The sequence below is a fragment of the Poecilia mexicana genome, unplaced genomic scaffold (genome assembly GCF_051168715.1).
Source record: "Poecilia mexicana isolate PSO_F unplaced genomic scaffold, ASM5116871v1 scaffold_7, whole genome shotgun sequence".
In the NCBI taxonomy this organism is placed as follows: Eukaryota; Metazoa; Chordata; class Actinopteri; order Cyprinodontiformes; family Poeciliidae; genus Poecilia; species Poecilia mexicana.
In genome coordinates, this window is record NW_028263376.1 from 31,284,549 (window position 1) to 31,523,356 (window position 238,808).

Sequence of the window (238,808 nt, forward strand, 5' to 3'; positions counted from 1 at the left end):
CCATAAAGTTGCTGTTTGTGTTGCACCAAGTTTTTAAAGCTGTTCCTGTTTGTAGACAGATTTTAGTGAAGTGAGAGCCTGAACTCACCGTAACAAATATATTCCACCTCCAGGTACTTGTAGGTCCCATAGCAGGGATTTCCAAACACATAGTTACTGGCTCTGACTTTACACCACTGTTTCCCGTTGCATCTGTGGATTCAGATCAAAGTCAGTGATTTTCCTTTCTTTGACCTCCTCATTCATTCATTCACATCCAGTTTGATAAACCTTCAGGAAACACTGAAGCTCTGTACCTCTCACCAACTTCCTCTCTGTATGTGTAGCATTCAGTGTTCTCTAGCTGGTCGGCAGGTCTCCCAGCGCTGCACGTCTTCTTATTGGTGCGTCCGTATGAAGCACTGGTCACATAGATAGCCTGACCTCTGGCTGGAAGAAAGAAGAGGAAATGTTGTAAACCTGAATGTATTCACGGTGTAATGCTCCAGAACCGACCAGTGAAACCAGTGACCTTACCACAGTGGAGTCGAGCCACTGCTCCCTCACATGCCACGAGGGATTTTTCCTCTGGGAGGGATGCTGCATATGAGACATTCAGATCATATTAATATCAGGACACAGAAAAGTCCAGACACCAGGATCCAAAGACACATTCATGTTTAACAGTTTTAGATCCAATAAATGATGAACGTCCAACATCAGCCTTCATGCCCAGCTTGTCTTCGTACTAAAACCTGCAGCGCCACCTTGTGAACACCAGAAAGATTAAAGCACAAACCTCCTGATGAACTTTTTCCCTGTTAATCAAAAGAAACAGATATAAACAATAATTACTTACAAAAAACTGTTTTGTCTTCACAGTTTTTAGAGCTGATTGAAAATAAAGTTATCATCGTTTATCTGCTGTTCACACAGACACATTTCAGTGTTTCACTGCCTGTTTCACAAAGTACAGAGATAAAAACACTAAAAGTAGATTTTTAACAACTGATTGTCTGAACAGCAAACAGAGGAGAAGGATTTCACTCACATTTACTTTAAGGACGAATCCACAAAGGAACAAAGTAAAAAGAACAGATTTCATCTGTATGAAGACAAGAAACATTCAGTTACTCTGAGATATGACTGAAAATATTCGATGATTTTCTAGATGTTCAAAGAGCTGCTGGACCAAATGATACATTTCATCCATCAATGTGAACACGATGGAAACAAGTTTTCATGTTTCAGAGAATCAGAACCAGATTTTATCATAAAATATAGTAGAAGAACAGAATTGTAAGCAGGTTTTCCTTTTGGGTTTGTTGAGCCAATTCTTACCTTGTTGTGATGAAGAATCAAAGCAGCAGCAGAAACCAGATTGGCTGGAAGCAGTGTGCCTTCAACCAGGGGATGGAGGGTTTATATCCCTTCACTGATGATCTGACAGAGGAACAAAATGTGTTTATCCAGGCAACAATTCATCCTGTTGAGGTTTTCAGACCAGAAGTCCAGGCTGGTGATGATGAGGCAGGGATGTGTCAGGTTTTATCAGATTATGGAAATATTTCAGAGCTGTGCTTAGATGATTCAAGTAACTGTAAAAATGTGCTTTAAAATGCTATAAATTCAACAGTATGAATTTATCTTTAGTATCCATGTTTTTGATTCAGTTTCACCAGCAACACTCAGAATAAAGTGCAGCCAAACTTAGGAGCAGATTACTGGGAGTGGCCAGATGCATTCTGGGAAATGACAAGCGTAGAGCTAGTTTGCTCTCTTCACAGGTCAGAGGTCAGATATCCAGCTAGACGCTGGTTATCTATTGTGCAGCAGTGTGCAGTTGTTGTTGTCCAGTTGGTTCCATGGTTATCAGCCGTTGTGATGATGCAGAGAACTCTCTGTTTGGATCAGCTGTTCTTGAACGTCTCCTGTTTTCTCCACCAGGACAGTGCCAATGTGCAGCAGTGTACTGGGTGCAATGTACTGTTGAAATGTACATCAGTACTTTATTGACGTCCTCAGTCAGCTAAACTGTCTTGCATTACTTCCTTCAAGGATCAGGTCACTTTGGAATTTGAAGAGGTTTTAATGCAGAAAAGTTTGGAAATGAAATGAGAAAAATTCTCCAAATTCAAATCATACTATGGTCAAATATATATATGATCAGCTGTTCTTGAACGTCTCCTGTTTTCTCCACCAGGACAGTGCTGAGTGTGGCCTGGTTTGAAGAGATGATTACTCTGCAGTGCATGTTGTTTTAAGCCATTCATTCATGAAAAGCACTCTGGATATCTATCCTCCATATTGAACAGAAGCAGTCCATTGATAATTAGATTCTGAGTTTCCTGATTTTGTTCAGTTATGTTCAAAATTTCTGACTGTTTTCGTCCCCATCAGGTTGTTTGTAGCGAGTATAAATAGATCGGCTGGAAAATTAGAGGTGTAGTTTGGGCGTGGCCCAGCTCCTGAACCTAAGTTAACACATTAACTTCATTTGTCAAAGTTTTCGTCCCCATCAGAAACAAAGGCAAACTAAGCAAAATGTAAATGCAAGTCAGGTTTATTGAGGAAAATAGGAATAAAAGCAAAAGGGATGAAGATCTGAGAAGAAAAACAAATAAAATGCTAAGAAAACTGAAGACACTGAAGAGAGATGAAGCTGCACATCAGTGGATCACAACGTCTGTAGATGTTTCTGATTATGATGCATTTCATCCTCACACAGCAGATCTGATGGTGGCTTCAGTCAGCTGCAATAACAATGAAAATATTAATATCATTTCAGCAGAATGCATTTTAGGCATCAGAAAGTAAAATATCACCAGTTCCAAACCTGCAACAAGGCCTCTGGAGAGTCAAGGCTGGTTTTCTGACTTTGGTTAAAAATAAAATGCATTCTTCCTAAATAAATGCAGAAAGACCCAGGCTAGGATTCAAACCCAGGACCTTGTTGCTGCAAGGCATTAGTGCTACTGACTGTGTTACTGAGCTGGACTGGAACATTAAAGCTGATGAGGGAAAAGTTTTAACCAGACTACAGAGTTTGGACAAAACCTGCTCCACAGGATCGCCATGGCAACCAAACTCCAAGTCCTGACATCTTATTATGTGATGCTAACTTTAACAAAGAATAACTAGAGGAAGAAAAAAAACTGATAAACAAATAATAAACAAAAAATGAGTGAATACAAAACAACGGAATCTGACATAAAAAAAAACAGTAAATTACTTCAGTTAATTAATTTGCCAGTTGAACAGCTGGGTTTGTTAATCAGGTTACAAACCTGGTAAATTAAGCTGCTACTGATGATGTTTTCTTAAAATAAAGATAATGAAAATCACCTGAATAAAACAAATGTGACAATAATACTTTTCAATGTTGTTGAATTTTAGAAAGATTTTAGGGAAGTTAGACCATAAACTCACTTTTACAGACATATTTCACCTCCAGGTACTTGAAGGTCCCGACACACGGATCTCCCAACACAAAGCTACTGGCGACGAAAGGGCACTCCGATTCCCCGTCGCATCTGTGGATCAGTTCCAAGTCAGTTTCCAAGAAATAGTGATGTGGATTTATTAATTCATATCCAGTTTGAAAAGCCTTTAGGAAAGACTGAAGCTCTGTACCTCAGAAACACTAAATCTGCACTCATAGCACAATCAGTTTTCCTTGTCTGTTCTTCAGGTATCCCTTCGGAGCACGTCGTATGATCTCTGCGTCCATATGTAGCACTGATCACAGATATAGATCCAGATTCTGTTGGAAGACAGAAGGGAAAATGTTGGGAATCTGAATGCATTAATGTTCCAGAACAGCCAGTAAATCCAGTGATCTTACCACACCATATATCAGCCACTGATTCCTCACATGCCACAACGGATCTTATTATTGGGATCGGCTTTTGTTCTGTTATATGATAAATTCACATAATATTAATATTAAGACCCTATTCAATTGGCTATTCATGATATAATGCAAAATTAATATTTCATAATATTAGATTCAATAGTATTGTCTTCATGCTAAAACCTGTAACACTAACTTCTCAGATTTAGAAAATCACGTCCTGCCTGTTAAAAACAAACAAAAAACAAAATTAATCTCAAATGAAACGACAGAGGATTTTTACTTCAAGCTTCTTGGAGCTGAAAGCATCAAATTAAAATCTGGTTACCAACTGAATGACAAGGAAACTATAACTGCTCAATAAACCCAGTAAAATAATGTTTTTAACAACAGACATTCAGACCACAAAGAGAAGAGAAGGATTTCACTCACATTGGTTTCCAGGATGGATCCACAAAGGAACAAAGTAAAAAGGACGAATTTCATCTGTATGAAAATAGGAAACATTCAGTTACTGTGAGATCTGACTGAGAAAAACTCAATGATTTCCTGAAATGTTTTCAACAAGCTGCTGAACTAAATGGCACATTTTAATGAATAAATATGAACATAAAAGCTTTTAGTCAGATACTATTCCTTTTTGTGAGTTTAAATCTTACTAAATGAAAAAATGTAGCTACAGGTTGACATTTTCCAGTTTCCAGTCAAATCTCACCTTGTTGTGATGAAGAGTCAAAGCAGCAGCAGGACTCACTGGAAGCAGTGTGCCTTCAACCAGGGAATGGAGGCTTTATAAACCTTCACTGATGATCTGACAGAGGAACAAAATGTCTTTACTCCTTCAACAATTCAGCCTGAGGAGTTTTTCTGACCAGAAGTTCAGGTTGGTGATGGTGTGTCACACCTGAAGCCATTTCTCCTCATTCCTGGTGGTAAATCACTGATCATCTCTTCATAGCCCCCAGCCCAGTGTTGGAAAATTAGTTTAATCATGCTAGTTGTAATGCTAGCTTTAACTTTGGTGCATGTTGAAATATTAGACTGATCCTGATTGTTTTGAGTTCAGTTTAGGTCAGATTTAGACTTTTGGAGTAAAATGTTTCTGTATGAAATAAACACATCTATTGTTCAAAGTGCACAGGGAGGATGGCCACTGATACACACAGTGTAAGGTAATTAATTTCTTCTTTGTGGCTTTGGTTTTCTGATAACCATGTTGAGCTGTCGAAGTGATTTTATGCACTTGATAATTTGAATAAAATGCTGGATGATTGTGAAGTAGAACAGTGACTTTTGTCTTCATGGTTTCACTTTTACACTCGACATTAACGGACCTGTGGATACAAGATAACAAAGAGCAACAGGTAGAAAGTATCTCGTTTCTTAACACCAGCTAGCAGGAAACATCAGACTGAAAATGTTGGGATGGGAAATCTAGTTTTATTTATCATACCTTGATGTAAATACATTTAGGAAGAGAGAAGAAATAAATCTTTGATATTTCAGTCTGGAAATGGTCACCAGGTCGTTTCTCAGGCCGTGGGATTCTGGAAAAGCACAGAGAGAACCGTTATCTGTAAATGTGATGTTTCTGCACCAGAGTCTGTGCTGCTTTGTCTGGGACTGGAGGTTCATGTTTATGATTATTTATGTTGAATGAGGATTAAGATTTAGGCATAAATATGAGGTGTGGATGGTGTGATATCTAATCATAAGAGCTCCTTCTCAAAGATGAAATGTTTAAAGCAAACTTTAGAAAAATAAAAGCCTGACATTAACACTCTGACTTCTGGGAAACAGCAAAAGGTTAAATAAGCTCTAACAATCAGGAATGTGAAGAATATCTTCAGGATTGACCTTCTGACCCCGGCCCTTCCCCTTACTCATCCTGGTCACAAGTAAAGTGGACCTGGCCGTTCTGCTCGTTATTTTAAAGATTCCTTGGAGGTTTTCTCCAAATACTTGAGCTCCTCAGTGAAGGAAAGGATCTTGAACAATGCAAAGCCATTTACACATTCCTCCATCAACACAAGAAGCACAATCCTGAGTTATTGCCTTCAGCAAAAATAACAAGTGAGTCTTTTCTTGACTTTTCAGAAATAAGATTGAAATACCCAGATTAGTTTGTTCTCTGGAGTTTTTCTTATCTTAATCATGCAACAGCCCAGGAGCGAAATGTGGAGAGAAAGAGGCCTGGGAGTTCCTGACAGACCGGCCTGTGTGTGTGTGTGTGTGTGTGTGTGTGTGTGTGTGTGTGTGTGTGTGTGTGTGTGTGTGGGTGTGTGTGTGTGTGTGTGTGGGTGTGTGTGTGTGTGTGTGTGGGTGTGTGTGTGTGTGTGTGTGTGCGTGTGTGTGTGTGTGTGTGTGTGTGTGTGTGGGGGGTGTGTGTGTGTGTGTGTGTGTGTGTGGGGGTGTGTGTGTGTGTGTGTGTGTGTGGGGTGTGTGTGTGTGTGTGTGTGTGTGTGTGGGGGTGTGTGTGTGTGTGTGTGTGTGGGGGTGTGTGTGTGTGTGTGTGTGTGAGACCCTAACACTGTGTGTTCTGGTTAATGCTCTCAGCGTCTGTCGCTCTCTGACCGGTGTTATAGATTAACTGGTGGCTAAATTTATTTGGATATTTTCATTTGAGTTGCTCTTACACCTTTATAATATTTGTGTTAGGATTTGAGTTTTCTGTGTTTGTTGTGATCCTGTTCCCTGTGAATCTCTGTGTTGTCCTGTCTGCTCCCTACCTGTTTCCCAGGTGTGTCTAGTTCCCCTAATTACTTCCTGTGTGTTTAAGTCCATGTCATGACCGGTGTGGTTGGTGCGGTGGTGAGGAGAGACGCTGAGACCCAGGTTATGGTGATGATGAAGATTTAATGATAATAAAGCACACAAACAGTCCAAGGCAGGCAGCACGGCAGGAACAAGCACGCAGCTAAATACCGGTAGCAACTGTCAAACGGACTAGACGGAACAAACACAAACCAGGACTTAACAGTTCTACTGGCGAGTGATACAAAGCAAAGACGATGACGAACGACGAGGAACACAGACAACAGGAGGGTTTAAATACACACGGGGTAATCAGGGGAATGAGACACACCTGGGGAGCAATCAACGGGGAGGACAGGACAGACACTCACAGGAACACAGGACTGAACACAGAGAACTCAAAAATAAACATACGGAAACACGGAACATGACAGTCCACCTGTTGTCTCTGTCTCTTGTCAGATCCTTGTCATTTGTAAGTTGTCGTTGTTGCACACAGTTGTACTGAGAAGTCCTGTGCCGACTCAGCTCTCGTCTTCAGTCTTTAGTTTTCAGTTGCTACTGGTACTTAGCTGATGCTAAGTTTCCTGCTGCCGCCTGAACTGGACTGTCTGGGCTGATAATTAAATCTTCATCTGGGTTCATTCTCACCACCACAAACCACATCTTGACAATTTGATGCATGCTAACACTGTCATTTTGTATAGATCGGGTTGGAGAACTGGAGCGCTAATATCTCCCGATTGACAGATTAAATAAACAGAAACCACCTCCAGACTTGGTGTCTTGTGGTTTGTCCGATCACCACATAACACACACAATGCAGAGGTCCACCGGTCACACCAGCTCATTTACAGAAGACCTGGCTACTGCAGATCCATGTGTCATTTCTTCATTATTTTTTCTCGTAATTTAACTAACCATCTTCATTCTTTTCATCAAATGACCCTAATTCTCAACCATGAGAGACAGCGCTGAAAAAACAATTGTCTTATAAACTTTTACATCAGAAACGGGTTAAAATCTTCACTCAGACTGAGAATCTGAAAGTGTCACCAGTTAATCCATGTCTGCTTCCTAAAGAGCGAGGTGTCCATTAGACGAGAATCAGCGACAGGTAGGAACATCGGCTGTCGTCATAGTTTGGTGGTTCAAACAGCTCGAAACTCAGCGACCGCTGGTTCAGTTAGCATTATCGTCTGTTTCAGTTCTTGGACCAGTTTATATTGTCTACAAAATAATATTCACTTGCTGCCAACATTTTGGAGGTAATGTTGTTTGCCAGACAAACTTTAACTGTAAGAATATTGTCAGGTTACCAAGTTGCACAGCTTTGCTTCTGCAGCCGAGTGAAGTCTTAAAGTGCAAACGAAATAATGTGGCTTCCATTAAATGAGCAATGAATTAGTTTGCATGATATCATAACTGTTTACATTGATTGATATGTTTGCAGAGCACGACAGTCAACATAAGACTGAAAAGACGTAAAATAATCGTCGTTACTCTAACAATGCTGGGTGGTTGTACAAATCCGGACTGTTTAGTACAGCCTCCTCCTGAAGTGGGGTATATTTTAGTGATCTTTGAATATATTCTTAAATATTCCTTCATATACAAGGAATTATTGTGTTTTGAAGAGCTCTTAGAGAATGTAGAGACATTTTCATATCCATTTATTTACGTTTGTCTCATTTTGACCAGGAAACAACAAAGCCACCCAATTTTTTACAAACGTCTGGTTGAGGAACCCGTTTGGCTGTCACTCGTTAATCTTAATGCGGCTCGTTCTGTTTTTAAGTTTATTTCCCCTCGTCAACAGCCTGCAAACTGTTTCCCAGTAGAAAACACCCAGACTAATACTGTAGATACGGCTCATAATCTGTTGGTGTGTCTGACAGTAATGTAGGAACGTTTATTATTATAATTTTGGCTTGTCAGTTTGGATTTCACCAACAACATTGGCTGTTAATTTGTGTCATTTAGATGAGATTTTATTGACATTACTTGATATTCTTCTCTGTTTGGACATGTAAACACCACAGGAAACACCATCAGGTATGTGATTTAAATGTTATTAAATATGATGACACCAATCATCACTGTGATTAGTGTCGCCAAAAAAGAAGAAAGTTCAGAAACAGTGCAGTTTCATTGCAGGATCTGAGCCACAATACATGCTAGGCTACATTCGAATAGTTCACAAGGTTGATTTTTATTGTCATAGATTCTTACTTCCTGAAACTCCTAGATTTGGTAGCTTCAAACTGTGCAGTTTATATACATAACTAGAAACAAACTCTTCTCTGAAAATATTCAAACATTGTGTTCTGATAGAGAGGGAGGCTACGACTATAGAGAAAACTTCACATGTTCCAACATCGATGAAAACAATGTGCATCTCAGTCACTGGAGTGAAGATTTGGAATAAACTCACCAAACAGTTGAAGCAAAGTCCAAGCATGAAGTATTTTAAGAAAAGTCTCAAAATAGTTATTCAAATGAACAGGATGATGAGTTTGCTGGGAATTACAGCTCTGTTGATGACTTGGGCAACTGGGTGTAAGTTTATGTGTTTGTATAAATGGGTATACATTATGTACGTACATATGCACGTAGATGTTTGTGTGTGTATATGTGTATGTATCATTTTCAGCTGGTTGAGGAAATATTTTTTTCTTTTAGAAGGTGAAATGGGAATATTATTTATGTTATGAAATACTGAATGGTAAAGGGGTTTGATTATATAAGTTAAACTTCATCACACTCCTGAGACTCAGTCACCAGACACGTGGTGTATTTACATATTTGGTAGCAAGGTATTGTGTTTAGACTTAGAAATATAAAAGTCTTTGTTATTATGTTTTGCTAGTGAAATGTCTTCTATCAGGGTTAGGGTTATAATTATCATATATCAGGATTTCATATTTTGCAAATTCAGAAGGAATCGTTAGCTCCAACATGTGTCCAGAGATATTAGTAAGGTTTTAAATACTGAACTCATCCAAGAGTAAAATAACTGGGATTTCATAGAGCAGATAAAGACATTAATGGTTTATGATTCCTGTATAAACCCAGAGAGCAGATGGAGACGCTGACAGAATCACGGTCCACATCAAGACCAAGAATCTCTGTTAACAGAAAATCCCACCTGGCTGCTGCAGCCAGTATCTAAAACCCAACCGGGTTTTTCCATCCCAACATTTTCAGTCTGGTGTGACCTGCTAGCTGGGCTGGGGGCTACGAAGAGCTGATCAGTGATTTACCACCAGGAATGAGGAGAAATGGCTTCAGGTGTGACACACCATCACCAACCTGAACTTCTGGTCAGAAAAACTCCTCAGGCTGAATTGTTGAAGGAGTAAAGACATTTTGTTCCTCTGTCAGATCATCAGTGAAGGTTTATAAAGCCTCCATTCCCTGGTTGAAGGCACACTGCTTCCAGTGAGTCCTGCTGCTGCTTTGACTCTTCATCACAACAAGGTGAGATTTGACTGGAAACTGGAAAATGTCAACCTGTAGCTACATTTTTTCATTTAGTAAGATTTAAACTCACAAAAAGGAATAGTATCTGACTAAAAGCTTTTATGTTCATATTTATTCATTAAAATGTGCCATTTAGTTCAGCAGCTTGTTGAAAACATTTCAGGAAATCATTGAGTTTTTCTCAGTCAGATCTCACAGTAACTGAATGTTTCCTATTTTCATACAGATGAAATTCGTCCTTTTTACTTTGTTCCTTTGTGGATCCATCCTGGAAACCAATGTGAGTGAAATCCTTCTCTTCTCTTTGTGGTCTGAATGTCTGTTGTTAAAAACATTATTTTACTGGGTTTATTGAGCAGTTATAGTTTCCTTGTCATTCAGTTGCTAACCAGATTTTAATTTGATGCTTTCAGCTCCAAGAAGCTTGAAGTAAAAATCCTCTGTCGTTTCATTTGAGATTAATTTTGTTTTTTGTTTGTTTTTAACAGGCAGGACGTGATTTTCTAAATCTGAGAAGTTAGTGTTGCAGGTTTTAGCATGAAGACAAGATTATTGAATCTACAATAATGAAATATAAATTTTGCACTATATCATGGATAGCTGAACTTTTCAGTGTCTGACATTAATATGATCTGAATCTCATTTAACAGTGTCTAGGTCATCCCCAACAATAAGATCCATTGTGGCATGTGAGGAATCAATGGCTGGTTTAGTGTGTGGTAAAATCACTGGTTTTGTTCTGGACCGTTACACCATGAATACATTCAGTTTTCCAACATTTCTTCTTCTGTCTTCCAACAGAAAATGAGCCTATCACTGTGATCAGTGCTACATATGGACGCAGCGATCAGACGACGTGCTCCAATGGGATACCTGACGACCAGACAAAGAATACTAATTGTGCTATGAAGGCAAATTTAGTGGTTCAGAGGTACAGAGCTTCAGTTTTTCCTAAAGGCTTTTCAAACTGGACATGAATAAATAAATCTAAAAAACATCAAGACACAATTTCTAGGAAACTGACTTTGATCTGAATCCGCAGGTGTGAGGGACAATTTCTGTGCCCTGTCTTTGTCAGTAGCTCTGTGTTCGGAGATCCCTGTGTCGGGACCTACAAGTACCTGGAGGTGAAATATATTTGTGAATGTGAGTTTATGATCTAACTTTACTAAAATCTTTCTAAAATTCAAGAACATTGAAAAGCATTATTGTCACACTTGTTTCATTCAGGTGATTTTAATTTCCTTTATCTTAAAAAAACTTAATCAGTAGCATCTTAATTTACCACGTTTTTAACATGGTAAATTTTAACCATGTTTTTGGACCCATTTCTACATACAAGGGTTAAATGTGGGAATAAACTCTGACAATGTGGACGTGGAGCACTGACTGTTACCTCTGTGTGGTTTTTGTTTCCACGCATGGCATGACTGAATCCGGGAGGACAAGAGAACACAACGAGCCAGAAGTTAAATTGATTTTATTCTCTGACAGTTCTGAATCAGACTCTAATCCGTTTGTCTAGTTTCCGAGTTTTTGGGGAGGTCTGAATGCAAATTTGAATTCCAAAACGGACTCAAAAACCGAACTCTGATCTGCCTGAAAACTCGGAGCGGTTGAAGTGGACTCTAAAACGGTAGAAAATCTGTCTGAATGCAACCTGACTAGAGACCGTTCCAAAAGCAGGAAGTTAGCTACAGTGCAGGACATTCTGGTCAATATATTACTCTCTACTCTGCGGATTAACAAAGATGTTGTGTTGGTTGACATATCAGTGGCTCTGCGTGCCGACACAGAAAAGGAGGCAAAGCAGAATATAAATGTTTTAAAGTTGCTTCACCTGTTTATCTGCTTAAGTCCTCATTGCTGTGGCACTCTGCAGCTGCTGATAGAAACCAAACTGTTTATGGATTTATTTCAAAGGAGACTGCTTACAAACATCAGCAGTTTTCTCAGCTTTAATTTAAAATATATTTATCGAAATTGGGTAAGAAATAAAGGCGCTGTGATCATTTTTGTGATTCCTGCTCATACCGCATTGGAACAGCCTGGTTTAGTGACTCACCGTGTAGTAACGGCGCCTGCAGGAGCCTCACTAGCGTTAGCGGCTAACAGGCGATGTCCAAACCAGTCATGTATATCAATGAAGAAATCCTACAACCGCTAAAATCTGACACTGCTCTGTTTTTGTTTACTTTTTGTGAAGAAGAAAGTTGCACGGGTCTTCTTCAGAGGTTTTGTGTCGATTCCTTCAGTAGTTCTTGGTGCAGCGCCACCACAGGCGACGGTGGGAACATGATATAGGTGCGATATCATGTTCAACATTCATACCAATAGAGCGAATTTGCAGGCGTGAGTGCGATTTCAATATTATTATGGGGGTCAAAATGTTTCTCACTCTAACAGTTGGTGTCAGTTACACTCTGCATTTCGGTAGTTGGAAATTTCGTTCTTTTTTACGTTTTTACGTCGCCATCATAACTCCGATCCCCAATAAAAATAATAGCTCCCTTCTCGGCATCGAACCAAACCTTTTGATACCATTTTGGGGGGTGGGGAGGTTACAAGCAGCAGTACGAGCCACATTAACGGTAATGGGAGAAAAATAAATAAAGAGACATTCTGTTAGGTGTAGAACAATAGGTGCCTTCCATGCATTACATGGAGGCATTGAAATGCCTTGCTTTGCAATGCTTCTCTTATGTAATGATATGGCAGGCCCCAAATGTCAGGACTTGGAGTTTGGTTGCCATGGCGATCCTGTGGAGCAGGTTTTGTCCAAACTCTGTAGTCTGGTTAAAACTTTTCCCTCATCAGCTTTAATGTTCCAGTCCAGCTCAGTAACACAGTCAGTAGCACTAATGCCTTGCAGCAACAAGGTCCTGGGTTTGAATCCTAGCCTGGGTCTTTCTGCATTTATTTAGGAAGAATGCATTTTATTTTTAACCAAAGTCAGAAAACCAGCCTTGACTCTCCAGAGGCCTTGTTGCAGGTTTGGAACTGGTGATATTTTACTTTCTGATGCCTAAAATGCATTCTGCTGAAATGATATTAATATTTTCATGGTTTCAGTTCCAATTAAAACTGTCTGAAGCCACCATCAGATCTGCTGTGTGAGGATGAAATGCATCATAATCAGAAACATCTACAGACGTTGTGATCCACTGATGTGCAGCTTCATCTCTCTTCAGTGTCTTCAGTTTTCTTAGCATTTTTATTTGTTTTTCTTCTCAGATCTTCATCCCTTTTGCTTTTATTCCTATTTTCCTCAATAAACCTGACTTGCATTTACCTTTTGCTCAGTTTGCCTTTGTTCGCTACAAACAGCCTGAGGGGGACGAAAACTTTGACAAACTCCTTCCAAACTACGAAGGCAGTTTAATCATGCAACAGCTCAGGAGGGACCTGTGGAGAGAAAGAGGCCTGGGAGTTCCTGACAGTCCGGCATGTGTGTGTGTGTGTGTGTGTGTGTGTGTGTGTGTGTGTGTGTGCGTGTGTGTGTATGTGTGAGTTTGTTTGTAATGCCTTTTGGAGACCATTTTCCTGACATGTACTGCGTTGTGGGGACCCGCTGCTCCTTGTGGGGATCAAAGCCTGGTCCCCACAGGGGAAACGCTGTTTTTGGGTCAGGGGTCAGATTTAAGACTGAGGTGTGAATTGAGTTTTGCTTGGTTAGGGTTAGTCATGTAATGGGTAGGGTTAGGATAAGGGTTAGGCTGTAGAAATTAAAGGAAGTCAATGGAAAGTCCCCATTAAGACAGCCACGCAAACGTGCATGCGTGTGTATTTTATGTTATATAGGAATCTAAATATAAAACTACTATCAGGGTTTTGGGCCTTTTGGTGGAACTCAGTGTTTCAGCTGTTTTGCAGTTTTCTGGAAGTTTGTCCCAGATTTGTGGTGCTTAGAAGCTGAATGCTTCTCCATGTTGTTTTCTGGTTCTGGATACGGATCAGAACCAGAACCTGAGAGGTCTGACGGTTGATCCAACAGCAGCAGATGTTTGATCCGTTCAGTGATTTATAAACTACCAGCAGTAGATTGAAGTTCTGTCAGTGAAGGACTGTAGAACTAGGTGATGTAGAACTAGGTGATGTAGAACTGGGTGATGTTCTCTAGTCAGAGAGCTTCACATCTTGCAGAGATTATCATCATGGCTAAATGATTCTTGTTTAACTCGTCATACAAAGACAGTAAAGTCTGTTTTTTTTCAATAAAGAACCTTTACAGTCCTTGTATATTCAGATCAATGGGGAACAAGAATCACAAGAGATTTAGTTTGTTTAAAAGATAAACAAAACTCTGGTTATGTCAAAAACAGAGATGTACTGCAGAGAATAAATAATTTTGTGTTTTCATCTCTTTTAGCTGTTTGCATGCTCACACACACACACACACACGCACACACGCACACACGCACGCACGCACACACACACGCACACACACACGCACACAGAGTTGTGTTTTCATCACTTGTGGGGACTTCACATTGACTTCCATTAATTTCTACAGCCTAATCCTAATCCTAACCCTAACCATCACAGATCTAACTACTAGCCCAAGAACAACAATTTCACTCATGGAGACCAACAAATGTCCCCACAAGGAGCAATGGTCCTCATAACCCCACATTGTAGACCGAAATAGGTTCCCATAAGGACATAAAAACCTGGTACACACACACACACACCTACACACGCAAACGCAAACACACACACACACACGTGCAAAGCTAAGGTTAAAGGACATGACACAGTAGGGAATGCCCTATGTGATTGTGTATACAGAAACAGCATCATCTTATTATTTTAAATGATTATTATTTCACTTTCCAATAGTTTTTACATGAACTGTTCAAAAGGCCCATCTAGGAACAAGAGCTGTGAATTAGCTTGTGCTGTAAACACTGTGAAGCAAACATGGGACTGCTGCTCTGTTCTGTTTGTGTCTACATGTGTCTGTCTCTATCAAATAAACTTAAATTAAATTAAATTAAAGGTCCTGTGACCTCTAGCAGAAGGGGCGTGACTTAGAACTATTCAGAATGTCTTGGGAAAAGAGTGTCTTCAGTCAGAGGGTGCTTCAGAATCGCTGTAATACAGACTGCTACAGGAGATCATTTAATTGGAACCTGTTTTTTCATTTATGCATAAATATTTGAGGCATCTGGCTCTTGATGTAAGTGCTTGGTGGATTGAGCTGCTTTTACTCATCTGTGTTCTCTGAAAGTGGGCCGTTCACTCCTTGCTGACCTGAGCTCTGATTATCCTGAATCTGGCCTCTGGTTTGGGAACATTTGAGCCTCCAGCAGGCCAACCCAGGGGTCATCAAGGCCAGTCGAGTGACCAGTGAGTTGGTGATGATCAGCCTGGATCTGGTGAAGACCTGGCTGTCGGTGATGAGCATGGAGATTACGAAGAAATTTATCCAGTCCATCCTCACGTCTCTGATAGACTGACGCTCCGTCCAGCCAAAACAGCAATGAGTTTTTAAAGCCTCTTCAAATTGAAATCAATAGGAAAGGAGAAATCACAAGAGGTGATGAAGATGAGGAGAACCAAACAGAGGAAGAGGACAGAGTTGGCTGTAGGAGCTGCTAGTGTTTTGCTGCTGCCTATTTTAGATTCATAAATGAAGCAATGAATGACGTACCTCTGGTCGGACTGTGCAATCCAATAAGCAGTTCTGTAGCTCTGTGTCCAGTAACATCTGTTTAGGATCCGGACTTCGGTCTGGTGTCAGACAGGAGGTTCCACATTCATACCTGCGGCAGCAGCAATAGCGCTGTTATCATTTGAAAAGTGCTTCCAACGCTCCCAGCGTTTCTCGGTCTCTCGCCGGCGGCAGTGGGGTTTGGGCACTTTGTGGATAAAACTGTCAGCACAACAGTTATTTTTAGCTAGTTAAGGTAACAGTCACCTGTTGAAACCTTAGTCAGTTTTGCTCATACAAATGACTCAGAGTCTTCTGGAGAGAAATGCACAAGTAGGTCCTTCGGTTCTTTTCCACTGCGCTCTTTTTTTCATGTGGGAAGCAATCAAGACTCACCACAGCCAACAGTGACACAGTGTGGCATTACCTAAAATTACAGCAATGTTTACTCTGTAGATTCAGTACATAATGGACCATTATGCCTCATGAACCCAGCAGGTGAAAAAACCTCCATGGGTCAAAAATATAACAGAAGATGTAAATTTTTGAATCACTTAAAAAATTTGCTTAATTTTTTTAAGTATTTATGAGTTTTGGTGCATCACAAACAGCATTTCTTTTAGTTAATAGGCAGTTAACAATATATTTAGGCCAACATGTTCAGCTAGTCCTGGATTCCTTTAAGCCTGGATCCAGTGTCTGTCAGACTTGCCAAGGCAAATGAGACATAAGCAGTGGTTGATTTCACAGTAGTAAACAACGTCAGATGTCTAATTTTAGGAAGCTTATATGTTTTCAGGCTTTGTGACTCTGTAGATTTCTGTCAGTGTTGTAGCCAGAGAGGATGCATGTGTCCAAGTCAACAAAGGTGAAACAAACACTGAGTTTATGTGACGTTCATGTTGTGCTGAACAGACAACAACATAATTTTGCTTTGTTTCTGCTTTCAGCTGCAGAGAGGATTTGGCAGTGAACAACTGAATGAACACCAGTCTTCAACTGGTGACTTGGAAGACCATAATCATGTTCATGACTCTCCATTTTTTGTGGTGTAACATTGCTGTGACTCCAATAAAACTCCTAAAGGTATCGCGTCTGGTTGGCAGCCATCTTGGTCTGATGACAGCAGGCAGCGTTCTCACAGACATTCAACCTACTTCCTCCACCAGTTCCTTCCTGTTCATACTGGGAACAGTTTTTAAACTGCATGCCTTCATAGTTTGGAGAGATTTAGTGTGAACAAAACCAGAAAAAGTCAGATAGAGCAAAATGTAGATGCAAGTCAAGTTTATTAAGGAAAACCTGACATGAAAGCAACACGGATGAAGATTAAAAAAAATCTAAAAAACAAAAACTAAAAAATAACAATGGTTGAGAAAGTGAAAGAAACTGAAGAGAAATTGTATGTACATCAGTGGACCACAGCGTCTGTGGATGTTACTGGTTATGATGCATTTCATCCACAGCACAGGCGATCTGATGGTCGTTTCATTCAACTGCATAAAGAAAAGAACAATGAAAATATTAAATATATATTTCAGCAGAATAAATTGAAGACACCTTGAAGAAAAATATCACCAGTTCTAATCATGAAATAAGAATTCTGTAGGAAAGGAAACAAAGAAGTAAAAAATACAATAAAATAAAATAAATACAAATAAAAAAATGTAGCATATCTGACAGATTTCTAGATATTAAAAAAACATTTTTTTTATATTTAATTAATTTGCCAATCAGATATTCTGGGTTTAATTAAGTTAAAAAACAGAATATATAAGCTTCTCAATGCTTTTTGTTTAGATTTGTTCAGTTAAAGTAGATTAGAGAAAACATCCATAAAGTTGCTGTTTGTGTTGCACCAAGTTTTTAAAGCTGTTCCTGTTTGTAGACAGATTTTAGTGAAGTGAGAGCCTGAACTCACCGTAACAAATATATTCCACCTCCAGGTACTTGTAGGTCCCATAGCAGGGATTTCCAAACACATAGTTACTGGCTCTGACTTTACACCACTGTTTCCCGTTGCATCTGTGGATTCAGATCAAAGTCAGTGATTTTCCTTTCTTTGACCTCCTCATTCATTCATTCACATCCAGTTTGATAAACCTTCAGGAAACACTGAAGCTCTGTACCTCTCACCAACTTCCTCTCTGTATGTGTAGCATTCAGTGTTCTCTAGCTGGTCGGCAGGTCTCCCAGCGCTGCACGTCTTCTTATTGGTGCGTCCGTATGAAGCACTGGTCACATAGATAGCCTGACCTCTGGCTGGAAGAAAGAAGAGGAAATGTTGTAAACCTGAATGTATTCACGGTGTAATGCTCCAGAACCGACCAGTGAAACCAGTGACCTTACCACAGTGGAGTCGAGCCACTGCTCCCTCACATGCCACGAGGGATTTTTCCTCTGGGAGGGATGCTGCATATGAGACATTCAGATCATATTAATATCAGGACACAGAAAAGTCCAGACACCAGGATCCAAAGACACATTCATGTTTAACAGTTTTAGATCCAATAAATGATGAACGTCCAACATCAGCCTTCATGCCCAGCTTGTCTTCGTACTAAAACCTGCAGCGCCACCTTGTGAACACCAGAAAGATTAAAGCACAAACCTCCTGATGAACTTTTTCCCTGTTAATCAAAAGAAACAGATATAAACAATAATTACTTACAAAAAACTGTTTTGTCTTCACAGTTTTTAGAGCTGATTGAAAATAAAGTTATCATCGTTTATCTGCTGTTCACACAGACACATTTCAGTGTTTCACTGCCTGTTTCACAAAGTACAGAGATAAAAACACTAAAAGTAGATTTTTAACAACTGATTGTCTGAACAGCAAACAGAGGAGAAGGATTTCACTCACATTTACTTTAAGGACGAATCCACAAAGGAACAAAGTAAAAAGAACAGATTTCATCTGTATGAAGACAAGAAACATTCAGTTACTCTGAGATATGACTGAAAATATTCGATGATTTTCTAGATGTTCAAAGAGCTGCTGGACCAAATGATACATTTCATCCATCAATGTGAACACGATGGAAACAAGTTTTCATGTTTCAGAGAATCAGAACCAGATTTTATCATAAAATATAGTAGAAGAACAGAATTGTAAGCAGGTTTTCCTTTTGGGTTTGTTGAGCCAATTCTTACCTTGTTGTGATGAAGAATCAAAGCAGCAGCAGAAACCAGATTGGCTGGAAGCAGTGTGCCTTCAACCAGGGGATGGAGGGTTTATATCCCTTCACTGATGATCTGACAGAGGAACAAAATGTGTTTATCCAGGCAACAATTCATCCTGTTGAGGTTTTCAGACCAGAAGTCCAGGCTGGTGATGATGAGGCAGGGATGTGTCAGGTTTTATCAGATTATGGAAATATTTCAGAGCTGTGCTTAGATGATTCAAGTAACTGTAAAAATGTGCTTTAAAATGCTATAAATTCAACAGTATGAATTTATCTTTAGTATCCATGTTTTTGATTCAGTTTCACCAGCAACACTCAGAATAAAGTGCAGCCAAACTTAGGAGCAGATTACTGGGAGTGGCCAGATGCATTCTGGGAAATGACAAGCGTAGAGCTAGTTTGCTCTCTTCACAGGTCAGAGGTCAGATATCCAGCTAGACGCTGGTTATCTATTGTGCAGCAGTGTGCAGTTGTTGTTGTCCAGTTGGTTCCATGGTTATCAGCCGTTGTGATGATGCAGAGAACTCTCTGTTTGGATCAGCTGTTCTTGAACGTCTCCTGTTTTCTCCACCAGGACAGTGCCAATGTGCAGCAGTGTACTGGGTGCAATGTACTGTTGAAATGTACATCAGTACTTTATTGACGTCCTCAGTCAGCTAAACTGTCTTGCATTACTTCCTTCAAGGATCAGGTCACTTTGGAATTTGAAGAGGTTTTAATGCAGAAAAGTTTGGAAATGAAATGAGAAAAATTCTCCAAATTCAAATCATACTATGGTCAAATATATATTATAGTTTATGTGGTTCAGTTAAACTTGGAATTCCCCTTAGATAAAGTTAGATAAGGCTGAAATATGTTCATGTTCAGACATGTTGCTGGACAAGATAAATGTGAATTTGACTCTTGCCAAACTTTGCAGAATGACTAAGGCTGACATGTTTCACCATTGGGAGCAATTTAGTCAGGATTGTCAAAGGATTGAGAAAGATGCAGGCATTTGTGTTAAACACAAACTTGTGAAAAACCCAGAGTGAGGCAGATGAAGATATGGCCATACATGGAGTGTATGAAATGTTGAGAACAATTCAAAGAAGCATTCTAAAAATCACAGCTGATTTGAATGAGAGTGTGATGTTTTAGGAATTTGTTAAAGTTTGGAGGTCAGATGAAGCATTTTTCCATTTTTGTAAATAAGCCCCACAAACCTCAGCCAACCATGACCATATTAAATATGGAAGGTAAGACTTATGGCGTGAAAGTATATGCAAAGTTTGGCAAAAAATAAAATTGCCAGTTTTGGTGTGTAAATAATAAAACGTCCTTTAGGTGTCACTTCTGGTTGGCGGCCATCTTGGTCAGCAGGCAGCGTTCTCACAGACATTCAACCAACTTCCTCCACCAGTTCCTTCCTGTTCAGACTGGAAACAGATTTTAAACTGCCTTCATAGTTTGGAAGGAGTTTCTTTAGAAAGGACCACGCCACAACGAGATACGTTTGAAGATTTATTGATGAAGGCGTGAAGGGATGAGGGATGTAGAGATGAGGGATGAAGAGATGAAGGGATGGAGTGATGAAGGGATGAGTGATGAAGGCATGAAGGAATAAAAGGATAACGGTTGAAGGGATGAATGATCTTGATTTGGTTATCTGGGGAGAATGATGGAGGGCTTGGGAGGTGAAAACTCTGCGTGGGGTTTAGTCTTTGGGAAATGGATCATCTTATTTTCCCGAGCCCACGTGGACCCCCAAAAAAGTCTGGTTTAAATAGAACAAATAAGAGAACGAGCTTGTCATGAATCACTATTGTGGATGCGTGAAATGTACGCTGGAGATAACCAGAAACTTAAACTTGGATCATCTCAGAAATGAAGGGATGAGAGATGATCTGACTGGATGCTGAAGAGGCTGCTCCCATATGAAAGAGAACGAGTGCAATAAAGTTCGAGAGTGATGCCTGATCTTAACAGGGCTAGACTAAGATGGCTGGAGATCCATACTCAAGTGGCTGGATTCTGAGATGAGGTGTTGACCTTCGGATGGAACGCTTACTGAAATTCTGGTCAGAAAATAAAGACTGGCTCATAGGATTGAGAATGGAGTAAAGGTGGAAGAGATGAGATGGATGAGAGATAGAAACTGATCAGGTGACTTGTCTGAAGAAGATATCTGTATGTTATGACTGAATGATGATATCTGAAAAGCGTAAATGAACGAAGCATTGTGCTTAAGGAGATAGAACAACAGGGGAGTAGGTTGGATATTATTGAAAAGATGGTGGAGCTGGAGTTGGATGAGTTTCTGAATCTGAAGCCAAGAGTCAGAATTTTCAGAGAAACTCACAGAACGACAGAGATGCTCTGAGTTGCAGGATGTGAGCTGTTCGAAGCAGGAACTGATGCTAGATGGAGACCAGAGTGAGTCTGAATAAACGAAAATAACTTCTTACGCCATTCATGTCCCCAAAGTTTTGCTGCAATAATGATGGGGTAAGTTCGGAAAGTGCAAGAGAAATGACTCTTGGGCCATTTAGCTTCACTATTTACCTCTGTAATAGTTACTAAGTCTATAAAGGGAGATGCATTTGTGTAGAGCTTAAAGTGCTTGGGATGATTGCGAAAGTCATAGATGAATAAAGTGCCTTTGCAGGAATGACCGAGGATGAGTGAGCTTTGAACAGAAGGGATGCTGGCTGCGTTTTGGTGGAATATTAGAAATATATGATTTCTCTGAAGAATGATACGATTGCATAGTTCACATAGTCAAGAAATGTAAGCAACTGGTATTTGAAACATCCATCAGTGGGCAAAATTAAAAGAGCAAAATGATTTGATCTTTCGGAGCTACATGACGAATAAAAGGGATGATCTGGTTCTATTTTTGTCTTCTAAGGGATAAGGGATGAAGGGATGTAGAAATGAGGGATGAAGGGATGGAGGGACAAAGGGATGTAGAGGTGAGTTTACAAGAGGATTGATATCTGGGGTTTGGGTTGAAATGAAGGGGAGGGGCAGTGAGAGACTGCCAATCAGAGGCTGAAGAAGTGTGAGATGAGGAACGAGGATGAAGAGGGAGAGTAATTGAACAAGTAGTTGCTGGATGACATATAGCACCGCAGAGACTGCGAGAAAGACGTGCGGGCAGCAAATGCGGCAGTTATTCATGTTAAGGAAAACCCAGAATGTCCCAGGATTAAATTGTTGAAAACGGCCTGCTACCTGAGCTGGAGGTCTGGAAGGTAGTGCATATGTCTAAAGTCCCTACACTGAGTCCGTGACGCTCAGAGAATAGACTGTTAGTTCATAGTTCGGAGAAATGCTATTAGTTCATAAATCACGGAATGGCTTAGCGCCACAAAACGTAAAGATCAGCTGTAGTATCAACCTTCCTGACTTCTTGGGTCTTCTGATTGTGGACTGATCTGTGTTCACAACCAAACATGGAGAAGTGGCCTTCTGCTTCTACGTACCACAAATGTGAAACAACTTTCAGAAAACTGCAAGACTATTGAAACACTGAATTCCTTTAAATTCAGACTTAACACATGTATTTAGAGTTGCTGTTGAAACATTGCAAATTGTGTGTAATACTCACAAAAAAACAAAATGTTACTTCAATTGTTGACTGTGTTTTCTAGAACTGCATTTAAAAAAAAACGTAATGCAAGCACTCTAGAACTATCTTGTTTGCTGAAATGTGCTGGAACTTGAAATGACGGAGGAACTTCTGGAGATGATTACGCAAATGAAGATTCTTAATAAATCAAGAAAATTACGAACAACATCTTATTCATGAGACTGATTTGGGAAAGCAGAGCATCTTCGGTCAGAGGTTTCTTCTGATTCTGTGTAGAACAAATTGCTGCAGAAGATTTATTTATTTATTTATTTCCTGGCAACAGTCATCCACATCATGGCAAAATGAAGGTGAAACGGAAGAAGGATGTTATGTTGTGTAATTGCATGAAAGGGACAGAAAGGGGAGCTCTGCTTGTGTACGTTAAATAGATGTTTGAGAAGCTTGGGAGGGTAGGGTACGATGGTACAGACAAGAGCTTGAGCTCAGAGAGGATGAGGAGCAGGTATTGTAATACAACCCGGCTCCCACTAGGGGAGCTGTCGGTACGAGTGGAAGTCTGGAATCGGTGTGAGTGGGGACGAAAATGATGTCACCAGAGACACCAGATGAGGAAGCGGAGGCCCGGGATATTTGGACTTCAGCGGTGTTGCCATTGACCATTGAGTTTCTCTGGAGGAATGCTGAGATGTTGAGATGTGGACATGTCGGTGGCACTTGGCTGAGTCTCCGGAAGTCCGCAGCGATCCGGGGGGAGCCTGACACTCCGATGGAGGTCTATGAGCCGGCGTCGGGATCACGTCACCAAAGATGTTTGAGGAGGAAACAGACGTTGTTGTCTGAGAGGCTGAAAGGGATTCTTTCTCGAGTAGAGAGCCTTGAAAGGAAAGTGACGAGCCGGAACCTGAGGCCTTGATGAGTTGAGATGCCTGCGCTGGAGTGTGGATGTGTTGGTGTTGTTTGACTGAGGACCGGGAGGCGGCGGTGGCCTGAAAGAACGAGCCTGGAAGCTGACGCCTGTAAGCGGTCTACGGCCATGGGATTGGACTGTTGTTGGAGGTGGAGGATGAGCCTCGGATGGACGTTGAGATGACACCAATGAGGTGCGAGATGAAGCTCGAGTATCAAAGACGACAGAGCAGTGTTTGTGACTTGGAGCTTGACTAATTACTGGAAGGTGTTAAGAGAGGAAAAATTCTTGAACTTTAAAAACCTTTTGACTCGTTAAATCCTCTCTTATGCCCGGGTTCATAAAAATGCTGTGCGCAAAGACTGAGATCACGCAGAGATAACAGCGTCACAATAATCAGCATTTATTCAAGACAGATGCATACTATCACCAGACAAACACATCACAAAACATCAGAAACCTCAGAGCACAAACAACACATGAATTTACCTGAGAGAGAAAAGACAAAAGACGGAAACGACAAACAAAAAGCAAAGACGTCTTTGGAGAAGTTGCAAGAGCAAAATCTGATTTGTTACTCTGTGTGGAAAGTTTTATAGTAAAAGGCGTATTCTTATCTTTAATTTATTCAAATAAGGCGTATCTTTGCTCATCCAACCAGGAGCTATCTCTGACCCTCTATCTGAAGCCAGAAACCCCTGCCGTGTTTACGGCCTTTCACAGATGAGTGTGAAAAGCTAGAACTTCTCCTGATTGTTTTCCCACACAGACAAAAGGCAGTTCAAACGATCCTAGCAAACCATCTGCTGGAACTACAGGTAAAATAAAGGTCAAAAAGTCAGAATATGATTTCAAAACCACAATTAGGGCATTTGAATCAAGACATGTTAAGTTTTAAAACTAGCTTATTTTAAATGTATTTTCTCAACAAAGGGAAGAATATTTGGCAGCAGATGGAGTGTTGAAGATCATCGTATGAATCCGAAGGGTAGAGCTGAATTGGCACGTCGCATTCTGTGGCGAGTTGAATTTAAAGATTGGTAATCATAGCGAGAATCACTGGTCTGACAGTTGACAAAAACGGAACAGACTGAGATGAGTGGGTGAGCAGAGTATAAATAGATCGGCTGGAAAATTAGAGGTGTAGTTTGGGCGTGGCCCAGCTCCTGAACCCAAGTTAACACATTAACTTCATTTGTCAAAGTTTTCGTCCCCATCAGAAACAAAGGCAAACTAAGCAAAATGTAAATGCAAGTCAAGTTTATTGAGGAAAATAGAAAAAAAAGCAAAAGGGATGAAGATCTGAGAAGAAAAACAAATAAAAATGCTAAGAAAACTGAAGACACTGAAGAGAGATGAAGCTGCACATCAGTGGATCACAACGTCTGTAGATGTTTCTGATTATGATGCATTTCATCCTCACACAGCAGATCTGATGGTGGCTTCAGTCAGTTTCAAATAAAACTGAAACCATGAAAATATTAACAATATCATTTCAGCAGAATGCATTTTAGGCATCAGAAAGTAAAATATCACCAGTTCTAAACCTGCAACAAGGCCTCTGGAGAGTCAAGGCTGGTTTTCTGACTTTGGTTAAAAATAAAATGCATTCTTCCTAAATAAATGCAGAAAGACCCAGGCTAGGATTCAAACCCAGGACCTTGTTGCTGCAAGGCATTAGTGCTACTGACTGTGTTACTGAGCTGGACTGGAACATTAAAGCTGATGAGGGAAAAGTTTTAACCAGACTACAGAGTTTGGACAAAACCTGCTCCACAGGATCGCCATGGCAACCAAACTCCAAGTCCTGACATTTTATTATGTGATGCTAACTTTAACAAAGAATAACTAGAGGAAGAAAAAAACTAATAAATAAATAATAAACAAAAAATGACTGAAAGCAAAAAAAATTTAAAAAATAAATAAAAAAACGGAATCTGACATCTGAAAAAACAGTAAATTATTTCAGTTAATTAATTTGCCAGTTGAATATCATGCCAGTTAATCATGTTAAAAACATGGTAAATTAAGCTGCTACTGATTAAGTTTTCTCAAGATAAAGGAAATGAAAATCACCTGAAAACAAATGTGACAATAATACTTTTCAATGTTCTTCAATTTTAGAAAGATTTTAGGGAAGTTAGACCATAAACTCACTTTTGACAACGATAAAACACGTCCAGGTACTTGTAGCTCCCAATACAGGGATCTCCGAACACAGAGCTACTGACTAAGGTAGAGCACTCCGATTTCCCATGGCAGCTGCAGGTTTACAACAAAATCAGTTTTCTAGAAATTGTGGTATGGCATTTATTGGATTTATTAATTCATGTCCGGTTTGAAAAACATTTAGGAAAGACTGAAGCTCTGTACCTGTCATACACTGACTCTACATTCATAGCACAATCAGTATTCTTTGTCTGGTCGTCAGGTATCCCATCGGAGCACGTCGTCCGGTCACTGCGTCCATATGTAGCACTGATCATAAATATTACTCCTTTTTCTGTTGGAAGACAGAGAAGAAATGTTAGAAGTCTGAATGTATTCATGGTGTAACGGTCCAGAACCACCAGTAAAACCAGTGACCTTACCACAGTGGATGTGACTGACTGATCCCTCACATGTCACAAGGAATGAGAAACCTGGGGATGACCGAGATTCTGTTACAAGAGAGATTCAGATCATGTTAATGTCAGACACTGAAAAGTTCAGCTATCCATGATCTAAACCAAAATTAATATTTCATAATATTAGATTCAATAATCTTGTCTTCATGCTAAAACCTGCAACACTAACTTCTCAGATTTAGAAAATCACGTCCTGCCTGTTAAAAACAAACAAAAAACAAAATTAATCTCAAATGAAACGACAGAGGATTTTTACTTCAAGCTTCTTGGAGCTGAAAGCATCAAATTAAAATCTGGTTAGCAACTGAATGACAAGGAAACTATAACTGCTCAATAAACCCAGTAAAATAATGTTTTTAACAACAGACATTCAGACCACAAAGAGAAGAGAAGGATTTCACTCACATTGGTTTCCAGGATGGATCCACAAAGGAACAAAGTAAAAAGGACGAATTTCATCTGTATGAAAATAGGAAACATTCAGTTACTGTGAGATCTGACTGAGAAAAACTCAATGATTTCCTGAAATGTTTTCAACAAGCTGCTGAACTAAATGGCACATTTTAATGAATAAATATGAACATAAAAGCTTTTAGTCAGATACTATTCCTTTTTGTGAGTTTAAATCTTACTAAATGAAAAAATGTAGCTACAGGTTGACATTTTCCAGTTTCCAGTCAAATCTCACCTTGTTGTGATGAAGAGTCAAAGCAGCAGCAGGACTCACTGGAAGCAGTGTGCCTTCAACCAGGGAATGGAGGCTTTATAAACCTTCACTGATGATCTGACAGAGGAACAAAATGTCTTTACTCCTTCAACAATTCAGCCTGAGGAGTTTTTCTGACCAGAAGTTCAGGTTGGTGATGGTGTGTCACACCTGAAGCCATTTCTCCTCATTCCTGGTGGTAAATCACTGATCAGCTCTTCGTAGCCCCCAGCCCAGTGTTGGAAAATTAGTTTAATCATGCTAGTTGTAATGCTAGCTTTAACTTTGGTGCATGTTGAAATATTAGACTGATCCTGATTGTTTTGAGTTCAGTTTAGGTCAGATTTAGACTTTTGGAGTAAAATGTTTCTGTATGAAATAAACACATCTATTGTTCAAAGTGCACAGGGAGGATGGCCACTGATACACACAGTGTAAGGTAATTAATTTCTTCTTTGTGGCTTTGGTTTTCTGATAACCATGTTGAGCTGTCGAAGTGATTTTATGCACTTGATAATTTGAATAAAATGCTGGATGATTGTGAAGTAGAACAGTGACTTTTGTCTTCATGGTTTCACTTTTACACTCGACATTAACGGACCTGTGGATACAAGATAACAAAGAGCAACAGGTAGAAAGTATCTCGTTTCTTAACACCAGCTAGCAGGAAACATCAGACTGAAAATGTTGGGATGGGAAATCTAGTTTTATTTATCATACCTTGATGTAAATACATTTAGGAAGAGAGAAGAAATAAATCTTTGATATTTCAGTCTGGAAATGGTCACCAGGTCGTTTCTCAGGCCGTGGGATTCTGGAAAAGCACAGAGAGAACCGTTATCTGTAAATGTGATGTTTCTGCACCAGAGTCTGTGCTGCTTTGTCTGGGACTGGAGGTTCATGTTTATGATTATTTATGTTGAATGAGGATTAAGATTTAGGCATAAATATGAGGTGTGGATGGTGTGATATCTAATCATAAGAGCTCCTTCTCAAAGATGAAATGTTTAAAGCAAACTTTAGAAAAATAAAAGCCTGACATTAACACTCTGACTTCTGGGAAACAGCAAAAGGTTAAATAAGCTCTAATAATCAGGAATGTGAAGAATATCTTCAGGATTGACCTTCTGACCCCGACCCTTCCCCTTACTCATCCTGGTCACAAGTAAAGTGGACCTGGCCGTTCTGCTCGTTATTTTAAAGATTCCTTGGAGGTTTTCTCCAAATACTTGAGCTCCTCAGTGAAGGAAAGGATCTTGAACAATGCAAAGCCATTTACACATTCCTCCATCAACACAAGAAGCACAATCCTGAGTTATTGCCTTCAGCAAAAATAACAAGTGAGTCTTTTCTTGACTTTTCAGAAATAAGATTGAAATACCCAGATTAGTTTGTTCTCTGGAGTTTTTCTTATCTTAATCATGCAACAGCCCAGGAGCGAAATGTGGAGAGAAAGAGGCCTGGGAGTTCCTGACAGACCGGCCTGTGTGTGTGTGTGTGTGTGTGTGTGTGGGTGTGTGTGGGGGGGGGGGTGTGTGTGTGGGGGTGTGTGTGTGTGTGGGTGTGTGTGTGTGGGGGGGGGGTGTGTGTGTGGGGGTGTGTGTGTGTGTGTGGGGGTGTGTGTGTGTGTGTGTGTGTGTGTGTGTGTGTGTGTGTGTGGGTGTGTGTGTGGGGGGGGGGGTGTGTGTGTGGGGGTGTGTGTGTGTGTGTGGGGGTGTGTGTGTGTGTGTGTGTGGGGGTGTGTGTGTGTGTGTGTGTGTGAGACCCTAACACTGTGTGTTCTGGTTAATGCTCTCAGCGTCTGTTGCTCTCTGACCGGTGTTATAGATTAACTGGTGGCTAAATTTATTTGGATATTTTCATTTGAGTTGCTCTTACACCTTTATAATATTTGTGTTAGGATTTGAGTTTTCTGTGTTTGTTGTGATCCTGTTCCCTGTGAATCTCTGTGTTGTCCTGTCTGCTCCCTACCTGTTTCCCAGGTGTGTCTAGTTCCCCTAATTACTTCCTGTGTGTTTAAGTCCATGTCATGACCGGTGTGGTTGGTGCGGTGGTGAGGAGAGACGCTGAGACCCAGGTTATGGTGATGATGAAGATTTAATGATAATAAAGCACACAAACAGTCCAAGGCAGGCAGCACGGCAGGAACAAGCACGCAGCTAAATACCGGTAGCAACTGTCAAACGGACTAGACGGAACAAACACAAACCAGGACTTAACAGTTCTACTGGCGAGTGATACAAAGCAAAGACGATGACGAACGACGAGGAACACAGACAACAGGAGGGTTTAAATACACACGGGGTAATCAGGGGAATGAGACACACCTGGGGAGCAATCAACGGGGAGGACAGGACAGACACTCACAGGAACACAGGACTGAACACAGAGAACTCAAAAATAAACATACGGAAACACGGAACATGACAGTCCACCTGTTGTCTCTGTCTCTTGTCAGATCCTTGTCATTTGTAAGTTGTCGTTGTTGCACACAGTTGTACTGAGAAGTCCTGTGCCGACTCAGCTCTCGTCTTCAGTCTTTAGTTTTCAGTTGCTACTGGTACTTAGCTGATGCTAAGTTTCCTGCTGCCGCCTGAACTGGACTGTCTGGGCTGATAATTAAATCTTCATCTGGGTTCATCTGGGTTCATTCTCACCACCACAAACCACATCTTGACAATTTGATGCATGCTAACACTGTCATTTTGTATAGATCGGGTTGGAGAACTGGAGCGCTAATATCTCCCGATTGACAGATTAAATAAACAGAAACCACCTCCAGACTTGGTGTCTTGTGGTTTGTCCGATCACCACATAACACACACAATGCAGAGGTCCACCGGTCACACCAGCTCATTTACAGAAGACCTGGCTACTGCAGATCCATGTGTCATTTCTTCATTATTTTTTCTCGTAATTTAACTAACCATCTTCATTCTTTTCATCAAATGACCCTAATTCTCAACCATGAGAGACAGCGCTGAAAAAACAATTGTCTTATAAACTTTTACATCAGAAACGGGTTAAAATCTTCACTCAGACTGAGAATCTGAAAGTGTCACCAGTTAATCCATGTCTGCTTCCTAAAGAGCGAGGTGTCCATTAGACGAGAATCAGCGACAGGTAGGAACATCGGCTGTCGTCATAGTTTGGTGGTTCAAACAGCTCGAAACTCAGCGACCGCTGGTTCAGTTAGCATTATCGTCTGTTTCAGTTCTTGGACCAGCTTATATTGTCTACAAAATAATATTCACTTGCTGCCAACATTTTGGAGGTAATGTTGTTTGCCAGACAAACTTTAACTGTAAGAATATTGTCAGGTTACCAAGTTGCACAGCTTTGCTTCTGCAGCCGAGTGAAGTCTTAAAGTGCAAACGAAATAATGTGGCTTCCATTAAATGAGCAATGAATTAGTTTGCATGATATCATAATTGTTTACATTGATTGATATGTTTGCAGAGCACGACAGTCAACATAAGACTGAAAAGACGTAAAATAATCGTCGTTACTCTAACAATGCTGGGTGGTTGTACAAATCCGGACTGTTTAGTACAGCCTCCTCCTGAAGTGGGGTATATTTTAGTGATCTTTGAATATATTCTTAAATATTCCTTCATATACAAGGAATTATTGTGTTTTGAAGAGCTCTTAGAGAATGTAGAGACATTTTCATATCCATTTATTTACGTTTGTCTCATTTTGACCAGGAAACAACAAAGCCACCCAATTTTTTACAAACGTCTGGTTGAGGAACCCGTTTGGCTGTCACTCGTTAATCTTAATGCGGCTCGTTCTGTTTTTAAGTTTATTTCCCCTCGTCAACAGCCTGCAAACTGTTTCCCGGTAGAAAACACCCAGACTAATACTGTAGATACGGCTCATAATCTGTTGGTGTGTCTGACAGTAATGTAGGAACGTTTATTATTATAATTTTGGCTTGTCAGTTTGGATTTCACCAACAACAACATTGGCTGTTAATTTGTATCATTTAGATGAGATTTTATTGACATTACTTGATATTCTTCTCTGTTTGGACATGTAAACACCACAGGAAACACCATCAGGTATGTGATTTAAATGTTATTAAATATGATGACACCAATCATCACTGCGATTAGTGTCGCCAAAAAAGAAGAAAGTTCAGAAACAGTGCAGTTTCATTGCAGGATCTGAGCCACAATACATGCTAGGCTACATTCGAATAGTTCACAAGGTTGATTTTTATTGTCATAGATTCTTACTTCCTGAAACTCCTAGATTTGGTAGCTTCAAACTGTGCAGTTTATATACATAACTAGAAACAAACTCTTCTCTGAAAATATTCAAACATTGTGTTCTGATAGAGAGGGAGGCTACGACTATAGAGAAAACTTCACATGTTCCAACATCGATGAAAACAATGTGCATCTCAGTCACTGGAGTGAAGATTTGGAATAAACTCACCAAAGAGTTGAAGCAAAGTCCAAGCATGAAGTATTTTAAGAAAAGTCTCAAAATAGTTATTCAAATGAACAGGATGATGAGTTTGCTGGGAATTACAGCTCTGTTGATGACTTGGGCAACTGGGTGTAAGTTTATGTGTTTGTATAAATGGGTATACATTATGTACGTACATATGCACGTAGATGTTTGTGTGTGTATATGTGTATGTATCATTTTCAGCTGGTTGAGGAAATATTTTTTTCTTTTAGAAGGTGAAATGGGAATATTATTTATGTTATGAAATACTGAATGGTAAAGGGGTTTGATTATATAAGTTAAACTTCATCACACTCCTGAGACTCAGTCACCAGACACGTGGTGTATTTACATATTTGGTAGCAAGGTATTGTGTTTAGACTTAGAAATATAAAAGTCTTTGTTATTATGTTTTGCTAGTGAAATGTCTTCTATCAGGGTTAGGGTTATAATTATCATATATCAGGATTTCATATTTTGCAAATTCAGAAGGAATCGTTAGCTCCAACATGTGTCCAGAGATATTAGTAAGGTTTTAAATACTGAACTCATCCAAGAGTAAAATAACTGGGATTTCATAGAGCAGATAAAGACATTAATGGTTTATGATTCCTGTATAAACCCAGAGAGCAGATGGAGACGCTGACAGAATCACGGTCCACATCAAGACCAAGAATCTCTGTTAACAGAAAATCCCACCTGGCTGCTGCAGCCAGTATCTAAAACCCAACCGGGTTTTTCCATCCCAACATTTTCAGTCTGGTGTGACCTGCTAGCTGGGCTGGGGGCTATGAAGAGATGATCAGTGATTTACCACCAGGAATGAGGAGAAATGGCTTCAGGTGTGACACACCATCACCAACCTGAACTTCTGGTCAGAAAAACTCCTCAGGCTGAATTGTTGAAGGAGTAAAGACATTTTGTTCCTCTGTCAGATCATCAGTGAAGGTTTATAAAGCCTCCATTCCCTGGTTGAAGGCACACTGCTTCCAGTGAGTCCTGCTGCTGCTTTGACTCTTCATCACAACAAGGTGAGATTTGACTGGAAACTGGAAAATGTCAACCTATAGCTACATTTTTTCATTTAGTAAGATTTAAACTCACAAAAAGGAATAGTATCTGACTAAAAGCTTTTATGTTCATATTTATTCATTAAAATGTGCCATTTAGTTCAGCAGCTTGTTGAAAACATTTCAGGAAATCATTGAGTTTTTCTCAGTCAGATCTCACAGTAACTGAATGTTTCCTGTTTTCATACAGATGAAATTCGTCCTTTTTACTTTGTTCCTTTGTGGATCCATCCTGGAAACCAATGTGAGTGAAATCCTTCTCTTCTCTTTGTGGTCTGAATGTCTGTTGTTAAAAACATTATTTTACTGGGTTTATTGAGCAGTTATAGTTTCCTTGTCATTCAGTTGGTAACCAGATTTTAATTTGATGCTTTCAGCTCCAAGAAGCTTGAAGTAAAAATCCTCTGTCGTTTCATTTGAGATTAATTTTGTTTTTTGTTTGTTTTCAACAGGCAGGACGTGATTTTCTAATTCCAATAGGTAGTGTTACAGGTTTTAACATGAAGACAAGATTATTGAATCTACAATAATGAAACATACATTTTGCTTTAGATCATGGATAGCTGAACTTTTCAGTGTCTTAATATTAATATGATCTGAATCTCATTTAACAGAACCTCAGCAGTTCCCAATAAAATCTCTTCGGGTGGCATGTGAGGAATCAGTGGTTCACATAGTGTGTGGTAAGGTCACTGGTTTTACTGGTTGTTCTGGACCGTTACACCATGAATACATTCAGTTTTCCAACATTTCTTCTTCTGTTTCCAACAGAAAATGAGATGATATTTGTGATCAGTGCTACATATGGACGCACCGATCAGACGACGTGCTCCGATGGGATACCTGAAGACCAGACAACGAATTCTGCTTGTGCTACAAGGGCATATTTAGTGTTTGAGAGGTACAGAGCTTCAGTCTTTCCTAAAGGCTTTTCAAACCGGACATGAATTAATAAATCCAAGAAATGCCAAATCACAATTTCTAGAAAACTGACTTTGATCTGAATCCACAGATGCAACGGGAAATCGGAGTGCTCTGTCTTAGCCAGTAGCTCTGTGTTCGGAGATCCCTGTGTCGGGACCTACAAGTACCTGGAGGTGCTATATTTTTGCCTAAGTGAGTTTATGGTCTAACTTCACTAAAATCTTTTTAAAATCCAAAAACAACGTTGAAAAGCATTAATATCACATTTGTTTTATTCAGGTGATTTTAATTTCCTTCCTTCATCTTAAAAACACACCATCAGTAGCAGCTTTATTTGCCATGTTTTTAACCTGATTAACAAACAAACCCAGATTATCAATTGGCAAATTAATTAACTAATATATATAGCAACAAGGTCCTGGGTCTTTCTGCATTCATTTAGAAAGAATACATTTCATTTCTGCACTGAAGTCAGAAAACCAGCCTTGACTCTCCAGAGCAGGGGCGCTGCCAGGAATCTTGGGCCCCGTGACAAAAGATTAAATTGGGCCCCCCATGCGCATCTGCTGTTATTTCTTCAGTTTATTTGACCCATTAAAATTGTCACAATTTTAAAGGCTTAAAGCTGCCTTGCTTTCTTTGATGCATTATTGATACTAGTACAATATTTACTGCTCATGAATTTTACACTTAGATTACTGAAATGTCTCTCCCCACGAGCAACAATCATAGGCAATGTGCAAAATATACATGAAGCAATCCAGACTTCTCAAAAATGCTATGTAGTTGCATTTTATTCAAGCTTCAGTACATAACATTAAATAATTTCTATGAAAGAAAAAATAATTTTGTAAAGGCCCCTTGTTGGTCAGGAGCGCCCCTGCTCAGTATAGGGGCCCCTGCTCAGTATAGGGGCCCCTGCTCAGAATAGGGGCCCCTGCTCAGTATAGGGGCCCCTGCTCAGTATAGGGGCCCCTGCTCAGAATAGGGGCCCCTGCTCAGTATAGGGGCCCCTGCTCAGTATAGGGGCCCCTGCTCAGTATAGGGGCGCTGCATAGCGCCGCTATACTGTCACAACAAGGTTGCAGGTTCAGAACTGGTGATATTTTTACTTTCTGATGTCTAAAATGCATTCTGCTGAAATGATGTTAATATTTTCCAGAGTCATTATAAAATAATCGGCCCTGAAGCCACCATCAGATCTGCTGTGTGAGGATGAAATGCATCATAATCATCTACAGACGTTGTGATCCACTGATGTGCAGCTTCATCTCTCTTCAATGTCCTCAGTTTTTTTTTAGCATTTTATTTGTTTTTCTTCTCCAATCTTCATCCTTTTTGCTTTTATTTCAACTTTCCTCAATAAACCTGATTTGCATTTACCTTTTGCTCAGTTTGCCTTTGTTTGCTACAAACAGGCTGATGGGGATGAAAATTTTGACAAACTCCTTCCAAACTATGAAGGCAGTTAAAAACCGTTTCCAGTCTGAACAGGAAGGAACTGGTGGAGGATGTTGGTTGAATGTCTGTGGGAACGCTGCCTGCTGACATCTGGATCAGTTCAAGATGGCCGCCAACTAGGGTTGCCAGCCATCCCATAAAATACAGACTCGTCTCGTATTTGGTTGTTAAATGTTGCGTCCCGTATTGAACTGATACGGGACGCAATTTGTTCTGTATTTCTATAAATGTCCGATAGACACTCCTACACACACATATCAAGACTAATTGTAACAATAATGACCAAAATAAAACACAGGATATATTAAGGTCAGCTAAATTGTCTTGGTGTGAGCTAATGGACCCCCAGAACGCTACGGACTGACGCTCTTGTGGTTGCCTAGAGACGGACACTATGCAGCCGCGGTGAGCTGCTATCAACCGCGTCTTTTTCAGACATCCTCAACCCGATTCTCCACCATCATAAGAACCAAAACCTCTCGTAAAGATGTGAGAGGGAAGACTCAAATCCCAGGCTGAACATGTTAGTGAAGATGAATACAGGCAATTAAAACAAATGTGCTCGTCCCGGCGCGGTGTGCTGCATGATGCCAGACAGAATGGATCAGGAGAGGAACCAAAGACCCGGTTAGAACCTAAAGAACCAGACATCAGCATCTCTTCATCCCTCAATCAAATCCTGAGGTTGATATGATACAGAACATTTTGCTATGATTGAATAAGTTTCTTTTTGTGGTTTTGACTGTTATGGTTTGATTATTAGATAATCAATTATTTGCTTATTTAATCTATAGTTGTATCAGCCAAAATAATACAAATGGCCATTTAAAGAACAAATCACATTAAGAGATTAACAGTAAATACATAAATATTTCCTACTTTAAAAGATTTGTGGGGACTTTCTGTTTGTTTTATTAAGAAATGTTGACATATTAATTCAGTGGTCGTTTCATGTATGTCAGACACAGACCTGCAGCCCAGGGGCGGTTCTAGATGGGGGCCGCCAGGGCTACAGAAGAAATTATGCTAAATAAATGTATTTTGTTAATATTCAGAGGTGGATTTTTTTTATCCTTCACAATTTTATTTTAACAATGGATTAAAAATTATACAGATGCACTTTCAGCTGCTGTATTGAGAGAGGATCATACTTTCCATCTGCTAGATCAGGATCTGCAACCTGGATCTCTGGAGACACAAGTGGCTCTTTGGTTCACTTCTTATGTCAGATGATGAAATATCGCTCTGTTTTTTTGTTTCATTCTTTTTTAAGTGTTGCCGTGGAAAAACACTGACTGTCCTGGCCTTCGTGGTAAATTTAGTCTAGAATCAATCAATCAAATTTTATTTGTATAGCACATTTCATTAGAACCAGCCTCAAACCCAACTCCTCACTTGTGTAAATATTTTAGTAATACTCTTTACAATACCAACATTTTCACATAACTTTTATACTTTTGGAGCCCTGCCTCAGGACACATTTTGATTATTAGATTAGTTCAATCTGGAAAGACTCAGATGGACAAAAAGGGGAACAATTAAAAGATTTAATGACAGGAATGAATAACAGTTCTTTGGCGCTCAGACCCCGGCAGCTGATCTGAGCTGAGATTTGATGTGAACTCGATGAACATCCCGATAACCGATTAGGGATGCTGTCCCCCCAGGGCCAGACCCTGGTGGTGGTGGTCAGGAAAGGGAGCCATCCTGGAGAGCCGAAGGATGTTGGTGGAGCAGGGGAGGTGGTGGGTTGAACACAGCTGGGAAGCGGCTGACGGCTTCGGTGTGGATCCTTTATGCAGAGCCTGATTGCTGATTGAACGCGCCAGGTGAGGTCCAGCGCTGAGGTCGGAGATGAGCATAACGCCGATGGGCGAATGGAGGGGGCGGAGTCTGAACTTCCGCTTTAGCTCCATGTGTTTTGATCAGTTACTCAGTACTTGAGCATTTTACCAAATACATTTTACACTTGCTTAATTAAACATGTTTAAGGTGTGCTACTCTGATTGGAGTACACTTTGGGAGTGCTCTATGCATGAATGATTGCTCTCTGGGTCACATTTTTAAGGTTTTGTTGGCTATAGTTGCCTTTATTTGGAAATAGTTTGACAGGAAAGTGGGTAATGAGAGAGGGGGAAGACATGCGGCCTGTGACCACCGCCACGATGACTAAGGCCTCAATATGTGGGTTGTCCTTTGCGCCATCACAGCAGCTCCTCTGGATCACTTTTTAAAAACAAAAACACTGCCATAAATATTGTCTATTGTTGCAGCGGCCATCCCACCCCATGACCCTAGGGTGACACGCAGTGGTGGGCGGAGGTCCACCACTGCGCGCTAACTGAATATTTACCACATTTGACCTATTATTTTTTTAAACGACGGAAAAATTTAAAGCCCGTCGGTCATTTGACAGGTTATAATTAACACCCTTGACTGGTGCACATGCGCACATATTACAGACTTTACGCAGAGTTCATCGCAGAGGCAACTAAAATCAATCAATAAAAAAATCCTTTCTGCATATCATCTCATGGACACTGAACTAAATGGGTCTTTTTGACCGGGAGCTGACAGAGTGTTGAAGAGTTATGGACCGGACGCCTTGGAGAGTCTGGTTCAGAAGCGCATTACAAACCTTTGGTAGAAACGGCGCGTTAAATTTCAGTCTCCATTACATGCAGAACAGAGAAAACTAAAGAGAACTCAATGTTGTGTTAATTCATTTATAGTCTAAACAGAGGAGCCAGCAGTTTATTTTGAGAAAATAAACTGCAGACATTAATTAGACCGTAACATGCGCATCCCGCTGCACATGTTAAAAATGCTTCATCTGACCTCCAAACTTTAACAAATTCCTAAAACATCACACTCTCATTCAAATCAGCTGTGATTTTTAGAATGCTTCTTTGAATTGTTCTCAACATTTCATACACTCCATGTATGGCCATATCTTCATCTGCCTCACTCTGGGTTTTTCACAAGTTTGTACTTAACACAAATATCTGTATCTTTCTCAATCCTTTGACAATCCTGACTAAATTGCTCCCAATGGTGAAACATGTCAGCCTTAGTCATTCTGCAAAGTTTGGCAAGAGTCAAATTCACATTTATCTTGTCCAGCAACATGTCTGAACATGAACATATTTCAGCCTTATCTAACTTTATCTAAGGGGAATTCCAAGTTTAACTGAACCACATAAACTATAATATATATTTGACCATAGTATGATTTGAATTTGGAGAATTTTTCTCATTTCATTTCCAAACTTTTCTGCATTAAAACCTCTTCAAATTCAAAAGTGGCCTGATCCTTGAAGGAAGTAATGCAAGACAGTTTAGCTGACTGAGGACGTCAATAAAGTACTGATGTACATTTCAACAGTACATTGCACCCAGTACACTGCTGCACATTGGCACTGTCCTGGTGGAGAAAACAGGAGACGTTCAAGAACAGCTGATCCAAACAGAGAGTTCTCTGCATCATCACAACGGCTGATAACCATGGAACCAACTGGACAACAACAACTGCACACTGCTGCACAATAGATAACCAGCGTCTAGCTGGATATCTGACCTCTGACCTGTGAAGAGAGCAAACTAGCTCTACGCTTGTCATTTCCCAGAATGCATCTGGCCACTCCCAGTAATCTGCTCCTAAGTTTGGCTGCACTTTATTCTGAGTGTTGCTGGTGAAACTGAATCAAAAACATGGATACTAAAGATAAATTCATACTGTTGAATTTATAGCATTTTAAAGCACATTTTTACAGTTACTTGAATCATCTAAGCACAGCTCTGAAATATTTCCATAATCTGATAAAACCTGACACATCCCTGCCTCATCATCACCAGCCTGGACTTCTGGTCTGAAAACCTCAACAGGATGAATTGTTGCCTGGATAAACACATTTTGTTCCTCTGTCAGATCATCAGTGAAGGGATATAAACCCTCCATCCCCTGGTTGAAGGCACACTGCTTCCAGCCAATCTGGTTTCTGCTGCTGCTTTGATTCTTCATCACAACAAGGTAAGAATTGGCTCAACAAACCCAAAAGGAAAACCTGCTTACAATTCTGTTCTTCTACTATATTTTATGATAAAATCTGGTTCTGGTTCTCTGAAACATGAAAACTTGTTTCCATCATGTTCACATTGATGGATGAAATGTATCATTTGGTCCAGCAGCTCTTTGAACATCTAGAAAATCATCGAATATTTTCAGTCATATCTCAGAGTAACTGAATGTTTCTTGTCTTCATACAGATGAAATCTGTTCTTTTTACTTTGTTCCTTTGTGGATTCGTCCTTAAAGTAAATGTGAGTGAAATCCTTCTCCTCTGTTTGCTGTTCAGACAATCAGTTGTTAAAAATCTACTTTTAGTGTTTTTATCTCTGTACTTTGTGAAACAGGCAGTGAAACACTGAAATGTGTCTGTGTGAACAGCAGATAAACGATGATAACTTTATTTTCAATCAGCTCTAAAAACTGTGAAGACAAAACAGTTTTTTGTAAGTAATTATTGTTTATATCTGTTTCTTTTGATTAACAGGGAAAAAGTTCATCAGGAGGTTTGTGCTTTAATCTTTCTGGTGTTCACAAGGTGGCGCTGCAGGTTTTAGTACGAAGACAAGCTGGGCATGAAGGCTGATGTTGGACGTTCATCATTTATTGGATCTAAAACTGTTAAACATGAATGTGTCTTTGGATCCTGGTGTCTGGACTTTTCTGTGTCCTGATATTAATATGATCTGAATGTCTCATATGCAGCATCCCTCCCAGAGGAAAAATCCCTCGTGGCATGTGAGGGAGCAGTGGCTCGACTCCACTGTGGTAAGGTCACTGGTTTCACTGGTCGGTTCTGGAGCATTACACCGTGAATACATTCAGGTTTACAACATTTCCTCTTCTTTCTTCCAGCCAGAGGTCAGGCTATCTATGTGACCAGTGCTTCATACGGACGCACCAATAAGAAGACGTGCAGCGCTGGGAGACCTGCCGACCAGCTAGAGAACACTGAATGCTACACATACAGAGAGGAAGTTGGTGAGAGGTACAGAGCTTCAGTGTTTCCTGAAGGTTTATCAAACTGGATGTGAATGAATGAATGAGGAGGTCAAAGAAAGGAAAATCACTGACTTTGATCTGAATCCACAGATGCAACGGGAAACAGTGGTGTAAAGTCAGAGCCAGTAACTATGTGTTTGGAAATCCCTGCTATGGGACCTACAAGTACCTGGAGGTGGAATATATTTGTTACGGTGAGTTCAGGCTCTCACTTCACTAAAATCTGTCTACAAACAGGAACAGCTTTAAAAACTTGGTGCAACACAAACAGCAACTTTATGGATGTTTTCTCTAATCTACTTTAACTGAACAAATCTAAACAAAAAGCATTGAGAAGCTTATATATTCTGTTTTTTAACTTAATTAAACCCAGAATATCTGATTGGCAAATTAATTAAATATAAAAAAAATGTTTTTTTAATATCTAGAAATCTGTCAGATATGCTACATTTTTTTATTTGTATTTATTTTATTTTATTGTATTTTTTACTTCTTTGTTTCCTTTCCTACAGAATTCTTATTTCATGATTAGAATTGGTGATATTTTTCTTCAAGGTGTCTTCAATTTATTCTGCTGAAATATATATTTAATATTTTCATTGTTCTTTTCTTTATGCAGTTGAATGAAACGACCATCAGATCGCCTGTGCTGTGGATGAAATGCATCATAATCAGTAACATCCACAGACGCTGTGGTCCACTGATGTACATACAATTTCTCTTCAGTTTCTTTCACTTTCTCAACCATTGTTATTTTTTAGTTTTTGTTTTTTAGATTTTTTTTATCTTCATCCGTGTTGCTTTCATGTCAGGTTTTCCTTAATAAACTTGACTTGCATCTACATTTTGCTCTATTTGACTTTTTCTGGTTTTGTTCACACTAAATCTCTCCAAACTATGAAGGCATGCAGTTTAAAAACTGTTCCCAGTATGAACAGGAAGGAACTGGTGGAGGAAGTAGGTTGAATGTCTGTGAGAACGCTGCCTGCTGTCATCAGACCAAGATGGCTGCCAACCAGACGAGATACCTTTAGGAGTTTTATTGGAGTCACAGCAATGTTACACCACAAAAAATGGAGAGTCATGAACATGATTATGGTCTTCCAAGTCACCAGTTGAAGACTGGTGTTCATTCAGTTGTTCACTGCCAGATCCTCTCTGCAGCTGAAAGCAGAAACAAAGCAAAATTATGTTGTTGTCTGTTCAGCACAACATGAACGTCACATAAACTCAGTGTTTGTTTCACCTTTGTTGACTTGGACACATGCATCCTCTCTGGCTACAACACTGACAGAAATCTACAGAGTCACAAAGCCTGAAAACATATAAGCTTCCTAAAATTAGACATCTGACGTTGTTTACTACTGTGAAATCAACCACTGCTTATGTCTCATTTGCCTTGGCAAGTCCGACAGACACTGGATCCAGGCTTAAAGGAATCCAGGACTAGCTGAACATGTTGGCCTAAATATATTGTTAACTGCCTATTAACTAAAAGAAATGCTGTTTGTGATGCACCAAAACTCATAAATACTTAAAAAAATTAAGCAAATTTTTTAAGTGATTCAAAAATTTACATCTTCTGTTATATTTTTGACCCATGGAGGTTTTTTCACCTGCTGGGTTCATGAGGCATAATGGTCCATTATGTACTGAATCTACAGAGTAAACATTGGAAGGCTAACTTTACCTGAGTTATCATATTGTGTCTGACTGCTGTAATTTTAGGTAATGCCACACTGTGTCACTGTTGGCTGTGGTGAGTCTTGATTGCTTCCCACATGAAAAAAAGAGCGCAGTGGAAAAGAACCGAAGGACCTACTTGTGCATTTCTCTCCAGAAGACTCTGAGTCATTTGTATGAGCAAAACTGACTAAGGTTTCAACAGGTGACTGTTACCTTAACTAGCTAAAAATAACTGTTGTGCTGACAGTTTTATCCACAAAGTGCCCAAACCCCACTGCCGCCGGCGAGAGACCGAGAAACGCTGGGAGCGTTGGAAGCACTTTTCAAATGATAACAGCGCTATTGCTGCTGCCGCAGGTATGAATGTGGAACCTCCTGTCTGACACCAGACCGAAGTCCGGATCCTAAACAGATGTTACCGGACACAGAGCTACAGAACTGCTTATTGGATTGCACAGTCCGACCAGAGGTACGTCATTCATTGCTTCATTTATGAATCTAAAATAGGCAGCAGCAAAACACTAGCAGCTCCTACAGCCAACTCTGTCCTCTTCCTCTGTTTGGTTCTCCTCATCTTCATCACCTCTTGTGATTTCTGCTTTCCTATTGATTTCAATTTGAAGAGGCTTTAAAAACTCATTGCTGTTTTGGCTGGAAGGAGCGTCAGTCTATCAGAGACGTGAGGATGGACTGGATAAATTTCTTCGTAATCTCCATGCTCAACACCGACAGCCAGGTTTTCACCAGATCCAGGCTGATCATCACCAACTCACTGGTCACTCGACTGGCCTTGATGACCCCTGGGTTGGCCTGCTGGAGGCTCAAATGTTCCCAAACCAGAGGCCAGATTCAGGATAATCAGAGCTCAGGTCAGCAAGGAGTGAACGGCCCACTTTCAGAGAACACAGATGAGTAAAAGCAGCTCAATCCACCAAGCACTTACATCAAGAGCCAGATGCCTCAAATATTTATGCATAAATGAAAAACAGGTTCCAATTAAATGATCTCCTGTAGCAGTCTGTATTACAGCGATTCTGAAGCACCCTCTGACTGAAGACACTCTTTTCCCAAGACATTCTGAATAGTTCTAAGTCACGCCCCTTCTGCTAGAGGTCACAGGACCTTTAATTTAATTTAATTTAAGTTTATTTGATAGAGACAGACACATGTAGACACAAACAGAACAGAGCAGCAGTCCCATGTTTGCTTCACAGTGTTTACAGCACAAGCTAATTCACAGCTCTTGTTCCTAGATGGGCCTTTTGGACAGTTCATGTAAAAACTATTGGAAAGTGAAATAATAATCATTTAAAATAATAAGATGATGCTGTTTCTGTATACACAATCACATAGGGTGTTCCCTACTGTGTCATGTCCTTTAACCTTAGCTTTGCACGTGTGTGTGTGTGTGTTTGCGTTTGCGTGTGTAGGTGTGTGTGTGTGTGTACCAGGTTTTTATGTCCTTATGGGAACCTATTTCGGTCTACAATGTGGGGTTATGAGGACCATTGCTCCTTGTGGGGACATTTGTTGGTCTCCATGAGTGAAATTGTTGTTCTTGGGCTAGTAGTTAGATCTGTGATGGTTAGGATTAGGATTAGGCTGTAGAAATTAATGGAAGTCAATGTGAAGTCCCCACAAGTGATGAAAACACAACTCTGTGTGCGTGTGTGTGTGTGCGTGCGTGTGTGTGTGTGTGTGTGTGTGTGTGTGTGCGTGTGTGTGTGTGTTTGCGTTTGCGTGTGTAGGTGTGTGTGTGTGTGTACCAGGTTTTTATGTCCTTATGGGAACCTATTTCGGTCTACAATGTGGGGTTATGAGGACCATTGCTCCTTGTGGGGACATTTGTTGGTCTCCATGAGTGAAATTGTTGTTCTTGGGCTAGTAGTTAGATCTGTGATGGTTAGGGTTAGGATTAGGATTAGGCTGTAGAAATTAATGGAAGTCAATGTGAAGTCCCCACAAGTGATGAAAACACAACTCTGTGTGCGTGTGTGTGTGCGTGCATGTGTGTGTGCGTGCGTGTGTGCGTGTGTGTGTGTGTGTGTGAGCATGCAAACAGCTAAAAGAGATGAAAACACAGAATTATTTATTCTCTGCAGTACATCTCTGTTTTTGACATAACCAGAGTTTTGTTTATCTTTTAAACAAACTAAATCTCTTGTGATTCTTGTTCCCCATTGATCTGAATATACAAGGACTGTAAAGGTTCTTTATTGAAAAAAAACAGACTTTACTGTCTTTGTATGACGAGTTAAACAAGAATCATTTAGCCATGATGATAATCTCTGCAAGATGTGAAGCTCTCTGACTAGAGAACATCACCCAGTTCTACATCACCTAGTTCTACATCACCTAGTTCTACATCACCTAGTTCTACATCACCTAGTTCTACATCACCTAGTTCTACATCACCCAGTTCTACATCACCTAGTTCTACATCACCTAGTTCTACAGTCCTTCACTGACAGAACTTCAATCTACTGCTGGTAGTTTATAAATCACTGAACGGATCAAACATCTGCTGCTGTTGGATCAACCGTCAGACCTCTCAGGTTCTGGTTCTGATCCGTATCCAGAACCAGAAAACAACATGGAGAAGCATTCAGCTTCTAAGCACCACAAATCTGGGACAAACTTCCAGAAAACTGCAAAACAGCTGAAACACTGACTTCCACCAAAAGGCCCAAAACCCTGATAGTAGTTTTATATTTAGATTCCTATATAACATAAAATACACACGCATGCACGTTTGCGTGGCTGTCTTAATGGGGACTTTCCATTGACTTCCTTTAATTTCTACAGCCTAACCCTTATCCTAACCCTACCCATTACATGACTAACCCTAACCAAGCAAAACTCAATTCACACCTCAGTCTTAAATCTGACCCCTGACCCAAAAACAGCGTTTCCCCTGTGGGGACCAGGCTTTGATCCCCACAAGGAGCAGCGGGTCCCCACAACGCAGTACATGTCAGGAAAATGGTCTCCAAAAGGCATTACAAACAAACTCACACATACACACACACGCACACACACACACACACACACACACACACACACACACACACACACACACACACACACACACACACACATGCCGGACTGTCAGGAACTCCCAGGCCTCTTTCTCTCCACAGGTCCCTCCTGAGCTGTTGCATGATTAAACTGCCTTCGTAGTTTGGAAGGAGTTTGTCAAAGTTTTCGTCCCCATCAGGCTGTTTGTAGTGAACAAAGGCAAACTGAGCAAAAGGTAAATGCAAGTCAGGTTTATTGAGGAAAATAGGAATAAAAGCAAAAGGAATGAAGATCTGAGAAGAAAAACAAATAAAAATGCTAAGAAAACTGAAGACACTGAAGAGAGATGAAGCTGCACATCAGTGGATCACAACGTCTGTAGATGTTTCTGATTATGATGCATTTCATCCTCACACAGCAGATCTGATGGTGGCTTCAGACAGTTTTAATTGGAACTGAAACCATGAAAATATTAATATCATTTCAGCAGAATGCATTTTAGGCATCAGAAAGTAAAATATCACCAGTTCCAAACCTGCAACAAGGCCTCTGGAGAGTCAAGGCTGGTTTTCTGACTTTGGTTAAAAATAAAATGCATTCTTCCTAAATAAATGCAGAAAGACCCAGGCTAGGATTCAAACCCAGGACCTTGTTGCTGCAAGGCATTAGTGCTACTGACTGTGTTACTGAGCTGGACTGGAACATTAAAGCTGATGAGGGAAAAGTTTTAACCAGACTACAGAGTTTGGACAAAACCTGCTCCACAGGATCGCCATGGCAACCAAACTCCAAGTCCTGACATTTGGGGCCTGCCATAGCATTACATAAGAGAAGCATTGCAAAGCAAGGCATTTCAATGCCTCCACGTAATGCATGGAAGGCACCTATTGTTCTACACCTAACAGAATGTCTCTTTATTTATTTTTCTCCCATTACCGTTAATGTGGCTCGTACTGCTGCTTGTAACCTCCCCACCCCCCAAAATGGTATCAAAAGGTTTGGTTCAATGCCGAGAAGGGAGCTATTATTTTTATTGGGGATCGGAGTTATGATGGCGACGTAAAAACGTAAAAAAGAACGAAATTTCCAACTGCCGAAATGCAGAGTGTAACTGACACCAACTGTTAGAGTGAGAAACATTTTGACCCCCATAATAATATTGAAATCGCACTCACGCCTGCAAATTCGCTCTATTGGTATGAATGTTGAACATGATATCGCACCTATATCATGTTCCCACCGTCGCCTGTGGTGGCGCTGCACCAAGAACTACTGAAGGAATCGACACAAAACCTCTGAAGAAGACCCGTGCAACTTTCTTCTTCACAAAAAGTAAACAAAAACAGAGCAGTGTCAGATTTTAGCGGTTGTAGGATTTCTTCATTGATATACATGACTGGTTTGGACATCGCCTGTTAGCCGCTAACGCTAGTGAGGCTCCTGCAGGCGCCGTTACTACACGGTGAGTCACTAAACCAGGCTGTTCCAATGCGGTATGAGCAGGAATCACAAAAATGATCACAGCGCCTTTATTTCTTACCCAATTTCGATAAATATATTTTAAATTAAAGCTGAGAAAACTGCTGATGTTTGTAAGCAGTCTCCTTTGAAATAAATCCATAAACAGTTTGGTTTCTATCAGCAGCTGCAGAGTGCCACAGCAATGAGGACTTAAGCAGATAAACAGGTGAAGCAACTTTAAAACATTTATATTCTGCTTTGCCTCCTTTTCTGTGTCGGCACGCAGAGCCACTGATATGTCAACCAACACAACATCTTTGTTAATCCGCAGAGTAGAGAGTAATATATTGACCAGAATGTCCTGCACTGTAGCTAACTTCCTGCTTTTGGAACGGTCTCTAGTCAGGTTGCATTCAGACAGATTTTCTACCGTTTTAGAGTCCACTTCAACCGCTCCGAGTTTTCAGGCAGATCAGAGTTCGGTTTTTGAGTCCGCTTTGGAATTCAAATTTGCATTCAGACCTCCCCAAAAACTCAGAAACTAGACAAACGGATTAGAGTCTGATTCAGAACTGTCAGAGAATAAAATCAATTTAACTTCTGGCTCGTTGTGTTCTCTTGTCCTCCCAGATTCAGTCATGCCATGCGTGGAAACAAAAACCACACAGAGGTAACAGTCAGTGCTCCACGTCCACATTGTCAGAGTTTATTCCCACATTTAACCCTTGTATGTAGAAATGGGTCCAAAAACATGGTTAAAATTTACCATGTTAAAAACGTGGTAAATTAAGATGCTACTGATTAAGTTTTTTTAAGATAAAGGAAATTAAAATCACCTGAATGAAACAAGTGTGACAATAATGCTTTTCAATGTTCTTGAATTTTAGAAAGATTTTAGTAAAGTTAGATCATAAACTCACATTCACAAATATATTTCACCTCCAGGTACTTGTAGGTCCCGACACAGGGATCTCCAAACACAGAGCTACTGACAAAGACAGGGCACAGAAATTGTCCCTCACACCTGCGGATTCAGATCAAAGTCAGTTTCCTAGAAATTGTGTCTTGATGTTTTTTAGATTTATTTATTCATGTCCAGTTTGAAAAGCCTTTAGGAAAAACTGAAGCTCTGTACCTCTGAACCACTAAATTTGCCTTCATAGCACAATTAGTATTCTTTGTCTGGTCGTCAGGTATCCCATTGGAGCACGTCGTCTGATCGCTGCGTCCATATGTAGCACTGATCACAGTGATAGGCTCATTTTCTGTTGGAAGACAGAAGAAGAAATGTTGGAAAACTGAATGTATTCATGGTGTAACGGTCCAGAACAAAACCAGTGATTTTACCACACACTAAACCAGCCATTGATTCCTCACATGCCACAATGGATCTTATTGTTGGGGATGACCTAGACTCTGTTAAATGAGATTCAGATCATATTAATGTCAGACACTGAAAAGTTCAGCTATCCATGATCTAATGCAAAATTTATATTTCATATTAGATTCAATAATCTTGTCTTCATGCTAAAACCTGTAACACTAACTTCTCAGATTTAGAAAATCACGTCCTGCCTGTAAAAAAAAACAAGAAACAAAATTAATCTCAAATGAAACGACAGAGGATTTTTACTTCAAGCTTCTTGGAGCTGAAAGCATCAAATTAAAATCTGGTTACCAACTGAATGACAAGGAAACTATAACTGCTCAATAAACCCAGTAAAATAATGTTTTTAACAACAGACATTCAGACCACAAAGAGAAGAGAAGGATTTCACTCACATTGGTTTCCAGGATGGATCCACAAAGGAACAAAGTAAAAAGGACGAATTTCATCTGTATGAAAACAGGAAACATTCAGTTACTGTGAGATCTGACTGAGAAAAACTCAATGATTTCCTGAAATGTTTTCAACAAGCTGCTGAACTAAATGGCACATTTTAATGAATAAATATGAACATAAAAGCTTTTAGTCAGATACTATTCCTTTTTGTGAGTTTAAATCTTACTAAATGAAAAAATGTAGCTATAGGTTGACATTTTCCAGTTTCCAGTCAAATCTCACCTTGTTGTGATGAAGAGTCAAAGCAGCAGCAGGACTCACTGGAAGCAGTGTGCCTTCAACCAGGGAATGGAGGCTTTATAAACCTTCACTGATGATCTGACAGAGGAACAAAATGTCTTTACTCCTTCAACAATTCAGCCTGAGGAGTTTTTCTGACCAGAAGTTCAGGTTGGTGATGGTGTGTCACACCTGAAGCCATTTCTCCTCATTCCTGGTGGTAAATCACTGATCATCTCTTCATAGCCCCCAGCCCAGCTAGCAGGTCACACCAGACTGAAAATGTTGGGATGGAAAAACCCGGTTGGGTTTTAGATACTGGCTGCAGCAGCCAGGTGGGATTTTCTGTTAACAGAGATTCTTGGTCTTGATGTGGACCGTGATTCTGTCAGCGTCTCCATCTGCTCTCTGGGTTTATACAGGAATCATAAACCATTAATGTCTTTATCTGCTCTATGAAATCCCAGTTATTTTACTCTTGGATGAGTTCAGTATTTAAAACCTTACTAATATCTCTGGACACATGTTGGAGCTAACGATTCCTTCTGAATTTGCAAAATATGAAATCCTGATATATGATAATTATAACCCTAACCCTGATAGAAGACATTTCACTAGCAAAACATAATAACAAAGACTTTTATATTTCTAAGTCTAAACACAATACCTTGCTACCAAATATGTAAATACACCACGTGTCTGGTGACTGAGTCTCAGGAGTGTGATGAAGTTTAACTTATATAATCAAACCCCTTTACCATTCAGTATTTCATAACATAAATAATATTCCCATTTCACCTTCTAAAAGAAAAAAATATTTCCTCAACCAGCTGAAAATGATACATACACATATACACACACAAACATCTACGTGCATATGTACGTACATAATGTATACCCATTTATACAAACACATAAACTTACACCCAGTTGCCCAAGTCATCAACAGAGCTGTAATTCCCAGCAAACTCATCATCCTGTTCATTTGAATAACTATTTTGAGACTTTTCTTAAAATACTTCATGCTTGGACTTTGCTTCAACTGTTTGGTGAGTTTATTCCAAATCTTCACTCCAGTGACTGAGATGCACATTGTTTTCATCGATGTTGGAACATGTGAAGTTTTCTCTATAGTCGTAGCCTCCCTCTCTATCAGAACACAATGTTTGAATATTTTCAGAGAAGAGTTTGTTTCTAGTTATGTATATAAACTGCACAGTTTGAAGCTACCAAATCTAGGAGTTTCAGGAAGTAAGAATCTATGACAATAAAAATCAACCTTGTGAACTATTCGAATGTAGCCTAGCATGTATTGTGGCTCAGATCCTGCAATGCAACTGCACTGTTTCTGAACTTTCTTCTTTTTTGGCGACACTAATCGCAGTGATGATTGGTGTCATCATATTTAATAAAATTTAAATCACATACCTGATGGGGTTTCCTGTGGTGTTTACATGTCCAAACAGAGAAGAATATCAAGTAATGTCAATAAAATCTCATCTAAATGATACAAATTAACAGCCAATGTTGTTGTTGGTGAAATCCAAACTGACAAGCCAAAATTATAATAATAAACGTTCCTACATTACTGTCAGACACACCAACAGATTATGAGCCGTATCTACAGTATTAGTCTGGGTGTTTTCTACTGGGAAACAGTTTGCAGGCTGTTGACGAGGGGAAATAAACTTCAAAACAGAACGAGCCGCATTAAGATTAACGAGTGACAGCCAAACGGGTTCCTCAACCAGACGTTTGTAAAAAATTGGGTGGCTTTGTTGTTTCCTGGTCAAAATGAGACAAACGTAAATAAATGGATATGAAAATGTCTCTACATTCTCTAAGAGCTCTTCAAAACACAATAATTCCTTGTATATGAAGGAATATTTAAGAATATATTCAAAGATCACTAAAATATACCCCACTTCAGGAGGAGGCTGTACTAAACAGTCCGGATTTGTACAACCACCCAGCATTGTTAGAGTAACGACGATTATTTTACGTCTTTTCAGTCTTATGTTGACTGTCGTGCTCTGCAAACATATCAATCAATGTAAACAATTATGATATCATGCAAACTAATTCATTGCTCATTTAATGGAAGCCACATTATTTCGTTTGCACTTTAAGACTTCACTCGGCTGCAGAAGCAAAGCTGTGCAACTTGGTAACCTGACAATATTCTTACAGTTAAAGTTTGTCTGGCAAACAACATTACCTCCAAAATGTTGGCAGCAAGTGAATATTATTTTGTAGACAATATAAGCTGGTCCAAGAACTGAAACAGACGATAATGCTAACTGAACCAGCGGTCGCTGAGTTTCGAGCTGTTTGAACCACCAAACTATGACGACAGCCGATGTTCCTACCTGTCGCTGATTCTCGTCTAATGGACACCTCGCTCTTTAGGAAGCAGACATGGATTAACTGGTGACACTTTCAGATTCTCAGTCTGAGTGAAGATTTTAACCCGTTTCTGATGTAAAAGTTTATAAGACAATTGTTTTTTCAGCGCTGTCTCTCATGGTTGAGAATTAGGGTCATTTGATGAAAAGAATGAAGATGGTTAGTTAAATTACGAGAAAAAATAATGAAGAAATGACACTACCACATGGATCTGCAGTAGCCAGGTCTTCTGTAAATGAGCTGGTGTGACCGGTGGACCTCTGCATTGTGTGTGTTATGTGGTGATCGGACAAACCACAAGACACCAAGTCTGGAGGTGGTTTCTGTTTATTTAATCTGTCAATCGGGAGATATTAGCGCTCCAGTTCTCCAACCCGATCTATACAAAATGACAGTGTTAGCATGCATCAAATTGTCAAGATGTGGTTTGTGGTGGTGAGAATGAACCCAGATGAACCCAGATGAAGATTTAATTATCAGCCCAGACAGTCCAGTTCAGGCGGCAGCAGGAAACTTAGCATCAGCTAAGTACCAGTAGCAACTGAAAACTAAAGACTGAAGACGAGAGCTGAGTCGGCACAGGACTTCTCAGTACAACTGTGTGCAACAACGACAACTTACAAATGACAAGGATCTGACAAGAGACAGAGACAACAGGTGGACTGTCATGTTCCGTGTTTCCGTATGTTTATTTTTGAGTTCTCTGTGTTCAGTCCTGTGTTCCTGTGAGTGTCTGTCCTGTCCTCCCCGTTGATTGCTCCCCAGGTGTGTCTCATTCCCCTGATTACCCCGTGTGTATTTAAACCCTCCTGTTGTCTGTGTTCCTCGTCGTTCGTCATCGTCTTTGCTTTGTATCACTCGCCAGTAGAACTGTTAAGTCCTGGTTTGTGTTTGTTCCGTCTAGTCCGTTTGACAGTTGCTACCGGTATTTAGCTGCGTGCTTGTTCCTGCCGTGCTGCCTGCCTTGGACTGTTTGTGTGCTTTATTATCATTAAATCTTCATCATCACCATAACCTGGGTCTCAGCGTCTCTCCTCACCACCGCACCAACCACACTGGTCATGACATGGACTTAAACACACAGGAAGTAATTAGGGGAACTAGACACACCTGGGAAACAATTAGGGAGCAGACAGGACAACACAGAGATTCACAGGGAACAGGATCACAACAAACACAGAAAACTCAAATCCTAACACAAATATTATAAAGGTGTAAGAGCAACTCAAATGAAAATATCCAAATAAATTTAGCCACCAGTTAATCTATAACACCGGTCAGAGAGCGACAGACGCTGAGAGCATTAACCAGAACACACAGTGTTAGGGTCTCACACACACACACACACACACACCCCCACACACACACACACACACACACCCACACACACACACACACCCCCACACACACCCCCCCCCCCACACACACACACCCACACACACACACACACACACACACACACACACACACACCCCCACACACACACCCCCACACACACACACACATCCCCCCCCCCACACACACACACACACACACCCACACACACACACACACACACACACACACACCCACACACACACACACACACACACACACCCCCACACACACACACACACACCCCCACACACACACACACACACCCACACACACACACACACACACACCCCCCCCCCCCCCCACACACACACACACCCACACACACACACACACACACACACACACACACACACAGGCCGGTCTGTCAGGAACTCCCAGGCCTCTTTCTCTCCACATTTCGCTCCTGGGCTGTTGCATGATTAAGATAAGAAAAACTCCAGAGAACAAACTAATCTGGGTATTTCAATCTTATTTCTGAAAAGTCAAGAAAAGACTCACTTGTTATTTTTGCTGAAGGCAATAACTCAGGATTGTGCTTCTTGTGTTGATGGAGGAATGTGTAAATGGCTTTGCATTGTTCAAGATCCTTTCCTTCACTGAGGAGCTCAAGTATTTGGAGAAAACCTCCAAGGAATCTTTAAAATAACGAGCAGAACGGCCAGGTCCACTTTACTTGTGACCAGGATGAGTAAGGGGAAGGGCCGGGGTCAGAAGGTCAATCCTGAAGATATTCTTCACATTCCTGATTATTAGAGCTTATTTAACCTTTTGCTGTTTCCCAGAAGTCAGAGTGTTAATGTCAGGCTTTTATTTTTCTAAAGTTTGCTTTAAACATTTCATCTTTGAGAAGGAGCTCTTATGATTAGATATCACACCATCCACACCTCATATTTATGCCTAAATCTTAATCCTCATTCAACATAAATAATCATAAACATGAACCTCCAGTCCCAGACAAAGCAGCACAGACTCTGGTGCAGAAACATCACATTTACAGATAACGGTTCTCTCTGTGCTTTTCCAGAATCCCAAGGCCTGAGAAACGACCTGGTGACCATTTCCAGACTGAAATATCAAAGATTTATTTCTTCTCTCTTCCTAAATGTATTTACATCAAGGTATGATAAATAAAACTAGATTTCCCATCCCAACATTTTCAGTCTGATGTTTCCTGCTAGCTGGTGTTAAGAAACGAGATACTTTCTACCTGTTGCTCTTTGTTATCTTGTATCCACAGGTCCGTTAATGTCGAGTGTAAAAGTGAAACCATGAAGACAAAAGTCACTGTTCTACTTCACAATCATCCAGCATTTTATTCAAATTATCAAGTGCATAAAATCACTTCGACAGCTCAACATGGTTATCAGAAAACCAAAGCCACAAAGAAGAAATTAATTACCTTACACTGTGTGTATCAGTGGCCATCCTCCCTGTGCACTTTGAACAATAGATGTGTTTATTTCATACAGAAACATTTTACTCCAAAAGTCTAAATCTGACCTAAACTGAACTCAAAACAATCAGGATCAGTCTAATATTTCAACATGCACCAAAGTTAAAGCTAGCATTACAACTAGCATGATTAAACTAATTTTCCAACACTGGGCTGGGGGCTACGAAGAGCTGATCAGTGATTTACCACCAGGAATGAGGAGAAATGGCTTCAGGTGTGACACACCATCACCAACCTGAACTTCTGGTCAGAAAAACTCCTCAGGCTGAATTGTTGAAGGAGTAAAGACATTTTGTTCCTCTGTCAGATCATCAGTGAAGGTTTATAAAGCCTCCATTCCCTGGTTGAAGCCACACTGCTTCCAGTGAGTCCTGCTGCTGCTTTGACTCTTCATCACAACAAGGTGAGATTTGACTGGAAACTGGAAAATGTCAACCTGTAGCTACATTTTTTCATTTAGTAAGATTTAAACTCACAAAAAGGAATAGTATCTGACTAAAAGCTTTTATGTTCATATTTATTCATTAAAATGTGCCATTTAGTTCAGCAGCTTGTTGAAAACATTTCAGGAAATCATTGAGTTTTTCTCAGTCAGATCTCACAGTAACTGAATGTTTCCTATTTTCATACAGATGAAATTCGTCCTTTTTACTTTGTTCCTTTGTGGATCCATCCTGGAAACCAATGTGAGTGAAATCCTTCTCTTCTCTTTGTGGTCTGAATGTCTGTTGTTAAAAACATTATTTTACTGGGTTTATTGAGCAGTTATAGTTTCCTTGTCATTCAGTTGGTAACCAGATTTTAATTTGATGCTTTCAGCTCCAAGAAGCTTGAAGTAAAAATCCTCTGTCGTTTCATTTGAGATTAATTTTGTTTCTTGTTTTTTTTAACAGGCAGGACGTGATTTTCTAAATCTGAGAAGTTAGTGTTACAGGTTTTAGCATGAAGACAAGATTATTGAATCTAATATTATGAAATATTAATTTTGCTTTAGATCATGGATAGCTGAACTTTTCAGTGTCTGACATTAATATGATCTGAATCTCTCTTGTAACAGAACCTCGGTCATCCCCAGGTTTCTCATTCCTTGTGACATGTGAGGGATCAGTCAGTCACATCCACTGTGGTAAGGTCACTGGTTTTACTGGTGGTTCTGGACTATTACACCATGAATACATTCAGACTTCTAACATTTCTTCTCTGTCTTCCAACAGAAAAAGGAGTAATATTTATGATCAGTGCTACATATGGACGCAGTGACCGGACGACGTGCTCCGATGGGATACCTGAAGACCAGACAAAGAATACTGATTGTGCTATGAATGTAGAGTCAGTGTATGACAGGTACAGAGCTTCAGTCTTTCCTAAATGTTTTTCAAACCGGACATGAATTAATAAATCCAATAAATGCCAAACCACAATTTCTAGAAAACTGATTTTGTTGTAAACCTGCAGCTGCCATGGGAAATCGGAGTGCTCTACCTTAGTCAGTAGCTCTGTGTTCGGAGATCCCTGTATTGGGAGCTACAAGTACCTGGACGTGTTTTATCGTTGTCAAAAGTGAGTTTATGGTCTAACTTCCCTAAAATCTTTCTAAAATTCAACAACATTGAAAAGTATTATTGTCACATTTGTTTTCAGGTGATTTTCATTTCCTTTATCTTAAGAAAACTTAATCAGTAGCAGCTTAATTTACCATGTTTTTAACATGATTAACTGGCATGATATTCAACTGGCAAATTAATTAACTGAAATAATTTACTGTTTTTTCAGATGTCAGATTCCGTTTTTTTATTTATTTTTTAAATTTTTTTTGCTTTCAGTCATTTTTTGTTTATTATTTATTTATCAGTTTTTTTCTTCCTCTAGTTATTCTTTGTTAAAGTTAGCATCACATAATAAAATGTCAGGACTTGGAGTTTGGTTGCCATGGCGATCCTGTGGAGCAGGTTTTGTCCAAACTCTGTAGTCTGGTTAAAACTTTTCCCTCATCAGCTTTAATGTTCCAGTCCAGCTCAGTAACACAGTCAGTAGCACTAATGCCTTGCAGCAACAAGGTCCTGGGTTTGAATCCTAGCCTGGGTCTTTCTGCATTTATTTAGGAAGAATGCATTTTATTTTTAACCAAAGTCAGAAAACCAGCCTTGACTCTCCAGAGGCCTTGTTGCAGGTTTGGAACTGGTGATATTTTACTTTCTGATGCCTAAAATGCATTCTGCTGAAATGATATTGTTAATATTTTCATGGTTTCAGTTTTATTTGAAACTGACTGAAGCCACCATCAGATCTGCTGTGTGAGGATGAAATGCATCATAATCAGAAACATCTACAGACGTTGTGATCCACTGATGTGCAGCTTCATCTCTCTTCAGTGTCTTCAGTTTTCTTAGCATTTTATTTGTTTTTCTTCTCAGATCTTCATCCCTTTTGCTTTTATTTCAACTTTTCCTCAATAAACTTGACTTGCATTTACATTTTGCTTAGTTTGCCTTTGTTTCTGATGGGGACGAAAACTTTGACAAATGAAGTTAATGTGTTAACTTGGGTTCAGGAGCTGGGCCACGCCCAAACTACACCTCTAATTTTCCAGCCGATCTATTTATACTCTGCTCACCCACTCATCTCAGTCTGTTCCGTTTTTGTCAACTGTCAGACCAGTGATTCTCACTATGATTACCAATCTTTAAATTCAACTCGCCACAGAATGCGACATGCCAATTCAGCTCTACCCTTCGGATTCATACGATGATCTTCAACACTCCATCTGCTGCCAAATATTCTTCCCTTTGTTGAGAAAATAAATTTAAAATAAGCTAGTTTTAAAACTTAACATGTCTTGATTCAAATGCCCTAATTGTGGTTTTGAAATCATATTCTGACTTTTTGACCTTTATTTTACCTGTAGTTCCAGCAGATGGTTTGCTAGGATCGTTTGAACTGCCTTTTGTCTGTGTGGGAAAACAATCAGGAGAAGTTCTAGCTTTTCACACTCATCTGTGAAAGGCCGTAAACACGGCAGGGGTTTCTGGCTTCAGATAGAGGGTCAGAGATAGCTCCTGGTTGGATGAGCAAAGATACGCCTTATTTGAATAAATTAAAGATAAGAATACGCCTTTTACTATAAAACTTTCTACACAGAGTAACAAATCAGATTTTGCTCTTGCAACTTCTCCAAAGACGTCTTTGCTTTTTGTTTGTCGTTTCCGTCTTTTGTCTTTTCTCTCTCAGGTAAATTCATGTGTTGTTTGTGCTCTGAGGTTTCTGATGTTATGTGATGTGTTTGTCTGGTCATAGTATGCATCTGTCTTGAATAAATGCTGATTATTGTGACGCTGTTATCTCTGCGTGATCTCAGTCTTTGCGCACAGCATTTTTATGAACCCGGGCATAAGAGAGGATTTAACGAGTCAAAAGGTTTTTAAAGTTCAAGAATTTTTCCTCTCTTAACACCTTCCAGTAATTAGTCAAGCTCCAAATCACAAACACTGCTCTGTCGTCTTTGATACTCGAGCTTCATCTCGCACCTCATTGGTGTCATCTCAACGTCCATCCGAGGCTCATCCTCCACCTCCAACAACAGTCCAATCCCATGGCCGTAGACCGCTTACAGGCGTCAGCTTCCAGGCTCGTTCTTTCAGGCCACCGCCGCCTCCCGGTCCTCAGTCAAACAACACCAACACATCCACACTCCAGCGCAGGCATCTCAACTCGTCAAGGCCTCAGGTTCCGGCTCGTCACTTTCCTTTCAAGGCTCTCTACTCGAGAAAGAATCCCTTTCAGCCTCTCAGACAACAACGTCTGTTTCCTCCTCAAACATCTTTGGTGACGTGATCCCGACGCCGGCTCATAGACCTCCATCGGAGTGTCAGGCTCCCCCCGGATCGCTGCGGACTTCCGGAGACTCAGCCAAGTGCCACCGACATGTCCACATCTCAACATCTCAGCATTCCTCCAGAGAAACTCAATGGTCAATGGCAACACCGCTGAAGTCCAAATATCCCGGGCCTCCACTTCCTCATCTGGTGTCTCTGGTGACATCATTTTCGTCTCCACTCACACCGATTCCAGACTTCCACTCGTACCGACAGCTCCCCTAGTGGGAGCCGGGTTGTATTACAATACCTGCCCCTCATCCTCTCTGAGCTCAAGCTCTTGTCTGTACCATCGTACCCTACCCTCCCAAGCTTCTCAAACATCTATTTAACGTACACAAGCAGAGCTCCCCTTTCTGTCCCTTTCATGCAATTACACAACATAACATCCTTCTTCCGTTTCACCTTCATTTTGCCATGATGTGGATGACTGTTGCCAGGAAATAAATAAATAAATAAATCTTCTGCAGCAATTTGTTCTACACAGAATCAGAAGAAACCTCTGACCGAAGATGCTCTGCTTTCCCAATTCAGTCTCATGAATAAGATGTTGTTCGTAATTTTCTTGATTTATTAAGAATCTTCATTTGCGTAATCATCTCCAGAAGTTCCTCCGTCATTTCAAGTTCCAGCACATTTCAGCAAACAAGATAGTTCTAGAGTGCTTGCATTACGTTTTTTTTTTAAATGCAGTTCTAGAAAACACAGTCAACAATTGAAGTAACATTTTGTTTTTTTGTGAGTATTACACACAATTTGCAATGTTTCAACAGCAACTCTAAATACATGTGTTAAGTCTGAATTTAAAGGAATTCAGTGTTTCAATAGTCTTGCAGTTTTCTGAAAGTTGTTTCACATTTGTGGTACGTAGAAGCAGAAGGCCACTTCTCCATGTTTGGTTGTGAACACAGATCAGTCCACAATCAGAAGACCCAAGAAGTCAGGAAGGTTGATACTACAGCTGATCTTTACGTTTTTGTGGCGCTAAGCCATTCCGTGATTTATGAACTAATAGCATTTCTCCGAACTATGAACTAACAGTCTATTCTCTGAGCGTCACGGACTCAGTGTAGGGACTTTAGACATATGCACTACCTTCCAGACCTCCAGCTCAGGTAGCAGGCCGTTTTCAACAATTTAATCCTGGGACATTCTGGGTTTTCCTTAACATGAATAACTGCCGCATTTGCTGCCCGCACATCTTTCTCGCAGTCTCTGCGGTGCTATATGTCATCCAGCAACTACTTGTTCAATTACTCTCCCTCTTCATCCTCGTTCCTCATCTCACACTTCTTCAGCCTCTGATTGGCAGTCTCTCACTGCCCCTCCCCTTCATTTCAACCCAAACCCCAGATATCAATCCTCTTGTAAACTCACCTCTACATCCCTTTGTCCCTCCATCCCTTCATCCCTCATTTCTACATCCCTTCATCCCTTATCCCTTAGAAGACAAAAATAGAGCCAGATCATCCCTTTTATTCGTCATGTAGCTCCGAAAGATCAAATCATTTTGCTCTTTTAATTTTGCCCACTGATGGATGTTTCAAATACCAGTTGCTTACATTTCTTGACTATGTGAACTATGCAATCGTATCATTCTTCAGAGAAATCGTATATTTCTAATATTCCACCAAAACGCAGCCAGCATCCCTTCTGTTCAAAGCTCACTCATCCTCGGTCATTCCTGCAAAGGCACTTTATTCATCTATGACTTTCGCAATCATCCCAAGCACTTTAAGCTCTACACAAATGCATCTCCCTTTATAGACTTAGTAACTATTACAGAGGTAAATAGTGAAGCTAAATGGCCCAAGAGTCATTTCTCTTGCACTTTCCGAACTTACCCCATCATTATTGCAGCAAAACTTTGGGGACATGAATGGCGTAAGAAGTTATTTTCGTTTATTCAGACTCACTCTGGTCTCCATCTAGCATCAGTTCCTGCTTCGAACAGCTCACATCCTGCAACTCAGAGCATCTCTGTCGTTCTGTGAGTTTCTCTGAAAATTCTGACTCTTGGCTTCAGATTCAGAAACTCATCCAACTCCAGCTCCACCATCTTTTCAATAATATCCAACCTACTCCCCTGTTGTTCTATCTCCTTAAGCACAATGCTTCGTTCATTTACGCTTTTCAGATATCATCATTCAGTCATAACATACAGATATCTTCTTCAGACAAGTCACCTGATCAGTTTCTATCTCTCATCCATCTCATCTCTTCCATCTTTACTCCATTATCAATCCTATGAGCCAGTCTTTATTTTCTGACCAGAATTTCAGTAAGCGTTCCATCCGAAGGTCAACACCTCATCTCAGAATCCAGCCACTTGAGTATGGATCTCCAGCCATCTTAGTCTAGCCCTGTTAAGATCAGGCATCACTCTCGAACTTTATTGCACTCGTTCTCTTTCATATGGGAGCAGCCTCTTCAGCATCCAGTCAGATCATCTCTCATCCCTTCATTTCTGAGATGATCCAAGTTTAAGTTTCTGGTTATCTCCAGCGTACATTTCACGCATCCACAATAGTGATTCATGACAAGCTCGTTCTCTTATTTGTTCTATTTAAACCAGACTTTTTTGGGGGTCCACGTGGGCTCGGGAAAATAAGATGATCCATTTCCCAAAGACTAAACCCCACGCAGAGTTTTCACCTCCCAAGCCCTCCATCATTCTCCCCAGATAACCAAATCAAGATCATTCATCCCTTCAACCGTTATCCTTTTATTCCTTCATGCCTTCATCACTCCATCCCTTCATCTCTTCATCCCTCATCTCTACATCCCTCATCCCTTCACGCCTTCATCAACAAATCTTCAAACGTATCTCGTTGTGGCGTGGTCCTTTCTAAAGAAACTCCTTCCAAACTATGAAGGCAGTTTAAAATCTGTTTCCAGTCTGAACAGGAAGGAACTGGTGGAGGAAGTTGGTTGAATGTCTGTGAGAACGCTGCCTGCTGACCAAGATGGCCGCCAACCAGAAGTGACACCTAAAGGATGTTTTATTATTTACACACCAAAACTGGCAATTTTATTTTTTGCCAAACTTTGCATATACTTTCACGCCATAAGTCTTACCTTCCATATTTAATATGGTCATGGTTGGCTGAGGTTTGTGGGGCTTATTTACAAAAATGGAAAAATGCTTCATCTGACCTCCAAACTTTAACAAATTCCTAAAACATCACACTCTCATTCAAATCAGCTGTGATTTTTAGAATGCTTCTTTGAATTGTTCTCAACATTTCATACACTCCATGTATGGCCATATCTTCATCTGCCTCACTCTGGGTTTTTCACAAGTTTGTGTTTAACACAAATGCCTGCATCTTTCTCAATCCTTTGACAATCCTGACTAAATTGCTCCCAATGGTGAAACATGTCAGCCTTAGTCATTCTGCAAAGTTTGGCAAGAGTCAAATTCACATTTATCTTGTCCAGCAACATGTCTGAACATGAACATATTTCAGCCTTATCTAACTTTATCTAAGGGGAATTCCAAGTTTAACTGAACCACATAAACTATAATATATATTTGACCATAGTATGATTTGAATTTGGAGAATTTTTCTCATTTCATTTCCAAACTTTTCTGCATTAAAACCTCTTCAAATTCAAAAGTGGCCTGATCCTTGAAGGAAGTAATGCAAGACAGTTTAGCTGACTGAGGACGTCAATAAAGTACTGATGTACATTTCAACAGTACATTGCACCCAGTACACTGCTGCACATTGGCACTGTCCTGGTGGAGAAAACAGGAGACGTTCAAGAACAGCTGATCCAAACAGAGAGTTCTCTGCATCATCACAACGGCTGATAACCATGGAACCAACTGGACAACAACAACTGCACACTGCTGCACAATAGATAACCAGCGTCTAGCTGGATATCTGACCTCTGACCTGTGAAGAGAGCAAACTAGCTCTACGCTTGTCATTTCCCAGAATGCATCTGGCCACTCCCAGTAATCTGCTCCTAAGTTTGGCTGCACTTTATTCTGAGTGTTGCTGGTGAAACTGAATCAAAAACATGGATACTAAAGATAAATTCATACTGTTGAATTTATAGCATTTTAAAGCACATTTTTACAGTTACTTGAATCATCTAAGCACAGCTCTGAAATATTTCCATAATCTGATAAAACCTGACACATCCCTGCCTCATCATCACCAGCCTGGACTTCTGGTCTGAAAACCTCAACAGGATGAATTGTTGCCTGGATAAACACATTTTGTTCCTCTGTCAGATCATCAGTGAAGGGATATAAACCCTCCATCCCCTGGTTGAAGGCACACTGCTTCCAGCCAATCTGGTTTCTGCTGCTGCTTTGATTCTTCATCACAACAAGGTAAGAATTGGCTCAACAAACCCAAAAGGAAAACCTGCTTACAATTCTGTTCTTCTACTATATTTTATGATAAAATCTGGTTCTGATTCTCTGAAACATGAAAACTTGTTTCCATCGTGTTCACATTGATGGATGAAATGTATCATTTGGTCCAGCAGCTCTTTGAACATCTAGAAAATCATCGAATATTTTCAGTCATATCTCAGAGTAACTGAATGTTTCTTGTCTTCATACAGATGAAATCTGTTCTTTTTACTTTGTTCCTTTGTGGATTCGTCCTTAAAGTAAATGTGAGTGAAATCCTTCTCCTCTGTTTGCTGTTCAGACAATCAGTTGTTAAAAATCTACTTTTAGTGTTTTTATCTCTGTACTTTGTGAAACAGGCAGTGAAACACTGAAATGTGTCTGTGTGAACAGCAGATAAACGATGATAACTTTATTTTCAATCAGCTCTAAAAACTGTGAAGACAAAACAGTTTTTTGTAAGTAATTATTGTTTATATCTGTTTCTTTTGATTAACAGGGAAAAAGTTCATCAGGAGGTTTGTGCTTTAATCTTTCTGGTGTTCACAAGGTGGCGCTGCAGGTTTTAGTACGAAGACAAGCTGGGCATGAAGGCTGATGTTGGACGTTCATCATTTATTGGATCTAAAACTGTTAAACATGAATGTGTCTTTGGATCCTGGTGTCTGGACTTTTCTGTGTCCTGATATTAATATGATCTGAATGTCTCATATGCAGCATCCCTCCCAGAGGAAAAATCCCTCGTGGCATGTGAGGGAGCAGTGGCTCGACTCCACTGTGGTAAGGTCACTGGTTTCACTGGTCGGTTCTGGAGCATTACACCGTGAATACATTCAGGTTTACAACATTTCCTCTTCTTTCTTCCAGCCAGAGGTCAGGCTATCTATGTGACCAGTGCTTCATACGGACGCACCAATAAGAAGACGTGCAGCGCTGGGAGACCTGCCGACCAGCTAGAGAACACTGAATGCTACACATACAGAGAGGAAGTTGGTGAGAGGTACAGAGCTTCAGTGTTTCCTGAAGGTTTATCAAACTGGATGTGAATGAATGAATGAGGAGGTCAAAGAAAGGAAAATCACTGACTTTGATCTGAATCCACAGATGCAACGGGAAACAGTGGTGTAAAGTCAGAGCCAGTAACTATGTGTTTGGAAATCCCTGCTATGGGACCTACAAGTACCTGGAGGTGGAATATATTTGTTACGGTGAGTTCAGGCTCTCACTTCACTAAAATCTGTCTACAAACAGGAACAGCTTTAAAAACTTGGTGCAACACAAACAGCAACTTTATGGATGTTTTCTCTACTCATTTTAATTTTCTGCCTTTTCTAAACAAGAAGCCATCAGTAGCAGCTTCATTCATTATTTAGCCTGATTAACAAATGCAGGATATTAAATTGGTAAAATTCATTTGATATTTAAAAAATTAGTGTTTTCCTTAAACTTTTAAAAATACTCTGTGCTAGATTCAGTTTTTATTTTTATTTATTTGTTTGTTCATTGTGTTTTTGCTTCATTTCATTCATTTTTTGTTTTAAAGATAAAAATCATCACAACAAAGTAAAAAATATAATTTCTTCAGGTTTGGACAGCCCTGACCTTCCTCTCCATGAGACTGTCTTGGTCAGAGGCTTCTCCAGACTCGCTGTAATACAGACTGCTACAAGAGATCTCTTCTTTCAAAAGCCTTCAGCATCTACACTGTAAAATCTAATTAGTTATCAATACTTCAAAAAGCATGTAAACCAACTGCACTTAACAAAACAAGTACATAGAAGTACATATTTTAAGTTGCACCAACTGGTGCATCCTTTGTAGAGAAAACTTACAGATGAGTCAAAGCAGCTCAACCCATCAAGCGTTTAATCAAGAGCCTCAAATATCTATGAATAAATCAAAAACAGGTTCCAGTCTTCTGAGTTCAAATTCAAAAGTACTTTATTGATCCCAAGGGGAAGTGAAATGTTGCTGAAAGTCATTAATTCAAATTCTTCAGTTCTTGTTGAAGCTGATGGCTGTCGACAGGAACGATCTCCTGTAGCAGTCTGTATTACAGCGAACCTGAAGAAGCCTCTGACTGAAGACACTCTTTTCCCAAGACAGTCTGAAGAGGATGTCAGAGTTGTCCATAGTTTTCTTGATTTTATGAATAATCCTGTGTGCTTCATCATCATCATCATCATCATCATCATCATCATCATCATCATCATGTCCAGAGGTTCCCCAGTCGTGCCCAGAATAGAAGCAGACGTCTCCTTCTTCATCAGGATGCTGATGAAGGCTCTGATGCTGCTGCCCCAACAGACTGAGAGAAGATCTGCAGCATCTTGCTGCAAACCTGGAAGGATGTTAGCTTCCTCAAGAATCTAGCAGAAAATAACCTGGATTACAATTAAACACGATAAATAAAGTAATAACACAGATTATAGTTTGAAAATCTCTTTATTTTTCTTCCTGTTATATCAACCGTAAAGATAGCCTTTCTCTCCAACTGCTTCTCTTTGTAAACTGCTTCACTCAAAATAAAACAAAAAGCACAAAGAAGAACATGTACATGGCCTTACATTAAATAATTCAGTTTTTAAGATTATCAGTGTTTTCCTCTCAGTTCACAGGAGCTGGGCTGGTAGCTGAACTCTGCTGGCAAACCCCAAACTGTTAGCAAGCAACCCTGGTCAGTGTTTGTAGTTAGTACCAAATATATCCACGAATCCTTTTTGTTATTTCACCTTCAATGAGACTCTGGTAAATACAAACTGAATGTCCCATAACTGAGTGGCTCTTAGATGCTGAAATGAGAATTTACCAAGCAGGTTATGGTCACTGGGGCCACGGCCAGTGGAACTGGGAGAACTGGGAGAAATACAATAATCCACATGGCCATCACATCTAGAAGTGGATATTAATAAGTAATTTATTAATGCCTAGTCTGAAATATTTAACTAATGAGGAACGTCCCAAAACCTCACCTACTCAAATTCATTTCAACTGTTCACATAATAGCACTATAGAATATCTAAGTCACGTCCCTTCTGCTGGACCTCATAGGACATTTAGTTCAATTTAATTTAATTTAATTTAATTCAATTTAATTTAATTTAATTCAATTCAATTCAATTTAATTTAATTTAATTTAATTTAATTCAATTTAATTTAATTTAATTTAATTTAATTTAATTCAATTTAATTTAATTTAATTTAAGTTTATTTGATAGAGACAGACACATGTAGACACAAACAGAACAGAGCAGCAGTCCCATGTTTGCTTCACAGTGTTTAGAGCACAAGCTAATTCACAGCTCTTGTTCCTAAATGGGCCTTTTGGACAGTTCATGTAAAAACTATTGGAAAGTGAAATAATAATCATTTAAAATAATAAGATGATGTTGTTTCTGTATCACATAGGGTGTTCCCTATGAACATGCAAACAGCTAAAAGAGATGGAAGAAAACACAGAACTAAATCTCTTGTGATTCTTGTTCCCCATTGATCTGAATATACAAGGACTGTAAAGGTTCTTTATTGAAAAAAAACAGACTTTACTGTCTTTGTATGACGAGTTAAACAAGAATCATTTAGCCATGATGATAATCTCTGCAAGATGTGAAGCTCTCTGACTAGAGAACATCACCCAGTTCTACATCACCTAGTTCTACATCACCTAGTTCTACATCACCCAGTTCTACATCACCTAGTTCTACATCACCTAGTTCTACATCACCCAGTTCTACATCACCTAGTTCTACATCACCTAGTTCTACATCACCTAGTTCTACATCACCCAGTTCTGCATCACCTAGTTCTATACCATCCAGTTCTACATCACCTAGTTCTATACCATCCAGTTCTACATCACCTAGTTCTACATCACCTAGTTCTACATCACCCAGTTCTACAGTCCTTCACTGAGAGAACGGACTTTAATCTACTGCTGGTTGTTTATAAATCACTGAACTTATCAATAATCTGCTGCTGATGGATCAGCCTTCCAAACCTCTCAGGTTCTGGTTCAGGTTCAGGTTCAGGTTCTGGTTCAGGTTCTGCTCTGCATCCAGAACCAGAACCAAACATGGGGAAGCAGCATTCAGCTTCGATGCACCACAAATCTGGAATAAACTTCCAGAAAACGGCAAAACAGCCGAAACACTGAGTTCCTTTAAACTAAGGCTAAACCCTCCTGTGTAAAGTTGCTTTGATCCATAATCAATGGAACATTGATCAACTTTCTGATGATTATTTATGATCGCTCTTTTTTATGACTTTTTGTTTTGGTGTTTTTATGATGTAAAGAACTTTTGAGAGCTTTTTTGGTGAAATATGTTATACAAATAAGGTTGATTGATTGATTGATTGATTGATTGACCACCAGAAGGCTCAAAATTCTGATAGTAGTTTTATATTTAGATTCCTATATAACATAAAACACACACACACACACACACACACACACCCCCACACACACACACACACACACACACCCACACACACACACACACACACACACACACACACACACACACACACCCACACACACACACACCCACACACACACACACACACACACACACACACACACACCCCCACACACACACACACACACACACACACACACACACACCCACACACACCCCCACACACACACACACACACACACACACACACACACACACACACACACACACACACACACACACCCACACACACACACACACACACACACCCCCACACACACACACACACACACACACACACCCACACACACACACACACACACACACACACACACACACACACACACACACACACACACACACACACACACACACACACACACAGGCCGGTCTGTCAGGAACTCCCAGGCCTCTTTCTCTCCACATTTCGCTCCTGGGCTGTTGCATGATTAAGATAAGAAAAACTCCAGAGAACAAACTAATCTGGGTATTTCAATCTTATTTCTGAAAAGTCAAGAAAAGACTCACTTGTTATTTTTGCTGAAGGCAATAACTCAGGATTGTGCTTCTTGTGTTGATGGAGGAATGTGTAAATGGCTTTGCATTGTTCAAGATCCTTTCCTTCACTGAGGAGCTCAAGTATTTGGAGAAAACCTCCAAGGAATCTTTAAAATAACGAGCAGAACGGCCAGGTCCACTTTACTTGTGACCAGGATGAGTAAGGGGAAGGGCCGGGGTCAGAAGGTCAATCCTGAAGATATTCTTCACATTCCTGATTATTAGAGCTTATTTAACCTTTTGCTGTTTCCCAGAAGTCAGAGTGTTAATGTCAGGCTTTTATTTTTCTAAAGTTTGCTTTAAACATTTCATCTTTGAGAAGGAGCTCTTATGATTAGATATCACACCATCCACACCTCATATTTATGCCTAAATCTTAATCCTCATTCAACATAAATAATCATAAACATGAACCTCCAGTCCCAGACAAAGCAGCACAGACTCTGGTGCAGAAACATCACATTTACAGATAACGGTTCTCTCTGTGCTTTTCCAGAATCCCAAGGCCTGAGAAACGACCTGGTGACCATTTCCAGACTGAAATATCAAAGATTTATTTCTTCTCTCTTCCTAAATGTATTTACATCAAGGTATGATAAATAAAACTAGATTTCCCATCCCAACATTTTCAGTCTGATGTTTCCTGCTAGCTGGTGTTAAGAAACGAGATACTTTCTACCTGTTGCTCTTTGTTATCTTGTATCCACAGGTCCGTTAATGTCGAGTGTAAAAGTGAAACCATGAAGACAAAAGTCACTGTTCTACTTCACAATCATCCAGCATTTTATTCAAATTATCAAGTGCATAAAATCACTTCGACAGCTCAACATGGTTATCAGAAAACCAAAGCCACAAAGAAGAAATTAATTACCTTACACTGTGTGTATCAGTGGCCATCCTCCCTGTGCACTTTGAACAATAGATGTGTTTATTTCATACAGAAACATTTTACTCCAAAAGTCTAAATCTGACCTAAACTGAACTCAAAACAATCAGGATCAGTCTAATATTTCAACATGCACCAAAGTTAAAGCTAGCATTACAACTAGCATGATTAAACTAATTTTCCAACACTGGGCTGGGGGCTACGAAGAGCTGATCAGTGATTTACCACCAGGAATGAGGAGAAATGGCTTCAGGTGTGACACACCATCACCAACCTGAACTTCTGGTCAGAAAAACTCCTCAGGCTGAATTGTTGAAGGAGTAAAGACATTTTGTTCCTCTGTCAGATCATCAGTGAAGGTTTATAAAGCCTCCATTCCCTGGTTGAAGGCACACTGCTTCCAGTGAGTCCTGCTGCTGCTTTGACTCTTCATCACAACAAGGTGAGATTTGACTGGAAACTGGAAAATGTCAACCTGTAGCTACATTTTTTCATTTAGTAAGATTTAAACTCACAAAAAGGAATAGTATCTGACTAAAAGCTTTTATGTTCATATTTATTCATTAAAATGTGCCATTTAGTTCAGCAGCTTGTTGAAAACATTTCAGGAAATCATTGAGTTTTTCTCAGTCAGATCTCACAGTAACTGAATGTTTCCTATTTTCATACAGATGAAATTCGTCCTTTTTACTTTGTTCCTTTGTGGATCCATCCTGGAAACCAATGTGAGTGAAATCCTTCTCTTCTCTTTGTGGTCTGAATGTCTGTTGTTAAAAACATTATTTTACTGGGTTTATTGAGCAGTTATAGTTTCCTTGTCATTCAGTTGGTAACCAGATTTTAATTTGATGCTTTCAGCTCCAAGAAGCTTGAAGTAAAAATCCTCTGTCGTTTCATTTGAGATTAATTTTGTTGTTTTTTAACAGGCAGGACGTGATTTACAAAATCCGAAAAGTTAGTGTTGCAGGTTTTAGCATGAAGAGAAAATTATTGAATCTAATATTATGAAATATACATTTTGCTTTAGATCATGGATAGCTGAACCTTTCAGTGTCTTTATATTAATATTATCTGAATCTCTCATATAACAGAACCTCGGTCATTCTCCGGATTAATATCTCTTGTGACATGTGAGGGATCAGTCAGTCACATCCGGTGTGGTAAGGTCACTGGTTTTACTGGTGGTTCTGGACTATTACACCACATGTTCCAACATTTCCTCTTCTTCCAACAGAATCTGGATCTATATCTGTGATCAGTGCTACATATGGACGCAGAGATCATACGACGTGCTCCGAAGGGATACCTGAAGAACAGACAAGGAAAACTGATTGTGCTATGAGTGCAGATTTAGTGTTTCTGAGGTACAGAGCTTCAGTCTTTCCTAAAGGCTTTTCAAACTGGATATGAATTAATAAATCCACATCACTATTTCTTGGAAACTGACTTGGAACTGATCCACAGATGCGACGGGGAATCGGAGTGCCCTTTCGTCGCCAGTAGCTTTGTGTTGGGAGATCCGTGTGTCGGGACCTTCAAGTACCTGGAGGTGAAATATGTCTGTAAAAGTGAGTTTATGGTCTAACTTCCCTAAAATCTTTCTAAAATTCAACAACATTGAAAAGTATTATTGTCACATTTGTTTTCAGGTCATTTTCATTTCCTTTATCTTAATAAAACTTAATCAGTAGCAGCTTAATTTACCAGGTTTGTAACCTGATTAACAAACCCAGCTGTTCAACTGGCAAATTAATTAACTGAAGTAATTTACTGTTTTTTTTTTATGTCAGATTCCGTTGTTTTGTATTCACTCATTTTTTGTTTATTATTTGTTTATCAGTTTTTTTTCTTCCTCTAGTTATTCTTTGTTAAAGTTAGCATCACATAATAAGATGTCAGGACTTGGAGTTTGGTTGCCATGGCGATCCTGTGGAGCAGGTTTTGTCCAAACTCTGTAGTCTGGTTAAAACTTTTCCCTCATCAGCTTTAATGTTCCAGTCCAGCTCAGTAACACAGTCAGTAGCACTAATGCCTTGCAGCAACAAGGTCCTGGGTTTGAATCCTAGCCTGGGTCTTTCTGCATTTATTTAGGAAGAATGCATTTTATTTTTAACCAAAGTCAGAAAACCAGCCTTGACTCTCCAGAGGCCTTGTTGCAGGTTTGGAACTGGTGATATTTTACTTTCTGATGCCTAAAATGCATTCTGCTGAAATGATATTAATATTTTCATTGTTATTGCAGCTGACTGAAGCCACCATCAGATCTGCTGTGTGAGGATGAAATGCATCATAATCAGAAACATCTACAGACGTTGTGATCCACTGATGTGCAGCTTCATCTCTCTTCAGTGTCTTCAGTTTTCTTAGCATTTTATTTGTTTTTCTTCTCAGATCTTCATCCCTTTTGCTTTTATTTCAACTTTTCCTCAATAAACCTGACTTGCATTTACATTTCGCTCAGTTTGCCTTTGTTCACTACAAACAGCCTGATGGGGATATAAACTGCTTCTACTCTGAACAGGAAGGAACTTGTGCAGGAAGTTGGTTAAATGTCTGTCAACATTTGATATAAATATCAACCAAATGTTCATATTAGTGAAGCTATAATACATTCCTCATGTTGTGGAGAATTATCCGTTCTCCATGCTGAGTTGTTGTTTTATGAGGTCGATCAGGGAGTTGAATTCCTGAATTCCACTTATTAATACCAAACTACTGCTGGTCCATTATGACCTGCTACCTTAAGAGCTAACAGACCAACATGGCATCCCACAAGAGGCAGCGATCTCCTTTGTTAGCCTCTATCTAAGCTACGCCCTAAAGAGGGCGCCCCCTAGTGTAGTGTTTTTCATCCTTTTTTGAGCCAAGGTACACCAAAAATGTAAACAAAGATACTCTGTAGCCGCCTGTATTACATATAGTCATTCTTATCAAAGTGTCTTAATAGGAATCAAATAAACACAAAAAAATATATTTTTTTATCATATTTTACATTTCTTATTTCAAATTGCACTTAACATGTCCACTTCAAAAATACACCTGAACACCTGAACAGGGACACAACACTGTTGTGTGATGCACTAATTCTCTTGTTTTAATGTAAAATGCTCTGTACCTGCTGCCATCTAGTGATAATAAAGTTACATGATTACGCCGCTAGTCACTACGACAGCAAAGACACTCAAAGATGGCATCATTTGCAGATAATTAATTTGTTTTCAAAAAATCTTTTAAGACCAGTTACCGTATTTTCCAGACTATGAGCGCACCATACTATAAACCGCACCTTCAAACGTGTTGGAAGAAAAATCCACAGAAAAGCCCTATGTTCAAAGTGTAGGAAAGAAGTAGCAGCTTATAATCCAGAAAATACAGTAGGTGAAATTGGATAATTTCCACGGCACACCTGACGATCACCCACGGCACACTAGTGTGCCGCGGCACAGTGGTTGAAAAACACTTCCCTAGTGTGTCCTGTCCTCTACCCATAGCATTTCCTAACATGCCTTTTCCTCTAGCTTTAGCTTAGCAACTAACTAAAAGAGATAAAAGGAAAAAACAGAATTATTTATTCTCAACAGTCCCTCTGTTGGGATGAATGAATATCATCCCACAACAATCATTGAATATGTCCATATGTATTCTAAAGTATCTAGCCGTCCGCTCCTTCCAGCTGTCACCAGGAATCTTCTCCTCCACACACCAGTACATCTCCAGTAATGCCTCGCAGGATCTTGGTGTTGCCACAAGTCCTGCATGCTGCAATGCTTCACTGCAGCAGCTGGAAGTGAGCCAGGACAGCCGGAGACGGCAGCATGATCAGCAGAAAACACAGGATCTCCAGATGTGCAGATGTTGGAGATGTCAGCCTGGGCGGCTCCTCGTCATCAGCAGCTTTGTTCCAGTTTGCTCCAGATTTGTGGTGCATAGAAGCTGAATGCTGCTTCTCCATGATTTGTAGAAGATCCGAGAGGTGTGGGACAGCAGATCCATAAGGCGTTCAGTGGTTTATGAACTTTGTGGTTTATATTTTAAAGTTTATTCTCTCAGTGGAGGAACATTAGACCTGAAGCAGGAACGTGCAACATCACAATACAACTAAATATTGGGATGATGATGATATTGATTACAATTAATCCTAAACTGACCTTCCTGTTCCCTTTTTTCCCATCATCAGCATTTCCACAACACTGTCCATGAGCATTCGGGTTCATGCACCGGCCCAAAACCCTGCCAAGACCAAAGTACCCCAGACCCCCAGGGGCCACACACCCCAGAAACCTGAGCCCCCAGGCCCACCAGGAGCCCACGGCACTGGGCTGGTCACCTGTGTACAGATCACCTCCATGCAGCCACCAGTAGTCACCAAAGGCCCCAACAGATTACAATCCAAACCTGGGTCTGAAGGACATCTGGCCTGTGGATCCAAAAAAAAGAGAAAAAACACGTAGAATAAGAACAGAAATGTTTGACAGAAGTAAAAGATTTTACTTACATTTACTTCAAATCCAAATCCACAAAAGAGCAAAGTGAAACGAAGGGCAGATTTCATCTGTATGAGGACAGGAAACATTCATTTACTGCTTTCTTCTAACAGTCTGAGATATAACCCAAAATATGAGGAGATCATTTTCTGAGACCTTTTTAAAACCTGCTGAACAAATGACCCATTTGTAATAACAACTCAATGGAAGCAGCTTTTACTTTTCCAATTAAAGAATCGGAAAAGCATGAACATACCTGAAACATGAATTTCCACAACATGAAATTCAAATCTTATTATTCAAAACCATTTTACATGAATATAATTACAAGAGGCCGTTTTTAGGTTTTGTGGAGTGAAATCTGACCTTGTTGAATCGAAGCAGCAGCAGAGCTCACAGCACACAGTGCGCCTTCAGCCAGACACTGGAGGGTTTATATAGACAGCTTTAACTGAGCCTGACCATCACTGCTGAGCTGCCAGAGGAAACCTCTGCTACGTGGCCATCCCTGCAACATTTCAACCTGCTGAGGTTTTCTGACCAGAAGTCAGGGTTGGTAATGAGTGCAGCGGTCACCTGAAGCCATTTTCTGTCATTCAGGTCAAGTCGGGTTTCTGGATGTAAAGTGTTTTATGCTTTACCAAAGCATAAAACATCTTAAACACGTCATAAAGTCAACAGCTGTGAAAAGCAGAAACAGACATTAGATTTTGATCAAAATCATCGATACACATTGAAATGTTGATCAGTGCTGCATTTATGATCCTAAGCAGAAAAATCCTAGAAAAACACCATCGTGTGCAAATTCTTGTTCAATAAATCTATTCTTGTGTCCTGAGAAGATCTTCCCCATGGATCCAAAATATAGCTAAAACTATAACAGATACCAATTATTGTTGGTAAGATTTCTGTTGTGCATGCCACTGAAAGTGTGTTCTTTAAGCACAAATAACCAAGATGGACCTTTTGAGGAACATCCAGGGGTAATATTTCATTTTCACTACAGATTTAGATACCAGGACCTGTTTTTCTTCAGCAGTCTTAGTCATAAGTAATTTCCTAAAGTAGAGGAAGAGCAGCAACATTGAAAAGAAAGAAAAAGTCAACACAGACCAAAAGATTTTCTCTAAAGGCACATGAAAAGTTACGTAAAGATCACATTTGAATTATGTTACAAAATGTAATAAAATGTCTCAAAATAATAATTTGGCTCTTTAAAAACACCAAATGTTTAAAAATATCCAAAAGAGTACCCCATGTTTTCTTCAGTGGCTGCAAAACATCCAACCGACTCTTCCAAAGGAGTACTTTAAGTCTGATAACATTTTTCCCTTCAGGAGACAGATAAAGGTTAAGTGAGGTATAATAATCAGACAGAAGAAGAAAACCTTGACCTCTGCGTGACCTTGATAGTGTTCTGCACTTTTTAAAAGAGTTTTAAAAGATATTTACACATTCCTCCGTCACTAAAACAAGCAAGATCTTGATGTGTTGTATTCAATAAAAATAACGCTGAAGTCTTTCTTGACTATTTAGAAACAACATTTAAATATCTAGAGTATTTTATCCTGTGGTTATTCCTGTAATTCTTAAATGTGTAACAGGTCTCTCTCGAATTAAGAAACGGCCTCTTGATTTAAATGATCCAGCAAATTCCAGGTCTGCCACCAACCTTGTGCCTGTGTTTGCAGTGCATTTCACCATTTTCACCTTTCGGAAAGCCAGTTATTGCTGCGGTGAAGTGAGAGTTAGAGATTTAATCAAAGGTTTAAAAGCTTTAGCTGGGCTCTTCCAGTTGGGCTACCTTAGGAAAATGTACCAAGGAAGGAATTAAGGAAGTATTTATCAGTCTGTGTATCAGTTTCTGAATCTTAATTTTTTGTCATGTGGAAATTATTTTGTAACAGATGTGTGATAAACATCTACAGAGCAGGAACATGGAAGGTTCCACATTTCCTGCTACTGGAATGTAACCAGACCAGATCAGTCGAACTTTAAAATGCAAAAAGAAGAAACAGGAACTAGAGACAAAACAAAGAGAAAATTTATTAGCAGAACTTTAAGTTTTCATAAAACTTCCCACAGTTGAATTAAGCTGAGTTGCACTGCAGATGTTTGATTTATGTTTTCATTACAAAATGTTTGAGAGCAAAAGAATAATTAAATCAAGTTTGTGTTAATTTATGCTTTTGTTGCTTATTTCAAAATGTTAAACATGAAAAATCCACCAGAAATCAATCATTATTGAAGGAAATCCATTAATAACTGAGCAGAGATGAAAAGATTGTTCAGCAGATTGTTGGAGGCTTCAGAGATTCTTGGCACAAATAAATGGTCTTCGATAGTAGCAATAATAGTCGTTCCACTGGTTCACTGGTGGAGAAGAAAACACAAGCATGAATAAACATTTGATCCTAATAAACATGCATCTTATTTAATGTTTTATGCTTTTAACCGTATTTTACTTTTAACACCACACACAGTTTTCAGCCTTCAGTCGTTTTAGAATAAAACAAATTAAAAAAGTTTTATCTTTACCTTGATAGTTAATTTCCAGACAGTCTTCCGCGTTTCCATAATTATCAGGCTTCCTAGGAGCAAAGTGGGAATATTTGAACGCTGATCCGTCACTCCAACGCCATCTGTTATGTTTGAATAAAGAGACAAAATTAACTTCATGTAGAAGCAGAACTTTTCATCCCATTTGCTGCAGTTCACACATCCAGTTCAAACAATAATTCAGCCACAGTCATCGTCCAAATCGCATTTTCTCTCAGCTTGACTTAATTACATTGGCAATAAACACAGAACTTCATGAATATGTTATGAAATAAAGAGCACTGAGGAAACGTACGTTTGATTCAGACCCACATCCACCTCTGACGCAGAAAAACACCCAAACATTTATTCCAAACTGGATTTCAGAGTGACACAAACTGAGTTTCTGCTGATTAACAGTGTTTTTATGGAAGATGCACACACACACACACACACACACACACACACGCACAGAGCAACATGCAATACAGTGCTCAGGTTTAATACATGTGGAAACGTAAATAGCGTTAAAGAATCCAGGACATCCTGCTGGACCACAGCGTCTCTCCTTCATTTTTAAATATTTGAACTTACGGTGATGCCATCATAGCCTCCAGCCCAGGTAACTTGGTGAAGGCCGGTTGCTCTTTTCACCATGTCACTCAGGAAGCTGTTTTCTTCATAGCTGTGGATTGAGGCCAAATTTCCACCAACAGAAATGCAGAAGTCCTAATAGTAAGGAAACAAAGTAGAACAAAAAATAGATTTGGCAGGAACTGAATTTTCATCTTTAGAATCAAATTCATATCTTCGTCATTTAAAATGTTAGATAAAAATGTTTAGATTTTTCTGTGAACTTGCTGAATTTCTTTATGAATAATTGTTTTGAATTGAAAATCACTTTTGAATTGAATTGTGGGCTCAAAAATCAGAATTGTATCAAATTATGAGACATTAAAAGAATCCCACATCTTTAAAATGACTTTAGAAAAACTGTTGGATATTTCTCAGGTTTCTTTAATTCCTAGTTTTAGACCATAAAGTTTAACTGATCACTTTTGTCTTTCTGCATCATTTGATTCTCTTCAGTTCTCATCATTAATGTATTTTCTATGAGTTCATTACAGTAGTAGAGATTCTTTGTCTCGTATTTTATGCAGTAAGTTCTGTTGGGTTCAGTACCTCTGCATCACTCCAGCTCTTGTGGTCGTAGTAGAAAATGAAGCAGCGGGAGCCAAACTGTGTCCATCCAGAAGGACAGGCAGGGGCATCTTAATATGTGGGGACAAGAAAATAATAAGAAATGAAAGACAAACCAAGCTAGTAACAAATGGACATGTCTGTGTTCAGCTCATTCAGTTCTGCATGTCTTGTCTTTATATTAGACAGTTTGATGAAACACTGAAGTTTTATAGAAGATACTTATCAACCTGCTGAGTTGTTGACGTCTGGAACTGGAGCCTGTGAACACAGAGACACACAGCTGATAACGGACCCGTCCTCCTGCTGGCTTTAACATTATTTGTTGCTGCAGGTTCTGTGGATCAAATGTAAAATCTTCCTGCAGCAGAGAGCCTGTGGAGTTTCTCTGGAATGGTAAAAAGATCTTATATGCAGCAAACACCCAGACGAAAGCAGAACTGCTGCATTGCACGCAGCACTTTCTGGTGTCGCTGCCTGGTTACCATGACAACACCAAATCTCCATGACTTTTGGAGTTTTTCTGGAAACCACTGGGAAGACCCTTCTTGCTGTTATCCACTTTTAGTTCTGTATTTGGGTTTTTAACTGATGTCCCTAAACAGACCTGAAGATCAGGCGGATCGATGAAAATTGGACAATATTCACTTATTTTTTGCTATTTTTGTTTTGCTATATTCCATGACCCAGATCAGGAAACAGTTTATGGAGAAACAATTTACTCACAGCTTCAGCAGTCATCATGATGCAGCCGAGGATCAACACCAGCTGGAGACCGGACGCCATCTGTCCAAAAACAAATGATTACAGCTTTTTATACCCAGAGCAGCAGAGATGGAGGCAGCAAATCAGCTTCAGAGGAACAGAAAAGTGAGTTAAACATGGAGAAACTGCATGTCACCTTTGCTGCACTGAGTCCTGACAGGAAGAGTAACACCAGATGGAAGAAAAGTCTGACCTCGTCTTTCTGATTAGGATCTTGGAATGTTGGAAACCTCATGCTTCCTTCATGCTTCCTTCATGCTTCCTTCATGCTTCCTTCATGCTTCCTTCATGCTTCCTTCATGCTTCCTTCATGCTTCCTTCATGCTTCCTTCATGCTTCCTTCATGCTTCCTTCTCGTAACAAGGTTGTTTCTTGAGTTTTATCTTTGTGCAAATCTTTTTGCTGAGTTCCTGCAGAACCACTTTGCTTCACCACGTCGTCTGCATGCTGCTGTCTTGTCCTGTAAACTTGCTCACTGTTTCTGCTCTTGTCTACATGCAGCCTGAACATCTGATGGTGTCATGATTCTGGGATGTTGAAGAACACTTGGCCCATTTAACAAACACTCATGGACTCATGGAGCCTCTCTTACAGTTCTGCGACACAGTTAGGGAGTGGAGGGAAGCTTGATTTCTAAATATCTTACATATATTAAACTTCTAATTTTTGATTTGCATGTCATTTCCCCTGCTAAAGCTTGCTAATAAAATATTAAAGTCTAAATTAATGTTATGGACAGTTAAATTAATTTTGTCACCTAAATATTAATCCTTCTGATTAACATAAATTTGATGTTTATGATCCTAGTAATCAGGGGGCTTCAGACGTTTCTTTAGTTATGATAAATAATGACTCTGGGACTCAGTCCGAGTCTCTAAAATGATCTAAGCTGTAACAAGTGCATGTTATTAATAGAGCCGTTAACAGGTGTGGTTTATGCTGTCGGGCATCGGAGGGCTGCTCCGATGATTCATGAACTGAAGCGGGTCATAACGTCTGGATCTGGAGGTAGTTGGAGCTCAGACGCATCGTTCCTGCGCCCAGCTTAAACAAAATGTCCTCTACATTTGTATCTGTGGTAATAATTAGAGGCTTTTCGGACCCGTTAGGCGGAGAGCTGGGCAGTAGTCAGTCCGCTGGAGTCTGGGAGGTGTTAGACTGAGTACTGCGTAATAACACCTGCGGTAACACAACATATGCAACCTGAAATAAACATATTAGTCTCCTAACTCACGTACTGTCTCTATTCATTCTGAGGAGAAAAGTGGTGCTGCTTTGTAAACGTCACTGGCCACAGCAAACCTGTCAACACGTTTACTGAAGGTTTGGATCTGATCTTTTCTTTCAACATGCTGTTCTAACAACAAAAGTTCTGCAAACTGAAAATATTCCTGCAGATTTCATTTCATCTGATCGCATCAGTAACCCTGATGTTGGTTTCTTTCCACCAGTGTCTTCTGCTTATCTTTTGAATGACATTTTTAAAACCTTTTAGTAAATCACTTCATCTAACCTGATGTGCTATTTGCCTGGTTTTGCTTTCTGCATTTTTGCTGAGATGATTTGATATTAAGCTGATGAATATCTGCCACCATTAATGCTCTAATTTCTGCTTTAATTCAGGATTTTATTCTGGTCCATCAGATTACAGACGAGTCAAAACGCTTCAGGTCTTCATATGAATCTCCTAATTCTGACTTAATCCAGATTAAAAGATATTTCAGGAGTTAAAATCAGCTCCCCAAACTAAATGATCAATGTTTTCACCAGACTCATAGATCAGTGCTTAAAGTGAAAATAATCCCTAACATTTTTACTAATAAACTCTGAATAAGTTATTTAAGGTTCTATCTCTATATTTCTGTGGGAAATCTGACATTTTTATGCAAATCTGTTTAGTTGTCAGGGTCGGGTTTCACTTTCACAAGGTTGTAAATTACACTTTAATTTTTAGTTTCTTGTTTGGTTCCAGTAGATCATAAAATTCATGTTTTCATTGTGTTTTTACTCCATTTTTACAAAGAATCCTGGAAACCTTTGAATGATTTATATTCATAATTTTCATGGCATATTGAAAACAATCTGTTACGTTTAAAATGTTTTCAAAGTATGGAAAATAAACTTGATACTGAATTTGAAAATGAGGCTAAAATAATCATGTGCAGGTTTTCAAACCTTAATGAAGTAAAAATATTTGACAGCATAAAGATCATTAAATCAGGTTTGTGTTTATAATGTTACTTTTTATTTCAGAAGATTAAAAACCCATTAAGCCCAAAATAAATCCTACCAAACACAGAACTGCTATCAGAGCAGCATCCCCTTGTATCCATTCATTCCCCTTAGACCTTTTAAACTTTTGTCATCTTACAACCACACAATTAATTGCAGTTTATTAAAAGTATTAAAACTGAGATGAAGCTGAGAAGATTTTCAGCAGATGGTTGGAGGCTTCAGACTTTTTTGGCACAAACAAATGGCCATGGCTGGGTGCATGGTCTGTCGTTCCACTTGTTCCCTGTTAGGAGAGAAAAGCCCCAGCATGACGAAACATCTGATTCTTCTACATTTCCATCCTAGTTCATGTTTTATTGAATTACATGGAACTTTTAAGCCACGTTCAGGTTTCAGCCTTCCTTCATTCAAACACTAAATAACAAAAATGGGTTTATCTTTACCACCGTAGTTCATTTCCAGACAGTTTTCTGTTTGTTGGTAATTATCAGGCTGACCCAGAGCGAAGGCAGAATAGTCAAACTTTGATCCGTCGCTCCACATCCACTGTCCCTCCTAACACAAATGAAATGTTAGCTTGTAGTTAACTTACAGTTACTGAAATATCATTTACTGCAGGAGAGAGTACAGACATCATCAAGCACAAGTGTGTGTGTGTTATGTAGATAAACATTCTGTGTTTATCCACACACAGTACAAGCTGGATGTGTGTGAACAAGCCGCTCATCCCCCTGCAGCGCGTCACCTGGTCTGGTTTCATGAACCTACTGTGATGGCGTCATGGCCGCCGGTCCACGTGATCGAAGGGCTCCCAGTGTCCCGTACGACCATGTCACTCAGGAAGTCGTTTTCTTCATTGGTGTGGACTGAGGCCAAATTCCCACCAATAGAAATGCAGAAGGCCTAATGCAGAGCAGACAGCAGAAAAAGTTACAGTTGGAAAATAAATATCTTCAAATGAAGAATCAAATGTGTCTGAAACTGAAGCTAAAACGTTAGAACAAAAATGGTCATTTTCCTGAAATTTTGTTGAAAGATAAATTCAGATAAATTCAACAAATTAAAACAGATAATGAAAAGCTTTGGTTATTTCATGAAGTGTTTTTCAAATCTTTTAAAAATCATTTTTATGAGCCATTCAGCAGCAGTGAGTTTATTTTTTTAATCAGTTAAGGAAGTGAGACTGATGGTCTGCAGCACATATGTCAGAGTCAAGGCCCGCGGGCCACATCCGGCCCGCGAGAAGGTTTTTTGCGGCCCCTGGGATGATCTTGATTTATTATTAGAACCGGCCCGCAGACCGCAGCAAGCCGGCACCCCGTCTGAAAAAAAATATCTTCCTTATTTGAACTGTAAGTAGTTCTTTAAATGTTCTGTGAGATGATGTACTTACCCATGTATCCATAACAACCGGAACTTTCAATATCCACCAAGTTATTGCCGAAATATACCGTCTATTAAACGAGTGCCCCCCGGATTAATTACATTCTCTGCAGCTGCAGCTGCGAAGTTACCGTATTAACCCGATACTTGCTGGAAAGTGCAACGTCTCCCCTTTCAGAAACCGTTGGAATTTTTCCACTTAGCGCTACGTGTGGCGGAATTACGGTACTGCAAATTTAGATGTGTCGCCGGCGACACATCTAAATTTGCAGTACCGTAATTCGCCGGCGACACATCTAAATGCCTTGACTCTGACATATGTGGATTAATAGATTTTTGCACTTTATTTTATTGTATTTCAATCCAATTATATTTTAAAAATATTTCAGTTGTGTCTGTTGAAAATTAAAGATTACTGACAGAGCCATAAGAAAATATTGCTTTATTTATCTGATCATATTGGAATATATTTGTTAGGTTTTCAGTAGGTTCAATTAGGTTCACTAGACTATATGAGTCATTTAAAAAAATTTCAATGAACATTCGATCAGTCCGGCCCTCGGCTTGTAGCTAAATTTTTTATTTGGCCCTCCGTCCATTTGACTTTGACACCCCTGGTCTGCAGGATGAGTCTGAATATTTAATGAACATGACAGAGGATCCGTGTGCCTGTTGTGTTATTTTAAAGCTGAAAACAGAGCAGCTTCATGTTGGTGAGTTGTGTTTGTGCTCCTCTGTACCTCGGCATCGCTCCACGTCCTCGGGCTGAAGTAGAAAACGAAGCAGCGACTTCCAAGCTGGGTCCATCCAGGAGGACAGGCTGGGGTCATTAATATGTGATTAAATTTGAATAAATGATAATGAATTCATAGGTATATGTTAACCCTTCTATAGTTAAATTCACTCTCCAGATGCTTATTGGTGATGACAGAACTTTTGATCAATTAATGACTCAGTTTGGCTGCACAAGGGGGAGAGAGATCAGTCCATACGGAGGCCTCAGTCCTCGACCAGGCTGTTGACCTTTGCCCTCTGTCACAACCTGCTGTCCTGTCTGACAATAAAACCTTTAAAAGAAAATGTTTTGCTGCTGGGATGGTGAAAGCCTCCCTGTCATGATAACCACACACTTCCTCTTTAGTCATGTCTGCACAAATGAAGCTGTGTGTCTGCAAACTGCATCTAGTTTTCTGTTTCCTGTAAAGTAAAGCTTCTTCTGTCATGTGGAGGTTGGTGGTGGTGAGGAGAGACGCAGAGACCCAAGTTGTAGAAGAAAAGGATGAATTTAATGAAGAGTGTAGCTGAAAAACAGTCCAGATCTCAGGCAGAGCGGAAACAGAGGCTCAGCACCGGCAGCAAAGACTGACGCGACGAGCTAATGCCAACACAGGACTTAGCAGTTCAACTCTGCCGGCAGACGAACTGTCACAGACAACAGGTGGGTTTAGATACACAGGGAGGGTAATCAGGTAACTAGACACACCTGGGAAACAATCGACAGGGAGGAGACAACAGAGGACAGAACCTGGACACAGAAAACCCTTAAAATAAATACTCAGAAACACGGATCATGACCCCTTCATGTTTTTGTTCTGGGGTTAATCTGCACGTTTTGGACCAGAACCCGTCTCCTGCCTGAGCGTTTTGATGGTTGGACATTCCCATCATGCCTGCAGTTGCACAGACAAACGCTGCACCTTTAAGCTTTAGTTGTTCCCAGGATGAACCAGACTGGAGCAGCTCCATGATTCTCTGACAGCTTCACTAATTTCTTTTAACTTTCTCATCGTGTTGAATAAGAGTTTTTCAGCTGCAACCTTGAAATAAATCTAGAGGCGTGACGCCAGTTTCCTGAAGTGTCTGTGAACCTATCAGAGGTTTGTGGAAGGAAACTCAACAGGTTCGACTGCTTTCTGTGATAACCACCAAATGTATGTCAAATTCAGGGAACGTTCAAAACAATCTCTAAGAAATGTTCTCACTAAGTCTTCTGGCATTTAGCAAATAGAAATAATTTGGTAACTAACCACCAGTGTGACAAACTTGATTCTGCAGGTGTTTATTTAACTGTGGCTTCGTGCCACGATCAACAACACGTAGAGGAAACGCTGCACTGTGCAGCACAGCGACGCTCCGAGACTTCAGCTGAAGACAAAAACAAATGGCTTCCAAAGCTGTCACACAACTGATACATAGAAAGTACATGTATGGTTTCATTTAGAGCATGTGTAATATCATCTTATTATAGGAATAATTACCAACCTGCTGAGTTTGGAACCGGACCCTGTGGACACAAAGACACACTGATGACCACTGACCTTAACGGCATCCTCAGATTCTGGTGACAAACTGAAAACACTTTGTGCATTTGGACATTTTGACATTATTAATCTGTTACAGATCTTATGAGTAGCAAACAGATGGAAACTGATGTATTTACACCCAACAGTCTCTGCTGCCGCTGGTTGGTTTTACTGTGAGCTTCGGCTTTCTGAGCTTTTTGGAAGTTTTCTGGGAATCCGCTTACTTATTTTCACTTTTTGTTCAGCATTTCAGTTTTTATCTGATGAAACGAGCCAAGATCAGACGGTCAGTGGAATATGGACGATGGATTCACTCGATTTCTGCCGCCTAGTTTCACATAAGCACAGGTTTTGGCTTGCTGCATTTTATGACCTAGTTCATGAAGCAGGTTATGGAGATACAAAAATATCAATTAGCATTAAATAACTTACAGCTTCAGCAGTCATCGTGATGAAGCCGAGGATCAATACCAGCTGAAAACCTGAAGCCATCTGTGAAGAAACGATAAATTTCAGCTTTTCAGATGAAGTCAGAGTTGAATCGACAGACGGTGATGAAAAGCTGGATGCTTCCTTTGCTGCATGCAGAGAGAATGATACCAGATAGAAGGACGGCTCTTATATAGGATTGTTGAAAACTTCCTTCTCGTAAAATAAAATTAGTCTTCACAAAAAATACAACATTTCCAAGAAAGATGTTTCCTGGATTTAAATATTTCTTTTCTTTAGCTTCGTGGAATTGTTTTGTAGCAGAAGAATTTGACATTGTGTAATCGTTTCTGCGTTGCGGCTTTCATTGGCTGATTCGGCCATGACGGGTTTTCTTCGAAATGGATGCTGTTGCTTTTTATTCTGATGAGAACAAACAGAAAACAACCAGGTTGTCATTAAACAAACTGTGATAAATGATCAACGAACATCTCAAAGTGTTAATTCAAGAAGGAAAAGGTTTTACTCAGGTGTTCAAGGTAAGAAACAAAAGTTTTCATGGTTCAGGGAGTTGATCTGAGCTGGCATATCGAGGATCTGCTTGTCTCTGTGGTTCTAATGTTTGACCCATTTTAGGATTCTAGATATTTATATGAATCTTCAGAAAAGGTTTAAACTTTCAGCATGTGAGCCTGGTGAGAGAAGGATGAACATAAACTGTGCAGAAATATCAACATAATCATCGGCAAAGAGCAAAGGATGCTGGGAGATTTATACAAAAGGCTCAACTTCTTGTGGGTGACTTCAGTCGTTGTTGCTCTCCCCTCTGGATGGCGCTACAGAGCAGCGGCAGCAACCATCAGCATTTATAAGAACTCATTCATCCCAAATGCAATTTACTGAATTATTGACAATTATTCAGATGTGAAGTTTGTGATCCTCTTCTTCATGTATTGTTTTTATATGAATGGAAAATTTAATGCAAAGCAGAAGAAGGAAGGAAAATCTGAAATGATCTCCCTCTTCTCTTTTCTCAGAAAAGATTATCCCTTTGTTCAAAAGCAACAAAGCTTCAATCAGCCTTATAAACATTTCTAAAACAAAAACTGGTCTAACTGCATCAACCGGCTGCCACAGGCTGAGGAACCCAACGAACACCTGTCCGTCTGCGGCGCCTAACGTTTCCATTTCTTCTACATCTATAGCTAACACCTGTTCCTTGTTTCTGAACAGCAGCTTGGCAAACAAAGTATTCTGATTCATTTTTCTATATTAGACAAAATAATCTGCATCTGTTTTACATAAACAAAATCCTCACAACTCAAGTTTGATATTTAGCTGGTTAAAACATTTTTAAATGGAACATTAATTTAAAAACAAACATAAAACATGACTGAGAACAAAGTTTAGTTGTTATAAAGTCAGTCACGGTGAGGATGGACGACGTTCTGCCTCCTGATCGGGCCGAACGGTTCTGCCATCCGTTCCAGGAACTTGTCTTGAATAAATCTATAAACATTTCTGATCTATGCTTGGAAATGTTTGCTGGCTGTAATTAAATGCATCATTTGAAAGGTGTTTGCCAGCTGAGTGTCTGTGTTCCTGGTCAGGTGATCAGAGGTACACGGAAACAGACAGCAGGGGATTTTTCTTCAGGTTACTTCAACACAACAATCTAAAGATACAATATTTAGACAGTTGCATCAGTCAGAAGTGGAGAAGTTTTATTGTTGGAGCTGAGCGCAGCAGACGGACAGCCGTTCGTTGTGTCCTCAGCCGCTTTGAAAAGGCAGATCATTTCACATTTTACTTCCTTCCAAGTTACTTTTTCATTAATATTAATATGTTACATGTTCATTTTAAAATGAAATAAGTAAATTAAAAATGTAAATTACAAAGTATTGATGAGTTTAAGCTCCAGGTGGTTCTGACTGTGGACCAGTTGATTTAAAATTAAAACAGCTGAGTTCAGGTTGGGTAGAAAGTTTTAATATGTTGGAGTAAAACATCAGATCCTAACAACCAATGAGGATGAACGTAAATTTTCATGTCTCTGATTTCATTGAAGATTAAGAAAAAGTTCAATATTTTACAGATTCTATATCTATTTCAGTGTTGTACACTGATCAGCAGATGTTTTTTACAATTTGTTCATATTCAGCTAAAATATTTGGACTTATTGAAGTTTATTATTAAACAGTTTTTTAATGTAAAATAAAATTGACAGATCAAATTTATTTCAACCCATTGATCTGCATACCTTCTATCTTTATCAAATAATTTGACTAAATGAAATACTAGAAAACATTTTTGTTTTGCATGAATAATATTCAGAGATAATTACATATTTGCTGCACGCTTTAAGCTTTCAGCAAATATTGACTGAAAGAATAAAACATAACTGTATCCTGCAGTTAAGCAGGATACAATATTGCCACCAAATTAAATATTAGGACAATATTGAGCGTGTTGTTTGCAGATGTCACATTTAGCGAGACGCTGCAGCTACTTAATGTCTGCGATCTCTGAGACGTCCTGATTCCAGAAACGGCTGCTGGAAGAAGAAACTCTCCCACTGAAAATCTCAACAAGGTGAAGCTGAACTTGTTTTTGCTCATGTTGTGTTTATGCCACCACAGCTTCCTAATTACTAGGAGTTGTCCGATTTTAGTTTAATATGTTTCTTATTCCAGTTAATTTTCTAAGAAAACTATGAGATAAACATTTTGAATAATTCTTGCCACAGATGGCTTCAGGCCTGCACTTGACTTTGCTGCTTTGTCTGAGCGGAGCTCTCTGGGTCAGAAGAAGTGTAAGTTTTTCATGTTTCTGATCATTTGATGTGTCACTGCTTATGTTTACTGTATGATTGCAACAATCAGTCTGTTTTATGTGAATATCAAGCAAAGCAATCCAGCATATTTACTGTTACTAAGTTCTAATACTTTGTCTCTTTTCCAGCACCAGGCAGAATCAGGTGAGTTCGTCTCATATAACGGTGGACAGTATCAGCATGGATGCTTAATGGCTTTCTGGTTGTTGATCCAAGGAATGAAGATCCAGAGTTTAAATATTGGAGTGTTTGGGACATTCTGAGCATCTGTTCCACCTGTGGGTGTGTAGGTTTCTCCAGGTGTGTGTGTGTGTGTGTGTGTAGGTTTCTCCAGGTGTGTGTGTGTGTGTGTGTGTGTGTGTAGGTTTCTCCAGGTGTGTGTGTGTGTGTGTGTGTAGGTTTCTCCAGGTGTGTGTGTGTGTGTGTGTGTAGGTTTCTCCAGGTGTGTGTGTGTGTGTGTGTGTGTAGGTTTCTCCAGGTGTGTGTGTGTGTGTGTGTGTGTGTAGGTTTCTCCAGGTGTGTGTGTGTGTGTATGTAGGTTTCTCCAGGTGTGTGTGTGTGTGTGTGTGTAGGTTTCTCCAGGTGTGTGTGTGTGTGTGTAGGTTTCTCCAGGTGTGTGTGTGTGTGTATGTAGGTTTCTCCAGGTGTGTGTGTGTGTGTGAATGCTGTTGAGTCCCATGTGCATCTCTTGATGCCACGGCAGTTTTCTCCACTGAACATTGAGGAAGATACAAGTGTTTTTTGATGTGCCATCTTTTTTTATTCAGTGTAGATGCTTCATTTTTTCAGAAATTAAATTAAATCATTTTATTGTCGTTTAGAGGTTGGAATCATTTCTCTTCACAAACTTCAAATTTGAATGAAAACAACTTTAAAGCAGTGGCATGATGTATTTTTCAGACACAATCAAGTGATACATATTACCTTCAGTTGCTATAAAATGCTGTGCATATCAAACATAAGTTGATTTCACTTTCTGATGCCTTGAAATTGGCCTCTGTCTCTTTAAGAAGCTCCTGCTCCTTCCAACATCCTGCGTTCAGCACATCATCACAACAAAACGTTTCTTTCTGTTGAGTACAACCATTCTTAGGGGCTTTGGGCTGAGAAGTAGTTTATTTATAAGCCTGGCAGGTTGCATTTCCACCAGGTGTTTAGTGATTGCTGCTGCTAGTTTAGAGGAGCTGAGAGGGAGCAGCGCTTTGTGAGACGAAGCCTTCAGACACCCTGAATGATTGCATCAGGAGATTATGAAGGAATGAAGGCAACTCATAACATGATGCAAAGCTCAAAAAGGTTAATATAGTGCTGCCTCTTTAAATCTAAGATACAGTAGAAAGATGGAACTGCACTGTGTCAAGATGCCGTCTGGTTAAATTGAAGGTCACAGGTTAATTTTTTGTTTGTAAGACAAAAAAGTATTTTTCAGCTTGAATCATAATCATAAGGAAAAAACCCAAGATATTGCTGAATTCATCTCCAGTTAAACTAACTGGATCAGGCGTCTTCTGCACAGCTGTAATTCAGGAACAGCCTGAAGCAAACAATCAGGTCTGCAGAGAGGCTGACCTTTCATCCAAACAGGCCAAGGGTCAGGAAAACGACAGCCAACATCTCTGCAGACCCCACACATCCTAGACACAACCTGCTTAGATTTTCACCTTCCAGTCAGCACCACACTGACTAGAGTGTCTACCCCAGACTGTCTCTCTGCGGTCATAATTCCACCTGGTCTTCCTCTTTTTGGAAAAACATTTTTTTAGGAGTAGATTTTCCCCCACAATATTTTCATATGCATTTATATTTAATATGTTTAAACACTCAGAATTTACTGTTTGTAATTTATGGTAAGGCCAAAAGTTTAATCTCAGACATTTAAAATCAACTTATTCAACTTTTCAGCTTCTGAACTAAAATAAATTATTCCTGTTTATGAAACATATTTCTCTTCGCTCATGACTCCACAAAGCTCAGAACAGCGTCTTCAGCCAGAGAGTGATCACCTGTGATGACAGCGATAACGTCCAACACCTCAGCTGTGGTGAGTTAGAAATGGTTTCATAAGTTTGTTTCCGTTTTCTTTTAAAGAAAAATGTTTTACTGACGGGCGTTGTGTTGACTGAACACCGCCACCCAGTGGTTGAAGGTGGTATGACGTTGTGTTGACTGAACACCGCCACCCAGTGGTTGAAGGTGGTATGACGTTGTGTTGACTGAACACCGCCACCCAGTGGTTGAAGGTGGTATGACGTTGTGTTGACTGAACACCGCCACCGAGTGGTTGAAGGTGGTATGACGTTGTGTTGACTGAACACCGCCACCCAGTGGTTGAAAGGTGGTATGTTCTTCAGTCTGCAGTCTCGGGTGTAAAACTTTCATTTTGGGCCATAAGAAAAACATAATTGTGGATAAATGTATTGATAACATATTAAACTGTTAAAATATGCAGGTAAAAACTAATTTGATTTAATTGATAAAATATTTAAGCACACAATATAAAAAGATGTGGCAGGTGTTGGAGACTTTCACGTCTCCAGTTAAGGTTCGCTGATGCAGGAGATTCCAGAAAAGTCAGTGAGTAAAAATCAGCTAAAGTTTATTAAAAAGTACAAGATATATCTTGGAGATCCACTTAAAACATCAAACATGCAGACAGAGTTACCCAAAGGCAAATCCCGGAGAGATCTGAAGTCTGTTTGTTTACAGTTGCCCCAGGGACCGTCTTGCCCTGCTCTTTAAATCTGTTTCATTATATCACACTCACATTTTAATTACACTAAATATTGGCTGGAATCATTTAAATTGAAGTATTTAGATATGTTAACTTTTCCAAAATTTCAGCACAATTCAAATCATTTAGTCAAAATGTGTTTGGCTACAGTTTAGCCAAATAATTAGCTAAACTGTAATAAATTAACCAAGAAACATGAAGGCCTTCTCTTTAACCGAGTTTATGTCAGAAATGGACAGGGCAGTGCAGAGACCACTAAAGGGGAAGATGCTCAAAAAAAAAAAAAAAAAAAAGGCACATCTAACCACATTCTAGGACAGAATATTAAAGCCTCTCAGCTTTGTTAATTTGAGTTAAATAAAAAAAAAAGTTTTTAAACAAAACAATTTGTTTTTAAATTACAATTCCAAAAGTTTTAATTACAATTTTATTTTACTTAATGAATATCCTTGTTGGACTTTTATTTAAGAGCTATTCTCCTTCAAGATATATTTACCCAATGCCAGAATAAATTAAATTTACATTATGCAGCAAAGGAAATTAGAAGATCTGACATTTATCCATTATGGAGATGATAGGTTTTGGACGGGCGATGTGCCCCTATTGCATAATCAATACTGAAGAATAACTGATATCATTAACGATACAGAGAAGAAGCTTTTCAGTCATCTAGCTTTGCTAGCAAAGTCTTTAGCTAGCAGCTAGCTAATAGCACAACAACAGCCTAATGTCTGTATAATAAAAAATACTGGATCGATAGATAACAGTTCTTCCTCAACTGTCTCCTCCCCTCAGTAGTTCTTCAGAGAAAAGCAGACGCAGAGGCCTGTCAGTGTCTGTTGTATCATTACCTCTCTGCTTAAACCGCTACTCCGAGCTGAAGCAGAAACTGTCATGTTGGGTTCTAGCCGGGTTACCCACATGCAAGAACACACTAAGAGAAGCGATATGAAAACAATATTTGGGGAAAGGTGGCGGGGATGAGGGGGAACAGTCCTGGAACCTGGGAGTGGAGGGAAACCGGTTGTCGGACTGTTGAGAAAAGCGGAGTGAAATACTGGACAGATTCCAGGAAATAATTCAGAGAGTCTTTCAGAGAGTGCTTACTTGAAGGCGGAGTTGGGTTTTGTCGGTGGCGGCAGCTGGAGAAAAGGGTTACCGTTGGAGAGCGAGCAGGTAAGCCTTGTAGCTGGTGAGGGGAGCGAGCTGACATCTGAGCAGGGTCCCGATAACTAGCTCCCGGGGCATGAAGCGCCGGCAGGCCCAGCCTGTGGCGAGACGCAGGGAATCCACGGGAAGGGACCAGGGAGGTGAGTGCAACCGATTGGTAACACCAATGGCGTCGTGAGGAAACACAAGGGAAATCCAGACGGGAACGCTTGTCCACCTCGAGGAGTCTCAGGATGACCACAAGGCAACCTGACGGGGAGAACACAAGGAGCGATCAAAAAACGAGTTCAATCGTAGAAGGCTTTCACTAAGGAAACGTTTACCAGTTGAGGCAAACACTCAGGCACTGGAGTGTCAGCTAGTCGCTCCTTATGAAGCACCTCCGCAGCTCTCGAAAATTAGACACAGGTGTGTCTACAGGTTGGCCGCCACACTTCTCCAGGGCCTCCGCCCAGTGGTGACATCTGGTGGCTGTGAGGGGAAATAGCAGCTTCCCAGAAAACCCAGGACAGAACAGAAGAGGAAAAAAAACAAAACAGAAAAAAACCAACCTAACAGAAACGAGACTTCAGCGTTTTCCGTCATCTGACAAGCAGCAAGTCTGCTCCACTTTATTCACCAAAAACGTTTTGATTCACCAAAAACTGATCTGTAGTCTGGAACGTTCACTACGTTCAGCTCCAGTTAGCCGCCTGATCTCACTGCGCGAGAGGAAACTGCGTCACGGGCAAAAGGTCAAAGGTAACAAGGTGACCGGAAGGCTTATTGTGTTGTACAAAAAAATAAATTAATTAATTAAAAATAAATAATAATAATAATAATAATAATAATAATAATAATAATAATAATAATAATAATAATTTTAGTACATGTTATGTGTCAGAAGATGACTTAGGAAATAATAATACCAACAAAAAAATAAAAAATTGACCAAAAGGGCACTTGGGGGCAAGTAGCAAAAGGGGCAGGTGCTCAGCCCCCCCCCCCCCCCCTGCACGTGCCTGGAAATGGACAAAACTTTCACCAGCTAAAGAGCCAAAAACGGTTAAATGTTTTCTAAGAAAGGGAAGGCTTTTTAATGGGACACAATATGGTGGCCAAAACAAAACAAAAAAAAAACGTTCACATCTAATCAGACCTGCTCTGCAGTTTGTCCAGTTCAGTGTGACGTTTTAAAGTGAATCTCTGCTGCTGCGTTTGTCTCCTCACTGTGTAACAGAAACAGGAGTGATCTCTGTGCAGTCGGTTCTGTACGGACGGGAAGACAGAGAGACCTGCAGTGAGTTCAGACCCGACAACCAGCTCACCAACACCAAATGCTCCCAGAAGGGCTCCCTGGACACGCTGAAGGCCAGGTACCAGACCCAGTGTTCCCAGTTAATGCCATCTAAAGTTCCAACAGCTGCAAACTTTGTGGTTTTTAACCGAGACAAACTGTGTTGTCTCATCCAAAGGCAGTGCTGTGTTTTTAAAAAATATTGATGTAAGTTCATGCAGATCTGGCTCCATTTGGCTAGAAGTAAAAAATGAGCACATTTTGATTAAAGCAGTTTTGTCCAAACCTTTGAACTCCTGATGTGATTCTGAACCTCCTGTTAACGATGCTACACATCTGACCCTTCACACATCTGACTTTGATGGATACATTTGTAAAGAGTTTCCCTAAAAAAAATAAATAAATAAATTACAATCAACCTAAAATTAAAATTGTTACATACAGCATAGTATGTTTAATAAGCATTTTTTAATTTTACTTTTGATTCAAAGGAAATAGGGACCACACGTCTTACACTCAGATTTCTGCCCTGAAATAATTAATTCATTCTTTTCTAAATTTGGAAAGACCTTCAAACGCAGAGAAACTGTCTCTTAATGTAAAGTAGCATTTAGAAGCTTTGCTTTTTAAATATGTAATGTTTATGCTGTGTTTATTGTGTCTTCTTCCTCATGAGGCCCGGCCTCTAACTAGGGCAGAAACTGCCTAAATAAAGGTTCAAATAGCCAGAGCCATTAAGCATGCAGCAGCAGTTTTATGAAACACCCAGACTGATGTAACTCTGTAACAAACCCACAGAGAAACTTCTTTTTTTTAGATGTGATGGGAAGAAAGCGTGTGAAGTAAACGCCGGCGTGTTTCGTACTTCTGATCCTTGTTTCGGCATCTATAAATACGTGGACACCACATATTCCTGTTTCCCTGCAGGTTCGTATGTTTTATTGCAGAGATCTTATAAAAGCTGGACAGAATGTGAATTATTAGTGTGATTTCTGTTTCTCCAACAGTCCGAACCGTGGCCTGTGAACAGTCGCTGTTAAACCTTCAGTGTGGTCTGATCTCAGATTCCTTGTTTCTCTCAGTTTTGTTTAATTTTCTGCATTCACTGACTGACTGACCTCATGTTTCTTCCTTCCAGATGAGGGGCAGGTCATATCTGTGATTGGGGCGTTTTACGGGCGCTCTGACCCGACCACCTGCTCTTTCCAGCGTCCTCCCGCTCAGGTCCAAAAGACCGACTGCTTGAGGCCCTCAGGCGAAGTCGCTGCCAGGTACTGATTGTCTGTCTGCTCTCAGCTTCGACCCGATGCCTTCCAGCTTTCTGCAGCTAACTGCTGTTGCATTAATGTGGATCCACAGCTGCAATGGAAAAACCAGCTGCTCTGTCAAAGCAAGCAACTCTGTGTTTGGAGACCCTTGTGTTGGAACGTACAAGTACCTGGAGGTGGCCCACACCTGTGAGAGTGAGTGGGACAAAACCGCAGGCTTTTATTGTGACAGAGACGAGGACATTGCATTGTCCTTTAGCTGCTCATCAAAAGCTGTTTGTCACAACATAAAACAACCACATTTATTTACTTGAATTACTTGAAAAACACTTTTCTATACCATCATATCTGCATCTTATAGTAAAAGTTAAAGGCCATGGATGTGTTTTCTCTTTAATCTCAGTCTGTCTCAGTTGTTATGTTTTCTACCAGTAAAGTTTTTCATTCAGTGTGTTTTTCTAACACTCTTTGTAGCATCTCAGACCTTCTTTCTTTTTGTTCTTTTGCAGATCCTGTGATTAAACCAGGTGCCTAAAATCAAGATAACACATCAGAGATCCCTAAGCTTCTTACATTTAATCAAAAATGAATTGCATATATAGTTCAAGAGCTTCTGTCTGGCAGCATGTTGTTCATCTCATCACCCAGTTCAGTCTGAGCTGCACTGTGTTCATAAGTTTGACCAGTTTGGAGAGAACATGTACCGCTGATTTAAGATCGTTCCTTTGCTTTGATTCTTTAACTGCATAAATAAATCTACTCCAGCATCTTGCTCAGTCTCTTGTAGTTTTATTAAAATACCACAGAGTTTAATCAAGCAATCAGAAAACAATGTTGCCTCTGACTTTTTTTTTTAAGAGAAAATAGTTTACTACTTGTGCTACAATAAAAAATATTTTTGTGGTTTAAAAAAATCACCAGCAGCAGGAACTGTGAAGACAGACTGGATAAATGATAAGGCTGATGAAAAAATAACTGCTGCTTTTACATAGAAAGGGAAACATTTGAAGCATTATAAATATAATGTGATTGAAAAAAATACTAAAACATAATATATAAATACTAATTATTTATATACATTCAGTCAAATCCCTAAAACCATGATATTTTATTGGTTATTATGGTTTTTAAATCTTTCATATGAGTATTATGCATTTTGTTTTTAAAAACTATATTGCACAGTTTTGCACATTGTCACCATAACAGAGAGCAGAGGATCGCTGAAGCAACCAGGCTTCCAGAAGCTCAGCAGAGCCAGATGCTGCTCTGCTTCATGCAGTGCTGCATCGATGGAGCACTGCTGCTGCAGTGCATCCATATGCACAAAATCCATATTTTGTAGCAGAAATATGGATGCACTGATACACTGCTGCTGCAGCAGCAGTGTATCAGTGCATCTATATTTCTGCTACAAAAATCCATATTTAATTGGGCTTAGTTAAAACAAAATAAAAAAAAGCTGAGTAGATAAATTCTCAGCAGTAGGCCATAATAATCAAAATTATGACACATTAATAGAAGATGCTTGATGTCGATCTATGCTTGTAATGAATCAGTCAGGAATATATGAGGCACATTATACAGAAATTAAGTTTTCAGTCTGTCCTGTTTGGCTCATCTAACAGGACAGATGTTGCACCTTTCCAGTCTAGACTGCAGGTAACACTCATCATGAGGGCTGATCTTCCCTCCAGGCAGGAGATGTACAGGTTAAAGGTCAGGGAAAGTGCAGCTAGCATTTCTGCAGACCCCACACATCCTGAACACAAGCGAATGAATAGTCAGAGAGCCCAGGTCGACACCATACATATTTGCACTAATTCAACCTTATCTTTTTAATATGCAAAAGCACTCTAAATACACTTATTTACAAAAACATACAATTTACCATTTATGTATTTAAATGTAAAATGTTTGTGAAATTCTTAGTTTTGTTTTGTTTTTTAATCATCTTGGTGAAATAACATGAACATATTCAGTTCAGTTTATTTCAATAGCGATACATATATTTAAAACTATCCAGTTTTTTTATCCAGTATTTTTGTTGTTGTTAACGGAAAGTTGTTTAATAAAGCTTTCAAACAAAAAACTGTCACGTGAAAGGAGCTCTGTTGCATTCATTGTCTCGGGAAATATGCGCTTCCAAAACAAATCATGCATTTGTTAAATTATTCCGAATAGTAAAAAGTCCGACTATGAAGCATTTGAAGCAAATTACTTTAGATTTATTTATTATTTCAAACATATCTTTTGGTTTTCCCCTCGATAAATGTTCTTTTCTTAGCTTTTAGCTCGGCTGACTCTGTTTTTTACCACAGTTCATGAAAGCAGCATGACACAACAGCAAAGATGGCGTGCTGCAGAAGCTGTTTTTGTTGCCAGTGTTGCTGCAGGGAGGGAGAGACGCGGACGCCGGAGGAGCTGGTGAGGACAGCGGGGGTACAGGCGCTGAAGACGGGGTTCGGTGGGGCATTCCCGGGTTCTGGTCCGGTTCTTCTCAGTTCCTCCAGGAATCTCTGCTCCACCCTGCTGCTGCTGCATCTCCTGCCAGCCTCAAGTGTTCAGCTTCTCCCTAGAAAGAATCTGTTTTTCTTCCCGTTTATTGGTTTAATTTCAGCTTATTTCTGTTTATCAGTAACTCCTGTTCACAGCTATAAACTCATTTTAATATTTTTGTGCATCTGTCCACCCGAAGTTATCACCACAGTAGCAGACAGACAGCAGATTGCAGTCCTGTTGGAATTTCATCTTGTTTCATTACTGATTCAATCTGCTTGTGCATAATCTTTAATATATATATATATATATATATATATATATATATATATATATATATATATATATATATATATATTCTTTCATATATTCTCAGACAATTCTTGGGGAACTCCGAGATGAGGAAGATGAGATTCTGCCCAGGAAAGACTACGAGGTGAGAAACGGTTTAAAGCGGTTCTGATCAGCAGTTCTGCAGAAGCTTTTCTTTGGTATTTTGTTGCTTTGAGTCTAAATCGCTTTGACCCTGAGGGACCCAGTTCTATGGCCGTCTTGTACATCATCAGCATTTTCTCCTGATTACCTTCTGTAAGTGGTTTTGTCGTCCATTGGTGGTGTTAGCGGATGTGGCTTGTGCGTCAGATTTACAGGTGTACCAGAAACGCATACCGGAACCTTTGTATGTCTTAAAAAACAATGCAGTTAATTGTGTTAAAATCTAATTAATTATTCAAGTTTAACCCATTAAAGTCCTGGCCCTAATTTTGATCCCTGTCAGCTGATGTGGGCGTGACAACCAGGACCTTCCTCTGTCCACTGTGGGGGATTTTATACATGAACTATTGAACAGAACCGCTTTAAAAAGGATAAGCATGTTGGTTCCACTGGAAGGAAAGTATGCCCAGAACCACTGGGTTGGTCTTTATCACAGAGTTTTATGAAGTTATTACCAGATGAACTGGTGAATATTTGTCTCTGTTTGGCCTTGTTAGAGTCTGGATTATGACCGCTGCATCAACGAGCCGTATGTGGAGGTTCTGGAGGGCCTGGACAACAAGGTGAGGAAATGTATTAAACTTTAGTGTCATTTCAGAAAAAAACACAAATATAAAAACATTTGGGGAAAAAAATCTCTGAAGATGGTTGATGTGAAAAGTCTGATGCATCTTTAATTTTCCCTCAGAAAGCCAGAAAGTACGAGGCGGTGCGGTGGGTGATGGTGTTCGTGATCGGGGTCACGGTCGGACTGGTTGGGCTGTTTGTGGACTTCTTTGTTCATCTCTTCACTAAAATCAAGTTCTCCGTGGTCGCTGATTGTATCCTTTAGCGTTTCGACACACAGGAAGCTCCATCATGTAAAACAGGAAGTGCTCCTTAACCGAAGGCTTCCAGCTATAGAGAAATGCACAGACAGGGGCTGTCTGTCTTTGTCTCTGCTGGAGCTGCTCACCTTCAACATGGTGTTCGTCTTCATCGCCAGCCTGCTCGTCCTCATCGAGGTTTGTTTTCCACAGTAACCGCATGTTGGTGGGAGCATCCAGCAGCAAAGGCGGTGACCATCACTGCTTCCCCTGACCTGCTGGGATGTGTTTCCCGTTGAAGTGTGTGTGGTAGCAGACCAATCTGCTAACCTTCACCTCGTAAACTTGTTGCTATCGCTGCGTCTCGTCCTCCAGCCGGTGGCTGCAGGATCCGGTATCCCAGAGATCAAAAGTTACCTGAATGGAGTGAAGATCCCAGGAATCGTGCGACTTCGAACGTTTCTCTGCAAAGCTGCTGGAGTTCTGTTCAGCGTGGCTGGAGGTAGGGCTGCAGCTAATGATTGTTAGTAATCGATTGTTCTGACGATCAACCAAACAAAAGTGACTCATTCTGCAGGTTTCGCAACACTTAAGCCTTTTCTTATGCAATATTAGACATTTATACAAAAATGCAGATAAGCAAATTTGATTCCTTTTTTAAATAATAAAATAAAGATTTATTTGCCTAAAATGCACTGACAGGTTTTCTTTATCTCTGGATGAAGCTAAGAAAAGCCTCATAATGTCAGGTGATGAAAGCTGACATTATGAGGACTGAACATCGATGCAGTGTAGAGATGATCTAGTCAGTTATGTTTCTATTTTCTCATCGTTCATTGGATAACAGTGGGGCCTTAACAGGAAATTTATTTTCACAGAATTTGACCCATTTGAAGCTAAAACTGCATCTGGAGCAGAACATAATTACTGACAAAGAAGGTTTATTTTTTAATGCAAAATGTTTATATTTTTCTACAGTTTTTGCTTAATTATTGCTCTGATTGTGTTCTTTCAGCAAATGACCAGAATGAATTGATTCACTAAATTATTTGATTATTTCAACATGTTCATCAAAATTAACTGTTTCATAAAGCAAATGGAGACTTTTGGATTGACTTTATCCGTTTATAGCTCAGTTTCTTTTCTCATATATTGGTTTTGGGTCGATGTGACATTATTATGGGTTGATCAGATGATCTGCTGGAAGGAGACGTTCACCAGGCATGGAGGCAAACAGACAGGATGACTCAGATCAGCTGTTTGTCCCCTCAGGTCTGTTTGTGGGAAAGGAAGGTCCAATGATCCACAGTGGAGCCATAGTGGGAGCTGGGCTTCCTCAGGTGCGGCGCCGCCACACGGATCCGCTGATGATCCTCTAAACCGGTTTACCATGAGAGGATGGTTAACCTCAGGGCGTTACTGCCGGCTCTCTGACTGCTCCCACACACACACACACACACACACACACACACACACACACACACACACACACACACACACACACACACACACGCACACGTTGGGTTAACCCGTTTGACTGCTGATCGATGAGCGAACTGTCCAGGGTAAATCACGTCTAATTTTCTGCGTTTTCCCTCCATCAGTTTCAGAGCATCACCTTCAAGAGGGTCAAATTTGATTTTCCGTATTTCCGCAGCGACAGGTACGACCTGCTGCCGATTGTTATTCAGCTAATCTCACTTATCTAACATTGGGAAATGTGGCTTATTCAATCTGCTCCCCAGAGACAAGCGGGACTTTGTGTCGGCTGGTGCCGCCGCTGGAGTTGCTGCTGCCTTTGGTGCGCCAATAGGGGGCACTCTCTTCAGCCTGGAGGAGGGCTCCTCCTTCTGGAACCAGGCCCTCACCTGGAAAGTGGTGCGTTGTCTTTTGCTAAAGCAGCGCTGATCCGTCCTTCACCACAACATTAACTTTAGCTAAAAATGCTAAAGAGCCAGCAGTTTTTTTAATAACTGTGTAATAAATGCAGGTTTTAGAAGTTTTTTATTATGTGGGGGATGATTGATTTACACTTTCACAACAAAATGACATTAAAAGTACAGGTGATAATTTTTCTTACATAATATTTCCTAAATATAAAAAAATAACAAATTTCCTGGAATAGATATTTATTAAAACTTAAAAGTTGCTTTTTTTGGTAACATTTTCGGCTCTAAATCGTATTTAAATGGACTGAGAGCAAAAATGGATCCGGATTGTAAAGTTGCACCATTTGTGGATGGTGATGCTGCAGGCAAGAAGGATCTGCAGCAGCAGTCCGTCTTACAGCTACTCTGAAGGAGCTTCTGACTGAAGAATGTTGCTGTATGACATGGCAGCTTAAAGTCCAGAGCAGAGAAACGCTGAGTTGAGGATTTGATCCTGCAGCCATGTTGCTTTGAATGCCATGGATGGAAGAGATGTTTAAACTTTCTCCTTCTCCTTTTAAGATTTTTATTCCGACATGTAGCTCATAGCAGGATTTACAGAAACTAAATGAGATGAACTGAAGAGCGTTGGCCTTCTCTGATCTGATCTTTGTTTTCAGCTCTTCTGCTCGATGTCGGCCACTTTCACGCTGAACTTCTTCCGCTCTGGGATCAACTTTAACAAATGGGGCTCCTTCCAGCTGCCTGGACTCCTCAACTTTGGAGAATTCAAGGTGAGGATCCATCATCAGTTGGTTTTGTCTGCAGAGATCCTGACATTAAAGGAGCGCTGACTGATTTTCAGTCAGATCAATTATATCATTCTGTCTGTAGACATTAATCTCCATGTCTGTGTCTTCTCTGATTCCACCTTTTCTCTAATAAACATGTAAAAGCTGCAGGTTTTTCAGCTAAAACAGTAAAACATGTTAAAACATGGAAATCTGCATCTAGTTATTCCTTTAAGTTTAAATTAAAATGGTTCATCCAGTTTGGACCTGGAAGTTAAGTTTAATTGCAACGATATGATTGATTCCAGCTTTCCTGTTGTTTATTTTCCAGTTGTAAACTGACACAAATAGAAACGATGATCTTAATTTATATCAATCATTGATGTAAATTAGTTTTATAGCACGTTGCAGCAACACAGAGTGCAAAGGTCATAAAAACACGATAAACACGTCAGGCAGTGAAAACCAGTAACAGACACCGTCTTTGTTGAAATCATCATAACACACCGATTCCAACCAGCTGGGTTTCAGTCCAGATTAAACGCGACTTTATTGATATAAAATCTTTTTCTGAATAAATCAAATTATCTCCAGTTTTCTAAACAAACTGGGTGTTTTAATAAGTGAATCTTTGTCCTTCAGTGTTCAGACGGGGAGAAGAAATGCCACCTGTGGACAGCAGTGGACCTGGGCTTCTTCGTCCTGATGGGCGTGGTGGGCGGCCTGCTGGGGGCGCTCTTCAACTGCATGAACAAGTGCCTGGCCAAGTACCGAATGAGGCACATTCACCCCAAAGCCAGGTTCATCAGGTCCGCCTCGCCGGCAGCTGGACGGCCGCGTCGGTCCGCGTAACGAACAGGCTGACGCCGTTTTGTTCCCAGGGTCCTGGAGAGTCTGCTGGTTGCCATGGTGACCACGGTGGTGATATTTCTGGCCTCGGTTCTGTTGGGTGAATGTCGGGACCTGTCCTCCCCGACGACCCACAACTCCACAGTGAGCAGATACTTTTAAATATTTTCACCGATTGTCTGTGACAGACGAGGAGAAAATAAAAAGTAATTCTTCACCTTCAGCCTCTTGTCCTCACAGACGGCTTTGTGTCGGCAGGTTTCTGGCAGTGAAGACATCAACTCAACCATCCGGCAGTTTTTCTGCTCCAATAAATCCTACAACGACATGGCGACGTTGTTCTTCAACCCTCAGGAGGCGGCCATCCACCAGCTCTTCCACCAGGACGGTGAGGCTCAGCCACACAGACCCACAGAGGGAACAAATCAGATGATGCTTCGCAAATATCTAACTGGTTTCTGCATAGAACTGGTATTCTGCAAATATTCTGCATTTTGATTTAGTTCTTGAGGCCTTTTTGAGTTTATCTCATGTGAGAGATAAACTCATGCAATGCACATTCAAAGGCTGAAAATATAATCAATCATTGCAGGAGTAATTAATAGTCTCTCTGTGGAGTTAAACATGTAAAGATGCTGCTTTGATCATCACTAAACAGGCTGTAAGATGATGACTACCACTGATGTAAAAGTTTCTTACATTCAGTGATTTATGTTTCCTATTTCAACACAACATATGAGTTGATCTTCCATAAATACATAGATCCTCTTCTGACAGGCACCTTCAGCCCGGCGACTCTGTCCATCTTCTTCCTGTTGTACTTCCTGTTGGCGTGTTGGACGTACGGCGTCTCGGTCCCCAGCGGTCTCTTCGTCCCGTCTCTCCTGTGTGGCGCTGCGTTCGGACGTCTGGTCGCAAACATCCTCAAAGTGTAAAAAAAAATAAAAGTTCTCGTTTCCTCTGAAGATTAAAACCACAAAACCAACATTAAATATTATAAAGACTCATTTATTTAAAGGTATTTAACTGACATTAGATGATAAATTGTCTAAATACCAAAGTGATGATTTACCAAGCAGAGCAGGCGTCTGAGGTGGAAACAGGAAGTGAAATGAAAAGCCTGTTTACTTTTGGCTAACATGGAATATGTCAACTTGCACTTTTCATGGTGATGTATTATTGAGCCAGGTGGAAAAACAGGAGAGGAGAAAATATGCAGATTTTACAACCAAAATAATTTTTGCAGTGTTTACCAATATTATCACCATCACTAGATCTTCAGCTCTAGAAAATGTCAAACACCAGTAGGTTTTTTCAGACCGCCCCCTGCTGGCCATCAGAGAGCCGATTAAAAACGATTTACCTGTTTGGACCTGGATCTAGTCCATCTGCTTCTCAACGGCGCCACAGTCTGGCTGCAGCTTTAGAGGAGCAGATCCGGCCTCGGCGTCTGGTTTTAAAAACATTTGTCTTGTTTAACATGTTGAGGTTCAGAGCTGCATCTGTTACTGGTTCTAACTGGGATCTGTTCTCTCAGGAAACTGGGACTCCACATCTACTCGGGGACCTTTGCCCTCATCGGAGCGGCGGCCTTCCTCGGGGGCGTGGTCAGGATGACCATCAGCCTCACCGTCATCCTCATCGAGTCCACCAATGAGATCACATACGGGCTGCCCATCATGATCACGCTAATGGTGCCAACGCTGCTTCCTCTCTGTCACATGTCAAGCTTTCAGTCTGGAGTTTGCAGTTAGGAGTTCATGTTTCTGATGTTTGTGTGTTTCTGTCATTTTGCTTCAATGACAGAAACACCTGATCTCAGCCTCGTTTAGCATGTTACATGTTCATGGCTAGAAAACACGAAGCAAGTTTGTCTAGAAGGAATAAAGAGCCTCTGAAAACATCAAGACTTCACAACTTCAGTTTGCAAAGCTGCATCTGGATTAAACGCAGACTTCTGGACAAACTGGGGATGTTTGGCCTTAAAGCACCATGGTGAGAGAGACCCGACCAGAAAGTATTCTGGAGACGGATGAGGCCTGGCAGCTGAAGCCGGGCCCAAACTGGGCCCAAACTGGGATCAAACTGGGCTAAAACTGGGCCCAAACTGGGATCAAACTGGGCTAAAACTGGGCCCAAACTGGGATCAAACTGGGCTCAAACTGAGCCCAAACTGGGCCCAGTATGGGCTCAAACTGGGCCATGAACAGCAAAACTGGGATCAAACTGGGCCATGAACAGCAAATCTACAGTCAAATGGGTCAAAAGGAAAAGAGTCAAGTTGTTGCTAAAATAATGCGTGAGATTTAAAAAAAAACTTCATTTGGATGATTGTTGGTAAAGATTAAGTGAAATCTGTGTCTGAACTTTAGGTTGCTAAATGGACTGGAGATTTCTTCAACAAGGGCATCTATGACATCCACATCCAGCTGAAAGGCGTCCCTCTGCTGGAGTGGGAGACGGAGGTGGAGATGGACAAGTAAGATGAGACCGGAAGATGTTCGGTGGCCTTTCCATGTGTAGTTTGTGGCAGATAAGTTAGCTCCTTAAAGTAAAGTTCACTCATAAAATGACGAGCTCAGCCATGTTTCTGTTCGCTCAGCTGGCGTTCAGTTGTCGTCTCCTCCCTCCGTCCCTCCAGGCTGACAGCCAGCGACATCATGGAGCCCAACCTGACCTACGTTTATCCCCACACTCGGGTCCAGTCTCTGGTCAGCATCCTCCGGACCACCGTCTACCACGCCTTTCCCGTGGTCACGGAAAACCGGCAGAACGAGCGGGACTTCATGAAGGGCAACATCCTGATCAGCAACAACATTCGATTCAAGGTACGGAGTGCTGACCCTGTCGAACGTTTACCAATGAGACCCGCCTCCTCGCCTGATTGGTTGCTTTTGGTCGGGAGCATTGCTTCACGCAGCAGCACAGGAGGAGCAGCTCCATCCTCACAGATTCTCACAACATGGGGATATTTTTAGAACATATGGAAAAAACATTTTTGTAAAAGTTTCAAACTGCAGCTTTAAGCACCAAAGTTACATTTCAGTGTTTCACCAGCTGTGATTAATTTGTAATGTCTGTTTTTTATTTTATTTACCTGAGTAAATACAAAAAACAGTTTAAAATAATGATTTAATTCATCAAAGGAAAAACCTGAGTGACAAAGTAATCATACAAACTATAATATCTGGTTTCTCACATCGTTTTGTATCTAACAGTTTGTTAAAGGTTTTATGGTGATGTGCTGTTTAAGCATAGAGGAATTTACTACTACGGAAAAGAAAAGTTTTATGAATTTCTCACATATTTTGACTTTTAATTCCAGGATTTGCTGATGAAGATATTTTTCTGTCTGCATGTCCGACTCTTTCTTTTCCCTGGCAGAAATCCAACATTGTGTCTCGTGCGGCGGAGCAGCGGCGGCGCTGCCAGTCGATGAAGTCGTACCCGTCCAGCGAGCTGAGGAACGTTTGTGACGATCAGAACGCGGCGGCGGAGCCGGCAGAGGAGGGAGAGGACCTGCTGCAGCAGATGCTGGAGAGACGGTAGCAGGAAATCAACCTACACAGGACTTCACTCTGTCCTCTGGCTCTTTGAACTCAGGAATCACACAAAACTCAAAACAAGAACTAATAGCTTTTACTTAAAACATAAAATTACATTTAGGTCCTGTTTACACAGCAGCATTTCTAAGAATGTTTTCTGATGTGTATCTGAAAAAACCATACAGCATTTTCACAACAGCGGAATAAAAACTTTCTGCATGGAGACGAAATCACAGCTGCTCTGTCAGAACCACGAATAACAAAATATATTTAATCTCAGTAAAGTCGTCTGAAGTCAGAAGGACGAAGGGAAAACATTTTCTCTTATTTTCAGCCGTTTGCATCTGATTGTCATACAAACTTTATAAATAAGAAAAAGTTAATTAGTTTTTCCATCCACTGAAGGAACCAATCAACCAATCATCAGAAATGGAGAGAGGTTTTCAGGATGTGTTGCTGTTGGGAAATTGTAATTATTTGTCAAGTTGACTAAAATCAGTGATGTTTCATGCTGTCTGCTTTTTTATTTTGATTAATCGGGAGATTTTTGTTGGACATTTGGCCAAACCTTACGCCGTAAAAACGATGTTTCTGGTTCTGCATCAGTCAGTCAGACGTGGTTATGGGACAGTAACAATGAACCAACTGACAAAATGCTTTTATTCTCACGGCGTTCCAGCAGGATAACGTTGGTTCTGATTCTGTCTTCAGCCACGCTCCCTACCCCAACCTGTACCCAGACCAGTCCCCCAGTGAAGAGTGGACCATGGAGGAGCGGTTCCGACCGCTCACCTTCCACGGCCTCATCCTGCGCTCCCAGCTGGTCAACCTGCTCATCCGAGGCGTCTGCTACTCCGAGAACCAGTCGGTCAGTCAGACGTCCAGCTGCTTTCGTTTTCCGCTTCTTTCCCCGTTAGTGACAGAAGTCTCCGTCTGTGCAGAGCGCCACTCAGCCCAGGCTGTCGTTCACAGAAATGACTGAGGATTACCCGCGGTACCCGGACATCCACGAAGTGGACCTGGCCCTGCTCAATCCCCGGATGATAGTGGTACGACCCGATCCCGATACGTTTGAATTCAGTTTGATTTAGAACTTAAAACTACGATCCCTGCGTTGCCAGGATGTGACGCCCTACATGAACTCGTGCCCCTACACGGTTTCACCAAACACCCGGATCTCCCAGGTGTTCAACCTGTTCAGAACCATGGGCCTTCGACACCTTCCAGTGGTCAACGCTGTGGGAGAAGTAAGTTCTCCTCTTGGTGCCTTCTGAACCTACAGCTGCAGAGACTTTTTAGTTGTCTGAGCAAAATCTCTCTTTCAGATCGTTGGAATAATCACAAGACATAATTTAACCCACGAGTTCCTGGTGGCCAAACTGCGGCAGCACTACATCACCATCTGAGCCGCCGCCGTGGCGCCGCCCCGCTCTGCCTGGCCTCGAAGCCTTGGCTTTGGTTCGTCTCTAACTTTATTAAAGCATTCCCAAAACCAACAAGATGCATTTGAGAGCTGCAGAGGAGAAGCTGTCAGACTGCAGGAGGGAGATCTTCTTCTCCTTCTTCTTCAGGTCCAGCAGGAGCCTTCAGACTCCAGTTTAGAGATTTTCTGTTAAGTTTCTTTATTTTTGCATTGAGCTCAGAAAGCAGATTTTATTTTCTTGACAGAGACCATCTGAGACAGCTGTGAACTGTCTGTATAAGAACATGGTGAACTTGTGTGTAGGTTTGGAGGAGTTTTTAGAAAAACATAAAATAATTTGTCAAAACATCCACAACATTCCTTAAAGTGGATCCACGATTTTTAAAAATATTCATTTTTAAAAATATTTATTGTTTTTAAATGCACAATGCATCCTGGGCCGATAAGATAAAATGGACTGGAGTTTAAAACCAACGATGGAGGATGATGATGATGGCAGCCCACCAGGGTTTCATGTGAAATTAAACAGAGATTTGTTGGATCAAGCTAACGTGATCGGCTTCTGATCTACTCTTTACACCATTAGCAGGAGCTAACACCGTTAGCAGGAGCTAACACCATTAGCAGGAGCTAACGCCGTTAGCAGGAGCTAACGCCGTTAGCAGGAGCTAAAGCAAAAACAAACCCACTGAACAAGGTGAATGGTGGTTTAAAGTGATGAAGCATCTTTAAGTCGTAACGCCGCTCAGACGTATTTGAGGAGAGCTCTTGACCCCACTGCTCGTTGTAAACAGCTTGGCGTCTCTGCAGTTTTCACTCCAGTTGGTGTTTCCAAGCAGCAGGTTTTTCAGCCGACTTTCCTCTTCATTTTCATTTCCTGTCATCATTTCTGTCTTAGCTTCCATTTCAATGAGTTCAAGTTAAAAAGGCTGAACACAGAAATGTTCTGACTGGAAGGAGCTAATGCTACATCACATAGCATTCTTCATTTACCCAGGATGCATTGCAGCACAAACAACATGACAAGTCTTTCATTTAAATTTAAAAGAACTAAACCTTCCGTAGTTTTACTGAGTTGTTTTTACTTCTAAAATAAATGTCACAACTAATCGTGGATCCCTCTAAAACCCTGAAGACAACCAATCAGAAAGGAGGCTGAAGTTTATTTTACTCATCATGATGTTCCTCTGTGTCTGTGAGATGTTTTAAAAATTTCTCAGAGCATAACTGTTTGTCCAAAAGCAGAAATGTATTCTCTGTTTTACGGTAGGTAGCAGCCGTGTAGAACCGCCCAGTTCCCTCCTGCACCAACTGATGGCGCTGGAGCTCCAGCAGAACCAGGAGGAATGACCAAAGAATAAACACGTAGAAATGCTGCGGTTTGGATGTAGATGGGCAACATGCAGACTTTTTTCATCGATGTATACCATAGTTCCCGCACTATAAGTCACACTAGTTTTCATAAAGCTTGGCTGGTCCTGTATTTTATTGTCAGGATTAAGTAACAGATGTTATATTTTGACTGATTCATTAGTTATGAGTTCATACTGATGGATACGAACCAAGGATCAAACATTACCGTTTGCAGCCGTGAGGAAAGGAGAGATTTTGCTGAAAGGAAGGTGGCCAGAGCTGGAGGAGCAGTTTGAACATAAAGAACGAGCTGCTGATGTTCTGAGGATCTCTGCTTCCAGCCGCAGTGCGTCTAGACAGCCATGTCTGTCGGTCGGTGCTCCCTTTCCAAACTCCTGGAGCGGTTCAGTTACGTCTCCAAGGCCGGCCTTCTTGGTCTGACGGCTTCATACAACGCAGCCGCCTCTCTCACCCGTCTACTACATGCGTCTCCGCTCCGCCTCGCTGCGCACTTCACTGTCGGAGCGAAGCCATTTCCGATCGTCCAGATTTAGAGCACAGACAGAAACCAAAGCCGACAGTTTCTGTGAGTTTGTTAAAAAGCAGCTGAACATAACGTGTCACCAGATCTAATCATTAATCACTTTTAACAATGTGACTTATACTCCAGTGTGTCTTATAATCTTAAATATATATGGTTATATACAGACAGTTCAAAAATACATTTGTAAGCCTGGACTGAGTCACTCACACCTGCATCAGTTTAACAATCTGAATGCTAAACTAAACCAACAGCCTCTGACCTGAGGAGACGCTCAGATCTGCTTCTCTGCTGCTGGAGGATTTAAAATGATTCAACGGTTCAATGAAACAATATTTAAATAAGATTTATTTTGGTACAAATAACTGGGGATTATAGAGATGTGTGTGAGTTTTCTCTGATGTTTGCTTTGACTGCTCGGTTCATCATTTTCTGGAATTCATCATGACAATAAGATCTAATTTATTTAGTTTTGAACCACAGCAACAAAGCATGATTGGCTGTTTCCATTTCTAATTTCATCATTTAAGATTTCTGATTCATTTCATAACTGCTGAACTTTTTAAAGCAGCTGCTGTTTTCATGCATCAGCAAACAAGCATTAATTTTAGAGCAGTTTTTGGGTTTGAGGCTCTTGCTGTGTGCAGAGATGCCAAAGACACTGAATATTTTTTACTTTATATCATCACTTTCCTCACTTGTTGCCATAAATGACTAATTATAGTGAAAACATCTTAGGTCCGTGTCGCCCATCCCTACCGTTTGAACCCAATTGGACCAATTTAGATTATGATGCCACCAAATGTGGATCAGTTAAAATTTTTTGTGTCCTTCTGTAATATTTTCTGTTCAGGTACACAACTGGACTGTATGTGAAATAATTAGTAATTACAGCCCAGATAAGCTGAATAGTGAAGTTTATCTGCAGGCAGGTTGATGTTGGTTTGCTGCAGTTCAAACTGTGACGTGTTTATTTGCATCAAGTCTCATCGTTCCGATGTGATCGGTCTGGTTTCCACCTGAATTGACCAGCATGTTGACGCCAGGCCTCTGATAAAAGTTAGAGGTGATGTTTTATCTGATAGATTTATTTACAAGTTCATTAAAATAACAGGAAGCCATAAAATAATAAATAAAAGTAGGTTTTGAACAGCAGTCATAGTATCTGCCATGAAAGTCTTGGTTTATCAGATCAAATTGGAAATAGATCTTTAATTTTCTTGTACTTCCATAAGAAGTGACAGATTTTGGTTTCTGTCCTGTCAGATCTGGTCCAGCAGACGGTGAGCGCCGCGCCGACCAACAGGTTCATTCCTTTTTGATTTAATTTTATTTTGAATTATCGTCGTCACTGTTGCACTTTTCTTCTGTTGTCTTTATGTTTTAATTTACTGTGACTGGAAAACATGCACTAGAAGCAGACAGGACGGGTCTGTCGGGTTCTGCAGCGTAACCGGACCTCATGAACATGGTGATTGGTTCTGTAACGTTGCTAACCTTTCAGCTGCCTGTCAGTCGGTGGGCTTTGTTTTGCACTAATTTAATGTCTGATTCTCACTACGGTCAGTGTTAGAGGAGTGAAGAGAACCACGTGTTTGAGTCTCAGGAGGTGAAAACCAAGACCTGAGTCTGTTTTAGGGAAGTTTTTAAAGTTCTGGTGTTCATGTTGGATCTGCTGATCTCATTGTTTCCTTACCTTTTACTCTCATTCCTGAACAAAACAAAAAATAAGAACAAGCCGAAACTACGTAGATTTTTTATTTTTAATCAGGTCAGTTTAGTGGATTATTTGTGACTTAAAGGCACATATCTGTATGAACTTTGGTCTTTGAAGTTTTATTATAGAATATTTTATAATACATTTATTTTGTGCTTGTAGAAATCCCACAGTTTGATATTATTTTGGGTCATATTTATGATCTGGGACCTGCAAAGGAAGTTATTGTACATTTTGTCAAATAGTCCAACTGGGTTTCTGCATGTTTGCTTTGCAGTTTGTTTTCTGCATAACTGTCAGAAAAAATGAAGATACAAACTCGTCTCTCTGGAGGGAAAGACTGTTCTCTGCCTTCATTGCTACCAAAATAAAGTTCCTTTTGTTCACCACAGACGGTGTCAGTGTTGTTTTGTATTTCCTGGCTTAAGACATGGAAGGACTACTTTGGTAGAGCAGAGAAAGTTTTTCTGCTAACAGGTTGTACAGAATATCGACGGTAAATGTGTTGGGAAGATTGCACTGTAACTCCTACAGCCTGCATGTATTGCTTTACTTACGGAGATCATCCTGTGTTCCCATTTCTACTTTAGGGTTTTTTTTCTGCAGGGCTCTTTTCCTTTCGTAATGACATTGTCAACAAATTACCATATTTTTCGGACTGTAAGCCGCTACTTTTTCCCATGTTTTGAACCATGCGGCTTACAGCCCTGTGCGGCTTTTCTGTGGTTTTTTTCTTCAACCACCAGGGGGCTCTTCAGCAGGAAGTGAATCATTAGAAGTAAAAATTGGAAATCAAAGAAGAAAGTGCTAATTTTCATTTAGCACATGCTAGCAGCAGACTGAGAAATGTTTTCAAACTTGTATGATGCAGCTTTTAAGTTGGGGCTAAAGATCTGGCAGCACAGGAGGGAAATAGAGCCTCTGCACTGACGGAAACCACGGTTCGGCTTTGGAGACGGAGAACTGCGTCTCTACTGCCCTCTGCTGGGTCCTTATGGAAAACCGGGAGCGGCGGAGATACCAGCGGCTTATAACCCGGTGCGGCTGATATATGCACGTTTAAAGTTAGTTTTTTTTATTGTAACTGCGGCTTGGTGCCTCTATAGTCTGGAAAATACGGTACAGTAGAAACAGTAAAAGCATAAATGGGAATTTTGCCATAAAATTCCTACAATTATAATTCAGTAAGTATCATCAAAGCTTTAGCCATATTAACAGCAGAACATGCCACCAGAGAACCCTGTTATATTCAATATTATGTTATATTGACAATATAATCCTCAGTATTTGAGTGTTAGATAGTTTATTGATTAAAGTATTTTATTACACAGTTTTATTCTTTTTAATAAACTTGTACATTGGATGGATCTTGTCTGTATTTCTTCCATTTGCTGTCCAGATGACTCCAGTGCTGAATTTTATTCTGTTATTTTAAATCCTGCGTCTAATCAGGCAGGTATTTAACTGAGACGGAAATATCTGGTTATTACTTTCTTGTTGACCAAATGCTGCCCTGACTTTGTTATTTTGATCTAAATGACTTATTTTATTAATAATTTCCCTAAGCTGGACTCCTGGCACCACAGTGCAGGGTTTTCTAATCCTTCAATGTTAAATCAGTGCTGGGCTTGTTCTTTATTTGACCTGGACGACATAAATCCGTCTGGTTTGAATGCATTTGACTGGCAGGCTAAGCGGATGTCATACAGACAAATGCAAATCATTTGGTTTGCAGTAACTTTTAATGCAATAATCCACACGCTATCTCAGGTGCACATGTCTGTGGATGAGGTTTAATTTTCATTACTGAACGGTAACTTATGCTAAAAATTTGCAGTATTTTATTTTTTGTCCTATATTTTTACGTATGTAAATATTAAACCATCTGGAAACTTGGATTTTCCCACCGACAGACAATAGAAGTTACTTCTGTTCTAAACATGTTTTCTCAAACAGGTCTGGAACCTGGAGGCTGACATTTCTCTGCATCATCATCACTTCATCAGGTAAGATTTGCCCAATTTACTCAATATATCTTATTTATGAGGGTAAATCTGTGCAGAGCTTCTGCAGGGATCAAAGCAGATCTGGCAACTGAACCATCAACAACATGGCAGGTTGGAGAAGAATGGTCAATGGGTCAAACAAACAAGCAGCTTCATTTTTCTTTTACTGGTTTGAAGGATGATGGTGAAAACTAAATCACCTATTTATGAAGCCCACCTATTATGTCTTACTGTGGATTATATGCTGTGTCACTGATGTGTTCAGGGCAGGAAGTAACTGGAACTATCGCATCGTTATTAAAACTAGGAGTCTCTGTATAATAATCTAAAAATTAATCTAAGAAGTATGATCTAAATAGTGAGCAGTCTACTGTTTCTAAAATATAAGCTAAAGAGTGACTAATAAACTAGAGTTTCTGGATTCCATGTTTCTTCTAATTACATTCATTCTAACACAATGTTAAAATGATTCTTTGTGGTTCTGAATATAAAGACGTTTTGATTAATAGATCAATAAAAAGCTCATATTCAAATCAAATTGTTGCTCTGTTTTCTTTCTTCAGGAACAAAATGCATAAAATATGACATATTAAAGCTCATCCACATTTAAATTTAAGCTCCTCTATTTAAATAAATCCTCATTTACTCAATAATTGAACCTGCATGTCTACAGCTGTCCACCAGGGGGAGCCACATTCCTGTTCTTGTAGGTTTGAAGAAATAAAAGGAGAAAAGAAATAAAATAAAAGGCGATTTGCAAAATGAAATAGTGACCAGAAATATCATTTAAACTCATCTATATGTGTTTTATATCAGGTCACATTTCACTTAAGGTAAAAATACAAATTACATGGAATTTTTAAATTGTATTTTATTGATTATTTTTTATAGATTTTTAATTGACCCTTGATGATCACTTAATTTTTTAGAATTCTGATTTCCGTTACCTTTGGCCGTTTTCATACGAAAGACATTTGGCCAAACTGTGTTTTTTGGAACAGATTCACTTTTCATGATTTATCTTCTCTGAAAATATTCAGTTGCCTTTTAGACGAAGTACAGCAGAGCTCAGTAGAGTTTGAGTCACTTCTGTATCTTTCATCCTGTCCAGACTCACTGTATCATCTTGACAAAGGTTTTTTTTTTGTAACCTTTACATTTTCAATAAAATAATATTTCATGGTAATTTTGCATCCAGTATTTGGTGCCCAGATTGAAGGCAGTAACAGGTGGCGACCTTTAAATCCTACAGAAGATCTTCCTGCAGGATGTAAGTGGTTCTGCGGGTCGCAGCTGTCTGACCGACTCTCAGGTGAAGATGCCCCAGAGGAGGACGGCAGGTCTGAAGCCTCTGGAGTCAAATGAGAGATTTGGGATGTAAAATGTCTTTGATGCGGTTAGATATTAGGGAAAGCATTGTTATAAATGTCTGTCGTCTGAAATGCAAATAGTTTGTCCAAGATTTTGCATTTTCAGCTTAAAAGTAGGAATCTGGATTTCTGCAGTCAGACTGGAAACCAGCGACTGTGCAGAGATGGAGAAAGTTCTGTGGCTCTTCGCTGCTGCATCAGGCAAGTGCAAATAGCAACATTTAAGTTTTATTTCTGTGATTTATGGTTTTACAGGAGAAATGTTGATGTGAAAATGTTTCTCCCCTGCAGGTCTGAGCGCCACCGCCTCTGGACGTCACTACCATTTCATTTACGAGCCAAAGAACTGGACCGATGCTCAGAGCTACTGCAGAGAAAACTACACCGACCTGGTTACCGTGGACAACCAAGACGTCGTGGCGATCCTGAACGACATGGCCGATCTGGAGCAGATGGATCCCAAGCCTGTTGTAAAGTTACTTTTTCTTTTCAAAGTTGACATCAGGGACTTTTTTTACAGTATCTTGTCCTTGTTGGGGACGGGGTTCACCAAATGTCAATATTTATTATCTTATAATAAATTTGTTATATTTGGCTTTACACACATCCTGTATGATATTTTCATTCTTAACAGATTGACTTTAATCAATCAATCAATTTTATTTCTGAAGTCGCTTCATACTAGCAGCAGCTCAGAGCTGCACAGATCAATACAAACAAACAAAAACACAGCTGCATGGAAAATCCACAGACTAAGCAGAAATGACTCAGTTCAGCAAATACAGTTAAACGTCGGCCTTGACCTCTTAAAGACAGAAACATTTTCTGCGGCCCTCAGGATCTCTGGCAGAACCTGAGGGCCCGTTTGTTCCACAAACTGGGCCATAGTACTGGAAAGAAGCCTCACCATCAGAGGACCTGAGGGTCCGCAGGGGTCATAAGGTCATAGCAGCTCTGCAAGGTAAGATGGTGCAAGACTAGTAAGACATTTAAAAACCAGTAAAAGAATCTTAAAATCAATCCTGAGACATACTGGGAGCCAGTGCAGTGATTTTAAAGCAGGTGTGATGTGAGCCGGCCTTCTGGTCCTGGTTAGAGTTTAGTAACAGCTGAAGGCTGTCAGGGTTTGTTCAGAGACCAGAAAGCAGCATTACCGTATCTATACGGCTGGAAACAAAAGCATCAGAGTCTCAGTGTGAGTGAGGGAGAGAACAGGCCGAACTCTGGCCGTGTTTTTAAATGATAAAATCCTGTTTTAACTATTTGTTTCATATGTGGAATAAGTGAGATCAGAGTCGAGAAGAACGCCCAGGTTTCTGACTTGGTTTGAAGGTTTAAAAGATGCAGTTTATAATTTTTGAATAATAACTTCCTTCTGATCTTCTGGTCCTATAATTGAAACTTGTGTTTTGTCCTGGTTGAGCTGGAGAAAGTTCTGCTCCATCCAGGTCTTTATGTCTGAACTGCAGTCAAACAGTGCAGTGATTGGCTGAGGGTCATCAGCAGAACTGAGGAAGCTGATTCCTGATGACTCCACCAAGCAGCAACATTGAGGACCTAAAATAGAGCCTTGTGGGACGCCATAGTTAACGCCATGGATCTGTGAGAGAGGAGCTGAACCACTGAAGAACAGAACCAGAGAGCCCAACCAGATGCTGTAATCTATTTAACAGGATTTGGTGATCCACTGGATCAAAGGCGGTAATCCAGATTATTCCTAAAATCATTTACAGTTTTTAAGGGCTGTCTCTGTACTGGTTTGTCCTAAAACCACATTGATACTTTTCTAAAATACCAGTTAGTTAAAAAAGTGTTTAATTGAATAAAAACAAGCTTAATGTGATGTTTCTCCATCTTATAATTGCCTCAGTTGTTTAAAAAGGTTTTCCAGAAGGTTTAGGAGCAAATATTAGGTCGTTCTTCTGGAGGACCATTTGTGAGGTCAGACACTGATGTTGGACAACAAGGTCTGTCTGTCAGTCTGCGCTTTAATTCACCACACAGTTGAAGTCAACACACTGTGTTCAGGGGAGACACGCCTTGCATCACTCCATCCAGTTGTCTGCACTGCAGTTGGTGATGTTAGACTTTAATGCAGCTACTGAGCCGTGTGGACCGATCCCATGAAGGACTGCTCTTCATCTGCAACCCGTTCTCTCACAGATGTTTGTAGAAACAGTTTGAACGTGTCGACATTGTAATTTCTGGAAAATCTGATGTGCTTTTGCATGTTTCTATCAGAGAACAAGCATCTGAATGTTTCTCAGTGTCTCTTTATGGTGCAGTCAGATGAGGGAGCAGCAGGAAAGATGCAGAAACGTAGAGACATGAGTGAAGGAGGCCGTGGCAGCTGAACGCAGGCTGCTGAGACGGGAACAGTCCAGTTGATGTGGGAGGCCGGCCATGTCAGCAGCTCCAGGTCAAAATGCAAAGTAACAGTGAAGAACTGCCAGAAAGTCCCATGAAGTCACATTAAATCCTCTGATCCCTGGGTTTAGATTTGTGTCATTGTGCCAGCTTTTTAGATTTATTTACATCAGGTTTGCAATGGTAATGACTCCATGGACTGTCTGCCACACAGCAGGAGCTCCTGATAACTAAATGTATTCACTCTGCGTCCCAGGAGCAGAATAAGGACCGGCTGAATTTAAAACCGCTAGAAAGAGGCTAAAACCAGACTCTGGATGCAAGTATTACAAAAGTGGGAAGCAGGGAAATAAATTAAGCATCTTTTTCAATATTTCTGTCAAAATTGTATTCATTTCTCTGCAGCTGCCTGGAGTCGATACTTCCTTACAGCTGTGAGTCTTCTTGGAGTCTGTCTCCACCAGATTTGGAGATGTAGGAACGTTTCTGTTCACAAACTCAGTCGGACTACGGAAGACCATTAGGTCCACAAAACAAAACAAAAAAACAAACAGACTTTTTATGGTGTACTTTTTACTTTTACTTGAGTAAAATTCATTCACTGAATTAAATGTTTTAACCAAAAATTCCCCAGACGCTCACACACACACACACACACACACACCCCCCCACACACACACACACACACACGTTTGTTTTGCTATCTTTGTGGGGACTTTCCATTGACTTCCATTCATTTCTACTAATTTCTACAGCCTAAACCTGACCTTTACCCTTTTCCTAACCCTAACCATCACATACCTAACCCTAACCAACCAAAACTCAATTCATACCTTAGCCCTAACTCTGACCCCTGACCCAAAAACAGGGTTTCCCCTTATGGGGACCAGGCTCAGGTGCCCACAAGGAGCAATTGGTCCCCACAATGTAGTATATGTCAGGAAAATCGTCCACACAAGGTATTACAAACAAACGCACACACACACACACACACACACACACACACACACACACACACACACACACACACACACACACACACCTGCATGTTTGTTAGTTTTTTATTGAAAGAAACTGATTTGGAAGAATTTTTTTCTTTTGCATAATTTCATTATTTTTTGTTACTTATTTGAATTATTGTCACTTTGGTCCTTAAAATACCAAAATTTCCACTTAACTTTATATTGTGGTTCATCTGATGATGTAATTTTAAATCTTAAATGACTGATCAGTTACTCAGTACTCTAGAAGATTTTTACCAGATAATTCTTTACTATTGAGTAAATTCTTAGACGGCGAGTTTTTACTTTTACTTTAGTAACAATATATTGAAGTAGAGCTGCTCTTCATATAGGATTTTGGGAAGTCTGCCCTCCTCTGCTCTCAGGTGTCTCGTTTTCCAGAGTCTGATGTTTTCAGTAGAGTTTGCTGACACTGCAACATGTCAGCAAAAGGATCGTGATGCTGAATGTAACTGATCTGGTCTGATCTCCAACAGGCCTGGATCGGTTTGTACCATGATGAGATCAGATGGAACTGGTTGTCTGGAGGTTTTTACCAAAGCGATGAGCTGAAGTTCCAGAACTGGTATCCAGGAGAGCCAAACATCCCCTGGTACTTACCGGCATGTGGGATTATGGACAGGTCTGGGATGTGGTACGATGCACCGTGCGAAGAGAACATTTACCCGGTCTGCTCCAACGTGTCAGGTAAGAATTTGGTTTAATTTTGTCTTCCTGCTTCTTGATCGCAGGTTAGCCACTTTTTATAAATACGTTTTATCATTTGGTGGCCAACAGGTGCAAAGCTCAGCGAAAAGTAATTATAGCAGAATGTATTGATAAAACCCATCAATAAACTCTTTCAATACTTTAGTTTCTCTGCATTCAATGACTCCTTCTTAAAATTGAATAATTATCATATTTTTGCACTGATGTAATTTGGCACTACACAAATAAAACTTATTATTTAAATGAAATCTTTATTTTGAACAAGTAAATTACCAGATAAAGAATGAAGAAGAATCAAGAAAACAAAAATATATACAGTGATCCCTCGTTTTTCGCGGGGGTTGCTTTCCAAAAATAACCCGCGATAAGTGAAATCCGCGAAGTAGTCACCTTTAGTTTTTTACAACTATTACACAACATAATTAAATACTCTACATTGAAACCAAAGAACAAAACCTGTTTTCAGATCAGCGGATGTGCGTGTTCATCAATTAATGTGATTCGGAGTCGTGGCATTAAAGCGCCTCCAGCTGTGATCCAGGGTTCACAGCTGGATCTACAGCAGAGCCTCCGGCTGCAGTTTTTTTCAGCTGGCATTCAAAGTTTCAGTTTCCATCTCCTGAATGGCCAATCTGTGTTACGTATATTTTAGCCAATCAGGACGCAGAACACAATGCACTGTGAAAAAAACTGCACACAAAAAAAATCTGCGAAGCAGCGAGACCATGAAAGGTGATCCGCAATATACCGAGGGATCACTGTGTCATAATAATAGATAAACATAAAATAAAACTTCCATTTCCAGTTCAAAAAGGAGAAGGAAAAAGACGAAACTCTTTAAATCCGACCCACAACTGTCTCATCCAATATGTCCCACATTTACACATCAAATAATATCAAATAATCATGATCAAATAATATTTAAGCATACTAAAGTTATCTTGAACCTCTACTCAAGTGGCCATCAATAATCTTGAGGACCATAAAGTGGGTCTGACAGGCCAGACTTGGCCCACGGGCCTCATGTTGAACATCTGATTTCATGAAACGTCCAGAAAACATTGGAGAAAGAAAATATGTTACACTTTATGTCTTTTTCAAACACGAGGTCTTTTCCAGTATTTATAAAACAGAAACATATTTATGTTTTCTGTAGATAATATTACTCCCCCTACTTGTCTGGAGCAGGTTTGCAGCATTTCAGATGTGCTGTTGTTTCAGTATTTCCAGCCTTTTTTGTTTGCATTTGTTTTGTTTATTGTAGGTTTTTGCTGCTGTTTTCTGTGATTGTATAATAGGATACAAGAGTCTTTTATTAGGACTGAAATTTAGCCAGTAAAATGAGAGTTGGGCCCCTGGTTTAAAAAAATGTTCTTAGCAAAGACCCAACAGACTTCCACTAATCTGCTGTATTAATAGAAAGATCATGTTTTTCTCTTATCATACACATTTCCTGTTTCGTGTTTAATAATGTGTCTATATCACATGTTTCAAACTCGAGGCCTGTGGGCCAAATCTGGCCCACCATAGCTTTTTATGTGGCCCTCTAGATTCTAGACTAAACACTGAGTGTGCTTAAATATTATGTTTTCAGTCAAATCAATGCAGTTTTTATCTGTTTGCTGCCAAATTATATCACTCAGTCCCTCCAGTTTATTGAGAATGATCATGGAAATTCACACAAAATCAACAAATCCCTGCAATGTTTTTTTTGTGCTAATAAATAATTGTGAGTTTATTGCAAATTTTTCTCAAAAATTGTCAAAAACGTTTTGCTTGCCCACAACAGCTGGCCCAGTCTTCACTGATGTCAGATTATGGTCCATGATCTGCACAGCAAGTCATAAAAAGTTGCATTTATCGTCATAAATAAGCACAAATATCGCAAATATTTCCAAGTTAGTACAACAAACACTTTGATTTTTATTGCAAAAAATGAAAAAAGGACTAATTTACCTGGCTGCTTTGTGAACTTCCAGTTGAATAAATTTTGGCATGCTGAAGTTTTGGTTGTTGACAGATAAAAAGTCTTCAGGTTGTCAGGCCTTTATATCCATGCTCTTATTTTGAAGTTACCTTTCATGGGTTCAGTAAGCAGCTGTTAGTAAACATGTAAATCAGCTAGAAACCAAAGTAATTCTAGTTTCTATTGTTTTCAGATGAGGGGGCGAGCTTTTTCTTCGTCGACGCTGCGATGAGCTGGGAGGAGGCTCAGAGCTACTGCAGGGAACTCTACACAGACCTGGCCTTTCCCAAAAGCCAGTTTGAGAACTCACTCATAAAGGCTGAGATCCCAGACGGCGTGTATGGCTGGATCGGCCTTTACCTAGACACCTGGAAGTGGTCAGACGGACCCATGTATGGGTTTGTACACTGGGCAGTGGCCAAACCTGACGGTGAGACGGAGCGATGCGGCATTGCGACCTTTGACAGCTCTGGCGTCTGGGATGACTGGCCTTGTGACAAAATGAAGCCATTTATCTGCCACCATGGTAAGCTGCCCATCAGTCTGAATGGAAACGTGAAGGTTTGTTTGCTTTGCTAGAAAATAAAAACTCTCCAGAGCCAGTATGCCTCTTCCTGGTTGGAGTTCATATTGTGGCGGCTCAGAGCAGAAGAAGAATCAAATGTTGCATTCATTCTCCTGATGTGGTGCAGACGCCAGGATCGATGATGTCATTCACACTGGAACGAGGTCGAGAATGGAAACTTTAAAGGAGTGTTGTTTGCTAAATTGACGTTTACGTCATGTTATAATGTTATTCCCTCGTCAAAAACATATCTGGACTGTGACCTTGATTCTTTCATGCATGTTTGAGAAATCTTTGACTCTCCATGGCAACCGTTCAGGGTGCCTAAACATTTGCTCATACAAAGTGCTGCCAGTTTCCACACAGCTCCACCTCCCTGAGCCTCCCCCACTCAGCTCCTTCAGACTAGCAGCAGCAATCTGCAAACACTGCACCTCTACTGAACTCATACAAACTATTTTTCAGATCAACGCTCCTAAGAATGGATGTAAACTGCTTAATGGAGTAGCATTGTTGTGATGACGTTCTGAAGGGGACGTGTCAGGAAGAGTAGGAGGTTCTTAAAGAGACAGAGGCCAATTTCAAGACGTCAAATATGACTGTGATGAAAAGTCAAATTTAAGTTGAAGGAAACATAGTTACTTGATTGTGTAAAAACCCGACACTGCAAATGGCATTCACATCCAGAATATCTTTTCTAAAATACTTTTTTCATCCTTAACTGTAATAAAATGTTATAAATATTTGTTTTAAAGACTCTCCGCCCTTCACAACGCAAGTGGTGAAACTGAAGCTGGTAGGAAATGCGACTCTGGATCTGAACGACCCTGCGGTCCTGGAAAACATGAAGGAGGAGGTAAAAGATCTCAGAATTTTGAGTTTTAGCATTTAAGCCCAAATATCATTTAAATCCAGACAAACTTAGAAGTGTCTCAGTGAAACGTTGGAATGAGTCTGGCCAGGCCCAGTAACTGCTGTGTTTCAGCTCCAGCTGCAGCTGAAGCAGCAGGGCGAGGCTGCAGACGTCAAGCTGAGCTGGAAGAAACAGCAGGATGGAAAAATCTTCCACCAGGAGGAGGAAGAGGAGGAGCTGCAGTGAGGCGACAACATGCTGATGAGAAAACCTTCTCAGTTTTTCTTATATATTTTAAAATGAAAAATATGTAAAATCCATATTAACGAAACAGCAAAATGATGTGTTGATGTGAAACAGCATATTTTCTTTTAGTCACAGTTCTTCAACATGTTTGAATCATTATTCAAACCTGATCTGTTTAAAGAACTTGTAGCTGAGTTTCAGTTTGATTCCTTTTTTAATTCCTGTAACCTTATTGAATTCATGCATATCTGCCTTCGGTTTCAGTAGTTTCGATTTACTTTTGTGTTTCCTCTATGATCACTTCTTGGTTTATTATTGTCATTTAGGTCTTGTTGCCATATTCAGATCATTTTCCCTTTTGGTTTGTTGATCATTTTAGTTTTTAGTTTAGCTCAGTTTATGTTAAATATCCTTCCACCGTCTGTTTCCCTTTGCTTTCTGCCACATCTGTTCCACTTCTCCTCTGATTAACTCACTTGGTTCTGATCTCATTAGCCATTAGCCGTTAGCCATTAGCCTGCCTCCCTATTGAAGCTCTCTGGTTTGTATTGTTCATTGCATGTCCTGTTCCATTCATAACAACATTGTATGTCTTAATTTTTTTATTATTAAAATCTTCTGGCTTCATTTCTCTGGTTCTGTCCAACTAAAAACCAAACAGGAAACTGACACTGTAACAGGACGCCATGTTTATTCCTGATCCATGATCACCACTGCTGCAGAATCAACACATCTGTTTCAGCAGTAGTGCAGTATTCTGCTGCATGTATTGATAAAGGTTCCCTCACATCAGCATGCTGGGTGCTTGAAACAGAGTGTGAAACTGACAGCTTGGCCTACATATTGACTGATTTGGTTAATAATTATCAGACCACTCAGAGTTTTGAAATTTCATCCCACAGTCAGTGGTTCCTAATGGGAAATTAAATGTTGTTGTAGCTCATTAATTCAGATTCTTCGTATACTTATTGTGTCACAGGATTTGATAATCCAAAGATCCTCTCACATTTAGACCCACATGTTTTTATTACACTGGCAGGAAACAAAGTTTTGAAGGTACAAGATGAAGATGAAATGCAAAAACACCTGACACCTCACCTGACATGAGCCTACAAGTTTAATATAAAAATACACATTCTCTTAAAACAAAATAACGTTTGGGCGCCCCAGGACTCGGTGCCCTGGGCTACTGCCATGTGAGCCCTTTCCAGAGAACTGGGAGGATCTCTGGAGGAAAAGCCACAGGAGTCAAATGAGTCATTTGTGATTTAAAACCTGCTTTATTTGGTTTGATATTACAGCATTTGTCAGAGTAAACACTTGTCGTCTCAAACGCAAATTATTCAACTTGATAATTTTGCATGACATGTTCAAACCCAGAGTAATAAACGTCTGCAGCCACAAACTGAACTACACGACACTTACGAGGATGGAAAACGTTCTTCTGTGGCTCCTCAGTGCATCAGGCAAGTGGATTAAATTTTATACTCCCAGTATAAAGTTATACAATCACACATAATGTTTTGTGTGTGTTCAGTGTGTGTGTCCTTTTTTAAAACACCTGAGCTAATTTGAGCTCTGTTTGGGAACCGTTAAGAATTGATTTTTAAGGTTTGTTCTACTGATAAAAACATCTGTCATGAAAATGTTTTGTTCTTATTTTAATCCTCCTGCTGTCGTTCCAGCAGCTCTGGGCTCCGTCTGCTGTCTCCCTGTACGTCAGTACCACTTCATCTATGACCCAAAGAACTGGACCGAGGCGCAGAGTTACTGCAGGCAGCGCTACACGGACCTGGTCACTGTGGACAGTCTGAACATGGTGACCATGCTGAACGGCATGGCAGACGTGAGCAGAATGGGATCAACTGCAGACGTAAACTCCATATTCTCCTCTGTTTGCTTTTAAAATATTCAGCCAGCTGAAGGGTTGCACTGATTTACTGACACCAGTTTCCTTGATTTTGTGAGATCGGTGATGAACTGATGCTTCGATGTGAAGCTGATCTTATCCTCAGATCTTACCCTCCTCTGCCCTGCAGCGAGCGCCTCGGCTGACGAACCGGCCCACCAGCTCATGTCTGCACGTTTACCGTTACAAAAATTACTTCACTGTTGCTGACTCAGCAACTTTTCTGACAAAAAACAACAGCCAATATTGTAATCATCAGGTCAGGTCAGGCTTTCTAAAGATGAGTAATGGACGATTGGTCAGAAAAATGCAATCGGTTCACCTCTGAAAGTAACAGGAAGTGTTTGTTTTCTCCCTTTTCCTGTTTTTGTCCTTCGTTTCACTGGAAGATGATAAATTAGTTTAAATCTCTGTTGTTTCAAACTGCTGCTCACCAAAGTCAATCACATCTTTGTGAGAGGAAACCTTTTGCTTTCCTGAACTAATTCCAACATTTTGTTAATCTAATGCTGCAAAGACTTTTTAAATGACCAGAGTTCATTTTTTTTCTCTCTACATTGAAGTTTTAACATCCATTTGCATGGTGTTTGCGATTTGAATGACTCCAAACCCTGAGCCTCAGGATGCAGGTTTGTCTTGAACAGAGTAAACACCTCCTTGCAAGTCATGCAAATTTCCTGTCTTTGGATTTTCTCTGCAAGGTGAGAACGGCACCTCAAACGTAGATCTACAGATTCTAGTTCCCTCTGCTCTGCCTGATCACCGGACAGATTCATTGTCTCCTCTCTGACAGGAACAGCTGAATTTGTTCAAATAGTAAAAGTGCAGTGAAGACCACGTTGTTTTTTTAAATAACCAACATATCTCCTGATTGTTTTGGACGCTCTCGCCGACAGACAGACTTTGCAGCCTCTTATATTCATAATCCTGGACTCATGAAAACTCAGTCATTCATGATTTCATAAAGGTTGGATCCAAACCTGCTGCACAGACGTGTCAGGTCTGACTCTGCAGTATTTGGTGCCTTAAATATTTAGATTACACTTTGAAGGTTTTTTGTGAAACTCACCAATAGAATTGCATCATCTGCAGAAGAGGCAACCAAGGCCTCCCTGTTTCAGCTTCTTTGAAACTGATCTTACTTAATGAACATATTGTACATGTCATCTTATTTCTGAGTATTTGCACCTAAACATGAACTCTATATTGAGAAACTGCCATCAAAGATGAAACCTATGGATTTGAATTGGGTCAGTTTTATGAAAGCCCAACTTTATCAGCAGCTATCAGCACAGCATAATTAAAAACTGACTATCAATGAGAAGATTATCTCAGATCATTTTTCAAGTTTGTGGCATAGAAATATTTCAGCTAAGCTTCCAGTGGCAGAAAACATGAAGACTCTGACTCCAGGTAATGGTTCATGAGACGCAGGCTGACTTCATGCTGACTCAACCAGGAGTTAATGGTGGAACAACATGGCGCCATGTTGCCGCCACAGGCAGGACCAGCTCCCACCGATCTGCAGGAAGTGACGCAGAACAATATTCAAACGCAGGCAGGTGGTTGGATGTGGCAGTAAGTGGTTCTGTCCCGCAGGCCTGGATCGGGCTGTACTTTGATGTGGTCAGCTGGAGGTGGTCGCTGTCAGACGAAGGTTTCTATGGAGCGGACGGGAGCTACAGACTCTGGTCGGCCGGTGAGCCGAACAGCGCCTGGTACACAGTGGACTGCACTCACATGTATGACAATGGATACTGGAACGACGCTCCCTGCCAGTGGGTTTACGGATCCATCTGCGCCAACACCAGCGGTAAGGATTTAGAACAAACCCAGATTTACTAACAGGCAAGTTGAGTTTCATTTTTAACGTTTGTTTATGAATAAATGTAGAGAATTAGATATAGTGTTGGTAAATATCAGTAAATACAGGAATTAAAGCAGTACTTTGGCTCTGTCTGCTCCGGACGGCAGAAAGAAAAGCTGCCATGTTTCTGCATCTCATAAACATTCCTGCTGGTCCCTGAAAAATGACACAAACCAGGACAATCGGTGAAGACAATGTCCAGGAGAAAGAGGACATTTGGCCACTCTATAAATGATTTCAAACCATCTTTTAAATGTAATGACCTACCAAACTGTTCAGAGACTCTGATTGCATGGAGGTCTGTCACAAATCAAAAACAAATGTCAGCAAATTAAAACCTGGAACTGGAGCCGTTTCCACCCGTGTCTCCATGCCATCTCTCTGGCCGACCGTCTGACTGACTGGTTCTCTTCTGGTCTGTTTCCAGGACAGGCCGCAACATTTTTCTACATCAGCACATTAATGAACTGGACCGACGCTCAGAGCTACTGCAGGCTGCACTACACAGACCTGGCCAGCATCAGGAGCCTGCAGGAGAACGAGCAGATCAGGACGATGAGGCCTGCAGGTCTGACGGTCTGGATCGGCCTCTACAAAGACACCTGGAAGTGGTCCAACGGAAACCTGTTCCTGTTTTCCTACTGGGCATCGGGACAGCCTCAGGGCGGCATGGAGAACTGCACCGTGGCAGACTTCAGCCTGTCCGGGCACTGGGAGGACTGGCCGTGCGGCTTAGAGAAGGCCTCTGTCTGTTACCATGGTGAGACGCCATCAGTGGACCAAAGAGGACGACAAACCAGAAATGACCATGTATCTGATAAAACATTTGCTTTGTTTGTCTTAAAGACGCTGAACCTTTCACTCGGCTCACCGTGAAGCTGAAGCTGGTGGGAAACTCTGTTCTGGACCTGAACGACCCGGCAGCCCTGGAAGACCTGCTGAAGGAGGTGAGTCTCAACACGCAGAAAGTCAGTCCAGATGCTACAAGCTGCTGATCCAGATTTTAGATCGTGAATCAGATCAATCATAAAATATTCATTAAACGTTCTGCAACGTTCACACTTAAACATCGCAGAAGGTTTTCTGAATATTTTATGATTGATCTGATTCAGTGTGAAATCATCACCAATAATCTCCCAATGACAAAGTTGCTCTCTTTTCTTGGAGGAAAGATTTCTAACGCAGAGATGGAAACTGGTTCAGACGTTTCTGTGTGTTCGGTGTGTGTTGGGTGTGTGTTCGGTGTGTGTTCGGTGTGTGTTGGGTGTGTGTTGGGTGTGTGTTGGGTGTGTGTTCGGTGTGTGTTCGGTGTGTGTTGGGTGTGTGTTGGGTGTGTGTTGGGTGTGTGTTTGGTGTGTGTTGGGTGTGTGTTGGGTGTGTGTTCGGTGTGTGTTGGTGTGTGTTGGGTGTGTGTTTGGTGTGTGTTTGGTGTGTGTTGGGTGTGTGTTGGGTGTGTTTTGGGTGTGTGTTGGTGTGTGTTTGGTGTGTGTTGGGTGTGTGTTGGGTGTGTGTTCGGTGTGTGTTGGTGTGTGTTGGTGTGTGTTGGGTGTGTGTTTGGTGTGTGTTCGGTGTGTGTTGGGTGTGTGTTTGGTGTGTGTTGGGTGTGTGTTGGGTGTGTGTTTGGTGTGTGTTGGGTGTGTGTTGGGTGTGTGTTCGGTGTGTGTTGGTGTGTGTTGGTGTGTGTTGGGTGTGTGTTTGGTGTGTGTTTGGTGTGTGTTGGGTGTGTGTTGGGTGTGTTTTGGTGTGTGTTGGGTGTGTGTTTGGTGTGTGTTTGGTGTGTGTTGGGTGTGTGTTGGTGTGTGTTTGGTGTGTGTTGGGTGTGTGTTTGGTGTGTGTTGGGTGTGTGTTTGGTGTGTGTTGGGTGTGTGTTTGGTGTGTGTTGGGTGTGTGTTTGGTGTGTGTTGGCTGTGTGTTCGGTGTGTGTTTGGTGTGTGTTGGTGTGTGTTTGGTGTGTGTTGGGTGTGTGTTGGGTGTGTGTTGGGTGTGTGTTCGGTGTGTGTTTGGTGTGTGTTGGTGTGTGTTGGGTGTGTGTTGGGTGTGTGTTGGGTGTGTGTTGGGTGTGTGTTTGGTGGGTGTGTGTTTGGTGTGTGTTGGGTGTGTGTTCGGTGTGTGTTTGGTGTGTGTTGGTGTGTGTTTGGTGTGTGTTGGGTGTGTGTTTGGTGTGTGTTGGGTGTGTGTTTGGTGTGTGTTGGGTGTGTGTTTGGTGTGTGTTGGGTGTGTGTTGGGTGTGTGTTTGGTGTGTGTTTGGTGTGTGTTTGGTGTGTGTTGGGTGTGTGTTGGCTGTGTGTTGGGTGTGTGTTTGGTGTGTGTTGGGTGTGTGTTTGGTGTGTGTTGGGTGTGTGTTGGCTGTGTGTTGGGTGTGTGTTTGGTGTGTGTTTGGTGTGTGTTTGGTGTGTGTTGGGTGTGTGTTGGCTGTGTGTTGGGTGTGTGTTGGGTGTGTGTTGGGTGTGTGTTTGGTGTGTGTTGGCTGTGTGTTGGGTGTGTGTTGGGTGTGTGTTTGGTGGGTGTGTGTTGGGTGTGTGTTGGGTGTGTGTTGGGTGTGTGTTTGGTGGGTGTGTGTTGGCTGTGTGTTGGCTGTGTGTTGGCTGTGTGTTGGGTGTGTGTTGGGTGTGTGTTTGGTGTGTGTTTGGTGTGTGTTGGGTGTGTGTTGGGTGTGTGTTGGGTGTGTGTTGGGTGTGTGTTGGGTGTGTGTTTGGTGGGTGTGTGTTGGGTGTGTGTTGGGTGTGTGTTGGCTGTGTGTTGGCTGTGTGTTGGCTGTGTGTTGGGTGTGTGTTGGCTGTGTGTTGGCTGTGTGTTGGGTGTGTGTTGGGTGTGTGTTGGCTGTGTGTTGGGTGTGTGTTGGCTGTGTGTTGGCTGTGTGTTGGCTGTGTGTTGGCTGTGTGTTGGCTGTGTGTGTTGGGTGTGTGTTGGGTGTGTGTTGGCTGTGTGTTGGCTGTGTGTGTTGGGTGTGTGTTGGGTGTGTGTTGGGTGTGTGTTGGGTGTGTGTGTGTTGGGTGTGTGTTGGGTGTGTGTTTGGTGGGTGTGTGTTGGGTGTGTGTTTGGTGGGTGTGTGTTGGGTGTGTGTTTGGTGGGTGTGTGTTGGGTGTGTGTTGGCTGTGTGTTGGGTGTGTGTTGGGTGTGTGTTGGCTGTGTGTTGGGTGTGTGTTGGCTGTGTGTTGGCTGTGTGTAGGGTGTGTGTTGGCTGTGTGTTGGGTGTGTGTTGGCTGTGTGTTGGGTGTGTGTTGGCTGTGTGTTGGGTGTGTGTTGGCTGTGTGTTGGGTGTGTGTTGGCTGTGTGTTGGCTGTGTGTTGGCTGTGTGTTGGCTGTGTGTAGGGTGTGTGTTGGGTGTGTGTTGGCTGTGTGTTGGCTGTGTGTAGGGTGTGTGTTGGCTGTGTGTTGGGTGTGTGTTGGCTGTGTGTTGGCTGTGTGTTGGCTGTGTGTTGGCTGTGTGTAGGGTGTGTGTTCCTGACATGTCTGCTCGGTGTGTTTCAGCTCCAGCTGAAGGTTCGGCTCCAGGCTGACATCAGACTGATCTGGAGGAAACGGCCTGATGGGAAGATCTTCTACACCGAGAAGCAAAATTAACCCAAAGTTTCTCCACATGAGAAATTTGAGTTTTATTTTGATTACAGGAGGTAAAAGTAATAGCAAATGTTACAGTTTGAAGGTTTAGAGGTGAAATCAAAGACCTTGATTTAGCAGCTGTAGTTAAAAGCCTTTTGAGTTAAAGTCACTGGATGAATGTTGGTTTATCTGCTGTGAAATTAAAGTTAATGCTAAAGATCTTAAAAGATTAACACTTTGTATTATTCCTAACCATTTACATCATAGTAAGATGTTCCTTCTTTTTTCTCTTTTTTCTTTTGCTTTCTTTGTTTGTTTTTCTGACTCTTTCTCTGCCAACACTGACAGAGAAAGAGTCAGAAACAATAACCTTCAACACTAAACATTTTTTGTCAAACACAATATTTCGGTCAGTTTTACTGTCTGTTTATGAACGGAAACTTAATTCAGTCCGATCTAAACGGGGACAGCTCCCCCTGCTGGACTGTAGTTAATCTGCACCACATGTAAACTAGTTGCAGGCATATTGATGCAACGTGTGATGACAGTTTTTAATCTAAAAATAAAAAACATATCTGCCCTCAAAATTTCTGTTTCCAAGGTTTTAAAATTTAAATCTACTATTTTTGTTTACAATGTGTGGAAAAGTATTTTCTCCTCACGGGCCGATTCTACTTTTACTTTTTGTCACATTTAATGTTTCATATCATTCAACTAACTGTAATATTGTACAAAAATTATTTGAGTTAACACAACAAGCAGTTTTCAAATGATGATTTTATTCAGACAGGAAACAAAAAGCCTCCAATGTTTTCGGTTTCAGACCCGGACCTGGTCATTCCCTGACCTGCAGATATAATAATAATTCATACTGAACCTCTCTGATGGTGGATAGATCTATAAAAGGAACATTTCATACTCAGAACCGTCCAGTGTGACTGAACTAAAGCAGTTCTGCTGTGGCTCAGAGGGATTGTTGAGTTTTCACAAAATGTTGTCTCTGATGATTTTTAAAATCATCATTATTTTAAACTGCTTTTGGGATTCACTCTTTATTAAAAAATTAAAAATAGATTATTTGAAACATTAAAATGTCACCAAAAAAAGGAAAAACAGAAGAAATGTGCAATGGGGCAAATACTTTTCACAGCATGACACACTGGGACGGACGGACGGATTTTCCAGCCAAATGAATGTGGAAGTGAAGTGGCAATAAAAGAAACTCAGTTTAAGAGATAAAATAATCAATTTTAACTCTTCAATTTTCCTTTTGGGTCAATAAAGTATTTTTTAAATTGAATTTGAAGAAGGATGTCAATTTTTTATAGTGTAGAGTTTTTGCAAAGGCGTTAATTTAATTGTCATTTCTAAATATTAATGTTAATATTTGCAGTGTGTCAGTGAAGTTGTGACGGGACGGATCGGGTCCCAGACGTTTGTTGACAGAAGCAGCGGTTCTGAAAGCTGATATTCACACGCCAGACGAGCCGTTTGAGTCAGACACACCCTGATGCTGTGGAGACCGGCCTAACCAAAGTAAACAGGCTCTGATGATTCAGCAGTTTGCTCGAATTAAAAATCATGATCAGGTCAGAGAGTCGATTAGTTTGACTCTTGAAAAGCTGCGAATCAAACAGCTTAAAGTCATTAAAGTGGTTCAACTGGAGATGCTCCAGTTGTGTCTGATCCAGGGTTGTTGGTTCAATTCCTCTGAAGATTCCTGTTTTTATTGCGTCAGTAAATATTTTTATTCATCTACTTTAATTTATTCACAAATAAAACTTCAGGTAGAAGTCAGCAGATTGACCTGAGCCAAAATATTGTTAAAGGGAATTTATTTATGAGCAAAAACTTTGAACATGCACAAAACACATTAAATGTAAAAAAAAAAAAAAAAAAAAACAATTATAAAAAAATACAATTATAAAAAAAATACTTTGGGTGTATTTACATGTTGAAATACACCCAACATGTCCGCAGGTCTGATGGGCTCAATGGTTCTCTGCCTTGTTGAAGCTCAGCTCGCATTAATTATATATTATTACAAAGAATGAAAGTATCATTAAATATGACAGAGTTTAACCCTGAAGCCCTTCTGGAGCATTTGGAAACATGATGACTGCTGTTCATGTGACACGTGGATCCGATGACTGTTTGCTGTTCACACCTCTGTTGTTAAAAGGATCAAATGATCGAAGATCAACAGAAAACAGAAACCCTGACGACGACTTCCTGGATGGGAACCAAATCTAGTTAAAACAACTCTACATAAATGAAACAAAATAATTCAGTTTATGAGTCTAAATGGTCTTAAATCCAAATTAATTATAATAAAGAGTTTATTCTATTACATTCCATATATTTATGGATCTCAGAAATGAGTGGGGCAAAGTTTCCAGAAGTTTATTCAACAATTTATCATCTTCTCAAACAACAACAACAACAAAAAAACACATATAACCAGCAACATGCAGAGAACGGCAGCAAAACTAAAATGTTTTAGTTCTGTAAATATTTCAGGTTCCGGCTGAGTTCACACAGTTAAACATGAACAGGTTACGTTCAAGTTCATTTGAATAAAACATTTCAGCAGCAAAGCATTCAAAGTGCTTTACATCTTAAAACACAATACAGTCACCAGTTGTGAAAATCAGAAATAAACATATTTTGTCAAATATATTGATCAGTGTTCCTTTACTAATAAAAGCAGCTCTGCACTGGCCAGTTTTAGCCTTGATTTAAAGGATCTCAGTGTTTCAGCTGTTTGGAAGTTTGTTCCTGGTTTGTGGTGCGTAGAAGCCACATGCTGGTTCTGATTCTGGTTCTGGTTCTGCAGAGCAGACTAGAACCGGAAGACCTGAGGGATCTGGACAGTTGATCCAACTGCAGCAGATCTTTGATCCGTTCATTCACAGCAAATTCTCCTGTTAAAATTTCAATGTTGGTACATATTAGAGTGCAGAGACTGCAGTGTTGCCTTCACCATAACTAACTGTGATAACATAACATTATGGCTGTTAAACATCAGAGTTCACACTTTTCAACACCAGTAATGTCGTGTTGAGCATCCCGGTACTGGACCAAGTTCTGGAAGAATCTCGCCAACTCATTTTCTTTTTGCTCTTTCTACCTTTGATAAATGCAAATCTGTAGATTCTTACATAATGCACCAGATGCTATATTCCAACATCTTATTTTTTTCATGTTATATCCAGGCAAATAAAATACATACCTTTTCCATATTTTGTCAGTGAGCTTCCTGTTTTCTATAAATACCGTCTCAACATTTGTGACATGGTATTTATTTTCTGCTATCAGATGTTAAGGCAACATTTGAGGAGCATTTTCAGGATTTTAATGTTGATCAAATGCACACAGGTTCAGCTGTTTGAGGTTCAGATCTCTGATGGTTCAGATTCACTCGTCGACTTTGTAACTGTCTTTATGCGTCTCTGAAGGCTCAGGTCAGAGGTCATCCTGATCTCTGGTTTCCAGCTGTAATAACTGAAGCTGTTGATTCTAGATGGTTCCTCTTTAGGTGCAAAGATGACATGAAATGGTACCTAATGTTAACGCCATTCCTGTAAGCAAATGATTACTTAGCAAACAAAATGTAAGTGGCAGGTAAAATAAGCCTCATAATTTATTTAATAGATTGAACATAGAAAGTGACACAACATGAAACACATCAACATGTTAATCAAGCAGCACAGATGGACAAAACTAATCCAGACTAATAACAGTTTACTGACCGACATCTGCTGCTTTTTGGAACAATAACACATAAGTGAAATAATGTCTAAAACAATGTTTAAATATAAAATAGACTTGTCTCTGTTTCTCATTAAGCTATAATCTGTTCTTACCTGAGGAGACCCAACGTCACCGTTCTGCTGCTGCCGCTGGTCTGATGTTAGCAACTCGCTAAGCTAGTCACTCACAGTTAATACTACCAAAAACAAAATTCATTTAACTGTAATTATTTTAGCTAAACGTTTGAATATTGGAGAGGAGTTCTGTCTTTATTGCATACATGTTGGTAGTATCCTGCTGTTCACATACTGCTGGACTTATGCCTTCATCTATTATTTTACCACCTGGGCCTCATCAGGCAGGGATTTATAACAACTGAACTATTCAGCTGTTAACTTCCTGATGCCCCAACTTTGTCATTTTGATCTAAATTGCTAGTGTTACAAACAGTTTCCTTAAGTAGTTATAGTTATTCATAGCCAAAGCTAAACTCCCATTGCTGCTCAAAACTTAAGGACAGCAAACTGCCAAACTGCAGCTTTGATAGACGTGATCACACTGATGATAGCCAGTTAATCCAGAGATAATTTTACCACTGATTCTTATGGTCTTAGCTAAACTCTTGGGTCTTTGAAAACTCTGGACGAAAACTTTGGTCTTGGTGTTCCTTCGCCCGGGGCCCATGGAGGTCCACTCCGGAGCCAGGCCTGGAGGTGGGGCATGATGCCGAGCGCCTGGTGGCCGGGCTTTTACCCATGGAGGCCGGCCGGGCTCAGCCTGAAGAGGAGACATGGGTCCCCCCTCCCATGGGCCCACCATCTGTCAGAGGGGCCAAAGAAGTCAGGTGCAGTGTGTAATGGGTAGCGGCCGAGGGAGGGGACCCTGGCTGTCTGATCCTCGGCTGCAGAAGCTGGCTATTGGGACGTGGAAAGTCACCTCTCTGGTAGGGAAGGAGTCGGAGCCGGTGTGTGAGGTTGAGAGGTTCTGGCTAGAAATAGTCGGTCTCACCTCGACGCATGGCTCTGGTTCTGGAACCAGTCTCCTTGAGAGGGGCTGGACGTACTTCCACTCTGGAGTTGCCCAAGGTGAGAGTGGGCAAACTTGTTGCTCCCTATCTTGGCGCATGTACGTTGGGGTTTACCCCGGTGAGCGAGAGGGTAGCCTCCCTCCGCCTACGGGTGGGGGGACGGGTTCTGACTGTTGTCTGTGGTTACGGGGCGAACAGCAGTTCAGATTACCCACCCTTCTTGGAGTCCTTAGAGGGGGTACTGGAGAGTGCCCCTCCTGGGGACTCCCTTGTTCTGCTGGGGGACTTCAACGCTCTTGTAGGCAATGACAGTGAGACCTGGAGGGGCGTGGTTGGGAGGAACGGCCCCCCCGATCTGAACTCAAGTGGTGTTCTGTTGTTGGACTTCTGTGCTGGTCATGGATTGTCCATAACGAACACCATGTTCAGGCATAAGGGTGTCCATATGTGCACTTGGCACCAGGACACCCTCGGCCGCAGTTCGATGATCAATTTTGTCATCGCTTCATCGGATCTGCGGCTGTATGTCTTGGACACTCGAGTGAAGAGAGGTGCGGAGCTGTCCACTGACCACTACCTGGTGGTGAGTTGGCTCTGGTGGGGGGGGGAGGGGGGGCGGTCAGACCAAACGTGTAGTGAGGGTCTGCTGGGAACATCTGGCGGAGTTCCCTATGAGACGGAGCTTTAACTCCCATCTCCGGCAGAACTTCGAACACGTTCTGAGGGAGGTGGGGGACACTGAGTCTGAGTGGACCATGTTCCATGCCTCCATTGCCGAGGCGGCTTACCAGAGCTGCGGCCGCAAGGTTGTCGGTGCCTGTCGCGGCAGCAACCCTCGATCTTGTTGGTGAGGGATGCTGTCAGGCTGAAGAAGGAGTCCTATCAAGTCTTTTTGGCCTGTGGGACTGCAGAAGCAGCTGATCAGTACCGACGGGCAAAGCAGCATGTGGCTTGGGTGGTCGCTGAGGCAAAAACTTGAGCATGGGAGGAGTTTGGAGAGGCCATGGAGAAAGACTTCCGTTCGGCTTCAAGGCGATTCTGGTCCACCATCTGGCATCTCAGGAGGGAGAAGCAATGCAGCACCAACACTGTTTATAGTGGGGATGATGTGCTGCTGACCTCAACTCAGAACGTTGTGGGCCGGTGGGTGGAATACTTCGAAGACCTCCTCAATCCCACCAACATGCCTTCTGTTGAGGAAGCTGAGCCTGGGGTCTCTGAGTTGGGCTCTCCAATCTCTGGGGATGAGGTCACAGAGGTGGTCAAAAAGCTCCTTGGTGGCAGGGCCCCGGGATGGCAGGGCCCCAGGGGTGGATGAGATCCACCCGGAGTTCCTTAAGGCTCTGGATGTTGTAGGATTGTGGCTGATACGACTCTGCAGTATCGCATGGACATCGGGGGCAGTTCCCCTGGATTGGCAGACTGGGGTGGTGGTCCCCCTGTTCAAAAAGGGGGACCGGAGGCTGTGCTCCAATTACAGGGGGTCACACTCTTAAGCCTCCCTGGTAAGGTCTATTCAGGGGTCCTGGAGAGGAGGGTCCGTCAGATCGTCGAACCTCGGATTCAGGAAGAGCAGTGTGGTTCTGGTTCTGGTCGTGGAACACTGGACCAGCTCTACACCCTCAGCAGAGTCCTGGAGGGTTCTGGGAGTTCGCCCAACTGGTCTACATGTGTTTTGTGGACTTGGAGAAGGCATTTGACCGTGTCAACAGGGGGGCGATGTGGGGGGCTCTCCGGTAGGGCCCTTTGATACGGGCTGTCGGGTCCCTGAATGACCGGTGTCAGAGTCTGGTCCGCATTGCCAGAAGTAAGTCGGGCTCGTTTCCGGTGAGAGTTGGACTCCACCAAGGCTGCCCTTTGTCACCGGTTCTGTTCATTACTTTCATGGACAGAATCTCGGGACTAGCCGAGGTGTTGAGGGGATCCGTTTTGGTGGCCTTAGGATCGCTTCTCTGCTTTCTGCGGATGATGTGGTCCTGTTGGCTTCATCAGATCGTGATCTGCAGCTCTCACCGGAGCGGTTTGCAGCCCAGTGTGAAGCGGCCGGGATGAGGATCAGTGCCTCCAAATCCGAGGCCATGGTCTTCAGCCGGAAAAGGGTAGAGTGCCTTCTCTGGGCCAGGGGGGGTCGTCCTGCCCAGGTATAGGTGTTTAAGTATCTGGGGATCTTGTTCACATATGAGGGAAGAAGGGAGAGGGAGATCGACAGGCAGATTGGTGCAGCGTCTGCCATGAAGCGGGCGCTGTACCGGTCCGTCGTGGTGAAGAGAGAGCTGAGTCAAAAAGCGAAGCTCTCGATTTACCGGTCAGTCTATGTTCCCACCCTGTGGTGGTGTAGAACCGGGTGGTGTAGAACCAGGTGGTGTCTCTACCCTCCTGGTTCTAGTCAGAACTCCAGCAGCAGCGTTCTGGACCGCTGGTTTGTCAGTCTGACCTGTAGACGCTGATGTTCTGCAGCTGATAGAAAGTCGACTTTGTAACTGTCTTTATGAGGCTCTGAAGGTTCAGGTCAGAGTTCAGCCTGATCTCTAGTTTTCAGCTGTAATAAGTGAAGCGGGTTAAGAATGACCTGGTGACATCGTACTGTAGAGCTGTGTATCATCCTGAAGTTATGGTAACTAATCTGATTTCTTGTTATAACCGGAGCTAGTGGGAGCATGTAGATATCAGACTGTAGGGATTTGGACGTGGCAGTGGCACAAGGTTAAAGCATGAGAGCCATACACAGAGGCCTCCAGCTCTTGTGGCCTTTACTTAATGGTCAGACAGGAAAGTGGGTTATGGAAGAGGGGGAAGACATGCAGCGAGGTCAAGAGGCCAGGACTCAAACCTGTGGCAGTCGCAAAAAGGACTGAGGCTTCTGAATAAGGTCAACAACTTCTGTCTAAAGGTCATCCCTCCATCATCTTCACCAGGTTGGGTTTGAAGTTCCCATATTAAATATTGACGAGTAAAAAAATTCTTGCTTTCAGGAGGGTGTGTGGCTGTGGAGTGATGGGTCAAAGTTCAACTACGCCCAATGGGGCAGTGGAGAGCCAAACAATGTTGGAGGGAAAGAACACTGCATGGAGATCAACCTGAAAGGTGAACATTACCAATCAGCCTCTGGGGTTTTGCTTAAAAATCTCCTCAGATAGATGGTGCTGTGCAGCTAATAGTTGATAAATCAAATTCATTTGATGACTTTAGTAAATCTAAGGACCTGCTGATTTAGGAACCCAGATAGATTCACCTGCTGCTGAAATATTTTCCTATTATTTATGATCTCTCTTCAGGATCCTCACGTTCCCTGAATGATATGCTGTGCACCACAAGACTTTTCTTCATCTGTGCCAAAAACCCCTAACTCCTCCTTCCTCTTCCTGAGAAATCCAACTTGACCATGTGACCTTCTCACTGGTGATGTCACTTCCTCCAGGATGTCAGGCCTCGATGGCGTCTCTGCTGGAAGATACGAGGATAAAATCTGATTTCAAATAAATCTGTTGCATGAATGAACTTTTCTTGTCATGTCATTTTATTTCTTTGGGAAAAGATGATCAACTTTAGCATAATAGAGCAAGTAAATCTCCATGGTAACCTCCAGCCACTGAAAACATGAAGCCATCAGTTCTAGACACGTTGCATGTTTTTGTTTACATGCAGAAATTTCACTCATGCAGCTGGAGAGCAAAAGGACTTTTCTTCTACTTACCATCCATATCCACACTGCTGCAGCAGAACAGTCTGGTAACTAAATGACACCTGGAAATGTTGGTATTATTAATTTAGTGCAGTTCGCCACAGCAAAGGGAAAAGTTTAATGAACTCACACCAAACCAACAACATGTTTGGATTGATGATTATGAAGAACTGAAGCACATCAAGAACAAAAACTGCCACTACAAGAGCAGATAATGATGGATTGATTGAATGCAGAATTAGCCCAAACAGGGCTAAGGTAAAACAAAATCCTGAGCCTGAAACTTATAGTTATGATAGAAATTAAATATAGAGTTGCTATTGCCACAGTTTAATAAAAAGTGTCTTTGAATAGTGCAATATTATGTCTATGCCGGAGACTACGGTTTGGTTGAGGCGGACCGTTTGGTCAAAAGCCGGAAATCCGGCCCCCGGCCGGAGCTCTTTAAGCCCTGAGCCCAAAAAATACAATTCAAACCATTCTTGACTATAAATGTCATTTACATAAACAAACAACTTTAAAATTAGCAATAAACAGTGGAAGTCAATAACATAATGTGTTAATCTGACAGCAGATTCATTTGTGTTACTTATTTTTGTTCCACATTTTAATATTTATACAGAACAAACATAACAGGTCAAAATTACATGTAGAACATTTTGCAGTAACTCTGCGTGTAATGATCCTCGGCAGCCACGTGTGACCGCTCCAGCACAAGATCGCCACATCCGGCTCGGCTAAGAGCAGCGACACACAGCTGAGACTATCGGTCTGAACAACAGACGCATCACAACTCAGACTGTCCGTAACCGCCTACGGGAAGCCAACTGGGTCAAAATCAAATTCCTCAACCCGACCCCTTATCATGTTCAAAGGACTGTTGATCTGCTACAAATGGCCGAACCACGAAGTTATCAATGCTGATAGGAAGATCAGTTATTACTGAAAATGTAGTTTGAGTTTCTCAATATATTATTTAAATATGTTCATAAAAGTCTTATTTGACATGGGGGGGGGGTTATATTTTTTTGTATATTTATTAATTATAGTTCAGTTGATTTTAATAAATCTTAGGATCTCAAACTGAAATATTTTCCTGATATAATTTTTTTATTTCTTTTCAGGATCAACTCAGTACATAAACGATGAAGTCTGCACCAGAACTAGTTTCTTCATCTGTGCCAAAAACCTGTAACTCCTCCTTCCTCTTCCTGAGAAATCCAACATGACCATGTGACCTTCTCACTGGTGATGTCACTTCCTCGATGGCGTCGCTGCTTGAAGATACAAGGATAAATAAATCTGTCATATGAATAAACATTTATTGTCATGTTGTTTTATTTCTTTGGGAAAAGATGACAAACTTTAGATTAAGACAGTTTATTGAGTAACTGTCTCTGAATCTCCATGGTAACGTCAAAGCAGTGAAAACATGAAACCATCATTCATCCCATCATGATGCCTGAGCCTCCAGGTTTAAGCTAAGATGTTTCAGTGGCAGCTTGTAAAGTTTGGAAGATATTTTAAAGTCTTTTACACAATCTGAAGATATAAACTGTAGATTTTTGACTTGTCTATCTGACTTGTGCAGCTCTAAGTCCGTCCTACACTGTGAAACCATTTCTGATTGTGTTTAGATCAATGTGACCTCTACATGTGCAGAGGTCCCAGGCTGCCATCGCCTTCATTGTGCTGAACTTCTTCCCTCCAACTTTCTTCACTGAGGTTTGACTTTTACCAAACCAAGTGAACTTGGTTCCCAACTAACTTCCTGTTCTGAAAGGGTTAACACCTAACCAGCTGTCTGCCCCTCTTTACTCCTGGAGTCTGCAAAGTACAACCCACCTCTGAAATCAAAGATCATCTATTTTCACAGACCAGCCAGAGAGAAACTGATTTCAAAAAAGATTCTTCATTTATTACAAAGAAATCAAACGTTTCACAAAACGATAAATTAAGGCCAACAGAGGGCAACATAACAGACTTTAACTGAGGGAGTAACAAAAATAACTCCAGCACAAACTGACCTCACAAGACATGAAGGAAACTTTGGAGGCTGATCAGATCACTGCTGACACACAGGATCAATCAATCTATCTATCTATCTATCTATCTATCTATCTATCTATCTATCTATCTATCTATCTATCTATCTATCTATCTATCTATCTATCTATCTATCTATCTATCTATCCATCCATCCATCCATCCATCCATCCATCCATCCATCCATCCATCCATCCATCCATCCATCCATCCATCCATCCATCCATCTATCCATCTATCTATCTATCTATCTATCTATCTATCTATCTATCAATCAATCAATCTATCAATCAATCAATCAATCTAGTTTATTTGTATAAAGCTTATTTCAGCAACAAGGCAGTTCAAAGTGTTTTACATCATAAAAACAGAAAAATAAAAGGTTATTAAAACACCATACAGTCAACAACTGAGAAACCAGCAACAAACATTCTGAGTGTCATCAATAAACACCAGGCATGTTGGTCAACGTTCCATTGATTATGGTTCCAAAGCAACGAAGCAGGTGCAGTTTGTGCATTTCTTCATTTGTTCCTACACAGTCAATGGTAGCAATGAAATCAATGATATCAGAAATTTAGAACGGAAGTTATCGACCAGCTCATCGCCATGGTTACAGCTTAGAGGCGCCATGAAAGTAGATCTGATTAAAAGTTTCAGAATATTTTATAACAGCTGTTTTCACTTTCAAAGGTAGAAATGATCAGACAGGCCGACATCAGTTACAGAGACACTGGAAATATTCCCACTCTTACTGACAACCAGGTCCAGTGTGTCCTGGAGTGTGTTGGCTGTGTAACATGCTGATTTAATCCAACATGCTCAAGAATATCACGTCACTTTTCCCCTCCGTCTTCAGGCCCTAAATCTCCCACTATCATTAAATACTCATAATCAATGTGTATAACAGATAAAAGCTCATTAAAGTCAATGAAGAAAGTTTCCACATATTTGAAGAGTTTTGTATAAGAGTCAAAGTTTGTTTATGGGTTTTACTTTAATTCTCAGATATTCAAGAGTCAAATTTTCCCAGAAAACTTTCAGTTCAGTGACTCTTGAATTATTGTAACAACCCCTCCTCCTGTTTCATGATCTTAGTCTCACTTGAAAATTTGTAATTAGGTGATTTAATCAGTACAGATAATTATAAGATAAGATAAGATAAGATAAGATAAGATATTTCTTTATTAATCCCGCAGTGGGGAAATTTGCATTGTTACAACAGTACAGAGGACAGAGCAGAATCAATATAAACATATAAAAAATCTATATATAAAAAAAAATACAAGTGAATATAGAAATACTGAAACAATATAGTATGAAATATAAAAAATAAGTAAATTCCAGGTGTATATGTTAAGGTAGGTAGATAGGTGATGTTACACATAGATTAAAGTAAATAATAAATGAAATACTAATGTAAGTCATATTGCACATAGTGACAGGCAAGTTATGTTATACATGGTGAATTTTGATATTGCACACAGTTGAGCACTTTACCATTGATAAGTGAGTAAAACAAACAGGTTCATTAGTAGAGAGCAGTGACCTACTGAGAGCAGCAGGTGTTGGACAGTCTGAGGCGGCCAGAAGGAAACACCTGCAGTATCTTTGCTTCACACACTTAGGGAGCCGCAGCCGGACACTGAAGGAGCTGCTCAGTGCTGTCAGAGAGGGGGGCATGGGGGGGCGGGTACTCCAGCTTAGTCCTCCTGTCGGCCACCTCTGGGTCAACAGGACACCCCAGGACAGAGATGGATTTCCTTATTGTCATCCAACTAACATCAATATTAGGCTCAGTGATGAAGTCGTTAACTAATAGTCACTTTGCTGATGGTGATCCTACATTTAGCAGAGCCTGTTAAAGTGACTGATATGTAAACTCATTGTTCTTGCCATTCATGTTATATTTTGTAAATTGTAATTTCTGTCAATTTAGTTTCTTCTTTGGGCAGTTAGAATATAATTGGAATAAAATCTGTAATATATATTTATGTCTTCAAAATGATCAGTGGTTGGTGTCAGCTGACATGGTCTTTGCTCTATTTTATTAATGTTTCTTGCTCATCTTATGTCTGCGCAGCACTTTGGTTAAACTTGTGTTTTAAATGTATAAATAAATTGGACTTGAAGAAAACAGGAAGCTGGCTGTAGACAGTGTCGGTTCTGGAGAAACGGTTCTGGATGAAACCTGATATCTGGATGTCAGATGGTCTGTTGAGCGAAGCTCACACCCAGGTTCCTGTGAGGATCGGCTCGCCTCAGGCAAACAGAAACATGATCTGGTGACATCAGCATATTACACCGCACTAATCAGCTGGATAAAATAGATCCTATATATTCCAAATAACCACTTCACAATGCACAAGATGATATTTTTGGAAAACAATGTTTTATTCATTTTGGACTAAATTAGAAATCAATAATCATTGATTAGTTGATTTTCTGTTTTCATCAGTTACAGCATTGACAGATCATTTTATAATTACCGATATAAATGGTGAGTTTCCACCCACAGAAAGGCTTTTTAAACAGACCAAAAAAATCTAATGTTTTACTTTTTAACAATGATTGGAAAGACTCGACTTCTTATGAAGAGAGAAGTCCTGCTGCTCTGCAGTCATCTGCCTGTTGAACCTTTTTCTGATCTGTTGATCTGGTCTGGGTGAAACAGGTGAACAAACCTCACATTCTGACTCTACAGACAGTAAATCTTATAGATGGGGACATTTCACAGAAATGTCTGCAGATACATCAGAACATAAAGGGCCTGGAGACGCCAACAAACCTGGTCAGTCAGTGGTTGGCATGTCATGGATTTATATTTTCATGATTATAAAGCCTGCAGTGGCATTAATTCATCATTAAGGCCAGACCAATCATTTCTGTCTGTGTGTAAAACAGAAGTTACATCAGACGTCCATCAGCAGCAGCTTGTGGGAGTTTCGTCATGTTAGCTGATACCTTTGTATTTGCTCATGAAATGCAGACTGTGGAAATATTAACCATTTGACATGATGATGTTGACATATGATGGTCACACCACCCAGTGAGGGTATTTAAAGGCTGCGCTCCCATCCCTGAACATCCTGGTACCAGGTACTGATGCTGAGAGGCACTTCACTGCTCACAACCCAAAGAACGGTAACGTTGGAGCTCTTCTTCTTTATCTCAATGCTTTATATATTTTAACATTCAAATAGACCCTTTGTCATTTCATCAGATACTGAATATGAACAACAATTTCTAAGGGGGCTCGCGCTCGTCTTTAGCAACGATGCAGCGATTTGTCAGTCAGGAAGTTTCTTCATTTGTCTCAAAGGAAAGACACAAAAAACCTCAGCAAATATGAAAATATGTGACTTTTCTATAGATGTGAGGACTTTTCTCAGGGTGGTTGATGCTGCATCCTAATGGGGTTATAGACCTTATTTACCTAGATATGTAGGCAGGCTTTCTCTTCTGCTTCCTGTTAAATAAAGGCCACTTGGACCAAAAACAATCTGTTTGCTTTTATTTTAAATGTTTTTATACCCAGATATTTTTCCAAAATATCTGGAGTTTTGACTTCAGCAGGTCAGAAACAGAAAAGCAAGGCATCAGCATAACGTGGTGATGACTTGTGATCAAAAATAAACTTCTACCAAAGTCCAGCATCTCCCTGCTGCTGTGGTCCACAGCAACAAGAGTTTCAGTTGCTAAGGCAAATAGGAGGTCACCTAAAGGTCAGCTCTGCCTCGTTCCACTGTACAGCCTAAAATATTCTGAGTATGTAGCTAAGAACAGAAAACGGTCAGCTGTGGACCTTCAGCTTACTTAGTTTGTTTCGGCGCCTATTTCTCCTCTTGTTGCCAGGAAGTTTCAGCTCCAGCCGCCTGTTTTCCTCCTGTAGCTCTGAACTTGTAGCTTCAAGCTACTCAAAGAGTTGGCTAACAACGTTAGCACTGGACTGAAGGTCACTGACACTTTGTTCTTGCCCTGACTCAGTCAGTTTAAGTGTCTAAGATCACAAATTAATACTTCAAGTTGACTGAAAGATGTTCCAGAAATTTCTCAAAATGTCTCAGGTAAATTCGCAGCATGCATTGCAGTCAGTGATCCACCTGCCTCATTAGCATCGCTAGCCTCATTAGCATCGCTAGCCTCATTAGCATCGCTAGCCTCGTTAGCTGAGCCATTGCCCGCTCTGCTGGCTGATCCTTTCTGCTTCACTTGGTGGATTTGGACGTAATTCATCAAACCTTAGTGCTTCCTCAGGTTTGAGACTTCAAAATGAGAAGGTAACTGTTATATTATGCAGTAGGGTTTTATCCTCTTTAATGAAAACTACTTAAAAATTTTCCTCCACCTCCACATTTAATCTACTTTCTGTTTGTCTATCAACAGAAAGTAGTTGTAAAATAACAAAACCTAAAAATCCTTAAGTGATCAGGGCCAGACTTTAGACTGAGGAGAACTCAAAGATTGTAATTTATTGGTTGTTCTTTTTGTTTCTTGCTTATTTTATGAATACATAATGTGCAAACATTGTATTTTTTTATCTTATTTATTTGATAAAAACAAGTATAAACCATGGCTAGTTAGCAATGCTGGATGTGAATACAAATGACAGGCTTTGTAATTTTATTTTTCTGAAAATCTGACTATTTGTGACGATTCTCCCTCAGATGGCCTCAGTTCTTTACTTGGCTTTGCTCGTCTCTCTGAGCTGCGTACTCTGGAACGGAGCCGACGTGAGTCTGCCATCTTCTTTTCCTCTGAAGTGAAAAACAGATTATAAAATATTATTGAGGAAATGTTTACAGAGTGAAGCTGAGGAGTTTTTAGATGAGGCAGCTGAAGGTGTTCAGACTTAAAGCTGTTTGAGTCACAGAATGAAGAGACATTTACTGCATTTACAAACACATTTAAAATAAAGTTACTGTGAAAAGTTCAGTATTTTATTTCCCTTATGTCAGTCAGACTCATTATATTGTATAGATTTTCTTACTCATACAAATACTACATATTACATTTGATAATTGTGACTCACAGAGAATGAAAACCCAAATTTAGTGTCTATAAAAAGTAGAATTAGGGCTGTTGTAAACGAATATTTTAGTAATCGAGTAATCTATCGATTATTCTTACGATTAATCGAGTAATCGGATAAAAAAAATTATAAAATGAAATATTGGTAAATCTGGCATAATACCGGTGTTACTATCAGATATCAATATCAGTCCAATTTTTCATATTTGAGCATCCCTAACAGTTGCTTTTTTGTAGTTTAGAAAACTAACCTGTAACAATAATAGCTCACTTTCTAAGTTAACCAGAAGAAAAGTTATAGAAAAATCTGAAATTATATTGAATTTAATAACAAAGAGGCAGGCTCACAAATATGCTTATAAAAAATGTCTACAATCCAGCTTTTAGTTTATGTATTCATCTTCAGTGAGTTTAATAGATTAATTAAACTCACCTTGCCACCTAACCTGTCACGCTTTGGGTTTGAAAATACGGGAAATGCCGCCTGGAGTGGGAGGAGAGGGCGAATGAACGAACGTAAGATGGGTGGAGGGGAGGAAATAGACCAGCGGACTGACGAACCGTTAGACCGGGGGACGAACACGGGGGGAAGCAATACGGGATATTTACGACACCTTCACTGGTCACACTCAGAAACTCATCTACCAGCCATGTACGATGCGCTCCGCCACCCGTTTCTTCAGACCGGGATATGAAATTTATTGTGCGGTTCGTCGGTAAAGCTACATTTACACGGTAAGCATCAGCTACTCAGCCGCCCGCCCTGTTCAGGCTATCCGCTCACCTCAGCGCTCTTCCCGCCGTTCGCTTTCAACCAGCAGCCCCGGAGGAGAAATGCTGCCGTACTCCAGGCATTCCCCAGTCATTTTAAGGATGCTTATTGGTTCCCCAAAAACGATAAAAAGTCGGGCATTATCATCAATCAATAAAATCCCCACGGGCCAATCTTGAAGATTGGACTTTATGCCGCTGAGACTTAGCTTTTGTCAACAACTCAGAGGCGGAAGTGAGAGCTCCGCGCAACGCAAATGAAGTCCCGGCCGGAACACGGTGCGCTAACTAATAAAACATAAATTAATGAAGCTTCGAGGCAGGTAAATTTTCCTCGAGGAATTTTAGTACTCGAGGTACTCGAATCATTCGAGGAATCGTTTCAGCCCTAAGTAGAATATTACATCTGATTGATGATAAAAGATATTTTAAACAGAAATGGCTTCAGACAGACAGCAGCCACTGAAACTGAGGAAAAGGACTTTAAACTTAAAGGACCATCGCTAAGCTCACTATTTGGACTCTTCAAAGCTCCCTCTGGAAGTTTTTGTTTAAAATTGATCAAATACATTAAATATGGTTAAAATGTACAGAATATTAAAGTTGTAATTAATACTTTGTACCTTTAAACTCAACAGTTTCTAAGCTCTCAGCACCTGGCCTGGGCTCCTTTTGCTCTAATTCCTGCAGCTATGGGCCTCATCCTATCACACTTGTTTCTTTCACTCAGCTTTTTATGAATATCTTTGGTTAGCACTGTGCTAACAACCAGCTAGCATTGACCTCTAGTGTCTTGCCTCCTTGTGGAGGGACATCCGTCCAGTCAGCTGTCGTCCCCATGATTGTGCAGATCATGTTATGACTTTGTAAAATTGATCTGATGTAATAAAAGTTTCTGAGACGTTTGGGTTCTGATGCTCTGTGAGCCTTACACATCAACACTGCAGCAAATACAGGTTTAAATGTTTACTTTGTGTGATGGATTTAAATAAGAGAAGTTTAATGTTTGATATGGAAGAAAATATATTGTTCTTTTTGTTTGTTTCTTTTAGTATGTGCATCCAGTTTAACTTGCAGGATAAATATGTTGATGATCCTCATCTAGATTAGCAGCTTTTTAGTGACATGTGGTTTTATTAATCTCTACGTTCTCTCTCTGTCCACAGGCTGAATGTGGTAAGTATTTCAACCTCACGCAAAGCAAGCTGAGAGTTTTGTTACATTTTGACTGAATGATGTTCATGAAAAACACAGAAGTCCAAATTTGATGCAAATACTTGTGAACCTGAATTGAGGCAGCTTTACCTCAATACATTGTCATTTATTTATGAAGAACAAGGATTTTGCTGCTAGTCTTCTGTTCCATTTAATAAGATATAATTTCTTCAAATTCATTTTGAGAATAAAAGTCATTATTTAGGATCTGCTGCGCTTCTTTGCATTTCCCAGATCGTCCATGTCCGACTGGCTGGTCTAAGTATGGAAATCAGTGTTTCCTCTTCCAGGATACTCAGAAGGACTGGGCATCTGCTGAGGTACAGTCACAGAAAACAGGGCAAAAACCAGTTAATGTTTTGTGTGTTGTAAATCTGTCACTTTATTTCACTTTTTGTCATCTTTGCCCCGTCTGACCAGACGTTTGTTTCATAAATAATCAGTTTGTCATTTCATTAATGTTTTTTAGGACTGAATCTGGAATCTAGAATTTCCATCTGAATGCTTTTATTTAATTCAGTTTAAGTATCGTCACTTCACAACAACTGTCGCTTCAAGACACTAAGAACAGTTAATTCAGTTCAAGTCACTCCTGCATTTCAATAAATCCTAGTTATACATCAGTGGATCAAGTTCACTTTTTATGCGTTTTGTTGTTTACTTTATTATAACTAGTGATGGGTCCGGCAACACCGATGCGTCGGCGCATGCATCAAGCCCATAGACCAAACCCGTGTCGCTGAGCGTATTGGTTTCAGTAAGTCACGTGACCGATACAGGAACTGTTTCGAAATCACATTAAACGCCAAACTGTGTTTATAAGGGAGAGAATCTGTCAAAAGCATTTGCCAAACGAATTCTTGATCTTTTACAGCATCAACTATGGAGCAGCTTCAAAGGAAACGTTTCCTCAGTGTGGGACCATTTTGATCTTATATTGGAAATAAATTTGTCTTCATTTTTGTTGTTTCATCCGGTTCTTGACAGTTTCTACTTGATCTGAATCCATTGTCAGCTGAAATTGACTCTTAGTTTGCTTTCATATCGTGTTCTGCAGGTTAAGTGTCGCATATATTTGACTAAACTGTCTTATTTAAATAAATCCACCTTTTAATGCTGAGGCATCATGAGGCATGAGAATGAAGTCCCAGATAAACTCAGATATGCAGCCATTCTACAAATTACTCAGGTGCTTTTTATAAATTTCTTCATATAAATGTAATGTTTACTTCATTTTTGGAATAAAAATTTGTGGAAGAAACAACAAAAACAATCCACAAACATCCTCATTCCAAACACGTTCACTTAAATTTTCACTTTATGGTTCATGTTCACATTATTTATTGACTGTATTTAAGAACATCAAATATATTTTCAATTTAACTGAAGATATGACATAATACAATATATAATATATAACAAAATAGAAAGACACAGAATCAATACAGTTTTGCTATGCCTCATCTACCCACCACTATTAGTAATCCCTCATATCTAACATGCATGCAGCAACAGTGAGGAGGAAAACTTCCCTCTAACAGGAAGAAACCTCCAGCAGAACCAGAACCTGGCTCAGTCCAAACGGCCGTCTGGAGGTTTGAGAAGAAAAACAGAGAAACGAAACAGAAGGACTGATCTAGGAGTAATTTCTATGTTCATGAAAAGTAAAAAGTTAATATCAGGAGAGGGAGAATGAACGGATGATGGCAGCTTCATCTGCTGACTCCCTGCAGGAAGGAACCACATCCAGACATCAGACCAGGTGGAGCTTCTAAGGAGAAAACTGGAGAGTTGTAGCAGAGCGAGGAAGTGTTCAGGTTGTCCCCAGCAGCTCTACGTCTATAGCAGCTTAACTACAGAGACAGTTCAGGATAACCTCGGCCATTATAGGCCTGATGAGACAAAGTCCAGTAGAACCGTCTGGACTGGATCTCTGGATCAATGAAACGACTTTCAGAGCAACAAAATGTGCTGCTGGCCTTCAAATGTCGCTACAAGTTTGTCTTCAGACGAGTCAAACTAAACAAAGAGCTCCATCTTCTCTTTGAGTTGGACTTTTCTTAGTTTTGTAATCCGTTGATTTTAAGCCTTTTTTGCTCGATTTTAATGTTGTTTTGTTTTTTTCCCAGAGTGATTGCATTAGTTTAGGTGCAAATCTGGCCTCCATCCACAGCAGCGGTGAGCACATCTTCCTCAAGGAGCTGGTCAACAGTAAGAAAGGATCGTACCAGAGAACCTGGGTCGGAGGCCACGATGCTGTCAAGGTCAGTTTTCTTCTTTTTGTTATTATATTTTATGTTTTCGTAGTCAGGGATGGTTTAGAATATATGCACAGTAAAATGTGTGATTAACATCACTTGGTTTCAGGAGGGTGTGTGGCTGTGGAGTGACGGGTCAAAGTTCGACTACACCAAGTGGGGCAGCGGGGAACCGAACAACGTTGCTGGAAACGAACACTGCATGGAGATCAACATTGCTGGTGAACATGACCCATCAGCCTCTGGGCTTTTAAACATGTCCTTAAAAAGATGAAGCTTCGCAGCAAATATACTGAACAAACATATAAACACTGCATGTCAGATATTGTTGCCATGGAGAGTTAACTGTAAATGAGCATTTGCTGCATTTGCTGACATTTTATTGTACAAAAGTAATATTTCTCTGATTTGTGTATAATTTTGAATCCATCTTGCTGTCAGTGAGCATTACTCAGGGTCCACCGGGTGACCAGACAAAATGAGCAACAACTAGGCCATGAAAGGCCCCAAAATGCCACATTTTGTCACGAGTCATGAAGCCTCAGTTATGCAGGAGCGTGTCATCGCCATGTTGGATGCAGGGACGTCCACCCGAGCAGCAGCTGCACGGCTCAGTGTCCGTTGTCGGACATTTAAGAGTCTTAGAGTTGGTTCCAACGGACTGGCTCCACTGCAGATCCTCCTCATCCTCGGCAGCCACGTGTGACCGCTCCAGCACAAGATCGCCACATCCGGCTCGGCTAAGAGCAGCGACACACAGCTGAGACTATCGGTCTGAACAACAGACGCATCACAACTCAGACTGTCCGTGACCGCCTACGGGAAGCCAACTGGGTCAAAATCAAATTCCTCAACCCGACCCCTTATCATGTTCAAAGGACTGTTGATCTGCTACAAATGGCCGAACCACGAAGTTATCAATGCTGATAGGAAGATCAGTTATTACTGAAAATGTAGTTTGAGTTTCTCGATATATTATTTAAATATGTTCATAAAAGTCTTATTTGACATGGGGGGGGGTTATATTTTTTTGTATATTTATTAATTATAGTTCAGTTGATTTTAATAAATCTTAGGATCTCAAACTGATTCACCTGCTGCTGAAATATTTTCCTGATATAATTTTTTTATTTCTTTTCAGGATCAACTCAGCACCTGAACGATGAAGTCTGCAGCAGAAATAGATTCTCCATCTGTGCCAAAAACCCCTAACTCCTCCTTCCTCTTCCTGAGAAATCCAGCATGACCATGTGACCTTCTCACTGGTGATGTCACTTCCTCCAGGATGTCAGGCCTCGATGGCGTCGCTGCTGGAAGATACAAGGATAAAATCTAATTTCAAATAAATCTATTGCATGAAACATTTTTTGTCATGTCGTTTTATTTCTTTGAGAAAAGATGATCAACTTTAGATTAAAAGAAAATTTATTGAGTGAATCTGTCTCTGCATTTCCATGGTAACATCAAAGCAGTGTCTTCACGGCATACGCTGCACCAATCCGCCTGTTGATCTCCCGCTCCCTTCTTCCCTCATTCATGAACAAGATCCTGAGATACTTAAACTCCTCCACTTGAGGCAGGACGACCCTCCCTGACCCGGAGAAGGCACTCTACCCTTTTCCTGCTCAAGACCATGGCCTCGGATTTGGAGGCACTGATCCTCATCCCGGCCGCTTCACACTGGGCTGCAAACCGCTCCAGCGAGAGCTGCAGATCACGACCTGATGAAGCCAACAGGACCACATCATCCGCAAAAAGCAGAGATGCGATCCTAAGGCCACCAAAACGGATCCCCTCAACACCTCGGCTGGTCAGAGATTCTGTCCATGAAAGTAATGAACAGAACCGGTGACAAAGGGCAGCCTTGGAGGAGTCCAACTCTCACTGGAAACGAGCCCGACTTACTGCCGGCAATGCGGACCAGACTCTGACACGCCCCCCCTGCTGAGGGTGTAGAGCTGGTCCAGTGTTCCACGACCAGAACCAGAACCACACTGCTCTTCCTGAATCCGAGGTTCGACTATCCGACGGACCCTCCTCTCCAGGACCCCTGTAGAGACCTTACCAGGGAGGCTTAAGAGTGTGACCCCCTGTAATTGGAGCACACCCTCCGGTCCCCCTTTTTGAACAGGGGGACCTCCACCCCAGTCTGCCAATCCAGGGGAGCTGCCCCCGATGTCCATGCGATACTGCAGAGTCGCATCAGCCAACACCCTACAACATCCAGAGCCTTAAGGAACTCTGTGTCAAGATTGGTGTGGTTGTGATGAGGAGAGGACGCTGAGACCCAGGTAAAATGAAGAATATGATGAATTTAATGATGGTGTTGCTCATACAACAGTCCAGGACAGGCAGCTTCCGGTGAATCAAACTCGTCTCCATGTAAATTATTTCCAGACCAGACAATTCCTTCCTTTTAAGATTAAAACATTTAAACATTTACTGCAAAACGTTGCACCAAGATTTAAATTTACAATATATCAGAAATATTTCTGTACAGTTATTAAAATAGCAGAGTCAGATCCAAAATGGCTTTTTGTGCCATATGTGTAAATCTGTGTGAAGAACAAAGCAGTTTACTATTTATTGTAATATAATAATATATTGTAAAATACTGAGATCTGAATCTACAGGAGTACGAATCATTTTGGGATTAATCGTTTCGTCGTCGAAGAGTTTTCTTCTCATAAATTAAATAAACTAAATCAATCAGGCACTAATTGAATCTCAGGCTCGGATGATTTGAGTGTTTGAAGTAAAACATGACAAATAAGAAAACTGAAGTGGCGTAGTCAAAGTACAACAGAATAACTGTTTAATGTCCTTAAACAGGCAGTTTGTGCTGAACTAAAACAATTCATCCAATCAGAGCCGACCAGGGTTCTGATGGGAAACGGCGGTTTGATGGCAGCTGCATCAGCCGTTTCCAGCTTTAGGGGTTGAATACTTTTTACATCTGACCAGGCTGGTTCGGAGAAATATTTTCCATTTTTTCTTCAGTAACTTTGGAGCGTCTTGAGGGAAATGAGTGATGTGTAAAATAGGATGTAAATGACACTGGTTTGAATAGTATGAAGTTTCATGAATGCTTCAGGTATTGTCAGCAAAAAATGCAAATAGTTTGTATCGTTGGTTTGCATGTCCGTGACAACAGAATCATAAGTGCAACAATAAGCAGCTGCAGGTCTGCAGACAGGCTGCAGCAGCAGAGATGATGGACGCGCTTCACTTCCTCACCGCTGCATCACGTAAGGCTTCGCCTGCTTCCTCTTAACGCTTTATTTTTACCACTGAGATCAGGAGGTGAATATAGGTATAAAACATTCTCTGTTAAAATATACTCGGTGTTTTCAAAAACACGTATCTGCAGTTCTAAATTACCTCAAAGTTTTATTGCTCTGCTGATATTAACAACTTATGACAAACTCAGACTTTAAGATTAACATAGAAAATGCTAAATTTAATAACTTTTTATGATATAATAATAGTTAGGAACATGCAGATGTGTTAGTTTAAATTTGACTTTCACAAAATAAATTCAAAGTTTGACTACTATTGTTTTATTTGTTGTGCTTGTGGTTAAAATAAATGGCTTTCAGTATGATGAGCAGTTATGTGCAGATTGATACTGAAATATTGATGCTTCTGCCTTTTGATACCTTTATGTAATAAGATCAATTCTCAAATCCAAGTATTTCAGTACTTCAGTCACTTGAGGTAATGTAGCTAAACAAAAGAACGATAGAAAGAAACTCAGACTGAGCAGCGTTGATGGGAACTACTTTTTCTTCCGCCTGTTGAGTGTGTAATGCGTCAGGACGAAACGCCCAAAGCAGCGTCACTCAGACATAAACACGACGACACGTCATGAAACACATTTCAGCTGTCAGTTTAGTTCTTAATAACTAAACGAGGGTTGGCTTATTGCTTTGTTTTTTTAGTTTGCAACATTTTCACATATCTTGTATGATTTCCTGCTGCTGTTAAAATACTAAACGAGGCTTCTGTCTAAATGTTTTTCTGAGTGAATACATTAGAGTGACGTCTTCTTTTTAGGAAGCCAATATTTGAATTACTGCAGTTCTTTTAGACTTAAGAGGCAAATTAAATGTTTTTGCACAAAGTATCGGATCGTTTCAGCGATTCCAGCTTCAGTTTGACTCAGTATTGAACCAGTATTAGTGTATCATCACTACCTGTGGCTGACAGGTGCAAACAGCTAAAGGTGAAACACAGCATGAACTCAGGAATGATTCAAAGTACCAAAACACGGAAACACAAAAACTTCAACAGAGAACGCTGCAATCAAAATTAAAAAAAAAAAAATCCTACAATCAATTAAAATAATGCAAACAAAAAGAAAAAAGTTAAATACTACAAACCTGTTCCAAAAAGTGTAAGTCCTCCAGACCACTAGGGGGAGTAGGGAGTGTGTAACATTACCTCTCTAAATATGTTGCTGATCTGTAATATTGTTTTTAAAGGTTTTATTGGCCTTTATTTGATAGTTGACAGGAAAGTGGGAAATGCGGCAAAGGTCGCCAGGTCAGGAATCGAACCTGCGACGGCCACGTTGAGGCCTGAGGCCTCCATATGTAGGTTGTGCTTCATCCCTGCGCCTCCACAGCACACCGATCTGTAATATTGTAAAAGACACAAACTTTTCTTTTCTTCTCCAACTTTCTCATTCACACCCGTTAAAATCATGACATGGAGTCTGTACTGATGTCGGTCCGTGTGGTGACTGACGCCCCCTGGTGGCCAGGAGGCAGTTTTATACATGCTATTGAATTTTCTCTTTTGCTTCTGCCTCCTCTGGGTGCAGCAGTTTTTAATTGCAGCTTTTTGCTGCTGTTTTCTGTCTTTATGGGATTTTTTGTTGTTTCCAGTGTTTTTCTGTTGGATTAGTATTTTGGGTTTGCAGCATTCATGTGTCTCCATGATGTTTCTCTGACTGATGTGTTTGCAGCAGTTGGCCTCCATCCTATGCTCTGTCTGAGGAGCCAACTGATTTTTATTATCATCACTTTAGGGTGGGTTTTGGGGTCATCTGTTTGTTTTTGTTTATTTTTTTATTTTTTTAATGAATGAATGTTTTGCAAACGTACTTCATTCATAATGTGAAGAGAGCTGTTTTAATGCTTTTGAATATTTGTGAATATAAAAAATAGTGGAGTATTTGAAAATAATGAAGTTTACTCCCTTTCAGGACCAAGATGGTCGATTTGAAACCAGCTCTGCACAATCAGCTAATGAGCTGCAGATGAACTGAGTGTTGGTGTGTTTGTGCTGCAGTGCTGTGTGTCGCCGCGGCTCGCCCTCCACGCCTCTTTGTTTTTGTCAATGAGTTGATGACCTGGCCGGACGCTCAGAGTTTCTGCAGACAGAACTTCATGGACCTGGTGACGGTCAGCAGCATGGAGGACGTGACGCTCCTGACCAGCATGGTGGATCTGGACGCCATGGTCTACGACAGCTCAGATTTCAAATATGTACGTTTGAAAACGCACAGCTGTTCCAAGTCCTTTCACAGTTTCTTGTAGTTAAAAGTTAAAGCTGAGTCTTTGCGCTGTTTTCACTCAGATGTGATGTGTTGCTTGCAGCGAGCCTGGATCGGTTTGTCTGAGGACCTGAACAGCTGGAGGTGGTCCATTACTGACCCCAACTTCTACAGGGACGGAGAAGCTGCGTTCAGGAACTGGGCCGAAAATGAGCCAAACAACTACCTGGGGGCAGAAAGCTGCGTCGGGATGTGGAACAATGGCTTCTGGAACGACAACCACTGCCAGATGTTGGCCAAAGTGATCTGCCACGACGTACGAGGTGAGAGGATCAGACCAAACCTGACACGACTCTTAATGAACATGACAGCACAGCTCAAAAATTAATTCATCAGGATGAACTCTTGACCTTTCCTCTGAGCTTGTATTGAAGAAATGAAGAAAGATTTGTTATTTTATTATCAATATTGAAAGAATTTTCCTCAAACAACAAGTGGAAAAATGTTGCTTCTCATATTAATCTTTGTTTGCTTCACCTGTTTAATGTGGATTAGCTGGTCTAAGGTCTACCAAACAGTGGAAATCCTCCAGATATATAGAGTCATTTTGACCTTTATACATCAAAACAAATATCTTTAACAGTGTTCAGTTTCATTTCCCATTTCTGCTCTGATCAGTAGATGTTTGTTGTCTTGTATCTGGAGTGTTTGCTCCAGAGCTGGTTTTGGGTTTTGTTGCTCATGATGTTCAGAAGTCTGCTTACAGCCGTTTTAAACGTTTGGAATCACAGCAGCCGTCTCCCATCAGCTCGTTAACACACCTGGACTTAACGAGTCCCAGGAACCTCTCAGAAATGCTGCTGTGGTTTTTCACCTGTTGTGTCACCACCCTGGTTTCTCTTGTTCCTTGTGTTATTTTGGATTCTCCTCTGGACCTTTGAGTTTTTCAGAGTTATTGGTCATTTTATGTAGTTTATTTTCTCCTACGTTTTGCTTCATAAGCTGTTTGGTTTCAATCTTTCCTTCCAGATTCTTCTGTTGTTCTGTTCCCTGAATAATCTTCAAGGCTGTTCTGTTTTTATACATAAAGGAAAGAAAAAAGACAGTTTGTGGTTGTGAAAATATGCATATTTGCAGAGTAGCTGATTACTCAGGCTGTAAGACGTTCATTATGTTCATCAGAACGACAGAACAGAGGAAACCATCTCTGTGGCGCCGGCCTGAAGGTAAAAGTCTAAGCAGTTTGTGTCCAGGATGTTTGGGGTCTGCAGAAATTCCAGCGGCTCTTTTCCTGACCATTGACCTATCTACGCCCTGGGTGGAGGAACCTGTTGTTCTATGTCTTGTGGAAGAACTAAGCCACAGACTTTCCATTATAAATGTGTGTGAAACTTTGTTGATATTCTGCCTATGTAAAAAAAAAAGCACAATTTCAGAATAGCAGTGTTTCCGTTAAGTAAGAAATGCAATTAATATTACGTGACAAGTTATTAAAAAACATGCTGGGTCGTTATCCTTCAACTCCTTCCTGTGGTTTTCTTCTTCGTGGTTTCTGGCAGTGGTAACATCCGGTTGTTGGTCATGTGACTCGTGTGACGTGAAAAGTGTTTCCATTGCAGTTTGTGAAATAAACCTCCTCATCCAAACACCAAAACGTATCGAAAAACAAGTTTTTTGAAATTGTAATGTTTCCATTAAACAGATTTATTTTCACACTGCCAAATTGTGCAATCATATGATCAGTGGAGATGCAGCTGTGATCACAGGACAGACTGATTGTTGGTGGCTCAGAAGACGACCAGCGGCTCCTGTGGAAGGAAAACTGAAGGTGAAATGATTTTATCTGCTGATGATTTCAGAGCAGAATGTTTCACTGATCTTCATCAACCAGACGATGAGCTGGCCTGCAGCCCAGAGCCACTGCAGGAAGCATCACACTGACCTGGCCAGCGTGAGGACCTTGTCAGAGAACGAGCAGATAAAGGGCCTAGTCCAATCAGCAGGAGAGCTTCAGGCCTGGATCGGTCTGTACAGACTCTCCTGGGTGTGGGTGGATGGCAGTAACTCCTCCTTCCGCCACTGGAGAGCGTCAGAACCGAACGGGTCGGAGGAGAACTGTGCAGCCGCCGTTCCTGCAGACGGCGGGCGGTGGGAGGACTGGCCCTGCTCCTGGAAAATGCCTTTTTTTTGCAACGCAGGTAAGACTTGATTCTGTAGGTTTTCTCAGTAAATTGATTTTATCTTCTATTCAGACAGTTTGTTTCTGCTAACAACGTTCAAAAGGATTTAGTTAAAATACTGAAAAAGCAAATCCTTTATTTCAGAATGTCCATCCGTCATCTGGACGGTCACTTTGCATCCATCTGCTTCTCTAAAAGCCACACACATTAAATCCTTAAACAAATTTAAAGGAAATATAATCTCCACAGAGTTTGCATCAGCCTGTGACTCAGAGTTTACAGAACTTTGAAGAGATTGGAACAGATGAACTTTCCTCTTCTGTGAAATATCTCAGTATTTTCAGATCAGGACAGAAGCCTGGTTTCATAAATGCCTCCAATTTAAACACAAAACGTGGCAGTTTACGGCTTTTATACCCCCCCAAAGGTGGAAACTGACCTGCTGGTTACCATAACAACGGTAGAAAAAATACTGCCATAAACAAGGAGGTTATGAAGGAATAAACAGCTGAGATTTACGTTTAAATCTGAAACAAACTCAAGTAAGAATAATGCAAAGAAAACTGATCCGAGTCGTCGTCCCTGTGGCGCTCCAGGACTACGACCTCAATTCTCCGGTCCATCAAACCCAGATCAGTCATAAGATGCCAAACCGAGATTTAAAAACAGTTTTCATGTCGAATGGAGAAAGTTGTGACACCGGTTTGTTTGTCACAGTTCCAGGTTCAAAGCGGCTGGTGAAGGTGAAGCTGGTGAAGTCTTCCTCTCTGGACCTGAGGGACCCGGCTGTGCTGGCAGACCTGCTGCAGCAGGTACGGCTTCTGGCTTAGGACAAAAATCTGCTTTACGGCTCCACACTGGGGAAGCTCAACAGCAAACTGACAATCAAAGCAATTAAATTAAAAGTAACCAAACAGCAAAGGTAAAATCACAGCATGAAAACACTGTGGAGTACAATTATTTAAGAAACACACAAATTAAGCATTTCTGCATTAAAACCGAAATGAAGAGCAAACAGCAGAGAAGGAAACACTGAGTCTGTCACTCGCTGCGTTTCTGTTACAAATGATCTCAGAAATTTGTCAATATTCTGCTTATGCCAAAAAAAACACAATTTTGAATTGTGATGTTTCAATAAAATAAGAAATGAAATTAAAATCACACATCAATAAGTTTGTTTGTGCAGTAGGTCATTAAAACCCAAATCTCTCCATGATCCTCCTACCACTTCCTGTTGTCTTCTTCTTTGTGTTTTCCTCAAGTAGTATCATCTGGTTCTTCATCATGAGATGCAAAAACAAAGTTTCCATTGCAGTTTTTCAAAATACACTAATTTCCATACAGCTGAAAAGTTCTTTGAGAAAATAAAATACTATTTTTTGGTATTAATTACCTTCCTGACGGTGCAAAACTGCAGAAAAAGTGAGTGTGTTAAAACACCCACATCCCCCACTGTGTTTAAATCTGAAATTCTTAGCTCAGCTTGATGCTCGCTGGGTTTGGTTGCAGCTCTGAGTTTCCGTCAATTCACTGATTACTGGAAACAAATCTGTCCAGAAGAAAACATCTGTGGGGATTTGAGGAAAAAAACTTATTACCTGTTGCATGATGTGTGATGAAAACACTGTTATGTGGATTATTTTTGTCCTGATTGTCAGAAATTAAAATGCTGCGTCTCAGTTTGAACAGAAGTTGAAGGCCAGCAGATCAGATGGAGACGTCAGGCTGAGCTGGAGGAAAACGTTGGAAGGAGAAATCTTCCACCAGGAGTGATCATCAGCTTCAGACTGGAAGACTGGACTCCTCTAAAGACTTCCAGGAGCAGCTTCACAAATCTAAAGTTTATATTTGTGACGTGATTATCATAATTTCTTTGTGTGCTGAGAGACAGAAGGTCTGAGAGTCTGAATGGATGAATAAAACATGGCTGACTCAAACTAAACATCGTTTTTCATCCTTTTAGAGATTCAGGCTTCATCTAGTGAGTATTTCTGAGCTTAACAGGCAGCAGATGGAAATATAAGTTATTAAAACACACAAATTTCAATTAGATTCAATCTAAAAGAACAACTTATGATAAATATCTATGGTGGGAACCGCTAGCTAAGAAGCTAGCTGCGCTAACACTGAAGCACTCATCACAAACATTAGTTTTGCTAATGCTAAAGTGCTACGTCAACATGGAAGCTAATGCACATCAGGTTCATTTACCTTCCCATATATTCAACCAATTTTCATTTTGTTTACATGAATTATATAAAATGTGATTTTACTGTGTGAGCGTTGGAAAAGAATCAGAAGAAAAACCTGAAAATAAAAACATTTTTTTTATCTTCCTCTTTTTTAAAACAACAAAAACAGAAAAAGTGATGTTGTAAATCTGTTCAGAAAATCTCACTGTGTCTGTCTGGGGTTAGCAGTGGCAGCTGAAACGAGTGAGTTTAAAATCTGTTCATAGAAACCAGGTTTGATCACGCATCAATGGTTTTGGGGTAAATTTTGTGCTAAAAGGTTTAAAGATGTTTTTCATCCTTTCTGACTCTGAAGCATCTTGTAAATAATATGTAAATAAAAGTAGTTTGAATACTTTGAAGTATATTAAATGGATCAAGAATTAAAACCCAGAATAGGAAGACTTTGCATCCTCTTTTTGCATGTGCGTGACAGCAGTGATATAAATACAATAAGCAGCTGCAGCCTGACTGAGCTGAAGGAAAAACTCAGGAGGATGGAAACGCTGCGCTTCGTCACAGCTGCTGCCTGTAAGTGTCTCAGATCCAGATTATCTCATGATTTTATGCTCCTGTTGCACCCTGGGAATAATTTGAGGTTATTACCATTTTTTAAAGTGATGGATGAAACACTGACAGCATTTTATTCATTCATGTATCTTATCTTATGCATCTTAAGTGCTTATTAAATTTATTTGCTTAAAACATTATGTGTAGTTCTTTCTGTTCAGACACAGAAGAATCTGAGCAACACGTCACTGTTAGCATCAGTAGAAGAAGAAGATCCGTAAAGTGACTGTTATCTGTCTGCTGCTGCTGCAGAGAAAACAATCCAAAGAGCACAAACCAGACGGATCCCGTCTGTTTCATGACAGCAACGTTTTGATCTTCTGCCACAAAATCAGCTGAACCTGCAGGCGGACGAAGCTCCTAAAATTATATTCAAGAGTGAAAAAGTATCTGGAAAAAACACTAACAGATCAAAACATCCGGTTTCATATTTAAAAATTACATTTTCCAACAGACAAAAAGTATAAAGTTATGTGCAAAATTTAAAAGAATGAATACAAATATCAAAATAAGCCAGAAAAAAACACTTTTCCTTTTTTTCAATATAAAATGTATTAAATTGTTACATCATAATATATACATAAGTTAGAAGAGGGTAAAATACTTCCAGTGACAATATATAGTTATTACTTCATATTTATATCTCAGCAGACAGAAACTATAAACAACAAAGATTGTGTTCAAACACGAGGTCTCACTTTGACATTGGAATATTACTCAAGTAAAGGTAATAAGAACAAAAAAAGTTCTAAAACTACTCCTAAAATTACATTTCGTCTAAAAAGTTACTCATGTAAATATAACTGAGTAAAAGTATTTAACCTGTGAAACCTGCAGAAAAGGATTTGGGTCATAGGGAAAAAAATTTATTTCTAACAAAAATTAATTTAAATCTGACATGCATGAATTAAATCTGCACAGATTATATCAATAAAGCTGATTGTTCCCAGGTAACCGCCATCATTAAAGTCAGAATTAAACAAAGAGTTGAAACTCCGGATAAGGAAGTTTAAAGAACAGATTCAACAGGACAAGCAATATAATATCCAACTCAGCGTTTGAATCCTCACTGATGGAGCCGCTTCTCCCCAAACCTGCCCTCTCGGTCCAAACGGACCAGTTAAATCACGAGATTTATGTTCAAAATCCAGCATAAACTGCTGCTGGAAAACGGCAGATTAATGCATTTCTCACAAAGTTTTTTATTCGTTTTCTGTAAAAACTGCAGGAAGTTTGGGGCGTTAGCTGAGATGCTAACGGCGCCGTGACCTCACTGCTGCTCAACTTTTAAGAAAAACATTTTTAGATTTTTTTCATGAATTCAGCAAAAACTTTGTTCATCCAATCAGACCTCAAACCTGAGCTGAGTAGCAACTGGTTACATTTATGTCTCTACTTATATTTATGTGAGTAACTCTTGAAAACACACACACACACCTGCAGTTTTTGTTAAAGTTTGTTGTAGAAAAAAAAAACTGATTTGGAAAAATGTTCTTTTGTCTGATTTTATTGTTTGTTAATTTTATAAATGATTGTCATTTTTGTTCATGACATACCAAAACTTCCACTTAACGTTTTATTTTGGTCCATCTGATGATGTAATTTTTAAATATTAACTATTTGATCAGTTGAGTAAACTTTTTCCACTTGCTTGAGTAATTCCTTGGACGGCTACTTTTTACTTTTACTGGAGTAAAATATGTTGAAGTAGAGCTGCTCTGTCTTGACTATCCTTGTTGCCCTAAAACAGGAAGTTTCCCGTGTTAATTCAGGAAGCGGCTCCGCCTCTGCATGTTTCAGCTGTTGGTGTGTTTGTGCTGCAGTGCTGTGTGTCGCCGCGGCTCGCCCTCCACGCCTCTTTGTTTTTGTCAATGAGTTGATGACCTGGCCGGCCGCTCAGAGTTTCTGCAGACAGAACTTCATGGACCTGGTGACGGTCAGCAGCATGGAGGACGTGACGCTCCTGACCAGCATGGTGGATCTGGACGCCATGGTCTACGACAGCTCAGATTTCAATCATGTACGTTTGTTAGAATCTGGTCTAAAACCTGCACTGGTGCAACAAGACAATAAAAAATAAAAACAGCATTTTTCTGCAAAGGCAGAACTGTTTGTGCATTTATATAATAACTTTACAGACTTTATGAGTTCAGGTGAGTTTTGTGTTGCTTGCAGCGAGCCTGGATCGGTTTGTCTGACGACCCGAACAGCTGGAGGTGGTCCATTACGGACCCCAACTTCTACAGGGACGGAGAAGCTGCGTTCTTTAAGTGGAAGCCTGGGGAACCAAACAACTACCTGGGAAGAGAGGCCTGCGGAGCCATGATAGACACTGGAAACTTCGCTGATTTGCAATGTGCAAGACTCCTCACACCAATCTGCTGCGACGTACAAGGTGAGGATGAAGATTCTCATCTGTCTGCATCCTCGATAAACTAGCTAAATGTTTGGCTTAATTTAATATTTATATTTAGCTCCAGTTAAATATTTGTATTTGGCATAATTAACGGTAACCAAGAGATGGTAGGAGAGATGACATGTATCCTGGTGCAGCAGCTTCTGCTTCTTATACATTAAACAAAACAGTAAATAACTGAACAAACTACAAAACAATAACTCCCAATGAGCAGCTAGCAGCTGTAAAACTAAACAAACATTCATCATCACAACAGTTACAAACATAAAAACAAAATCACTCATGAAACACTCTCTATGATTAAAAGTGTCTGAAATATGTGTTAAAACATAACAACTGTAAAGAAAACAGCTGATCCTAATAGCAAAGGGGGAGGAGCTGCCGGTTGCTATGGTAACCACCAATAACTGGAGAAAGACTTATTGATACAAGATCCTCATGGCTGAACCCAAAACTCAATCATTTTCTAACTTCAAAGCTGAAACAAGCAAAGAGCAGATTGTTTGGAGGTCAAAGGTCAAAGCTTTCACACACCATGGAGGGTGAAACTGACTTTATCTTGTGAATATTTTCAGGACACGATGCTTCATTTGTCTTCATCAACCAGACGATGAGCTGGGCTGCAGCCCAGAGCTTCTGCAGGCAGCATCACACTGACCTGGCCAGCGTGAGGAGCTCATCGGAGGGCGAGCAGATACGGGTCCTAGTCCAATCCGCTGGACAGAATGCAGCCTGGATCGGTCTGTTCAGAAACTCCTGGTCATGGTCGGATGGCAGCAACGTCACGTTCAGCCACTGGAGGCCGACAGAACCGAACGGAGCGCAGGAGAACTGTGCGGTGTTGGCGCCGAGTGACGGCGGCGTGTGGGAGGACCAGCTCTGCTCCAGACTCCAGCCCTTCTTCTGCTACGATGGTCAGAAAAAACATCTCTCCTTCTGTTCACGGCGTTTCTGTTTACAACATTCAAAAGGTTTTAGTTAAATTACTGGAAGAAACTTTTTTTCAACCATCATCTTTGCTGCGGTCGCCTGTTGACGTACAGCAGCAGATTCCATTAAACTGACATTAAATATGTATTTCTGCTAATAAACTGAATCTCTGTCTTGCCCAGTGCTTTGAGGCAACATTTGTTCCCAGTGGGACTTTTTAAAACATCAGTTTTTTACATCTGGAGCATTTCTACAGCCGGAAACATCCATTCTGAAGTAACCAACAAATGTTAACCTGTATTTACACAGGATTAATCTAATTGAGAAAATAAATTATAATTCTCAGTTGGGTTCAGAGCTCATAGCCGAGTTTTATCTCTCTAATGTGATGTGGTGTAAAAATGTAAAAGTTGGACAGAAGAGGAAAAGAAAAGTGATCTGAGTCGTCATCCCTGTGGAACTACATGTGATTATTTATGACACGAAATGACTCAAAAAAGGTTGATGTTTTATTTAATGCCAGGAATCATGTAAACATTTGTACTCTGTTGTACTAAATGAAGCAGAACAAGCGCTGAGGTGGTTGAGCCTTTAACCAGGACTGGTTCCCTAATGAACTGTTCACTCTGAGTTTGAGTCTCTTGTTCAGTAGCCATGGCAACGTAGACGTAGAAGGATGGAGGTTCATCTGCAGAAATGAGATCATTTCCTCCTGTCTGATTTGAAGAAGGAGCTGAGCTAAAACATGAACGTCTGACGGAAAGTAACACATCAAAGTAAAAATAATACAAAAACTGTCGTCATCCCTGTGGCGCTGCGTGACTGTCGAAGAGCCGATGAAACCCAAATCAATGACTATGACAAGCCAAAAATGATTTATTTTCATTTTTTAACTGTAAAATGTAAAACGCCATAAATACGTTGTGTGTGACGGCTGTTGTTTTCTTAAAGTTCCCGGTGGGACGCAGGTGGTGAAGGTGAAGCTGGTGAAGTCTTCCTCTCTGGACCTGAGCGACCCGGCTGTGCTGGCAGACCTGCTGCAGCAGGTGCAGTTCATTCACACTGACCTGGTTTCAGAAGGACAGCTGTCAAAAACTAATAATGTACTTATTTAGGAGGGGGAAGTCCTGCTTTCACTGCATCATTCATTCATTTAGAAACGTCACAGTTTCAAACTAAATATTTAATTAGCACCTTAATATGTAGATGAAAATTACATGTTTATCTTATAAACTACATATTCAGCTTCAAACTAAGCATTCTGCTCAAAGCTAAATATTTAGACGGTGTAAAATGTTCACTGACCAATAACCGGAAGTAGACTTTCAAAATAAAAGTGCTCCAGTCCACTAGGGGGAGTCTAGAGTAGGTAATATTACCCATGTAAATATGCTGCTATTCTGTAATTATACTGTATGTTTGGAAAAGATAGGAAGTAAAATGCAGCTTTTTTCTTCCTCCAACTTTCTTCTGGACGTCGTTAAATCAAGACATGCTGGTTTGGATTTGGTGAGTGACTCCCCCTAGTGGTCTGGAGTAATTCTGTTTGCATCATATGTGGTATTTGAGATGTCGTCCCTCCTGCTTTCTTTGTTTGCTGTGATTTTCTTTCGTATTAGTTTTCTATTTGTGTGTGTGTGTGTGTGTGTGTGTGTGTGTGTGTGTGTGTGTGTGTGTGTGTGTGTGTGTGTGGGTGTGTGTGTGTGTGTGTGTGTGTGTGTGTGTGTGTGTGTGTGTGTGTGTGTGTGTGTTTGCAGCGCGTTTTGCCAGTTGCTGCCTGTTTGCTCCGGTCAGCCTAAATGTAAAACAGCTTCCAGGAACTTGAGGGAAAGATTTTGTCCAGCGTTCATAAAATATTTTTTCTTTTTGCTTGTCAGTTTGAACAGAAGCTGAAGAAGGACAGCAGAGTGGAAGGAGACGTTCAGCTGAGATGGATCGGCCAATCAGACGGGAGGATCTTCCACCAGGACGAGTGACGTCAGCAGACAGGAAGACGTGTCTGCTGAAAATATTTTGTTCCTTATTAACATGGTTTGCTGTTTTCTACCCATAATCCTCTTAAAGTAGACAGATAGTACATTTATGTGTGATGTAATTAGTTTAATGTTGTGATGTAGAAAGTGTCTCTGTTTACCTGAAGCTTCAATAAAACACCACAAACGGTAAACTGGTCTTTGTGATTTACTGATCCAAATGATGTCATAGATCATGTTGCTGCAATTGTAGCTTTTTTCAGTGTCTCTTTGTCAAATCCAAGCCATAATTTAAAATGATATTTCCTATTTAAAAACCTCTGATTTTATGATGAAATGTCTAAACCACCAAACTAGAAAATAATATTAATAGAAAAACAATCTGGAAACAGAATCAATAAAATAAATAATATCTTAAAGCTTTTAGGTGGAAATTGTGAATGTTAAGCTTGTTGAAGTGAAATTTGTCAGCTTTTCAGTGAAGGTTTGATTTATGACGGATAATTAAAACCTTCAGGCAAGCGAGTCACTTGAGAATCATGGAAATGAAGCACTTTGAATCGTTCGGATTTCTCTGCCTGCATCGGGCGGAGGATGCAAACGGTCTGGTTCTCCGTTTGCATGTGCGTGACGCCGGTGTGATAAGTAAATCCAGGAGCTGCAGATCTGCAGTTCTGACCCAAAGGAACCAGGATGGAGGTTCTTCAGTACCTCACAGCCGCTGCAGGTAAGTTCAGGCTTCAGACGGTTCATTTCATGCTGTTTTTCTCCTGGGATAATATTCAATGGGAATTTAATTATCTTGCAATTGATCCATAAAATATCGGTCTAAAGTTGGGAGCTTTTATCTGATCATTTTTGATGTGAATTAATTCTGCACACCTAAAACTTTTCTTTTAGCAAACTTAATTACTTTTATTCTAAAACAATTGTTTTTATTAACAGAACATAACATGGAATATTACAGTTTTTTTACTGTTTCTACCAAGTTTAGCAAATATGTAAAGTCCGTTTATATAACATATTTTTAGTTGTTTATCCCACAGAATATTGTAGCTTTTTGCTGTTTTCACATGACTGTCTGATTTTTTCTCCATTTATAAACCAAGATAATTTGCTTTTTTAACTCACAGAGTTAAACCTGATTAAAACTGCATTTCTCAAGCAAAACTTATTATATATTTTTAATAATCCTGCTCTGTTACACTATTTTATTAACCATATAGGTTTATTTCTGCTTTAGGTCATCCTCCACAGTAACTTTTTTTTTCCTATTTTACATTTATGTGAATCTGCTTCCACCTGCTGCAGCTCAGTAATGTCACAGAGGGACAATAAATGATGTTTCTATTATTTTCTATATTTAAAAACTTTAAAAATGAAATGCTTCCAACGCTAAATGTTTGATGCGTTGGTGCTGCAGTGCTGTTTGCCGCCTCGTCTCTCGCCCAACATCAGTTTTTCTACGTCAACGAGTTGAAGAACTGGACGGCGGCTCAGAGTTTCTGCAGAGAGCGGTTCGTTGACCTGGTGACCTTAAGCAGCTTGGAGAACGTGACGACGCTGGTCGACATGACCGACGTGAAGCAGATGGTCAACGGAGCCGTGAAGCATGTAAACAGACACGTTTCTGGATTTCTGTGTAAAACTTTCACCGTTCGGTTTGATGACAGACAGCAGTGACTCATGTTTAAATAACTTAGTATTTAATTTTGAGAAATAAATTGTTTGACTTCACAACTGTGATGGAAATAAAATCCACATGAATACTAGAGGAGAGTAAACCTGCGTCAGCTGAATATTAAATTAAGACAAGTTAAAAATAAAAATTGTTTTAAAGAAGGAAGAAGAAAAACCTCCAGCATGATTTTATTTCTAATATTTTGTTCATAAGATTGGAAGTTTGTGGATTTTGTTAGAATTTGTCTGGTAACACTTTGATAGAAAGTATCCAGAATTTCAAAGCTGTTTAGAATAAAGTTTGTTTCAGTAAACTTAGTGAGAAAAAGTAGTTTTGCATCCTGGAAGAGCAGCGCTGCTCAGAAACAAACCTGACAGAGGAAAAGAGGAAAAAAAACCTGCTTCACAAAACGACTCGGTGCAGAAAGAACCAGTTCTCTGAGATCCTCATGGGTCTGCTTGATATTTCTACAAAATAATTTTTAGGAAATATGTTTGTCTAAATTGTGCATAAAATAATTTTTAGAATACAAACATGTTGATTCCTTCAGTTTGCCCAGTTTGGCGCTGACACAAAAAAGCTTAAATCACCAGAGGATGAGCTGCATGTAATGTTCATTGTTATTTTTATCTCTGAAACATAAATTATTCATTACAGAAGTAAAAATCCGTCAGTTTTAGGTAAAGGCCTGAATCCCTTCCTGTCTCGGTTCTGTAAAAAGTTGCTGTTTTAAAGTTTATTATCATAAAGTATCTTTGGAGGCTGTTTGTTTCTCAGGTTTCTCAACCTGAGGGTCTGGTTCTCTGCAGCGCGCCTGGATCGGACTGTTGGACGACCCGAACAGCTGGAACTGGTCGCTGTCCGACCCGAACGTGTTTCAGAAGCTGGGAGACTCCAACTTCAGAAACTGGCAGCTAGGACAACCTGACAACAAGCAGCGCCCTGAAGACTGCGTGCGGATCTACGACGACGGGCTGTGGAACGACTGGCCCTGTGGAAACAACGAAAAGTCTGTGTGCGCCAACGTGAGCGGTGAGGATCCAACATGTCCGCCGAACTCTCTGCGTTCTGGACTTCTTCTTCTTTCCCGCCTGCTGAAGATCTGCTACCAGCTTCAGATTTCCACATCCTGCCTCTGAGACGGATTCATTTCTCTCTGGGTTCTCGTTTCAGGAGCGGACGTAACGTTTGTCCTCGTTGAGCAGTTTTTCTCCTGGGCCGACGCTCTGGCCAACTGCAGGCAGCATTACACAGACCTGGCCGTCGCCAGAGACATGTCAGAGAACGAGAAGATAAAGCAGGTGATGCCGCCGGGTCAGTACGCCTGGATCGGGCTGAACAAAAACTCCTTGGCCTGGGTGGACGGAACCAGGCCCGCGTTCACTTACTGGAGATCAGGGGAGCCGAACAACGACGAAGAGAAATGCACCATAGCAAACTTTGATGACTCTGGAAAGTGGGAGGACTGTCCTTGTGACTGGAACTTCCCGTTCTTTTGTTACGGGGGTGAGTTCTGACTCATTTCGGCCTAGTCCAAACACAGCGGGGTCTTTTTAAATCAATGAAATGTTGAATTCTATAAAATAATTTCATCCATGCCTGACTGATTTAATAATCCACGAAGCCACTGAATTTCACCGCTGATCGTTGCTTTAAACATGCCAAACCCGTAGGGGGCAGTGTAGGGCAAAGCGAAAACCTGACCAGTCACAAGCCTTCGAAACTTCCTGTTAGGATTTAAACGTGGAGATTCATTTGTGTGCACAGACAGAGAGGTTGAACTATTTTTAAATAACGAGTATAAAGTTAATAAAACACAAGACAATATCAAAGTTTATTTATGTAGCACATTTACACCTTTACAACAATTACAAATTACAAAACAAAACAAAAAACATTTAATTAAGACATTTAATCAAATGGCAGAAAATGCCAAAAAATAAATAATATGAATAAAAACTCAGACATTTTTAATTTCGGCTGCAGTGATTTTCCAAAAACTTGAATCTGTGAATCATGTTGAAGCCAGAATGTGGACGGCTGGCAGGTGGGGACCAGAAATATCATAACTCAGTTATTCTCTGTTTTCATCAGAGCAAAACGTTCTGGTTCCAGTTTCACAGCATGTGGTGAAGCTGAAGGTGGCGACGCCTTCCTCTCTGGACCTGAACGACGCCGCTCTGCTGGAAGACCTGCTGATGAAGGTACAACACCCTCATCCTCCTCCAGGATTCCTGTAAAAGTTTCAACACACACACACGCACACACACACACACACACACACACACACACACACACCGGACCAGGACTCTCAGTTCTTTGTGTGTCAGTTTGGGCAGAAGCTGAAGGACGACGGCGTGGAAGGAGGCGTCAGCCTGAGCTGGAAGGAGCAACCAGATGGAACGACCTTCCACAAGGAGGGATGAGGATGACCTTTGACCTTCATCTGAAATGGATTCTCCTCTCATCAAGGCTTTTGTTTGCTGTTTTGCTCTTTTCTGATTGTATGCAGAAACCTTGAATAAAATATGTTTGAATAAAACTGGAACCACTGGACGGGAGGTAGTGACTCTGATTCTCCAACAGGACGAAACTCTGTGGTTTTCTGTTTGTCAGTCAAAACTTAACTTCACTTATTTATTCTGTCATGAGAAAAACTAATGGAGATTCATGTTCAAAAGTCATATTTTCACCATGTTATTCATTCATCTACAAATGTCACAGTTTCAGGATACAAATGTAGCTCTGAACTGAATATTTAGTCAAAAACTAAATATCTTCTTAACTAGCTAAATATTAGTTTGCATCATAAGTTTTAGCTCCAAACTAGTTAGCAGCTGGCTAACTAAACATCTGGTTTGAAGCTAAATAGTTAGTGAGTTTGTTAACTAGATCTTTAGTTTGAAACTTAGCAGTTTATTTCTTTAAACAGGCATGTATTTCAATCAATTATGGAAATAAAAAAGTAATAAAAACACTGTAATCTGATGTCTAATCTGATTGATTTGTATGCTTTTATGTTGCACTCAGATGAACCATAAAACTGGGATTCTATTAAAAAATGACAGTAAATGTCCCACAGTAGATGTTTATCAAAGATGATGAGTTGTCTTTGTTCCACAGGTTGGGTCATATTGATGCATATTAGCGGCTCTAAACCAGATTCATTCAGCGGGACTGGAAAGATGAGAGCTTCTGCTGTTCCCTGTGTTCTCCACCAGATGGCAGCACAGTTTAACAACCTGCAGCAGCAGCGCTCTGCAAACACAGAGCTGATCTTTTTATTTTTTAAAGGGGACCTATTATGCAAAATTCACATTTTCTATGTGCTTTCCATTTGGGTTTTCATCTGCTTTTAAAACAAGCACTAAAAAGACACACAGTTGGTTTTTGGCAATAAGTTTTCTGTTGTCTGGAAACTGAGCAAAAACTTCCCGATTGTTAAGTCACAATCCCGTTACCTAGCAACCCAAACGGAGTTCCAGCACATTTGGTCAGCTGGTTTTACTGTTGTATGCGCTGTACAATGGCTGCTGGATGAGATGAGAGTTTTATGGATGGATGGATGGATGGATGGATGGATGGATGGATGGATGGATGGATGGATGGATGGATGGATGGATGGATGGATGGATGGATAATGAAGACTACTGTTGTAGATAAAAAATAGTAAATTTCCATCAAAAAATCTCAGAAATGGTCTAGAAAAACTTTGACATTTCAGAGTCTCAAGTCTTCGACTTTTCAAACTTAGAAGTTTCCAAGTTTTTCTAGAAAATTTCAGTTTTTTGGCAGAACGTTTCTCTTCTTCTTTGTTCTCTGTCTACATCTGTCATAATGTAGTATCACAGTCAAAGAAGGTGACAGTAAATGCACACCACACTTTTCAGAGTTTATGTGTAAAAACATTTTAAACCACTAAGAGATTCTGATCTTTTTTTTTTTACAAATAGTGACGGGTTAGACATCAAATGGATCAGAAATGTGCTGGCCCGCCGTTCCGCCTTCCAGCAGGTTCTGCAGGGAAGCCGTCAGCATTCCTCCGGTCCGCTGCATGTTTTGCGTTGGATGTGGAGTTTGAGCCTCGCTGCTGTTTTCCCACACAGCTGCTCCCTGCAGCCCTGCAGCCCTGCAGCCCACACGCAGGTCCGGGATCAGAGGTGCAGAAACGGACCAACATGGCCGATCCGGAGCCGACGGGGCCTCCGCAGTCAGCGCAGGCTCTCTGCAGAACATGGAGGGCAAGTCCGACAACCACAGACTCTCAAGTTTTTAAAAGTTTTGCTTCACATTTATCCTCCAGTGGATAAGTTTTTTTTTTCTTGTGTTAATCACTTCAGCGATATCACGGATAAACATAAACGCGTCCATATGTATATTTGCTGAAGGGAGAATCTCCTTTTCTGCTGGCTCCCTGCAGACAGCCCCCATATTATAATACATAAACACTCCTCTGCTCTTACTGTATAAAATCACGGCATCACATCCCATCCTCCCACTAATCGCTCCAACTAATTATACTTTCTTAAATTCTGCTGATATGAATATGTGAGGGGGTGGACAGAGAGCAGCTGAGTTTCTCACTGCAGAAACTAACAATGACATTAAAACAAAACTCCAGCTTCTCTGAGCGGCTAGAAATACGAGCCAATTGCTGCAAACTGCAAGAGGCAGAAAGTCACGTAACCCTCGTGTTTTCACGTCAAGCCTCTGCGTGTGAAGAGCCTGCAGGCGGATTTAACTTTAGGGAAGGAGTTACAATCTGAAATAGCTTTAAACTGGGAGCCTAATTGTTTTGAGACGTCTATTAAAATTGTTTTGGTTACTGTGAGCATCCAGTCAAACCACAGTGGTCATAAAATCAGCGCCATCATTTCCAGATCCGCCTTCATTTTGTTAGTTCAATCTGCAGCAGAGTGAAAGTGATTCTGTGACCTTTGCAGGTCAGCAGCTTATGAAACAAACATCCACCACAAGCATGATATATTTTTATTTTTAGTGAATATCTATTTTTTTAATGAATTCATAGAAAAGACTCTGACTGGTTTTGTGACCTTCCCAAAACGGTCGTTAGCAGTGAAACAGCTAAAGCTGTTAGCTTTGGTGCAGCTTGTCGTCGCCATGGTTACTTCCTGGTTCTGAGGCGTCGTTCCCAGAAAGCACATTTGATTCCAGGAGGTTTAGTTTCCCTGTTTGGAAGGAAATTTGTCCGTATCTGAAAAGTGAATCTTGTTAAAGGCTGAATGTTTAGTTTTATCTTATTTTTTAACTTGGGCTCTGCAGAGTGAGTGGGTGGAAGTCGGAGCTGAGCAGAGAGTGAGGAGGAGGAGAAGGGTTATGAAAAGAAAACATCTAAAGATAGTTGAGAGGAGCAGCGAGGTGCAGAACTGCAGCTGCTCACGTTCATCCTTTGTTTAAAAGTGAGTTTATTCAATCATCATCATGACATCTTACTAAAAAATGTGATAGATTTACATGTTTCTGTACTAAATTAGAAATCTTAACATTATCGTCACATAAATCAATAAAAATATCAACTTTCTTTAATAAATAGGTGACAGGTAATTTGATAAACTTTTATATTCTCCTTCTTGACTGATTAAAGCTCATTGTGTTGTTTTGTTTGTTGTCTTTTCATCTGTTAGTGTTTAAATACATTTTGGCATTTTTGTGGAGTTTTGTTGTCCTTCACAATCTGAAGGTAAAGTCGATAAATCAGTATTTTGCTGCAGCAGAACTCAGACATGCTGCAGTTCTGCATCAGAGCAGCTTGTTTCTGAACGGCTCCTCCTCCATTTGACTTTTTCACTCTTCTTCAGGCTGCAGAAATAGTTCAGTTCATGCAAATTAATATTAACCTGTAAAAATGTTTTCTTTATGATTGTTAATTAATCACTGAGATTTTTTGACATTAAAGTTTCTTTAATCTCAAGTTTAATTAACTTATATTTATAGAAGTTATAAAAAGTTGTATTGACTTTTTGAAGTCAAATTTTTGAATTTGTATTCAAAATATAACTTTTTAAATATAACTTCAAAAAGTTACAGTCAGTTAATCAGCAATAAACACTGAATAAAGAAAACGTGTGATAAAGACAATGTCAATTTATTGAAAGTAATCAAATTAAGTTTATTAAGTTTTCATGATAAACAATCGTAAATTAATTTTGACAAATTTAATTCGATTACATAACAAATTAACTATTTTTTAAGTTCTCTTGTTTTCAGTGTATATATTAAACTAAACAGAATAAGTCAAAGTACAGAGTAGTGATGCATTTTAACTGACTGGTGGATAGAATTGAGGAGGAAACATAAAAATGCGTTTGGTTTCATTGATCTTCTCTTTGAGTGTCATTAAATCCGCGCTGCGTGTTTTTGCTGTTCGCTGAAGCGGCAGGTAGCAGCGGGATGATCTGCAGGATCAAATGTGTCTTTGTGAGGAAACGGGAATCTGCTGCAGGTGCAGCTGCAGAAAGCACAGAGCCTCCAAAGATAGGAAAAACACAGAGGTCTCACTCTTCTGTTGTTTTCAACCACTTCACTGTTCAGATTCTGATTGGTCACTTTATTAAAGAAACTCCAGACCCGGTCAGTAAATTAGAACATTATTGAAAAGTTCATTTCAGGAAGTTTAAGTGAAACATATTATACAGATGAAATACTCAGAGGAAAGTTTGTTAGCCGTTATTTCTGTTAGTTATGATGATTTTACACTTAATAAAAATATGACATATCAGAATATTACATCAGATGATGTTATGAAGTTTATCACTTTAAAAACAGAAATGTGAGCTTAATGGAAAGTATATTTAACATCTACTTTTTGATATTTTCAAACGGTGCTTTTAATCTGACAAATGAGACTCATTAGACACACTATGTTCTACTTACTGAGATTAATAATCTGGTGGTTTTATGACCAGACCCCAGATTACCAGACCTTTAGATTTACCTTTAGTTAATAATAACATTGATTCATTCCACTCTTTATTCCAACATTCAATGATGATTCCTGATGATGGTTTTAAAATGTAACATTTGTTTGTTGCTTTATGTTTTCATATTTTCTATTTTTATCCCGTAAACATTTTGAACTGCCTGTTGCTGAAATGTGCTACGCTAACAAACGCTCAACCTCATCTTGCTATTCTAGTTTAGTTATGAAGTAGGAAACTAAGTCAGAAAGCTTAAACCTGGTCAACAGAAACAAGGTGGAGATTTTCAGATCAGATGATCCATGTGTGACTTTATTATGAATCAGATTTAACAATAAAACGTTGCATAACAAGCCGCAGTCTGTTATCTCCCTCCAGATGTGTTGGTGAGGGTCTAGGAGTTGGATCAAGACAAACTTTTATACAAATACAGTTTTATAAACCTGTAAAGTGTCATTTTTGCTTTTGGTATAATTTGTTTTGTTTTGAAAAATAAACTTTACAGAGGAAAGAGTGGTACAGCGGGCCCAGTAACGGTTCTGTTACCGACCACGAATAGTTAAAATCTGAAAATACTGGAGACTCCTGCTCAAAACAGATACAATAGAATTTGGTTCAAACACCAAATATGCATTAATATTCATTATTACACACAGTGGAAACTATCTTAGCACTGCTGCAGAAGTTAACATCCACAGTGTTTCTTATATCTGCCCGTCAGGGTTCAGCCAATCGGCACCAAGGAAAATGGACGCTGCTCCTGGATGACGCCAACCAATAGCGTCTCATTTTTCTTTAAATTATGTTAAAAATCTGCAAATAGATCTTCCATGAAAAATCCACAAATATTGAAGTGTGAAAATCCTGTAGTCCAACTTCACAACAGTCCTGATCAGGTTCATAACTGATTTGCTCTCATGCCCTTTAACCTTTCATGATTGGCTAAGTAATTCATTTCTTTTTATATTCTTTTCATTAAGCACTATGATTATGTTTTTTTATGAAAAAAAATCCTGAACTGTCCCTTTAACATAGTGCCTCCACCCCCATGCAGTGTTTCTCAGTCAGAGTGGCGCATCCTGTCAGCAGCAGAGGATCTGTGCGGCGGTCTGCGGCCACAGCTCCCAGCAGCGGATGATGGTGACAGATGGAGGTTGTTGGTGATTTGGATTATTTTCGTTCCTCAGCAGCGGACACACACCAAGCCGCAGCCGGAGGTGAGTTCTGTTCGGCCCGGTTCCGAAGCGCCGCATCACGGTCACTGTCTGGGTTTGAATGAGTCCGTGCGTGTTCTGCGTGAAGGTCCGCGCGCGCCAGAAAAACACCAACTTCACCCTCGGCGGGTTTGTTTCTTTACCGACGAGCTTTGAACTGTCCGGTTCCGGTTTTATTCGCTCGAGCTTTTCCTCGTGCCTTAATTAGCGCTGGCGGTTAATTGGTCTCTCTCTCTCTGACACACACACACACACACACACACACACACACACACACACACACACACACACACACACACACACACACACACTGCAGGGACAGAATGAAACGTTTAAATTGAAGCCATTTTCTCGGGCTGCTGATTCGCTTCAGTTTCTGGGTTGAGGTCTGAGGGCCTGTTGGAGCCTCGCTGAGTTCAGGAAGCTTCTAACTCAGAGGAACCAGAAACGCTCATCATCTGTGCGTCAAACATTTATTACCACTAATAGTCTGGATGCTCTCATATATCAGAACGCTGCATTATAAGCATCATGTTGCATGGTTTATCTGTAAATAGAGAAATAACAAAGACAGAGAAACAGATAAATAATCTTTGATAGAGGAAAAAAGTTTAAAAAAGGGGGAAAAACTAAGCAACTGATAAAGAAAAAATAAAGAAAGACGGTTTGACAAATGTCTAAAATTTCGATGAGAACTTCCAATAAGTTTTGTATTTTTCTTGTAAAGGTTGTAATTTCTTGGCCAGATAGAAGGTCATTCTTGTTCCTGTTGCTTCAGCAAACACATTTCTCTGTTTTTGTGGTCAATGTTTTGTAATATAGAGAAAATAAATCAACAGAGTAATAAATAGGTATACTTCAAAGTCTACATAGATCTGTATGATTGATTTTGCTTCGTAAAACAAAACAAAAAAGAATCCATCAGTAAATAAAGTGATCCAGTCACAGCAGGATCAGCATAAAAGCTGTGACTCTTTTTCAGTAACATTAACAGTAAAAAAAAAGTTGATAATTCAAGCATTTACGTGAAAATAAAACCGAATCCCAGCTGTGCTCCTCTTCTGTCATCAGCTGGTCCAGAAGCTCAAGGGTTCCCAGCTTTATCTGCCTGCTGATGGAAATGTGTCAAAATTTAGGGTTTTGTTGGCTCTAGTGGACTTTATTTGAAAGTAGTTTGACAGGAAACCAGATTGGGGGACGACATGCGGGAAATGTCGGCAGGCCGGGAATCGAACCTGTGACCACCGGCACGAGGACTAAGACCTGAATACGTGGGTCACACTCTGCCTCTGCGCCACCACAGCATCCATCAAAATGTCGCTTAAACAAAACCCAAACAGGCTTAATGACACAAGTCATGTCAGCGTTTTCTACAGCGTCACTTTCTGATAATTATTGATGTTATATCTGCAACAACTAAACATTTTATCCTTAAAGTTTCTTTAAAGGAGGAAAAATTGGGAACAAATAAGAGAAAACGGGTCAGAGTCTCACCAAACTCCTGTGCCGGGCAGCTGACCCAAGCTGCCTCCTGATATGCTGTGTGTGTGTGTGTGTGTGTGTGTGTGTGTGTGTGTGTGTGTGTGTGTGTGTGTGTGTGTGTGCGTGTGTGTGTGTGTGTGCGTGTGTGTGTGTGTGTGTGTGTGTGAGAGCAGCCAAGTGAATGTGGCTTTAGAGTTAAAGTGCGTTAAGTGATCAGGATGATGGGAAACGTTGAGCAGCTGAAGGACTCATAAACTTCATCATAAACTTTGTTTGCATCGTTTATTTGAAGCATCACATCAGAAAAGGTCGATGGAAACGGAAAAATCTGAAATAAACTTGAATTTCATAAAGTTTTCAGGCTCACTTGAAGTGACTGTTAGCTTTTCTTAATGCACTGAAAGGGATAGAAAGACTTTGGTTGAATAAGATCTGATGTTGTGAACTTTAACATCTGTGCCTTACCAGAGGCACAAAGCTTTGAATAATTTCTGCATCATCTTGGAGGGAACTTTGTTTTTCTGAGGTGTGTGGTCTATGCTAGCTTGTGAACTTTACTTTGTTTATTACAGCCATGCGCAGCGTTAGCATCTGATGAACTGATCGGCGCAGCCTGTTTATGTAGATGGTGACGCGCATAATTCACATTTTCTGTTTTTTTTTCTTTTTGAGACATTTTAAAAGTTGGCTCAACATTTGCGTGACAGTTAGAACCGTAGCTGCTGCCTGCTGGGTTTGAGGAGTCGTAATGTTTTGCCTGTATGTTTTTTGGCCTCTGTGTGGCTCCTGTCAGTTTGCAGCCGTGATGCTGCGCTGACACGGCCGTGATGCTGCAGCATCTGTGGAGTTTTGTCGTTCTCTGGGTAAATATGTGAACATTGTGGCTCATGTTGCTGCTTGTGCAGTGAAGCAGTTCATGTTCCTCTGTCACCACGACGCCTCCCTCCTTCTACATCCATCCATCTGGACTCAACACCTCCTCCTCTTCCTCCTCCTCTTCTTCTTTTACGGCGACGTAGAGGAGGAAGACCCCCCTCACCCCCCTCTGATGGTAACCCGACCGTCGTCCGTTCATACGCTGCTGAGGACGGCGGGGATCGGCAGCCCGCTGCAGCGACGGCTGGCTGTCAGGCGCAGAGGAATGATAATTAGAAAGCGATTGAGTCGGCAGAAGGAGGAAGAGGAGAAGGAGCGAAGGAGCCTGGCCTGCAGCAGCGGAGGAAAACATGACCTGATCTCCATCTGATCCCCGACAGGAGAGGAAAACCTGGGAGTAGTAGCAGCTGTGTGTTTTTTTATTTTTTTATTTCTGGAGATGATGATGATGATGATGATGAAGACAGCAGCAGCAGCAGCGAAGGAGGAATGAACTCAGATCAATAATCCTCCCTCCTCCACCTTCATCCCTCCATCATCTCTGCAGGAGGAACCTGTGAGGCTCCGTCTCTTTATCTTCATTTTTTTCTGTTGCTTCTTTCTGAATGCCGCATCGTGAGAGTGTGTGTGTGTGTGTGTGTGTGTGTGTGTGTGTGTGTGTGTGTGTGTGTGTGTGTGTGTGTGTGTGTGTGTGTGTGTGTGTGTGTGTGTGTGTGTGAGCGAGCTCTCACATGCTCACATGTGTGTCACCTAACTGTTGGCTGTGCAGGCCGCTGTGCAGAGCGTGCTGGCTGCCTGCGCTCGCTCAGCGCCTCACATGTGTTGCTGCAGATGGAGGGAGGCTGTGTGTAAACGCTGCGTGGGTCGGAGGAGCCGCTGCGTGTCGGTGTGGCTCAGAACGTGACGGTAAAAACCCGACGCTGCTGTTAAATTAGCTCCAGATCGTACGAAGGAGCATGAGAAGAATGCAGCTGATGAAACGCCCACACGCCTAATTCTGGCTGCTGCCGTGTGGGATGCAGATTCATTTCAGCTCGACACCAGCAGAACGAGATTCTTCTGCAGGAGAAACTCGCAGGCCGTCCCGGTTTTCATCATAGGGAGTATTTCTGATTCATCATTAAACATGATTACATTACATAACTCTGAACTGAGCGGCAGCCAGGTGACCCATTGTTTTCATATTCAGAAATGAAAACTTACAAGTTTTCAGTTGTTTTACATATGATTTATGTTTGGAGCTTTTATTGTGAAAAGTTTTAATAGAAATGCACAATACACAGTCATATTTGCAGTGGTGGGCACTACAAACCAAAATGTTAGCTCCGCTAACCCTAAACCACTATTCATATTAGTTACGCTAACGCTAAAGCGCTACGCCAGTGTGGTATTTAGCTGAAGCTAATGTTGAAAGGCTAACGCGCTAAATTCAGCCATGTGTCAGTGACACAACATGCATACAGCGAAGAACCTCGGCGTTACTCTGCGACCTGAACAGGCCAGAAACCTTTTACATGTTTTCACTTTTATAGGTGTTGATTTCTGCTAAATCTTTTCTAACCATGTTTTATTTTGTTCCTGTTTGTTTCTCACTAGAAATAAAGTTATAGAAGGGCGAGTGTGAGGAGAAGAACAGCCTTCACTCACTTCAAAATAAAAGCACAATTACAAACAGCTAACTACTTGGCTAAGACAAATGTTGAACTTTATTCAACTTCAAGTTTAGAACAAGTTTAGTAATGTACTAAATGTTTTCACAGCTAGTAAAACCTCTAAATTAGCTTTGCTAGTGTAACCGGTAGAGGTGTGCCGATCGATCGGTCACCGATCATAATCGGGCCGATTTCCGTGAAAAAGTGCATGATCGGTGATCGGCGATCATTGGCCCTTGTTGCCGATACCGATCATCTCATTTCCAGCCTGCCTGTGCAGCTGGTCTCCTCTTTCCTTCACACTGCGCAAACGCGCAGCAACAAATCCGAAGCGATGTGGAACTATAACCACTGAGTGAATGGGGAAGTTTGCGTGTTGTGGCGGAAAACTGAAGCAGGTCAAAATGCATCAACACAACGAAGCTAATAGACATAAAAACATTGAGATACTTGACGGAGATTGGCTACATCGAGGCTCACTGCAGTAAAAAAGACATACGGAGGATCAGATAGCAGGTAAAGCAGCGCACAGCTACAAACACTCACCAGGATTAGCATGACGGTCAGAAAGCTAAACAAATAACCTGGAAAATTATTTAAGTCTTCGAGCTGCGATGTAAGACGCTGGTTCTGCTCTCCTGTTGAACCGCTGCTACGCTACAGGTAGTAATATCTGACAGACGGAGCTTCGCTTCTGCTCCACCTGGTAGTGACTCTCACACCGAACCTGCTTAAAGCTGCAGCATCTTAACCTAAAAATACATTTTACATAGTATTAAAACATGAGACAGATAATCTCTGAGAAAATAATCGATCTCCTCCCTGATCTGCATAATTACTCCGCTCAGTCAGAAACAGCCAATCAGAGCTAGCAGTAACCAGCTAGCCGCCATGCTAACAGGAAGTTTTCATTCAGTAAATCTGGATTGTTTATTGTAATGGATCCTGTTTTTGCCTTTGAATGTTAAGTTTTATACTTGAACTTCTTGGCAATGTTGAGAGGTTTTATTTTGGCTCTTTGCATTATTTAGCCTCTTCAGAGCCTTCATATGTTTTCAGTCTGTTAAAGATAGTATTATTAATAGCAGTACAATTTGCACAAAGCCTGTTTGGTTTAGTTTTCTTCTTGGAAAAAGTTATTAAAAACATGTTTTTGTCTAAATTAAGGTGAATTCATGGTTCCTTTTTCCACATAATGTAACCGGTAGTGTTTATGATAAAAAAAAAATAAAATAAATAATAATAATAATTATGTGATCGATATCGGTATCGGCAGGAAAAAAACCTGATCGGCACATCTCTAATAACCGGTGTATACTACAGGTGTTCTTTACCAATAATCTAGTCTTATACAGTCGGTTAACCTTGATGTGTGTATAATTGCTCTGGTGATATTATGAGTTTTCTTCCTCCAATCAGTTTTCAGTTCAGTTTAACTCAGTTTGAGACACTTTACAAAAAGTAATTCAGTTCAGTCACATCCGAGTTGTCAGTGTGTTAAAACTGCAGTATTTTATAAGAAATACTTTTAGATATCTGTTCAAACTGTTACCATGGTTGTTATAATCTCTGAGGGGGGTATAGGGGGGAGGAGGGGAGACAGCCTGGAGGGGGGAGGGGAAGGGGGGCACAGGGGGGGATGGGGGGGACAGCCTGGAGGGGGAGGGGGGGACAGCCTGGAGGGGGGAGGGGGTCAGTTAGTGAGTCATGAATAATTGACTGTCCTTAATGGGAAAAGATATAAAAGCTTAAAACGATTTGGCTGCTTTGCAACAGAGACCAGCAGGTCGCGCGCGCACGCGTGTGTGTGTGTGCGTGTGTGTGTGTGTGTGTTGACTCAGACTTTGGTTTCCATGGTTTTGTTCGGGTTGGCCCATCAGAAACGGTCCAGGCGTAAACCACATCTGGTTCTGGACGGGATTCCAGAACCAGTCCAGCTATGGGTCTGGAACCACTGAAGGGTTCTGGAGCAATACAGTGAAGACATGGTCACAGGGCCTAGTCAAATCCTTGAACCTGTTTTTGTCACATTTTAGTCAAAAACCTAAAAACATTGAGTTCAGATTTACAGAGAAGGAAAACAAAACTGTTTTTAAAATCTTTAGCAGATAAAAATCATTCTTCAGTTCTTGTATGAACTTCCAATTGGGTTTAGGTCTGTACTTTGACTGGACCAGTCTGATACAGGAATGTGCTACAATAAAAAATGTTTAACTGTCAAGATGTTTAAGGTTTCCTTAAAAAGTGACAATAAAACCCAACAGAGACGACGCCCAGCTGTCAATAAACTCTGTTATTTAGAGATGATGAGCGGATTCTCATCAGCTCCACTGGAGAAAGACGTGTTGGACCGAACCAGAACTTTATGTCGGCTTCAGTAGAGATGAGGCCACATAACTCACACAGCATCAAAGTGAATGAAACCAGCGCTGATAAAAATCAGCTGAAGTCCAGATCCTGTTGCATCCAGGTTCAGGTCCAGTTGCTGGTTCAGGTCCAGCTGGGACACCAGATTACCTAAATATCAAAGCAGTGATTTTAACATGTTTTATCCTCAAATATGGGCAGTCTTATTTAAAAATGTAAAAACATCAACTGTCTTATTTTCTATATATTCAGCCGTTGGCTGTGCCTGGTTAAACTGGTTAAACCAAACCTTCCAGTGGGTCCGATACTTTCCACTTCAAATGTCTCCAGTAATAGTTGAAAAACATTGATCGAAGGTCTGAAAAGTTGCTAGAAGTAGCAACGAGCCACTAAGTTGGCAACAGTTCTGTTGTCCTGATCACACCCCCCACCCATCCGCCTCTAATTGGCCAAGCCCTCTGTCTCTATTGGCTCCGCCCACATTTGGGACATATTTCAAAATTTGGGGGCGGAGCTTTGCTTTTCCAAGATTTTAGTTTTATTTAGGCGTTTCGGAGTAAGGAGAGCTGAATCCAAATGCACAACATTTGTAAAATATCCGGAAACTAATGTGACATTTTGAGTTTTTATGCATCACTTTGTGTTTGGCTGTTAAACATAATACACTGAAATTAGTGGCTGTTATGCGGCAAAATGTGTGAAAAGTTAATTTCACGATATAAAGCCACTGATTTAAACAATGTCTTCTGACATTTTGTTCAGGTTGAAGCCCAGATTTGATCATTTTTCTCTTAAAAGTGAAGGAACTGAAATTTGTGATGTCCGACATCATCACATTTTCATTTTATTATGAATTTCATCAGATTTTAAACATGCAGTATGAATATATTTGACACTGATGTAACGATGCACATGAAGCAGGCTGAAGTGGAGCCGGGGCGGCGTGTGGAGATGAATAGTGATGGAGAGATGGAGTGTAGGAGGAGATGCTGGTTTTATGTGAGGAAGGAACAGAGGGATGGAGAGAACAAGAGACGGAGTGAAAGAAACGGCTGTTTTCTGCAGGTCTGATCTCTGATTCTGCTTCTCATCTGCTTTTTCTTCCTTCATGTGACTGCAGGTGGAAGGATGTGGAAGGAAGACCCCGGACGCGTCCTGGTATCCATGGAGACGAGCAGGATCTGAGGTGGTCGGCGAGCCTCAGGGATCCGGTCTGGCTGCAGGATGGACCAGGCCGGCTCTTCCTCCAGGAGATGAGTTCTGAGTTCTGCTTTTCCTGATCTGACTTCGCTCTGAACCGTTGGACCGTCACAGCAGCGCTCCGGGTCCCGGGCCACCATGAGGCTCCGAAGGGAAGCCGGGGATTAGGTGGTGCTGCAGACGGTGCGCCCTCTGCAGGATGAAAGAGGAGCTGCGGACTTTGTTTCGGCAGGTGATCGGGTTCCCTGACTCGGGCCGGGTTGATCCTCCGGCCCGTCCAGTCCGGCTGCTGGAAGCTAATGTTCTGGATGGAGATAAGTGAGCAGATGTGGATTTACTGAGCGACAGGAACAGAACCGAACCGCTGAGGACTGAGCTGTGAGATCTGCTCCGGTGGGACGGCTGGGCAGGGAATGCTCCTCCGCTCCACACAACGCCCCAACTGGAGCGCACAGGGCGGGCATCCATCTTGATTTTTACATCAGAACTCAGAGGGACAAGTCCTCTCCCCCCCACTCACCTCAGGTGGGGGGGAGGGTGAAGTACTTCCTGTCTGAAGGTGTAGGCCTCAGGGCCTCAGGGTGTAGTTTAGCTTGTAGAGTAGGCTTTCATTTCTGGACCAAACCGGACCAGCCAGAACCGCCGCGGTAATCTGAGGTCATGGATGCCAGTCAGGGTCCGGGTCAAGGCAGTCCGGAAAGTCCCAACCGGGCCGTGGAGTACCTGCTGGAGCTCAACAACATCATCGAGAGCCAGCAGAAGCTTCTGGAAACCCAGCGGCGCCGAATCGAGGAGCTGGAGGTCCAACTGGACCGTCTGAGCCAGGAGAACAAAGACCTGCGTTTGGATCGGCAACCTGTCGCGCCGCCCGCTCCTCCTCCTGAGCCTCCGCTCCCACCTCCTCCCCCGCCGCCGCCTTCGGCCCTCGCCACGGCAACCAAGAACCATCACCACCACCACAACAGCCAGGCTCCGCCCCCGCCTCCCACCTCCATCCCACTCCACCACAGCCACCAGTCCCACCACCACCACGCCTACAACAGCGCCGCCGCTCCCGTCCCGCCTCTGGCCTCTGCCAACCCGACCTCCATCTCTGTACCGACCCAGATCCCGGCTCCGGTCTCGCCCACCGGCCCGGCGCCACCGCCGCCGCCTCCCATCCCGCCCAGGGACCAGCCGCGGGCCCACAGCCGGCTGACCCGGGTCCCCTCCACCAGCACCGGGACCAACACCAACTTCGTGGAGAAGGAGAAGGAGCGTCTGGAACGTCTGCACCGAGCCAACGCCGCCAACAACCACCACGCCCACACCCTGCACCACCAGAAACCGTGAGTGTTTCCGTGTGTTTGCCAGAACCAGAGAGAGCGAGAGGAACCGGAAAACCAGACGTACCGACCCGGGCCCAGCTAGCCGCTCTGGCTTAATCACTCAACGATATTTCCTCTTTAAATGGCCGAAATCGTCTGGTTTTCTGGGTCTCGTTCTCATCTTTGATCGCTACTAACTCTGCAGCTTCCTTGACAGGTAGAGATGCTTTAAACTTCCTTTTTGCTTTTCTTTGCTTGATCATCGCTGGTCAGAAACACGCAGGCAACGCCGGTTGTTCTGAAGGAAACTGTTGCATAACTTTTTAAATGGCTGCAGGAGACGAGCTTCTATCTAATTAGGAAAGCACAGTGTGGCTGTTGTGTGCACATGACTGAGAAATATTCACTGCACAGGTTGAAATTTACAAGCTGCAGCAGATCACAATGTGTGAAAGTCTGCCAGACTGGTTCTAATGCTGAACCGGAACCGGTTCTTGTAGCACCGATTCCTTCTGTTTCCATCTGGGATCCAAACGTGACGTAACGAAGGAAAGACGGGCCGTATGCAGCGGTGGACACGGCTAACTTAGAAACGCTTAGCTCCCCTTAAGTTAATTTCTACATATAAGCCCTAAAGCACTAACTTACTTGGCTGTTTTCCTGTGGTGAGCATCATTAGCTAAAACGTTAGCTATGCTAACCTTTTAGCACTAATTATAAACATTAGTTCTGCTAAAGCTAAAGCAGAAGTTAAAGCTAAGCATGCTAATATCAACCTTGTTGATGCCCATCACATGTCAAAGACACAACTTTGTTTCTTTTTACTTTAAAAGACAGCCAAGTAAATTAGCCCTTTAGAAGCTAAGTGTGCTTAACATTTTCAAAGTGCTAAAGGAAAAAAATTGCTCCATTATTGGCACATTAGCTGATTAGTGCTAATGCCCACCACAGCCCGTATGTTTCTGTCATTAGTCTCATTCAGTCAGCTCTGCTTTTTCTCCTTTGCTTTTCAGTCCCTCCATGATCTCCTCCATGATACATAACCTGAAAAATGTACATTAAATACCTAGAATATCAGAAAGTACTGACGGCACAGAGTATTTTTTTTACATTTTATTTGCTTGAGAGGCAGAAATATAGCTACCTGATATTAGCAGGTCAATTAGTTAGGTTATCTGCTCCAATAGATCCAATTGGCCATTTTTCTTTATTGTGATCATATGTTTTACTGTGAAAGACTGAGCTTTACTATAAGGTAGTGACATCTGTAGATTATTATGGGATGTTAATGATTCATAGCAACCTGTTCATGTTAGCTATAGCTTCATAATACTGACAACATGAATGTGTCTCCAGATAAAAACTGGAATAAACGACTCAAAGACTTGAGACTTGATTTGGATTTTCCCCTTGAATATTTAATACTTGGATTTTGAAAAATGATTTGAGAACAGTTTTGGCAGTCTATATCTGTATGGAAATCTCAGGCGGCTGGTCTTTGCCAGCTAACTGCAGATTTGTTGCCAATTTGCTACGTCAAACAAGCAAAGTTTTTACTTTTCCTTTATTATATTCTGAGCAGAACCAGATCCACTGGGACTGCAAAGGACTGAACACAGTGAGACTCACGTGTTTTAAATCATGATGTTGCACTGGAATTTCAAAATAAAAGGACTAATAAGATGAGTTCAAAAACAGAATTTTTTAAAGGTTTTGTGCATTTCTGTACAAAACCCCTGAACACTTTCTAAAATCCTGCCAACATTTGTGAAAAGCAGCTCATATTTTAACATCAGGTCCAGCCTGCTCTTTCAGCCCAACGTGTTCAAAAGAAACCCAGTTGGGTGGAATCTCTCCCAATCTGGCAACACAGAGGGTAATGAACGTCTAGTGCCCACCGCTGGTCAGGTGGTATTTGTTTGGTCATGTGATGCAGCAGAGGATTGTAGATGTTTAACTGAAGAAGAAATGTCAGTGGTTCTGCTTGTTTTTTTGTTTTTTCACGTGTTTAATGGAAAGAAAATGTTTACTGGTAAATATCTGCTATGACATATTTACTTTCAATATTCTGTCATTTATCGCATCATTGGGCCACCGATCATAATCGGCCGATTTCGTGAAAAAGTGTATGATCGGTGATCGCCGATCACGGTCTCTTGTTGCCGATAACCAAAACCGATCACATTTATCTCACTTCTCAGCCTGCGCGTGCAGCTTTTCATTCCTTCACACTGCGCAGGCGTGGCAACAAGTCCTGTCATGTGGAACTGTAACGCTCTGAGTGAATGGGGAAGTTTGCGAGTTGTGGCGGAAAATTACCTCAGTGGTGAAGCGCGTCAAAATGCAACGCAACGAATCTAATATGGCATTTAAAAGACAAAAACTTGACGGAGTTCGGCTGCATCGAGGCTGAATGCAGGAACAAAAGGACATCCTGAGCGCAGCTACCAGGTAAAGCAGCGCAGCTACCAACACTCACCGGATTAGCATCAGAAAGCTAAACTAATTACCCGAAAAATAATTCAAGTCTTCGAGCTGGCGGTGTAAGACCGCTATCTCGATTTAATTGAACACTGTTTGTTCAATAAATACCAATAAATTTGGAAATACAGTTGCAGGGTGCAGTTTAGTGATTCAAATCACACTTTTTATGTGACTGGTTTCCTAAAGCGGAACGGTAAACATGGGGATGTTTTTCAAGAGCAGCATTTGTGTTTGTGGGGCTGTAAATGATGTGACACAGTCACATTCATACAGCCACCTAAAAATGAGTAATAATAGTCACTTTTATTATCACAACTGGACCGCAAAATCTTGTAATAAAACTTTAAATCCATACCGACCACCCCTACTCAGAAATATTATCTTTAATCCTGAATGATGTGAAGCAGGAAGTTTTCTGTAATGTGAGCGAGAACTGAAAGGACTCCGTGTCCTCTCTGCGCCGAGAGCTTCTCCTCAGCCGGTCCGTGTTTTTCTGCTAACTGGTAACACCGACTGGCTGCTTGTGGGAAGCACTGGTCACGGCAGCCTCTGTTGCTAAGCGACAGTGGAAAGCCGGCTTGAGGACGGCGCTCTCACCGGCAGCTGAAACGGTTTTAACCTCGGCTGGCGGGTGGAGCGTGGCAGCAGACATGAGCAGGGAGCGGAGCTCCCGGTGGAGCGGGGAGGAGCGCAGCGATGACTCAGATTTACCGCCGCTGAGAGCCGGTCCAACACGGAGCTGCTCGGGTTGTGACTCAGATCCTTTTAGGTTTGAGTCACGGTGTGTTCAGGTTCAGCTGGAATCATGTGGGATAAACAAAGTGACCTGAACCTCACTCATGATGTAACGGCTTCTGAATGTGTCAGAGCTTTTACCTTTACCTGTCACCCCTCCGGCTGAGAACTGCGCTGGAGGTTCAGAAATCCACGACAGCTTAACAACAAGCTCAAACAACAGTTACAACCAAAATCCTAAAAGAAGATTTACAATGCCACATACCGTATTTAAACCCTTCAGGTTTTGTCTGCTGGTGGGCAGAGATGCACCGATCTGATATTAATATCTGTGCCGGTTCTGATATTGAAAACGGTTTGTCTGTCTTGCTTTATCTTGTTTTATTATTTAGTTTACATTATGAGTTGAACTTTCTGAACCATTTAAATAATGCCTGTTGCTGTTTATTTTTACCTTTGACTGAAGCAGTCAAACTATTGTTTTTGAAATAAAGAGTGAGATAAACCATGAGGGGAAGAGATCCGTCTAAGCTGGAGGATTGAAGCTTCAAAATAACCTTTAAAACGTCTGAATAATCAACAAAAAGTTCCCAGAAACCCAAACTGGGCTCCATGTTGGTGACCCGACCTGAGCCTCCCGTCCTGTTGACCCGCTCCGTGTCCACGGCGCTGACGCGGACACGGAGCTACCATTAGTGGTAGCGCTAATGATGCTAACAGGACAGAAAATGAGCCCCGTCAGCAGCACCCACGGGTCAGGTGTGTGTGCGTGTGTGCGCGCGCGCGTGTGTGTCTGTGCGCGTGTGCACGCGCGAACGCGTGTGTGTGTGTGGTGTCACCTCTTCTCTCCAGGGCCCTGCAGACAGTCGGACCTGGCCGAAACTGCAGAGTTTGGTTTCCGGAGCTTTTCCAGATCCATCTCAGTAAATCCAGTTCAGAAAGTTGGAACTGTTGTAAGATGTACAGATGTTGGAGGCGCTGCACCAAAACCCTTGAAGGAAACAAGATGAAAACCAGCGAAGAAGACACTGAACACAACTTCCTGGAAACAAAATGACCAAACAAAAGGCGATAGATTTTAGCGGTTGGAGGATTTTTCTTTCGTCTTTTCGCTAAAGACCACAAGGTTTTTCTCCTGCTAGCGCTAGGCTAACACATTTGTTTTGGTTGTATTTACCCAGAATGCCCGGCTCTGTAGTCCACTTCCTGCTTTTGGAGTGGGTTGCGATCTGCTTGGCGTTCACATATGCATTCAAACCGAACCCGAGTTCACTTCAACCAAACCCAGACCGACGTTTGTAGGACCAGAATTTTTATTTGGTTCGAGTCACACCTTCCTATTCGAACCGGAGTATCCAGGCAGATGGACTGGAGTTGGATTAAAGCGGACTGGAGTTGGATTAAAGCGGACTGGAGTTGGATTAAAGCGGACTGAACTGGGCTGGTGTGAACACACTCTAATAAGAGAAGAAGGGTTGAGCAGAGAAATGGAGTTGGTCTAGTTAAAGGTTTGTTCTCTGGTCCCTTTAGCTCTGCTGACGCTCTGGATTTGTTAAATGAACTTTTTATGGTTGGAAATGAATCCTAATTGCGCTCCGTCGTACCTTTAATCACCTGCTGCTGAGTTTAAACGCATCGTTTCTACCTCCTGACAACACTTGTCCCCTCCGGCTCGCCGTACTCGGCCCATCCAATTAGGGCCGGGTTAGACGCCATCTCTGCTGTTGATCGATGGTGTGATCATTCAACATCTGACCTGCTTGTTAACACACACACACTCACACACACACACACGTCAGCGCGTCTGCCTGTTATATTTGGCAACATGGAAACGAGACGTGCTGCCAGTGGGATGAAGGGGGAGCTGTGTCGTCATGGCAACAGCTCCTAAGGAGGAGAGGGAAGTGCTTCATGGTTTGATGACAGCGGGCGCGCTCGGCTCTAATCCCGCCTGACGTCACTCGGGATTTAATCCGTCTCCTGATTCCTGCTGGAATCCGGACCGGGTCACCTCCAGACCCGCCCAGCTCACCGGGACCGGACAGGACCAGATGGATTAGGTCAAAGGGCAAGGTCAGAAGTTTACATACACCGAGTGAAAAGACACATCTGCCTTTTTAACTCACCGTCTGGAGTTAAATCAGACCAAACTTCTCCAAAAAAAACTAAAATAATTTCCATTCTGTTTATTAAAGTCTGTTCTGGTCATTTCTCCTGACAGACCCGGTGGAACCGGGTCAGGGTTGTAGGCCGCCTCGATCAAACGTTTTCAGATCTGCCCACAAATTATCTACCAGATCGAGAAATTATCACGGCCACACTTAGAGCGATGGGACTAAAACAGTATCGTGATATAAACTCCATATTAATCAATCAATAATTATTCATCATTTCTGTTATTTAGTTAAAAGCTAAATGTTTAGCTTGCCAACTAAATATCCAATTTGACTGAAATTAATGAATAATGTGGAGAAATTAAGACTGAAAAATGAACCTCAATTATTTTCTCTGACCGACTAAATAAACCAAATTATTTCTGTTCATATTTCACTTTAACTTTACTAATGATGCCCCATAAAAACTCTAATTATTGATAATTATATTTTATATGTAAAGCTAATATTATTCCTTTCTAATAAAAACTGAGTGGTTTGGTGTGAATTTCTAGTTAATGGTTGTCATCGCTGTAGTCAGATGTTTAACTTTGTTCCTTTGTAAATGTTCTGGCAACATGAATTGGGATTAATCAGCGAGTGAAGTCCAGTGGTAGCGGCAGATTGTTGGCAGCGCCGCAGCAGAACCCAGATGGCCTGCAGGAGCGTTTGGCAGCAGCTGATGTTGAGATGTGACTTTTCTTTTAGTTTCCACAGAGCAGCAGATCCAGATGCAGCGCGGCAGATGTTCTCGTTTGGTGAGTCGACAGGAATCTGAAAGATTTTCTGAAGCTGCAGCGTCACAGAGAGACAAGAGTCAACATTTCCAAAAAAGGACATTTAGACCTGAATCACTCTCTGTTTAATCAAAGAAGACTTTTGATTTTAACATATTAAAAAATTTAATTCTCAGGTTGGAATGGTTAAATCAATTTCACAGGCTTTTACAAATCAGGTACAAAAATTAATAAAATCTCTGGAAATAAATAATAGAAGTAATTACCAGGGATGCCAGATATATCAGTATCAACATCGATATCGGCCGATGCTGATCATATTTTAACAGCTCGGTATTAAGTAAAGCTGGGCTGACATTAACGACCGATTGTTTCCATGTTGTTTCAGGACGTTGTTGGTGTTTGTTGGTGTTTGGTCATGTGACGGCGATGAAGGATTATCAGGAGTTTAACTGAAACAGAGTTTGCAATCGGCCCAAGTTTTCATGTCAGTGCCTATCACTGTAGGAAAGGCTGCCACGTTTCCATCCACCGCACCAATCAGCTTCAATTCGTTTATTGTTCATGTGGAAAAACGGTGATATTTTCCTTAAGAAAGCTCTGTGGTTGCTCTGGACAGAACGTGAAAAGTGGACATGTCAGTGGAAAAAGGACGTTTGGTAACGAGCCATGATGCTCTGAGGTTAAAGGTTGTTAAACTCCTGAAGGTTTGTCCATGTCTGGTTGGTGTTTCTGCAGCTGTGTCTGTGTCGGCGCTGTCCCAGGACCAGAGGTGTTCGCGTTGACCTGCAGGTTCGGTTCAGACTGTAACTGTGATACCCGTCCAGAACATGGAAAGCTTCTGTCGGAAAATGTCTGCTGCTTCTCATCGCAGCCTGACGACATCCGAGGTAATAAATCTGCTGCACAACCCCAGAGGACGGTGGCAGTGCATGATGGGAAGGGAGCCGCCGGCAGTCCCGTGCAGCGTGCTTCAGAGATAATCTGCAGAATTGACTGAGATTGTGATCCAGAGACATTTCCTGCTGCCTTCCCAGAATGCTCTCTGCTCCGTGGTTGTGCGGGGCGACAGACAGAGCAGGAGTGATGTGGGAGTGCGAAGTGCCAGCGATCGCTGCAGAACATTCTGCTCCCTTTTCTGGATCTTCCCACATGCGTTTCTCACTTTACAATAACTGAACATCTGATGGTGTTTTTCAGCCTCTTCACTGCAGAGATGTTCAGTTCTGGACCGGGCCGAGCCGTTTGGGCCGGACGGAGACGTCTCCTCATTAAACCTGATGAAACACGGCCTTCTGCAGAGCTCCAGCGCTCACACAGCCAGTGCAGAAAAAACACACAGAAAATGGAACCATTATCTGACTGATGAAACTTTCCTTCGATAGGCGGGGAGGAAAGACTTGGGGCTGTGTGGGCGCGTTGCTCCAGGTTTTATATTCCATCAGCTCACAAATGAAACTCTGTGGATCGAGTTGTTCTGGTCTCCAGAAACTAAATAAAGTTTAAATTAAAAAGGATTCAAATGAAATATGACTCGTTAAATGTTGTAATGGTAGTTTTACAGCATGTCTGTACTCACTTGTGTTGGCATTGGATAGGCTAGCAGCTAGCATGCCGAAGCTAGTCACCCACAACCTTTTTAAACAAATCTTCACCAAGAGAAACGGTTGTCATACAATCTGTACACAACATTCAGTAGATGTATTTATATGTGTTATATTGACATAATGTATGATGGCGTCGTCAGATGGCACAGAAACATAAAAATGGCCCCTAAAGGACCGACTTACAGTTTATCTGCAAAAAAAGTTGATTTGGGGTTTAGTTAAACTTTAAACTTTGAACCGACCTGGAGATGATGGTCAGATCCACTTTCAAAAGATTTATGTGACCCGGTTCTGCCTCAGGGTTCTGGAAAACCTCTACAAACCATAAAACGTCCAGCTGTTCACCTCCACTTTTAACTTTGCACCAGTGGTTCTGTAGAGGGAACCCCCAATGTTGCAGACCACCTTCACTACAGCTTAGTTCATTCTTTACTTCCTCACTCTGACGTTATGTAATAGAGAAAAGTGTGTGTGTGTGTGTGTGTGTGTGTGTGTGTGCGCGCGTGTGTGTGTGTGTGGAGGATGAAGCGTGTAGCTGCAGCAGCGCCGCAGGCTTCTTATTTAGAGCTGCACTGTACAGCTTGCTCTGCACCTGCCTCTGTGTGTGTGTGTGTGTGTGTGTGTGTGTGTGTGTGTGTGTGTGTGTGTGTGTGTGTGTGTGTGTGTGTGTGTGTGTGTGTGTGTGTGTATGTATGTACTCCCTGCAGTGTAAGTAAGAGTGTAGGTGAAGGGGAAAGTAGGCTAACTGATATGAATAGAGGGGTGATGAATTAGCTCTCAGAGCCGAGCTGCAGAATGGAGACCCATGGGTCCGGCTCAGAGAGCCGCTGAGGCTGATGCAGACGTTTACAAACGAGGGACAAAAAGAGAGGAAGGATAAAGCGGGGCTGCTTTAGTTTCCTGTTGTGGAGCACCAAGGCTGACGGCGAAGCCCCCTGGGGATCTGGAGGGTCAACTTCACCTGCAGTCACGTAAAAAATCACACCGAGCCTCAGCCTGTTTCAGATTCAGAGCTATGGATATTTAATGTAAATCCAAACACTGAACAATTCAATGAATATAAGAAAATGATGTACATGATTCAAGGACTTTTACTGTCCACTCAGGGACATTTATTCTGTTTGACTCACAAACACTGTGACAGTGAGCGTCATGGTAAGATGGAAAGGAGGACGGCCAATCCAGCCCTGTTTAGTCCGCTTTAACCCGACTCCAGTCCGCTTTAACCCGACTCCAGTCCGCTTTAACCCGACTCCAGTCCGCTTTAACCCGACTCCAGTCCGCTTTAACCCGACTCCAGTCCGCTTTAACCCGACTCCAGTCCGCTTTAACCCGACTCCAGTCCGCTTTAACCCGACTCCAGTCTGCTTTAACGTGACTCCAGTCCGCTTTAACCCGACTCCAGTCCGCTTGAACCCGACTCCAGTCCGCTTTAACGTGACTCCAGTCCGCTTTAACGTGACTCCAGTCCGCTTTAACCCGACTCCAGTCCGCTTTAACCCGACTCCAGTCCGCTTTAACGTGACTCCAGTCCGCTTTAACCCGACTCCAGTCCGCTTTAACCCGACTCCAGTCTGCTTTAACGTGACTCCAGTCCGCTTTAACCCGACTCCAGTCCGCTTGAACCCGACTCCAGTCCGCTTTAACGTGACTCCAGTCCGCTTTAACGTGACTCCAGTCCGCTTTAACCCGACTCCAGTCCGCTTTAACGTGACTCCAGTCCGCTTTAACGTGACTCCAGTCCGCTTTAACGTGACTCCAGTCCGCTTTAACCCAACTCCAGTCCGCTTTAACCCGACTCCAGTCTGCTTTAACGTGACTCCAGTCCGCTTTAACGTGACTCCAGTCCGCTTGAACCCGACTCCAGTCCGCTTTAACGTGACTCCAGTCCGCTTTAACGTGACTCCAGTCCACTTTAACCCGACTCCAGTCCGCTTTAACCCGACTCCAGTCCGCTTTAACGTGACTCCAGTCCGCTTTAACCCGACTCCAGTCCGCTTTAACCCGACTCCAGTCTGCTTTAACGTGACTCCAGTCCGCTTTAACCCGACTCCAGTCCGCTTGAACCCGACTCCAGTCCGCTTTAACGTGACTCCAGTCCGCTTTAACGTGACTCTAGTCCGCTTTAACCCGACTCCAGTCCGCTTTAACCCGACTCCAGTCCGCTTTAACGTGACTCCAGTCCGCTTTAACGTGACTCCAGTCCGCTTTAACCCAACTCCAGTCCGCTTTAACCCGACTCCAGTCCGCTTGAACCCGACTCCAGTCCGCTTGAACCCGACTCCAGTCCGCTTGAACCCGACTCCAGTCCGCTTGAACCCGACTCCAGTCCGCTTGAACCCGACTCCAGTCCGCTTGAACCCGACTCCAGTCCGCTTCAATCCGACTCCAGTCCGCTTCAATCCGACTCCAGTCCGCTTTAATTCGACTCCAGTCCGCTTTAATTCGACTCCAGTCCGCTTTAATCCGACTCCAGTCCGCTTGAGCCTGACTCCAATCCGCTTTAATTCGACTCCAGTCCGCTTGAACCTGACTCCGGTCCGCTTCAATCCGACTCCAGTCCGCTTTAATCCGACTCCAGTCCGCTTGAGCCTGACTCCAATCCGCTTTAATTCGACTCCAGTCCGCTTGAACCCGACTCCGGTCCGCTTCAATCCGACTCCAGTCCGCTTCAATCCGACTCCAGTCCGCTTCAATCCGACTCCAGTCAGCTTCAATCCAACTCCAGTCCGCTGTCTAGTCAAAGTCTGGTTCGGTTGGTGATGTGTGAATACTAATGGACCTTACCACAGGGGCCGCGTTTCATTGGCTAATGCCCATTTCACGTCACAGCGCAGCTACCACGTGGTGACCGTCTCACAAACACAAGCTACAGTAGTAAACACATGCTAATGTACATTGTGGACTAGCAGACCGGCAGAACGTTTTTGCGTCAGGACTCGAGAAAGAACGGTTCTCCACTGTCAGTGGGGAATCTGTTCAGGCAATGTCAGGTATCCTGATCGTACTTGCGGAAATAAAATTCACAGATTTCCAAAATCTGAAACGGAAAGTCTTGCTTGGATCAAAGCTTGTGCACGACCGCATTTGCAGCTCAACCGTTGTAGGATCAATAAGAACAAAGGAGTGTGTGCTGGTGTAAGTATTATTGCTTTGCTTTCTGTGTGTTTAATGAATGAAAAAATAAAGTCAGTAATTAGCACATTCATTATGAAAACCTTTTAGCTAAGTACAGCATAACGGCAGTACCGATACATCTTCTACACCTTGAAGCCTGTCTGTTACACAGTCTTACGTTAGCTGAACAGATCAATATGCAATGTGTACCGTATCTGACACACATTAAAGATTTTATTTTACCTGAAAAGGCTTTTTACTAAACTAATCGTGTTAGCCGCGCTAGCATCGAGTATCAGGCCTAGGCACACTCAAACATTTGCCAACAACAGAAATCACTGATTCCAAAAGTAACCCTCAAAACCATGAATGCCCGACTTACCCAGCCTTGCAAGAACAATAGGGATCAGTGATCTTGTCCACAGTATATTTATGCTGAGGCTGTGAGGATCTGCCGTTTTCCTCATCGACCGGTAGCATTTCGCTGCGATGCGCTCAATGTTGGAGGCATCGCGTGGCTCAAACACCTTGATGTCGTCCAAAAAAGATGACATGAACTCGTTGGTTCCCCTGTCCATTGTCGTGGCTGATATTTTTTGAAAATCCGGCATAAATGCTACACTAATCGACTCAGAAATACTCTGCAGAGAGTCAGTCTAAGTGAAAGACGCCATGCTTACATAGAAACTAAGCTCCGAGGCTTTGTTTGTGAGACATGCAGCCACGTGGGATTTTAGGGGGCGTTTCTGGGCGGAGCTTGGTAAGGTCCATTGACCTTTGACATCTGGTCCAAACCCAAACCCGGTCTGGGTTCAGTTGAAGTGAGCTCTGGTTCGGTTTGAATGTGAACCCCAGGCGGACTGGAGACCGCTCCGAAAGCAGGAAGTGGACTACAGCACAGGGCATTCTGGGTAAATACAGCCAAAGCTAACGGCTTAGTTTTGTCTTATTTCAAGTGATACTAGAGACGGTTTTCTGTGTGTTTGACATGTTGGGTCAAAGGGTCAAAGGTGGAGTAATTTATTCGGGAGGAAAAAAACGTCACACAAATAGATACAGACAAATAAACTATTCATGTTTTTCTTGGTAAAACTGCAGTTTAAGGGGTTAAAATAACATTATTTACTCTGTGGTGAGGGATAAGGTTAATGTTGGCATTAAGATATGTAAATAAAATAAGAGCTCAGAATCCGGATGTGCAAGCAGAGGCCAGATCAGCTCTGCATCTGCAGCTGGGAGGAAAGTTGAGTTTCCTGGTTTAAAGCAGCAGAAAGACAGAAACGACTTCGTGGTTTTTAATAAATGGCAGCGAGACTCAACCCTAAACTCTGCGGAGACACGCAAGAGGCTGCAGCGTCCGATGGCTGCCACGGCGATGTCCACCAGAGGACGTCCCCTCTGTCCTCAGGATGTCCCTTCTAACCGGAGGACTGAGCGGAGGTCCTCAGGACACCAGGACGTCCCTCCGTCTCCTCCGTCTCCTCCGTCCCCTCTGTCCTCTCCGTCTCCTCCGTCCCCTCCGTCTCCTCCGTCCTCTCCGTCCCCTGCGTCCCCTCTGTCCCCTGCGTCCCGATGCGTTCAGCATCGGTCCGGAGGGAAACATCCTGTTCGGTGTGAGGAGGTTTTCACCTTTTGGAAACAGTGAATCAGCTGTGAGCTGAAGCCGGGGCGGATCTATTTAAAACACCTAAACGCAGCCCCTGTTACCGTGACAACGCGTTTCTTCATTTACACCGTTGCCCTGACAACCTGGTTTCTGGAGCAGCAGAAGCTGCAGCGTCTCTGTTTCCGTCCGACTGTCGCTGAATGTATCGGTGATTCTGCAGGCCACCAAACTTTCTGCAAACATCAAACCGGCCTGTTGTTCAGCAGATCTTCATTCTTAGTGGTGCTGATTGTTTTTCTGTCCTTTGCTAAACCAACAAGCCTGTGTGGAGAAGTAACCCTCCTTTCTTTAATAACTTGATGTGAGAATAGATAGTTAGCTTACAGTAACGCTGTTCTTGCATGACTTCTGACTTCATGTCCTCCGGTTGGTTTCCTGGACGATCCGTCGCATTTTAACCAGAAATGCATCAGAAACGGGTTGTTAAAGTGCAGCTTCGTGTTCAGCGATGTGCACAGATGGACACTAGGTGGTGCTAGAGCGCCTGGCCTTTCTCCTCTTATCATTGGCTTTTTTCTACACAGCGTGTTTTATTTCTGGATTTTTCACGTTTCCTCCATCTACTAAACATTTCATTTAATAAATAAGGCCAAATCATCTGACTAACGTTACAATAGAATAAATGTAACAATAATAATAAATGTAAATGCTCTGTAGAGAGGACGCGGATGAAGCTGGAGTTTCTATTTCTGTGTTGTAAAACTTATGATCAAAGTATTTCAGTGTGTAAATAATATCAGCAGACATCTTAGCAGGTCTCAGGGTTTGTAGCTAATCTGATTAATCTGAACTCTGGCAGATTCAGGGTAACGTAAGTTTATAGGATATTCTGTGATTATCTGTTAATTTGAAAAGGAGAAATTAAAATCTGATCCATTCTCCTTTTCAGTTTTTATTCAGAGAATTTTCCAGCCTTAATGGCCTGAAAGGGACATTCCACAGCACCTCAATACAATTTAAGTCCAGACTTTGACTAGGCCCATTCAAAACATTATTTAAATGTTATTGTTTTTTCATAAGTTTGAAAGCATTTCAGTTTTTAAAACGTCTCATTAGACTTGCCTACCATAAGATGACAGCATCCCAGATCCAGCAGGAAGTGGACAGCGGCGTTACTCTGTGACATCAGAGTCACATCAGTCCTGCAGCTGGTCGGCATGGCGATGAAAGCTGAGCCTTGCAGCAGATCAGCAGCCTGTCGCTTCAGATGGGATCAAAGAAACATTTCTGCTGCTCTCTACAAACATAACTTAGAAATCGACTGTAATAATTTACATCATGTTGATGGAGAAGCAATTAAATCTGCATAGAAAGAGAAATGCAGGCAAAGTTAGAAAAGCTTCAAGCTGCTTTTCTAAACCAATGACAGTCCAGATTTGGCAGCTGATGACTTTTAGACGCATTCGTTCTAACCTTGAGTTTTGGCTTTAATTAGCTGCAGAGCTAAAGGCTAACGGGAGCAACGCGCTACAGAGACGCTCAGAGTGACAAAATAAACATATTTCTGTTGGACTGAAACGTACACCAGAAGTAATTAACACAAAGAAACAAACGGTCACCTCCTGCGTCGCTCAGGTGTGATTCTGACGTGTCACAAACATTTTCAGATTTTAAGATTCGGCTCTTTTTGTAGCTTTGTGGTTGGATTTAACCTGACCGGGCTGACCTTTGACCTCTGCTTCCTCTGAAACCAGCTGAGAGGTTCTGTGGCTGCTTTCTGTTCGGGTTTCATGTCTGGCTGAAAAATCCTCTTGTTTCTACTTTTGATTCTTAGCAGGAACATTTAAATATTAATCTTTCCTTCAAACGCTTTAAGTCAAAGCTTCTCTGTTGGTTTTCTGCTTTCTGGTGATTTGAAAAGAAACAAAGTTTCAGTTTCGATTCTTCCAGTGTTTTATTGGTTTGCTCTGCTGTTAAATGACTTTTCTTCAGTAGTGGAGTCTTTCAGTGGAAGCAGGCCTGAGAGCATTCCTCACTGTTTCCATGGAAGAAACTTTCTCAGCTGTTTGCAGGTTTTCTAAAACCTCCTGGTTCTTTGCTCTTCTTCTGGATATTCCTTTGACTCAGTGAAGTTTGTTGGCAGCATAAACTCTGTTCATGGTCACCATGAAGACGTTTAAAGATCCGCTGACTGGTGGCACTCAGAGTCGTTTAGTTTCAAATGTTCTCGAATCTTTGTCTGTGTTCTGCTGATGCTGAAGAAACTAAATTTCTAAACTGTGATGATTCGTCCTTTGCGTTTTAGCCGGTATTAACATTCGGTTGTTCATCACTTGAATTATGTGATGTGACAAAAGTTTTTCCATTGCAGTTTTGTAAAATGCATCTATTTCCACCTAAAAAAGCCACCCAGGGCAAAAACCTTTCATCAAAAAACATTTGTTGCTTTAAATTGCCCTGTTTAAATTGAACAAATTGATTTTTTTGTCATTTCAATTTGCACAATTTTATGAATAATGGAAACGCAGTCAGTGAGATTAAATCAGCTAGAATTAGTTTGAGCTGATACAAACCATGGATGCTTTCTAAATGTATGTTTGTAATTTTCTACCTGTTTTTTAAAGTGTGCAACACTTCAAACCTCTGGTTCGGGTTTAATGTCGGTAGAACCATAGGAACCGGAGCGAACACTTTATCACACAGAATAAACGTCTCTGCAACTTTCATGGAAAATGGATTCCAGGAAACTTTTCCATAATTTATGATGCATTTTCCTACAATCCACCGGAAAATACCAGGAGTTTTTATGGACATTAGCATATTTAATCCAGTACTTCCCTGGAAATTTCTTAGAGATTACACAACTGATTTATTGGAAATGATTATACAAATGATTGTATATTGATTGATTGATTTGTTTTGCTACAAACCACAGTAATAACCAAAACACTCCGCAGCTCTTCGGCTCATATTGTGTTTCACTTGAAGACTCAGTCGCTCCACGTCTGGGGAATTTGTAAGACATGTTTGATGTATTTTATTTCTTTACAATCTCCCTAATTGTTGATGTTTTATTGAGATTGATGATCTGATGATGTAAAAAATGTTTTCAGGTCTTTTGAACTTCAGCTGTCAGATGAGACTTAACAACGTTTTAGCCTGGACGTCTTTGAGCCGTTTAGATCTGGTTCAGATGGTTTTCAAAGGAAAACCAGGATATTTACAAGACAAACATTTAACTGAGAATGAAACACATTTTCACTGCGCAGCTTCAGTCGCTGAATTTTCCTGTATTTCTGACGTGAAACTGGAAGTGGGTAAACTGGAACGGCCACCATACTGGGGGAGCCTGCAGCGGTTACCTGAGCGCCCAGCAGGGGGTTAAATGCAGCATTAGCAGTTTCACAGGGTTTGGGTCGGGTCGGTCCGATCCTGCAGCTGCCTGAGACTGGATGTTTCGTTGTTATTAACTGTTGGCTGATTTGATACATTTTCTTAATTTGTCACCAATAGGCGACTGGTTTATAGCGTCATAGTTAGAAAACTTTACAGTAAAAAGTCAATAAATATAATTTTTTTGTTAAACATAGAAAGCAGGATGCATACTGTATAATCCACATTAATCTGGATAATCTAAATGTATTTTATAATCCCAACACCAACATTGCAAACTGCCTGTTTGATCCGACGCCAAACACAAGTCATTTTTTTATTGTGTAGTTTGTGAAATTTCCACTCATCTAGTTGAAATCCTGACCCTAACCAGTCTGTAAACCTTTATGTTTTAAGAATAAATCAGGTTTAAACTGCTGAACATGAGCAACATTTGACGAGGAAACGCCAAAAAACAACCAACTAAGAAGCAATCCTCAGTGATTGGGACGTTAGCGGTTGAGCTGAAAACAATAAAAACAAAAAACCTTTTATCTGTGCATCATCCTCCCCCTCCTGACTCACTGTACAGTTTACATGTACCGCTTTGATGCTAACTGCTAGTGCTAATGGCCGAGACTGACTGTGTGCTAACCATGAGCTAATACTCTGTTAAGCTAACACCTGTGATTGTATGCTAATGCTAAATGTTAGCGATGCGTTGCTGTGACAAAGTGTTTGAATCCCTGCAGGTTCCTTCTGGTTTTGCATTTTTTCACACTTTACTGTTTCAGATCATCAAATAAATTTAGCAGTTTTTAACTTTGACTAAGCAGCTGTAGATTATTTCATTCATTAACAGAATGAAGAGAGATTTCATGTGTAGGAAACAAGGCTAGCCAAACCAACCAGATAATCACCTCCCTTTCAAATTAAACTGATTTCTGGTGTGAGCCACATTTATGTGGTTCAGCTTCTGTAGCCTCACCCAGTTCATGTGTTACATAAAGCCTGATTGATGACATGATGGGAAAGTTCCACGACCAGAACCGCCACTGACCCAAAACACAACGTCACGTCTCACCAATAAAAAATACAAAAATCTGTGCTGGACCGACGAGAGAGACGGACACATTTTAGAAAAATATGTCCTGTTTTATCATAAAATTAACGTCATAGCAACAGTCAGACATGGTGGTGGAAGTGTGATGGTCTGGGCCTGGAAACCTGCCGTAGCTGCTTATAAACGTTTAAATAATTCACTGCCACCAATGATGGCAGCTGTTGTTCCCCTCAGATTATTTCTGTCACTAACAGCAGTTTGATGATCTGAAACATGAAGGTTTGACATAAAAACAGACGAAATCTTTTAGGGAGTAAATACTTTTTCACGGCACTGCAAGTATTTAAAGACTCCGTACTAACTGTGATTGATTTTGTTTGCTAAGGTAATGCTAACCTGGTAAGACGTAGTGTGCTAACTGTTAGCTAAGACTGTTTAATTGTAGCTAACTGTGTGCTAATGCTACGCGGCTGTTATTCTGTGTGCTAAGCTAATGCTAATAGATGAAAGTGTGCTTTTTGCTTGTGCTGTTGCTGACAGCGTGCTAACCGTGCTAATGGTGTTTGTTTCTGTGTGCCTGTCTGTTCTTGTTCTTGTTGTCTACCTTTCTCTGTTCCTCTCTTGACTTTATTTTTCTCTCTTTTTTCTCCCTCTCTATCTTTCTCTCTCTCTTTCTATCCCTCTCTGTCAGGTCTTATTCCTCCTCCTCCACCTGTTCTACTACCACCACCTCTTGTCGTACCTCCAACAACCCTACTAGCATCACCACTCCTTCCTCCACCTCCTCCTCCTCCTCCTCCTCTCTCTACTCCTCCAGTCTACCTCCTAACAGCCACGCCACCTACCATCAGTACTGCTGCCCCGCGCGCCTCCGCCTGCCCAAGCCTCCCTGCGCCCTGCCCCCCGCCAAGCACCACGAGCAGGCAAGGTAAGGGCCAGAGTCCCTCCACCTCCCCCTGACCTCCTCCACCTCACCCTGCCTCACCCGCTGCTCCTCGCTCTGCCTCCACCCACCGGCGGCTCCTTCCTGACCCGTGGGGAGCGGAGGGAAAGGTTGTGAGCTCGTTTAGAGCGAATTTAGCCACGAAGACGATGAGGATCGTTAGGGAACGAATCAGGCATCTGCTGGTTTCCCAGGTTTCATTATTATATACAGCTTGGTGACGGATCACGTTGACGATTAATTGGCACATTCACCAGGCTTTTCATTTAGCCACCTAAGCTAATTTCACACAATATTAAAAATGCAAAAAACTAAGAACTTAATTCTATTTTTGTTTTTGAAATAAGAAAATAAACATTTTAATAAATGAAGAATCTTCCGCTAAAATAATATTTCTAATATCGACATGTGGAAACTCAGGCCTTTCTGCTCCACTGAACAGTAAAAAGGCTGATCTGAGGATTATTTATGAAAATGTACATAATTAAAAAGATGTTTATAATAATGTTTTACAGAATCTGAACCAGGTGAAGCTAAAACTGACACTTGGAGTTTAAACATCTTTACACATTTTTTTAACTCTTAGAGTCAAAATGTTTTAATTTTTGTGCAGCTTTGTTTTATTTGCTGCTCTGAATGTTTGTTCTTTCAGAAAATGACCTTTTTTAGTCTGAAAACTCCAGATCAATTAAATGAGATCATTTCAATAATCGACTAATTAATGTCATATTTCCTTTCATTCCACGTCACTTCAAGACAAAAACAAATTATTATTCTAGTCAATCTGAAGTTTATTGTAACTATGGAAACGCAGCAGATTGCTTCCAGTCGTTTATAATTTATTATTACAAAAGATCAAATGTTTTATACATCTGGACAAAATCTTACGTTTTAGTCACTTTATAATAAACTGCTATAGATTCATATTTTATTCCAATTTTATGCAAATATCATATACTGAATTTTATTTATGACTTTTTAACCATTTTTACATTTATTTATTTCAAAGGAGGGACTTTTCCCCTTGATTTCATTTAATTATTTAAATTATGAATTATGTAATATTTTTCTACATCTTGACGTTTTATTTTCGCAGTAGTTTGATTGTGAGTTAATTTGTCTGATATCTGCAGACAGACTTCGGCATCAGATGGGTAAAAACTTAAATACCTCATTAATTTGAGTTTTCTTTCTTTGTTCAGCCTCATGTTGGCAGTAAATTGTAACGTCTGTCCAGAAATTCGCTCTGAACGGCGCCTCGCTCTGATCCCCGCTGCTGAAAACCTGCAGCATTAATAGTAATAATGATAATCTGACTCAGTCACTCACTCAGCGTAAAGGTGAAGCAGCCTCTTCAGCCTCCAACTCTCTCCTCATCCACCTTTTCCCCCAAAAGCACCATCATCCTCATCTCTCTCTCTCCTCCCTCGCTCGCCCTCATCTCCTCCATCAAACAGACCAGTGACTTATCAAATCCAAACCCATCATAACCGAAAAAAAACACAAACTTCAGATTGAAACACAAAAACAAACTTACATTTTCTGATTTGACTAGTTTGGATGCGACGTTTAAATACTTTATTACATCTTTGTTTTAACTTCTGATCCTTCAGCAGGTCCAGTTTCTGGATAAACTTTATGTGCTGTAAACTAAACTGTAAAGTTATTTTACTTCATGGTTCCAGCATCGTCTTTTAAATTCACTAAAGTTTTACGTGTATTTTTATAAGAATCTAGATTAAAAGTTGGTTCCTGGAGCTGAAGCGAAGCTTTCAGTCTGCAGGATGTTCTTGGATCTTTCACTTCCAGTCATGCTGGATTTTTCAATTCACAAAGTTCAGATTCTTCATGCCCCGAACTTCTGAGCTTCTTTTACTTTGTAGCATTTTATGACGGTTTTGTTAATACGTATCTAAAAATGCAGTTTTGACGAGTTGAATTTCAGAATCTGCTGACGTAATTTGAGATATCTTCAAAGGAATTTTGAACCATCAACATGTAACTGAATGTATCTTGAATCGGGTTTTTTATTTTGGTGTCTGTGGAGAAAAGAATTGTGTTTACGTCCCGTTTGCTGCGGAGCAACTGGCGGGTTCACATGGCGCCAAAGTTTCCAATTAAACCAGAAAAAGTTGCTGGATTTGTCACGAGTTGAATAAGTTCATGTGATCAGATATTAAAAATCATGACGCTGTAAATGATAAATTCATATTTCAGTGATGTCACTAGCGCTCATCATCTATCAGCCAATCAGAGGAGACGCCTCAGCTTTAAGCCCCGCCTACTCGAGAGCGGCTACGACCACCGCAAAACGTTTTTATGGAAACATTTTCCTTTTACTAAACTTGAATTTACTTTTGTAATTCCAATTTGTGCAATTATATGATCAATAAAAATATGTTGATTCATTTTCACAGGAAAAAAACTAAAGTTTGTTGACATTTAATTTCATTTCTGGTCCATTTGCTAAATACAAAAATGCTCAGATTCCATCTGTGGTCATTTTTCAATAGATGAAAATTATAATTATGTCAGTAATTCTAATAAATTAGCATTTAAACTTTAACACTTAGTGGTGCATTTTAACTGATATTTTATTGGTGCAACTAAAGAAAATATTTTTTTTTCTTTCTCAGAAAATTACAGTGAATAAGATTTGTTTTCAATTCGTCCAGATATTTTAATCCCCAAATTATTTCTGTTTTCTAAAGAAGCAGTAAACGCCTCAGGAGGAGGCTTTCTGTCCCGGACCTGAACGGGTTCTGGGGTTCTGGTGAGAAATCTGAAAATGCTGGTGAGACGGGGTCAAGGGTCATTAACCACCGAGAAATGAGTCCTGGGCTGGAAGGCCGCTCAGAGAGGAAGAGCCCATTCCTCCTCCAGGCTGAATTCATGGAGGTTTGACCATCTTAATGTAAGGCGGTGGCAGCATCATGCTGAGGCGTTTTACTGCAGGAGGAACTGCTGCACTTCATCAAACAGACGACATCATTAGTGAAAACATCTGTAGAAATCAGCCAGGAAGTGAAAGCCTGATGGGTCCAGACGACCTTCAGCTGAACTGGTTCCAAAATGGCTTCCAGGTTTATGTTTACAGCGGCCATCATGAAGCCTCCACACCTGATTCAGTTCCACCAGGAATGGGCCAAAATCCCAGCAGAACCCAAAACGTCTGACCCGGGTCACTCAGTGTAAAGTGCAGCTAAACTCCTGATGAAAGAAAATAAATGTTGGAACGTTCCTCCAAAGTGGGCGGGGCCTGGACGCTGGGGGCGTGGCTAACTGAGGGGGGGTCAGAAACAAAGAAGCTTTGTTGCCAACGTAGTGACTTTTTCTCCTGTATTTAGTGACTTCTGAGACTCAGACTAGTGACAAATCTCTGTTTTCATTGGACACTTTTATGATGACGTCACATGAATGGACCAATCACTCTGCAGCAGTGGAGCCCCGCCCCTTCCTAAACTCTGCAGTCAGTTGGTCATCATGCAGTCGGAGCAGAGGAGGCCCAGTCCAAACAAATCAATCAACACTCGCTGTTCCAGCTCTTGACCTCCAGGGGGCGTATGTCTGAGTGAGATGGTTTTATACGGCAACCAAACTGTACAATTAAACTGCAGTATCCACCATTTAACCAAGAGAGGGCAGCACTGAGAGCATTTTAGGCTAAATATCGCAGAATAAAACACGTTTATGTTACTGTCTCTTTAAAATCTTTGTTTTAACTGCATGTTGTTTTTTTGGAGCTCCTCTGTGACAGACCTTTTCCTTCCACTAAACCTTCCACTAATACAGCATTCTGAGCAGCTACATCTTTGGCAATGACCTTTTCTGGACAGTTGTCGACGATCTTTCCTAGTTTATTGAATTGATTAGGACAGGTCACATTAATCCACATCACCACAGTTCAGTGGAAATATTCAGGAATTAGCTCAATCTAAATTTAACCCTTTCTGTTCTGGCCGTCATGAGACCAGAACATTACAGTGGGTTTATCAGAGGCAATATTAACATTTCTGATCAAATGTTTGTTTTTCTAGAGAATCATCAAATTAAACGGAAATAAACACTTTGAGTTTATCAGTCTGTGTGTAATGAATCTGTTATTAAGATACTGAAACCGCAGCCTCATTATAGACGGATTAATATTTTAATCCCGTCTTCGAGCCTCCGTTCTTCCATCTCGTCTAAACTGCGATGAATTTCCAAACCTCTGAACTTTGCCCAGTTTTGCGGTAAACGTCTCACTGCAGACATGACGGCGCAGTGAACAGATTCAGATTCTTCTTTATTCAGAGAATCTGAAAACTGGTTTCCTGAAAGCACCGCTGATGGAACATCTGACTGGTTTCAGTTGGTTTTAAGGGACTTCGTTATGAAATTATTGGGCCGTCAGCCTTTTAAAAATACATTTAGCTAAAATGACCAAACCTAATTCTGGACTCTTTATCTCTCTTTGCTCGTTTCAAACCGCAGATCTCCTCGTACGGCTGATTTACAATCTGTAAAACTCGTCAGATTATTTAAATGAGACAAGGGAAGTTAAAACTGCTGAATGGGATCAAAGTGATGGATTACAGCCCTGCTTAAAAATCACAGCCGCAGCGATTATTGCACTAATTTGCACTTTTAGGCATTACATTTGCATTAATGTGTGCTACTGGTCCTAAAAATAGCTCGGCTTTCCCTCCATCGTCATCCATTCATCCCTCCTTCCTGTCCTCTCTGCCTCAGAGGAAACTTTCAGGGTCAGAAGTGACTTTGTTGACCTCTGGCTCTGGTAGTTTCTGTGTTACTGACTCACTTTGGCCCCCAGGCCCTCAGGGGACACTGCTTCACCTCTGCTTGTAGTCACAGATGAGCAAACAGTGACATCTGGTGGCTGACCGCGGTACTGCAAATCCAAATGAAAGCCATTCTGCCCTCTTCCTCTTTTACCTCTTCCTCTCTGTCTGTCTGCTGGTCTGTCTCTCAGAGAGGACGAAGATGATGACATCGCCCATCAGTTCTGTTGCCCCGCCTCCGAGTGCAGTAGCCCCTCCTCTAGGTAACCAGGGGCGACCGTGAGACCCTGGGTAACGAGCCCCCGTCCTCCCTCCACCGTGGTATTCGCCATCCCTTCTTCGCCCTTCAGTCGCCAACAACAAGACGACTTTTGAGTACGAAAAAGATCTTTGAAGTTTAAAAAACAGGGATACCTGAATATTTTTTTCACTTTAAAGGCTTGTTTGCTCAGAAAACCTGAAGCTACGAGACATAAAAAAGCAAACGACGAGGCCGGCTTTGCAACCCTGCTGCTAATCTTGTTGAGGTGTTTCAAACCTGCGGCTCAGATAAAGACGCTGAGCTTCAGTCTGCAGCGTAGCTCCGGTCCGAGCTCCACGGACGCTCTGAGAACAAACTCAGACCTCGTCTCCCGCACCGTTCCTGCCCCGCCCCAGCATGAAGCCATGACCCCGCTGCGCCCGACGTCTGCCCCCCAGCGGCCAGCAGGGGGCGCTCCGGGCTGCTGCACAGCCCACCCTCCCTGAAACGAGAAGAACTCTGCGGAGAGTTCATGAACAGCCTGAGCAGCTCTGCCCGGTAACCGTCCGTCGTTCTGGAAACCCGACCCGCTCCGCCGCAGGGCAGCGGTGACCGGATCCATGATGTCGACTGTCTGCTCCTTTATCAGGCAGCTGGGTTCTCCTTAGAACTGCACCTTGTCTTAGGTCCAATGTTTGATGGTTTCTAAGCAGATGAGGGTCCGTGTTGATGTTTGGAGGAACATAAATTTGCCAGAAGGATTTTGGATCTTTAGGTGAAACTAAGAGACCGGATTTCAGTCCATTCCACCTCCAGCCTGAAGCAGCAGATTGTCGGAGATGCATAAACGCTTGACGTGCCCTGTTGGCAGTTTTAGGGAGAACCCCGGTGCCTAACCTGTACAGCACACACACACACACACACACACACACACACACACACACACACACACACACACACACACACACACAGCAGCTGCAGCCGTCGCCTGACTCACATCTGGATCAGTGTTTACACACACAGGACTATACTGTCATTAAACCACGTAGCAAAGCAAGCTGGGATTTATGGTCCGGACTGAGACGTGCAGACCAAGCTCACAGAGAAGAAGAAGAAAGAGCAGCAACTGCTACTGGCCAAGAATCTGGGAGGGGTTGGATAGGTTTATGATAATCTGAACAGTTTTCACAACACAAGCTGCTAATATTCCCAGAAGTGGATGAGCCGTCAGAAAGTTGGGCAATAAAACACTTAGAGAAATGAAAAATAAAAAAACAGGAGGTTAAAGGTTAAAGTTCCTGACAGCAGTGGTGGGCACACTTCAGCTAATACTAGCTGAGCTAATTTTAAGCTTAGCGCTTTAGCTGACTTTGAAAACATTTAGCACAGTTAGCTTCTCCTTGTACAGGTGCTTGGGGGCTGTAGTCTTTTAAAGACGGACATATTTAAAAGGTTTTACCGTTTAAATTTGATTTTTGGGACAATTCAGAAATTAATTGAAGATAAAATCTGGAAATTAGGATTTTGTTGCAGATATTGGAGGTGTAAATGTGTCATTTAGATAATAAAAAGTTAACATTAAAGTTCACTGAGGTCATATTTTTCTATTCCAAATAAAATAGCAGAATTTGTTGAAGCAGTTTCAACATTTTATTGACGATAAAAGTTTCATATCCTTGCAGAATATTCTTCACAACAATCCTCACGTTCTCCTCCCCTGATTTGGTGAATCAAATGCTTTTTATTCTGTACCCAGAATGCATTGCTGTAGTTTTACAGTATGCAGTTTAAAATCTACTGCTGGGTTAGTACAGCTAACTTTTAGTTAACGATTCCCACCACTGATGGTAGACATCTACCTGGTAGAATTTAGCATGTTAGCATTAGCTTTTGCTAAATACCATCATGGTATAGTGCTTTACTTAGGTTTATGATTGTTGCGTTAGCATTAGCGCAGCTAGCTTTTTGTTAGCGGTGCTCACCACTGAACATCTAAAACCAATATGGCGACAGGAAACAGGAAGTGGTACCAGCTCAGATCTGATCATTTCTTAATTGAGAGGTTTGGTTGTTTGAGAATATGTCAGAATGAGTTCAGGAAGGTAAAGCTTGGTCTGCATGTGGGATTGGAAAATGAATTTTACGTGACAGTATTGCCTTGACTGCTGTGAACACAAACACTCTGAAAGAGAGGAAGCAGATCAGAGAGCATGATGAAGAAGCAACAGAAGAGCCTTTGGTCTTCCCCTCCCTAAAAACAACCATCTGTCATCTTTTTGTTAAACTTTTGAGTTTTTTCTCATCCTTTGTCTTAAATAACTCAAACAATCCTCTGCTTCAGTGTAAAGTACATTTTTTAAAAAGTTTCAATTCAATGAAAAGCAAACCTTTTATTGGTCACTTTAAGAAACGACACTCCCAGGACATTTGAATCTGTTCGTTTTAATGTTCCCATATTTGTTTTATTGGGTTTTTATTAACTTCCAACTGCACTGAACTATACTGGATATGTTGTTCCTCAAGTTGATCAATTTATTAAATGTAGCGTTATAGTTTTTACGGAAAACCAATTTAAAAATATAATTTTTTAATCTTCCCGTTACTCAGTTCTACTGGTCATGAATTTCCCCAGTGTGGGCCAATAAAGGGTATTTCTATTCTTTATGCATCTATACATCTATCAAGTGGCTTAAACAGGTCTGACAATCATTGCGTTATTTTGATTTTTATTTAACCTACTTTATCCAGGTAAGTTAAATTAAAACTGAATTCATACTTGTTGCTTTGATTCTCTGCCGTTTGGCAGGGCTTCATTAAGTAAAGATCAATTTTAAAAAATTAATTCACTGATACACTTTACACGTTTGGAAACTGGAAATTAAAATCATTTTGAGTTATTGTACCATTTTTCTTTTGACAATGAGAAAAATATAACTAAGTATCCAATATTACAGGTAATTTTACTGTCCTACTTTTGTGCTGCTATTAGCATTGTTGGCTAGTTAACATTGTTCCTGTTAATTGTGGCCAACATTTTATTATACTTTGAATATAAAAAGTTGATCACAGCTTCAGAATGTGTGGCTGTAGTAATAAAATCATGTTGAGTTTTCTACAGTGTCATTAGCCATTAGCCTAGCATTTCCTACTTACTTCTCCTGCTTTGTGTTAGCATTTATCATAGTTAGCAAGTTTGCTTTGTGCTACTCGTCAAAACAATTTTTATGATATACTGAAGTTATTAGTTAAATATTTGTGTTGATACCTATAAGTTTGATTTTAATGAAATATGTGAGTTGTCTGGAGTTAGCATCAGAACAGTTAGCCTTGCATGTTCTGCTTTCAGCTACCTGTGCTGTTACGTATTAGCATTTAGCCTTGCTAGCAAGCTAATAATAATCTCGTTAATTTTCTGTGGCATAGAGTGTTGTTGTGTATGCATACATGTGAAAGTAGCAACACGTCTTAAATATTTAGGAATAAAATGTTTTCAGTCGGTATCAGAAGCCTAGTTAGCGTAGCGTTTCCTGGTTGAAGTTTACTGCTGCTGCAGTGTATCAGGATTTAGCATTAGTTCCGCTTTATTCATTAATTTAGTGTAAGAACAATATACAGTGTCAACATTAAATGTTTTGTGTAGACAAGATTCTTTCTCTTCATTGATGTCTGCAGTTGGCATCAAAATAATTTGGTTCCTACTTTAAGCTATTCATGCTTAAGTCTGTTAGCACTTAGCTTTGTTTACAAGCAAACTATTGTTCTAGATAATTGTTGCATTCTTTAAGGAATAACTCTGTATTAATATACAAGATAATTTGTTTAAAAATTATCTTGTATAGTTTCAGCAAATTTGAGGACTAGCTCAAATTTACTGGTCCTGTTGTGATGAGTGAAATTCCTGCAGTTAGCACCAAAAATGTAAGGCTAGCAATTCACACTTTTAACCACTTTTGGTGCTTTTGTCATATTTGCACTTGGTAATATTTATAGTATACATTATATTTATCTTAAACAGTTGCTTTGAGAATCTTTGATGTTAGCAATCAAAGTGTTAGCTGAGCATATCCTGGTTTTATGCATTTCTGCTGCTATTGTTAGCATTTAGAAGCGTTAGCATACTAGAAAAGTTGCTAACTTTTAGTGGCAAACCCAATATCAAGAAATTATTTCACATCATGTTAACAGATAAGGTCATGATTTCAGTATTTGTGAAAGTAGAAAAATAGTTTTTTCCTGCAGTGATGAGTAAAATATTCGCAGTTAGAATTAGCATTGTTAGCTTAGCATTTAATGCTTTTAGCTACTTCTGTTGTTTTAGAATTTAGCATTGTTTGCAGTGATCTTATTTCTGCTGTTGTTTGTGGCATGCTGACGTTTAGTTTGAAAGATTAGATATCCAAATATTAGTAATGATATTAAATCACTTTTTCTCTATTTTTATCTTATTTTTCTTTATTTTATAATTTCATCTCATAAAGGACCCTTTGGTTGAAAACAAAATGAAGCAGCTGAAATTGTCCATAGACACCTGAATCTTTTCTCCAACCTGGTAAAATTGAGATTTTATCGTGTTTTTAGAAATCGGTCGGAAGGCGTCCTCTGAGCAGCAAACAACTTAAAACTGCAGATTGGCGTTGCTGATCTCTGCAGCGGTTATATAACCACTTTCCTGCTTGCAGAAGGACAAATTAGTCATGATCATTCTCACAAGTTCATGCCCTATGAAATATGGCATAATGAAACTGTGTGATGTTCTTTCAGTCTTCATGACAGGATTTCATCTCTGCAGCAGTTTGGCATAGAAAGAGGCCAAATTCCTCTTCTGTCCATTGACACTGATGGAATATCCTGCTGGGCAGATTTTTGCTGAATAGTCAGAAAAGTCAACAGTTTAAACAACAAAAGCTGTGGAAAGTAAAAATACGTCTGCTGACATCTAAGTCTCGTTAACGTGGTTGATCAAACGCGCTAGCAAAGCATTTGAACGTCTTTTTTTTTTGACTAAATTTTCACCAGTGGGTTAAAAGAGACCAGAGCTGGCCAGTCTGACATGATGATGTCAGCAGATGTCCAGTGTTTGGAGGGACGGCGCCACCTTGACATGGTAACTAGGAGATGGTGGACATTTCTCTGGACATGCTGATTAATTAAAAAAGGCCTTGTTCACACGCAGCCGGATATCTGAGAAGATGAAAAGATTTTTATGGGTTTTGGTCTTTAATCCACTCAAAAATTACACTTTATATCATTAAGAACTTTATGAAAAACCAGATTTTTGGGTCCCAGGCATTACTGTCTGCAATGACAATATATCCACGTCCTATTAACTTTATATTCTCATATTATCTAAAAGTGGTTCAACCTATAAATCTGTCCTCACAAAGGAAGCTCCTGGTGATGTTTGATTCCCAACAGGAAGTTGTGGTTGTTTTGAAGCAATCTGATTGGCTGACATTGGTTTTAGCTTTGCACTGTGCTGCCCCCTATGGGTTTGGCATGTCTGAAACGGCGCTCAGGGCAGATTAAAAGGGAGAGTAATTAATTTTTATAAAACTCTGACTACGTGTGTTCAGTGCCACAGTCAGTCGGTAGAGGAGAAGGTGAATTTTACTGTTCAGTGGATTTAAAATCCTCTGTGAGGAGAAACGTTTGAGATCAATGAAGGCAGGAGGAGAAGAAGCATAACTTCATTCCTGAACACTATTTGCTCCCTGATACTTGATTATTTCCTATTTTTTCCCTGTTCAAACATGTTTTTTGGGTCTTTGACAGATTAACATGCTGGTATAAAACGGTGGTGCTGTGAAGAACCAGGAGTGTATGCAGGTCATGATTCAGTCATGGAGTGTTTGCCTCCTGGGGGACGTGGCGGGCCGGTTTGATGATGTCTGGAGGGTTCAGGAGGCTGATCAGTGGAGGTGAAGAGAGAGCTGAACTTTAATTTTACCTGTAATGATATGTCCGATCTCTATGGATCAGACGGATGATTGATGAAGAATGAGATGACAATTAGAAACGTCTAAAATGCGTTTACCTGGACTGAGCCTGATGGGGGGCTGAATCACCTGCCGTGTTTCTATCAGTGTTTTTATGTTCATTTTAAAGAATCACATTGAAAAGGTTGGTGAAAACATCAGCATTCAAAATAACTTTTCGCTCTCTTTAGATGTGTTTTGGTTTTTCTGAAAAGCTGCAGGAGAGACGGAAACACATCTGGTGAGTAAGTTCAGACCTCCTGCAGCCTGGAGGGGAGGACTGTCCACCTGCGGGAGGCGCTGCAGGCTGGGATGGCGGGCAGAACGCTCCCATCGCCTGAGGTCCAAACCTTACCACAGGCACGAAACTCTGTAGGTCTCAGTCCAGACCTTCAGTTTGGAGGAGATTCTCCATTTCCGAGATGTTTGGCTCCTGCTGGTTTGCAGCGTCGATATCTGATGAAATGGAAACCAGTAAATGGAAACACACATAATTATTTTTATTTTAAACGTTTGCCCAAAACTCCAGACAGTTGGATGAAAACATAACTACTGACCGTCCTGAAGAAAAACTGACTTTTCTGCTCACCAGTTTTCTTGTTTTAATGAAGTGAAAATGTCAAACATGTTGATGGAAAATCAAATCAGGAATCTGAAAAAGGTTCAGCTGAGGGTTTATCACCATAAAATGATTTCATTTGCTTAGCTATAAGATTTGCTGCAGCAGCACAAAGGCTCTCCTGTTGGCTCCTTCCTCTCTGCTCAGATGCTTCTTCCTCGTCTCCTCTTCCTCCTTACAGGTGTTTCTTTTATTTCCAACCACAAGATGTTTTCTTCTCTTTCTGTGTCCCATGATGTAAATATTCAGATCATCCATTCTTTAGTCTGTTGACTGTAAATTATTTAAAAAACAGATGATAATGGATGAAATATAATATATTATAAAAGTTTGAAGTGATAAAAGCAGAGTGTACGCGCTGACGAAGGTGATCGTTTCTGTGATGATGAGGATGATGAAGGTGGTGAATGGTGAATTAAAAACTGATTCTAAAGGAATTTCCTGTGTGTTTTATTGTGAAGGTCCTGCTGGTCAGTTGGATCATATTTATAAAAATCAGTCACATTATAATCATGTTTCTAATATTATTGGTTTATTTGTTCGTATCATGAAGTTTTATCCTACAGGACTGTCTTAATAGACGTATGTCTATTGCATAAAATAAAGCTGCAGTGTCGGTGAAGAGTGATAAATTACAATAAATAAATATTTTAATGTATGCTGCAGAATTATTTAAATAGGATTAATTTCATATGCTTCAATTAAACGTGTGATTTAATTCTAAAAGCTAGTTATTTAGTGATTTAATCAATTCATGTTTTAAATAAATTCATTTAAACTGAACTTCACTCATCAAACTCAGTGGGCGGGATTAGGGGAAACGCTGTCGTCTGATTGGCTGCTTCAGTCAGCAACTCAACACAACTTCCTCCCAGTTTGCTGCGACTCTGAGGTCAATATTTTCACTGGAATGTGAAAATAATTCCAACAAATTGTTGTAATTAATTTTTTACAAACTGGATGAACAGCTGGAGCCAGTGGAGGAAGCTGCCGCAGACATTAGCTCCGCCCACTATTGCCGCAAACAGAAAGCTGCTGTGGCATCTACAGTCTTCTTCTGCATGCGGCCGATTGGGTCGCTTTTAATTAGTAGCATAAACAAACGCGCTACAGAAAATAAAAATAGGATTTCAGCAAAAAAACTGGAATTGAGCATCAAGACCTGCTGTGTGAATGTTTCTTAGTTTGGACATTAAAATGTGATGCGTACATTTCTGTCCTCTGCTTTACAAAACCCATCAGAGCTCTTCATTTTAGAAAAGCTGCTATAAACTCATGTTGAACACATTTTACTCAGTAACATGTTTCATATTCCTACATGCATCCCAGAAACTAAACGAACCAACCAGTCAGACCAGAGCATTGCCAGCAGGACAGTTAAGTACAATTATGTATTTTCCATTTTATAGCATAATCAAGTAATTATGTTGCCTTCAGTTGTTATAAAAATGCATGACTTAAAATAAAATTGATTTTGTAATTTAACGCCTTCAAACTGGGCCTCTGTCTCTTTAAGAAGCATCTCCTCTTTCCGACACTCCAGCACAATGCTTCTCTGTTATGCCGTTTGTAGCAGTTCTTAGGAGCTCAGCAGACGCACAGCTCCACCAGGGGATTGCTAATGGCTGCTGCCGCTAGTCTGGAGGATCTGTGTGGGGAAGCCAAGGGGGCTTTGTGTGGAAATGGGCAGAGTTTTGTGAGGGCAGCTTATAATTTTCTGTGTGAACATAAATTAGGTCTGAAATAAACCAAATAAATTCTTTGCTCTCAGTAAATGGCTTTAAAACGTTGAGGGTTTCATGAGCGGTCTGGTGGGAGATTCCTCTGAGGTCAGCAGGAGGCAGAAGACTTTAATTTAATTAAGGTCTTAGGGAGCGGTCAGGAGGAGGTGGCAGGAGGCGCGGTGCTGCAGGCCAGAGGAGGATCTACCTCGGATCAAACCCACATCAGAACCTTTACCTTCACGCTGGATCTACCCGGATTTTAACCAGTGGAGTGGACTTCCTTCATGCTCTAATGGAGACACAGGAAGTGACATCAGAGGCTGAGCTTCTTACTTCAACACCTGCATGGATGACTCTATATTCAGACTCTTCCTGCTTCCTCACTGACTCGGTGACCCGGTTCTGACTCAGCCAGGCCCAGTGGAGTCCTGATGACTGCAGCAGTGAGTGAGAGCTGGAGCTGAGGGGGGATGAGTCGTTCTCAGGAGACAGACTGATGGTTTTTACCACCTTCTGCTTCTGGATGCCCTTTTCTTACTGTCTGGTAAATAGGAAGCTGTTGAAACGAGCTTTATGCTGCTAGCTAAGCAGCTAACAGTTTTGAGCCAATGAGATGAGCTGGAGGCTGAGTCTCTTCCTCATTCTGAGAACCTGAACCTGTTTAACGCGTCTGCATTTTGGTGAAACCAGTTTTTCTGCTAGCAGAGCTACTGAAGCTAATCTGCGAGCTAACAGAGCTAATCTGTTCTAGCGTAGCGACTCACACAGATTAAAAGATCTCTGACTAACGGCTTCACACAGCCACCGCTGAGGACAGAGGGAATGTCTTCTGTTTTACGTCTCTTTAAATTGTTTTTATTTACATATTACAGGCGGAAAATCCTGCAAACTTCATGCTAACATGTTTTAGCTTTTTCCAAAATCTGTTTCCATGGATTATGTTTGCATTCATAAATATATATATTTTAAGTTATTAAATATTAACAATTCTTTCCATAAGCCTACATTGTTAATAACACAGACTTAATGACAGCAGTGACAAACAAAGGCAGCTAAAATCTTGTAGCTAATTTGAAGAAGCTAATATTAGATGTGACTGATTAATAAAGTATTGGAACGTGTAAAAAAGCCAAATAAATTAATGATTTAATATATATATATATATATATATATATATATATATATATATATATATATATATATATATATATATTAAACATTTGGCTCATTTGAATTAAAGTTAATTTTCTAAACACAAGTTGGAAAACTTAAAAAATCCAGAAGTCACAATCTAGAGAAAAAATGATGACTAGTTTCTATTAATCTGAGAAGTGAACAAAATAAATGATCCAACATAACGGCCATCATAACATGGCGATTGATTTAATCTGAAACATTTTTCATTTGAAAGATTTTAAAAATACATAAAAACTTAAAACGAAACATGAAATAAATAAATCTATAATAAAAATAACAATACATTTAAAAACAATACCATATCTCTGGTAAATTAAGATAAAAGCAGAGTTTTAAAATAAAAGCCCATAAAAGTAAATTCGTTTGTCAGCGACAAAATACATAAAAGATTTCTGCAGCTTCACAGATAATATTTAACAATTTATAAGAGATTATCTGTGACGGAACAAGCAGTTAATTATAAATCTTTATTTCCAGGCTCATTAACCTCAAACACTCACAGCAATTTACAAAGCAGGAACTTAAATATGAACAATTATTAACACAAGTGGTCATTGTCTGACCCATAATTTCCTGCAACTCAGAATGAGCAACGAATAAGAAATCATTTTTAAAAATCATATTTTATCTGAAAAGTAGTTTTTAAAATGTGCACAGCTGCAGAAGGAACCATTTCCAGCATCATTATCTCAGCATGGAGACTTAATTATGTCATTACCTGAAGATATTTTCTGAAGGTTTCTCGTCTCATTTGGTGTCACTGTAATTACAGTTAATCTGTTCAAGCATGGAGGCAATTTGTCCTCCCTTCTAAATACTCTAAAGCATATTTCCCCCTTAGATATCCAGATAGATACATGATGCATTATTTATACATTAAATTATTATTAGTAAATGATCAATACTTCAAGGCTGAGGAAGGAGGAAACAGATGGGGATTCGTTATGAAGGCTAAACAGTTTTATTTGCAATATGTCTGAGTGACTATAATCATTAAATCAGCCTGTTATTTATTTATGTAAGTTGGTTTTAACAGACATTTTCTAATCACTTTAAAACAAGCAGTCAAACGTGTTAAAAAGGTTTCGTTCTCTCACCAAACTTTGTTTCGGTTCGTTTTCCTCCGCAGCCTCTTTGCCTCTTGGCCGCCTGTGTGGCTGACAAACCCGCCGACCCGGCGGCGTGTCTCCAGCAGGTAACTCGCTCTGCGTTCGGAGCCTGGCAGGCCTCAGACTGAGAAACGCCTGCAAGCTGCTGTGGAAAAGCAGCCGCTCGTTCTGGAGAATCAGCACTGATTTTTTTATTGCTCCTCCAAGGACACGCAGCGGGAAGATGAAACATTGTGCTTCTCAATCATCACCTCCAAGGAAACCATGGAAACCAGTTAATTTAAAGAGAGCAAACTGCATCCATCACTTCCCAAATCAAGGCGTCATCTGGTGTGATCTGCCTGCTGCCACCTGAAATCTGCTAAATATTTTAGAAACAAGCGCTACAGAAAGACGTAGCTGTTTGTGATTGTTCTTCCTGGTATAAACATTTTGAAACCACATTTCAGAAGTGGAAACACTGATTTTCAGTGAAACATCGTCTGAGCAGAAACTGGTGCTGGAAACAAAACATCCTCAGGAAGTGAATGAGGAGAAGCAGGAGTGTGTCGTTAAAGTCTGATGAAAAACCTTCAGGTTGCTTCACATGGCAACGCTTCGGACTCCAACGAAAAATAAAACGCGTAGAAAAATAGCCGGGATGTTCGGCGTGCGAGATGTCTGCGACCTTTGCCCTTTGTTCTGTCTGCGCTCGGCCGGGACCTGGCTGCCTCTACGCAGGTAGGCGACCCTCAGGCTCAGTTTCACCTTTACATCAGTTTTAACAAACTAACTTAACCACATCTCCTTTATCCACCATTTTCCATTTTTTCTCTGTCTTCTTGGCGGACATGAAGTTTTCTGATCAGATGAAATTGCTCTAACTTTAGGTAACGGGTTGATGGATGCCTTTTCAGACGAGGCTCTTTATTTTACTGCCATGTTTCATATAAACTTTACATCTTTTCTAAAGTATTATATCTTTATTTCCAAGATAGTCTTGTAGTCTAATTCTTTTGGATTCTTTGATTAGAGCTGCGTATCGTCTGCATAGTGATAAACACTCAGCAGTCCCTCAAAGGAACAATATATGAAACCAGGAAAATGCTCCATTTTCATGTATGAACAATAGATATACGATATTCTCTGGCTGAAACAACTTCTTGGGAAAACAATCATTACGTTACCCACGATGCACCTCTTTGCAGTTCCGCTCGTAGCTTAGCTAGCTAGTTTCTGTGCTTCCTGTAGCTCAGTGTGAGGACAGGTGCCACGCAGCAGGAATAGCCGTTGGCTATCAGTCCTTTGCTAACTGTGTGTGTTGTTACTTTTTTCCTGCCAGAAATTTGTGTTTAATTTGCTTTTAACTGATAATTCATGTGTGGTGTTATGGCGCCCTCTACGGGATGTCCTGTGGTACTGCATGTCCCTTTTCAGACCGCCTCTGTGTGTAGTTTACCTTTGTGGTTATTCATATATACTTTTATTGTTGTCTTCTTTTTCAGAACAACACACACATAGATATATGAATCTACAGCATCATCTGTATACCTGCTACCCTCATCAATAAACAATGACCTTTGACCTATTCCTTCTGACTGAGGAAGATTCAGTTGAATCTGTGGTTAGTGGATGTTAGATGCACACAGTGTCTGACCGTCGCTTCGTTCGACACGTCATGTTGCCTCAACGTGATCAGGAGACCCAGCGGCAATCAGACAGAGGTCAATGCAGAGTTTTAACCAGGGGTCAAGGGTCAGAGGTCCCAGCAGGAATGACCCGAAGCTTACAGGTTCATGGTCTAGTCAAAGTCCAGCCCTGGAGTCATGTTGGTCTGTTCAATAACATGAATGGAAACAATAATAACTGTGTGTCATCCGACTTCATGCTGACAGAAAATCTGGGTGTTTTGATGAACTTTGACCTGAAACTTCAGAGCCACATAAAGGCGGTTCCAAAGTGGGTCTTCTGCTTCTGACTAGAACCAGGAAGGTAGAGACACCACCCAGTTCTACACCACCTAGTTCTACATCACATAGCTCTACAGTCCTTCACTGACAGAACAGACTTTAATCTACTGCTGGTAGTTTATAAATCACTGAACGGATCAAAGATCTGCTGCTTCAGACCTCTCAGGTTCTGGTTCTGCTTCAGGTTCTGGTTCAGGTTCAGGTTCTGGTTCAGGTTCTGGTTCTGGTTCTGGTTCTGCAGACATGGAGAAGCAGCATTCAGCTTCTATGCAACAAAATATTTAACAAACTTCCAAAAAAAACTACAAAACAGCCGAAACACTGAGATTCTTTAAATCTAGACTACAAACCTGCCTTTGATTCCTAATAACTGGAACATTGATCAATGCTGTATATTTGATGATTATTGATAATTGGTTTCTGTATTATGTTTTGCCTTGTTCCTGAAATGTTCTGCACTAATACACTTGATGTGATTTATCTGCTGGCTGCAGTTAAATTCACAGTTCAGCCTGAATAAATAAAGTGAAAGATGAAGGAAAGAGCAGAGGAAGAGAAGAGCTGGAGGCTTTGGGTGACATGGAGCAGGAAGTGGAGGACAAAAGGTTGGAGCAGAGGAAGGAAGTGATGTGAGCAGCGATCAGGCTGGATGTTCTGCAGCGTTTCGGCTTCATCTCCCCACCTGTCACTGAGCAGGCTGCACGTTACCGCGCCGAGCCCAGAGGCTCGCAGGCGGAAGGAAGGAAGAGTGTGTGCTTATCTTAAAAACGTGTGTGTGTGTGTGTGTGTGTGTGTGTGTGTGTGTGTGTGTGTGTGTGTGTGTGTGTGTGTGCTGCTGGGATGAATGGCTGAGTGCGCACCAATGCGAGTGACAGGCGCACTGGAGACACGTGGAGGAGAGGCTGTCATGCATCTCCATGGAGGATCCACCCAGAGAGGAAGGAAAGGAGGACAGGGGTTAGACCGGGGGGGGAGGGGGCGGTGCAGGGGGAGGAGCCGGGGGAGTGGCCGGGCGAGCGAGGCAGACAAAGCAAAGCAGGAGAGAGAGAGGCAGAGGAAGGAGACAGAGAGGTGTGTGAAAGTGTTTTATTCTCTGCTGTAAATGAACAGAAGGCGTCTCCATTGTCTTCACAACGGTAAGACGCTCCGCCGGGTGTGTGTGTGTGTGTGTGTGTGTGTGTGTGTGTGTGTGTGTGTGTGTGTGTGAAGGTGTGTCATCATGCATGCCATACCTGCACACCGGTGTGTGTGTGTGTGACCGCTGCATCCAAGGATCATGTTCGTCAGAATGAATCAGAGCACAGTGTGTGTGTGTGTGTGTGTGTGTGTGTGTGTGTGTGTGTGTTACAGTTACAGTGTGTTACCGTCTCTGTGTTGCTTTCCCCAAACATTCAGAGCGTCTCAGAACAAAGAGCTGCTTTAAGCTTTGGGATGACCTGCTTCATTTGCTCTGCTATTGTTGAGAGGACCAGTGTGTGTGTGTGTGTGTGTGTGTGTGTGTGTGTGTGTGTGTGTGAAGTGGTACCGGTTCAGGCTGCGTTCGGATCAGAACCGGTGTTAGAGGTCGACTCCCAGTCACAGGGGAGCGTCTTTGACCGGGACCATGAAGTCCTCCACTGACCCAGAGATCAGCCGTAAACCGTTCTTCCTGTTTCATCGCATTTAATCTGGAATAATCTGACAGATATGACCCAAAGTAATGACACCCTGAGGGGCGTTAAGGAACCGCCCTCAGCAGGGAACCTGCCTTTAAGCCTGTATGCTAACTGCTAACGACTCTTTTGCATCTGAAAGCAAATAACTCAGTCACACAGCCTCTGTTCACGTATAAAACCATCCGACTGTAAAACTCTGAATATTCTCATGACTCAGAAAATGTTCCTAGCATCTGGTTGTGACCAGATGGTCATTTTTGGAGTGGCCTAATCAAAGCTTGGACTTAATTCCAAATGAAAAATGAGGCGTGACCTAAAACAAAACCAGCTTTGCTTAAAAACCCTCCAATGTGGTTGAAATAAAAGTATTTGACAAAGAGAGGGCCAAAACATTCTGAGTGATTTAAGAGACTCATTAGCAGTTAGCTAAACTGCTAATGCTTAGCAGTTAGCTACTATTAACTTACACTGCATGTTTCCATGAAAACTGTGAAAAATGCTCTTAACACTGTGATTAGCTTTCACTGCTTTAGACTCCACTACTGAAGAAAAGTTCTCATTTGTTCCAGCATTAGCAGCTGCCACTGAAGCTGTAAGCTAACTGCTAATGACTCTTAAGTTTTGGGCCTCCCGTCTTTGCAGAATTATTTTATTTCAGACACATTTGAGGATTTTTAAGCATAACTGGTTTTGTTCTAGAGCCAAGCTTTGACTAGGCCACTCGAAAAACGACCACCCGGTCACATCCAGATGCTGGCAACATTTTCTGAGCCAAATGAAGATTCAGAGTTTGAATCAGACGGTTTTATACATGAACTGGGTGACATAAATGATTCAGCTGCAGTTCCACCCTGCAACCCGAAGAGGGCGGCACTGAGGCGGATTTAGGAAAACATTCCAGAACTAAACAATTTACACGAAAACGTGAAAATTTGCAGCAAAGCATTAAGACAGAAAACTTTACATGATTTTCACACATCAGCTCAAATACTTTGCAAACTCTGAAGGATCTGAGCTGATTTCTTGGTTTTCTTTGTCATGTAGCGTCTTTCCTCTGCCGTCATGCAAAACTCCATTTATGGTTTACTTTGACTGGGTTGCTGGTGGTTCACCTGGTTTCTGCTCCTTTCTGAAGGTGCTGAAAGCCGAGTGTTTGTCTGACAGTTGGATTCTCAGACAGGTCGCCTCCTCCTGGTCGGAGGTGAGCAGCTTCTCGTTGCTCCGTGTTTTCTGCTCCATCCAGCTGCTTCAGTCGGCCACATGGCCTCCCTGCAGATCGTTCAGATCAGCAGAAAGCCTGAGGAGGAGCCATCGATTAAAGTCCAGAGTGTTGATGCAGGGAAACGTGAAGCACGCAGAGTGGAGACGAAGGGCTGGAGGAAGGAGGAACCACTTCCTACAAGCTTTCTGTGGAGATTTTAGAAACGTCACCTGGTCCTGAAATCATAGAAAATCTCTGTAGTTCATGAATCTAAGATTTGATTAAAGTTTTTTCTTCTGCTTGGACTGCAGTTTTTCCACACGTCCCTTGTTTGCTGAAGCCGCTCTGCTTTTGGAGCTTTTCTTTCAGAGATTATTTTTTTCTTTCAGATTATTTTTTTCTTTCAGAGATTATTTTTTTCTTTCAGATTATTTTTTTCTTTCAGAGATTATTTTTTTCTTTCAGAGATTTTTTTTTCTTTCAGAGATTATTTTTTTCTTTCAGATTATTTTTTTCTTTCAGAGATTATTTTTTTCTTTCAGATTATTTTTTTCTTTCAGATTATTTTTTTCTTTCAGATTATTTTTTTCCCAGGATTTTTTCTGCTGCATCTTCTTTGTCAGGAATCATTTAAATCTGTTTCTCATGTTTTGCCTCCCATGTCCTGCATCTGCCCCAGAATTAGTAACTACTTACATGTACTTGAGTAACTTTTTTGAAAAGATTTACTTTCAGTAGTATTTTTACTACGCTGTACTTTTTGCTCTTATGTCAGTGAAACGTTGTTGCAGTAGTTTTGCTCTTATTTGGTTATAATTTTTGGGAACTCAGATTTTTCCTCTGGAGGAACTGAAAACTCTGATTCCTTTATTCTTGTGGTTTTTTGTTGTGAGCTGATAAAAAACGCCGTTGGATCATTTTATGGAACAAAGTTGTAACTGAAAACTTTCGGTTCGTGTTTCTAAATTGTCTCAAATTTTCTGGAAAAACTGAAAAAAATCTGGAATTTTCTGTGATTTGAGTTGAAACTGAAGCTGGGAAACGTTTTGGGTTTCATCTGGGATCGTTGGGGAGATGGGATGGCTTGTTTCCCTACAGGCTCCTCAGAGGTGACGAAGGCTCACCCTCCTCTTCCTCGCTCACCCTCCTCTTCCTCGCTCACCCTCCTCTTCCTCCTCTTCCTCGCTCACCCTCCTCTTCCTCGCTCACCCTCCTCTTCCTCGCTCCGTGTGAAGCAGCAGTGACTGGGAGCTGCTGGGAGCTACTGGGAGCTACTGGGAGCTGCTGGGAGCTGCTGGGAGCTGCTGGGAGCTACTGGGAGCTGCTGGGAGCTACTGGGAGCTACTGGGAGCTGCTGGGAGCTGCTGGGAGCTACTGGGAGCTGCTGGGAGCTACTGGGAGCTAGTGGGAGCTGCTGGGAGCTACTGGGAGCTGCTGGGAGCTACTGGGAGCTACTGGGAGCTAGTGGGAGCTACTGGGAGCTGCTGGGAGCTACTGGGAGCTGCTGGGAGCTACTGGGAGCTAGTGGGAGCTGCTGGGAGCTACTGGGAGCTGCTGGGAGCTACTGGGAGCTGCTGGGAGCTGCTGGGAGCTGCTGGGAGCTACTGGGAGCTACTGGGAGCTGCTGGGAGCTACTGGGAGCTACTGGGAGCTGCTGGGAGCTACTGGGAGCTGCTGGGAGCTGCTGGGAGCTACTGGGAGCTGCTGGGAGCTACTGGGAGCTGCTGGGAGCTGACCAGTAAAACCAGTCAGAAACAAACGGCGGCCCAGTCTGTTCCAGTAAGTTTTCATTCAGTTTGACTTTGAAGACAGGAAGTCGGTTTGAAGCGGCTCGCCTTGCGTCTCATTGGTCGTTCTCCTGCTGTGCTTCCTGCTGGGATCAGACCAGCTGCATGTTTTCCATCCATACTGGATCCTGATGCCTTCTGGGTAATTTATGGTTCGCACCAACAGATTTCTCCCAAACTGGTTCCCAGATATGAATATTTCCAATGATGGTCGCTGAATGCTGGCTGGTTTTTTGTTTTTTTTCCAACTTTGTTTTCCAACGTGATTCTGGTTTTGATGAGTCGGTTTCGTTTAGTTCAGCAGAAAATACCAGATTAATTCCAGCTGTAATCTGAGACTTTGGTAGTTTTTTATATTACTTAAAGCAGTTTGATGATATGTTGGAGCTGGACTGCATTAGAGTTTTGAAAATTATGAGAATAAAATCATAATATGAAAATAAATTGTAATAAGTTAATTAAGTTGTAATAGTAACAGAACAATATGACAAAAATAAAATACGGGAATAAAATTGTAAATAAATGAAAGTCTGAAAAGTCATCAATATAACAATAAAATTATATTACAGGATTAAAGTCGTAATAGTACAAGAATAAAAATGTAATATGAGAATAAAATCAAACTCTGAGAATAAATAAAAGTCTTTCTTTCTTTTCCTGTTAATATTACGAGAATAAAGTTATGACTTCATGAAACCTACAAGAAAATGCATTAATATGAGGAATCTGGAACATGTCAGTTATCATCAGTAGCAGGACTTTAAAGCTTTTCCTCCAACAGAAAAGATGTTTCTATTTGGTACAAAGAGCCATGAGAACTTGACCCGTCAGATCTAGACCAACCTATCGAAGGTATTTCTCATTAAAGTGAAGTTTTTCTCTTAATTGTAAAACTTTCTTCAACATTTCTCCTCTTCTGGCCCAAACAGTCGCAGAGCAGAAACTTTCCTGGTTTTCTTCCTGATTATTTGCAGGTTTTCCCTCCTGGCCGCAGTCGAGGCGCTCCGGTTCGGAGCTGATCTGAGTTATTGTGTTCTGGGTCGCTGCTTTGAATGCCTGTAATTTTCTTTGTGAGTTCAGCTCAGAAACACGAGCAGCTATTGATGTGGCTCCGGATTCAGAGGAAAACTATTCAGATGCTTCCTGGGAATCAATGCAAGTTTTCTTGAAACCGCTAAGACGCCGTTTGTTTTCTTTTTGTTCATTTAGCTTCTGCCTCCACCAGCAGAACTGATGAAAAATTCATAGCCTGACCTAATTGTTCAGAAACGCAGCTAAAACAACAAAAACACACAAAAGTTTTTACCAACATGATCATCCGACATCTGCTGACTCTTCTATATTTGAACATGGAGACATTTGGGGTTTCTTGGCTTTTCTCCTACTTGTAGCTTTGACTGTCAGAAACGGCAAACAGCAGCTGTAGGTTAGCGTTAGCTTGGACCAGGCGCCTCCTGCAGTTTCATTAGTTCAGGTTTGATGTTGGTGAAGAAGCTGCAGCCCAGAATAAAGAGCCAGTCCCATCAGGACGCTGCTGAAGGGAAGTGAAGTGTTAAGGCTCTCTGATGCACTAACGCTCAATTATTTAGCGAGGCAGCGGCTGGGATGGCGGCTAGCAGGACAGCAGCCTGGAGAAGTTACAGTATGAAGGTTCAGCCGAGCTCGTTGTTTCTTCTCCTGGAGGTTTGAGTCGTGTTGTTATTGGTGGAGGTCAGATGATGATGTTTTACAGACTGAAACATGAATGTTTGACCCGTCGCCCTTCAGTCCTCTGACTCCGTTTCACATCCAGCTGGTTCAGTTAAAGCTAACGGCAGTAAAGACGATTTCTACCATTTTAAATCTTCTTCTCATGTCAGACATTTGGAGGTTTCCGTTAGTAAAACCTCAGAGCTTGGTCAACATTTCTGCTCATCCTGTGGAGTTTAGATCAGAGATGTTTGTTTACAGTTATTATGCTGGAAATTACTTTGGCTATTATTACAAAAGAAATTCCCAAAAATTCAACTTTCAGCTTCTAAAGAAGGAAAAATTAAACTATGTCCTGTTTGTTGAACTGAGTGGGAGGCGTATTTGTCTTGAAACCTGGAAGTTGTTGGTTCTGTTCCAGGTTTCTTTGCCACGTCGATGTTCCCCTGAGGAAGACATTTCACCTTCTGATCGGTTTTGGTGTTTGTACCGTTGAGTTTTCACTGCTTATTTATTTACACAGAGATAATCTACAACATTTTATTAACTTTTTAAAAGCAAAACATGCTCATTTCTACCTGCAGTCACTGGACAGGTTGATGTAATGAAATGTAATTTAACAGGTTTTGAGTTGGCTGAATGTTGCTCCAGTATAAAGTGCTGAAACTAAAGGTTGGATCGCTCAGATGTATAAAATGTAATTTAAACCTGAGACTTTTTTTGCTGAATTTATTCCTAAACGAGTCAAACATCGTCTCCATCGCTGCCGTTTGAGCTGCACATCAGTCCCGGCTCTCTGTTTCCCCTCTGGAGGTTTCTAACTGCCCACTCTGTGACGGCGTCGCAGTCGCTCCGACAGCTACTTTGAACTGAGTCATTATGTCAAGGTCAGTTTTTATTTCCTGTAGCCGCTAACGGTGACGTGAATGTTAACGAGCCGGGCTGCTGTAACAGTCTGAGGAAGAATGCTGAGCTCTGTAGTCCTGACGCTGCAATGCTGGCTCTCTCTCTCACACACACACACACACACACACACACACACACACACACACACACACACACACACACACACACACACACACACACCATCAGACTGCCGATATAAAGCCTGACACTGCACAATTGTCTGCTGTCTGGGAAATGATAGGCGAAGGAGATGGATCTAATGTCAGAGAGTAAGCAGAGGACAACGGCTGCCTCAGGAATGAGATGGAAAAAAGCTGAAAAATACACTGAGTCTAATGAACTAAAGGTAAATATAAATGTTGTAATAAAATGACTTGGCTCTTGGTCTGCCTCCAGAATACAACAGAAATGTCCTTCAGCTGCATTTCCTTTACAAATGAGCACAAAACTTTGTCTATGTTCCTCTAAAGTAAAAAAAAAAAACATAATTTCACAATTGTGGACTTTCCACTAAACTAGAAATGAAATTAAAAGCACATGTGATAAATGATACAAAAAACATGGTCCTCCTACCACTTCCTGTTTTCTTCTTCTTCATTTCTGTCAGTAGTAACATCTGGTTGTTGATCATGACTCATGTGACGCCTGAGAGGCGCTTCGTTTTGCAAAATACACCAATTTTGATCCTAGTGACAAAACTTTATATCAAAACGTTTTGGGTTGTTTTTTTCTCCATATAGCAAATTTATTCTCAAAATGTCAAATTGCAAAGTGGACATAGATTAAAATGTTAAAATGTTTCCATTTTGTCTTTTTTTTTATTTTATTTATTAGTTTTTTTGTATTTTCTTAGATATTAAAGTCCCAAGCCAGAACCTTTGTATTCATGTGTTTCTGGTACGCCTGTAAATCTGACGCACAAGCTACGTCCGCTAACAGCAGCAAAGGATGACGAAGCTGCTTCTGTCAGGAAACTGGGGGTTAATTTCTGCTTCTAAACAAATCTGATCGGACGCTGGAAGAGACTGTTGTTGTTTAGGTTGTGCTAACAGGAGTTAGCTGGTCAGCAAAGCCATTCAAGCCTAAACTAGCATCTCAGTGCTAAACGCTAACGTCAGTTACTGTGGTGTTGACAATTTATCAGTTAAATGAAGAACAAAAACATCACGTCATTTTGTGAATGACGCTGAATCACGATCAAATGTAATATATCTCTGAAGCCAGGAAAATCCTCAACTGTTTTCATATTTAAAATGCCTGTAGTCCAATTTTCACATCTTTACCTTCATCTGTTGTATCTCCTCCTCTTCCTCAGCCCGCCGTGTCGTAATAAACACAAACCTTCTCTTGTAAAAGACTGTGATGGTTTGGCAGTGAAAACATGGAGGAGGTGAGATGGGAGCCAGTCAGATTGAGTCGTAGCAGAAATGATGGGGAGGAAAAAGGGTAAAACCCAGGAGAAGGAGAACAAGATGAAAGAGCAGCAAATGGGGGCGAGACGAGTCTCCTGTCACTTCAGATCCCCTCGGGTTTTTACACGAAGGAGGTAATTACAGGAGAGATGTATAAATATAACTGGTTGGATGGGAATACCAGCGAAGGGGATTACAGGAATGATGGTGGAGAAATGAAAACGCTCCCAGAAATGGATGGGAAATTAAAATGTAGAAAGAAAGTAAAAAATGGTAAAAGGAGAAAAAACAGAAGAAAAGTCAGGAAGAAATCTAAACAGATATCAACACTGATGAGTCAGCAGATTAAAAATAAGCAGATAAATGTCAAACTGCTGCAAAAATTATCATCCTATCAGTGAAAAATGGGAAGAATATGCAGCACAAAGTCCTCGAAATTCTGAAAAAAAAAGTTATTTAAATGAAGTTTAACTAACGGAGGAAAATGCAGCATCATGAGGAGTTCCACAGGGCGTGATGTTTGGACCACAATCTAAACCTCTAAATGTTTGGATTCTGAATATGGATTTTAATTTCTGTTAGACGCTGTGAGGAATAATTAAATTTAAAACTCCTGTATCGATTCCAAAGGGATATTAAATATCATATCATCCAAGTATCTTCACAGAGTGATGCTGTGGGCAGGAAGGATCTCCTGTAGCAGTCTGTGTTGCAACAAATCTGAGGAGACCTCTGACTGAAGACTCCTCTGGGCTTGGGGTCAGAGTTCATTTATCATGCTAACCTATCAGATGCTAATCCACTAATCCCAGTCGTACAAACAACACCTTGTTGCCACGGTTACGCATCGTAACCCTAACCCTTCCAGCTGCACCAGAGGAACAGTTTGGTTCCTCTGGTCCGAACCAGAAGGACTGACTGACCCAACAGCACCGATTCAACCAGAAAAAGACCCAATCTGAACCGACGTAACAACAATCACGTGAAATAAACTTATTGCTTTAGAAATACTGAAATAGATTATGTGATTATTAAAACATTAAAAGAAAACGCACTTTGCCTCCTGAAGACCCGAACAGAACCGCCTCTCTTCTGGGACTTCCAGCAAACTGATTCATTTCCTGTTCTGTCTGGAGGAAGTCGGCCATTTTGAGCTCCACAAACAGGAAACAGCTGAGTTTTGAGGCCAGGAGTTTCATACAAACTGTCCCACCGCGTTTCATACCTGATCTTCGTTTTCTCTGCAACCATCTGGTGACTCCAGGATGAGCCCGGCGCTCAGAACCGCCTGCAGTTCTGCAGCTGCAGCTGGACCGGATTTGCATTTTCTCTTGGATCAGATGAGAATTTGCTTAATGCCACACTTCCAGTGTAGTTATTCAGGAATCATGCAAAACTTTATGTAAATTCATAAACATCCTGCAGGAGGGAAGGCTGCTTTAAATGTTTAGTAAACAAGCTGCGGATCCGGTTGAGCCGTGAAGAACACGGTCCGTCCGCTGGCGTTAGATCCTTGAAAATGCTTGAATTTCAGTGAGGTGTTTTCAAGGTTTGGAAAGATCTTGATTTCTGTATAAAGTTCTTAAAAGTGCTTGATTTTCAAACTGCACAGTTTGAATTAAACAGTGGAGTCTGGAGCTCGATTAAAAGCCTAAATTTGTTTTTTACAGTTGAAACCAGATTTTTTCATAAACCTAATAAAAACACATTTTTCTTGTTTTAGCTCAGAATCAAAAAAATTATTTCAATTTGCTAAAATTCCAGAAAACTTAGTGGGAACATTACGATTTTTTTGTTATTTGTTTTTGTATATTATCTTTAAGCACTTAATTTGAGCAGGAAGGTCGTTCACCTTGTGTTTGTTATTTAATGTAAATATGTTAAAGTTTTGAAATGACAGGATATTTTATTGGGCTAGTGTTTTGTTTGCAGTGTTCGACATTTTAAAACATAAAATCTTGTTTGATTTTAGCTGACTTTGTCCCTGCTGTTCAAATTATCTCTAACAGTAAAAATGATATCATATAACAGTGAATTGAAAAAGTCTGTTTTTATTTCATTTGTATTGTTTTTATCGGCAATGTGTGATCCTGGAAAAGTTTGAAAACTTACCTTGAAAATGCTTGAATTTCACTTTGGAGAAAGACTGAAAAACATCAGGCGGGACAAACCTGTTTCTGTCCGTCTGTCTGCTGAAGGTGGCGCTGTTTCACATCATTATTCTGATTTTATTTCTCTCCATACAACAGCAGGTTTAGGGTCTCAATGTGACGTGTGACCTTCATATCTTTATATTAGCTGTTTTGTTCCATTTTAAAGCCTGTAATTTCCCCTGAACATTTATCATTCTTCATAACCAGACAGACACTTTGCGCCTTGCATGTTGGAGCGTCAGACAGTCGGTGACCTTCCTTCCTCTGCAGCTGCTCTGCACCGCAGCGCGGAGGAAAGAGAAACTCTCCACCTCTGTTCTTAAATCCGACCGGCTCCTGCTGCGTTCGGGGCCTGTCGGAACCCTGAGTGTTCTGACATTGAATGCTTCTTCAGAAGCATCAGGAGATAAGCCCGTTTGGTGACCCACGGTTCAGGAAGAGCTTCTGTCAGAGCTGTAGACATTAAATACATTGAGTTTTAAAAAGTTCCTGAACAAAACGTTTTTGAGAATAATCTTCCAAAAGGAAAATCTTTTAGGCTCCGTTCACAGCAGGAAAATGCGACTCATATCCGACTTTTTTACGACAGTCTGAACGGCCAATTTCTAATCTTTTATCCCACAAGATGTGGGACTAAATCACATCTGGTAGTTTTCAAAGACTCTGCAGTCTGAAGGGTTGTCGCATTTATCTGATTTTGACGTCATTAACGACTCCACATCCTGACAGAACCGGGTGAGAAGCTGCAGTCCGGCTCCACTACAGGCCGGTAGCAGGACTTCCTTTTCTTTTTCTCAGCTTCCTTCATCTTGTTGTGACTTTAAAATCCCTCTATAGACGGCGGCAGCCATCTTTACTGCCGTAAACAGAGCGCTGTGTCTGCGCCTGCGCGTCGCTTTGGGTAGGAAACAGAAACGTTTAACTACAAGAGCTTGGAAATAAATTGAAGAGCAGAATCTCTTTACAACGAGAAAGTTTCTCTTAATGAATGGCTCATTACTGGAGTGTCATCAGTAATGATGCTGAAAATAGAGAAAGTCTCACAGGAAGTGTTGTTCACATGACCAACGCTCACTTCCTGGATTACCAGATCACAGAAATTCATCAGTTATTCCTCCATTAAATATATTCTGAGTTTTTATATCTAAACTACAAGTAGCACAAAATCTGCCATTTCTGTCCTAATTATGTATTATTACATTATCAGCTGCATTATCAGTCATGTAGTATTGTTATTGGAAAATATTAGTTTTTTAATTGGTGGTTTTGTGACATTTAATTTGCCAACATTAGTAGATTTCTGGCTGCTGCTTCATGTTTGCTTCTGAGTTGTTCTTCTTGTTTTTCCTTCCTAATGGATTTAAAATGAGTCTTTTATTTTTTGATTTTTCACAGATTGAGTCATTTCTGTTAGTGACAGCTTCTAGTTCATGTTTTCTACATCCTTTGTCTCAAAGTCTCCATGACAACTCACTCATTATTACGTTTACTGTCAGAAAAAGCAAAGAAAAGCAGAAGAAGAACCAAATGGTGGTGGAGTTAGAAAGGCAGAAAACAGCTTTTAATCTGAAGGTCGACCCGACCTGGACCAGAACCTGACCTGAACCTGATCTGAACCCGACCTGAACCTGATCTGAACCCGACCTGGACCAGAACCCGACCTGAACCCGACCTGGACCAGAACCTGACCTGAACCTGATCTGAACCCGACCTGAACCTGATCTGAACCCGACCTGGACCAGAACCCGACCTGAACCCGACCTGGACCTGACCTGAACCTGAACCCGACCTGAACCTGAACCTGAACCCGACCTGAACCTGACCTGAACCTGATCTGAACCCGACCTGAACTCGACCTGAACCTGAACCTGAACCTGATCTGAACCCGACCTGGACCAGAACCCGACCTGAACCTGATCTGAACCCGACCTGAACCTGATCTGAACCCGACCTGAACCTGAACCCGACCTGAACCTGATCTGAACCCGAACTGAACCCGACCTGAACCTGATCTGAACCCGACCTGAACCCGACCTGAACCTGATCTGAACCCGACCTGAACCTGATCTGAACCCGACCTGAACCTGAACCCGACCTGAACCTGATCTGAACCCGAACTGAACCCGACCTGAACCTGATCTGAACCCGACCTGAACCTGATCTGAACCCGACCTGAACCTGATCTGAACCCGACCTGGACCAGAACCCGACCTGAACCTGATCTGAACCTGACCTGAACCTGATCTGAACCTGACCTGAACCTGAACCCAACTCAGACCAGCTCAAACACACAGGCTGGACGCCTGATTGGACTCCTGGTTCCTCTGACTTCCTGTCTCTGCAGGAAGCAGGAAGCTTAATCTGCACCTAAAAACCAGTTTCACGGTGAATTGAATCTGAAACCAGTTTAAAGAAACGTGGATATTTCTCATTTTGCTTTAAATAAAATAAATGTTTAGTGAAACTGGAGGGATTTTAGGAAAGTGATGGATTAATTCATGAGTTAATTTCTGCTGCCAGCAGGTGGCGCTGTGTCTGTGTCATCACTTTGAGCTCCAGAATATTTCAGCTCTGATGCCTTTTTTCTCTGAAATCCTCTCGGTTTCCAGCTGATTTTATCCCCCTTTTTTTTCTTTGCAGATTTGAAGGAAAAAAATCATCTGAAACGTGAAAAATTTCCAAACGGTCAAATTAAATCTCTGTGAAATAACTGGAAATCAGTTTGATGTCCTCAGAAGTGCTGCAGGGGTGTGTGTGTGTGTGTGTGTGTGTGTTCCCCTCCATATGCCTCTGAAGCAGAGCCCCTCCCACTCAGTGCCAAAGTCACACACACCAAGCGACAGCATGAAACCTGCGTTGTCATGGCAACACTTCACTTGACTTCTGTGACCACCTTCCTGTCCCCTCCTCCTCCTCTTCCTCCTCCTTCCTGCCCCTCCCTTCCCAGCCGTTTCCAAGGCAACAGCCTCCTCCCACCCTTCCTCTTCCTCTCTGTTGGAGCTGAGTTTATCACTTGAACGAGGGATGAAGAGCAGAAAGAAGAGGAAGAGGGTAGAAACTCTTCATCTGTTCTCAGAACTCAGACTGTAGCCGTGGAGTCGCTTTTAGAAACACTTTAGCTGCTGCTGGACGTTTAAAAGAATCATCTGAGTGATTTTTGTTAACTTGGGATGAAACTTTGTCCAGAATATTTGGTGGGAATGTTTTTAAACTGCATAAATAAAATAAAATCTATCTGATGAATAAACTATTTTTATATATATTTTGCAATTAAAAGGTGACAAACAGTTTGAACTGAGGCAGTTTTTAATATTTAGCTTTTTTAAGCAACTTTTCTTAACTTATAATTTGTTTCTTAAGTTTTGAATCGTTTCTGTTTACAACATGGAAGACGTTTATAAGTTTTCTGCGTTGTCCAATTCTGAGTTGAGGTCATGTCGATGAAACGGCGGTCGGCCGCGGCCATCAGGGCTTCGCCGGTGACCGTCTGGGTCTCTGTGAATGCAGAAGTTGTTCTACGGGCCGTGACTGCTGTAGCTGCCTCAGGTCTGAGGAGGAGCTACAAGTTTTCTGCTACACTAGCGAGAAGAACCAGAGCTGATCCGGGCTCTGCGACGAACGGTTAGAGAAAAGAACGAGCAAATACAGACCCTGACTGTGACGTCCGTCCACACGTCATCGTCATCAAACAGTCTCTTGTCCTCACGTAATAAGTCACGTTGCCACTCTACTGCGCATGTCGCCTTCAGACTATTTAACTGTCTTACAGTTGGGTTTATTCAGGGGGGCCCAAAGTCGGTCCTGGAGTTCTGGCATCCTGCATGTTTTATTCTCTCCCTGGTTTAACGCACCTGGATCCAATGATGGATCATTAGAGGCCTAAGAGGAACACAGACCTGCTGAAAGGCTGTTACCACCACCAGGCAGGGAGCTAAAACATGCAGGATGCCGGGCCTCCAGGACCCACTTTGGGCACCACTGGGCTAATTAAATCATTTCCAACCTGCAGCCACCGCAGTTTGTCTCTCTCCGCCCGGCGCCTGCAGCCATCAGGTTTTATTTTGGCGCATCGTGTTGTAGCTCACACCGCCCCCCGTTCAACCCGCTGCTTTCTGATTTCTGAAGTTTGTCTTCATGGATGCAGCTGCAGCTTCATGTTCCTCTGGTTGTGACCAAAATATTAATAAATTATTTTATTTGTCCTTTGAACACTAAATATGAATCGCGGTCTTTTGTTTTTTATAAAAACGTATTTTAGGAAAATCCTGTTCTGGTGTCTTTATTGTTCACCATGTTTGTTTTATTTAGAGGCTCTTTTCTCCCTGAGAACTGATGATTTTAATAAAACTACTGTAAGTTAGTAATGTCCGTCGTTTGGGGCATTTCCTCTCATTTATGCTCACCTGCACTTCATGCTGACGACTCATTAACACACTGAGATGCTAGTTGGAATAATTTTATCAGGCTGTGATAAACAGAGCAGCTCACTGACTGACAACATGCTAAACGTGTTCAGTCAACATACAAACTCAGCATCACTGAAGGAGAAGCAGCCGGATCATCGGAGGAAGAACAGTTCTGAGGTTCTGGTCGGGTTCAGGCCTGTCGGCCTTCCGAACCACTCAGGTTTTCTGGCTGAATAGTTTTTGAAATTTTTGCTTCATAAATTGACTCTTCGATGCAAAATCTGATTTCTTTCAGTCTCTGCATCGACCTGCAGCAGCTCTCAGATTCATAATTAACTTATTTTTTTCAATAAGTAGTAAAACTGAATGTATTTATTTTTTACCGTTGCCTTTTTCCAGATTAATTTCAGTTCTGCTCTTCGGGCCTGTAAGGGTTAAAAACGTTTTATTTATTGTTGTATTTTATTTTTTTAACATCTAATCAGAAACAAATGAGAAAAGGACAAACAGAAAGTGGGAGTAAAAAAACTGGCGACGGAGGAGGAAGATGAAGTCATCGGTGAATAATGGATGTGAAGAAAGTGGGGAATGAATAAAGGGAGGAAGAGCTGCTGTTTGCATTATTAATCACATTTTCTTCCTCTTATCTCTCCTCATTCATTCATTTCCTTTTACTCCTCTTCTTCGTCCCATTCTTTAACTTCTTATTGATGATTTTTTAAAATCTTTTTTTTCTTGATGGAGGTTAATTTTCTGTCCTGTTAGCGTTTCTTTTTATTGTCTCTTTAGATTCTGAGATTTTCCACCATTTCTGGATCACGACTATCGGCTTATTGATTCTGCAGAACTTCTGCATCATGATATTACCAGGACTATTGGAGCCTCCTGTCGCAATGCAAGGAGAGCGCCGCTTCTGTTGGCGTTTTGAGTTACCATGGCAACGTATTTAGCCAATGAATGAGTCAGGTGTTAAAAAATCCTGAAGATAAACTTAACATGAATGTAGTGAGTCAGTGCTATCAACATGCTAAAGATAAACCACATGCTATTGACAGCAGTTTAGCTAACCTTAGCATTTTAGCTAATTTTAGCTTACACCCTGCTGTTTTACATGGAGTACATAATTATCATAATGAACATGCTAATGTGTATGGGATGGAGTACGATACTATAGAGCAACATGCTAGTGATAGCCCCTATGCTAACATTAGCCTTTTTGCTAATACAAAAATAAACTGCTAATTTATTTTTTAGAGTGACTGACAGCACTCTAAAATAAACTGATTTTATTTTTTGTATCAAAAATAAACTGATACTCCATTAAGTTAATATTAGTCAACACGATTGTTATAGCACACCTGCTATTGACAACATTTTACCTATCAGCATTTTACACTCTGCTGTTTACTAGATTGATTATGTTCCTGCAGATCAACATGCTAGTGATATCTGAGCATTTTAGCTTATGCTGTTAACATACAAGATGCAGTACGTAGCAGTAGATCAACATTAGCAGCTAGGTTCACATTGAAATAGAGTAAGTCAATGTTATTGAACAGGATTGTTGTAGCCCACTTACTGCTGATAGCATGTTAGCCAACCTTAGCATTTTAGCTAATTCTAAACATTTTCATGACAGAAACTGACTTTAATTATTGTCTTAGGCTGTAAAGGTTTGGTGCTCAAAGTTGAGACTGTTGACTCGGAAAAGCCAGACTTTATGCAGGTTTCTCTCCTTATCTTCATAAAGTTGAATACCTGAGAGACGTGTGGAGGGATCTGCTGACAAACGAAGGAGAGGAGGAGAGAAGGGTAGCGGCTTATGACAAGCAACGATGAATTATAGAAGCTTGTCCCCAGGCTGAAGAGTCACTGTGGATGGATGGATGGATGGATGGATGGATGGATGGATGGATGGATGGATGGATGGATGGATGGATGGATGGATGGATGGATGGTGAAGCATAGAGAGAGATGCAGGGAGACTAAAAAGCATGTGAACCTAAATGCCAGTGAGGAGAAGTGGGGCGAAGGAGGATGAGAGGATGACAGTAAGTGGAAGGAAGAGGGAAGGAGGGGAGGAAGAAAGTGTGGGTCATTTTGTCACAGAGCATTAAAAAAACCATGCAAGCCCCCTGACTCCAGTTACCACGGAAACCAAGGGGAAGCGCTTTTATGTTTCACACTTTGTTGCCCACGGTAACTGCCCTGAGATTGAAGGATGGGAGGAGAGAGAGAATTATGACGAGGACGAGAGTTTGTGTTGGCAGGAAAACTCTGGATCTGCAGGTCCGACAGAACCGACGGTCCGGTTCGGTCCGACCCTAAAAACGGTCCCACTGCAGACCAGAAAGGGAAGTTGGTGAACACTGGGTTCTGTGGACCTCTATGTCGGTTTTATTGTCATGAGTTTAACAGATTGAAAACCTTCCGGCGTTCTGTTCATAAATGTATATTATCAGTTTTTATGTCCATCAGTAGAACAGGACGGATTAACTGCTGGTAGAAGACGAACGTTAGATGGGCAGTATGATGTGTTTTCCAGGCACATTGTGCGGTTTTAGAGCATAATCAAATAACTATGTTACCTCCTGATGTTATAAAATGCTGAATATAGCAAATATGACTTAGAAGAAAATTTACTTCCTGATGTAAAACCTTGAAATTGGGCCGCTGTCTCTTTAAAATCTCCTGCTCTTTCTGAAGTTCTGCCTCCAGGAACTCATCCAACATGTAAGTAGTTCCTATAACGAGCTCAGCTGTTTCCCCAGGTGTTTGCTAGTTGCTGCTGGCTAGTCTGAAGGAGCTGAGTGGGGGCGGAGCTGTGCCTTGAAGGCGGGGCTAGGTCCACCAAGGCCTGACTGGTTGCCAGAATCAAAGCAACTCTCCAGGTTTGTTTTTGTTGAGTTAAAAACATTAACCTGTCTGTCACTAGAGGACCCAAATTTGGGTCCTCTAGTGACAGAGGTGTCAAACTCCAGTCCTCAAGGGCCTCTGTCCTGCAACTTTTAGATGTGCCTCTGCTGCACCACACCTGAAAAGAATAATTAGGTCATTAGCAAGGCTCAGGAGAACCGATCTACACAGGGAGGAGGTAATTAAGCCATTTCATTCCACTGTTTTTTACCTGTGGCACATCTAAACACTGCAGGACAGCGGCCCTTGAGGACTGGAGTTTGACACCCCTTTCATTGTGAATGAAAACCTGAGACCAACAGGTTAAAACATGTTGAAAAGATCAAAGGAGTTAATTTTACCTGCTACTGGCCCTTTAATGATGAAGGGCGATAATCATCATTATGAGGAGCTGAACAGCCTCCAGACTGAGAGCAGGATGACGTTTCAGGTTTCTCTCAGATTAATTCAGTAAAACGAGGAGCAGATCAGGAATGATTCCTGGATGGGTTTTCTGAGGCGGAGTCGTGTTTCTGGTGGTTCTGTTTGCGTGTGGAGAGGTTTCGCCGGCGGCGTTCTGCCCCGCTCGGCCTGCCGCCCTGAGGCTGCAGCACATCACGGCGTTGAGACGCCCGCCGGCTGCCGCTCGTCATGGCCGCTGTCAGCTTCCTGTCAGCTCCTCTCTGCTTCCTCCGTCGTCACGGCGACAGAAGCAGCGACATTTTCTCACTCGTTATCTGAAAACAGAAACAGTGTTTTTTATTTAAAATCTGCTGCCTGTGATAAACATTCAGTTTAAAGAGAAGAAATCTTTTAGTCCAGAGAATCAAACCTTGGAAACACCATCGGCTTCTAGCCACAGGAGAAAACATCGACTTTAAAATATTTTTTCTCACTTTTATTCACTTTTCAATCATTTTTTACATTTATTGAGCACAACGATGTCCAACATGTGAACAAATTTTGTGTTCACAGTTGAAGAATGGTTTTTATTTGGAGCTTTTATTGACAAAGTCTTTTCAGAAGGAAAATTTATAGGTTCAACGCAAAGTACACATTTTTTGGTGATCACACTTTTTGCTTTCTTTTTTATTTGAGTATAAAACTAATAAAATCTAAATACAGCAAATGTTTTCAAAGAGAGGATGACCCAAATCCTGTTTTTGTTAAGAAAAGATAAGAAAAGTTTGCCGAAAAAATAAAAACAAAACAAATGATGACTGTGATCGAAGTTTGGACATGAATGCTGCCCCGTACTTTATTAGACCAGCAGTTCTCATGTTTATTTGATTTATTATTTTTTCTGAATCCTCCACACCTGGATGGTTCTTTTGCTCTTTTTCATGTCAGAAACTTTTACTTTTCTTGCTTGATTGGATTGGCTGCCTTGAAAATGCTAACCTATTTGCATGTCAGTTCTTACATTTCACCTTCCCAGCTCCATTTTCTTTTGAATATTTCAAATATGCTCTATGAAAAACTGAATAATTTGGAGTCAGATTCCACAGAAAACCTGTGAATAGTGAACAGGTCTGCTGCTTACTAGAAAACATAAACCAGTTCTGTTCCTTTAATAGCATTTAATAGCACACACAGTAGACATGAATGACATATTTGGGGGTCTGTGGTGTAAACTCAGTGGTCTGAATTTGGACCATAGTTTAAAAGGCAGTGGTGGCACGTTTCTGCTATTAGAGGAGCTGATTTTTATGTTTGTTCTTTTGTTAACTTTGAAAACATTTAGCACTCTTAGCTTCCCCTAAATTAATTTTTCTGGATAAATTATAAAGCACCAATTTCCTCAGCTGTTTTGTAAACTTTGAATAAAATTCAACATCTGAGATTAAATTAAACCTTTACTTAAGTCTGTGTACAAACCCAGAAGGTATTTATTTATGTGGGCCGTGGGCCCCGGTCCATCAGGATCTCAGCACCGCCTCTGCTGATGATGCTGTTCTCTGAGGAAGAGGAGGAGGAGGAGGAAGAGGAGGGAGGCAGAGCTGGGAGGAAGGACTCCGTCAGAGCGGCAGAGGCAGCGCTGCACCGCGGCTCCATCTCCGGTCCGCCGCCAGCTCGCCTCGCCTCGCCTCGGTTCGGCTCAAGTCGGCTCGGTTCGGTTCGGTCTCTTCCTCCCGGTTCGTTTCGCGGCAGATCCGCAGCAGCAACAATGTGGTGCATCAACTGCGCCTCGGACAAAACCCCCGCAATCCTGAACAACAAGCTGCTGTACTGGTGAGCAACCCGCGGTGTGTGTGTGTGTGTGTGTGTGTGTGTGTGTGTGTGCGTGTGTGCGTGCCCGTCCTGACGCACCGCTGCGCCGCTTCGTGCTGATTGTGCGCAGCTGCTGGTTGTGGGTCTTAATGAAATGCGCCAGCAGCGGCGCCGCTCCGGATGTTCTGGCGCTGATTTAGCGCCATCAGAAGCGGGGCGCATGGGGGCGATTCGGCCGCTAATTACAATTTTAGCGGCTTTTGTTTGCGTCTGTCTCTGTCCTCGCAGTTTGTCTCCGTGTCTCTTTTGGACCTTGAACTTCTAGATGTGAGGAAATCCTGAGAGTCAAACATGTTTGGAAAGGGGAAACTTTTTCCTGGATCTGAGCGGCTCTGGTGTTCATGAAGGATCCAGGGAGCAGCGTGTGTGTGTGTGTGTGTGCGTGCGTGCGTGTGTGTGTGTGTGTGTGTGCGTGCGTGCGTGCGTGCGTGCGTGTGTGTGTGTGTGTGTGTGCGTTTGTTTGTAATACCTTGTGGGGACGATTTTCCTGACATATGCTACGTTGTGGGGACCAGTCGCTCCTCGTGGGGACCGGAGCCTGGTCCCCACGAGGGGAAACCCTGTTTTTGGGTCAGGGGTCAGAGTTAGGGCTAAGGTATGAATTGAGTTTTGGTTAGGGTTAGGGTTAGGTATGTGATGGTTAGGGTTAGGAAAAGGGTAAAGGTCAGGTTTAGGCTGTAGAAATGAATGGAAGTCAATGGAAAGTCCCCACAAAGATAGCAAAACAAACGTGTGTGTGTGTGTGTGTGTGTGTGTGTGTGTGTGTGTGTACTTGTTTTACCTGCCGCGTGGGGACTTCAGCCTGACTCTGTGCATACACGTGGGGACCTGATGACACGTGGGGACCAAATTTGAGGTCCCCACCGGCACAACCCCATTTTCAAGTAGAAAATGGTGTATAAACATGCCTGGTGAAGTTTTCCAGGAAGTCCCCACGAATTCCATTCCAAGACAAAATGTGTGTGTGTGTATAAGGGAACCGCCCCTAGTGGTCACACAGATTATTGCAGTCCCCATTAGGCTAGGTGTTCCGGAACAGTGCGTCACCATCTGCTCACTCTCTAGCTCCCTCTATTGGTCGGTCAGAGGTTTTGCAATTTATTGGTGAAATTAAACTTTAACTTTAAAAATGTAATATTTTTAACTTATTTTTTTACATTGTGGGATTAATGGAGTATTTTTCATTTAATTTATTTTATTGCAATTTAAAGTGAAGTTTACCAGTATTTACTTTTTTATTTAATTTATTGCAATAAATTAAATAAAATTTATTACAATAAATAATAATAAATTTATTGTAATAAATAAATTTATTATTTATTATTATAAATATTAAATAAGCAGCTTAGCTCAAAGCTGCGCTCTTAGCTTTGAGAAGCTAAGTGCACACACACTATTGAAACTCAAGTTAACTGGCAAATCGTAAAGAGCTGAAATTTGGTACATCGGTAGGACCCACTGAAACAAGAAAAAAAGCCTTTTGGAGAAAATGTTGCCATTTTGGGTCAAATTTTTTGGCATTTTTGACTTTTCATACATGTCGAACTTCAACAAACTCCTACAGATTCTGAGCTATCTTCAAATTTGGTCAATATGACATTAAGGCAGTGGTTCTTAACGTGAGTTCATTCGAACCCCAGGGGTTTGATCAGTCGGTCTCAGGGGTTCAGTGGAGCCTCTGCCGCACTGATTGAAGAAGCTCCACTTCTCAGCATGAATTTGAACTTGTGTCTTTTATTACTTCAGCAAAGCTCACAGTTTTTACCAAATTCTGTACCAAATTCTTTTCGGGGTTGCTACTGCCTCTAGTGGCATGGGGGTGGTAACATAATTACTCAGTCAGCCTCCTGCAGTGATTAACAGGCAGAAGCAGCTGTTGGAGCTGATCTGATTATTGGGTGAAGGAGTGAGGAGTGAAATTGTTTTTGTACCGCAAATTAACGTTTTATTTTAAGTCAACTCAGAGATTATTTTTTGTTATTTTTATAAGCAAAAGAAACTCCTTTGAAACAGGAAAAGTCTCCCCAAGTGCTTTTTATTGTTTTTGAATGAGTCGAAAACCTCCTCCTGAGGGACTACTCTGGTATTTTTGTTTTCTGGACCTTTGTGATGCAAGAGTGGCCATAACAAGTACAAAAACCTTCACCGACGACTTGAAGAAAAGCGCAAAGTTGTGGGATCCAGCCGATCACTCACAGAAGAACAAAGAAAGCAGCCAGCGGGCAGTGAGTAAAATCAGCTGATTGAGTTTATGAATGAAAGTGCAGCTGCGCTGCAGAGAAACAATCAATCGCCACAGAAAGCAAAGTTGTGGATTTTGGAAAAGAATTGCAACAAAAAAGGATGTTTATGGATGAACTTATTTGAAAGTGAAGGGATTGTGTGATCATTAACAATGTCTGACCCTGACACTCCGCCTGCGTCTGAGGACATATTAAAGGTGTGCGTTCTTTCGCGCAGAGGCAGATTGGGAGCCTGCACTAGAAGGAT

The 238,808-nt window shown here is 41.1% G+C and overlaps 12 protein-coding genes across 14 annotated transcripts; 10 read left to right on the forward strand and 2 right to left on the reverse strand.

Annotated features, from left to right (window-relative positions):
• The first annotated feature begins 32,386 nt into the window (after nucleotides 1-32,386).
• On the forward strand, nucleotides 32,387-39,925 carry LOC106906807 (L-rhamnose-binding lectin CSL3-like). Its single transcript, XM_088007558.1, has 6 exons — nucleotides 32,387-33,153; nucleotides 33,265-33,368; nucleotides 36,288-36,365; nucleotides 39,409-39,471; nucleotides 39,559-39,691; nucleotides 39,796-39,925. Exons 1-6 carry the CDS (start codon nucleotides 32,978-32,980, stop codon nucleotides 39,923-39,925), a joined length of 684 nt encoding a protein of 227 aa, XP_087863684.1. The 5' UTR covers nucleotides 32,387-32,977.
• Nucleotides 39,926-74,027: 34,102 nt separating this feature from the next.
• LOC106907164 (galactose-specific lectin nattectin-like) lies at nucleotides 74,028-76,318 on the reverse strand. Its single transcript, XM_088007559.1, has 7 exons — nucleotides 76,259-76,318; nucleotides 76,018-76,139; nucleotides 75,763-75,842; nucleotides 75,515-75,603; nucleotides 74,923-75,061; nucleotides 74,333-74,485; nucleotides 74,028-74,167 (listed from the first exon to the last, which is right to left on the reverse strand). Exons 1-7 carry the CDS (start codon nucleotides 76,316-76,318, stop codon nucleotides 74,103-74,105), a joined length of 708 nt encoding a protein of 235 aa, XP_087863685.1. The 3' UTR covers nucleotides 74,028-74,102.
• A 2,201-nt stretch (nucleotides 76,319-78,519) lies between these two features.
• LOC106907169 (galactose-specific lectin nattectin-like) lies at nucleotides 78,520-82,828 on the reverse strand. Of its 2 annotated transcripts, XM_014972753.2 has the most exons (6): nucleotides 82,651-82,828; nucleotides 82,178-82,199; nucleotides 80,656-80,735; nucleotides 79,301-79,435; nucleotides 78,976-79,087; nucleotides 78,520-78,815 (listed from the first exon to the last, which is right to left on the reverse strand). In XM_014972753.2, exons 1-6 carry the CDS (start codon nucleotides 82,708-82,710, stop codon nucleotides 78,751-78,753), a joined length of 474 nt encoding a protein of 157 aa, XP_014828239.2. In that variant the 5' UTR covers nucleotides 82,711-82,828; the 3' UTR covers nucleotides 78,520-78,750. The 2 variants fall into 2 exon arrangements, with proteins under 2 accessions (XP_014828239.2, XP_087863598.1); XM_088007472.1 differs by lacking the exons at nucleotides 82,178-82,199; nucleotides 82,651-82,828 and having other exon boundaries at nucleotides 80,656-80,745.
• Nucleotides 82,829-85,109: 2,281 nt separating this feature from the next.
• LOC106907168 (L-rhamnose-binding lectin SML-like) lies at nucleotides 85,110-92,697 on the forward strand. The gene is made up of 10 exons (XM_014972751.2): nucleotides 85,110-85,239; nucleotides 85,394-85,459; nucleotides 85,609-85,624; nucleotides 87,450-87,521; nucleotides 90,601-90,736; nucleotides 91,475-91,584; nucleotides 91,665-91,709; nucleotides 91,796-91,928; nucleotides 92,017-92,120; nucleotides 92,435-92,697. The coding sequence occupies exons 2-10, from the start codon at nucleotides 85,394-85,396 to the stop codon at nucleotides 92,458-92,460; spliced, it is 708 nt and encodes a 235-aa protein (XP_014828237.2). The 5' UTR covers nucleotides 85,110-85,239; the 3' UTR covers nucleotides 92,461-92,697.
• Nucleotides 92,698-94,150: 1,453 nt separating this feature from the next.
• Nucleotides 94,151-108,200, forward strand: clcn6 (Cl-/H+ antiporter 6). Its single transcript, XM_014972749.2, has 22 exons — nucleotides 94,151-94,349; nucleotides 94,798-94,857; nucleotides 95,414-95,479; nucleotides 95,605-95,737; nucleotides 95,814-95,920; nucleotides 96,098-96,224; nucleotides 96,995-97,062; nucleotides 97,327-97,385; nucleotides 97,468-97,600; nucleotides 98,271-98,384; nucleotides 99,024-99,190; nucleotides 99,263-99,374; nucleotides 99,489-99,618; nucleotides 100,008-100,161; nucleotides 100,768-100,924; nucleotides 101,603-101,709; nucleotides 101,872-102,058; nucleotides 102,615-102,775; nucleotides 103,487-103,643; nucleotides 103,717-103,824; nucleotides 103,897-104,022; nucleotides 104,101-108,200. Exons 1-22 carry the CDS (start codon nucleotides 94,275-94,277, stop codon nucleotides 104,179-104,181), a joined length of 2,589 nt encoding a protein of 862 aa, XP_014828235.1. The 5' UTR covers nucleotides 94,151-94,274; the 3' UTR covers nucleotides 104,182-108,200.
• Nucleotides 108,201-111,256: 3,056 nt separating this feature from the next.
• On the forward strand, nucleotides 111,257-119,539 carry LOC106907165 (secretory phospholipase A2 receptor-like). Its single transcript, XM_014972747.2, has 6 exons — nucleotides 111,257-111,386; nucleotides 111,477-111,655; nucleotides 115,051-115,261; nucleotides 117,442-117,774; nucleotides 118,569-118,669; nucleotides 118,799-119,539. Exons 1-6 carry the CDS (start codon nucleotides 111,257-111,259, stop codon nucleotides 118,910-118,912), a joined length of 1,068 nt encoding a protein of 355 aa, XP_014828233.2. The 3' UTR covers nucleotides 118,913-119,539.
• Nucleotides 119,540-120,317: 778 nt separating this feature from the next.
• LOC148158489 (macrophage mannose receptor 1-like) lies at nucleotides 120,318-126,989 on the forward strand. Of its 2 annotated transcripts, XM_088007470.1 has the most exons (6): nucleotides 120,318-120,378; nucleotides 120,601-120,785; nucleotides 122,421-122,634; nucleotides 123,116-123,448; nucleotides 123,535-123,635; nucleotides 126,160-126,989. In XM_088007470.1, exons 1-6 carry the CDS (start codon nucleotides 120,342-120,344, stop codon nucleotides 126,250-126,252), a joined length of 963 nt encoding a protein of 320 aa, XP_087863596.1. In that variant the 5' UTR covers nucleotides 120,318-120,341; the 3' UTR covers nucleotides 126,253-126,989. The 2 variants fall into 2 exon arrangements, with proteins under 2 accessions (XP_087863596.1, XP_087863595.1); XM_088007469.1 differs by lacking the exon at nucleotides 120,318-120,378 and having other exon boundaries at nucleotides 120,552-120,785.
• Nucleotides 126,990-139,772: 12,783 nt separating this feature from the next.
• Nucleotides 139,773-147,375, forward strand: LOC106907166 (galactose-specific lectin nattectin-like). The gene is made up of 6 exons (XM_088007560.1): nucleotides 139,773-139,883; nucleotides 141,407-141,501; nucleotides 143,962-144,076; nucleotides 145,886-146,020; nucleotides 146,124-146,235; nucleotides 147,156-147,375. The coding sequence occupies exons 1-6, from the start codon at nucleotides 139,845-139,847 to the stop codon at nucleotides 147,224-147,226; spliced, it is 567 nt and encodes a 188-aa protein (XP_087863686.1). The 5' UTR covers nucleotides 139,773-139,844; the 3' UTR covers nucleotides 147,227-147,375.
• Nucleotides 147,376-149,148: 1,773 nt separating this feature from the next.
• LOC106932523 (C-type mannose receptor 2-like) lies at nucleotides 149,149-155,636 on the forward strand. Its single transcript, XM_015011278.2, has 6 exons — nucleotides 149,149-149,262; nucleotides 151,310-151,506; nucleotides 151,618-151,837; nucleotides 153,374-153,712; nucleotides 154,412-154,506; nucleotides 155,375-155,636. The coding sequence occupies exons 1-6, from the start codon at nucleotides 149,226-149,228 to the stop codon at nucleotides 155,465-155,467; spliced, it is 981 nt and encodes a 326-aa protein (XP_014866764.2). The 5' UTR covers nucleotides 149,149-149,225; the 3' UTR covers nucleotides 155,468-155,636.
• Nucleotides 155,637-158,306: 2,670 nt separating this feature from the next.
• LOC106932525 (C-type mannose receptor 2-like) lies at nucleotides 158,307-162,105 on the forward strand. The gene is made up of 5 exons (XM_015011280.2): nucleotides 158,307-158,515; nucleotides 158,671-158,890; nucleotides 159,487-159,825; nucleotides 160,793-160,887; nucleotides 161,719-162,105. Exons 1-5 carry the CDS (start codon nucleotides 158,375-158,377, stop codon nucleotides 161,815-161,817), a joined length of 894 nt encoding a protein of 297 aa, XP_014866766.2. The 5' UTR covers nucleotides 158,307-158,374; the 3' UTR covers nucleotides 161,818-162,105.
• Nucleotides 162,106-162,424: 319 nt separating this feature from the next.
• LOC106932524 (lymphocyte antigen 75-like) lies at nucleotides 162,425-166,483 on the forward strand. The gene is made up of 6 exons (XM_015011279.2): nucleotides 162,425-162,541; nucleotides 163,238-163,428; nucleotides 164,305-164,527; nucleotides 164,669-165,001; nucleotides 165,590-165,699; nucleotides 165,826-166,483. The coding sequence occupies exons 1-6, from the start codon at nucleotides 162,508-162,510 to the stop codon at nucleotides 165,919-165,921; spliced, it is 987 nt and encodes a 328-aa protein (XP_014866765.2). The 5' UTR covers nucleotides 162,425-162,507; the 3' UTR covers nucleotides 165,922-166,483.
• A 4,940-nt stretch (nucleotides 166,484-171,423) lies between these two features.
• LOC148158490 (uncharacterized) lies at nucleotides 171,424-203,475 on the forward strand. The gene is made up of 4 exons (XM_088007474.1): nucleotides 171,424-171,650; nucleotides 179,145-180,552; nucleotides 198,097-198,333; nucleotides 203,321-203,475. Exons 2-4 carry the CDS (start codon nucleotides 179,885-179,887, stop codon nucleotides 203,394-203,396), a joined length of 981 nt encoding a protein of 326 aa, XP_087863600.1. The 5' UTR covers nucleotides 171,424-171,650; nucleotides 179,145-179,884; the 3' UTR covers nucleotides 203,397-203,475.
• Nucleotides 203,476-238,808: the final 35,333 nt, after the last annotated feature.

Coding starts and splice junctions, on each gene's coding strand:
- LOC106907168 (XM_014972751.2), top strand. CDS start 85,394: ATGGCTTCAGGCCTGCACTTGACTTTGCTGCTTTGTCTGAGCGGAGCT. Junction 91,585..91,664: donor ATATTCCTGTTTCCCTGCAG/GTTCGTATGTTT, acceptor TTTCTCCAACAG/TCCGAACCGTGGCCTGTGAA. Junction 91,929..92,016: donor TCAGGCGAAGTCGCTGCCAG/GTACTGATTGTC, acceptor GTGGATCCACAG/CTGCAATGGAAAAACCAGCT.
- LOC106907169 (XM_014972753.2), bottom strand. CDS start 82,710: ATGGCTTCAGGTTTTCAGCTGGTATTGATCCTCGGCTTCATCACGATG. Junction 80,736..82,177: donor TCCGGTTCCAAACTCAGCAG/GTTGGTAATTAT, acceptor TAATGACCCCAG/CCTGTCCTCCTGGATGGACC. Junction 79,088..79,300: donor GCGGCCATGACGCCATCACA/GTAGGTTCATGA, acceptor CATTTGTGTTAG/GAGGGACAGTGGATGTGGAG.
- LOC106907164 (XM_088007559.1), bottom strand. CDS start 76,318: ATGGCGTCCGGTCTCCAGCTGGTGTTGATCCTCGGCTGCATCATGATG. Junction 76,140..76,258: donor TCATGATGACTGCTGAAGCT/GTGAGTAAATTG, acceptor CCTGATCTTCAG/GTCTGTTTAGGGACATCAGT. Junction 74,168..74,332: donor TCTGGAAATTAACTATCAAG/GTAAAGATAAAA, acceptor CTTCTCCACCAG/TGAACCAGTGGAACGACTAT.
- LOC106932525 (XM_015011280.2), top strand. CDS start 158,375: ATGACCTGGCCGGCCGCTCAGAGTTTCTGCAGACAGAACTTCATGGAC. Junction 158,516..158,670: donor ACAGCTCAGATTTCAATCAT/GTACGTTTGTTA, acceptor TGTTGCTTGCAG/CGAGCCTGGATCGGTTTGTC. Junction 160,888..161,718: donor TGGCAGACCTGCTGCAGCAG/GTGCAGTTCATT, acceptor TTTGCTTGTCAG/TTTGAACAGAAGCTGAAGAA.
- LOC148158489 (XM_088007469.1), top strand. CDS start 120,552: ATGAAAATGTTTTGTTCTTATTTTAATCCTCCTGCTGTCGTTCCAGCA. Junction 122,635..123,115: donor CATCTGCGCCAACACCAGCG/GTAAGGATTTAG, acceptor GTCTGTTTCCAG/GACAGGCCGCAACATTTTTC. Junction 123,449..123,534: donor GGCCTCTGTCTGTTACCATG/GTGAGACGCCAT, acceptor TTTGTCTTAAAG/ACGCTGAACCTTTCACTCGG.
- LOC106907165 (XM_014972747.2), top strand. CDS start 111,257: ATGCAAATAGTTTGTCCAAGATTTTGCATTTTCAGCTTAAAAGTAGGA. Junction 117,775..118,568: donor GCCATTTATCTGCCACCATG/GTAAGCTGCCCA, acceptor TTTGTTTTAAAG/ACTCTCCGCCCTTCACAACG. Junction 118,670..118,798: donor TGGAAAACATGAAGGAGGAG/GTAAAAGATCTC, acceptor GCTGTGTTTCAG/CTCCAGCTGCAGCTGAAGCA.
- LOC106932524 (XM_015011279.2), top strand. CDS start 162,508: ATGGAGGTTCTTCAGTACCTCACAGCCGCTGCAG. Junction 165,002..165,589: donor CCCGTTCTTTTGTTACGGGG/GTGAGTTCTGAC, acceptor TGTTTTCATCAG/AGCAAAACGTTCTGGTTCCA. Junction 165,700..165,825: donor TGGAAGACCTGCTGATGAAG/GTACAACACCCT, acceptor TTTGTGTGTCAG/TTTGGGCAGAAGCTGAAGGA.
- LOC148158490 (XM_088007474.1), top strand. CDS start 179,885: ATGGATGCCAGTCAGGGTCCGGGTCAAGGCAGTCCGGAAAGTCCCAAC. Junction 180,553..198,096: donor ACCCTGCACCACCAGAAACC/GTGAGTGTTTCC, acceptor CCTCTCTGTCAG/GTCTTATTCCTCCTCCTCCA. Junction 198,334..203,320: donor AAGCACCACGAGCAGGCAAG/GTAAGGGCCAGA, acceptor TCTGTCTCTCAG/AGAGGACGAAGATGATGACA.
- LOC106907166 (XM_088007560.1), top strand. CDS start 139,845: ATGCTGAGAGGCACTTCACTGCTCACAACCCAAAGAACG. Junction 139,884..141,406: donor TGCTCACAACCCAAAGAACG/GTAACGTTGGAG, acceptor ATTCTCCCTCAG/ATGGCCTCAGTTCTTTACTT. Junction 146,236..147,155: donor CATGGAGATCAACATTGCTG/GTGAACATGACC, acceptor ATTTCTTTTCAG/GATCAACTCAGCACCTGAAC.
- clcn6 (XM_014972749.2), top strand. CDS start 94,275: ATGGCGTGCTGCAGAAGCTGTTTTTGTTGCCAGTGTTGCTGCAGGGAG. Junction 97,386..97,467: donor CCGTATTTCCGCAGCGACAG/GTACGACCTGCT, acceptor TCTGCTCCCCAG/AGACAAGCGGGACTTTGTGT. Junction 99,191..99,262: donor CCCAAAGCCAGGTTCATCAG/GTCCGCCTCGCC, acceptor TTTTGTTCCCAG/GGTCCTGGAGAGTCTGCTGG.
- LOC106932523 (XM_015011278.2), top strand. CDS start 149,226: ATGATGGACGCGCTTCACTTCCTCACCGCTGCATCAC. Junction 149,263..151,309: donor CTTCCTCACCGCTGCATCAC/GTAAGGCTTCGC, acceptor TTTGTGCTGCAG/TGCTGTGTGTCGCCGCGGCT. Junction 153,713..154,411: donor GCCTTTTTTTTGCAACGCAG/GTAAGACTTGAT, acceptor TGTTTGTCACAG/TTCCAGGTTCAAAGCGGCTG.
- LOC106906807 (XM_088007558.1), top strand. CDS start 32,978: ATGAATACATTCAGTTTTCCAACATTTCTTCTTCTGTTTCCAACAGAA. Junction 33,154..33,264: donor GCATATTTAGTGTTTGAGAG/GTACAGAGCTTC, acceptor CTGAATCCACAG/ATGCAACGGGAAATCGGAGT. Junction 33,369..36,287: donor GGTGCTATATTTTTGCCTAA/GTGAGTTTATGG, acceptor ATAACCGATTAG/GGATGCTGTCCCCCCAGGGC.